Source organism: Pantherophis guttatus, chromosome 5, assembly GCF_059756535.1.
Source record: "Pantherophis guttatus breed Tessera chromosome 5, ASM5975653v1, whole genome shotgun sequence".
NCBI lineage: Eukaryota > Metazoa > Chordata > Lepidosauria > Squamata > Colubridae > Pantherophis > Pantherophis guttatus.
In genome coordinates this window covers 28,796,446-29,084,803 of record NC_142067.1, presented here as the reverse complement: position 1 = coordinate 29,084,803, position 288,358 = coordinate 28,796,446, and the positions used below count along the sequence as shown (strand labels likewise).

General features: G+C 37.1%; 2 long non-coding RNA genes across 4 annotated transcripts; one reads left to right on the top strand and one right to left on the bottom strand.

The window, feature by feature from the left end:
• Window positions 1–52,406: 52,406 nt before the first annotated feature.
• On the bottom strand, window positions 52,407–271,463 carry LOC148113312 (uncharacterized). Its single transcript, XR_015734406.1, has 2 exons — window positions 269,358–271,463; window positions 52,407–55,412 (listed from the first exon to the last, which is right to left on the bottom strand). It is a non-coding gene; the product is annotated as an uncharacterized LOC148113312 (long non-coding RNA).
• Window positions 131,419–215,268, top strand: LOC117662306 (uncharacterized). Of its 3 annotated transcripts, none has more exons than XR_004590316.2 (3): window positions 131,419–131,562; window positions 190,115–190,201; window positions 215,191–215,268. It is a non-coding gene; the product is annotated as an uncharacterized LOC117662306 (long non-coding RNA). The 3 variants fall into 3 exon arrangements; XR_004590317.3 differs by lacking the exon at window positions 215,191–215,268 and adding an exon at window positions 191,200–191,272; XR_009621028.2 differs by lacking the exon at window positions 215,191–215,268 and adding an exon at window positions 191,156–191,210.
• Window positions 271,464–288,358: the final 16,895 nt, after the last annotated feature.

Here is a 288,358-nt window from a genome sequence, read left to right as displayed (position 1 = left end):
GAGAGAAAATGGGGGAAGAAATCTCAGACAGTTGTGTAATTATTTTTCCCTCTGGGCTTGTGAAATGTTTACAATAAATAATCCCAGATACTGATTAAGATTCAAACTGTATGTAGAAATACTTGCTTGGGAAATGAAAGAGAATCCGGTATAAGTGTCTTCCTACAGTTGCTATCCTGTGATTATTTCAGCACAGAGAAGTAGGAATAAATTTGGCATAAAGAGGGATGCGCATCTGGGAATAGGAATTAGCCATTAGTCCTTCAGAGTCTCTGAGAAAAGTGGAGCTACGGCAACAGATATGTAATCGCAAAACCATTAGACATAGTGACTGCATGTAGGGCAAGGTCTCCCTCCTACACAGAAGGCAAGATCCATAATCTATCTGTTTGTAAAATAATGTTTTGGTAACTCAACCACAATAGCAAATCAATATTGGAGGCATAGCAATCAAACTGGTAGGCATTTAGATCTATTGCTGGACAGTTTCTAATCAGTCTACCCTATAGTGACATGCGAACAGATTTGAAGAGATGGAAGGATAGAAAGAAAAAAAAATAACCAGCAAACAAAATGATTGCTATCACATTTGTGTTTATGTTCATGCATAACACTTCCATGCATCATCTGTTATCTTCTCCCGGTGCCTTCTTGTCACTACATATTTCTTTCTTCCGAAAAGAAACATTTAGACTGATGTGTGGGCAATGTGCTGCTCAGAAGTGTGGGCAATAGAAATTATTTTTCACTTTGACTCCATTTTCACTGCCATGCTCTCCATCACAGTTTTCTCTTTTTCTATTACTCCATCACAGATTTCCTCATTTCTCAACCTCACTTTTCAAAGCAAATTGTATGACTTGATATATTTGTGTCTGTTTCTGCTGACAATGCCTATGATGAGCTTGGGAAAATCAGTGGCTTTCAGGTCAGCTTCACTAAAGAAAAAATGTTAATCTGTTTTGATCAGGTGCCAAGGTTTTCAAGATATATCAAGAGCCTACGAAAAAAACAGAAAATATGAAAAAGTGTCTTTCAGATCAAATTTAAGAAAGGAGTCTTCAAATATACTTGCATTTTAGTTGGGAAATATAGACCATTTATCAGCTTCTTTATATTTCCATTTATCTAAATGAATGCTTTTTGAGTGAAATAAATTCTGAAGATCCACATAAATTCCCCGATGTCATGCACATTTATGCAATCTTCCTTTATGTTATCCTTAAAGTACTCTACCCTTCAGCTAAATGAAGTTTGCCTGGCTAAGTAGACTAAGTAGACTACGTAGTATTACTAAATAGTAACCTGGCTTCTTGAGTCACACTTCAGTGAACTAACTATTATGGCACGCTTACAAATAGAAAAAAATGAACACTTTTTGTTCCAAACACAAACGTTAAAAAATACAGAGATTATATACCACATTTTTTGGAGTATAAGACGCTCCGGACTATAAGGCGCACCTACCTTTTTTGGTGAGGAAAACAAACAAACAAACAAACAAAAAGAAATCTGCCTCTGCCTCCCAGCAATTTTGTCTCACTGCAGCAAACAGCAAAGAGCCTGCTTTATTTTCATTTTCATTTTCAGCATAGCTTGATTAGCACAAGAAAAAAAATCTGCTCCCAGCAATTTACCTCTTTGCTGCAAGCAGCGGTGGCATGCACAGCAATAGGCAATGGCAATCCCTGCAGCCTGAAACAGCTGAGAGTCAGGAGGCCAATCCAACAGACAATCAACTTGTGCTAATTAGGCTGTGTTGAAACTGAAATGGGCTGTTTCTTCTTGCTGCTTGCTGCAAGGAGGTAAATTGCTGTGAAGCAGATGCCATAGGGTGGGGGCCAGTGGGTGGGCGGGGTTACATTCGGTGTATAAGATGCACCCAAATTTGCACTCCCTTTTAGGGGAAAAAGAGGTGTCTTATACTCCGAAAAATACAGTACATTTTAACGTACTTTAGAATAAGTTTGATTTTTTAAAAAAATTCCAGTGCTATTATTATTGGACAGGTCATTTGCTATTAAAGGGAGTGAATACAACAGCACTATTCAGTGACTTATAAAATGGTGAGGAGACTCAAAATCAAGTCTTGTGTTAAACAAAGAAATCTGGTGTATTTATGCTATAGAAGACAGGTAAAATAGCACTTGATGAGCTGTGGTGGCATAGTGGTTAGAATGCAGAATGCAGCTACTTCTGCTTACTACCGGCTGCCTGCAATTTGGCAGTTCAAATCTCACCAGGCTCAACATTGACTCAGCCTTCTAGTCTTCTGAGGTCAGTAAAATGAAGACCCAGATTGTTGGGGGCAATATGCTAACTCTGTAAACCGCTTAATAAAGCGGTGTAAAGCACTGTAAAGCAGTATATAAGTCTAAGTGCTATTGCTATTGCCACTCTTAAATATCTCTCATCTGTTTTACAAAAAAAAAAAGATGACTACTCTCTCTTGTTGGTGACACAGGACTAGGACAAACTGGTAGAAAATGCAAGTCAACAGATTCAAATTACACACTTCAAGAAAACTTTCTAGAGGTAGTCCTCGACTTACGAACACAACTGAGCCCCAAACTTCTGTTGTTAAGTGAGACATTTGTTAAATGAGTTTGTCCCATTTGTCCCATTTTATGACCCTTCTTGCTTCAGTTGTTAAGTGAATCACTGCAATTGATAAGTTAGTAACATAGTTGAATGAATCTGGCTCCCCTGTTGACTTCGCATGTGAGAAAGTCGCAAAAGGTAATCTTGGGACACTGCAGCTGTCCCCCAGCTGTCAAAAATATGAACCAGTTGCCAAGCATCTGAATTTTGATCACATGATCATGGGGCTGCGGCAAAAGTCGTAACTATGAAAAACGTTCAGAAGTCACATTTTTCAGTGTCATTGTAATTTCAATCATTAAACAAACTTTTGTAAATTGAGGATTACCTGTATATGGGAGTCATTTGAAAAGGGACACATTCTTTTTTTTTAGGTTTGGGTGTCTCTTTTTCTCCTGAAGGTATTTACTTTCCTTGTAAATTCTGAGTTAAAATAATGAACCCCAACATACCTTCAACTTTGTGAGTCTATAATGATATGATGTAAAGGAAATATATTTCTCCTGCAGTGCAACAGCTCTGCTTTTAAAGCAATGGAGTAAAACTTGCACGTCACATCACAAATGTGAACAGAAACAATCTGCTTCAGGAGCAACTGATTTAATAGCGTAAGACAAAAATTAACCTTTGGAATAATCCAAATTTAGATGCTTGTTTTCATTTTAATATGTATTATCCTAAAACCAAGCTTAAATGAATTGATTTTTAATGGCTTACCAAACATAAAGTTTGATTTAAAAAAAAAAAACTTTCCTTGCAAAGGTCACATTAGATCCACTTATACTAGTATGAAGACTCATCCATTTCTATAAGACACACCAACCCACACATAATTTTTGGAAAGAATAGGGAATAAGTAGGAAAGTCATAAAGTAGGCAGAATGAACACAGAAACTATAACCTAGTTCCAACAAATAGATTAAGAAAAACAAATGTGCTTAAATAAAATTTAACTGGAAAGTGAGAAATAGCAGCATTTACAACCCTTCTAATCAGCAGGACTTTCTAAACTAGTGAAACCTGCGGCTCATCATGTCTATATCAGCAAACCAATCACACCACTCAGTCCTCTACAATATTATTCATCAAATCTCCAAATCTCAGTGATTCAAAGGCATTTGATTTGATTCACCATCTCAAATACATTTAGATATACAATTGGAGATTTAACCTGAAGCAATGACTTTTTCTGAGCTTAAATGGACTCTGGAGGATGGAAGAGGACAGGAAGGCCTGGAGAAATGTTGTCCATGGGGTTGCAATGGGTCGGACCCGACTTCGCAACTAACCACAACAACAAATGACTTTTTCAAATCTTTTTCAGAACAAACTGTACTTTCAAAATTTGGCAGCCCCTCAAATATTGGAACACTGCTATCATGTCTCTCCTAATTCTTCTTTTCACTAGACTAGACAAACCCAATCCCTGCTACCATTCTTCATTTTTTAGCCTTCTCCCCGCCTCTCAATCATCTTTGTTGCTCTTTTCTGTCCTCTTTCCAGAGTCTCAATATCTCTTTTATAATATGATGATCAAGACTGGATCCAGTATTCTAAGTGCGGTCTTACTAAGGCTTTATAAAGTGATGCTAATACTTTATGTGATCTTGATTCAATCCCTCTGTTAATGCAACCTAGGATTGCTTGGGTTTTTTTGGCTACTGCTGCACACTGCTGACTAATGTTTAAGTGATTGTCCACTAGGACTCCAATATCCTTCTCACAGTTATTGCTATTGAGCCAAGTTTCACCTAATCTGTACCTGTACATTTGATTTTTCTTGCCTAAGTGTAAAACCTTTCTTTTTTCTACATTGAATTTCATTTTGTTAGATAGGGCCCAGTGTCCAAAAGGTGCTTTTTCAGGAGACAACTGGACTTTCTTTTTTCCAGAGAAAAAAGTACAGACTACAGGAACCAGGAGCACTACTCAGATGATCCTGAGGACACAGATAAGCCTCCAAGATGTTATTCTCACTAATCCCCATACCTTTTATCTTAAACTGTCTACCGTGGACCTTTCATATTTCTTAAGAGGTCCCTAAGGGGGCGTGCATAAGTGCACCAGCGTGCCTACTGTCTCTGTCCTACTGTCCGCATTTATATGTAATCATTCTATGTGTTTACAGCTATGTTTTGCCTATTTATATCCTTTTATTTGTACCAATTTTTTTTCATGTGTCCATGTCTATGTCTTTACTGTTACTTGTTTCCTTGTACTTGTTGACAAATAAATAAATAAATAAGTGCTTCAATGACCCTCTAAAAAGATGCAAATGACCCAGGGGAGCTATTCAGCAGGTTCTGACAGGTTCCGGAGAACCAGTAACAGAAATTTTGAGTAGTTCGGAGAACCAGCAAATACCAACTCTGGCTGGCCCCAGAATGAGGTGGGAATGGAGATTTTGCAATATCCTTCCCCTGCCACGCCCACCAAGCCACACCCACAGAACTGGTAGTAAAAAAGTTTGAATTCCACCACTGAAATGACCATCTGTCTGCAAGGTATAAACCCTTCCATTCTCCACTATCCTGTCAGAGCTAAAGAAGCTTCTTGGATGAGAAGTGAAACATCTTCAAAGAAAAAACAAAAAAGTCCAGTTTCCTCCTGAAAAAGCACCTTTCGGACAAACATGACCTGGACGACTGAGAATCTCTACAGACAGATAGGGCCCAGTGTTCAAGACTGTTGAGATCAATCTGGATTTGATCCAATCTTCTGAAGTGTTGGCTATGCCTACCAATTTGCTATCACCTGCAAATTTGATAAGCTCCCATTTTATTCCCTCATCTAAATCATTTATGAAGATGTTGAAGAATACTGGACCTAAAATGGAACTTTGGAGTACCCCATTACTTCCTTCCCTCCATGTAGCTGTAGTTCCATTGAGGACCACATGTTGAGTGTGATTTCTCAGCCAGTTTCAAATCCATCTGATGGTGTGTCTATCCCACATTTTTTTAGCTTACAAAGAAGTAGTTTGTGGTCTACTTTGTCAAATGCCTTACTGAAATCCAAGTATACTATGTCCACTGCTTTTTGCTGTTCCACTAATTTAGTCACTTTGTTAAAGAATGAAATAAGATTTATTTGGCATGATCTATTTTTGACAACCCTGTGTTGGCTTCTAGTTAAATTTGTTTGTTTCTAGGTGTTCACAGATCTGTTGTTTGATTATCTTTTCCAGGATTTTCCCAGTTATTGCTATCAGGCTGATTGGTCTGTAGTTTCCTGGATCTGTCCCTGGATCTGAAACTACAGAACGATCAGTCTGACATCAATACTTGGGAAGATCCTGGAAAAGATAATCAAGCAATTAAAAACATACATCATGTAGAATGTGCATATTTTTATTGTTCTATTAGTGAAATCTAAGCTATCACTAAGATATGGTTGAAATCACTTCCCACATAATGTGAAAGAAGAAAGAAGGGAGGGAGACAAGATATGCATACCTATACACACCGCAGCCAGATCTTTCCTTTTGCAACTGCTAGTTATTGTCACCATAGAATACAGTCAGAATTTCAATTCTAAAAGTTGTTTTTCTTTACCCATTCATCCTGGCTTATTGTCTAATTACAAAAATTATACAAAATAATTATAAATATACTAAATTATACAAAAAAGATGCTGACGCTCCAGAAAGAGTACCGAGAAGAATAACAAAGATGATAGGATGCTAAACTGTATGATGAATGGTTGAAAGGACTATGTATGTCTAGTCTAACAAAGAGAAGGAGTAAGGATGATATGATAGCAGTCTTCCAAAACTTGAGGGGTTGTCACAGAGAAGGGGAGGACAGACTTATTCTCCAAAGCACATTGAGGGAAGGCCAAGAAGTAACAGGTGAAAGATCATTAAGCAGAGATCCAGCCTAGAACTAAGGAGAAATTTCATAACAGTGAGAACAATTAATCAGTGGAATGGCTTTATGATTCTTGATGAATGTATCTTTTCTGTTTATGTACACTGAGAGCATTTGAACCAAGACAAATTCCTTATGTGTCCAATCACACTTGGCCAATAACGAATTCTATTCTATTCTATTCTATTCTATTCTATTCTATTCTATTCTATTCTATTCTATTCTATTCTATTCTATTCTATTCTCTGTTTCTCATTCTGTCTGTTTTTCATGTCACTGATGGACTTGTGAGAAAATAGAAGAGCATGTAGAGTTGAACATATTGAAGAAAAGAAATCTGATAAATATCACTGGATTGAAAAACAATAAGCTAAAGGGTTTTTTTGTTCTTTTGTTCTTCTTTTAAGAAACATACCTCAACATTTATATTGCCTACAGCAAATCCCTGACAGTCTAAAAAGATATAAGAGATAGGCATGTTGCTTAACATTGAGTCTGTCCAACATAAGGAAACCCAAAAGTATTTTAAAAGATTCTTTTTCTGACCCCATATACCCAAGACATTTTGAATGGATATTATAAGACTTCTGGAATGCTGTCATTTTTAAAATAAAAATGGTAGCATTTAATACATGTCAAATATTAATATTCTCAAAGCTGTGTGCCTTTCTAAGGGGCAAAAAAAAAACATTTATCAGAATTCAATGAGAAACATTCTTCTGCAATTTTGTGTAGGTAAATTAACAATTTTGTTTATTATTTATTTACTTGTTGCATGCCAGTCTTTTGTTTAAAAAAACCTTTCAATACAAGTTTTACAAAATAAGAGAGAGAAATGCACACACGTGCATTCACACACAAAACACACAGAGTGATACAACAATTGAAAGATGTAAAAATAGAACAAGATAATAATGCAATTGAATCATTATTATTTGGTTTTGCCATTCAATGTTTTAATGTAAGAATGGATGAAGAAGTGTTAAAACGTCATATGCTGACAGAAAGGTATAGGACATTGTGTTGTCTATTGTGAGGAATGAACATTTGTCAATGGTCTCCTGCCCATATTATTATATGAAAAGTGGAGTTAAGTTTATCAGAAGAAATATAAAAACTACCTAGACACAATGGCAGTAGAGTACTAAAGAATTCTGTGTGGTAAACAAGAACACTGGGTCAAGCGCTGAATGAATGTTGACTGAATACAAAAGTGACTTACCGATATGAAAGAATTATGTTGCGGTTGTTTTGGGGTCATATAGAGAGAATGGATGGAGAATAAATGCAAACCGAATACATGAAGAAAGAGCAAAAGAGGCAGGTGAAACTTTTTATTGGATGGAGATGATTAAGAACAGAAAGAGTCTGAGTTTATTTTAAAAAAAAAATACATGAAATAGTTCAAGGACATTTGTAAGCAAGTACAGAAATATATAGAACTACAATGGATGAAAATGCCTTAAGTTATGCATTTTCTTTTGTTATTTCATGTCTTAATATCTTTGGTATATTATTTTTACTTCATTTTTGCATATTGAATAATTTCATAAGAAATATAATCCATGTGAATATGCATGTATACATGCAGTTCTAGCCATTTTGGCACCCTAGGCATGATGGTATTCTGGGTCTCTCTAATATTTGGCTCATCTTTTGATTGTGTTAGAAATTTCAAAAAAGAGTGCTCTTGGTTTGTTTCGGGTTTTTTTGGGGGGGTGGGGGAGGTTTTGAGCTTTACATTTACAATTTTCAGCCCTGGACAATTTCTCTTCTCTCTGATATTTTCACTCTATTTGTACTGTGAAATAATATTTAGCCCTCAATCAGATGTGTTGATTCAGTGAATATGTAGATATTGTTTCTCACTTTTTTTTAGTGTGTATGTGTGCATGAATGTATGTTTGAAGTCTTATTAATTTGTCGCTGTCCCCTAAAATTTGGCACCTTTTAGAACAGAGGTCTTCAAACTTGGCAGTTTTAAGACTTGTGGACGTCAACCAGACCTCTATTCTAGAATGATGCCTACGTTTTTTAACCTAGAGCCAGCCCCATTCATTTCATAGTCTGTTAATGATGCAGAAGAAGCTCTATTCCTGAGTTCACAAGTCAATGCACAAGACATGTTTTCAGAGGCCCTTCTGAACATGCTATTTTGCAGCTTTTAATAACGAAAAGGAAATTCAGACAGGCATATCCTAAACCAATTTACAACTGGAAGGCTAAAATCAGTATTTGGCCTATAAATTATAGTTTTCATATAAACCCAGTTATTTGCACTAATTAATAATATATCTGTCACATTTTTACCAAAAAACATTCCTGATGTTCTTTCTTTTCTCTCCCAAAAAATTTACGGGACCGCCTTCTGCCACCAATAGCCTCCCACCGACCAGTCCGCTCCCACAGAGAGGGACTCCTCAGGGTACCGTCGGCCAAGTTATGTCGGCTGGCGATACCCAGGAGGAGAGCCTTCTCTGTCGGAGCTCCTGCCCTTTGGAATGAATTGCCCCCAGATATTCGTAACATCTCTAACCTCCGGGTCTTTCGCTGTGCCCTCAAGACCCTACTGTTCCGGTACTGTTCCGACAGCAGGGCTGTCTAACTGAATGATTTTAAATTGGGTTTTAATATTGGGTTTTTAAAATTTGGCCAAAACTATTTAATGATTTTAATTAATTTTAACTATGATATTGTATATTTATGTTTTTAATCTTGGCTGTACACCACCCCGAGTCCTTCGGGAGAAGGGCGGTATATAAATATAATAAATATAATAATAATAATAATAATAATAATAATAATAATAATAATAATAATAATAATAATAATAGTTAATCTTTAGTGAGATTCACAGCCTTTGAGGCTGGTTAATAGCTCAGCAGCTCGAGTCCTAACCAAGGACTTAGGAACTGTTAAGGTATCGTCGGAAGATGTAAGCTGTTCCGAGTAAGGTGGTTTTTTTGTAGAATCAAAATGTTCAAGTCCGGCAAATTTAGAATTTCTAAATAGCGGGGTAGCCCTTTGGGTATTGCTCCAAGGGCTCCAATTACAATTGGGACAACACACGATTTCTTTTTCCACAGTCGCTCAACTTCAATTTGTAAGTCCCGGTACTTTGTGATTTTTTCTTGCTGCTTATCTTCAATTCGTGCATCACCAGGTATTGCAATGTCAATGAACCATACTTTTTTCTTTTCAACTATTGTTATGTCAGGTGTGTTGTGGACCAAGTGCCTGTCAGTCTGAATCCTAAAGTCCCACAAGATCTTGATGATGATGATGATGATGATGATGATGATGATGATGATGATGATGATGATTATTAAACACGGTCTAGGTTTTGAGTAGCTAACTTGAGCACCTTGTCTCTTGCCTTTTCTTTTTGTCCTAACGTTGATAACACAAGCTCAGCTCCGTGACCCTGAATAATATTCTCTGCAGCTTGTTGTGCTGTCTGAAATTGACAAGATTTTAATCAATTACACAACTGAAGGCCGTGCTTTCTAATGGGGTCTAGCACATTCTTGTGATCCAAAAGAAAAAAGAGAGACTTTCTGATGCTGCAAAGGATAGTTTCACATGCATTTTTGCAGTTTTTCACTGTTAAGTTAAACAATCTCTCTTCCTTTCCCCATTTGTTCTCATTTTCAAATATCTGTGTCCTCATCTGCCTGTTCAGATATCTGGTAAGCCTCAAAGTACCCAAGTAAATGCTTTGGTGTGCTTTTAGCTATAGTATATATCTTTAAAGCAATTCCTATCAATAACCATAACCCTCTTAGCCATAACTTCATATCCACTGCCTCATTTCTAATGTTATCCTAAAATCTTATATCCATAGAAAATTACTATATTTTTAAATTTATAGATAATTGTTGTTGTTAGTTGAGAAGTCATGTCTGACCCATCATGACTCCATGGACAACATTCCTCCAGGCCTTCCTGTCTTCTTCCATCCTCTGGAATCCATTTAAGCTCACACTTACTGGTTCAGTGACTCCCTCCAGCCACCTCGTTCTCTGTTGTCACCATCTTCTTTTGCCCTCAGTCTTTCCCATTATAGATAATAGATCTCAATACATCAGTGATTATCCTGATATCCCATTCAAAATCTAACACCTTTGTTTCATTCAAAAGAATTGCACATATACCCTTTGCCTGTATTTTATGAGTTACATCTTCCTGCTACAGCCACACTGTAAACAAGAGCAGTGAATGTACAGTGTGCAGATTAAGACTATTCTGATCAATTTCTGATGGAAAAAAAGCTTATACAGAAGTAGCTGCTTCACTGGGCCATTTTTATGGTTCTGATTTGATGTTATCATGTCTTTTAGCCATTTAATTTCCAGCTTTCAAAATACTGTGGTTGCAGTTTCTACAAAAATATAGCTACCCTATTCTGTTTCTTATGAAGGAAACACAAAAGACTGGATGAGTGTGGCCTGGGGTCTTTGGAGATTTGGATTCATGCCTTGACTGCAGGCTTAGTTCAGAAAGTTCTTTCATCTTTGTTTATCTTTTTATTTCCATCCACGTATTTGGGGCTATCATGAATAATGTATAGTCAAAAGACGAATCTTGCTACTAGATGTTGTGAGAGCCTTTCCAAACAATTTATAAGAAATAAACAGTTACTATTCATTTACTGAATGGGCCTTATCTCAGTAGCTATTTTAATTTCTGATATTTTTTCTTTTTGTAGAGTTTTGCAGAATTTTGGAATTTTCTTATTAACAGGTAATGGTAAAACAGGAATTAACTCTGGAATATATTAAAATACTATAAGAAGAATTTTGTGCATAGTATCATTGAACACACAAACATGAATTTTCTGTTCGCCAAATCTCATACTGTTGAGCATTTGCCAAAGGTTTATTTTCTCTTTAACAATTTATTGTATACTGAACTGTCCACATTGAACACATATATACATGTTGTGCATCATTACTCCTTTTAAGATTATCTCACAGGTTTCTTTAAAAAAGAGAGAGAGAGAGAGAACAAGGAAATAGACAGAAAAAACAATAGCAAGTGGCTCAATTAGGAAGTGGCCCTGTAAAGACATTTCTTCTAAGGGACCACTCAAATTGTAAACAAGCACTGAAACTTCAAATTCTGAAACAGGAAAAGTCAGAATTTGTATAAACAATTCAACATTTTTTAAAAAATGATATTTTTGTGATTGATTTGTTCTGCACATTTTTCGGTTACAAAATTCTATATTTTGAATCTTCTCAGTCAAAAAGGTTAAGTGTTTTAAACTGGAAATAGTTTTCTCTTTCCTAAAGTTATCTATTAGATGACTAGAACCCATGCTTTTCATCACAGAATGTTGAGATTCTACCACTAAAATATTGTTCTAAGTGCAATGGAAAATATTGACCCACTCAGAACTGCAATTGTTCTTCTAAGGGCTTAGCTAAACATATGATTGCATGACTGCTTGATCACCATGTTCTCTTAAAACTTCAAAACAATATCTTTTCTTGATCTGATTCATGATGAAAGATGGTTTCAACATTCCAACGTTGGGTCAAACTTGCTGTGACTTTCAACCAGATTGGTAAAGTTTTGTATTGACAGAAAAAAAGATTTCATGCTGTTTTATATTTCTGATTTCCTTTTATTTGGCAAATGTCAACAATTAGCAGAAGGATATTTTTTCATGAACCTTAGCCCTGGATTTCACTTGCCCTTTATGCTTGACAACCTTGCATTTTTGAAGTTGGTAGGACAAGTGCTTTCCTTGAAAGAATTAAAAATAGAGATCAAAATCAAAATGGGTGTTTATTATTTTGTTGGGAGAAAAAGGAGTACAGTACATATTGTTACCTTATTTTAATTTCAATTATTCTTTAACATATACTAACAACCATTTAAGCTCACACTTACTGCTTCAGTGACTCCATCCAGCCACCTTGTTCTCTGTTGTCACCATCTTCTTTTGACCTCAGTCTTTCCCATTATAGATAATAGTTATCTATAACTATTATCTGGATGACTCCATCCAGCCACCTTTATTAGTCTCAAAACACTTCGTGAAGAAATGAATGACAGAATGATGTCAAAGATTGTGTGTGATAAAAAGATACTTTTAAAAAATATCAACTACTATTTTCCCCAAGTAAACTGAATCTAAGTTAGCGTACTGATTCTAGGAATCTATGAATCTAGCTAATGAATTCCAGGTACACACATGCATTCATAAGTACACATCACTTCTAGGAATACCTGTAAAAATAATAATGATAATAATCCATTTAAATTTTCAATACTACCAAGAAGTACAAAAGTAACCTATCTACACAACAGGTATTGTCAGCCCTTCAAGGTAGACCAGACTAGGGAATTGAAGTAATGAATATTAATACTACGGTTATTACAGAGCTAAAATAACAGAAACTTGAAAATATACCTTGCCTGACCACTATTAAAATCCTTTATGGCAAGGAACCAGGTTATGTTGGGGAATTGCCAGCTAAATTATACGATTTACTGCTTCTTCCCAATTTCATCTGGCTGTCCTACCAGATGCAGAAAGAAGGGCATGTTCATGTATTCTGTTGCCTAGAGAGCTATATTTGGCCTGATCTATGCAGTGGGTCTTTTCTGCTGTAGCAGATGTGCCATGGGACAATCTCATACCTGAGATGAGGATGTCTCACTTCCAAAGGTCCCCTTGGCCTGGAGATGCTAGCAGATAAGTGAAATAACCAGGTGGCTCCATTATTTTTATCATCCCATCATCTATTATTCTTTGTTTTATTTTATTTTGTTCTTATTTTTTATTTATTTATTTATTTATTTATTTATTTGTTTAAATTTCTATACCGCCCTTCTCCAATATAGGACTCAGGGCGGTGAACAGCCAAAATAAAAACAAGACATACATACAAAACATACAAAATCTAAAAACTGATTAAAATAATTAAATCTTTTGGCCGTAATTAAAACAATTCCAATTTAAAATCAGTTTAAAATTTGACTCAAGCCAGCCCAGCTAGTTGAAATAAATGGGTTTTCAGGGCCCGACGAAAAATGAATTTATTAATTGTTTTTAGCTCTGTGGTATGCTACTCAGAATCACTGTTTGTGAGATGGGCAGCTATATAAATTGGTTTAATAAATAATAAAAATAAATAAATTGGTTTTAATTGTATAAATGTGATAATAATATCCAGACCAGAGGTGGGTTTCAGCAGGTTCTGACCAGTTCTGGAGAACCGGTAGTGGAAATTTTGAGTAGTTCAGAGAACCGGTAGTAAAAATTCTGACTGGCTACGCCCCCATCTATTCTCTGATAGGCCTCCCAGCTGATTGGGAGGAAATGGGAATTTTGTAGTATCCTTCCCCTGGATTGGGGAGGGAATGGAGATTTTACGGTATCCTTCCCCTGAAGTGGGGTGGGAATGGAAATTTTACAATATCCTTCCCCTGCCACACCCACCAAGCTATGCCTACCAAGATGTGCCACGCCCACCAAGCCACACCCACAGAACCGGTAGTAAAAATATTTGAAATCCACCACTGATCCAGACCCAGTATTAATACCAAACAGTTCTAATAATATTAGTCTAGAATTTAGAAAATAATGAGAAAACATTGTTGTTGTTGTTTTTTAGGCAACTCTTGAAGCCAAAGATTTATTTAAAGAAAGTGCATTATGGGGAGACTAACATAATGCACACATACAATCTTCTGTATCTACTGTCTTCAAATTAAACAGGCTGAGAAGATACACATGAGAGACTTAAACAGATTAATAAAGATTAAATATAACAAAGACTGAATAAATTGAATGAACAGAAGTTTCTGTTCTTTACCAACTAAGGCATATTAATTCAACCTTTTTTTTAAAAGGGAAGAACATTCATAAGATTTGCTTTGCTGAGTTTTAGTATGTGTAATTTTAAAGTAAAAGCAAACAAACAGAATTGCTGTGTTTTAAATAGCAATTTTTTTCTTGATAGTAAATAGCACGAATAACAACTCAGTGAACAACACATGGAGTCAGATTGCCTGGAAGCACACTTAAACATTACAGAATACAGTTTTCTGTATTTTTTCACAGGTTTCCTACGTCTTTAATCATAGCATAGCATCATAGGTAGATATTCAATTGGATAATTTTCTTACATAGATACATTTTCTGGATAGTCATACATAGAATATAAAATACTTTTACTACACCAGCCAACAGAAATAGTCCATATAGGAAGGAAGACTACCAGGTGTTGACTGCAAAAAAGTGACATTTAGTAGTTGTCGAGATTTTTGTAACATAGATCTGTAGCTTTAGTCACAGGTAAAAGCTACTGCCAAACTGACTGTCTATAAATTTGGGAAGCTCACCAGGGGTTTGAGGGGAAATAACTCTGTAAATGCTGTTAGAAGAAAACAAAGCCTACTAAGTTACTAAAAGTAAAGCAACCACCTCCAGTTGTACCAACTCATGATTCCTGATGAAACATAATTGCTGTTGTAGGATGACCATATTAAACAAACAAACAAACAAAAATACGAAGTATTACAAATTCTCTTCAGGTGCAGTTTGAAAGACATGTGAATAGCTGCTGACATTCCTTTTGCTGGCTTATTAAAAGTGCAGAAGTTCTTTAGGTTTCTGATTTGCTCTCATTATATAAGTCTTGTAAATTATAGAGTTGTAATCATTTCCATTGCAGTATTTTTATATTTATATTGAGAGGGTACTTAAAACATCTATGTTCTCTACTTTGTGTATAATTTTAATTATAGGCTTTGACATAGTATTTTGTAGTTTGGATACAATAATAATAATGTTTAACTTTTTTCTCCCATTATTTGATAGATGACAGCTGATGGCAATTTATTTGATGCCTAACATGTGGTAGCTGACAGAAAAATATTCAAGTATTCAGATGTTTTAAATTCAGTGTTTTATTTGAGAAATATCTATGGTCAAACCTTGGGAATTTAAGTTATTCCTTCCTTTAATTAGTTTAATTTATACCTTTTATAATAATAGAACCTACACAATCAGAAGATCACTTTTCTTCATTCAAGGGTAAATCTGATTGATGATGCTTCATAACTTGTATAAAAATGAAAAATAAAATACCTGAAAAGACTGACATATGTTAATTGTTAATTTCAAAAGCTTAGTGATTTCTAATTAAATTATACGAAGAATAAGATACTTGTCTTAACTACCATTTCCATCATCTTGCAACAAACACTTCCACTCTATTTCAAACACTTTGTTTCCTTATGTTGTCTAGCCCTTAAACTGCTGCTTTATCCTTACTTTACATATCACTTTGCTAGAGATTTCTCAGTTCTGTTCAGTTGAGAGCACATGTTTTCAAATTCTGTCTCTTGGATTAGGCCACATCTTGTGTTTGCAGATACCAGGAGATTGGTCTCTCTGGCAGGATTAACAAATGCAGCAGCTGGAGCTAAGTACGTTGGGCATGAATCCAACACCTATTAGAGTAAATATAAACCTTTACTTTTTTCTCATTGGGCACCGGATCTATAGTACTGCACAAATGTATTCCTTATTCTGCATCTAAAAATGATGCAAACGGCTTTAGCACCACCAACTGCTTTTTCTCCATTGTGGCCTGTTAATTTATCCATTTGAACTCATGTATGCATCTGGCGTGTATTTAGTTCAGATAAATGTATTTTCTATTCTACTTTAAACTATAGGATATTTAAGACAATGGAGGCTAGTCAAATCAAGCTTAGATTTATATTATCCCCCATAATACAAAGCTAGGAGCCTAAAAGTTTTACTTGCCTATGAACTGCAGTTGATGTTCTTGAAGGACACAGAATTTCCAAGCTTCCCGCCCACCCTTTGGGGAAGATGATTGTTTTTGGAGGAAGAAGATACTTTCTAGTTATTAGTGCTATGCACATCTTCAAGGAATTCAAAGCAAAGCTATCATCCTACTTCATTTTATCTTCTCCAAATGATCTGCTGACAGTGCTAATAATTGGAAAAGGCTTCTGTGATAACAATGAAGATTGTATACAATCTGTGGGTAATGACTGTCTCTGCTATAATTAACTGATAAAATTCTGTAATGTTGTAGTGAGTTAGACTGGGCAGGGAATTGGACTCAATGATCCTACAACTCTATGATTCCTCAGCTAGCAAGCAAAGAGATTAACCAAGTGATTAGCCATTTCTTAGGGATCAGACAAGAAAGCTATAATTTGGAAAGCAAACTTTCTTTATTGACCATTTGCATAAACTTTAGGAACCTTGGAACTTGGAGGTGTATAAATGGAAACAATAAAAGCTCTTCTCTCAGATTATTTAATTTTCTAGAATCAGGAAAATTATAGGCTCTATGAATGTGGCTGTGTTGTTCCTTTCAAGCAAAACAGTCCTGGTTAACAGAGGAGCCCTAGTTTGCTCTGAATCTTGAACCACTGGGGAAAAGTTTAATGGGAAATTCACTGAAACACTAAGTTTCTATCTCCCAACTTCCAGGTTAATTAGCTGGTGTTTTAACCTATGAAACAATGGCTATTTTGTGTGCCCAATAGTATACTGATTTATTTATTATTAATTTGTTACAATCTTATTTACTATTCCTCAATGGAACTTAACATGACATACATTACTATATTCTCAATTTTATTCTCTTTCTTCTTTCATACTTCCTTCCTACAGCATGCATTCATAATTAAGTACAGTCCTATATTTTTTGCATGGAATATATAACATTAAAGATAAATAAGAATGTTGTTCTGGATTTTTTTTAACACTTCAGTTTTAAACAAATAAACAGTCCTTGGCACCATTTGTAGTAGAGCCTAGTGAATAATTCACAATGAATAATTGATTTGTTGAGTATAGCCAGTTTTTTGGCTTGTGCAATATCCATGAGCAGATGGAGACTGCAATGAATGTATTTGTTTTTCAAATTTGTTTGATACTTTTCTACTACCATGCTTGCTTTTACTTTACATTTTTTTATATAAATAAGTTTTTATTATATGGATTGATGGTGAGATTCATAAGGCATACTTGGATTGCACATTTTAATATAAATATATATTTTTGTCTTATGATTACATTATTGTGTAAAATAATATGTTGAAAAAGTTGCAACTAATTGGGCCAAAGTTTGAATTTAAATCCTGCCATTGTGAACATATCATTTTAGTACAGATGAATGAACCAAATGTTTTTAAAGAATAAAGTTACTCAGGCAAATTGTTGCTCACTGACATGAAAACTTAGTCAAACTTATATGGGGGATTTTTGTGTTGCATTATGTATTTAAAACTCCAAAGTTTCTAGCATATGAATGTATACATGGAAAATTCTACATATACTGTACTATACTGCACACCAGAACAACTAGACACAAGAACAGTTTTTCCCCAAACGCCATCACTCTGCTAAACAAATAATTCCCTCAACACTGTCATGCTATTTACTAAGTCTGCACTACTATTAAACTTTTCGTCGTTCCTATTATCCATCTCCTCCCACTTATGACTGTATGACTGTAACCTTTGTTGCTGGTATCCTTACCATTTATTGATTGTCTGTTTCCTAATATGATTTGATTGCTTATTTGTACACTATGACTATCATTAAGTGTTGTACCTTATGATTCTTGACAAATGTATCTTTTCTTTTATGTACACTGGGAGTGTATGCACCAAGACAAATGCCTTGGGAGTCCAATCATACTTGGCCAATAAACAATTCTGTTCTGTTCTGTTCTGTTCTGTTCTGTTCTATTCTATTCTATTCTATTCTATTCTATTCTATTCTATTCTATTCTATTCTATTCTATTCTATTCTATTCTATTCTATTCTATTTTGTGATAATGTATTGTGTCAGCTTTGGAAGCCATATTAGGCCAGAAGCTTCAATGTTTCCACCTTCTCATGTGTGGGAAAGTAGGAGGGGGGATTAAGGAGAGGGGTTGTTAGTAGACATAATAGCATTCTTCCTATGGTCAAGGTCAGGGTGATCCAGCATCTGGAGAAGGAGTGGTCAGGGGGCTGGGTCGAGATGGAACAGATGTTGATTGGAGCATGTGATCGACTGGGGAGTAAGGGGATGGTTTTGGGAATTTTGACTTATTGAGGGAAACCCAGGCTTTTCAGATTCAGGTTTTCCAAGATGTGCCAGTTTGTCTATTCTAGTAAAGAGAACTTTGGAAAATGTTTGCTTCCACGTCTTTACTTGGAGTTGGGGTTTTTCTGGAGCTCTGACAGCAGTGGTGGGTTCCTCCCGATTCGGCCTGGTTCCACCGAGCCGGTAGCGGTGATGATATGAGGTCACCGAACCAGTTCTGGCCCCCCCGCCCCCGTGTTATTCTTACCTTTTATTTGGCCCCACCCCCAATCTATTGCTGCCTCCTGAGTCCCAGCTGATCTGCTAGAAGGAAAAAAGCTGTTTAAACTCTTGCCGTGGGGCTTCAAAGGGCCACCCTACAGCTGATCGGTGTTAAAAGGCTGTGTGCTGGTAGACCAGTGCCTGCAAAAATAAATGGGTAGACCAATGCCTGCAAAAATAAATGAGTAGACCAGTGCCTGCAAAAATAAATGGGTAGATCAATGCTTGCAAAAATAAATGAGTAGACCAGTGCCCGCAAAGATAAATGGGTAGACCGGTACAGCTCTGCAAGCAGTTAAAAGCCTGGTAGACCAGTACCTCTGCTAAATCCTAAACAATTGTCACATGACCATCAAGCCACGCCCACAAAATAAGCCACACCCAAAGAACCAGTAGTAAAAAAATTAGAACCCACCCCTGGCTGACAGTATTGTATCATTTATACCTACAGAACTTAGAGGTCTAAAACTGATCTGTTGATATAAAATCATCAGAACAATAACAAAAAAGAAACTGGAATGCCATACAGAATTAAGATAGTAAATAACATATTCAGGATAAATGAGATGCCAGTTAGTTTTACAGCAAGGAGATCTGCAATAATAATAATAACTTTTATTTGCGGTCACAGACCAAAATACAAATATAATTGCAAAAAATGTGGGGAAAGTAACATCATAAACAGTTGGCTATCAGAAGCCTTGGCTGAGAGGAATTACAGCTTTCTCCTCTAATAGTTACAGCTCTTAAAAAAAAAAATTAGAAACCTGAAAAGTAATGTGTGAGGAGTCATCCCCTAAACAATATAAGGTCAAATTACTAGCATTGGATCCAGAGAGATCTGTTTCTAGGAGAGACAGTAATTTAGTCCTCCCTGCGTTATACATAGAGCAGTATAAAAGAACATGCTTCACAGTTTCAACCTCAGCTCTATCACAGGAGCATAACCGCTCACTTATCAGGAGCCTCTTAAATCGTCCGTCCAGCAATGCTGAGGGCAGGACATTGAAACAAGCAAGGGAGAAGACTCTTCTATACTTAGGGATGGTTAAAGGGTAAAAATATGAGGCCATCCTCAGTCCATAATTGTTAAATTGGCTGAAGATCAGAGGGGAGCAGGTTTTATTAGCTCTAGTTCTTAGATATTGCAAGTATATGTCCACAAGCCGTTGGATTACCCTAGATTGGGCATCCTTAAGGCCATAGTCTCCCAAGGCATCTCCTGAAAAACCTAGCAGGTGAAGTTTCTTTGTCAGCTCCCTCTCCCATTGAGAAGTATAGGAGTCAGCTAACACCAGGGAGAGGTAGCTACCAGGGATTGCCAAAAAGAGCGCCCGAAACTACCATTTAAAGGTGTTAATCCACGCCATGCATTCGACTGATCGAATGCCCAATTCCAGGTACATCGGAGCAAAGCCAACACAGGGAGGGAGACCCAAAAGTTTCCTTAAAAAAGGAAACTGAGTTTTTTCAATACACTCCTTGAAGCCCCATATCCATATAGGAATTCCGTAAAGAGTTTGGGCCAAGATTTTGGCTTTGTAAATACGCAGAGCAGAAGGAATACACTGGCCTCCTTGGAAGAGATCTGCAGTAGAATTATCTAAGTAAACACATGAAGGTTATTCAATATGTCGAGTGACTGTCCTATCCTTCTGATTATATTATTTGATGTTGAGAGATTACCCCCTCTCTTGAGTTGCTCAATTCCCTATGGTGTTACATGAGACTCATTCAGACTATAATGAAGGTCCTTTGCTTTACCACAAGACTCAAATACTTCAAGGTGAGTCACAGAAGCAGAGAACTTCTAGAAGCTTATTGACAATAATGAAGTATCTCGGTGACAATTTCATTCAATCAATATTGGTCAACAGTGCAACAAAACAAAACCTTTATTTGATCAAATACAGGTATTTCCCTAGATAGGAGAATGGATGTAAAGAAACCTTTCTATTCCAAAACCCAACATCTCTTCTTTTCCAGGGATAACCACAAACTATGGAAGTGAGCAGTCCTGCAATGTATATATTGTTTTTCACTCATTGTTAATTTTAGCTCAATGCCTTAGTATGCATATTTTTATTTTTGTTGAATCTTTTTTCTTTTATAAAATAATTATCACGGCTTCCTTGCATTTAAATGGTTCAGTTTCTCTTCAACATTTCCTTTTTCACATCATACTGTTGTGGCCCATCAGCGGCCTGTGCAGATTGTAGCTGATTCTGACAACGAGGAGGCTGGTATGGTGCTGCGCCAGCAGCCTGTGCAGCTGGCACTCGAGTCAGACAATGAGGAGACTGGAGAAGATGTGGTGCCAGAGGCAGGGACTCAGCCAGGGCCTTCAAAACCTCCAGAACCTCCTTTAAGTGAAGAGGACGAAGAGGAGGATCCTCTTCTCGATGCACGGGCGCACAGAGCTCCCAAAAGGCAGGAGTGGTTCCTCAGGATGAGGTCTCCTCGAGAGTAAGGCTTGGGGCTAATTAGCCACTCCCTTAGCATATTTAAGAAGGAACGCCAACTGAAGCAATTTGTAGGGAACAACTTTAGTTCACTCTCCTTCACGTATGGATTCTCTGCAAATTGCTTCTGGGCTTTCTGCCAACCATAGTAAGATTGTGATTACTTTATCTTTGGTTTCTTGTAGGCTGTTAAGAAAGTTTATTAACAGCCTTTGTTTGAGAAAGACTGAGTTATTTTAGTAAATTAAGTTTTGTATAGACTTTGTGTATGCCGCGTTCTTTGGGGTCTGTAGCTAGGGCAGAACACATACATATAGTCCAGAAGTGGGTTTCAGCAGGTTCTGACCAGTTCTGGAGAACCGGTAGTGGAAATTTTGAGTAGTTCGGAAAACCAGTAGTAAAAATTCTGACTGGCCCGTCCCCATCTATTCTCTGCCTCCCAAGTCCCAGCTGATTGGGAGGAAATGGGGATTTTGCAGTAACCTTCCCCTGGAGTAGGGATGGAATGGAGATTTTACAGTATCTTTCCCCTGTCACACCCACCAAGCCATGCCCAGCAAGCCATGCCAAACCCACAGAACCGGAAGTAAAAAAAATTGAAACCCACCACTGATACAGTCCATTTTCCCCCCAATACTTGCTCTCCTTTGAATGCAGTATGTTTGGTGTCTGTCCTTTACAAACACAAGAATTCAAATTAGGTAAAAAATATTTCCACTATTGCCAAAGTAAAAACTAAAAGTAATGTTTTGCCTGATGCATCTTGTGTTGAGCATATATTTTTGTTTTGTTTTTTTCAGGCAACCAAGGCTACAATTTTCCTTCCACTAAATGCTGAAATGGAATTTGGAGGGCGAGTGCGAAATTTAGAAGAGATGCCAAAGGCTGCGACAAAAGATGAACAGTAACCAGTGTAGCAATAAAAAGTTAATCAGATTTTTAAAAATCCTTTAGGTTTTAATGAACAGCTTCAACTACCCAATCAAAGTTAATGAGAATTTTCTTTAACTTCACTAGTTGCTCTAATACAGTCCACACAAAATAAGGGGAGAACTTGTGAAGTAAAGGAACTATGAAAAGCTCAGAGTCTCAGTGCCTTAGCTGAGCTTATTGGGGAGGAAGGTCCATTAATCTATATTTGTTACTAAAGCAGCTTTACAAATGAACCTGTCTAAAAGTCGCTTTCCTTCCTCATCTATTTTTTGCTGGCTAACTAACAAAACAGTTTCCTTTATTAGATCAACTTTATTTTCTTCCTTAATGTAAAGAAAGGAGAGTACAGTTGCAGACCTCTCTGTAACTGTGAATTGTCTTCTCTCTTAGCGAGCAGTATAGATTAAACTGATCTGCTACATCACAATGGGATTTTGTGATAGAAGCATTCCTTGGTTCCATTTAGCATAGCTATGCTGGTGTCATTGAAGGAAGAACTGCAATATATTGTACCGTAATATTTATTTATTTAATCGTATTTGTATAATCAGTCATCTCATATAGTGACTCTGGGCACTATATAAAAATATTTTCAATAATTTATTCTGGTAGTTTCAACAGCAACTCTTTTGGTTTGATTGTCACCAAATCGCTGGCAGCAATCCTGCAAAACTCCTTAAATTACTATATTTTTCGGAGTATAAGACGCATCTTTCCCCCCCTAAAAGGGGGTGAAAATTTAGGTGCGTCTTATACACCAAATGTAGCCCCACCCATCCACTGGCCCACCACCCTTTGGCCTCTGCCTCACAGCAATTACCTCCTTGCAAGCAAACAGCAAGAGAAAACAGCTCCTTTCAGCTTCAGCACAGCCTAATTGGCACCTTCAGCACAGCCTAATTAGGATCGGCCTCCTGACTCTCAGCTGATTTGCTCTCAGCTGTTTTGCACAGGGCTCTGCTGCTTGCTGCAAAGAGCTAAATTGCTGCAGCAGATTTTTTTTCCCTTGTGCTAATCAAGCTATGCTGAAAACGAAAATGAAAGTAAAGCAAGCTGTTTGCTGTTTGCTGCAACGAGGCAAAATTGCTCAGAGGCAGAAGGAGATTTCTTTTTCTTCTTTTCCTCACCAAAAAAAGTAGGTGTGTTTTATAATCTGAAAAATACGGTAGGCATTTTTGTTACAACCAGTCACTAGGATTTTAAAGTAAAATGGAGATGCTTTGTTTTTGAGTTTTGAATTTTGAGAATAAGAATTAGCATTGTTCTATTATATTAATCAGCATTCAAGTAGGGAAGATGTTATGTGTGCATGTGTTAATCTTTTTTAAGACACTTTTTAAAGGTCTTGTTTGTTTCTTTTTTGTTTTCTTCAATATTTTGGTGTTTTGTATTTTACCTTTTCTTGAATACACTAAATATTCAAAAAAAAAAAAAAACCTCTAGAATTTTGTGTAGAGAATATAGCAACTGTCTCTGCAAATATGCAAAAATATAGGTAGTCCTCAATTTACAACTGGTTGCTTAGTGACCAATCTGAGTTATGACAGACCTCGCCAGAGCTACTTATCTAGTTTCAAAGTTCCATTAGCTGTGCACCTTCCTGTAGTCATGTCATTGCATCATGACTTGGCAACCAGCCTGCATTTGTGGCCATCTGCAGCCTGCTGCAGTCATGCAATCATGATTTTTGGCTTTTTTTTTTTTTTTTTTTTTGGGAAACTGCCACTTACTTCTGATTTCTAGACAAAAACAAAAATCCCTATTGAGTAAAATTCATTCATCTAACGACCACAAGATTAACAATGGCAGTGTTTGCTTAACGGCTGCCACACACATACACACAGAAAATAAATCATAAAATTGATCACAAAGACATGGTGATCCACTTAATGACCATTTAATTTACAACTATAAATCCAGGCTCAAGTTCAGCCATAAATCAAGGACTACATAGTTTGAAATGGATCAGATCTGTCATATAAAATTGCTTACTTTTCCCCCCACAAAATCTAAATAAGAATTTAAACAAGTCTTATTTGAATAATAATTGTTTCTTTACTACTTCTCTGATAAAGTCAGAATCAGAATTAGATTATTTAGTCTAAGATTCAGCTACCATATTTCAGTCTCATCAATCAAAAGAGCCCCGCAAGTTATTAAACTACCCTGTCCTTTATCACAATACTTCAGCAGCAATCCTGTGAATATTGGATCAAGTCAGAAGGAAGTGCAAACAGAAGATGAAACAAGCACAGGCACCCATGGGGCTGAGTTGTGGGAACACATAATGCAAAAAACTTGACTCATTCATATTAGATGTCCTCATACAAGTTCATAATTATATATTTGTAGAAAGACATGTTATTTAACATTATCATGGTTTGCTACAAATACCTATGGGTACATAGACAGAGTAACTGACTTTCCTTCCAATCATTTGTTTACTCTTTGGTATGATGTATAAAGCTACTTCAAATTATATAAGTATTTGTACTATGACAAAGGTATCCTTAATTTATGTCTTATTATTACAATGTAGTCCCTTTGTTCTCTCACTTAGTTCTTGTTGATGTAATTATAAAATATCTTGCCATTCATTTTAATTTCTTGGAAAAATTCCAAGTTGACTTTTAATAGGCTTTCAACTCCTCTGCTTTCTGACTTTCAGGACAAAAACACATTAGGGATCTGTTTTCCTTATTCTCATATACTTCTCGAACACTCAATGATTGCATCCAAGCTACGTCAGAAATAGAGCAAGAATAAAATTAAAAATTTCTGCAGTTCTGTGCCTTAATGGAACCATCAACTTCATATGAGCATCAGACTATTCTGGGCTGCTCATAACATAAGATGCTGTAATATAAAAATAACAATTAAAATAAAACAATAAACAGATGGCAGATCCAGTCAATGCATAAAATCAATACTATGTGTTTTATGTATCATCTTAGAACAGAGCTTGGGTAAACACCCAATTCTTTAAGGCCCTCTGAAATACCATCAGTGTGGAAACTATCCAGATATTAGTAATTTTACTCCAGAGAGTATGTCTGTGATAGAGAAGGCATGATTCCTATGTCCTAAAAAATAATACTCTTTTTGTACTGAATCTTAGCCAGAAACCTGATTGAACTGAACCTAAATAAACATTTCCTTCAGAGTTCTCATCAGGGGTGGGTTCTAAATATTTTTACTACCGGTTCTGTGGGTGTGGCTTATTTTGTGGGCATGGTTTGATGGTCATGTGACAATTCTTTAGGATTTAGCAGAGGTACTGGTCTATCAGGCTTTTAACTGCTTGTAGAGCTGTACCAGTCTACCCATTTGTTTTTGGAGCGTTCTAACTATTTGGAGCGGTCTAACTATTTGTTTTTGGAGGCACCGGTCTACCCATTTGGTTTTCGAGCACGCTGGTCTACCACCACACTGCCTTTTAACACTGATCAGCTGTAGGGCGGCCCTTTAAAGCCCCGCGGCAAGAGTTTAAACAATTTTTTTCCTTCTAGCCGATCAGCTGGGACTCAGGAGGCAGCGAATAGATTGGGGCAGGGCCAAATAAAAGGTAAGAATAACGCGGGGGTGGGGGGTGGGAGGACCCAGCTCCCGAACAAAGAGAACCGGTTCGGTGACGTCATATCGTCACCACTACCAGCTCGTCAGGTTCTCATCAGTACTGGTTCTCATCAGCTGATTCTTATCAGCTGAAATCTGACCATCTTCTCTACAAGAAGACATGACAATGGTTGTCTAAAATAACTGAATCCAAGACAGGTTCTTGAGAAGAAGACATATCAACTATCTCCCTTCAAGAAGGCCAATACCACGGCATGAACCCATTGGTCAATTCCCAACTTCAGCCAGATCCAATTATTTGCAGAGCAGAACCACTGAAAACCCACGGGGATTTGTGGGAGTTACAGGGAGTCAATAACTATCCCTCCCCTTTCCTGGGATTCAACTAGTGGTTTTGTTCTCAGCTAGAAGCAAAACCTGAGGAGACACATTTCCAAGCATGGGGGAAGGGGTATTATACACGCCCACACACACACATACGAAAGCATCCAGCTCTTGGCAATAGAAAACAGGTCAGCAGCCTCATCCATTATAAGATCACGAAACAGGAAAATTATACACAAATCTGGTTTGGGATTGCTATCATACATCAGGTCCAATGACTCTCACTGAAACCCATGCTTGGATTCCTGCTATGTATCCCTTTGTCCATAAATATATTATATTAGTCTATCATCTACTATATGTATACAATATATTTTTTTCTAGAAAAGCTGAATGAATATATTGTTTAAAAATTCTTATAAAAATGTATTCCAAAATTGTTGGTGTATTTCAATACCTTATTTAAAACACTAAATTTAAATTACTTTATGCCAAGTTTGAATCAGTGTTTGTGTCAGAGAAGGGAGTGAAGGGAAGCAGGCTATAACTATGTGAGAGGGCTTATTTTTTTCTTTCACACAACCTTTTCTTACTGTTTACAACCACCTCCTCTAGATACCCTTCCTGATTAAAAATTGACAATATATTTCTGCTGGAATCCATGGCCAGACAGGCTTTTTCCCACTTTCAGATGGTGCACCAATTGTGGCCTGTTTTGCAATAAGACTTTTTGATAATCTCATGCTTTCATTATCATCATGTAGTTTAGTCTAACTAACTAACTGTAGTTTAGTTTGACTACTCCCATTCACATTTCATGGGGCTGCCTTTAAAAACATTACACATTAGGTGCTTTGAGCCAATAGATTCCAGGTGCAATTTAAAGTACTGATTTTAATCTATCATATTCTACAAAGCTTTGTTCTCAGGGATCTTCAGCATTGCCTATTTCAGTTAGTATCAGCCTGTGTAATATGAACATCTACTGGTGAAAAATTGCTCATAGTTTTCCTCTTGCACTAACTTAGGGATGCTGAAGTCAGGATGAGGCGTTTCTTACTAATGGCACCTATGTTGTGGAATAGCCCTCCCTACAATTATGCTATTATTATTCTCTTAGAAACAAGTTAAATGCTGCTCATTGGAATATTTTTCAAATGTAATATGTTGAGTGAATGCCTATATATTTGTTTAACTTGTTTTGGGTTGCTCTTGTTTTCTTGTTTGTTATACAATTATATTTTATGATTATATATTATGTAATTATTCCTAAACACTACCAAGAGTCCCATGATTGCAGTAGCCTGGAAATCTAATAAATAAACAAGACTCAATACAATGAAAAGTATCACAAAATGAAAAGGAACTGTGAAGTTTTTTGCTATGTTTCTGCCTCCACAGCCAACTACTAGTCATAACAGGATCCTAGAACTTTAAATGTTTATAGAGGTGTCCATTCTTGAAGACAGATGGAATGGAATGAATGCTTGGTATCTTCTTAGAGATCCTGACAAAAAGGCACATTTGACTGTGGAAAGTTCCATGTGCTTGGCCCAGGCATCTCACTATACTGTCTTTAACAAGACAAGCACTTTGGCAGGTGCATAGACAGAATGGCAGAGTCTTTTCATGCCAGGCTGAGGCATACTGGCAGGGCTATATTTGAGAGTTTCCTACATTGCAACATAAGAACTGCAAGTCTGTGGAACTGGCAAAGAAAAGGTGAAGAACTAGGAAAACAGATGGTGTTGGTGTCAGTCCCATTAGATGACAGAGATTATGTTTACCAGTCTCCTCCTTTTTAAGGTTCTGTCCTATCTTGTTTATTTATCTCTTCTAAGCTGGCACAGATGAGCCAAACTGGCCTGATCAGTCATATTCCCACAGCATCTTTATTTGTTGGCTCCTTCCCCAATACATTCAGTGTGATTTGAAACCCTTCCTCAGCTTTCCTTCTTTCATATACATATTCCTATGCACAGTCACAAAGCCTCCATTGCATATGACAGACACGTAGCATGGAAACCATTAAAAAAAAATACAGAAAGAAACAGCCCAGTTTCTGAAGAGTCGAGATGCTCATTTGTTTGTTTTTCCATACCTTTTATTTCCCCTTACCCAATTGGATGACGTTGCCATCCTGGAACAAACCTGACAAGGTCACACTGTTTGATTGTGATGTCAGTTTCAATTATGCTGTAGCTTTTATAACCAAATCAAAATACAAAAGGCTAAAACAGAGACAGTGAAGAGACAAAGCGAGATCCAGCTGTAGGCTGAGAAATGACATTTCAATTTGTCAACCGATGCAGGGTCCCCCCTCCTCTTCCCGTCTCTCCCAGCCCTGATAGTTAATTAGCAAGTTTACATTGTTGATAACCAAGAAGGGAAACAGGCATTTCATCAACAGAGGCAGGCTAGGGATATTTTCATATATATATACAAAGCATTCTCTATAACTATAGAAAGAGTCCCTCACTTGGCAATGGAAAGGTTCTAGTTCTGCTACCTGTGCCTCTGTTTGCTCAGGAGGCCAAATCCTTTGGAAACAACAAACAAACAAACAAACAAACAAACAAACAAACAAACAAACATGAATTTAGATATTTGGGAAACCAAGTCTTATCTCTATAGCAGGAGTCTCCAACCTTGGCAACTTTAAGCCTGGAGGACTTCAACTCCCAGCAAAGCTGGCTGGGAGGACTTCAACTCCCAGCAAAGCTGGCTGGGAAATTCTGGGAGTTGAAGTCCTCCAGGCTTAAAGTTGCCAAGGTTGGAGACCCCTGCTCTATAGTATCCCCATTTGGGAATTAAAAACAAAACAAACAACAAGCATGATTTATTATTACTATCCTTTTGGACCAAAATTGTAATACAGTGAGGGTGTTATGCCAGACAGTTTTGAAGGATTTGCTGAATTGTGAAATAAATCATTAGCAGTTTGGAAAGAAAAAATTATAAAGTGAATGAGAAGACTTTGATCTGATTCTTGAAACTGATTTATTGTAATAATGGAGTAGAAAATAATAGGAAGGTAAGGAAGGACTAGGAAATCATGGCCATATGTCTTCAAGAAAATATTTTCAAATTTTTACAAAGTTAATTTGTTCAGGAAGTTTTAACACAAGAAATAGAAGCATTACTTTATATGATCTGGCTTAATATTGGTTTAGGTTGGGTTAATGTTAACTGTTTTATAATATGATATTGATATTGGTATTGGTATATCCTTTATTTCGTCTTCTTATGTTATATCCATAAACTTAATTCCTCCTTGTTAACTTTCAATTTACCAATTACTTTTCAAGGCTTGACACCAAATGTAGCAGTTCTAAGATGAAAAATTTTAAGTCCCAACTATAATGGATGACTTTTGGAACAATCATTCAGTTCAAGGTATGTTACAGGTTTTGGGCTATGAAGCTAAAATGAAGGTCCCATAAATATTAACTTTAGTTCCCTGAAAAAAATTGTGATATGCATAAATTAAACAACTAATGAATATATAAGATCTTCACAAATAAAGGATGTATTTCAAACTTATTTCTTAGCCTACATTAGCTGGCTGCCATGCAACAATAAGATTTATGACCCATGCATATTGCAGTCATCTAAGTCTATGAGAAACAGAACAAACTAGGGAGTATGGGTTGCAGGGTGGTGGAATGAAAAAAAATGAACATTTAAAATTCAAATAGTGTAGCATAAATGACTTAGAGATGACTGAGATTCAACAGGTGAGATTCAGCTCACTTCAGGTGAAAACAATGTGAATTTATCTTTGTCCATTTCAGTATTTCAGAATCCGTGTGTTTTTTCCCATTTTCCCTTCTCTTTGCCCATCTGATATAGAATTCATTTCTTTATGCCAGTTTGTCAATAGTAAGAACAGTTCTTTTTAAAGAAAATTAATTCTTTTTGAGTTCTTTATTGTGTCAACAAAGAGGGAAGGGGAAGCATTTTTATCTTGTCCTGAATGCATGAGTGGAAACATAACAGGCTTCATGAAAAGGATGTGGTAGAAAGTTCTAGTAAGAACAGCATAAGGACTCCCTGCTACTGAGCACAGGATGGATGGATTTGACAGGACCCAAGTGAGGGATTGTAAGATGGTACCTTGCCATGTGTTATTATTTATTACATTGAAATGCTCTCTTAAGATTGTCAAAAATAGCCAAGGTAGTGTCAAACATACTTAGATGTCAGCAGCAAAAAGAACCTGTTGACCTCCAATGTTGTTGGCTAGGAAAAGAACTGTAAAAAGTGCTTCAGGAAAACTCTGTATTTGGTATTTTTTATATATTGACCTTCATTCTAACATCAACAACCCTGTGAGGTAAGTGATATAGTGACCCAAAGTCAGACTGTGCTTCTTTTGCTGAGAATGGAATCGAATCTGGGTCTCCTTACTCTTTACTATTCAGCACCTTGTCCACTATATCATACTGGCTTTCAGCAGGGGTGGGTTCTACTTACCTTTACTACCGGTTTGCATCGTGCCCGTGCGCAGATAATTTATGATGACATCCAGGTCAGTGGGCGAAGCCTCCCGTCAGTTTTACTACCGGTTCTATAGAACCGGTCCAAACCAGGGGCAACCCACCACTGGCTTTCAGATATATTTTGAAAACATGCACAAAAAGAAGAGGACATTTATTAGGGTACTGCCACCAAGTGTAATACAAAACAAGAAAATATGTAAAACAAAAATGTTTTATAAATATTTGCAGACAGAGATAGATAGCAATAGCCCTTAGACTTATATACCACTTTATAGTTCTTTACAGCCCTCTCTAAGTACTTTACAGAGTCAACATATTGCCCCCAACAATTTGGCTCCTCATTTTACCCAATTTTTTTACCCATTTTACCCAATTTGGCTCCTCATTTTGGGTCCTCAGAAGGATGGAAGGCTGAGTCAACCTTGAGCCTGGTTAGATTTGAACTGCCAAATCACAGTCAGCAGAAGTAGCCTGTAATACTGCATTCTAACCACTGCACCACCATGGCTCATGTAGATAGATACAAATATTGCTAATTTTGACTAAGATGAGTTAACATTGACAAGAACGTATAGTAAAATGGGGGGAAAAAAACTAACACAAAAATAGGAATAGGTGGTTTGTGTACTAAGAGTCAATGCTAAGCAGAGGAATAAACATTAAGACAATTTAGAGTTGAATTATAGAATCATACATTCATTTGTTTTCTTTCTTGAGGAGACAAATATGTTCCTACTATTAGGAATACTTGAAAAATGATGCTCACTATGAATAGATTAACCTTGATGATTAAAGATAAGAAGGAATCAGAATATTTTAAAACATGGAATTATTTTTATAGTTAGTTGGGAAAGAGATATAAATGATTGATACTATAATCGTGTATAAATGATGACTATAATATTGATTTAAAAATGAAATGTTAGAATAGTTTGGATGAATGTGAAGATAGAAGAAACTCATGGAAGATGGAAAAGAAGCCTAGAAGATAACACCAAGGCGTCACAGGGAAGGGAGGATTGATGTATTAAATGTTTGTTTGTCTTAAAAAATTATATATATATAAAAAGAAAAATGATGCTCACTGAGTAGTACTGGAGCACGTTTCTAGTATGATTTACTACAATGGCTCTGATACATACAGCATCAGTCTAGAGCACTGTGGCAATGGCACGCTATAGCCAGACAATGCTCTGTTGTTGGTGCTGCTTCTTCCAAAAAAGCCTGCCAAGGTCCATTAACAGAGAATAGGGCCAGCAAAGCAATCTTGCCCTTGTTCTGTTCAGACTTGGCCTTGGCAACCTTCTTTTGCCATATGTGGTCACAAATGCTAAGGCTTCATTCTGTTTCTCCATGCAGTAGTCCACAATTTGATTTGATAAACAGAGCCAAAACAAATAAAGGTTATTCAGGAGTTCAGAGAGGAGGAAGAACTTCTGCAATCAATTTGAAGTCTTTTTGTTAGGCATCCAATACTAGTAATCACAAACTTTTACACTACCTCAAAAGTCACCACCAACCTCTAGCACTCTTGCAACAAAAGATTTCTTCCCTTTTGAATTTTCTTGGGTTATCACCTTGTAAAATTCCCATCAGTCTGAAGTCTTATTGCAAGCCATATACAAATAACAAAAGAAAGGTATTTTTGTACTCATGCAACCTATTGAGCATTAAAAAAAAAGAAAAGTCATGAAAGGGAGGGAAAGAAATGTTTCTCCCTTAGATTTCAAGATTCAGATAAAGCAAAAAGAAAACCATTGACTTCAGCTTTCACTATCATAATGCTTTAAATAATATCTCTGAAGGCTTGAAACTATTTTGCAAGATTCTATGATCAAAATAACCTGACTAACCTGCACTGCCAAAGAGCTTGATATAATTACTGCCGTCACAGAAGCACAAACACTAAAGTATACTTAAGAAGACAGAGGTTGTCCTGGACTGAATCAATCATTACTTGAATGCTTTGTTAGTAAGATATGTTCAGGTTCATCCAATATATTAACAGTGAATTGATTTGTTAAAAGAAAATCTAGCACAATTCCTGATAGAAACAAGCATGGAAATTTGGAATTCCAGATAAAATGCATAACTCCTCTAACAGTAAACTATTGTTCAAGAGCAAGCCCCTCCAGTAACTCAACTGTGAAATTTGCTTTTAAATTCCCTTAAGTGTGATGTTAGATTACTATGATATCAGAATCTCAGAAATAGGATTCAATGAAACATGAAATCTACAGCCAAAATTTCTGTGCATAGACCCAGACAAATAAATCATATAATTGCTTATTTCACAGAGCATGCTAAGATAATGATTGGGTTCCCATAATAGGCTAAACCATGTTACCTAATTCCATTTTATCCTAGACCTACTATTGCAAGCTGAACCTAGGAATCACATGGGTAATGGCTGTTCTGAGGTAATTAGGAAATGTCAGTGAAATTTCATGGTAATGGCCTTTTCTGCTAATATAAAACAACAAGCAAAAAGGGACACATTCATAAAAATTTACTCTTTCTCTTTATAGAAATGTCTATTTTGATATCTTTCTGCTTCCCATTTTTTTAGTTTTTAAAAACAGATTTAAAGCACCACTCAATAGTATAACAGTTCCCACACAGAAAAGAATGAAAGTCTTCCTAACATTATACAGTTCTTGGGCAATCTGAGGCTTGTTCTGAGGTCACAAGAACAAAAGATTAAGACAGAAAAGAGAATTGTGAGGTGACACAATGGATTGTAACATAACTATTAACCCCAAGGCATTTTGTTTCCTTAGGCTTCCACACATTCTTTCCTCTGAAATAAATCAATTGATAACTCATGGAGTAAACTGCATGTAGTCTTCGAATTACATTGGTTCATTTAGTGACTGTTCAAAGTTACAACAGCACTGAAAAAAATGACTTGTGACCATTTTTCACACTTATGACCGTTGTAGCATTGCTATGGTCATGTGATTTACATTCAGATGCTTGATAATTGACTCATATTTATGATGGGTGCAGTGTCCACTTTTTCAACCTTCTGACAAGCAAAGTCAAAGAGGAAACCAGATTCATTTAACAACCCTGTTTCTAATTTAACAACGGCAGTAATTTATTTAACAAATGTGGCAAGGAAAGTCATAAAATGAGGCAAAACTCAACAAATTTCTCACTTAATAACATAAATTTTGAGCTCAATTGTGGTCCTAAATTGCGGACTATCTGTACACACCAGAGGCATTTCACTGCACACTTGGTACTCACAACTCTGCCTTCCAACAAGTGATGGATGGGGCAACTAAAAAACCCCCAATTTTATGACAAAGCCACTTTAGAATGAGAAAAATCACAATCTAAATATAAATCCATAAAATAGCCAAACCACATATAGAGTAAGAAAAGTCAATAATCTATTAACGATGCTTGACCTATTTGCTCTTTGTGAATTATGTTGTAAACTTACATGCTTTATTCATCTAGGAGTAAATCAAATTTCTAATGTAGCTATATTTTGAACTTCTCTGAATTCTAGAAAGGATTCTTAGCAGAAGAATGTAGCCAGAATGTATTTTAAAGTTTTTTTTTTAATGTGCCAAAATCCACTTTACATTTTCTCAAAGTGATGTCTTAGAAAAAAATATTTATATTTTCTAATTTTTCAGGTATTTGAGATTGCTATTGGCTGTGTTTTTCCAATTTATTTATTTTTTTGTTGGAAATAGGAGACAGCATTTCCTTTGGTGTTGCAATTTTCTATGTTGTATCTGTCTATCACTCTGAAACCTCCTGGCTCTTCACACTCTCTAATCTGATAAAGGCATTCCCTGGAATGGTGATTAAGATGCTGGGCTTGTTGACTGGAAGGTTGGCAGTTTGAGACCCAAATACTGTGTGACAAGGAGAACTCTTTTCTTGTCCCAGCTCCTGCCATCCTAGCAGTTCAAAAGCATGCAAATGCAAGTAGATAAATAGATACCATCTCAGTGGGAAGGCATCATTGTTCCAGGTGCCTCATCCAGGTGCATGCTGGCCACATGGCCATGGAAGCATCTTCAGACAATGTTGACCCTCTTGGTTAGGAAACAGATATGAACACCACTCCCTAGAGTTGGACCCAACTGATCAGGAGAAACCTTTACCTTTTTTAGGAAGTCAGATGATATTATAGAAATGATTATAGAATGGAAAGCAGGCAACTGACATATTTCATTTGCCACTTTTAGCTAAATAAGTGCAAGTATGCTATACTCCAGGGGTTTCAAACTCAAGGCCCGAGGGCCAGATCTGGCCTGCAAGGAACTTAGATCTAGCCCACAGGGCTGCCCTGAAAACAGAGAAGGACTGACCCACTGTGCTAGCGAAAATGGAGCTCAGGAGGACCGTGAGCTCTGTTTTCTCTGGCAGAGGGGTGCAGGAGGCCACCACAGTCGAAAATGTAGCTCGGGAGTCTGTTTTTTCTGGCAGAGTGCTCGGCCCACCACAGGCACCCCCAACATGAGTGACGTCAAGCTGGCCATGCCCACTCTGGCCACACCCACTTCAGGCCCCGAGGTCAAACACAACCCTGATGTGGTCCATAATGAAATCGAGTTTGCCTGCTATGCTCCATTCTTTAAAAAATCACTGAAATTCCCTTATATTTGGGGGAAAAGAAACTTCTCCCTCGTACAATTGAATAGGAATGAGCAGGGGAGGGAAAAATAGATTTTTTTCTGTATATCTTGCTATATATATATTTATTCATATATATATATTCATTCAGACATTTCCATAATGAAATTGAAACATCAAAAGAAGCCATAGAAGTAAAGGTACCTAGCTTTTTTTTATTGCTAAAATTTGATGGAGAGCTCATATTAATGACAACTAAGGTTGTTGGCATGTTTAAACGTGGATTTGATCTGAGGTTTGCATATTTTTTTTGTTCTTTACGTTTTAACAGGAAACAAGTCTAATGCATGTCAAAGTCCACCTAATGCATACTGCCCAGTAGATGCCTGGGATTTTTTTTATTATTATTATAATACTGAAATCTATTAGCACTAATGGCAGTTCCTTATCTTTAAAAAAAACTGAGGGAAAAAACTAATACCTTAAAGTGCTTATTTGGAGGGACATTATCTTCCCTCAAAAGCTTATTTGAAGTGGCTCTTTTTTAATCAGTTCACTGCATATTTTTATAATTAAAATTAAAAAGCAAGATCAGCCATCACACATTGTGTGTGATGCAAAAAGGTATGTTTGAATTCTCAGTGATTAATAGCGAAGGTGAAGAATATGAATAGTGGTTTTAAACCCACACACATTGGGAAACCACATATGAAGATACAAAGGAACACCCAAAATATGAGGAGGTAAATTTTGTATTTTTAGGGAGCATCAGGCAATGAATAAAATCTAACCAACACGATCCTTCCTTGCTATACATTTTTCCTGCATTTATGTAAAATAAAGTTGGTACTGTGTTTTGGTACTGTGTGTCTTTAGAACAAAATTGTAAGATGGCTTTCTCTACCCTGAAGTTTAACAAATTTCTAATTCCTTACCACTGAATGAAAAACAAAACCAGAACTCAAATTAAACTACCCAGCTGTAACAAACAGTTTTGTTTAATCAGAGACATACTACTACATCTTCTTAATCCCACCAATGCAGTTTCTGTGGGTCATGTACATGTTCAATATTTTTTTTATTAATTCCTGCTAATGCTGCTAAAAGAACTGCATATGAAGGTAAAAGGACTTGAACATCAGACTTGAACAGACTGAAAAGTTATTGTTTCCTTCAATAGCCATACATAGGCTTCCAGAGAAGGTTCAAGAATAGAATGAAACAATAACTTGTAGTGATTTGATATCAGTATCCAATATTTAGAGGTATTTATGGATTTCAAATGGAATGCGGTGGCTCAGTGGCTAAGATGCCGAGCTTGTCGATCAAAAGGTTGCAGTTCAGCAGTTCAAATCCCGAGTGCCACATAACAGGGTGAGCTCCTGTTACTTGTCCCAGCTTCTGCCAACCTAGCAGTCCGAAAGCACATAAAAAATGCAAATAGAAAAATAGGGATCACCTTTGGTGGGAAGGTAACAGGGTTCCATGCGCCTTTGGCATTTAGTTATGCAGGCCACATGACCATGGAGATGTCTTCAGACAGCGCTGGCTCTTCGGCTTTGAAACGGAAATGAGCACCGCCCCCTAGAGTCGGGAACGACAAGCACATATGTGCAAGGGGAATCTTTACCTTTACCTTATGGATTCCAAATATGGAAATTTCATTAGCTGTCATTCCATTAATTTCTTTGTGTCTTAAAAAAAATGTTGACCACTATTGAACAATATTTCTTTTTGCCTGTTTGTTCTGAACATATGTCCAGGTAATTTCCTTGAGGTTTTTTTTTCAATTATTATCAGCAATATGAAGGAAGAAGTCTATTCCTTCACTGTATAACTTTAAGACTTTATGAATATATTTTCTTTTATTTATTATTTATTTATTTAATTTACATTTAATTTACATAATTAAATATGTAATTTTCATTTAATTTAATTTACATTTAACTTACATTACTATGTCCCTGTATATCCTGCTTTTATCATTTCTATAAACAACTCAAAGGCAGTAGGCATATTCAATATTTCTTTCTCCTTTTAATTTCCTTACACAACAACCTTTTGAGGTGAGTTGGGCTGAGAGACAGTGACCCAACAATGACTCAAAGTCATTTAAATAAATCTTATACCCTTAAATAAAACAGGTTTTTTTGTTGAATTTATGATTGTCGAACCTTCTGTTCCTTTCCTATCATGCTTTAGAAAAATTCAAAGAAGTAGTGCAAGATTGGAAGAGATGCAGAGTCCTGGCCCATAGAAATGCCAAGAGTGGGACACGACTGAATGGATAACATCATCATCATATAACATTCTACATATAATTCCACCATAGTATACTTAAAGATGTTAAGATACGGTATTACAGTATATTTTATTTTTTTCTTAATATCTGTCAATATAAAGTTCGTACTTTTCGCTTCCATCACATAATAAATAAAATTCTCAGTAAGCCACCTACCATGAATCTAAGATTAGTTTTCTAGTCATAGCCAAATTCATATTCCAGTCACTCCTGTCAGGAAATGGAACTAATGCATCAAGGAAGGTACTCAGTGTAGATTCTATACTTTCTCTTGCCAACTGTTATTTCAAATTGATTATGAGGAAGAGTAATTTATCTTTTAACTCTCAGATAGCCAGGTCCACCATTTATTCCTTCCCCATAAGTGTGGGAGGTAAACATAGCTAGATGTACTTGCAGAAATGTACAGGAAAAAGAATAACAATGAATGAATACTGAGCACAATTAAGAATTTGTTGTAAGAAATTAAGCAAACCAATATGAAGGGATATGAAATGGGGTGAACCAGTTGAAATGAGCTCATTCTCATTTGCTGCTCCTTACAAGATTACTTTTCAATTCTGTTTTATTTAGCAAACACTATTCATTCACACACAAATCTAAAATCAACAACCTACTTCCAAAATGAACAACAAACTTGGGTTTTAACTAGATGAAATGAAATTGCTTTGTGCCATTATTATGATGATGATAATGATATTCAAGGAAATCCAAAGGAGCTAACAGACATTCTTTGAACACCACATGGTATTTTAAATGTTTTTTAAAAATGTTTTAATAGCTCAGGAAGGCTAGAATTGCTTTCTTTTTCACAGTAATTTCATTTATTTATTTTTCTTCTCTAATGTCTTTTCTTCTCTACATTTAAGCTTTCCTCACCTTTATTCTTTCTCTTCTTTTTCTGCTTTGTCTTCCACTTGCTGTTCTTGTTTTTTTGACAAACCCATGTTTTTTTCCCATAAAACTCTAAATTATGCAAAATGATATCTATTACATATTGTAATAAGGCACTCAAATGAACTGAAATGTTGAAATGCATTTCAGTTCCAAAGAGACTCAAGCTTTTCCAAATAAGAAAAAAAAAATAGATAAGACTAAGGGACTACAACCAGACAAGGTCTATAGAATTGCCAAGAATCAGACACAATTGAACAGATAGCATCATAACCAGTGGCTACTAGTGTATAAAGGGTGGTGCTATCTCAATTGGACTAATAAATTGCTTAATAATAGCTTTCACTTTGCCCCTCCTTTTAATTCTGGATGGATAAATTGTTTCCTCAATGAATGGAAAATTAACATTTTATGCACCTGGAAATTTATTAATCTCTAAATCTATTATTTTATAGGGAAAATCCCTGCATCTAAATAACAATAGATGATGTTAAATTTTAAATGTTAAATTTTAAAACTCCTGGCCTTCCTAGTCTACATCAATAATACTTAGAGGATTGGACTAATTAAATCATATAACTTTCGACCCTAACGAAATGGACCAAATAAAAAAACAAATAAAAATGTATTTCCCAATAGATTCGGAAGCTAAAAATTGGGAAATATGGTGGCCATTTAGAATAAAACATCTCTCGTTAGGAATATCCTAATCTCCCATACCTGGACTGGGAGGCCCAGCTCACTGTAACTCATAGCAACAGCAATAGCAATAGCATTTAGGCTTATATATCACCCCATAGTGCTTTACAGCACTCTCTGAATGGTTTCTAATATAGAAATGTTACTTGAATATTGCTTCCAACAATCTGGGTCCTCATTTTACCACGTCAGAAGGATGGAAGGCTGAGTCAACATTCAGGTTAGACTACTGTAACACTGTATGAAGCTGCCCTGAAGACCATTCAGAAGCATATGGGTAGTAAATGTTGCTAGATACATGTCACATGTCAGCTGCATGAGCTGCATTGGTTTCTGGTGTACTTCCGGGTGCAATTCAAGTGCCGGTAACATATAAAGCCCTACATAGCTTGAGCCTGGGATACCTGAGAGATCTTTTTTTTCAAGATTCTCTACCTATTCAACCAGGTTGAGAAGAATAGGCATGCTTCAGATCCCATTAGACAAAAAATGTTGACTGGTGAGGACCAGAAGAAAAGCTTTTTCTACAGTGATCCCTGCTCAATGGAACATATTCCCTTCGGAGATCAGAATGGCCCCAACCCTGTTAACCTTTCATAAGGCCCTAAAAATCTGGCTATGTTCCTGAGCCTGGGACACTGAATATGTCAAAGGGCCTTGTTTCCTGGCTATATATCTTGTTCCTATGTATATTTAATTTGGATGTTTTTAGTGTTTTTATTGGTGGTACTAATTTTATTGTTTTAAAATATTTTTAATATTTTAACTAATATTTTTAATTGTAAACCACCCAGAGTTATTGTTTGAGATGGGCACTGATAGAAATTGAATGAATGAATGAATAAATAAATAAATAAATAGATAGATAAGAGTAAAGGTTCCCCTCTCACCTATGTGGTAGTCGTTCCCAACTCTAGGGGAAGGTGCTCATCTCCGTTTCAAAGCTGAAGAGCCAGCGTTGTCCGAAGGCATCTCTGTGGTCATGTGACCAGCATGACTAAATGCCAAAGGTGCATGGAACGCTGTTACCTTCCCACCAAAGGTGGTCCCTATTTTTAAACTTGCATTTTTACGTGCTTTTGAACTGCTAAATTGGCAGAAGCTGGGACAAGTAATGGGAGCTCACCCCCTTACGTGGCACTAGGGATTGAACCACTTCAAACCACTTTCGATCGACAAGCTCAGCATCTTAGCCACCACGTCCCTAGAAGTAAATACAGAAAATCTCACAAAGTCAGGTCTGCAGCCCATCCCAGTGAGTGTTTTTCTCCAGTTCTATCTAGAAGTATCATGACTGAACCTGGAACTTTCTGAATGAGAACCTGGTATTCTATTGTTGAACTATGTTCAGTCCCCAAAGGACTGAGGAATGAAAAATAGCAATAATTAAAGCTAGGCAAAAAGATGCATTTTCCAAAGAAGTCCAAAAACTTGGCTGTCTTTTGAAAGAAGTACTCTTACAATTCTAGATTTGTGGGTTGAGAAGATCATTATGAACAGATTTCTAGTAAACATTATTAGTGAATGAGTCCCAAGATTGCATCTTTTGTTTTATGCTTATTGCTTGCTTACTCAAGGTACAGAAAATTCATGAAGTTGGGGAGGGGATTGTTGCTTGTTGCCGTAGAAACAGATACTGCAATCTTACCAAATGGTACTTAATGCATCACTTCTTTACTTCCTCCCTTGAGCCCAGTGCGACAATCTGATGCTCAAACTGAAAATTCCATTGCTGCCTTTGGAAAAAGATAGAAAGAAATAGTAGAATATAAAAATGTTGACATCCTACCTTTTACTGGAAGCTTGTGAGTCCTGTAATGGCTCCCATTTTCTTAGGCACGTGTTTTAATTTTCCCCATTTCTTTCTTTTCCTCCCCTTTTTTTATAGCTTTCAGTTTTTTTGAGTGCCACATCACTTACATTTGTGAAAGGATTTTCCTGAGGTTGCGGGGGATAACACAAATTGTATATTAGCAAATCACCCTTGTACATACATTGTACATTTGTCACTAAGTCAAAACCCTTGGGGCTTTCTTCATAGCAGTAATGAAGTATTTGAGAATAATTTATCTCTAACACATATGGTAGGAAATCACCCAGAGGAGAAGGAAGATTATGGAGACTAGGAAGATGAGAACACCATGAAATTACCCTGCCTCTAAGTACAAGATTGAAAGACTGCTAAAACTATTTGAAGAGATAACAACAAATAGTAACGCAAACATTATTGCCAGTCTCTTTCAACAAGCAGGGAGAACATTTATGGAAGAAATGTGAAAGAAATGTATTTACTCTGAATTGAGCCAGTGATCTAGTCCAGGGGTTGGCAACCTTAAACACTCAAAGAGCCACAAAGGTCCTAACCAGAAGCCCCCCATTCAATTCTGGAGCCGACCGGAAATCTGGTTCCCCCACCATAGTCTCCTCTTAGCGTGGCATCCTTTTTCGTCTACCTGTCCTAACCGAAAGCCCTATAAATTGTGGAGCCGACTGGCAACAGGGAGCTGCAGCAGAGGGATGAAAGAGCCACATGCGGCTCCAGAGCCATGGGTTGTTGACCCCTGATCTAGTTCATAGGCAGAAACTTCTTCATCACCTCTTGTCTGATCCTTTTTTTTTTTTGCAACCTATAAGCACTGAATAATAAATTGTTGTTCTTTTTCATGTTAAAAAATTGTGTTATTTCATTTAAATGTTTTGATAGTTGAGTGCACAAACTATTTTTTCTGCTTTTTCAGATTATTAGAATGCCTTCTCTGTCACAATGCTGGCCTTGAGATCCAAATGGCGTCCATCTGCTGTTGTTTAGAACACCCATGAAGACCTGAGTCTTTACCCAAACCATGGCATGGGATAGTGAGACCTTTCACTTCATTGCACTTTTATTTATTTTCATTTATTTTATTAAAACACTAATATCGCCACCTCTCTTTCAGGCAACTCTGGGTGGCGCCTAATCAAAGACAAAACTATATATAAAATCATTTTAAAAACTATAAAATGAAACCAATTAAAACATTAAACATTAAAAAAAAACCTGGTGCCAATCTGTGTTAACGTGCCATCATCTAAACTTCTCCCAATGCTAGGAGGAAAACCCAGGACTTTAAAGCCTTATGGAAGGCTAAAAGGTTGGAAGTCTGCCAAATCTCAGTGGGCAAGATGTTCTATAGAGCTTGAGATGCCATGGAAAGGCAAACTTCCTAGCTCTCATTGAATGACAATATTTGGAGAAGGGACGAAACAGGGGAACAGTAGGATACCTGAGGATGTCTTTAGAGAAAGACAGTCCTGTAGATTGCTTGACCCTGTGTCATACAGGATTTTAAAAACGATGACCAGCATCTTGAATTGCACATGGAAAGAAACTGGAAATCAATGCAGCTCATGAATCAAAGATGTTATATGGGCAAACCTATAACTGTGTATACTGCTGCATTCTGGACCACTTGATGATTCTGGCTGGTCTTCAAGGGAAGCCCTGTGTAAAACTCATTGCAGTAATTCAGATGGGAGGTGTCCAAGGCATGAGTGAGTGTGAAAGACTTCTCACAGTCCAGGGAAGGGCACATTGGTACACTAGATAAGACTCACATGACCACAGCTGCCACAGGCTCCTCAGGCACAAGCTGTGAGTCCAGGAGGGCTCCAAAATTGCACATCAGCTCAGTCCAGGGAAGTGCTACCCCATCCAGATTCAAAAATGAAGAATCCTCTTGTTACAGAGAGAGCCAAAAATCTATAGCCATTCTGTCTTGGCAAGATTGAGGTTGAAGCTGGTTCTACCCCATGCAGACTCTTACAGTCTCCAGGCATTCGGCCAGCGCTGACACTACATCACTTATCTGGCTAGGAATGCAGAAATACTGTATATTATCAGCATACTGCCATTATTATTATTATTATTATTATTATTATTATTATTATTATTATTATTATTATTATTATTATTATTATTATTTAATCTTTAGTGAAATTCACAGCCTTTGAGGCTGGTTAATAGCTCAGCAGCTTGAGTCCTAATCAAGGACCTAGGAACTGTTAAGGTATCATCGGAGGATGTAAGCTGTTCCGAGTAAGGTAGTTTTTTGTAGAGTCAAAATGTTCAAGTCCAGCAAATTTAGAATTTCTAAATAGCGGGGTAGCCCTTTGGATATTGCTCCAAGGGCTCCAATTACAATCGGGAGAACACACAATTTCTTTTTCCACAGTCGCTCAACTTCAATTTGCAAGTCCCGGTACTTTGTGTTTTTTTCTTGCTGCTTATCTTCAATCCGTGCATCACCAGGTATTGCAATGTCAATGAACCATACTTTTTTCTTTTCAACTATTGTTATGTCAGGTGTGTTGTGGACCAAGTGCCTGTCAGTCTGAATCCTAAAGTCCCACAAGATCTTGAGTTTCTCATTCTCTAAAACTTTCTAACCTGATGTTCCCAGTGGTTTTTGCTGTACTCAAAATTCAAACTTCTGGCATAATTTCCAGTGAATGATCTTAGCAACACGGTCATGGTGTTGTAGGTAGTCAGTTTGTGAAATTTTGCTGCACCCACTGATCAGGTGGTCGACTTATTATTATTATTATTATTATTATTATTATTATTATTATTATTATTATTATTTCATTGCTTAAAATTGTTGAGAGTTGGATGGCAAATGGTTTAAATAACCTAGACACAGTAGAATAGAATATTAAAAAGATGGAGAAAATCACAAAATATAAAGATCTGCAAATAGAAATAAAATGACTGTGGCAAAAAAAAGCAAAGGTAGTATTAATAGTAATAAGGACCTTGGGTGTAATCTCAAAACATCTGGAGCACCATTTGGACACCAAGGGCATTAACAAAAGCACCATCAATCAACTGCAAAAGGCAGCTTTACTTGGAACAGCTTACAACCTGTAAAGATACCTTTAATATCATCAAACAACAATATCTGCCTACAGTATCTCAGGTTCTTTGAAAGGACTGAGTTGCTGAACAAACATGACAAACCCACAGCAACATAAAAGTGACCATTATTTATATGGAAATAATAATTTATAATGATGTTTATAAATTCACCAGTTAAGCAATGAAAATGTTGGACAGTTACTATTTCTTTTAATGAAAAAGCCAAGTGGAAATCTTTATTCAATAAAAGAATTGATCTGCAACTATATCAATTGACAAAGGAGAGTGTCAGCTTTGGAAGCCATCTTAGCATCAGAAGCTTCCACGCTGCCAACTCCTTGCGCTTGGGAAAGTAGGAGGGGGGATTTAGGAGTAGTTAAACAAAATAGCATTCTTCCCTTCGGTCCAGGCCATGGTGTTTATGCATCTAGAGGAGGAGTGGTTGCAGAGATGTCTCAAGTTGGGACGGATGATGATTGAGCCATGTAACAGACTGATGGGTGCAGGGGCTGGATTTGGGGTTTTGATTTACTGAGGGAAAACCCGGAACTCTCAGATTCGGGTTTTCCCAGATGTGCCAGTATACCTATTCTAATAAATGGAACTTTGAGAAATGCTTGCCTTAGAGTTTTTAATTGGAGTTGGGGTTTTCTGGAATGCTGACAGAGAGAGGCAGAGAGGGCACCATATGGGTATAGTTTTTGGAAAGGAATTGTTTGCTTTTTTATGCTTTATACCACCCAGACATATGCTTTGAGTTGGGCGCCTTATAGAACTTGAAAAATAAATTAATGATAGCATGCTACCTTTCATTCCAAGGTAATACTATTCCCAAGAGACCATTGTACAATTCATATTTACTGATCAATAAAGAACTCATTTAAAAATATGTTTCTAGAAGCACTTCCAAATTACTCTGACTCATGCTGTACCTTCAGTGCTACTGGGATGCATGTATCATGCTATCATTGAAAGATTAAACCTTCAGCTTCTAAAAAGCAATAAATAACTGTAGCCTGTAATGCATGTTCTTTGTACCAATAGCTTGTTGTGAGTAACCAAGAGACAAAAAAGGGATGTGTGTGAGAAATGTCAGCGTATCCGTTGATGCTCCCTCCTTTTATTATTTGCTGAACTGTTATCTCCAGGCTTCCTCTTTCACTACCTCTTTGCTGTTGACCTTTTATTTTATACATCTGCTCCTGACAGAAATGATTAGGGTTATGGGCTAGCTTCTGAATGCGGAAAGACTGAAAATATGAAGATTTGTTCACTAGGGAAAATTACTAAACTATCAATGCCACAAAACCCTAAACACGTCTTTGGTGGGGGGGGGCGGGGAGTGAACCATTTTTCTGACTTCTGAAGCAAGGAGAAGATAATATTTACATAGAGAAAATAATCAGAAGGAATTGAGGTTATATTGCTGCTGCCCAGGTAATGTATGGAAATATCCAAATGCATATCCAGCAATTGTGAGCAATATGAAATCTTGAGTAAGAAACGATTTCTTCAGTCAGGATTCAACTGCTGTTCTCAGCAGTAGTCACTTAGGCACACACAGAACCTTCCAAAAAGATAGGAAGATAATGTTGGTCTGGACAGCAGTCCTCAAAAGTATACTGCCTTTGAAAATAAAGAATGCATCAGGATATTTAATTATAACCCCTGGCCCTTGTCTTTCTCCAGGCATAATGGGACAACTCATAAAATCTAGTCTCATAAAATCTAGCTGGATCCCTCACTAGTATCCCATGATTAGGATTCCATGATTAAGAATTACAGGATTTGTACTAGAGATGTCCTGCTCATAGCCAACAGTTGCAGTTAGTATAAAGCTGTTGCCACTTTAGATAACCGAAATAAGAAAATTTGCCTCCTTTTTATAGTTTTCTTAGCCCAATATGAAAATGAACCATTCATCATGAACTATCAAATTTAGGATATAAAATTTAGGATATAACACATTTTCCCAAGTCATAAATTTTTGGGTCAAACACCATTATATATTTTTTTCCTAAGATATATTTAAATAAAAGTCATAATGAAGATCTGCCTATATAACATTCAAATCAGATATTTAGAAAAGTTGACTTCTCTCTTTCACTTGACTAACTAATTTTAAATATTGTCATTTAAATTAAACTATGCAGACCCGAGGAGTGCGCTTTCTTTCTTTCTTTCTTTCTTTCTTTCTTTCTTTCTTTCTTTCTTTCTTTCTTTCTTTCTTTCTTTCTTTCTTTCTTTCTTTCTTTCTTATCTATCTATCTATCTATCTATCTATCTATCTATCTATCTATCTATCTATCTATCTATCTATCTAGCCAGCCAACCATCTAACTTATTATTTAAAAAAAAATGAATTCTGATTTGATTTACTTTAATTAAGACCATTTGTTCAGCAATAATTTAAAATACAATGGTGCTGAATAAAGGGACATGCAATCTGTATTCAAAATTACATCCATGCATTCCCCCGGTACTCAAGTGATGAAAATTCAAATAGTTGGCAATCCATCCTGCCTTTACAACTGACTGCAGGGGTGCTGGAATCACCCCTTCCCACTTATTTATCTCCTTCATCTCACTATGTTGAGTCCCTTGAGCCTGCTTCCCACCTAGCTGCATTTCCACAGGTTTTGGGTATGCTTCCCTCTCTGTCACTCCTTGGTCAACACACATCTTCCAAAGATTGTCTTTTTGAAAAAGCACTCAGCAGATGTGACACATAATTTTCCTGCAGAGACCACCTTGCACCTTTCTGGAAGTGGATGCCACTCTTGTGATCTCTCAGTAGGTTGTGATTTTCCACCTTTTCCAACATCTTTGAAAGAGATATGTGAAGCAAGGTGTGACAGGTGGGGAGGAAAGGCTATGGGACCCAGTGGGGCATGAAACAGGACCCAGGACTATGGGACCCAGCCAGGTAGAAAGTTGTGGAATGGGTGACCTATGGGATGCGGGAGGCCATCATTAGCTTGGTGCAGATCACTTCTGAGTTGAGGACATATTGTTGTCTGAGTCTGAACCTGAAATCGAGTGTAGACTTAGACATGCACCATGGTTCCTAGGGCCTCCCCATCCTCTGAGCACCCTATGCTCCACTTAATGACCCATACGATTGCTTAATGACCACAACAGAAAGAGATAGTATTAGAGTCATTGAGCAAGGTAGTCACACTTTGCTTAATGACTTCAATGACCATAATTCCAGGCTCAATTGTAGTCATAAATTGAGGATTGCCAGTAGAAGGCCAATTTTTAAATTATATGTTTATGTGTGTCTGTGTATGCCCACATAAATGCATTTGAATACACCCCTAGATATGTATATATACGTACTATGCTTCTCACAAATTTAATCAGAAAAAAATATATACAACGTTTAATCTGTTCCTGCATGCTGTTGCAATAAACAGTGTCAAGGCTGCTTCATGCTGACTTCGGCATACAGCATTTTGGCATGCTCACATGCTACTCAGTCTCTGGCAATGTGGCTAAATCAGCAAAGGTGGACTACAACTCGAGTTGAAAATATCCAGTGACAATGCCCACAGGGGAAACTTTTTAAGAGCTAGGAAATTACTTCCTTTGGGGTATAACCTGATTTTGATCAGTGTTAGCTGATAATTCACATTTTGTTTCTCATATGAATAATTTGTTTAAAACATGACTTTAATGCATACTCTATTTTGAAGTAAAATAACCATCTATAAATAGATCTGAAGTTTCCATTATAAAAAGCGAAACAGCATAAGAAACATAGGGAAGTGAAAGTGTTTGGGGTAACTATCATCAATGAGCAAATGAGTGTATCCAGAGATCTGATCTTGTCACCAACAGACCCTATACCAGTGTTTCACAACCTTAGCAGCTTTGGGATGTGTGGACTTCAACTCCCAGAATTCCCTAGCCACCGTGGCTAGCTGGAGAATTCTGGAACTTGAAGTTCACATGTCTTAAAATTGCCGTGGTTGAGAAATAGACAGCAAACTAAAATAGCCAAAATTTTGAACTATGGGAATGCAAATCAAAGCAGAATGAACATCTAAAGAAGGGGTCCCCAGACTTGGCAGCTTTAAGACTTGTGGACTTCAACTCCCAGAATTCTGGGTGTTGAAGTCCACAAGTCTTAAAGTTGCCAAGTTTGAAGACCTTTGATCTCAAGTATCAAGTAAAATCAGTCCATCTAATGTTAACAAGTACAATGCAGAACTTCTGTAAACTGACCTCAGTAACAACATACCCTATACACAAGGTTTTCTTTTTAGATCCACAGTTCCTCCTGGGAAGTAAGACAAACACACACACAAAAAATATTAAGACTGAACATATTCTGAGAACCAAAGCAATAGAACTCTGAAAGAAAAGAAACTCTACTTGGGAGGAAATGATGGAATTATATTACCCCCATACCTAGATAAGTCTTTCCTTTGTTTCTTTTCAAAATAAGAAACACTTTTCTTACCACCACTGTAAACCTGAACCTGCTGAAAGAAAATTGGCATTTTCTTTTAAGAGTTGTTAATTAAAACAACATTAAATATACAACATGTAGTATCCAAGCTTGGCTACAAAAACTGTCACTAAGGGTCCTGTTAAATATCATAATGCTCTCCCAGAGAACCTAATTACAACCATTTTTAAAGGTTCACAATCCTCTATGTTGGAAAAACCCTTTTCTTATTTACTAACAAAAAAGAATCAAATGTTAGCAACCTGACATCGTAAACATGTATATCAGTGAAACAAACAAACAAAAAATCTTCCACTGAATAAATATTTCATTCCCATATGAGATGGCTTGTGCCAAAGAAAAACTCATGGCAATTATAGGCAAGAAAGAAAAAAAAAAGTCAGAAAGATTGGAATACATTTTTTAAAAAAGAAATCATACTTAAAAGTATATCATAGATTAATGAGAGATCAATAGTTTGTAGATTGTGCTTACCTTCATATTCATAAATTTTGGAGAAAAATGAAATCTATTTAATGATAATATTTCATATTTTATTCCTTCACAAATATTAATTAGTTTTTGATCACTTATTAAAACAAGTTGGATCTTTTTCCAGCAAGTCAGAAGAAAATAAATAGTTAAGCAATGTGAGATTTTTTTAAAAAAAAAGTTTGAAGTGCTTTTGGATGCCTGCTATAAGAATATTTTGCTAATTCGGAGTTTTGTTACTTTTACTTTTATATACTCTTGCTCCCCAATGGTCCTTCTATAAATATCATCCTTTCATACATTTATGTGCATGGATAGAATGTGCACTATTCCGTTTCTTTTTGATCTTTGTGACAATCAAAGCGTGTTTAGGCATTTGATTTTGAACTGTGAACTGACTTTCCTTTTCTGTCTTCTTAGCTGCAAACTTGCTGCACTGACAGTCAGAAGTCTTGATACGAGAGGAAAAGAAACTTGGAATCTGTTGCTAAGAGAACAGACCACCTGAAGTCCAAGGAATCAAGGGTCTCAAAAATCTTAGTTGCAGCCCCAGAGACTTTTTGAAATTATTATTATTAATAATTTTTAATACCAGCAAAGGGGGAATTTATTAAATTAATTAAATTAAATTAAATTAAATTATTACAGTAATTAAATTGGAACAATTAATCAGTGGAACAACTTGCCTCCAGAAATTGTGAATGCTCCAACCCTGGAAGTTTTTAAGAAGATGTTGGATAACCATTTGTGTGAAGTGGTGTAGCTTCACACTTCCTGCCTAAGCGGGGGGTTGGACTAGAAGACCTCTAAGGTCCCTTCCAACTCTGTTATTCTATTCTAAATATTGAATATTTAATTTTAATAATAAAATGTATTAAATTGTCAAGGAAATAAATCATAATAACTATATTTAATGTAATTTATTGTGAATGAAATGAATTAAGCTTGTCCTCATCCCATCTGTACTTAGGCAAATATAGCCCTTGACTCTAAACAGGGGAAAAATGTACTTTGGTCTAGCCCTACACCTGATATTTATATATACAGCATATATAAATATGCACGCACACATCACATTTAATTATTTTAAGCTTTTCTTGGCATTAAAGCTAGCAGAAAACTTTATTGCAAAAGTTCAGTAGGTTGGGATTCTGCTGAGAGGAGAACAGCAGCCTTGGTAAAAAGATGGCAATGATCTTTCTTTTCTAGGTTTTCTCTCTTTTTTCAACAGAGCTTTTAAGTTTTAAGAACAACGCATATTCCAATTATGCAGGACAACCTTCAGGTTTTTTCCCTCTGTAAGATGAAAATTAGGTCAGGGGCTTTTGTTTACTTCCTTCTAACTCCCACTAAGCACATTAGTGCTCCAATCCTCAAGACAAACCATTAACTATTGCATTTTCCCCTCCTTTTCTTACAGTGAAGGAAAATATTAATGTTACAAATAGCTGCCATTAGCATGAGCAGAGCCGCATATTAATCTGTGTGCTGGTGTTTTGCTGTCATGAGGCAGAAAGGCCCTAGAGGCCTTGCATTCACTGGGAACTGATGAAGGCATTAGCATTAACGATAACGATAAGCAGGGCACTGTAACTAATATGCCAATTTCTTTTGTAATCCTGTTTGGGCAAGGACTTCTTCTCTGTCCTCCTTCCCTGTGCAAACTAGGAAGTGCTGTGCATAGGAAAATGGGGGAGGCCCTAGGAAATTATCTGCAAGGACAGAAGACTTCTGGGAAGGGTAATAAGCAGCTGTTGCTAAGGAGAGATGACAGCAAAAAAAAAAAAAAGGTGATACAGAACATAGAAATGAATTTTGTAATAAAAGTATTTTCACTGAGTTTTTCTTGTAGAAACAAGGAAGGAATCCTAACTGAGGCTCCATGTATATATATATGCTCACAAGTATATACCCACCAGTGGTGGAATTCCAATTTTTTTACTACCGGTTCTGTGGCCGTGGCTTGGTGGGTGTGGCAGGAGAAGGATACTGCAAAATCTTCATTCCCTCCCCACTCCTGGAGGAAGGATATTGCAAAATCTCCATTCTCACCCCACTCTGGGTCCAGCCAGAGGTGGTATTTGCCGGTTCTCCGAACTACTCAAAATTTCCACTACCGGTTCTCCAGAACCTGTCAGAACCTGCTGAATTTCACCCCTATACCCACATAAACATTACATTCACTTTTGGAAATTATATAGAAAAATTGGTGAAGATTGGAACCTATAGAGTTGTTATTTAAATATGAATGTTCTTAAAATGTGATATTAAGTTTTCACTTCTCATATCAAACTAGGTCTCCTGACTGATTGCTTCAGGTGGGGAATAGAAGTCTGATACTCTCTAAAGTGGAGAGCCACCACAGTTGAGAATTCCAACTAGAAAGTATGTTATCTCCCAGGATCAAAGAAGGATTGAGAAATTAGCCAAGTTTATTCCAGTTAGCAGTTCCTTCTATTAAACTTCTACAGCTAGATCAGGAATAGGAACCCTGGATTTCAATCTATGTTCCTATCTGCAGCAGAGCCAAAAAGCTTTCCTTTTCTCGTAATCACTTTAAGAATTAGATTAGCTCCCTTTCTTTTGACACTCTAGAAGTCCCTCAGACCTGGTTATGTCAGGCAGGAGGTTCCAGGAATCTGGAGATATGCTTAAATGGCCCCATTGCTGAGTTAGCTAACTTCACTCTTTCTTCACCTAGGGCAGGGGTCTCCAAACTTGGCAACTTTAAGACTTATGGACTTCAACTCCCAGAATTCCTCAGCCAGCAAAGCTTTGCTGGCTGAGGAATTCCACAAGTCTTAAAGTTGCCAAGTTTGGAGACCTCTGACCTAGGGGTTTGTACATTTGTATTTTATAATATTTATTTCTCAATGTAGATTTTAATATTTTTATATCTCTTGTTTTTATATATATGGCTTTATCTGGTTGTTGTTGTTAGCTCTGATGAGATTAGCGGTTATACAAATTTGATTAAATAACAAATAAATAAAATAAGTAATTAATTAATTACAAAAGAAGAGAGATTTCCTTCTGCAGCAAAGGTATGTCTCTTTGTGAAGATTATCAATAATACAAGACACAGTTTGATTTAAGCATTCAATGCTTGTTGGCAAAAAGCTTATTAAGAACAAGATTTAAGAAAGTTTTAAATGGCTAAGGGGACAGTCTTTATTTCTTATTTTTCTATATTAATTTTTACTATTTTTAATTCTGATGCCTAAATAAACTGCTTTGAATCCAGAAAATACAATATCTACATTTAAATATAGTTTCCCATTTTTTGCATGAAACAGACAAAATATGATTTGTGTTTCTGATGATTAAAAAAAAAACCCTGTATAATAGAAAAATGTGAGGTTCTTTTGCAACCATAAATTAGGAGATATTTCTCTAATTGTATTTATATTTTCAGCTAAGGAAATCAGAAGCTTCTTTCTATTTCTTTTTTAATTCTTTTTGCATTTTTTCTTTCCTTGCTGCTATTATATATGATAATCAAGTTTTAAAAACTGAAACTTAAATATAGAACTCAAAACTTGCCATTTAAATTCTGGAAACCCAAATAATTTCTTCTATCTCTCAGTATTAGAAAATGAAACTTTAAATTTTATTAGAGGACTGGAAAAAACTTAATGTGGTTCCCATCTTCAAAAAAGGGAAAAAATGGATCCAGGCAACTACAAATCAATCAGACTCACATCAATACCTGAGAAGAGCCTGGAAAATATAATCAAGTGACAGATCTGTGAACACATAGAAACCAGCAAAGCTTATACTAGAAGTCAACATGGGTTTGTCAAAACTAAATCATGCCAGAAAAAAATGTATTGCATTCCTTTACAAAGGATTAAATTAGTAGACCAGCAAAATGCTGTGGACATTGTATATTTAGAGTTTAGTAAGGCACTAGACAAAATAGACCATATATTACTTCTTGGTAAGATAGACCAAATGTAGGTTAGACAGCATCATCACCAGAAGGATTCATAACAGGCTGACCAACTGCACTCAATATGTAGTCCTCAGTGGAACTACATCTACATAGAGGGAAGCATGCAGTGGGGTATCCCAAAGTTCTGTCTTAGACCTAGTATTCTTCAACATCTTCATAAATGATCTAGATGAGGGTGATATAAATTTGCAGAGGACACTAAGCTGGGGGAATAGTCAACACTTTAGAAGATAGGCTCAAGATCCAGAAGTAACTTGACAGTTTTCAAAACTGGGCCCTATCCAACAAAATGCAATTTAGGCAAGAAAAACCAAATGTGCAGGTATAGAAGAAGTGGTATCTGGCTCCACAGCAATAACTATGAGAGGGATTTAGGAGTCCTGGTGGACAACCACAAGTATGAACCAGCACTCTGCCGTAGCTGTAATCCTAGGCTGCATTAACAAAGGATAGAATCAAGCACTTTATACTGCATTAGTAAAATCACATTTCGAATACTGCCTATAGATATGAATTTGGTTTGTTAGTATTGAGTAATAATCTTATTATAAACATAGAGTCTATAATGGTATAAGATACATTAAAAATCATGAACCAGTATCAAGCTATTCTTAAACTGTAAATTTGAAAGTCTATGTGCTATAGTGATTCAGATAGTGAAACTGGAACTGAGGGTAACCAGGTTCAAGTTATGCCATGATAGTTCATTTGGTGACTTTCGACAAATGACCATCTAGCCAGCCTACAGTATCTCAGAAATATGTTTTCGGGTGGGGGAGTAATGGAGGATGGAGAAAATGTGAACCACATATCTAACAAATAACTAAAATAAAAGAATGTATTTACTTAAATAAGAATATGTTATATTCCTTTGAATTTAATGAAAATAATACTTTAGTATAATCATGCCTAGAATTGTACTTTTATGCATATTACTTTTGATCTTGACTAGATGATATTCAATATTTCTTCTTGGTTTTCCAAAGAAGACCAGATTTTGCTGACTCAAAACAATCTCAGAAAACAAAATGGAACATACAGTTTGCTAATGATCACAGAGAAACAAAAACTCCTTCCATCTCTGTATTCTCAGTGATGGTATGTATTAATGCTTATCCATCTGGCTAGGTTTAGAAATAGCAAAATACTTCAGCATGTCCTATCAATCGATTATAACAATGTTATTGATAGCTGTCTAAGTAACTCACAAATAATTGCTAAACAGCACAAATTAGCTGGCAAATAGTAATTTTGCCTTTAACAAGTTGCATTAGGTACCACCCAATCCAAGGAATATTGGAAACCAATTGGATAAAGGGGCTCAGGACTCTATCCATTTCTCTATCCATCACCAGGTTAACTACAAAGCAGATCAAAGACAAACTTAGTGTGATGGAAGGAATCAACAAAAGAAACAAAAATAAATTTGAGAAATAGTAATATTGATTTGGCTGTGGGAAAAAAATCCAGGACAAAAAAAAAAAATCCTTCATTATATTCCTAAGGGAGAAGCAATTGGGTAATATTTGGAATATTGGAATATAGTTATTCCACTTTCTTACGTAATGACCCAGGGTGGGCCTACTCATAAATAGTCATGAATAAAACTTGATAGGAAGTTTTCCTTGATAGGAACTTGATAGGAAGATAGGAAAGCAGAAGCACAAACAGACAGAACACATATGCCGCAGCAACACAAGGAGAACACACACATATAAGTACCAATTACACCCTTAACATACCCACTGGGAAGGAAAACACTTATGCAACTCCTGATTTTACCCTCACACAAATAAATGGAATATATTATTTTGTTAATCAGAATAAAGTTCAGAGTTCTCTTATGGTAACTTCTGATAAAGAACCTGGAAATGAAACTGTGCTACATATATTTTCCCTCTCTTTTTCTGCCAACCCAACTGAATGTTTGCATCAAATAATGTAAAGCTGGTCAGATTTTGTACATCCAAATGATGAATCTAGGATCGGAACTCAGCATCATCAACCTGGCTGTTGAATCAGGAGAACTGGGAAACTTAGATCAAACCATTAAAAATGGAGTCCCCAATGTTGGCCACTTGGAAACACAGTGCACCTGTTTGCCATGCTTGACCCAGCCCTGATTAAAATAGGTATATATATTTCACATGCATTTATCAACAGAATACCAGAAAAGAAAAAAATTATAAATCAGGAGTATAAAATGATATCATATCTTTAAATTGATTATTTTGATTCTGGAAGATACATACACATATACACATATACATATACACATATAGATACAATGATTATATAAGATTACATTGAAAGGCTATAATAATGTTTACAACTGAAGTGACAAAAATACCTACAAATACTCACAATCAATTGCTGCAAGTACCATCAGTTGAAATTTGAATATGACTTTGAATCACACATAAGAAAGGACTTCTCATCACATTCGAACTATATGTACCTCCAAATATTGGAAAAATTGAAGTTTCACTTACCTAGAAAAAGAAGAAAAAAAATCAGTTGATATATCAAAAATGGCCTCATATTCTGATAATGCATGTATGTGATTCTAAACGTCTTACAATTTTTTTCTTTAAAGTATATATTGAAATACCTATGATACTTCATGACTTTATTAGCACATGACTGATATTTAAACAGCAGTAATTGGTTTGTAGTGCTATTTAATATTATACAGATGACTCATTAAGAAAAAGCAAGCTTGAGCAGGTGTTTTCATCAACATCTTGTTTTATTTATTTATTTTCAAAAAAAAACCAACTACACAAAGACACAAATGATCCCAGCTGTGAACAGCAGGCTTCTGAAGATCTCACTTTCTAGTGACAATCATTACAGGGAGAATGAAAAAAGGCATACTTTAAAACGAGTAAAAATGACCAGGGGTGTGTTTATTTCGCATTCTCTAGAGCTGAATGTTGACATCAAAATCTTATGGATATTGGACAGAAAGTAATAAAAGATAGTACCAGATCAATTTTTTTTATGGCAGCTGTTCCCTTAATCCTATAATGATTTTCCAGGTGTGGTCAGAAAATGTTTCAGGAAAACTCAAAAATCTCTATTTTTAAATAGGTAGTGCTAGAGATACAGAAACGAGAAAAAACATTTTAGGAAATTATAACTGAAGCAGAAAGAATAACACATGGCCGTGCCAACATTTATACTAAAAGATTATGTACAACATGATCAATCGAAAATCAGAAAAACAAGGTGAGGGGGGAGGAGGGATGAATCAAAATGTTACAGACACTCAGAGTCAGTTGTGATTGGAATGGCTTATAAATTACGTAGAATAAATAAAACAAATATTAAAATAAATGCTAACCTAATAAAATGAATGCTATCATAAACTCTGGAGATTTGAAATATATCTCAAGTGTTCCTCTGCTACCATCTACTGCTCTGGTACCTTTTAATGGAATAGTGTCTCAAATTTCCCATGTATTGATGGTTCCTTTGCTGCCTTGGATGGACTCCCCCTCTCCCAGGGAAAAGGGATATTCTTTTATTGAATTATTAGCTGAATTATTAATTGATATGAAAACTGCATTTTACTGGGCATAAAAAGTCATTTGCAAATGAGATAAAATGTTCTCAGCACTGCCTGCCTCCAAGCAGAACTAGAGAGTCTCTGACAGCTTGATTATTATGCACATTAGTGTAATCTGCTGAGTTTCTAATGCACAGAGAGAAGAATCCGCTTATATCGTAGCCATCAGTCAACCTCTTCCTTTCTTCTTATTGCCTTCTTTACATCTCTATCAAGGAGACCTCAAGGGGGACATTTTTCTTTCTAATCCATCCCAAATGTCATGGATAGCAAATGGCTAATGGTTGTGGTGAATGATGCTTTTCTCTCAATTCCACGTAGAAAGAAACTCACTTTGTCTACTTCACTTCCATTTCTATCACAATCAGGGAAGAGATTTTCAGTATTACCTTTATTGGTCCTATTCCAGAACCAAGATAATGGGGAGCTTAACTGTTTTAACTGTCTTTTTGAACATGTGGAAAATTGATTATGTTTGGAAACTTCTTCTGTTCATTCTGGAGATTTTGAAGCTAAATCTCAATGTTTCCCTAATTTTTTTAAGCAGGTTGATTTTGGACATTAAAGAACACATGAAACACTTAAGTTCCACTACTCTTATTTTAGAAAAAGACATGAGCAATTAGAGAATGACATGCCCAATGAAAAATAAGAAAAAAATAGGAAGTAGTCTTCATAAAAATACAGATATATTTCTTTGTTACCATGTTTCTTTGTTTAATAAAATATTGAAATATATCAATAGTTGTTTTTTTGATAAATAGCATTCAAGAAATTTTTTTCTAGTGCCTAAAAGCTGAGTTACCAGAGGTGGGTTTCAGCAGGTTCTACCCAGTTCTGGAGAACTGGTGGCGGAAATTTTGAGTAGTTCGGAGAACCGGTAAATACCACCTCTGCCTGGCCCCGCCCCCATCTATTCTCTGCCTCCTGAGTCCCAGCTGCTCAGGTGGAAATAGGGATTTTCCAGTAAGTTTCCCCTGGAGTGGGGTGGGAATGGAGATTTTATAGTATCCTTCCCCTGCCACCAAGCCATGCCCACTAAGCCACGCCCACAAAATCAGTAATAATTTTTTTTCAATTCCACCATTGTGAGTTACATGTACGGTCTGCAAGCATTACTTAGGTAGACAATGCTTGCAGACCATACATGTAACTCAGCTTTTGGGGGAGATTAATTGTGTTCGCAAGTCAAAGACTACCAGTATAGGGAAGAGAAGGAAATGGGGAAATGGACTCCTATTTAAATGTTTGAATTCATCTGTAGATCAGAATGCAGTTATAAATTGCATTGTGACATTTTTACCTTTCCCTAAAACTGAATTTTAGAAAAATTACAGTTGAGAATAAATATTCATGTTCAGGTATTTATTTCTTCACATCACATGCCTGGTTTGAAAAATAATTGAACTGCAGATTTATTTATAATTATAAGAAAATAATTTTATGGAAATCTTTGTAAGAGGTAAAACTGCTCCTGAAATCCTGAATTGATTTCATGTAGGGCCAATATAGGAAGGCTAACCCAGGAAAGCTTAATCTAAGATTAAAAAAAAAACAAACCTGGCAAATCAAATTTAATATCTGAATCCAGATGTACACAGGGCATTTTTCTTACTCTAATTTGGTTTCATAATAATAATAAATCAGCAGAAAGATGTTGTTTTCCATCCATATCTTAAAATTTTGGATGTTTATGGAGGTGAACACAGTGTCACTAAGCTATAAGTAAATGTTTGAAGCTTATTACTGATATCTTAAATCACCCTCCCCAGTAAAAGAATCATATTAATATTGGAATAAGAAGGAGATTCCAGGGCTTAGGTGACATCTATTTTAATAGCATTTTTGAGCAATTTAGTTTTTCTGTTTATAGCTTACAAGCAACAGAAGAAAATGTCTCATTGTCTTGGGATGTGCCAATTATTTATAATTAAATGTAACAGACAGAACAAATAAAACAGAATAATAATGTAAGGGACCATGTAATCATATTGTTTACTGCTTTTGCCCATTACTGTTGTAAGTATTCTTATTTTCTGCTCATTTGTCATTATATGGTCAACCTTCTTAAAAATACCACTTTGTACCTTTCCTGATAAAAAAAAAAAAAAAAAGAGGGCCAAAAATGGTAAAAGCAAAGAATTGGGTTTTCTATATTCTATATCAATTAACAGATAAATAGGAACCTATCCTCTGCCTCTAACTCATATCTTCAATAAACAATGAGTGAAACTGGTAAATTCTACCAATAAATCCTGCTCTTTATAAACAAATGAAGTAATTTAATAAGAACTATGCAAACACATTTTTGTACATGCATGTGTGTCTTCAAGTTAAGTTTTGATTCCTGGAGACTGCCTAGAAAAATCCCAACAGTTTTTTTTTTGTTTTGTTTTTTGCAAGGTCTTTTGGGGAAATTGCATTTGTCATTGCCTGCTTTCTAGGACTGATAGAAATGAATCAGCTAATGCAGGGGTCCTCAAACTATGGCCCGCAGGCCGTGTACAGCCCGCTGAAGCCATTAATTCAGCCTGCATGGGACTCCAGGCTGCCCGCCCACATTGCCCCGCCAACCCGCTGGCCCCACCCACCCTCTGGAGGCTGGGGAGGCCAAAAATGGGACACAGGGAAGCCTCAGGAAGCCAAAAATGGGCCCAGCCTCCAGAGAGTGGGGGGAGAGAGGAGGGAGGGAGAGACATACACACAAACAGAAATCCCTCATACACACCCAAAGGCAGCCACATCCCTTCGCTAACCTGCTTTCCATCCCCAGGAGCATAGCAAACTAAAGTTTAATTTGTGTGTATTGTTTGGACTGCTTAATTGGACAATGCCCACCCAGTCACATGACTACCTAGCAATGCCACCCAGTCCCATGACCATCTAGCCACACCCACCCAGCCAATCCAGCCCACCAAGAGTCTGAGGAACTGTGAATTGGCCCCCTGTTTAAAAAGTTTGAGGACCGCTGAGCTAATGCCACCAAGTAGCTTTGTGCCTTAAACTCACAGGTTCTATCCTGATGCCTTCACCAAATTATCAAATGCATAGATTGTTAGGCGTCTTCACTATTTCTCTAAAAATCCTGGCCCTACTTTAGACTGTCTGCATTTGATTTTCAACTGAATGCTCCTCAGTTGCCTAAAATATATTGATTTACTTTCTCTCTTTTTCACACATTATCTCTCCTTGGGCAACCTGAATATTGATGTCTTTCCACCCCCTTCTCCCCCTTTTTCTCTGTGTAAGGCCTATATGAAAAATGTGAAACACAAAATTTAAGGCATAAGTGTTATTAGATATACGCCACAAAATGCAGTTTTCCTCTGCCAGGTCACAGTCTATTTGTCTTGTAAAAGACCATTTACATCAAAATTCATCCTTTCCCATGTTACTATCTTCCAGATATGTTGAAAACCTTCTAAAATTATCAGTCAGTATGGCCAAATTAGGATATTCTGGATTGTAAATTCTTACATTGGATGAAAAACTGTGGTCCATTCAGCTTTGATGAAAAACTATTTTGGTCTTGTCAGCAATGAAACTCCAATGTAAATAAATTTATTCCAAGGTAAATGCCATGAGAATTATTTATAAGTAAATCATATACACAAACTTTATGATAATATTTACCTCGACAAAAGAGGAAAGAAAGAGAGAGACTGCTGCAGAGTTTCCCTTAATATTTTGTAGCTCAAGATTCTGTGATTCAACGTTCCAAAATAGTGACTATAAAATCCACAAAATTATATTTTAAAAATGAATAAAACCTTGCTCTTATCATATATGGCTTTTCTTTATTGCAACATTTCTTCAAAAGATTCCATGACTAGAGAATGCTACGTGCAAATACTTCCAGGAAATGTAGTTAACTTTGGAATTTTTGAAATAGAGCTTCGATTGATTGTGCAGGATATTGTTTCATAAAACATAAGGAATACCTGTTAAATTCATGTTGTGGGGTCCTTGGTGCTCTCTGAGCTTGGTTCTTTTCTTGCAGACATTTCATTACCAAATTAGGTAACATCATCAGTACTAGTAAGTGAGCTTTGATGTTTACAGTAATGTTCCTTGATTGTGGTATTGTTTGCTTTTTGATTGTTGGACTAATGTTAATCTAGGTGTTAATCTCTGCTCACCTGGGTGTTGATTGCTGGTGAGGAGGTGTTTGGTCTTTTTGTTTCCTTTTTGGCTTTTTGATGTTCTCTTTTCAATGGTATGTAGTAATTGTTTATTTCTATTGCATCTTAATGGTTGATTTGCCTGAATGCCAGGCCTCAAAGCTTTCTACTCTCTACACTCCCAAGTAGCATTTATGATGCTACCTCGTTTGGTAATGAAAGATCTACAAAAAAAAAAAACCAAACCAAGCTCAGAGAGCACTAAAGACCCCCTCCCCCAGTTCAACCGTGAGCTACAAATATTTTCTTCCTTTGGTAAATTCATGCTCTTAACTGATCCTACTTTGTCTGAATTTCTAAATAAATATTTCCCTTTTACCATCCCTTTTATTCTATTTTTCATTCCATTCCATTCTGCATTGATGGATAGCGGAAGAAGAATATAACTGTGGCCAAGGACTACAGAAATTACTTGATGAAATAAGAAAGGACCCATGATAATCCAATGGTTGGTGATTTCTCCTCTCTAAAAATGATTAATTTGTCACAATTAAGGTAGAACATTTTTTAAAACCACTTGTACACATTGTGGCCATCATATGAATGCTATGGTGCTATCCTTTTTGAATGATTAATGTGAATGTTTATTTCAGATCTGAAATAATGTCCTTGAAAATATTCTTTGTAAAGTGTAACATGGGTAGAAAGCCTACAGTTATCTACAATTATCATTTATTTGATTAAAAGATAAAATTTCATTCATTTTCATTTTGCACTGATCAATAGTTCCTACATCTCCAAATGAACATTGCAAATAAAATAATATCAACAACATTTATCTGCACATAATATAATCAAATATTATGGAAGAGTGAATGTTAACCTTCTTGGGATACGAAGCTTACATTGTACTTATTAAAAAAGCAATAGTCTGCATTGCTACAAGCAATACTACAACACTGCTCCTATGGTGATAATGTGGAACTAGTGCAATAGCATTTTAATGCTTAGATTAATAGTATATTGCCATTAACATAACTGACAGAGTAAGAGTTTCATGATTAGGGCTATAGTATAGCAGGTATCTATGAGCTGTTATTAGAACAGTTATACTCCTGATAGTTTTGTGCTTTCTCACTACTGCTGGAAAGCATGACATGTCATAATTTTTATGTATATTCTTTTGATCCTATCACTTGATTTTAGCCAAACTTGTTTATCCTTCCAGACAGCAATGTCAGAGTGCTATAGAGATTTGATGTAGGCTTCAAAAAATATTTTCCAAAAGCATCCATGCATGCAGTAGACTTTTGCATTAATACTTTTCAGAGGTTCCTGAGAGGCTTTCTAGGATATTGCTGTCACCAGCAATTCCAAATGGTCTGGAGGGTGTTAACATCAGGGGGTTTTAGGAGCTTTCTGAATTCAGAAAATCTGAACTACAGTTAATAAATCTGTTGTGTAATGAAGAAGGACACACAACAGATCTTTCTAGATCATATTTAGATTCTATCCAAAACTTAGTTTTAGAACAAGCTCATGGTGAGGACTACTGAAAACATATGTTGGTCTCCTTAGGGGAGGTCTAATTCATATTACATGGATATTACACATATGGCTTGTCATCTCCTTGCCTGATTTCCTAGGCTTGTTTTTCTACATGTCTTAATTAGCCCAACATCTGTTGAAAGAAGACACACTCTGCCAACCATATTCCTTCAAGCAAAATTCCCGAGTTGTCTTGCTGGCAGCTTTTGCCTTCAGAGTGTAGAAAGGCACAAGCAGGTCAGCTATCCTTGACATCATAATTAATCAATAGGGAAGACTTACGGTAGTTGGGAAAATATCAAGGACATTAGGGGAAAGTAGCCTTGTAATACTGTTAGCCCTTTATACATATTGGAATCTTGGACTCAAGAAAGTGGATTTGAATAAACTCTAAACAATGCTAAATATGAAAAGCTAATAGGAAGTGGAACTCAACATGTGTAGGATTTCCTAAGATGCTACAAGCACAATGGTACAAAGCTACAAAAATCAATGAGCAAGGGGGAAAATGAGCTTATGAAAAGAAGTCAATGACACTATATAAAAAGTTGAATAAGATAACAAAGCAAAAATGAAACATACAGGAAATAAAAAAGAATTATGTCATCAAAGCATAATTAAGAATTAAGCATAATTAAGCCCATAACAATAGAGAACTGATGTCAAGTATGTAAAAACTCAAATGAACTGAGACTACTGAAATAACCTAACCTTATTGTACATCTTCAGCAATTTTGAGTCAATCTTGACTCTTGGCAATCCCACAAACCAGATCATGAAGTTTTCCTGGCAACATTTTCAGAAGTGGTTTTGCTTTTGTATTCTTTATAGGGGTGACAGAAAGTGCCTACCCAAAGTTATCCAAGTAAGAGTAGAAATTTATGGTTTCCCAGTTTCTAGTCCAGTGCCTTTAACTACTACACCAAGCTGACTCTCCTTTTGATATATTCAGAATAATATGTTCGGAGTCAGTATACCAGCTGCTCAGTTAAGAAAAAAAAATTCTAGTAACAACCACCACCAAAAAAACATATCTTATCAACTTCTTCAGTCTTCTCAAGCAAAAAAATCCTATGTATTGTATTCCAACAGCTGACAAGAAAAAGGGACAAGATTGTTATTGATAGCAGCATGGTCAGAGAACACATTTTTACTTTAAATGTGCTTAAATCTTCAGGAGCAGATAGTTTGCATCCTAGGACTCTACCACATTGAAGAAACTAGCTGATGATTTGGCTCAAGAACTTCTAGAAAATTGGTGAAATACTAGATAACTGGTGCTTCAAAAAGAGGAAAAAAGAGAATCCAGTAAACAACGGATGAGTCTAACCTGGGAAGTTTTAGATGAGATCATAAAACAATCGATCTGTAAGTACCTTGAGAACAATCAAATGCCAACAATAAAACTTGCCAGACTAAGGCAAGTAATTTCCTTAATAGATTATGGGGCTTCTGCAGATATCCACCCAAGTTAATTTATTCATTTGTCAGTTCATGTGCTGACAACGCATGATCAAGAATAACTGAATTGATTGGTTAGTGGCCATGTTAATCTTTCCAGTTGATATAAAGAAAGAAAGTTGAAAGTCTTCCTATTTTATTTCCTCTTTCCCCCTTCTCATAATGGAAAATTAAAACAACAGTTGCATAATCTGGGGGATTTCAGGCAGGTTTAGACAATGTATGTATTATACCTTTACCCTTTTCTGTTTTTATTTTCCTTTACCTTTCAGGGCAAAAAAGAAGTGAAGAGTAAATTCTTGATAGGATGGTAATATAGATTGTCCGCAATTTGCTATAGTGTCAGGGTTGCTAGTAACACCCCCAATGAAAGAAGACTCCAAGGCTAGAAGTTCCTCAAAGTTTCCCTTTATTAGAGATGTCATATTGGCACATTTGGGAAAACCTGAATCTGAAAACTTCCCCACCCAAAGAAAAGTCAAAGTTCCTTCCCCTGCACCCATATGTCCATCACATGGTCCAATCAATCCACCATCCCAACAGGAGATGCCTCCTAGTCACACCACTCCAAGTACAGACTGAACGTCCTTGACTCCCAGAGAAAAGAATGTTGTAATGGCTAGATATCTCTACAACCCCATGCAATCCCCCCACCCAGTTTCCCACAGCATTAAGTGTGGCAGCCCTGAAGATCCAAAGAAAAAGATTGCCTCCAGGGCTGACAGATAGGTCACTTAGTGACAATTTGAAGTTACTACAGACTTCCCCAGAGATACTTATGATCCAATTTCAAAGATAGAGCTGTAGCACTCTCACAGTCATTTGTTCTTACAATGGACTGCAGCATTCACCCACCTATCCATTCAGCTTCAGACAAAGAAGAACAAGACGGCTTGTTCTTCTTGGATCTCTGGGTAGAGAGAAAGCTGAAGGACTGTGGGGACCCCAGCAAGAAGCAGAGCATGAATTATCTCAGAGAGGGTGGGGAATAACCTTCAGAAGCCCAGGGCAGGAGATGACGGGCCTGTTCTCCACTTAACCACCCTTGTGTTTGTTTAACAGTTGCATCAAGGAGAACAGGGGTGGGGTCATTAAGTGAAGGCATTTTACTTAAGAACTACCCTGTTTTCCCCAAAATAAGACATCCCCTGATAATAAGCCCAATCGGGCTTTTGAGCGCATGGCAATAAGGCCAAGTGCTTATTTCAGGGTTCAAAAAAATATAAGACAGGGTCTTATTTTCAGGGAAATATGGTATCATACCTTGCGATTGTAACGGGCAGGCTCCATTACTGCTGTATATCGAAAACTACCTATAGTGACTGGGAAGGGGAGGGGAGTCTAGATCAAAGCAGGTTTGGTCAGCAGCACAAAGACTTGCTTCAAACTTAGAATATTCAGCAAATACTATCAAATTAATTGGTTATGCTTATGTTGGCAAAAGATCCCAAAAGATTTCAGCAAAAAGCAGAAGTGCATTTGAATGACACATTTTACAATATTGCAAATATTGCAGTAAAGAAATATCTCACTTACTTTTAGCCTCTACAATAATGCACATAAAAATATAAACAATCAATGTGAAATTGGACCTCTTTATTGAAAATCAAATTCGCTGCTATGAGGAAAAAACTGTCAAGCAGTTTATTTGGAGAGAAGAAAGTCACATTTTGTACGAGTAAAGTAAACCCAGTGTTTTTACAGAGTTGCCAAATTGCAGATTATGTAGTTAGATGTATTTCTTATTCTTTAAGAAATATTGTGGTATGCGGAGAGCTAGTAAAGCTTTCTAAGGCATAGGAAACCATTTTTATAAGCTACCTTGAATGCTAATATAAGCATAAAAGTAGGCTATAATAATACATTTTATTTATTATTTAAATTTACTATAGCTGTACAACTCCACTGGACTGTAGGCAGCATACTCTAGGTGGCACACAAAACCAAAAATAAATAGGCTATATTGAATTGTAACAACCTAGCTTCAAGATCCTTTCTTGCAATTGCAAGAAGAAAGAAATGCTAGATTATAAATAATGATATGAAAAATTGACTAGAACAATTTTTAAAGAGAGCCTTGAAACCTCCATAGTAGTCAGCATTCACTACTATCTGCTGGAATCTGTCACTTTTGACATAATGCAAGATCGGCTACTTTGTGCATCTACGGTATGCAATGTTATATAGCAAAATAGAAAAAAGATGGAGCTTGCATCATGATCCTAGGACTTTGCTAAGTTAGCTGCCCCCCCCTCCCCCAACATATATATATATATACCAATGGATGCTTTCGGGAGCTTTCCTTCTTTAGGCTTTCCATGCTTGCTTCCTAGTTGCAGAGATAGATATAATGGGAATGCTATTCTGAAAAGACAGGTTAGGGATCAATGTTTTTGCAGCTTGGGGCTACTAAACAAAACACTTCTAACACTTGTTTCATTCTGATTGATGACAGACTAGTTTCAGGGAAAACATAGATGGAAGTATTGAAACAATATGGAAGTATTGACTACTGCTAGTCGTGATGCCAATATATTATCTTTAGTATTAGGTGCCGTAGAGAATAGCATATTATTCCTGGTGCTGTTTTCTATCAACATCATTGTCCATTATGAAAAAGGAAACATTGGATTGGCTAGATATTTTCAGCATTCTTAAAGTGAACATGAATTAAAAGGACAGTTAGACATTTTTATATTCAAAAGCTGGAATGAAATACAGACAATATTAATAATGTAGTACTGACTGTATGTTACAATAGAAAACCTTTCCTTCAATATCCCTTTTCAATAACTTTTCAGTTCTGTTAAATATTTTTTCTTCTTCTTTGTGTCTCTGTCTCTTTTCTGTTATCTAACTCATATTGCATTATCTTACATAAAGACATATTTCTTTTTTTAATTACTTTTTTTGTAATATGCTTGTTCATATGTTTGTGATTTCTTTTTTCTCTTCTTTTGCCATCCTAATGCATGGAACATTTAGTATAGTAATATCTAATTCTTTATTAGCACTATCATTTTTTCCTAATAAAATTATTACAATCCTTGGTTATAATTTGAAAAATAAGGATGACTAAACATTTTAGTTTATTTTAATAAATAAAATAAAATGGAAAATAATAAAAATTAAAGAAAAGAGATTTGAAACTGTTTTTAGATTAAATACAAAAATTCAAAGTAATGTTGAATTCATATTCATATTAAAATATGTTGCATCAATTAACAAATTACCTTATTAAAATTAAGTTAGTATCTAATGACTATCTACAATTGCCAGTATACAGTATAGTAATATAAATAATATGTAATGATTAATTATAAAAATAACTGATTTAATAATTTTAACCTTTTTTTACAAATCAAGCAAGAGCTTAAAATATTAAATCTTTGTTTTAATAAAAAATTAGACTTCCAAAGTTTTTGGATTTGTCATTGCCACCAGTTATGAAAGCATGTTCCAAGCTAATCATTGCATGTACAACTGTTTTTAGCAATCAATTCAATTCAATACTGAATAGTAAACCATCAATAGGATTTCTTATACCAGTTTTCTCAACATATATTCCCAAGAAGTAGTACAGAAGGCCCTCTCCTATTGATTTGTTTGGTTGTTTATAAAGTGAAACAAAATATGGCATAAAATGAATACATGTTATGTTAGAAAGGGTGGCCCCTAAAAGTCAAAAGATCTTAAAAAGGGCTTTCCTGGAAATCTTAATAGTCTGGCAGATTTGTAAAAAGTGAGATAGACTCTTACACAGTGAAGCTATAATACCTTTTGATTTTTAAGGTCAGGGCCAACAACTTAAATTGTGGTCAGGAAGCAATTGGCAACTATCACAGATTCCTGAATTTTGGAATATTCAGCTGTTTAACTACCATATTGTATGCTATTTTGACAGTTGGATTTTTTTTTTCAAATCGCAGCTCCTAGGATATAAACCAAGGCACGTCTGAGTGGTTTAGGGTGGGGTGATATAAGAATAGAAGCCATATTGTGACTGTCTTCTTAATTCACTGTCCTAGAAATGAGACTGGCCTAAGAGGTCAAGGGAGAAATTATCCATTAAAGTTCTTACTACTACCTCTTTTTAGATAGAACAATGAGACATGTAGAAATTCTCTAACTATTGAATCAGTCTAGCCTGACTGAGGTAATCAAGAGACAGCATGCTTCAAAGCCCTTATCTTTTCACCTAACATCAAAAACGTCATCAAAAAAGCACAACAAAGAATGTTCTTTCTGTACCAACTCAGAAAGCTTAAACTGCCCAAGGAGCTGCTGATACAGTTCTACGGAGGAATTATTGAATCTGTCATCTGCACCTCTATAATTGTCTGGTTTGGTTCTGCAACCCAACAAGATAGACACAGACTTCAGAGGATAATTAGAACAGCAGAAAAAACAATTACTACTAGCCTGCCTTCCATTGAGGACCTGTATACTGCACAAGTTAAAAAGAGGGCTGTAAAAATATTTACAGACCCCTCGCATCCTGGACATAAACTGTTTCAACTCCTACCCTCAAAATGACACTATAGAGCACTGCACACCAGAACAACTAGACAAGAACAGTTTTTTCCTGAATGTCATCACTCTGCTAAACAAATAATTCCCTCAACACTGTCAAACTAGTTATTAAGTCTGCATTACTATTAATCTTCTCATTGTTCTATCACCCATCTCCTCCCACTTATGACTGTATGACTGTAACCTTGTTGTTGGTATCCTTACAATTTATATTGACTCTTTCCTAATATGATTTGATTGCTTATTTGTTCCCTATGACTATCATTAAGTGTTGTACCTTATGATTCTTGATAAACATATCTTTTCTTTTATGTACCCTGAGAGTGTATGCACCAAGACAAATTCCTTGTGTGTCCAATCACACTTGGCCAATAAAGAATTCTATTCTGTTCTGTTCTGTTCTATTCTGTTCTTTTCATACATATTTTTTTTTTTTTGGTAGTACTAGAGTTTAAGGCACCCTGTTATTAAGCTGCTTAAGACCAGCTGCCTGCAATTACTGCAGGGTTCGAATCTCGCCAAGGCTCAAGGTTGACTCAGCCTTCCATCCTTTCTAAGGTAGGTGAAATGAGGACCCAGTTGTGGGGGCAATAAGCTGACTTTGTATAAATATAAATATACAAAAGGATGAAGGCTATTGTTGAGCACATTGTAAGCCGCCCTGAGTCTTCGGAGAAGGGCGGCATATAAATCAAATTAAAAAAAAAAAAAAAAGTTGAGACAAATCTATTTGACTTTGTTTGCAAAAAAAAAATGAAGTGAATTTTACATAACACAGCATTGACAGATTTGGCTTCTTTTTGCAACATACTAGTGAAGGAGATGTTACTCAGTATGAAAGATTAATGCCAACCTGTTCTATGGTAATGCCAACCTGTTCTGTGGAGATACAATGGAAGTAGTGACTTGGACATTTGAAAAATATTGATGACACAAGGTGTTCCTATGAAATGAGGTTGGTATGCCAAACTGTAACCTGTCAAAGGCAGAGATAAGCTAGCCAAGATAACTCTAAAATATATACCACAGTTGGCTACTGCAGTGTGCTGTATTCGGAGATATTTCTTTTAAAATGCAGCAGCTACATTATTGATTGGTTCAAACTACACTGAACACAACCTCACTGCTTTCCTTGCATTCTCAATATTGGGTGGTGAATACTTTCCAGAAATCTTTTTCAATCTGGCCACATTCCAGATGTATAAACTCTAATTCTTGGAATTCTCAGCAATAACCATACAGGATCCAATAACCAACCAGTCTTTGGTACTGGAACCCGAAGGGATAGTGGTCAGATTAAACGTAAAGGTAAAAGTTCCCCTTGTACATATGTGCTAGTTGTTCCCGACTCTAGGAGGTGGTGTTCATCTCTGTTTCAAAGCCGAAGAGCCAGCACTGTCCAAAGATGTCTCCGTGGTCATGTTGCCGGCATGACTAAATGCCAAAGGCAGACGGAATGCTGTTACCTTCCCACCAAAAGTGGTCCCTATTTTTCTACTTGCATTTTTATGTGCTTTCAAACTGCTAGGTTGGCAGAAGCTGGGACAAGTAACTGGAGCTCACCTCATTATGCGGCACTAGGGATTCGAATTGCCGACCTTTCGATTGACAAGGTCAGCATCTTAGCCACTGAGCCACCACATCCCTCTAGTGGTCAGATTAGGAAAGGATATTAATAGCCATACTATTAACCACAGTTAATAGTTCATATTATTGTAACTAGGATAAGCTCATCTTTTCTTTTTGCTTTTTTAAAAACAACTAGGATTGAATATAAGGATTTAATGAGTCAGGTGAACATCTGTTCATAAATGGGAACAGAATTTTGGCAGAGTTACAGGACGAGAAATTATCAACTTTTAAGTATTAATGATGTAAAAAATCCTCCATGTTAATTCATCTCATTTTATGCAGGCTTTTGCATATGTTATTTTTTTCTATAAAGTGAAAAATGTTTTTAAATAATTTCTTGCTTGTTGTGCACTTAAGGAAAGCAGAGAATATGCCTCTGTTCAAATAGCACCACAAGCTTTTTGAAATAAAGTTTTTTAAAAAATCTTCTTTTTTCCTCCTACAGAAAAAAAGCATTGTATAAATTCATGGAAAATAGCAATAAAGGTGAGTTTCATATATTCTGATTATTGCTTCTGTGACTTTGCAATAATGTTTATTGACATGTTTGAATAGAGCACATGTTGTAGTTCAGTTCAATTGCCTGTGACATTTGTCAAGAAGCAAATCTAATGGCTTTAGTGGTGTTCTACTCTCATAAAATGTAAGCATGGTATTATTTAGGTTAGAAATAAGGGGAGGCCTGGAGAGGGACAAAGTTGCCCAGAGCTGCTTGCTGGGAGAAGTATTGGATTGGGAACAGAGTTCTTGATCTCTAGGGACCAAAAGTGAAGAAATATCAACTGCAAATGAGAAATCAGAAAAGAGCTTTGAATAAATTTTCAAGGTTTTGGATCACTGTACATGCACAGATTAGATGCAGATACATTCACCAATTACCAGATCCCTGGGAGACACTATAAAATTAATTTTCCATAGGTGAAGAAAGACAAGCTAGAAATGCTGCCTTAGCAACATTACTTGTTCATCCATATATTATCATGAAAGAACTTCATTAGCAGATTCTCTGACAACTGAGACATCTCTATGAACCTTTCATTTCTCCCCTCGCCCACAATTCCCACTCTTCCTGAACAATGAGCAGAGTAAAATGCCTGGTGATAAAATCTAGTACACTGAAAAAAGTGTATGTCCTATTGTATTGAATTAAAATTGGAGGAAAATGAAGGAGCCAGCAGCTCAGTTGTAAATGCACATGTGCATATGTTCACAACATATATAGAATATGCACCACTCCCCAAAGTAATTGACAGTATTAAATATGAATATCCATATTATTTTTAATAAATCCTTTATTCTTGAAATTTGTCCATAAAAAGCTATTTCAAATAAGAGACTTGAATTACTTCTGGCAATTATATGAACTTGGTCTTTAAGATTCTATATGAGAGACTGGTTAAAAATAAGAAACAGCAATTGACTTCATTTTTATTTAATGTCTTTTCATTTATTAATAGAAATATGGTAAGTTTAAATTTGCAACTGTACGGTTGTATAATGAAACTATTATTAATTTAAATTTATCATAGTCTCCCGCTCCTATGGACAAAGTACATTGGGAAAGACATTGCACTTATTGGTGTCTTTTTCAACTTATACTGTTGCTGTCCAAGGTACTATCACTGATGTACAGGTTTTGCCATAACCGACATTAAAGATTGTATTCAGTTGCAATTTTGATGTAGCATTTATTTGGAAGAATGTGGATCATCAATTGGCCTGGGTTTTAAATTTTGGCAACTTATAACTTGCTCAATAGTTAAAATGGCTATTAAAACTTCAGATATAGTTTCATGAACATGTTATAGCCAAAATGACAAAGACTCTCACGTATTTTGTAGCACCAATGTTAATGATCTACTATTTTCTATTTCATGGGTTACCATCATTTGTTAATGTTATGAATATAGAATAGAATGGAATGGAATGGAATGGAATGGAATGGAATGGAATGGAATGGAATGGAATGGAATAGAATAGAATAGAATAGAATAGAATAGAATAGAATAGAATAGAATAGAATAGAATAGAATAGAATAGAATAGAATAGAATAGAATAGATTTTTTTTTATTGGCCAAGTGTGATTGGACACACAAGGAATTTGTCTTAGTGCATATGCTTTCAGTGTACATAAAAGAACAAGCTGTATTGTTATAGTTGTTAAAGGAAGACTTGGCAACTGATACTTAACCAAGGAATCTGGGCAACTAAACCAAATGATAACAGATACAAGCACATAGATATTCCATGTGTGCTGCATAGAAGCCAATAAATGCAAATCATTGCTACTTTAACTATATCAAGTCTGCATCTATTTCATACTATTTATTAACTTTGATATCAATCAGTCTAATTATCATTGTACTATCAGTTGTGTTATTAAAGAAATAACAACTTCTTTAATTGCTGTGTCATATTATTCATCAATAGCCTAGACAGATTGTTTTAATGCTTGATTTTACATGTGTTATTTGTTCAATTGACCAAGATAACTTGTAATTTAGGGCAATCAAACTCAGTTCTAATGTTTGTGTGTGTGCATGTGTGTCTTTGCTTTGAATTCAAAACTTTGAATTCAAGGCCCAGTAAAGATTTAAAAAATAAAATAAAATAAAATACTCAGCACATCATAGATTTTTGAATATACACATATAATTAAAATGTGTACTTCTACAATCCTTACAGAAAATTGTAGTTGTATCAAAGCATCTATTTATAAAGCTGAGAGGAATATCTATTGTCTTCTGCACATTCATATCAAAATACTGTGTGAATACTTTTATATTTCTGAATTATCTTCTGTTAATTTGGCAAGAGTGCTCCAGTTCTTCTAAACCGCAATGTTCAGCTTCTCTTCTGTTTTTCACACAAGATTTGCTGATGCATCTCACATTCCAGCACTGCAGTTCTAGTCCTGGGCCCTCTCAACTTGTTACTATGGAGACTGGACTCAGCCTGACTGATGCCTCCTCCTCCTGTACCCTAGCACAGTCAGTTTTTGTCAAGCCTCATAAACTCCTCAAGTCATAATTCCGTGCGCTCTGGCTTCTGAATTAGTCCAAGGAACAGCAACAGTATCTCATTAACATTGCACCACCTATAATATTACTGCCTCTTTATTTTTTTTAATTCTCTCCCAAGCAAAATTGAATAGACTCTTGCATAAATGAAATAATTAAGAGAGAAATCATTATCCTTTTCATAAAAACTTAATAATTCCTAGCAAAAGGTCCTGGTAATATATTTGTCAGTGCACAGAGTTCTCCCATTTTCTACAAATATCATTTCAATAATGTTCTCTGTAAAGTTCATAAATTGAGCAAAACATATTTTGTTCTCCTTATCTTAACAAGGAGAGGACATATGTCTTATCATAGAATAGGTGTGTGAATTCTTACGTATTTGAAAAGTATAAGGGGAGGACAGTTGATAGCAGGGGTGAAATCCAGCAGGTTCTGACAGGTTCTGGAGAACCGGTAATGGAAATTTTGAGCAATTTGGAGAACTGATAGCAGAAATTTTGAGTAGTTCAGAGAACTGGCAAATACCATCTCCGGCTGACCCCAGAGTGGGGTGGGAATTGAGGTTTTGCAATATCCTTCCCCCAGGAGTGGGGAGGGAATGGAGATTTTGCAGTATCCTTTCCTGGAGTGGGGTGGGAATGGAGATGTTGCAGTATCCTTCCCTTGCCACGCCCACCGAGCCATACCACACCCACTGAGCCACGCCCACAGAACCAGTAGTAAAAAAAATTGGATTTCACCACTGCTTGATAGGCATTTTGCAGAAAACTGAGACTGTTGGGTCTAGTTGAGCTAATCTTTCTGACATGTTTAAGGACAGAGGTATTGAGTTAGAAAAAAATCAATCATCTCATCAGCTATCTGGAATCCATATTATAATAATCAATGAAAAGAAGTTAAATTATCAATTCTGGTGAATAACAGGAAAAAAGTCTTGTTGTAAAGATAACCACTACCACAACATGCTTTTCTAGATAGAAGATGACCAAGAAGACAAAATATGGCTACTAGTACAAAATTTCTTCCATTGTCTCATGGATATGAATCTCATGTATAGGAAGGGTAGATATAGAGCATATAAAACAATATCCACAAAGAAAGATGGAAAGCTAGGCTATGAAATTTCTGAGCAATTGTAATAGCAAGTCAAGTTTTGTCCCCCATACAAACACTATGAACACTAGTGGATACATAATCCTTTCCTATATTTCAAGACCTTAGCCTAGGCAGCAAGTGGGGCGATTCTAGGAACAGAGGTGCTGCCCTATGGTTTTTCCTCATTTCCTCATTTAAAAATTATATTAATTATGTTTTTTGTACATTTATTATATTTTCAGCAAGTCACCATATATCCATTTTTGGAGATTTTTAATGTCCTGCTATGTTGATGGTAAACTGACTAGCTAATGAAGCAATCAAACTGCCATTTTCTTTATGAGTTGAGCTACAGATAAGATGATTCAATTTATAGTACTAAGGCAGAATCAGAGCTAGCTGATTGTAGAAATTATATATATGAGCCTTATTTTGAAACAGAGCACACTCTGATCCTGTGTTCATAACTGTCTTTGGGAAGATATATAAAGTAAAACTTATGATAAATATATCATAAATATATAATATACACATAAATTAATATTAGTATATTTATTTTCATTTCTTCCTACCCAAAGACCAAAATATTAATGTCAAATGTAAACTAATTCTATCCAGTCTACTCAGAAGTAAACTATACTGCAGTATGCAGTACACAACAATATATTTTTTTCAATAAAGATTGTGCAGTGAGTGAAGATATAAATAAACAAGGATTGTGTGGCAAAAGAGATACTAACAAAATAACGTAATGACATTGTACATATTAGTTTTAGTTTAGCAATTGTAAATACATAGAACCATGATGGCAAACCTATGGCACTGGTGCCACAGGTGGCACACTGAGACATATCTGTGGGCACGCGAGTGTTGCCCTACTTCAGTCCAGCACGCATGTGCGCGCTGGCCAGCTGATTTTCAGGCCTTCCTGGCCCACTGGAAGTTGGAAGCCTCTGGGGGAGTGGAGAAGGCTGTTTTTGCCCTCCCCAGGCTTCTAGAAAGGCTCTGGACCCTAGGGAGGGCAAAAAAATGGGCCTACCAGGCCCACCATTGCGTGTGGCACTTTTGGCACACCATTGCGTGCCAAAAGTGGGGGGAGAGTGGGGGGGTCACACGCTCATGCCTGGGGGGATGGGGCGCATTGAATTATGGGTGTGGGCACACGCACACACAATCCCCCCACTACCCCCACTTTTGGCACATGACAGCAAAAAGGTTAGCCATCATTGACATAGAATATATATTCTTGAAGATTTTTAGAAGTGAACCATATAACTTAGTTGCAACATGGGATGAAAAAAATGAAATGGACTTGTGCAATCATGTCTCAGTTATTCAAGAAATGTCACTTTGATCAGGCTGAGGAATAAATGGCAATTCAAAAGAAGCGCTATGAAAGTGTATATCATACCTCTGGACATGACAGATCCATAAATCATGCTTTCCATACATCCAGCAAGAAATTAGTGAATTGCTATTTATGGAATAGCAATAACTAGGACTAATCATTTTTCTCGTTCAGAGAATCAAAAACCATTTCTATTTTCTTTGCTCTTGAACTATCAAGCTTACAGTCTTCTAATTCCCAGCTACAAGTGTGGCTTGTTTTGCCAAAGAAACAATGATATATTCTGTCATCCACATCACTGGAAGGCCTTTCCTACCAGTGTTTAAGTCTTTTATATCAGTGGCTTAGAGCTGGTAGCAGATGGCTGTAAGGCACAACGGACAAATGGCAGAAATAACAAGGACAAAAAGGGTGCCTGATTTGGCCCAAACTCTGGCATGTTCTTTTTTTATCTGATAGAAGGTAACAAAGGATGTCTAGGCATTTAACTTCGCCAAAAACATTTCGATGTTACGAAAAAGTAAAAAGAGGCATACTTGAAAGAGCTCCAAATTGTATAGCTCATAATAAATGGTTGGATATGAATGTTTGGGCATTTATCAAGCACAAAGAATATCTGTCACTTCAGAGGAAGACTATAGTAACTATATAATCAATATGAAACTGAACATTTGAAATACTGCTCAAAATGGTTTAGAAAGCAATAATAAAAGGATTAAAATCAAATAGGTCTAAAAAAACACTTCATTTCAAATTATTAAAAACTGTGACATATGATATCATTAAAATATTTCTATTGCCCTGTTTTTAGGAAGTAATGCCATAATTAGCATGCTCCCATAGAAACAGATCTCTAACAAGTTAGTAATCTACGGATTGATTCATATAGAGAGGAAGAATCATTTGGGTATCCCACCTCCAAGTGATTTTGGTTTTATAGACAAGTTTCAGCTCTTTTAAATGTATCAGAACAGAAATGAGAAGATAGCATCACATATAGAGTGAAAGAAAAGAAGAGCAAGCTAGTTTGGTATAGTATAGAACAAGGCCAAGAGTTTAGTACTTCTTTATGCCCAAAGCCAGTTATTCTCTTTCAGCTTTAAAAAACAGGCAATGGCAAACCACTTCTGAAATCTTGTCAAGAACACAGGTGGGACTAATTTATTGATTGCTAAATTCCAATTCTAGGATGGAAAGTTAATTTTTGCACTGCTGACAGTTACTGAAGTTTCTTGAAGAACAATCTCATGCAGATCACACTGCAGTAATCTAACCAGGGATAGGAAAATCACATATACTAAAACTAAGTCTATTTTCTTTAGAAACCAGCAGACTACCCAAAATAAGGCAAAAGTCATCCTAAGCCACCTCTAAGAGCCAGAAATCATCAAAACACTAGATCAGAGGTGATATTCAGCAGGTTCTGACCAGTTCTGGAGAACCAGTAGCAGAAATTTTGAGTAGTTCAGAGAACAGGTAAATACCACCTCTTACTGGCCCTGCCCGCATCTATTCTCTGCCTCCCCAGTTTGGGGAGCTGATTGGAAGGAAATGGGGATTTTGCAGTAACCTTCCCCTGGTGTGGGGAGGGAATGGAGATTTTACAGTATCCCTCCCCTGCCTTGCCACCAAGCCACACCCACAGAACCGGTATTAAAAAAAATTGAATCCTACCACTGCACTAGATCCAAACTATGCCCTCATATTGAGCTTGACTCTGTTTGACATAAATAAATACTCTAAGCCTTTTCAACAATGTAATGAGCACTTTTGATAGTCCAGCTTCTCTTAGCAAGATTAAAAAGCAGTCAAGGATACAATAATTTGTGATGAGTAGATTTATTGTGGAAAAGCTAATGGCCACTACAAAGAATTTCTATAACTTTGTGTATTTGAGGTAAGCTCTATTAATGGTGAAATCAAAGTTCAAAGTCATATACTTCTTTTCTTTACCTTAACAATGTAATATGCTAGAAACCACTATATTGTGGAACATACAGTAGCTTCCACTTATCTCTTATTTTTATTAACAGACTGATCTATTTCACTCTCATAAATAGAAGGTTCACAATAGCAGTCTCACAATAGCAGCAATGTGGCATATGTTGATTTGATACTGGGAAATTTTTGTTTTAAAATCTCTATGAAACTGTGAAATTCACTAGCAATTTTGTACCGTCCACTTTTCTCTGTCTAATTAGACAGATCATTGGTAATTAAGACATTGGAATCATTTTATGTTGAATGAAGGTAGGTTTTTTTTTTTTTTTTTTTTTGCTGCAGGTGTGGTGAATCTCCAAGACAAGATTTGGAAGCAAAATAGATGTTTCTTCCAGTCTTGAGTTTTAAATGTCACAATTTAATGTGTGGATGGATGGCTAATCATCTCCCCCTCCCCCTCCTCCTCCTCCTCCTCCTCCTCCTCCTCCTCCTCCTCCTCCTCCTCCTCCTTCTCCTTCTTCTGTCATCATCATCATCATTAAATAAAATAGGCCAATCAATGTACACTAGCATGAATTCCTAAGCGAACACAGAGAATCATTAAAATATGGTATAGAATCCAAAAATAGATTTGGGGTAATTAGTTTAGCTATAATGTAGTGAAATACTGTATACCCTGATTATTTGGTCGATATTTCATTTTCTCATGATGTTTCCTCAGGAGGGTTTCAGATACCCAACCTGTTCAAGCCATAATTGTGTTCAAAAAGATTCAAAGGTAAAGTTTTATAATGCATCTTGGATTCTTTCATCTCCTTGGAATGAAGTCCTTAACTTAATTTGTTTCTTAAAAATCACATTAATTAATCAACTAAGAAGTGGGTTAAATTGGCTGTATCAAATTCTGTTTCAACAGTTTCTTTGGGGAGTGTATATCTGATCATTTTCTTACAGATCTGATCGTTCTATCAGCAACCTTATACACATTTAGTGGAACTAATTTCAAACTACATTGCTAACATATTCTGTGAAAGCACAGGTAGGATGGAAGACTGCATGATTGAAATTCACCCATGCCTAACAATAAATAAAAATGTGCCACAAGATTCCTGTTAGATACACTCTATTTCCATCTATTTCCAGTAGAATTTTTTTGTCCTTTCTCTCGGGATATTTCCTAAGACATACTTTACATATGTCTTCACTTAAAAATGGATGTAACTCAACATGTTGTAGCAGTGTCTTTAAAAATCACATAGAAAGAAGCTATGGGCTGTGCATATCTCTCATACTTCATCTCTACCCCTGCATAAATATTTTAATATATAAGAGTATCTTAAAGATTCAAGTTTTTTAAGTAGTAGTAGTGCCACACAGCAGGAGCATTGGCCAGAAAAATAAGGAAATCTGATAGCAGAGACATCTTAGTTAAAGAAGAAGGGGGGGTGAATGTGAACCAACTCTTTCTTAGGTATATTTCAAACTTTGCATCTGAAAAATAATGGCAATTATATTTTCATTTAATCAAATCTTATGGTAAAGTAGTCAAATCAAATGAAGTCACTGCAGTTCCTCCCAGCATGCGCTCTCAATAGTTATAAATCATAAGTTTATTTTGTCAAGCATGTATAAGATAACAGGTAAAAGTATAAACATAATTTGAATACATGAAAAGACTAAGCAAAAAGGAATATTAGGACAGGAACGGTAGGCATGCTGGTGCACTTATGCACGCCCCTTACAGACCTCTTAGGAATGAAATATATATATTAAATATTATATTGCAAACAATGGAAAACAAAGGGATTTAAGAATTAAGCAGTGTCAGGACAGCATATGCAGAATGCACAAAATTTAGCTATTGCTTTTAAGAAAATCCTATTTCATTTAGTGATTTACAAAATATGAAAAGTTAGCCCTCAGAAAGGAGTCCTTCACCAATTGTATTAACAATAGGGAAGCCACCATATCCTCATAAATAAAGGGTTTTATCTGTATGTGGTTCTTGACCTTAAGTCCCAAGGAGAAAGATAGCACATGCTTAATCAAAAAGTTAATATTTTTCACATTGATAGTGATAATCTTATCCACTGTTCTATTACCTTTATCTCAAAGATTTTAAAAAGAGATATTTCCCAGTTCTGCTTTTGTGTCTGTGTGCATGCATAGTCATATGTTTGAGTATGTTGATACAAGATTATATAGTTTTGCTGAATTTTGTATAGGAAGGAAAACACACACACACACACACAAAGAGAATGCCCCTTTCTCATAATGCTAGATCTGTAGCCATCCAATGAAAACAAAAATTCTCAAATTCCTGGTGACTGTAGGAATCAAATAGGTCATCTCATCCAAATCCCATCTCAATGCAGGATCTGAAAAGGAAGAAAACTTCCTCAGGAAGAATATTCAAATTTTAAACAAATTGCATCATTAAAAATGGCCTTTCAACTAAAATCATCTTTCTTATAATTTCCATTCACTGGTTCTAGGTTTGCTCTCTTGTATATCAGACAAACCAATATATGAGAAAATCACAGTAAAATTACTTTTCTGATTTTTATTTTACTTATAATACAGATAGGACAAATAGATTAAAAAACAGAGATAAACATATGCAAAAAATGTCTTCCAATGACTCACTTAAATTGCTGCTGTTAACGATTCCTTGTACAAATCTAGAACAGATATATATGAATAGGAATCTATATAAGGAACTAGAGAAAATGTTTTATAAAATATTGTGCTGGTTATTTTTCTTGCTTCTGAGCATATTTATAAAAAAATTCAGGTGATAATTAGGTAATCAGTCTTTGGTTTAATTGGTCTTTGGTCTAATCCTATTATGTTCTATGTTTTTCTTAACTGGAATGCCTGAAAGCAAACCATACTTTTATGTAATATTATTCTGCATCATTAAATATATTAAATATTGAATCTGAAACAGTCATATCTGTTTGGCTAAAATATACTGTGGGGGATATACTGTTTGTGATCTGCCAAAAATATACACAGCAAAACAAAAACAAAAACAGGTATTTCAAAATCAGCAGCAAAACTTTACCTGCTGCTTTCATCTTTATTCTTTTAAGGACCTATAACAGTGATGGCTAACCTGTTTGCCATCACTGTGGGGACGGTTGCATGCGTCCGTGCCCACACCCATAATTCTATGCGCCCCATCCCTGCGCATGTGCATGAGACCCCCCCCACGCTCCCCCACTTCTGGCATGAGATGGCCAGGTAGGCCTGTTTTTCTCTCTCACCAGGCTCCAGAGCTTTTCTAGGAGTCTGGGAAGGGCAAAAATGGCCTCCCCCCCCCCGGAGGCCCTCCGGAGGCCAGAAATGGCCCATTTGCCAACTACTGGTGGAACCGGAAGGCCTGTTTTTTGCTGTCCCCACCTTCCAGAGCCTTTCTAGGAGTCTGGGGAGGGCAAAAACGGCCTTCCCCACCCATCTGGAAGTTGGAAAATGGGCCATTTGTGGCCTCCGGAGTACCTCCTGGGGGGTGGGCAAGGCCATTTTCATTCTCCCCAGACTCCTAGAAAGGCTCTGGAGGCTGGGGACAGCAAAAAACAGGCCTTCCGGTCCCACCAGAAGTTGGCAAATGGACCATTTCCGGCCTCCGGAGGGCCTCCAGGGAGGTGGGGAAGGCCGTTTTCACCCTCCCCAGACTCCTAGAAAGGCTCTGGAGGCTGGGGACAGCAAAAATCAGGCTTCCCCACCACCCCCAAGGTCCTCTAGAGGAAGGAAACAGCTTGTTTCTGGTGGGCCCAGAAGGTCCGAAAATCAGCTGGCTGGCACATGCATGTACGCCGGAGCTGAGCTCGCGTGCCCACCGATATGGCTACACGTGCCACCTGTGGTACACGTGCCATCATGGACCTATAACATGTATAAAGGGTTAAACAGTAATATTATACTTGCTGTGCCTTCATAAAATACATTGTTAATAGTGGTGACCCTCTTTATGTACTGAGTATGAGTAAAAAAATAAAATGATAAATTCTCCCACCCACCCCTATGTTTAAAATATAGAAGCTTTAGAATTGAAAAATGGCTGAATCAACTGGATCATGTACCAGTTGATCAATCCTGGATCAACTGGTACATGATTGGTGTAGCCCAACTTCTTCCAACCTCTATTCTCACAACCACATACATAACTTCTTGTGTCTTACTTCATATGCATTGCTATTTCAATTTTCTTTGTCTTTCCCTATAGGAATAATGGAGTCTAATCTATGTAAGAAACAGTTGATAATCAACAGTTTTTTGTGAATACACTCAAAACACAAATTAACTGTTGAAAGCACGTAATTTTTCTAGTTCATATCTGAGTAGTTGAAATGTGAGGCTGAACGGATCTCACAAGCTGAATATGTGGGTGCATTATTATTATTTTCCTTGTCTTGTTTTTGTAACATATCTTGCAGCAGAGACAAGAAAAAGGTCTCTCTCTCGTTTTTTTAGTATCCATATATCTATTATGTGACATGGGACTTTCTTCTTAAATAACAACATTTTCCCCAAATGTAGATGACACCTACTTGATCCAATGAGACATTTTATTTCTAGCTGGCTGTTTGAATGGTCCCCAGTGCTTCATATCACAAAACCACCTGATTTCCTGACAACAGCTATGAAATAAATATACAAAAGGATCGCCAAAACACTGAAAGCCTGTTTATTTTTCTTCCATCCAGATCTTGTCTCTGTTCTGTTTTAGAATATTTACATGTTCTGAATAGTTAAGAGAGCTTACTAAAGATCCTAAGTGATTGGTTGTCTTTTTAACTAATTAATTAACTGATTACCTTCACTAAATGCAGAACAGGGATTAGAAACTTTGTGACCTTCATAGCAATAAGATCTTTAAGAGTCCAGAATCTCAACATGTTTGTCTATTTTCAACAATACAATTAAATTTCAAAGGGAGGGAATAGAAGTGATTTTAATCAATTATATTGACTAATCAGTTAAAACTGGCAGCCCTAGTAATTGTATTGGAAATGAAATATACCTTTTTTTCCCATCACTTAAAATATAGTAGGAAATAAATATAAAATTTCTCAATGAATTCTGTTCCAATGAAATCCATTTTAGATTATCATTCATTAAGGGACAATATGGAAAGAAGTAATACTGTTACCAGTAGTTTTTCTTTTTCTTTTGTTTTTGTCCTACGCCCATACATTCTTTCCACTGAATAAGTGAAGATCGGAAGTCAAGCTAATGTGTGCATATTTTAAGATAGGGTACTTGATCATGGTCTCTTTTTTATTTTATTTTTTAAATATATAGATGGAAATGATTATGAAGGTCAGATTTATTTTTCAGATTCTCTCTTACGAAGGCAACTAAAAAAATTGTGAATGGCATAGTCATCAAGTATAGAGAGTAAATAGTAAAGAATAAACAAAACCATACCACCATCAACACTGATAGAGCAAGCTGCTGTACATAAACAGGGAGCAAACCCATAGCATTGATGATGTTACCTATTTGGGTAATGAAACATTTGCAAGCAAACAACCAAGGTCAGAGAACAAAAAAAATTCCAGAGAGTGAAAAGGATGATCTTGAGGTAATGAAATCTATTACCAAGGCAACAAGAGCATAAACATTGCAGAAGCCCAGATATAGGCAGAAGGGATACAAAAGGATCACAGAAAGAAATTCACATGATAAAAGGGAAAAGAAGGGAAGCATGTTCAGACTTGTGAGATTCTGTTACTTAATAGAATTTTAGTAACTGTAGGGTTAGACACAGAAGGCCTCTGTTTCTTGGTCTGATCTATCTTGTAGAGCTGACATCAAATAAACTTTAATGTTGAGGCTAGGAATCTCCATAGCTAATCTAACACTTTACTACATGCACACATGGATAAATGTACTGAAATAATTCTTTTGAATAGTTTGTCCACAATTTCAACTTTTTAACACCATTTTTAAATGTTTTTTTGTGGCTCACAATATAAACAAATAGTAAATGGCCAACTGAGCTCATGCATCAGACACTAATTATCTACCAATGCTTCAGATTTCATGTGTGCTCTGCTTATATTTCCTTTCCTTTTCTATTAACTGTTCCTTATTCTCCAAGATAAAAGGGTCCTTTAAAGATGTGTTAAAAAGGAAATGTTCTGCTTCCGAATGAAACTGTAAATCACCTTCTCTTTTACTTTGAGATCTTGCAGAACAAACCCCAGGGCTAATTTTAACTGATTTTGACATGAAATCATCATTGGGAGCCCTGAACCACTTTGCACATAGGAATTATCTTGCCTCAGTGTATGTAGCAGACTTCTTTATTTCCAAAGGATAGCACCAATAGTGAAATAAATTATCTCTGCTTGCTCTGGATCTCCTTAACTCACTGCTAATCTGTTTTTTAGAATACCATGCTGAATTTTATCCAATATTTAGAAACTGTTTCTAAAAATAATCCAGGTTTTTCAATCACATTAACTTGATTAAGAGTGACATATCTTTTAATCAGCATCCCAATTATAATGGTCCTTTATATAGACCAGTGGTGAGATCCATTTTTTTTTTACTACAGGTTCTGTGGGCGTGGTTTGGTGGGCATGGTGTGGCTTGGTGGGCATGGCAGGGGAAGGTTACTGCAAAATCCCCATTCCCTCCCTACTCCTGGGGGAAGGATATTGCAAAATCTCCATTCCCACCCCACTTTGGGGCCAGCCAATTCCTCGAACTATTCAAAATTTCCGCTACCGGTTCTCCAGAACCTGTCAGAACCTGCTGGATTTCACCCCGATATAGACCCTTATTTTTCAAAAATAATGCTTACTGAAAATATTTGTTTCATGAACTGGGCACATACCAGTATGTACAAATGGGCATAGAAACGAGAGGATTTCCATGGAAACATATAGTTATAAAATACAGAATAGCAATCTAAACAAATTTCAAGGTAATCTATTCACAGAGAGGTTCTGTTTACTTGCTCCCGACAGTCATGTATTCATAAGACAACAAGCTTATAATGTTTATATCAGATTACAGTTGTCTAGACATTCCAGGGGTGATCTACCCATTTTCTGAAAGTGTAGACTCTGAACTAGAAGTGGTTTATGGTTTTTATGATTTTTGACCCAAGATAAAGATAAAGGTTGCCCTCGCACATATGTGCTAGTCATTCCCGACTCTAGGGGGTGGTGCTCATCTCTGTTTCAAAGCCAAAGAGCCAGCGCTGTCCGAAGATGTCTCCATGGTCATGAGGCCAGCATGACTAAATGCCAAAGGTGCACGGCACGCTGTTACCTTCCCACCAAAGCTGGTCCCTATTTTTCTACTTGTATTTTTTACGAGCTATCAAACTGATAGGTTGGCAGAAGCTGGGACAAGTAATGGGAACTCACCCCATTACATGGCACTAGGGATTCGAACCACTGAACTGCCGACCTTTTGATTGACAAGCTTAGTGTCCAAGCTTCTGAGCCACCGCATCCCACTTTGCTCCAAGATAGCCTGAGGCATCAAGAACATGAACACCATGAACAATGTGATCTGTTTCTGGTTCAGAGGGTTAACTTTCAAACAGCCATGGAACAGAACAGGGGATCCATTAGTTTTGTGAATGTAATCTTGACATTTTTATTTTCCCATGGATGCTGATGGACCACATTCCAGGTGAGGGTAGGAAACATATATTCCAGAGCTTTGTGCATCATTCCGTTTTATGGAACAATGAATTTTTCATATACTATCCTATAGCAATAATAAATAAGGTCAACCCCATTATCTCCTCTCCACCTCTCAACTGAATGTTATATTTTCTGAAATGATTTTAAATCTGTGTTCATATGATGAGACATACATTTGCTTGCTAACAACACTTGAGGTATCTGGATTGAAATAAGAGCCTTTCCGATCATCAGATGCACACCCATTTGGGATTAAAAGTAAACAGCACGATTTAAACTGCTTGTAAAACTATTAGGAACAGTGCAGATCTTTGTGTTTTCATCAAGCAGCCTAAGTGCTGCATTCTTCATTAATTAAAGCTTGCAGACATTCTTGCAAATATATTGTTATGTAAAATATACTGCAATAGATGCAAGGCACATGGAGTTGCTATCCAGAATACTAGACCCACATTGTCTTGTTTCCCAAAGTAATATAATTCAAAATGGGCACTTGATATCTTTACATATTGGCTATGATCTCACAGTGAAGCAACATTTTCACCCTACAAAAGACTCACCTTTAAATGCCAGCAGTACATTAAAAAAGGTGCTGGGTTTATCATGCCATAATGTTTTTAGGGAACAATCCCCCATAAAGGCAAATGATGGATTTCATAATTTTCTTCCTCCAGAGAGGGGAAAAAAAATATGGGGTAATCAGATTTTTTCAGGGTTGCATTTGACTGTTGAGTCAGCTGGTTAGACGTTAGTTGATGTGAAGGGTTATTTTATCCCCCACACACAAAAATATTGAATTGGGAGTAAATCTCAAATCTTTCTATATTGTGAATATTTAAGAATCACAACATTGTGGCTAAGATCAAGTGTAGAATTTGCAACATATATACAGGCATTTCGTGCAGACATTTATTAATATAATTTAAAGTTATTATTAATCCAATTTACAGTGTTTGCCACTCATCTCAGAGAAAGGATTCTAGACAGCATAGAATATTTTTCTTTTCAATACAACACTTTTCTTCAGTTAATGTAGGTGAAAAGTGTCCAAATGCAATGTTCATGGTTTTATAATTGTTATCTATATTTAAAATGAATATGAGACATTATTATACATTATACTTAATATGTTTATCTTTTCTTAATGGCTGAAAGAATTGCAAACACACAAAGAAAATTTGACTGATCAAAAAAAAAAAAAAAACCCATCAAGTCCAATTTTCCATTTCCAGTCTTGATGCAACTCAAGTCTACATGAATAAAGGAATAAATATAGTATCAATGTGTTGGCATTTTCCTCCTTTTCAGTGACCTATTTCCTATTGATTGATTTCCTATTTCCATTTAGCAGAAATAACATATAAATTATTTTTTATCCAAAACAATTTACAGGATTGAGGATGAATTAAGGACACCATGCAGATCTCTTTCGTTTTGTTGTTTTAATTCAAAAGGCATGCAGAAACTACTATCAGAGAGAAGAGTGCTACTTCAGAGAAAGGTAGAGTTAATCCCAAATCCCTCGTTTTATAATTAACAATAGCTTTAAATAATTACATTTCCCATACTGTATATGCCACTTGGCACTTTGATTACTATCATAAAGTGCAATAAAGGAGGACAACTTTAGGAGATGTTGAGACCAGGAGGGAAAGATTAACCAGTCTTGATCCAGTCTTGATATGGGTTAACTGCCCCTCCCCCATTATTTTACATAAAAATAAATGAATACAAATGCTTTAATATTGGAAAAGATTTGTTTTTCTTTTGGATGACAGAAATATGCTTTCCCATATCTCTTTCTGACACCTTGTTGTTGCTCTTGTTTTTTTCCTCTCTACATAAAGCAGATTGCTATGGAAATGATGAATTGCTTTTGCCAGTGGTTTGCACTGATTGCTTTTAAAAGGATTGCAAGTCAGGCATTGGCCCTGATGTTAGTATATACTAATCATCATGCTTCAAAAACCCTTTGCTGAGAACAGCAGGAGAAGGCTATAGCCATCATGTTCTACTTATGGGATCCCCAGAGGCAACTGGCTGATCAATGGAGAAACTGGTCATTGATCTGTAGGTCATTTAAAGCAGCAGTAGGAAATCAACATGTAGATATGGAACAATTATAACCTGAACTTCCAATTTGGGGGAGAGGTTCAAACTACTTTTAGTTGACAATTTCAGTTGGGATTAATACAAATCCAGCAAAACAGGTAGATTTCTCAGAATTCTCATGCATTTGGTTATATGGAATCTAGCACTCCAATGGAAAAAGTGCATGTCTTTTCCAAGTCTTCTTGAACTGCAAATATGAGATGCAGTAGACTTGATGTGCCCCCAAGTGTTAAACACTTAACATCTCTAAGAAAACATCTTACAATTTAATTTGATTTTCCATAAGGATTATATATGAAAGCCTGCTTCCTGAACAGTGAAATGTTAGACTGCAATAAAAGATTATAGTTATAAAAGGTTCTGACTGTCACAGGCATCAAAACGGCAACAGTTATGAGTAGATTTAACTCAAATGCTTGACAGTCCCAAATGCTCACCGATGCGCTGAGCAATTCACTAATGATAGTGTACATATATTCCCAGGGGAGTCTGAATGGAGATGCACAGATGCTTTGAGCATATAGCTCATTCCCAGCAATAGCAAGGAATTCTCCATTGACAAGCTTATGATTAATCAAAGGACTAGCTATCCTTTTATATAACATTGTTAACATCAGAGAACCAAGAGCATTGAAGATACTTAGTGTTCACTTCTGAATATTCCTGACAATTCCATATTCTTGATTTTACAATATATAATCTAGCTCATTTTATTAATAATGAACTATGGGATATTGCCTGTGCTTATAAGCAGAGCTATCAGACAAACAAGTAGGAGCCTGGATAGCTCAACAGACAGAGCACTGTAATTTAACACCAGCTGTCTACAATTAAAGTAAGATCGAATCTCGCCAGGCTCAAGGTTGACTCAGCCTTCCATCCTTTCTAAGGTAGGTAAATTGAGGACCCAGTTTGTGGGGGCAATAAGCTGACTTTGTATAAATATATAAAAGTATGAAGGCTATTGCTTAATGCACTGTAAGCCGCCCTGAGTCTCCGGAGAAAGGTGGCATATAAATCAAATTAAAAAAAAAAAAGTATAGCAATAGCAATAGCACTTAGACTTACATACTGCTTCATAGTGCTTTTACAGCCCTCTCTAAGCGGTTTATAGTCAGCATATTGTTCCTAACAATCTGGGTCCTCATTTTACCCACCTCGGAAGGATGGAAGGCTGAGTCAACCTTGAGCCAGTGAGATTTGAACTGCCAAACTGCAGCTAGCAGTCAGCTGAAGTAACCTGCAGTACTGCACTCTAACCACTGCACCACCTCGGCTCTATATGATAACAACTGAAAATCTATGGTTGAGAGATCCTAATAGGAGTTACTAATTGGTGCAAGATATGGGTAAGGCTACCTTGCAGAATGGAAGTTGTGCAATTTTGTTGGAGTTATCCAATAATAATATGTACTTTTTTTACTTTCTGTGACCAGTTTAGTTACATTAAGGAATGCATATTACTGTTTAGGACCAAATTATACATTGGTCATCTACACTTTTCTATTAAGATGTTGGGTTAAGTCAATCGCCAGCCATGGAAGATCACTGGGAGATTTTGGGTTGTTTCTATCTCACAAGATAAAAGGAAGAAATATTCCTATGTAAGCCCCCCTGAACTCTCAAAAGTGGAGAAGGATATGGTTCTAGCAAGATGACTAGCATGGAAGTGGATAAATAAATAAAAGTCATTATTAAAATTGGGTTAATTCTAACAAGTATCAAAAGTAGAATGCCATAAAGATTCATACTAATATTAGTACACAATAATATTATATCAGAGAATTAAGAGAGGAATTCCATCCCCCCCCCATGCTTTCTAATGAATTATTTGGCAGCTGCCTGTCAAAAAGAAAAAAGAAAGTGGTTCCCTATAGACTATATAATAAGGACATGCCCATGCCTTCAAAACACACAGCCATTATTATTTCAATAAAAAATTTCAGTCATCCAGGTACAGTTGTTTGGAAGTTGAGTCTTAGCAACTGGACTTCTTTTCTTGTTGGTTTAAAACATTTCACTGCTTATCCAAGCAGATTCTTCAGTCTGAGCAAGTTGGTTTTGGGGGAACCAACATATATGTCCTCCAGGCAGGTTTCATTTCTCACCTAAACTGGATAGGTTCGTTAGATGAATAGACAAAGAGTGATTGGGATGTAAATGTTCCAACTCCTAAATTCTTATCTAGCTGGGTTGTTAAGTGTAGCCTTCATGGTGATCTTTCTGGGAACTGATGAAAGAACAGCATAAAAAAATGGGGAAAAGGCTGTGTCTGAGGCACTCACCTTTATCGGAGAAAGGGTTTTCCACTTTAATTTAAATAGATTCCTTCACTCCTCTCTCAAACCAGCTATCTTTCCTATAAAAAAAAAAAACTACTTGGATATTAGTAAATGTTTCAAACCAACAAGAAAAGAATCTCAGTTGCCATGATAACTTCCAGACAACCATTATTACTTATTAATTGTATTTGTTAAGAACATTTGTATGGCTTCCCAACTCACCAATGGTGATTTAGGATGATTCACAGAAATACAACCCTAAATACAAACCCCAATAAACTCTGGCACACCACTGAGTGACAATAATGAAACAAACCACTTGATGTATCACCCTGGGATCTCCAGGTCTGATGACAAAAGAACCTTTTGAAAGAATATCAAGAGGGGGAACAACATATCTCCATGAGGATGATTTTCCATAGCCATCATCCCTCTTTTTCATTCCACTCCTTAATACAGGGTAGGCCTTGCATACCTTTTGTCCCTGCTCTGGTAGGTTGGGTAGATGTAACTGCAGAAAAATATTCCTTTAAATAACCTGATTCCAAGCCATGTAGAGATTTAAAGATGACAACCAGAACTTTGAATTGGATCTGGAAGCAAAATGCCAACTCCCACAAGAGGTCATCAAAAAGTGCAACAAATGCCATTTACATCCTGTATACAGGTCTGAACTCTGAAAAGGGTTTACAGAATCACTTTCATCCAGGAACTTTTGGAGCTGCAGCACAACTATCTTCTCAGCAACCTTCCAAAGAAGTGAAATTTGGGACTGGACAACAAGATGGAGTCTAGCAATGGCCTCTTAGGAAGCAGCTGGCCACAGCCTCTTTAAAAGACTGGGGCACCACTTCCTCCACTAGGGAAGCATTAATCACCACCAAAACCACTCACATGTCATCTCTTGGTAAGCTTTTAGAAACCAGTAGGGCAATGACACAGGTGGTTGTGTTTATATTCCCTAGGATCCTGTCCACTTTCTTGAGAGCAACAGGATTAAACTGTTCCTAGATAACTAGACAAGAACCTGCCCCAGACATCTCCACTGGACAAGCAGCCATGCTGATATCAAACTTGGAATCAACCCGAGCAACTTTGTATTCCAGAAAATTGGCAAATGCCTGCAGATATACCTCTGTATCCTCCTTCCACAGGAGGAAATTGGTCATCTTAAAGAGGATTGCTGGTGATAGACAATTGCCACAGGCAGAATTTAACAGCAGCTTTTACCCATGTTTGGTCAAATTCATTCTTCATCTTCCATGAGCATCTTCTAGAAATCTCTTAATCATTTCATCCTTCTCAAATCCTCCATATATATATAATGCAGGCCATAATATATGGGTTGGGAGAGGCCACATGGCCACAATCCTGTCCAAAGTTTCAGTAACCTTCCTATTCCAGGCAGCAACTAGGAATTCAGCAGATATACACCCTATCTTTAGTTATAACTCCCAGTTCCTTCTAAAACCCAGTCACCAGGGCAGACCAATCTAATAGGTCCTTACTCTGTATAGAAGAGTATAGCTCTAGAGAAGTTCATAGCCATCAAGATACACTATGATTGATTATGAAATGGGGACAAAAGATAGGTCCATCAATTCCAGATCATATAGGCACTGCTCTGAAAAGAATATCAAATTAGGTATGTGACTACTATTCCCAACTGGCTCTGGATGACTTGGAACATGGCCATGAGTCTTAGGATTTCCATGAAATCCTGAGCTATCTATAACTTCCAACTGCTCCTTCCAGTGCAAAGAAAGTTATCCACTGAGATCCAGGGGAAGTGTAGGAGGAGTCCTCTGAGATCCAGGGGAACCAAACATTCATAAATCAACCACCTTCTCTCCTCTGTCTCTATTTTTAGAATAGAATAGAATAGAATAGAATAGAATAGAATAGAATAGAATAGAATAGAATAGAATAGAATAGAATAGAATAGAATAGAATAACAGAGTTGGAAGGGACCTTGGAGGTCATCAGTCCAACCCCCTGTTTAGGCAGGTAACTCTACACCACTTCACAAATGGTTATCCAACATTTTCTTAAAAACTTCCAGTGTTGGAGCATTTACAACTTCTGGAGGCAAGTTGTTCTACTGATTAATTGTTCTAACTATCAGAAAATTTCTCCTTAGTTCTAAGTTGCTTCTCTCCTTGATTAGTTTCCACCCATTGCTTCTTGTCCTACCCTCAGGTGCTTTGGAGAATAGCTTGATTCCCTCTTCTTTGTGGCAGCCCCTGAGATATTGGAACACTGCTATATTGTCTCCCCTAGTCCTTCTTTTCATTAAACTAGACATACCCAGTTCTTGCAATCATTTTTCATATGTTTTAACCTCCAGGCACCTAATCATCTCTGTTGCTCTTCTCTACACTCTTTCTAGAGTCTCAACATCTTTTTTACATTGTGGCAACATACATTGTGGCAACATACATCGTGGCGACAATTTTGCCTGTCCCTCTCCACTCTTCCCATCTCTCCACTCTTCCAATTCTCCACTTTTCTGCCAATTCTGCAACCACTCTTCTAACTACTCATTCCTACCTTCCTCTCAATACAATTGTCCAGTTCCACAAACCAACCTCAATATCCAAACGCCCTTAAAAAAGCACCATCAACAAATATTTATACACATGTTATCAGCTATTATAAAGTGGGAAGGAATATTTTTTATTAATGTTCTGTTGGGGATCAAGGAAAAAATAGGGCACAGATCAAGAAAATAAATTGTTTTACCTTCCTTCAGAGTTTTTGCAATGTAATGTAAGAGGGATACAATCAAGATCAAGTGAGGTACTAATACCACTCTATTAAGCCCTAGTAAGACCACACCTAGACTGCATCCAGGTTTGGTCACCACACTATAAAAAAAGATGTTGAAGCTCTAGAAAAAGTGCAGAGAAGAGCAACCAGGATGATTAGGGGACTGGAGAGTAAAACATATGAAGAACAGTTACATGAACCGGGCATGGCTAGTCTAGTGAAGAGAAGGACCAGGGCAGACTTAACATCAGTGTTCCAATACTTGAGGGGCTGCCACAGAGAGGAGGGGGTCAAGCTGTTTTCCAAAGCACCTGAAAGCCATACAAGGAATAATGGATGGAAACTGACCAAGGAAAGATTCAACCTAGAAATGAGGAACTTTGTGACAGTGAGAACAATCAAGCAATGGAACAGAAGTTGCCTTCAGAAGTTGTGGGAGCTTCATCACTTGAGACTTTCAAGAAAAGATTGGACTTCCATTTGTCAGAAATGGTGTAGGGTCTCCTGCTTGAGTGGGTGTTTGGACTAGATGACCTATAGGATCCCTTCCAACTCTGTTAATCTGTTAAATCTGTTAAACTCTCAGATAGCAAAATATCTGCTAGCTTTATTTTCTTAAAAGAAAGCAAACATTTCTGAAGAAATTAGTCTTGTACTGCCATACAATAAAGTTAAAGATGCGGTGGTTCCCTTTTTAATAGGCAGCTCTCTAGAAGAAAGATTCCTATGCAAACTGAGTGAGGATAGAATTCATAATAGTACCAAGTGCCATCTATTATTTGTATATGTTGCAGATTACTATACTGGGATAAAAGCCTTTTGTGCAATACAATTTTGATATGGCACAATCTATGGCAAAAACTGAAGGAAACTAGATACCTCTAGTATTGCTAGACATATCAAATGTTTTGTCTGCATTTAGTCTATGAGGTTAGGCTCATTTTTTACTATTTTGTATCAAGCTCTTGGGGACTTCATAATCTCTGAATTTTTGAAACAGATAATAACTCCCAGAACATAGGTTAAAAGTTTGCAGCATTTTCTTTTTTCTTTTTCTTTTTCTTTTTCTTTTTCTTCTTTTTTTTGCAGAATTGATAAAACACATTTAAATTAATAGTCTCTTTGGGGCCCTGCTGCTATTGTTACGTTATTTTCTATTTTTATTCCATGTTCCATGGAAAACTACTCAGAAAGAACAGTTTTATAAAACCAGCACTAGATAAAAATAATTTAATAATGCTTTAATATTCTTGTCTTCATGTTTTGGAAAGACCTTCCCTTATCTTTCTGTATTCTACATGTAATGATAATGTTAATTTAAATAAAGTTAATATTTCCCATTTTATGTTTCTCATTTTTCTGTTTGCACATTCATTTTGGTTCCTTCTATGAATCAGCTTGAAAAAATATATATATGGTGAAATATTGACTTAAAGTCAGCAATCCATTTGTGAAGTACAATCCTCAATATTGCTTTCAGCTACAGAAAGATTCATCTTGAACTGAATTTTAGTAGCATAAAATACCCCACAAACCCTGAAATGCTGCTTAGTGGGGGAGGATACAAAGAGACACATAACAGTGATTAATGGGGCCTTAGCTTGAGGGTGGGGAGTGAGAGAGAAATAGTTCTGATTCCTTTGAGAAATGGGAAGAGGGAACATCTCCCAATTCCTTCAGACAGTTCGCTTAATGGATCCTAATGGGTTCAAACCATGTCAAAAGCAGTTTGAAAAATAAGAAGGAACAACAAAAACATCACTTCTTTGTCGATCCCTTACATAACAAGGAGATGGAAATCCCATCTTTCCTCTCCCACTGGGGCTCTCCGTAACAGAGATTGCAACCCTGTTTATGAATTTCCTTGGCTTCTGCATTTGTTCTCATTTTGTCACCAGACATTTCTGTTTCAATTGCTTAAAAGGATATCTTAATAACAACCCCACTCTGCTCAAGGAGACAAATGATGTGATTTCTGTTCCCCACCCCCCACCCCCAGTTTTAGCATCTGTGTTTTCTTTAAAATAAAACTGCTAAAAATCAAATGCATGCATGTGCCCATCCATGCACATACACAGAAAATTAAAAATCCTCTTTCCCCCTATTTTAATAATATCTCACAGATTAAATACAAGGGATCCCCAAACCCCATTTGAAAGCTCAGCATTTTACTAAATTCACTCTCTGAAGAGAAAGAAGATGGCACAATCTCTAACAACTTTTTGTGGTCTTCCAGCCAAACTAAAGGTTTTGGCTTCTATTGTATCTTTGCAATCTGTTCCATCCTTATTAGTGATAGTTATATTATCATAAAAATGAAGCACCCAAGAAAAATATGTATCAATCTTTATTTATTGATTAGTCCTTGGGCCATATCAAAGTGCAGTGCTCCAGAAACAATTACTACAAAAGTTTGGTAGAAACAATTTAAAATGAAATTGGAATAGAAATAAAACATGATTTAAAATAAAATTAGAGTAAAATACGATCTAGAATGAAATCAGAATAGAATACAATAATTTAAGATACAAATTAAATATTATTAAAATTATATTACAATGTCACCCCTGCATCTATCCAATCAGTCTTAAAACTACTATTAGAATTACATTATTAAATCAAGTGAACTTTCCTGCAATCTACCACATTCTGCTGCACCAACTTTGCCCTTTTTTCCATCAATTTTACAGCAAATTTGGCAATCCATTTCACCAGCTGCAAGTTTGAACCTACCAAACAATGTTGCAAGAAGCGCTCTTTAGACTTAGGGGTGCTGGCGTAAAAGATCCTGCCCAATTGATGTTCCCTCAAATCTGAGTACAAGGGGCAGTCAAAAATTACATGGGACATTATTTCAACTTCCCCCTCCCCACATAAACAGACTCTTTCACTTACAGGGATACCCTTATACCTACCCCAAAGCATATTTGTTTGAAGTTGGTCTAATCTCAATTTGGTAAAATATTTCCTTATGACAGGAAACAAAGGCACAGTTAAATATTTTTCTATTTTAAAAATTAGTTTATTGGCCGATAACCAGGGGCAAACTTTTACTGCTGTCACCTGTGCAATATCCGATTGTGCACTTATGTCCTTAAATCTCTGTGCAATCCAATTTTGGATCTGCCTATGAAGAAAAATATGCCATTTGTTCTTCATCTCATCTAGACAAGCCAAGAAGAGAGTCCTTTTTCCTTTTCAAATAGCCTCATAGATGATACTGCACTCTACATTGCTTCTTGTATCAATACTTGTAAAAAAAAAAAAAAAAGAACAATCTCAGATATTCTTGCTTACATCAATCCATATATATCCAAATCCATCAAAAGTTTAGGCAAGATTTATTTGGGAAAGGAAAGTGAAATGATGATAGTGTTGGATTAGACTGGATTGAAGTGAGTTAGAACTCAGAGGCCCTATGTATGTTGCTGAAGTATGTTATGCAGCTCCAGCTGGCATGGTCAATATGTTGCTGTTGCCTGAAGCATACATGTTGAGCATCCCAATGAAGGAACTGTGAGAGCATGATTTCTTAATTTTCTGTCTCCTGGATCAGAGGTGGGTTTCAGCAGGTTCTGACCAGTACTGGAGAACCGGTAGTGGAAATTTTGAGTAGTTCAGAGAACCACTAGTAAACATTCTGACTGGCCCTGCCTCATCTATTCTCTGCCTCCCAATTCCAAGCTGATCGGGAGGAAATGGGGATTTTGCAGTAACCTTCCCCTGGAGTGGGGTGGGAATGGAGATTTTACAATATCCTTCCCCTGCCATGCCCACCAAGCCATGCCACACCCACAGAACCGGTAGTAAAATTTTTTGAAACCTATCACTGTCCTGGATGTGTTAGATTGCAGTTCCATCATTCCTAACCAATTTAGGTAGTTTTCTTGGCTATTGCAAATGTTAAGGGTTGTAGTTGATACATTGGAAAGATGTTAAGGTGAGGGATTTGCTTTATTTATTTATTTACTTATTTATTTAGAAGATTTATATATCCAGTCAAACTACATGACATTAGGTGGCATACAAAATCATTAAATAAAAATACAAAAAGAATAATACCACATACCATTAAAGCAACTGGTACAATTAAATAGTGATCGAGACTAAAATATATTATACTGTATCTCACATCTGTATCTCACATCTCAGTTCTGATCTAAGTGCCCAGGGAAACAGCTGGATCTTAACTGCCTGTTTTAAAGGCCTGCAGGGTCAGGGCCAATGTTATTGAAGACAGATATATATTCCCTAATTGTTTTAAAGAACCTTGAAAGGTTGACTGAGTTATAGTCCCTGTGTCTGAGGAAAGGACATGGAAGACATCCAAGGCACAATTTTCACTCTTGAAGGTCTGCTGGCATGCTTGGACAGGCAGAGAATTGCAGAAAACACAAGAGAGCACTAAAGGAAGATGCACACAAGATCAACTCCACACGAGCTATATGCTCTTGGCACTATTATTCATTACAAGGTCTAATTTATAAACTCTACCCATGTTTATAAACTCAGCTGTCCTGATGGAAATGAAAGCACCAATACAGTCAGCGAATTCTTCACTTTCCAGGTTTTAATTAAAATCATAGGCGTTAAAGAGTGAAAGTGTCTTCATGGAATACAAGTCTAATGAAGTACTTCCTCACACAGCACAAATCTGTGTGTGCAGTTCCCAAATCACTGACATTTGGGTGCCTAAATAACCAACCTCCTGGTAGCTGGGAGATCAAAATGTAGAAATTAGAAAAACAAATTAGCCTGCAATTCGTTACAAACCAGTTGCTAAGAAAGGGCTGGAAAAATAATAACAAAGGAGAAGGGGAGGAGCAGAATCTCGGAGTTACAAAATATGATAACTTAATTCACTAACTAGATAAAAAGATGAGTAAATAGCAGATGACAAGAAGATGGCCAGCTGGGAATAATCAGAGAGAGGGAGTAAGGGAATAACAGTTGACGAAAAGTACATGTCACACAACTTTATGAAGCTGTCCCTGCATTACTTTCAATGCTGATTGTTGTTTCAGGCAGGAGTCTCCCTGTATAGAATAAGGAAGATGACCTTGGCACAGAGAGATTAGATCTGTTACTGAACCAATGAGAAGAAAATGATGGCTTAAGTCTAAAATGAGCAGAAAATATTCATAAGTGGCACACGCAGACATTTCCCTAATCCACTGAATTACAAGCAGAGGAAATACACCATTATCAGATTTGCAAGATTCTGTTATTAAAGCACTCTCAATAAAATAATCTTAACTTTCCTGTGGAGTTGATTCTTGGCCTGGTCTGTGTGGTGGAGCTGGTATCTTGACAATTTTAATATGCTGTGTCTCCTCATCTTCTTATACCCATATGAATTAAAGAGGTCTCTAAACCGTATATGTATACTTTTTGCCTGTTTTTGTCATGTTTTTGTCTTCTTTTCATTGGTAATATATCTGACCTCTCTCTGTCAAGGTCATTTTCCTTAATCCATATTCTTCCAATTTTGGAAACTTCTGAACTCAAACATGTCCTCTGCCACTGAGTACTACTTGTTCCAAGAAAGAACCTAGGACCATAAGAAAGACATGGACAGAATTGGATAGAAACTTTCTGTCAGGATATGTAGTAAAAACCGAGTTGCACAATAGAAGTAACATTTTGCATTGTAGAAAGTAGGTATCTACTGGAACTCCATAAAATGATTATGGAGTCTAATTCCTTGTACCATTTTCCCATTGTTGTATACTAGAGTTTTAAGACTAGAAATGGAAATTGTAAACCTCTGGGATTTAAAAAAACAAAACAAAACCCAAACATTCCTATACCTAAGCAAAATGTTCCCTATCCCTACAAATATAATTTAAATTTGCCATTTATGGGATTTTTAGTGTATTTTTCTCAGAAAATATTTAAAAAGGAAATGGGAATAGTTTTCATTATAGGTACCTCCTAATTCAATTTTCATCCTTAATTTTAGTTTTAATTTTGTGGTTAAAATATGATCATTTTACTGCTGAATTCTAGCTGCATGTTTATGGAGTGTGGTAGTGGATAGAAATAACAACCTTGAGGAACAGGAAAAAAATTGTAACCAAGACAACAGTCAATAAACAAATGTTACTACCATGTTTTCCCGAAAATAAGACACTGTCTTATATTTTTTTGAACCCTGAAATAAGCGCTTGGCATTATTGCCATGCGCTCAAAAGCCCAATTGGGCCTATTATCGAGAGATGTCTTATTTTGGGGGAAACGGTATAATCATATAATAAAAGTCATATTAATTTGCATGTCTTTGATTCTTCATGTTAGTGAAGCTAAAAATACTAATACATAAACCAAGAAGAAATGTACCATAAATGATTATAAATTGCCTCCCACCTACTGACTCAGTAAGAATATTTTTTGAAATTTATTTCATTGGCTCTTTGACTGAAGTTCATGCTTTCTTTATAATTGTGATAGTGTAGAAGATCTGCCTAGGCCATTTAAAAATGCAACATAGCTGATTCTAATGCACATTGCCCTGAAAATTTGGAATATATATATTCCAAAAGATTATCTACCATCTGTAATTTTTAAATAGAGAAGTTAGATTATTTTCAGATCTTTACCAAGTTGGTTTCAATCAAAGCCTTTTGTACAAGATCACAGTTCTCTATTTCTGGAAATTTTAGGAAAACAGTAGCCACAGAAGAGAATTCAGGATCTTATTATCATATGTGGTGGACATGCTCAGAAGCTAGAGATTATTGGAGCAGAATTAAGACATGGTTAGAAGAAATGATACAACAACATATTGATTTAAAACCTGAGCCTATACTTGATATATAATCAACTATATATTTTCTTTACTAATTTGCTCTGGTAGTATACCCATACTACCAGAGCAAATTAGTAAAGAAAATATATACTTGATTATACATATAATAATGGCAGCAAGGATAGTATTTGCACAAAGAAGGTAAACAGAGAAAATCCCTTTGGAAGAGGAAGAAATCAAAAAAAGTCTTAGATTGTGCAGAAATGAACAGATTAATTTTGATGATTAATGAGAGAGAGAATATGGACTATTATAAGATATGGGGAAATTTTTATGATTGGTTAAAAAAGAGATATAGATAAAGATTTTGATAATTAAATAAGGAGAATGTTATATTAAATGTATTGTAATTTGGGGAAAATACCACAACAGAGAAATGGAAACTATCAAGGAGAAATAAAGATAGGAGGACTAATAAAAAGAAGAAGTCACAGAAGAAACATCGAGAAGACACACGGAAGGATTGATGTATTATGTGTTTGTTTGTTTAAAAAAATAAAAAAAAACTTTTATAAAAAAAAGGCAGACAATTCAAGATAGAACTATGAATTTTTCTTGTACAGCAGTGTTCTAACAATAACAAGAAATTACAAGGAGAATGTCTCTAATTTTTCTGTTCCCAAATTCAGGCATCATAAAATAGATTTTCTACCTTAGCATTACAGAAAACTCTATTTGCACTAGTATGAAAGAAATCTAACAAGATAACCAAATGGAATTTTGTCTCTTCAGGACCAAGTCTAAAGTGTCATACTCTCCCCATGGGGAGGTAGCCACAGAACATTTTACTTAACTATTTATGATGTTTATGATGTATGACTTTTTTCCTTGAGATATATTTATTCTGATATAAATATCAGAAAGTGTCAAGAGAGAATTAGTCTTTTCTGATGAAGAACAGTGAAGAAAATTCACTTGAAACTAATATAATTCAACAGAGCACTAAACAGCAGGGATCTGGATTAGCATCCTTAAAATCCAACTGTCTCTCTGAGAAAGTAGATTACATGGCAGTTCTAAGCCCTAAGGGGGTTTATGGAGATTTCTGCTTGGTAAATGTTTAAATATGCTACTTATGGTCTGTGTATGTATGTATGTACAAATATATATGTATTCATATTCATATTCCTTTGATATATTATTGCCTACTTTTCAACTGCCAACATGATAATTCTAGATATGTAACATTATTTGAATTTGAAGGTGGCAGATACAGTGACATCCACAGGGAGTATTACTAATTCTCATTTAGTAACAGTATGACCTAGGAATAGCTTGAAAGAGCACTGTTAGTACAATGCAATTTTTAATCAGGTACCCATTCAAAATATGTATTGTTCAACTTTCTTTAAATTTGGGAGAAGAGGGGGGGGACTCTCTCCAGCTATAAAATGTAGAATCTTTTGGTTTCCTTCCCAATGAATTATCCAGCCAAAGAGTAGGTGTATGTGGAAAACATTTTCACTGTAAAGCTGGAGATGGCTTTTTTGAAAGAATTGAATTCTGCAGAATCTCTTGGGAAATGCAAGCTATCTAGCTATCTCACTCCAAATCCAGAAATCATGTTCTTTTAAGACCTTCTATGCTTATATAACAGGGAAGCAGTGGCTCAGTGGCTAAGACGCTGAGCTTGTCAATTGAAAGGTCAAGAGTTCAGCGATTCGAATCCCTAGTGCCATGTAATTGGGTGAGCTCCCATTACTTGTCCCAGCTTCTGCCAACCTAGCAGTTCAAAAGCATGTTAAAAAATGCACTTGTGTGAGGGGAATCTTTACCTTTATGCTTATATAGACAGAAATTAGAATGATCAGCCACTCTCATATTGTTACTTGATCAAGGATTCCTAATCAAGTTTCCTTCCTAATTTTCGGTTGTTTGCAAAGGCTGTTTATCGTATGTTCCATACGACATGTTTCTATGTTTCCCAACAATGCATCAATGTATATTTCCAACAGTAAAAGCTATTTAACAATGGAACTGACTGCCTCTGGAGATAGAGGAGTGGTCTTTGCTTGTGGTATGGAAACAAAAACAAGAGATATGGTTGTAGATGCTTGCAGTGGTCAGGAAGTTGGACTAGTTTATCTCAAAGGTCCCTTCTATTCCATTCGCATCAACTAGACCTAGAAAAAACTAGACCTAAAACAACATCTAAACAACATTTTCATTTCATTACTATTTTCATTAAAATAAAATATTATACGCTAGCTTTAAAAATATCTGCGGTAGATGCTTGTGGTAATGATACGTAAGGAAAACTACGTATATCAAGGGTTGTTGTGTTTGTGTGTGTGTGTGTGTATTTGAATTATCCCCTAGATTACCAGTGTGGTACCCGTTATGACAGATTGTCTGCCAACACTTTCCTTGGGGCCTGATAAGCGTTGTGGACTTATTTTTAAAGTTTATTTTAAATTAAAAAAATAATAATAATTGAAAGGATGCTTCAAAATCATTTGATCAATTGTTATTCGGGCATATTCAAGAATCATTTCGTATGTTTCTCTTTCCATTAAGCCATTAGCTGAACAATGGACAAACTTAAGTGCTTTAGAAATATATTGTTGAACATCCATGAAGGCCACCTGTCTCTCTGAAGTTTTAGACATATGGTATTTAATTTTAAATCAGTCTTTCAGTCAATTATTTTTCCTTATTTTATTAAAGGAGAATCAGAGTAAGTGTAGAATCAACAGTTTAAAAAGTTAGATATTAGTCTAAAGGTAGATAATAAGCATAAGATAAATTAGATGCAATGTACTTAGCATCTTCCAACATATCTGGTTGTTTGTTGGTTTGTTGGATTGTTGGGTGTGCATACCAGGCTGATATGGTGGATTTCAATATTTGAAGGTCTAGTTTTTCATTCTGCAAAACATCCAACTGTCCATTGCATTACTGGATATAGATGCAAACTCTACAGAACTATGCAAACTCTACAGAAAGTTTGCCATGCATGTTACTTTCATGTGTGGCTAAGCAAACTAGAAAGCTGAACTGAATCATAGAGCTTTGGGATTTTTCTGCTGACCTAGTTTTAATGCATGCAAAAGTTCTATTTTACAAAATACAGATGAAATGTATATGACTGCAGTTCTACAACTTGTTCTTACTGTTTCTATTGGAAATAGACAAACAATGTTCCTCTATGCTAGGCTAAATCAAAAATTTCCCTTTAAGAAATTTGATATAAGGATGACTATATAACAGTGCTTCTCAATTCTTTCCTTCATTACCCAAAACTGCTATTATCAAAGAGTAAATGTAGGTAAAATGGTCAATTTAAATGTTTCTGCTGTGATTCGGTAATGTGTTTGTGTGACATTACATGAAGAAAAAACACTTCTATCCATATTGGGTAATTTACCAGATTTGGGAAGCACTGTCCAGATTGTAAGGTAATTTCTAAGGAAATCAAATTATCTACCATATCCAGGGTGTACCCAGTAGAGAACAAGCAAACCATATCTTCTGAGATGAGAAAAAAGGGCCTCACAGTAATTGAACCCTTTCTATTGAATACACCCAACACATTTAACATAGTATATTCTTCAAATAAAGAACACTCCAGATGTGTCAACTTCAGTTCCCAGAATTCTTAGCAATGCCCATGCCAGCTGAATAATAAGGGAAGGTGAAATCCATACATCTAAAGCATTCAGGTTGACAAAGTTTTCTTTAAAGTATCCTAATGCAAAGGGAAACCACTGAAGTCTCTTGTTTTTGCTAGAAAATCATTTTACTTTAATTTCAGTTTGCAAACTGTATCAGGCAACACTAATATTATCCCAAGGGCACAAGAGTTCCACTTGTCTTAGCAAAACAAAATTGAAAACCAAGAAAGAGAACTTTCAGGGAAAAAATAAAGACCACAGCAGAATGAAGAGTCAACAAGTTGACCTGCTTATCATAATTCCTCTCCAGATAAGGAGAGATTACTTACTTACAAGTGCTCCAGACATTTGCTTCTCATGATTAGACCATAAATAGTCTTTATAAAAATAGTTAAATAGTTTAAATAGTTTTTATCCCATAGCTATAATTGCACTCGACAATGAACTAAAGGGCCACCATCAGTGAGCTGTTGGACAGCATTATTTGGTCTGTTGTGTGGATGTTTGAGTGGTTTAGGGGTGGGTATGTGTGTGTTTGGGGATTGTTATGTGTGTTGGACCTGGTCTTTGGGTGTTAAGTGAATTTCATTGTATGGGTATACTGTGTATACATGTACAATGACAATAAAGTTATTTATTTATTTATTTATTTATTTATTTATTTATTTATTTATTTATTTATTTATTTATTTATCTTATATGCCATCCTTCTCCCGAAGGACTAAGGGCGGCTTACAAGAAGGAACAAAAAATTACATAAACATCAAAGTCAATTTAAAATTAGTTAAAATTAATTAAAAATTTAATTAAAATTATTAAAAATCACCCCTACGGATTCAGCCCATTTGGTGAAAAAGGCACATCTTCAATTCGCGGCAGAAGGAGAGGAGATCAGGGGCTGTCCTGAGGCCGGTGGGCAGCCCATTCCAGAGGGTTGGCGCGCCCACAGAGAACACTCTCCCACTGGGGGCCACCAGCCGACATTGTCTGGCTGATGGCACCCAGAGGAGGCCCGCTCTGTGTGAGCGCACCGGACGATGGGAGGATGGCAGGAGATGATCCTGCAGGTACCCTGGGCCTAAGCCATGTAGGGCTTTATAGGTGAGCACCAGCACCTTGAAATGAACCCGAAGAACCACTGGTAGCCAGTGCAGCTCGTGCAGGAGAGCTGTCACACGGGAGTACCGAGAGGCCCCCGTAACAACCCGCATGGCCACATTCTGGACTAACTGTAGCCCTCGGGTACATCCCAAGGGCAGCCCCATGTAGAGGGCGTTACAGTAGTCCAACCAAGACGTAACAAGGGCATGAGTGACCATGGCGAGGGCATCCTGATCTAGGAAAGGGCGCAACTGGCTGACTCATTCTCATTCTTAGTGCATGTCCAAGATGGCGGTCCTGCTCTAAAATGCTGTGGAGAGATGGGGTGATATTTGGCCTTTGGGGGGTTCCGGGGGGCCGTTTTAACCATCTATGCCCCCCTCCCAGCAAGCGGAGCCTATTGTCAACAGTTAGAGAGCTTTTTCATTCTCTAACGTTCCCTGGAACATTGAGTCTGTGAGGAAATGCCGGTCCATGGTCGCCGTGGGAAGGGCGGCGTCAGTGGCTTATGGGCGGTGGTGCCAGCGGCAGCAGTGGTGGTGAACTAGCCTGTTGGCTTGTTTAGCCGGCTTTACTAGCTAGATGGCCCATCGGTAGTTGCAGCTGAAGCGATGCCGGCGGCGCTGGCTGTGGCGTCAACATGGGCAGCATCTTTCCGTCGACGCCGTAGATGCCCGGTTGGAGGTAGAGAGGCGCTCCGGGGGTGCGCACACACTGTTTACGAGCGATTGCGCACTCTGGCCCCCAATGCACGACTCGTGTCAGGGGTTGCACAGAGCCTCAGGCCCTGGGTCTGCAACTGATGTTATGTAATGCCAGGTCGGTTGTTAACAAAGCCCCCCTCATTTCTGATCTTATTTTGGAGGGGGTGCGGACCTGGCAGGTATTACGGAGACCTGGTTGGGCCAGGAGGGGGGGTCCCCCTCATTGAAATGTGCCCACCAGGTTTCCGTGCATTTCATCAGCCAAGGGCTCAGGGGAAGGGTGGGGGAGTGGCAGCTATTATTAGGGAAAGTCTTTGTCCGAGGGAGACCACTGTTCCTCAGATAGCTGGATGTGAGTCCCTTTTTGAGAAGTGGGGCCGTGGGGTGCAGATGGGTTTGCTGACTACGTACCTGGCTCCCTGCCACATGGCGGCAACCCTGCCCGAGCTGCTCGATGTTATTGCCGGGTGGCAGTTGATACCCCCAGACTTATTGTCATGGGGGATTTCAACCTACCATCTGCAGGTGAGATGTCAGAGGTGGCTTGGGAGTTCATGGCTTCCATGGTGGCCATGGACCTGACCCAGTTAGTTCAAGGCCCCACTCACATAGGGGGACACACTCTGGACTTGATTTTCATCTCTGGTCAGTGGTTGAATGATCTTGGTAGAGGGGACCTAGACATTAAACCCTTGTCATGGACAGATCATTCGCTCCTTCACTTGGACTTTCCAGCCGCTTCCCCCCGCCGCAGGGAGACAGAACCGACCAGATGGTTTCATCCCTGATGGATCCCGAAAGGTTCCTGACAGAGCTTGGGCCGTTTCCTGAGACCCTGGCACACGACCCGACTGAAGACCTGGTGGCCGCCTGGGAGAGTGTGGCTGCTGGAGATTTGGACTGCGTCGTGCCTTTGCGGCCTCTGACCCAATGCCGATCTCAATTGGCTCCTTGGTTCTCCGAGGAGCTGAGAGAGATGAAGCATCGGAAAAGATGCCTAGAGAGCATCTGGAGGACTAGTCAATCCGATTCTGACCAGACACTGGTGAGGTCTTATATCAAGACCTACCTAGTGGCAATAAAAGCAGTGAAATCTAACCATTTTTCCGCTCTTATCGCATCTGCAGAGAACCGCCCAGCCGCTCTGTTTAGGGTGACCCACTCCCTTCTTCGGGGAGGAGTGCGGGAAGATCCCTTGCAGGGTCGAGCTGAGGATTTTGTGCAATTCCTGCATGATAAAGTCACTCAGATTCAGGAAGGCTTGGACTCCAACTGGATGAGTCCAGGGGAGGAGACGAGCGTTGGTCTTGAGAATGTTATCTGGGAGGATTTGATCCTGTGACTCCCGAGGACGTGGACAGGGTTCTGGGTAAGATTAGTGCCGCCACGTGTTTATTGGACCCGTGTCCCTCCTGGTTGGTACTGGCCTTCCGGGAGGTTACATGAGGCTGGCTCCAGGGGATTATAAGTGCTTCTTTCCGCCCCTTGAAAGAGGTGGTGGTGAGGCCCCACCTCAAGAAGCCTTCCCTGGACACGGCTGAATTAGCCAACTACCGTCCGGTCTCCAACCTTCGTTTTTTGGCAAAGGTTGTTGAGTGTGGTGGCACGACAGCTTCCCTGGCACCTGGATGAAGCTATCTATCTGGACCCGTACCAGTCGGGCTTCAGGCAGGGGTACAGCACGGAAACGGCATTGGTCGCGTTGGTGGATGATCTCTGGAGGGCTTGGGACAGAGGTTGCTCCTCTGTCCTGGACTTATTAGATCTCTCAGCGATTTTTGATACCATCGACCATGGTATCATGCTACAGCGATTGAGGGGGTTAGGAATAGGGGGCACCGTTTTGCAGTGGTTCTCCTCCTTCCTCTCCGACCGCTCGCAGTTCGTGTTGGCAGGGGGGCAGAGGTCAACCTCGAGGCGCCTCGCATGGGGAGTGCCACAAGGGTCGGTCCTCTCGCCCCTTCTGTTCAACATTTATGTGAAGCCGCTGGGTAAGATCATCTGTGGTTTTGGGGTGAGAGTCCATCAGTATGCTGATGACACTCAGCTGTACATCTCTACCCCAGACCACCCCAACGATGCCCTTGATGTGATGTCTCGCTGCCTGGAGGCTGTGCAGGTCTGGATGGGGAGAAATAGGCTCAGACTCAACCCTTCCAAGACCGAGTGGCTGTGGCTTCCGGCGTCCCGATATAGTCAGTTGGTGCCATCGCTGACTATTGGGGGTGAATCTCTACCCCCATAGAGAGGGCTCACAAAGTGGGTGTCCTCCTGGACGCACGGCTGTCTTTAGAAGAGCATATGATGGCCGTGGCCAGGGGGGCTTTTTATCAGGTTCGCCTGATTCGCCAGTTGCAGCCCTTTCTGGACCGGGATGCCTTGCACATGGTCACCCACGCCCTTGTCACCTCCCGGCCGGACTATTGTAATGCTCTCTACATGGGGCTCCCCTTGAAGAGCACTCGGAGGATCCAACTGGTCCAGAATGTGGCCGCGCGGGTGGTTATGTGTGCAACTCATTGTGCCCACATGACACCCCTCCTGTGCAAGCTGCACTGGCTCCCAGTGGTCTTCCAGGTGCGATTCAAGGTACTGGTCACCACCTTTAAAGCGCTCCATGGCATAGGACCCGGGTATCTTCGAGACCGACTTCTGCCACCAATAGCCTCCCACCAGCCAGTTCGCTCCCACAGAGAGGGTCTCCTCAGGGTGCCATCAGCCAAGTTATGTGGGCTGGTGACACCCATGGGGAGGGCCTTCTCTGTGGGAGCCCCTGCCCTGTGGAATGAACTGCCCCTGGAAATGCGTAAGATCTCCGACCTCCATGTATTTTGGTGTGCTCTCAAGACCCTGCTATTCTGCCAGGCCGGGCTATCAATGTAATGATTTTAAATTGGGTGTTTTAAATTTGAGCCAGAATTATTTAATAATTTTAATTATTTTTAAATTGTCTGTCTGTCTTTGTGTTTTTAATAGGCTGTACACCGCCCTGAGTCCTTTGGGAGAAGGGCAGTATAGAAATAAAATAATAATAATAATAATAATAATATTAATAATAATAATAATAATAATAATAATAATAATAATAATAATAATAATAATAATAATAATAATATTGGTTAATCTTTAGTGAGATTCACAGCCTTTGAGACTGGTTAATAGCTCAGAAGCTCGAGTCCTAACCAAGGACCTAGGAACTGTTAAGGTATCGTCAAAGGATGTAAGCTGTTCCGAGTAAGATGATTTTTTGTAGAGTCAAAATGTTCAAGTCCAGCAAATTTAGAATTTCTAAATAGCGGGGTAGCCCTTTGGGTATTGCTCCAAGGGCTCCAATTACAATCGGGAGAACACACAATTTCTTTTTCCACAGTCACTCAACTTCAATTTGCAAGTCCCGGTACTTTGTGATTTTTTCTTGCTGCTTATTTTCAATCCGTGCATCACCAGGTATTGCAATGTCAATGAACCATACTTTTTTCTTTTCAACTATTGTTATGTCAGGTGTGTTGTGGACCAAGTGCCTGTCAGTCTGAATCCTAAAGTCCCACAAGATCTTGAGTTTCTCATTCTCTAAAACTTTCTCAACCTGATGTTCCCAGTGGTTTTTGCTGTACTCAAATCCAAACTTCTGGCACAATTTCCAGTGAATGATCTTAGCAACGCGGTCATGGCATTATAGGTAGTCAGTTTGTGAAATTTTGCTGCACCCACTCGATCAGGTGGTCGACTGTCTCATCTTTCTCATTACAGAGGCGGCATTTGCTGTTGCTGGTAACATGTTGAATTTTTGCCTTCATGCAGTTTGTGGCTAGGACTTTTTCTTGAGCTGCCAAAATAAAGCTTTCTGTTTCTTTTTTCAGTACTCCTGATCTTAACCAGTTCCAAGTTAGTTTCTGGTCAGCTTTGCCTTCAATACTTTTCAAGTATTGGCCATACAGAGCTTTGCTTTTCCAATTTTCAGCTTGCTGCTCAATTACTTCTTTCTTATATTCTGCTTTTGTTTTAGTTGTCTTTAAAAGGCCTCCTTTATTTACTTCCTTAATCATTGGTTCTTCACTTTTCTGGATGTAATCATTCAAGCTGCATTTTTCTTCTTCCACAGTCTGCTTTACTTCTGGGGGCCTCGACCACCCTCTGCTCTTGGTAAATATAATCGGTCAACATCACTTTTAGGGTGCAAGGCATGATTCATTGTCATAAGCTTCCTTGTTTTTCTGTCCAAATTGTCTAACTCCATCTGGGTCCAGTCAATTATTCCTGCAGAGTATCTAATCACAGGTATAGACCAGGTATTTATGGCTTTTATGATGTTTCCTCCACTCAATTTGGACATTAATATCTTACGAATTCGCCGAATGTACTTGGCTGAAGTTAATTCCTTGACTTTATTATGCATTAAGTCAGAGGCTTCTAAAATCCCCAAATACTTGTAGCCTTCTTCTGATTTTACTGCCTTTATCATTTCTTCATTCTCTAGTTCTATTCCATCCTCTTCTATGATCTGGCCTGCTTTGGTTGCTATTGTTGCACATTTGTCAATTCCAAACTGCATACTGATGTCTTGGCTGAATTCTTTTGTGTTTTCAATTAATAAATTCAGTTCAGCTTTTGTTTTACCAAACAGCTTCAAATCATCCATGTACATCAAGTGTGAGATTTTCAGTCCTTTCTTTGCAAGTTCGTATCCATTATTATTATTATTATTATTATTATTATTATTATTATTATTATTATTATTACTACTACTACTACTACTACTACTACTACTACTACCAGGCGTACCTGTGCGAAGGCCCCCCTGGTCATGGCCATCAAATGATCTTCTAAAGATAGCCATGAATCCGGGAGGACCCCCAGATTGCGGACCCTTTCTGAGGGAGTAAGGACCTCCCCTCTCATCACAAGTGACGGGGCCACTAGATCACGAGATGCCGGTATCCACAGCCACTTGGATGGGTTGAATCTGAGTCTGTTTCTTCCCATCCAGGCCTGTACCGCTTCCAGGCAGCAGGACATCACAGAAAAGGCATCCCCAGGGTGATCCGGGGGGGAGATATAAAGCTGAGTGTCATCAGCATATTGGTGGTACCTCATCCCGAAACCACAAATGATCTCACCCAGCGGCTTCATATAGATGTTAAAGAGCAGGGGGGAGAGAACCAACCCCTGAGGCACCCCACATGTGAGGGATCTCGGGGTGGATCTCTCTCCCCCCGTCCATACAAACTGCGAGCAGCCCGAGGGGTAGGAGGAGAACCACCGTAAAACGGTGCCTCCTACCCCCAACCCCCTGAGTCGCTGCAGTACAATACCATGGTCGATAGTATTGAAAGCTGCTGAGAGGTCAAGAAGGACCAGGATGGAGGAGCAACCCCAATCGCTGGCCCACCAGAGATCATTCACTAGGGTGACCAATGCCGTTTCCGTGCTGTAACCGCGCCTGAAACCCGATTGGTACGGAAGTCAGTTTCCTCCAGGAACTGCGGGAGCTGCTGTGCCACCACGGACTCAACAACTTTCACTATAAAGCGAAGGTTGGAGACTGGACGATAGTTGTTAAGGGAGTCTGGCTCAAGGGTGGGCTTCTTGAAGAGGGGACAAACCACTGCCTCTTTAAGTGTGGCGGGGAAGACCCCTTCCCTCAGAGAAGTGTTGAATCCAGCCTCCAGTCACCTCTCTGGCTGCAGAAACAAGCCAGGAGGGACAAGGGTCCAATAAACATGTGGAGGCACCCAGTTGACCCATGATCCTGTCCACTTCATCTATTGAAACAGGCTCAAACCCAACCCAGACATTACCATCAGGACAGGCCCCTGTCACCTCGCTAGACTCTGCCCAGTCAGAATCCAACCCAGTCCGAATCTGAGTGATTTTATCTTGCAGAAACTGTACAAAATGCTCAGTTCTGCCCTGCAAGGGGTCCTCCCTCGCTCCATGATTGAGAAGAGAACGGGTCACTCTAAACAGAGCGGCTGGGCGATTTTCTGCAGATGCAATAAGAGTGGCAAAATATTGGCATTTTGTCGCTTCCATTGCCACAAGATAAGACCTAATATGGGTTCTTAACTGTGTTCGGTCAGATTTGGATCGGGAGGATCTCCAACCACCCTCCAGGCGTCTTCTCCGACGCTTCATTTCCCTGAGCTCCACGGTAAACCATGGAGCTCCATTATTATTATTAAAATAGCAGTTTATGATGAATTTAGAGCTCTGGGAAATGAGGCAATAGCCATCTTGCTCAAAAAGCACTTGGCATTTTTTTAAAAAATTAGGTTTGCATACATGGTTTTCTGGTCATTTTCAAACATTGCTTGTTAACATCTTTTCATATTTGGGAATCCTTTGGCTTGACAGATTTAGCTACATTGTTAATACAGGTTTAAGGACTTTTTTTTCTTGGAATAAACAGCAAAAGGGTGATTATAGTTTTGACTTTAGAAAGTTACAAATGGACTAAGGGTCCAGTTAAATTTGAAATAATGCTTTGGAATTCATTATAAAGAACCTTTCCTGTTAGAAAATACTTTTGTTTTGGATTATTAAAAATGAGACTTTAAAAATTGTACAGTAGACAGAACTAGAAGGAACTAAAATTACAATGAAAGGAGATCACTCAAACTCTTGTACAGAATGAAGCAAAACATTTTAACCTTGGACATATGAAAGGATATTTTTGAACAATGGACCCAGATGTTAAGAGTATAGACTGATTATGTTTAAAAGATGCTACAGAAAAGGTGCAAGTATTACCTGACATAATTGAGACTGATTTGAAAGTGGATTTAAAAATGACAGACAGAATGAAGTAGGAAAGATGTTACACTGGTTATACAAAAGAATGTGGCAAGTGAATAATTAAAATAAAATATAAATAATAAACCAAGAGAGTGACATGAATACTATTGGATTTACAAAAGAGGCTCGTTAAAGCTTTGAAAAATTTTGTGAGACAGGACAAAGAAAAAAAATGAAAAGAAAACAAATTCTAGGACATTACTTGAATGGACTAATGATCATGATTATTAGAAGTAAGAGGAATAGAAAGTTGGTTTATTCGATAGATATGTTATTACAATAATACTTAATTCCCTTTTGCAGACATCAGGACTGAAATAATAAGGTTTTATGGATTTATTTATAGGCAACAGATGGAATATGGAACAAAGAGATAATTTGTCATATTATATGAGAAGGTGATAAATAGTTACAATTGATTCTGCTTGTTATAATGATGGGGAAATCAGGTTTTTTTAAATTTCTTTACTGCACTGCACTTTTATTTTTTATTTCTTTTCTATTTTTCTTTTCTGGACCTTCTAGGACTATTCAATGTGTGATTTACTAAATAAAATGCAGCCCATGAACTGTGTATTATGATATGCAGAAAGTATATTCCTGCTGTTAATCCAGCCTCTAGCAAACTATTGAACAGTAAAAGATTTAGCTGGCCTAGCACATGACTTGGAAAATTATGAAGCAAGTAAATCCTTCCATTGTTTTTCACATTTATAGAAATGCGTGTGTTCCATAATAATTTCTCATCACCATTGCCTTCCCTTATCTGTCAACCATTTGCCATAAAATGATTATTTCAGAAAATCAGCAGCAGCCCACACTAGTTCCATTTTTTCTGGCATTGTTAGATTAAGTCTTGATAGTTTGGCTTTCTATTGGTTACAAAAATATACTGCAAAATGAGTTCTGCAGCATATTCCCTTTTCCTCTGGGATTTGGTAAGAAATAAGGTTTTGCTTCTCAGTATAAAATAATCTGAATTTGTTCCTCTTCCCCATAAAATTAAATATTCTCCATTCTGGCAAAACATACTAAAACCCTGTTGCTGGGCTCTTTTTCTCCCTATCTGCTTTAAAAGGGTGTATGCATTTGTTTTAACATTTAATAAAATATTTAGTGGAATGTTTAATGAATATAAACCAAGGTCCCTGAAGAAGAAAGGTTTCTGAAAAATCCCTAATAATCTAATACATAGGACCATATTGTTTTGTTGAACAGAGATATTGGGAAGATATAGGGTTCAATTGCATAGCCATTGGTACATCTTGATCTACTCTCTCCAGGGGTGCTATTCAGCAGGTTCTGACAGGTTCTAGAGAACTGGTAGCAGAAATTTTGAGTAGTTCGGAGAACCGGCAAATACCACCTCTGGCTGGCTCCAGAGTGGGGTGGAAATGGAGATTTTGCAGTATCCTTCCCCTGCCATGCCCAGCAAGCCATGCCCACCAAGCCACACCCACAGAAAGGATAGTAAAAAAATTTGAATTCCAGCACTGATTCTCTCCAACTGACTTCTCTGCATGAGAAGAATGCCCATGTCCTGTCTTTAAATATGTTCTTTATTTCTAAGGCAGGCAGTCCCATAGGCATTATTGAACTGCAAGATTCCTTATCTCTTGCCACTGATGACACCGCCCTTATAAACTACAATAGCTGAAAGCTTACATATTAGTTACATCAGTTACATCTGAACGTCTGTGATGATATATTGTATTTTTTTTTTAATTTTGATTTATATGCCACCCTTCTCCGGAGACTCAGGGCGGCTTACAACACGTTAAGCAATAGCCTTCATACTTTTATATATTTATACAAAGTCAGTTTATTGCCCCCACAATCTGGGTCATCATTTTACCTACCTTAGAAAGGATGGAAGGCTGAGTCAATCTTGATTTGCATATCAATATTGATAGTTTTTTCCATTTAGATCAGAGGTACACAAACTGTGTTGTGTATAAATGTTGTGGGTCCTTTGTTAACAAATTATAATTTGAATGTGGCAGAAGAAAAACATTAAGTTGGAAAATAATCTTAACTATGTTACATTTAATTATGTTGAAATAAAATCAATTAAGAGGCCGGGGTATCTACGAGACCGCCTTCTGCCACCAATAGCCTCCCACCAACAGTTCGCTCGCACAGAGAGGGCCTCCTCAGGGTGTCGTCGGCCAGACAATGTCGGCTGGTGACCCCCAGGGGGAGAGCCTTCTCTGTGGTGGCACCTGCCCTCTGGAACGACCTACCTCCAGAGATACGCACGATACCAGACCTCCGGACTTTTCGTCGGGCCCTGAAAACACATCTATTTCATCTAGCCGGGCTGGCTTGACCCCATCCTTGCGGTTTTAAATTTGTAATTGGTTTTAACTGGCTTATTTTAAATTGATGGCCAAAATTATTTAATGTTTTTTAAATTGCTTTTAAATTTTATATGTTGCGTTTTACCATGGCTGTTCACCGCTCTGAGTCCTGTTGGAGAAGGGTGGTATACAAAATAAATAAATAAATAAATAAATAAATAAATAAATAAATAAATAAATAAATAAATAAATAAATAAATAAAATTAAGTTTTTTATCCTGGTTCAAAACATTATTTTTATGGAATGATCCTTGATTTAAACATCAAGTTTTCAACCCCAAAGAAATTGTATGCCCATAAATTTACATAGAGTGATATAGTGCATCACTAACCATGAACAAATCCTCTTTTGTTTACTTTGTGCAACTGGCCATGCTACAAGAGTCAGGTCTTTCTGAGTCAAGAAAGAGCATGCAAACAAAATGAATGTGAGCCTGATTATGCTGTAAATGAACCATACAATCTTTTTAAATTTATTGTGAATGAAACTAAAATCGAAGTCACTCTTATTTGACTTCAAAAGGAGCTCACCAAATATGTTGGAGTTAGTGCGTACTGCCTTGCACAAATATACCATACTGTGTCTTTTAATTCCTGTTGGTGGATCATTTATTATTTACTTATTTATTTCACTGGGCTTATATGTTATTCCAGTTATATTTAACTCTGAGCTTGCATGATGTTGCTGTCTCCATAATATTCAACAGTTTTACTTCAATATGTTCTCTGCATTCATAGCCCCACCATTTTCGGGAGTTTCTTAGAAGGAGAAAATTGCAGCTACAGCGTGGAAGCATTTAAGCCTTTCCAAATCCCACCAGATCATGCTGCCATAATTCAATGCCCCATTCTCAAATATCACAGGTGCTATTTCCTATGAATTTCCAGGAGGAAAGTAAAAAAAAAAAAAAAAAAAGACATGTTAGAGCTTTTTGAGAGGTTAGCATTCTTAGGATACTTCAAGCCCAAACCATTCAAAACAAAAACAAATAAGCAAAACTTTTTCTCTACCATCTAGCATAATGTAATCCTCTTGTCCTCTTTAACTTCACGCAATGTAGGTATGTAGATATGTAGATATGTATATAGCTCCAGGCCAGGGGTGAAATCCAGCAGGTTCTGACAGGTTCTGGAGAACCGGTAGCGGAAATTTTGAGTAGTTCAGAGAACCGGCAAATACCACCTCTGGCTGGCCCCAGAGTGGGAAGGGAATGGGGATTTTGCAATATCCTTCCCCTGCCACGCCCACCAAGCCATTCCCACAGAACTGGTAGCAAAAAAAACATGGATTTTACCACTGCTCCCATCTAAATAAAGGCCTTGATACAGATACTTCAGTAAGATTCTTATTTAGTAGCCAGAATCTCTCAAATTCATATATTCCACACTATTTAGTAATTCTGATTAAGCAGCAGTAGCAGTAGCAATGTCAATAGCACTTAGATTTATATAATGTCCCACACAGTGTCAGTATATTGCCCTGAACAATCTGGGTCCTAATTTTACCATTCTTGGTAAATCTTGATAACATTTTTTCTTTCAAAGGCCATCATTTTCATCCAATTATTTTTTTTTCAGGGCCTTTCAGGATAAAACCCCAGTACAGGTAGTCCTTGTTTAAGGACAAATCACTTAATGACTCTTCAATACTATGACAGATTTCCCAAAATGTTTCTTATGAACCAACTACTGCACATGCATACACATGTGGTCACATGATTGTATTTTGGGTGCCTGATAATTGGTTATAACCAATTGCAATGTCCTGACTGCAACCTGCTACATTTTTTGCTAGTTTCCATCATTTTCTGGTTTCCAGAAAATATGTCCATTTAGGAGAATTGATTCACTTAACAACCACATGGTTCACTTAACAACCATATCATCATTTATCATCCGCAGTGACTTATCATCAGCGGTGAAATGCTCCCGGTTCGGACTAGTTCGCCCGATCTGGTAGCTAGGGTGGCGGGTGGTTCAGAGAACCCGTAGCAAAAAAATTTTGCCCCCCCCCCATGCCCAGCTGAGCCGCACAATCATCAGAGGCTGTTTTTTTAAAAAAAATAAAAGCATTTTTTCTACAACCTCTTCGGCCAAAAAAATGCTTTTAAAAGTAAAAAAAAAAAAGCCTCTGACAATCCCAGCTGAGTTGCCTAATCGTCAGAGGCTTTTAAAAGCATTTTTTTTCAGCCGAAGAGGTTGTAGAAAAAATGTTTTTAAAAGAAAAAAAAGCCTCTGATGATTGCGCGGCTCAGCTGGGATCGTCAAAGGGTTTTAAAAGCATTTTTTTTTTACAACCTCTTCGGCCGACTGAGTTGCCTGATCATCAGAGGCTTTTAAAAGCTGAAGAGGTTTTAGAAAAAATGGTTTTAAAAGTAAAAAAAAAAGTTGGCCACGCTCACCCAGTCACATTACCACCACCACCCTCACCAAGCCATGCCCACAGAATCGGTAGTAACAAATTTTATATTTCACCACTGATTATCATCCACAATTTTACAACCATTATAAAACAATTGTAAAATCGAACCAGATCATATGGCAGCTGATTACTGAGCATAACAACTTACAACCAAAGCTCCAGGCTCAATTCTGATAAATAAGTGATAAGGACTAGATTTTTTAAAATATGCCCTTGAAAATAAATGAAGGACTGGAAATAACTACTGATTAGTTGACTAATGTGGGAATGGCACATTACTCTTGTTAAACAGCCATAAATAAGATTAAAATCCCTGACATAGCTACACCAATACATATTAACCACCCCGCTTGAGAGACAGCATCTAAATTTGGACTTTTCAGTTCCTATCAAGAGTGACATTTCTTCAATATTTGATTTAAGCTTCCCATCAATATTTTATTTTATTTTATTATTATTTTATTTGTATTTTATTTTATTTATTTTATTTTTGCATGGGTTGGGTTCAGTTAGGAATAATTCACACTCACTTTGTCTTATTCACACTCACTTTGATAACTTCGTTCAGTCTGTATAGAAGATCTCTGCTTCCCAAGTAGATCAGACAGGAAATATAACAAGGTGAACTAACTCAATTCTTTTGTAATGCAATATTATCAGAATTTTTCAAGTGTAAAAGTCCAAATCTTCCACCATCTTTTTTTTACCAACTGATAAATTAGGGCAAATTTCTTTCTCTGCCCAATTATTCAGCTGCAGCCCCTCCCCCTCCATTTTGTATCAGATCATCCCTAGACAGCATCTCTTCCCCTCATCTCCCAATTACAGAAGAACTCATTATGTCTATTAATGTACCTGCAGGGGCTATTCCTCTAAAGTTGCCTGGTAGTCATTTTCAGATAGAAAATTATAAGTAGAACACTCAGAATTACTTTTCATTACTTAAAACAAGATCTGTAAGAATGTCAAGATACATTTCAAGAATTTATGCACCTTACTATTATCTATAAACCAAGACAGGGCAATAGTATTTGGGGTGGGGAAAAAATAAATAGGAAAAAAAGAGAAATGTATTAACTTTTTCACATTTAGATTATACACCTATCATTACCACATGCAAACATATAATATACAAGTGTCGTGATAAATATTATAAACAGTCGACATAGCTTACGGGCATAAAGTGAAAGCTTTCCGAGAAAATAGAAAGTGGCAAGTCTTTGTGAAACGTTGCTAACGTTAGATGTAGATTAGCATTATCATCACAGCTAGCACCCTGGAAGTTTAACTGCTAATGTATGTTGTGTTAGCACATTTAAAATCTATATTTACAGACATTGGGATAGCATGTGCTTATTAATAAATTACATACTGATAAATCATCAAAATGCCCCTCGATTTTCTAATCCACTTTAAACTTTTCTGATTAGCAATACCTTGCTCCTGAACTAACTAATGAAATTGAGAATTAGCCCTACTTTGTCCCCAAACTTTTAAACACCTTTCACAAATATAGTATGCACATTTTCTTCTTGAGACATTTTGTCCATCCCCATTCAAGTAAATACAGATTCAAATTGATTAGTATAAAAAAAATTGCAGTGGACTAAAGGAAACACAATTTCATGTATGCTTCCTTAAATTGCGTGTGATCTAGATGGTCCTTTGTAAAAGAACATAGGATAGGAAAATTCTTGTTATTGCTTAGAAAGAGCCTCTAGCTGATTGGCACAAGTCCTAATGCAATGTTTTTCTTTTTACAGATGTTTGTGGTTCTATAGACAGAGAAATGGTATTGGTGACAAATCACATACATCTTCTAAAACAATTATATGTCTGATATAGTAAGAAATCTGGTGATTCTTGCATACAAGGTGTTCCTTAAAAACACATATGCTGTTTGCTTCCAATATCCTATTTTGTATTCTCGATCTGTACTTGAATTCTTAAAGTACACAAAAAGAGCAATGTTTGTGGAGAATCTATATTGTTTCTAGTCATTGGAGAAAAGTGGAACAGCAATGGGAGGGGACAAGAGGATTCGGACTAATCAAAGCATTGTGATGCAATGCCATACTGGTTTTCTTGTCAAAAGCACGAAGATCCTGCAGATAGTGTAAGAAAAATGACATGCTGAAGAAAGTTGTTAGGGTATACAGTATTTCTTTCAATTGCACCAAAACAAAATCTTGGCATCAAGGAACAAGATTTCCTTTCCACCCAGACAGAAGAACAAAAGAACTTTTCATCCTGAAAATGGAAATACATCTGCACAGTATTGGGTCTCACTCTTATACAAATTTGTTGTCTTGGACCAGAAATCTGAACATTGCATTTTTCTATTTTGAGACAGTTTTTGTAAAATCATATATCTGTGTAAGGATCCTTTGGCATTTTACTCAAATGAGTAAGACATTTTTATCATCAGAATTTTAGATCAAATCAAGAAATCAATATTTATTGCAAACATAACATATGAATATAATTAATGGGATACTCTTTTTCATACTAGAATTACAAAACTGGTAGATTTATGGTTATGTTTTTGTGTGTCCATAATAGATTAATAGAGTTTCAGGGTGAGCTTCCAAAATTATGAGATTCAAAATCATACATAATAGCGTTGTCATTAGAGTTGGTTGTAGTTTTTCACTTTGTCATTGAGCAGTTCTACCTTGGACTCTGTGCTTCAGTCGATGTCAAATTTATATTTATATATTTAGTTCACCTTTGCCTTGTTAGTTTCTTAAAGGAATCCATATTAGAAAAAAAAAATCTGAACTGTTTGAATCAATATCTGATTCTCAGAGAGCCATAACCTTATGTTTATGTTATTGTTAACTAAAGCTCTTTGGCTCATAGTAAATATTGTTGCCAAGTCTAATGAAATATATTTCCTAAAATCTTTCATCCATCATGAAAGAAAATGTTTATTTTCATCGGAAGTAAAATTTTTCACTTCACTGTCAATTCAAAGTGAATATAATTCACTTCAGTGGCCCATTTGTGGGATGTGATGTGTATGAATTCTCAATAGGAAGGAGGAAAGAAGGAAGAAAGGAAAGACTGATGGATGAAGAAGAATGGATATTGATGATACTGTAAAGGGACCAAATAGGTGATCTAATATTGTGCTATGCATGGTTTAATACTACCCAATATATTTGCAGAACGGTTGCTATTAATATAACAAAATGCAGGCAATATCATTCCACACATGATTTGACATAAATGTTTTTATTGCCTAAGTCAAATGACAAAATAACATCCCACTCCACATACTAAGATTAACTTGACTGACAACAGAATCTTATTTCAAAAATAGCAAGACTGTAGCATACCAAAAAGATCAGCTTAGCATACAGGTACGAGATACCAGTAATTCATACTGCACATATGCTGCCTAAGGGAGATAGCATATTTATCCTTACATCTTTTACCTTTTATGTTATTTTTTTCTCCAAACATAAATTTTCCCCTGAAAATTCACTGCAAAATAGACGATTTTACACCATTAAGAAGTGAACTGCCAATGACATGATAGAAATTTCTGCCAACACCATGAATTTCTGTACTGTCTCTAACCCCAAAGAAGAGAACTTAAAATCAATCTAGATTAACCCATTGGATCTATAATCACCCTTGCAATGAGGTTAAGCAGCTTGAGAAGGAATACCGTGAGGAATACGTGAGGGGATAATAACAGCACTGCCAGATTATCCCTCATACCCAGCAACCTGCAAAATTAGTGATCTTTGAGGATCAGTAATTGGAGATTAGTGCATGCAAAGCACATGCACGAAGCAAAATGGTTGTTACACCAGTTGAAACCCACTGATGTACATTGAACAATCTGAAATCCAGCTAGATTTATCTCAGTCATATAAATTCCCATTTCCTTAGCTAGCACCTCCAAGGATGGATGGGTGGTTCACTGTCACTGAAGATCTACTGATCAAAAGAAGATCTAATAATCTGGGACCTAACTCTGTGTCTCTACAATACACATTAATATTTTAATATAATAACACATTAATATAATTAATAACACTTTAATTATTTGTAACTGCAAGCATGTATATGCACTTCAGCCCTTATTCTTAACACCACAGGGTTGAGTATTGAGTCCCTTACTCTGTACTATTTATGTGCATGACTGCATTCCCACTCATGCTAGTAATGCTATTAATAAATTTGCAGATGATACAACAGTGGTGGGACTCATCTTTGGGAGGGGGGATGAGTCTGTCTATTGAGATGAGGTGGACCGATTGCATTCGTGGTGTGGAGACAATAACTAGATCCTTAATACCAATAAGACCAAGGAGCTTATAGTAGACTATAAAAGGAATAGATTAGAGATCCAGCCGTTGCTTATCAATGGAGACTGAGTGGAGCAAGTGACCAGTTTTAAGTTTCTGAGTGTTATCATAAAAGAGGACCTGACCTGGGGCAATCACATTGCAGCACTGGTCAAAAGGGCCCAGCAGAGACTACCTGAGACTTCTCAGAAAACAACAACTGAATGAAAAACTGCTGGTGACCTTCTACTGCTGCACCATAGAGAGTATTTTAATTTACTGCACCTGTGTATGGTTTGCCAATTGCACAGTGGCAGATAGGACAGCACTCCAGAGGGTCAACGTCATTGCCCAGAGGATCATTAGTTGACCTCTCCCCACTGTGGAAGAGCTTTATACCTCCTGCTGCCTTAAGAAAGTTCAAAACATTCTTAAAGATCCATCTCATCCTGGATGCCCTTTTTTGGAACTATTACCATCTGGCAGATGGTACAGGATAATGAAAACAAGGACAAATAGGCTGAAAAATAGCTTCTATCCCAGAGCAGTAACTATATTGAATTATATATTGTATAGTGCAATATTAATGCAATATCAGGTTTTCAGTTCAATTGTATAGAATGTGAAGGATGTGTGTTTGTGTTTTATTTTTATAGTTATAATGTACACTGAAGATGGCATTTAATTTCGTTATACGAGGTGCAATGACAATAAAGTAAACTTTTTAGCCCTCTTTTTTTTTCTTCTCCACAAATGCTGACCTTAACTTAGTGGTCCTCTGTTGCACCATATATTTGGACAGAGCTCAGAGAATGCACTATTGCGCAGGATTCAAAGTGACACCTACATATATCTGCCCAGGGCAAAATATGATAAAATGATGACAATGAAAGATAAGGCTGAAGAATAGTAATACAAGTAAAAAGAAAATGTTGATGATATCCATTCTTTATCCTGTCAAAATATTTTCTTTGTCTGGGACCAAAGAGTACATACATGATACTTCTGGCAAGTCGACAGTAAAAAAAAACCAAAAAAAAAAAAACCCTCTCTTTCTTCCTCCTTACTTCATTTCCTCTTCCTTACAAAATCTTACAAAATGGAAGGTGTAATACTTCCAAATTTCAAAATCAAAACTTTGACATGACTAGAAACATATGTAAGTAAAGTGAAAAGAAAAAAAAATAAAGAATGTAAACAATAGTAAAATATTAATTCAGTATTATATTCTGAACTAATTTTAAATGTTCGGAATATTATAAATGCATTTATAATGCAAAGAAACAATTTTAATTAGAATAACTGAAAGTAGTGATAATTGCTTAAATTTAAATCATAAATTTAAATCAATTTAAATAATAAATGCTCATTAGGCATATATCTTTAAGTCAAGTCCCAGTAGTATGTCCAATCTGTGACTCTTTTATTTTGGGTAGACCACAAATCTAAACTCTTTTACTGTAAAGCATTGTGGAAGGATGTAAGGAAGGGCAAGAAAAAAATGGCAGAAAACAAGACAATTGCCAGAAAAATCATCATTTTGTCTTCGGATGCCTAGAAATGATACTTCTGCAACAAACTGAGAAAGTGAGTTGAGAATAATCAGGAGGTGCTTCTGATAATATTACTTAGAGAAGAGAAAAATTGAAAGAAAATTCTTTGTTTCTGGGTTTAGTCACAATATGATTTCAGCCAATCAGGAATTGTGTTCTGAACATGGATGGTAAGATAATAGCAAAAAGGTTTGATTGTGCTGATATCACTAGCAACATGCACAATTAATTAAACAGTGTGTATGCATAAGTTACAACAATGTAATTAAACAGGAGAAGAGGAGTATTCTATTTTCTTTCTGGCACTATTTAAAATATTTTTTTAGGAAAATTGCAATGGTTCAGTTCTAAAGTAAAAAAAAAAAACTATAACAAAAAATGAGAAAGAACTCTTCTTCAGCTTCTCTAATGATGTTGGTGTCCTTGGCAATACGTTTGCTATCTTTAGCCAAAACAGATGGGTTTTTCTCTTGGTAACTGTAGTGTAAACAAGTAGCATGAGAAGGTTAATGTTTCCTTACTACATGGAGCACCTTGGATGAAAACACCAACTTTGTTTTTGCATGCCTGGTTTACAGAATAAGTCTCGTATAATCAGTGCAGCCATTTGCAACTCAATGCTTAATTTGCAGTTATTTGTAGCTCAAAATGTGTCTTGCTATATAATTCTGCTCCCATTAGATTAAAAGACCTGATTATATTTTGAGCCAAGTTTTCAGTTGGTAAAATACTAAAGCCCCACTCTACAAGGTGATGATTATTTATTATATTTATTTATTTTTCTTATACTTATATGCCGCCCTTCTCCCAAAGGACTCAGGGCGGCTCACAGAAATTAAAACGATAAAAACAACAAAAATAACTACCAAAATAATCAATGAAAATCTCCCTATTAAAAATCACCCATCAGGTCAGCAAATTTGTTGGAAAAGCCATGTCTTCAGGTCACGGCAGAAAGAGCGGAGGTCAGGGGCCGTCCGGAGCCCCGTGGGTAACCCATTCCATGAGCTACTCCAACTTAATAATATACAGGTGGCTTGCATGATTTCAACTCAAGCAAGCACATTAAGTGCCTCTGGTTGTCAAACTCTTAGAATAATAATAATGGCTATAATTCTTTATTTATTTTTAATTATTTGTATCCTGCCTTAATTATTTTTACAAATAACTCAAGGAGGTGAACATATCAACACACCTTTCTCCTCCTATTTTCCCCACAACAATCCTGTGAGATGAGTTGGGCTGAAGGAGAGTCACTGGCCCAAAGTCACCCAGCTGGCTTTTATGGCTAAGACAGGACTTGAACTCATGGTCTCCTGCTTTCTAGCATAGTGACTTACCTACTTTAGAAATAATTAAACACATATCTAATCTTTTTCTCTGATATTTCCTTTTCAAATATAAGGCAGAAGAATAAGAAGAGCAAAACAAAACAAAATGATGAAAAGAATGAAAAGATCATTTTCTGACCCATGGTCATTTTGGATTCGAGTCTGAAGATGATGAAAGGATGGTGAGATAATAGACAGCTTTCCCTTTGATTAAGTCTCTTTCTTAAATTCTGAGCAAAGCTCAAGCAAATCAATGGTTGCTTAGCAAATATATTTGACGCTGATACTGACTCAGCTACATTCCTCCATATGCCAACAGCTAATGGATATTACATAGAATGTCTGAATAACAATAATAATAATGCCAAATTAATTCATATTTATTTAAAGTATTGCATGAATAATTAATGAATAGGAATGAATGAATTAGTAACAATTTTCTCCAATGTCAGACAATTCGTTTATTTTAAAAATGAACTTTTTATATATCTTTCTATAGGTCACTGAAGGTAATATGTAGTAACACCATTATGAAGCAAAAGTAAAGAAAGATTGTACAAATAGGAAAATAAGCAATGAAATTATACATGAAAAATGTTATTTAAATTGCTTCAACAATTGTGATAAAAATAAGAGAAGCAGTAATCAGTATCATCTTCATGAAATTAATAACTAAAAAAAAATAGACAGCTCTGCATCATCATGTTTGGAAGATATGAATAAATAGAATAGAATCATAGTGCTGGAAGTGACCTCAGAGATCTTCTAGTCCCATGATGGCGAACCTTTGCCACGCGTGCCACAGGTATTCAGGCAGGCATTCAGAGTCTACTATGCGGGCACACAGGTCTTCACCCCAGCCCAACTCCACCACGCATGTACATGCACTTCCCACCGGCAAGCTGGACTTTGGGTGTCTGCCATGTATGCATGGGGGGGCATATAGGGTATTCATGCGAGCAGGCATGGGAGGGCAGAGCGCATGCACAGGGGGTGCAGGAGGCTTTCCAGGCCCAAAATGGGGCACAGGGGGCCTTGTGCTGTGCCCCCGCACTCATTTTGGCTTCCAGGTTGGTGCAGGAAGCTTTTCAGGCCCAAAATGGGGTGCAGGGAGCTGCGCAAGTGCCCCATTTTGGGCCTGGAAAGCCTCTTGCACCAACCTGGAAGCCAATATGGGGCACGGGGGGCACATGTGTGGGGGGTGCTCACATTGTATTTTATTTATTTATTTATTTATTTATTTATTTATTTATTTATTTATTTATTTATTATTATTTGAACTTGTATGCCGCCCTATCTCCAAAAGGACTAAAGGCAGCTCACAACAATAAAAACAAGCAAAATCAATGTTAAAAATACCAGCCAGGCGAAATAACCATGTTTTAAGGTCACGGTGGAAAGAGCGAAGGTTAGGGGCCACCCGGAGCTCCAGGGGGAGCTGATTCCACAGGGTAGGTGTGCCCACAGAGAAGGCCCACTCCCTAGGGATCACCAGCCGACATTGTCTGGCCGACGGCACCCCAAGGAGGCCCTCCCTATGAGAATGCACTGGGCGATGGGGAGCTGTTGCTGGCCGCAGATGGTCAGCCAAATACCCAGGGCCTAAGCCATGTAGGGCTTTATAGGTAATTACCAGCACCTTGAATCTCACCTGGAGGGCAACCGGTAGCCAATGCAGGTCCCGCAGGAGAGGTGTAACATGACAGTGTCAGGACACTCCCATTACTACCCGCGCGACCGCATTCTGCACCAGCTGAAGCCTCCGAGTGGTCTTCAGGGGCAGCCCCATGTAGAGAGCATTGCAGTAGTCGATCCGGGAGGTGACGAATGCATGGATGACTGTGCGTAGGGCGTCATGGTCCAGGTAGGGGCTCAACTGGCGCACCAGATGAATCTGAGCAAATGCCCCCCTGGTCACGGTCGTAACATGATATTCAAAAGTCAACTGTGAATCCAGGAGGACACCTAAGTTGCGCGTCCTATCAACAGGGGCAACACCTCACCCCCCATAATGAACGATGGAATATTCCCTTGGAACCGGGATGCCGGTATCCATAGCACACCCACATTTTGGGGGTTCAGGCACGTGTGTGAATTCACACACTAGAGTTCACTTTGGGCACTTGGCACCAAAAAAGTTAACCATCACTGTTCTAGTCAAACTCCTTGTCAAGGCAGGAGACCTGATATCATCCATGGCAAATGGTTGTCCAATATTTCCTTGAAAACGTCTACCAAAGGGTAGAAAACCTCTACAACTCTGGGAGGCAAGCTGTTCCATTGATTAATTGTTCTTACTGTCAGGAAATATTTATTTTGTTCCAGGTTGGATCTCTCTTTAACAAGTTACATCCCAGTCATTGCTTCTTGTCCTACCGTCTGGTTCTTTGGAGAATAAGTCAACCCGTCTTCTTTTTGACAAGAACTGGAAGACAGTTATCATGTCACCCCTAAACCTTCTCTTAGTTAGGCTAGACATACCTAATTTCTTTAATAACTACTGAGAGGACAATCTTATAAAAATCTACTCAAAATAAAGATCTAAATTCAGTGGGATATACATAGGATTGATATTGGTTGCAGGAATGGGCAATAATTGTTTCCTTCATACTTTCCTTATGGATTTTTCAGAAGGTTAGGCAAAGTTGAAATATTATTTGCCATCCATAGGATACTGGGGCTGCAAAAATTTGGGGAAACAGAATAATAATGTTGTTTCAATAGCTCTCCCCAACATCATCTAAAAGCACTTTTCCTTTAATAGTCAAATGTTATTTTCCTTTATTCTGAGTCTTAAATGCAGTCTGGAGAGTCTTTAAACTACTTAGGACAAATTGAGAATCCATTAAGCATTAGTTAAAATCAGAAGTAAGGTTGCTCCCTCAGTCTTAAGCCTATTAAGTCCTTTAGTCCTGGGATGATATACAGTTCACACTAAGCAAGGAAGAATTTGGTTGGAATCCTGCCTTATTTGTTTTGCAGTGAAATAAGAATTTGATCGATACAGCTGGAACAGTCCCATTTATCATGGTTGAGATGGTTGATTCTGTCCCACCAGTTTGGACTAGTTGAGCCTGATTCTGTCATTTCAAACTGTTGATTGTCTTCTGTTGACATGGAAATGCAGTTTTGTTATACTGACTGTAGTTCAGTTCCAGAGGATATTTCCCCTACACTTCCTACAATTTCACAATTGTCTTGTGCCTTTCAGCCTGGGCTATTGATGGTTGTTGACGTACCTGACATATAATGGTTATAAATAAATAAAACTGAATGATAAATAGCGAGAGTGCAATATAGGCAATTTCAATGAAAGGTATTATCCTATAAACATGTTGAAATATAGTAGTGAATCCTGTGAAAAATGATGAAGCTGCAGATACAGATAGGGTAAACATGGTAAGCCATACTTTACCTATGAATGGGCTCTGTGCTTGACTGGAAAAATGTCAATATTATTCCTTTTACAAAGAAAAAGGGGTAAGAGTAAAAACGAGTAAGGGGATTAGTTTGCTAAATTTGCTGTTAAATTGTTATCAAAAGGTGCAAGGCTGACAATGAGCAAAATTTAAGAAGTGCTATGTGAATTTAAATGTGAAAGATGGTGTTCAAAATAGTTTTTTTCCCTCTCTTCTGAAGACTAATCTTCAACAAGTCACTGAGAAATGCATGAGTATGAGAAATGAAGTTCATTTTAATTGTGAATAGTCTAGTTTAATTCTTGTATGAATATGAAATGAAGGTTGATTGTTGAATGCAATAATAGTGATAAAATTGTCGTATGATGAAGCATTAACAAATGGTTTGACACTAACCAGGGAGGAAGGCAAAGATGTATAATGTTCCCTTTTTGGGCAATGTATTTATGGAATGATATACAAAAATGCTTATAATGACATTAGAACATTGTTGAATGTGAATGCATATGCACTATTGTGCAGGCAATATAATGTTGATTGAGAACCTCAATGATTTTCAGGAAATTTGAGTGACTCAATGAGGAGCATGGATCTAAAACTTAATAAATCAAAAATCATGGTTATGTCACAAAAAATTGAGTGAATGATTGGAATTTATACACAGAAGACAAAAAAGCTACTGTACTTAGATAATTTGAGTATCTTGATAAAGGTTTAGTAAAGATGGGAAATTTTGTAATATATTGTATAATGCTGATAAAAGGGAGAAGATAGTGCAAAGGTCTAAACCAAGAAATACATGTTTATTTTAAAGATCATGCTCTTTTGAAATGTTTCATTGTTACATGAAAAGTTGTAGCTAGGTATATCAAGAGAAGTATAAAATTCAGGAGGAACGGGTTACTCAAAGAGTTGTGTGTGGTTAACTAGGAAAAGTATGGTGAATATCTGAATGAATGCAGACTGAATGCAGAAGAGACTGACTTGTATGAAACAAGTAAACTGAGGTAATCTAGTTATAATAGTGAGCATTAACAAAGGCTGAATCACAAAACCAATGTAAAAAGAAAAGATAGAATTGGTTAAGAGGGTAAGAAAAAATAGGAATATAGTAGCTGAGTGGTGCTGATGATGTTTTCAGAAAAAAGAGGCAAGAAGTGGGGGGGGGAAACAAAAGCTAAATTATATTAAATGGTGTATCACTGTGATGGAAGCAATTATGGTTTCAAAGATGAAAAGTTACAGAGAAGCAAAATGAACGTTGGTGTTGAACCTGTCACAACTTAAATCTCTAAACAGGAATAATCAGTGGTGAAATCTAAAATTTGTTACCGGTTCTGTGGGCATGGCTTGGTAGGGGGGATAATGTGACTGGGTGGGTGTGGCCATTTTTTTTTTAATTTTAAAACCATTTTTTCTTCGGCGAAGAGGTTGTAAAAATGCTTTTAAATGCCTCTGATGATCCAAGCTGAGTTGCCTGATCGGCAGAGGTTTTTTAAGAAGCCTCTGCCAATCAGGCAACTCAGCTTGGATCGTTAGAGGCATTTAAAAGAAAAAAAGAGTTTTTTTCTTTTAAAACCTTTTGATGATCCCAGCTGAGCCACGCGATCATCATTGGCTTTTTGTTTTTTCTTTTAAAAGCATTTTTTGGCCGAAGAGGTTGTAGAAAAAATGCTTTTAAAAGTAAAAAAAAAGCTTCTGACGATTGTGCGGCTCAGCTGGGCATGGGGGGGGGCAGGGATTTTTGCTACTGGTTCTCCAAACCACCCGCTTCCATCGCTACGGGATCAGGTGATCCGGTCCGAACCAGGAGCATTTCACCCCTGGAAATAATCCTTGGTTCCATTTGTTGAGAAAGGTATAATTTTATTAAACATCAAGTGCATTGCAGTATTGCATAGCCCAAACTGAGAACCGTGCACCAAAGTTTTACTTTTCTTTCCTTAACTGTCTCTCACTGCCACCCCAGTGTAGCCAATTAGGTTCAGGCAAGATGTTTTCATAACGGTCAGTCCAAGTGCAATTTGGTATGCAGTTCCCTTCTTCTTCCAACTGGGTGTGATGACCCAGGGCACGGCACAGAGATAACACAGGCAGTTTGCAGTTCAAACCATCCCTTAACTGCTCCAAATTTTCCCAAACACTCCCATATTTCTGGCACGTCCCAGAGCAAAGTGATGACCACACACACCTCAAGCAGCCTCTGTCTGCAAATAGTCCAGCCAAATGCTGTGAGCACCACGGCTGCAAAGCAAGAAATCCAGCAGGGCCAGTCGTGGAGTCCAGGGAGCAAAGAAGCATGGCAAGTAATGTAGAAATCCAGAAACAATGCAGGGAATCCAGGAAAGGTCAAATGTCAGCACTCAACACTGTGAATTCAGCATTTGTTCCCGACAAATGCTCCTCTCTACAGCGTCTCCTTAAGTCTCAGGCCCCAGGTGTGCTTTGTGAAGAGAGATGGGGTTCTCTCCTCCTGAGTATTTGGCTCAGTCTGCACTGTTCTTGCTTTCTCTCCACTCTCTGTGCTCGAGGATCAGGAGGGGGTGGTCTTTGCTCATCGCCTGAGCTCTGTCTCTCATGTTCACTGCTTAGCCTTTCCTGGTCATCCTGCCTCCCTTCCTGCCTCCCTACAAGCCATCCCAATCTTGGAAGCCTCTGGCCTGACTGGGCCTGTTCCACCCCATTTTCCTCCCAAACCAACAAAGCCACCCCTTTGATCTTCGTTGGTTCCAGTTCCGACTCGTCTCCCTCCGCAGATTCAGGCTCCGACGGGGGCATGACACTGGGTAACCTTGAGAAGGCATCTTGAGGGGGCACAGAATTTACTTTCATTTCCCCAAACACTCCCCCTTCATTATCTCTCCTCATAGCTCGTGGCAGTCTGTCACCAGATAGCAGCAAAGCACAAGCAAGCATAAGGTGGCAGGTAACATTTGGTATAAACTAGATTTAGTTATATTTTCTTATTTATTTCATATGCTTAATTTCTTTGATTTACAATTTCTTCCATCATTTCTGCACTTTGTGCAATGCTACTTACCCTGAAAAAGAAAAGTATGGTGCCCATCTATATGTTTATACATATGTTTAGTTTTCATATGAATACAGCTATTGTTTTTCTCTTCTTACCACAGACAGCTAGCAATTACTATATGCTATACATTATATATTATTAATGTTGATAATATATACATTATTTATCTATCAAAATTCATTAAAACATGATTTTGTAAGTCCAAACAGATTGTAAGTAATTTCTCTTTTTTTAAAAAAAGTATCTTGTTAATTGTGATTCTGCTCATTTTAGTCATAAACCTGGAAGAAACAATAATTAACAAAGAAAACAGATATTGCAGTCTAGGAGATAATTTGATTCTGTAATACTGAGGAAAAACCTCCACACTACATTATTTTAGCAAGTGTTATAAATTCTCTCATTAATTTCTTATATTGACACCTATGAAATCTTAGAGACATAGCAAGTAAGAGTTGAGGAATATTAAGTGCTTTCAGATCTAGCTATGGTAAAATGGGATTACCAAAAAGAACTAAATCTGAAGGTTTGTGGGAGTTGATTTGTTTAAGCTTATTTCTAGAAATTCATCTTCTATCCCTAAAGTCATTGGGAGATTAGCAGCATATAAATTTTAAAAAGGAAGATTTTTATTGGCTGAAGAATTTAGTACATTGTAAAGTGTGGGAGACACAATTCTGAATTGCCAATCTTAGCCTTCTTCAGTCATTTGTGGGAAGGGGAAAATGCTCAAAATGTATAGATATGGACATAATCAGCACAGTTTTGCTCCCAGCTCTTTCCAGTCTTCACATGTTTAGACAAAATGGGGGGGGGATCGTAGTTCATGTAGTCCTCAACTTACAACTATTTAGTAACTGTTCAAAATTACAATGGCACTGAAAATAGTGACTTATGATCATTTTTCACACTTATGACTGCTGAGCATCACCATGATCATGTGATCAAAATCCAGATACTTGGCAACTAGCATGAATTTATGATAGTTCCAGGGTCCCAAGAACATGTGATCATTTTTATGAACTTCTGACAAGCAAAGTCAATGGGGAAACCAGATTCACTTAACAGTGTTACTAATTTAACAATTGAAATGATTCAATTAGCAACTTTGGCAAGAAAGAAACTGTTGTAAAATGGGCAAAACTCACTTAACAATTATCTTGCTTAGCAACAGAAATTTTGGCTCATTTGTATTCATAAGTCAAGGACTACCTGTATTCATTTTTGTCACTCTGTATGATTCAAAAGTCAAATGACATCACTCTCTACAATTTCAGAAGAATGGCTGAATGGATTTTCGTATTACTCCAAATGGTATATTTCATCAGGATTGCATCTGAAATATAAGGTGTCTTTATCTCAAAAACATTTTTGGAATCAAGATGTCAACCCTGAAGCTGGCCCAACTGTGGCCATTTTCTTTTCTGTAGCTTTCCTCTAAGGAAGTTTGTCTTCACATTGCTTCAGGACTGACACAGCCTGGAGTTAAGGGGCCCGGGGGGGGGGGGGGGCGGGATGTAGAGATAACTTGGACGTTGAAGCCAAAATAAAATTCTTTCGCCTGGGAATCAAGGACATTCATGCAGGTGTTCCAAAGGTGGAGATTGGTGGAGATTGAAGTCACCTAGCAACTGGACCTTATGCTGATTGGACCATGTGACTGGTGACTCGGGAGAAGTGACAAACTTTCACTTTTAATTGGGTGTAAAACCGGCGGGAATTTGGAGCTGCTTTTCCACCAAACTTGTGCCAATAAAATGTTCTTTGAGGAGTATGCCTGCCTCGGAGTTCTCATTGTTGGGGATGTATTACTTGGAACCTTGACACAAGACATGTCACATAGCAACTATGGCCTTCTGGTGCTTTGTTCTGCCTTTTCTTCTACAGTGCATGCACAGATGTGAGGAGCTGTAACTTCATGGGCTTCATCCCCCAAGCTGGCGCTTGCAATGTGGCACCAGTCTACTACCATTTCCGTTGTGTGGTGCTTCCTGTGTCATGGCATCTTTGTGCAGTGGACAACCTACATGCCTGCTTGTGGGAGCTATATATTTCACCATCTACACTTCATCCTGCAACTCTGTTGAACAGTAAGGAATATAAATTAACACAAACAAACAAAAATTAAGTCAGAAATTGCTTTTCCTGTGCAAAATTGGAGAACTTGAACCACTTGGAGTGGTTTTACAAGTTAAGCATTTTACTAAATTAGAAAGCCCATAGGGCGACTCTGAATCAGTCCTTCTTTTTCATATGTCCTACTTCACAGGATTTGGCATATAATTATTTTAATCTGTTTAATCAACTTGAATGCCCAGAAAAAAGATAGAAACTTAATGTAGCAACAATGATAAAATTTCCATAATAATATTATTGATAATAATGTTACTTTCCTTTCCTCATTACAAATAGAAAACCAGATTGGTCTTATCTATTGAGCTGAGAAATTACAAATGCAAAAATTTTCTACTTTCTAGCCAGAAAAAAAATAAATAACAGTATTTGCTGTGAAAATGCTATTTTCTTCTTCCCTGTCATCCTCTTTTCTATTTTCTATTTCTATTATGTCTTTTGGACTGTAAGCAGGAGAGCAGATACAGGTTAAGTACTGATCATTATAAGCCATTTTAAGAGAGTTTTTTTTTTCCTTGAAGAAACGAACCCTTTATATAAAGTTTAAGCTGATACCTTGGGTCTTTTATGCACTAAAGTAGGAAGTGATACCTAGACATTTGTTAGATAGCATCCCAGAATGTCTATAACAAAACAAAAGTCATTAGAGTGCTGAAAAGTGGATGGTAGTGTAGTGCCTCGTAAATAAATATGGTAAGAGAAAAGAAAGTGAAGCATTTTTTCTGATCGCATTTTTTCTTGTGATCTTTTATATAATCATAGATGCATGAGTTGAATCAGCTAACTATTGCTATCAGGTGTCAATTTATTCTGAGTGTTGAGAATGTTTGCATTTGTATTCTGTTGGTAGATAAGAAAATTATTGATTTAATTGGGATAATGATAGGGCATCTAGAAAAGGAGTATCTAAAGCAGGGGTGTCAAACTGGCGGCCCATGGGCTGGATGCGTCATATGCAGGCCATGTCCACCCCAGCTCCACAAAGGCAAAAAATGTTGCAATATGTCACGATGCATCATAATGACACAATTGAGTTTGACACCCATGATCTAAAGGTTCTTTCAACATGGAATTGCAATTCTTGGGCATTTTTAGCATCATTAACACATTAATTTGAAAGATGTCTAGCTTTTGATCTGTCCTATACAGATGCTTTTCTTCTTTCACATTGAATAGTGATTCTAACTAAAGAAAAAGTAGTATAGATACACAATTCCCTATAACCTACTTCCTTAATTTTCCTTTACTGCTTTATTTCAATTTTTCTCTTTACTAGTTATAGCAAGCCAAATGATTTTTAGTATTTAGGAACTTTGTCTGCTGCTGACACCATATATAATAGTCATTTTCAACCAGGGAGCTGAAGAAATTGTTTGATAAATAATGACTTATTAACTAGATCTGTGATGGCGAACCTATAGCATGCATGCCCGAAGTGGCATGTGGAGCCATGTCGCCTGGCATGCGCAGCATCATCCATTCCTCTTCCGGGTTTCTGGCGCAAAACAGAAGAACTGGTCTTCCGTTGTCTGGCATGGGCATGCACGCTGGCCAGCTGATCGGCGCATGTGCATGCATGACAGTAACTGGAGGACTTGCTTGCCAGTGCGAATACATGTCCCAGAAACCAGAAGTACCTTATCTGGCGCACGCATGCCCTATGGGCATCCCCTCTTCCTAGTTGCGGCCCTGACGAGTGCGTGTGCACAAAGTGCTCCCTTTTCGATACTCGTTGTCAAAAAAGTTCGCCGTCACTGACCTAGGTCATATATAATGGCTGACATGTCAGGCCCAAGGAACCGAGAATGACATGGGAAATTACTTCAGAGTAGTTTCTTTATTGCTGCTTGCCTATAAACATAAATTGCCAGTCTAATTTAAATAAATTCAAATCTTTGGTCTGGGTCCATATGAAAGTTGTTTTGTTTGTTTAGAATTAGTTTAGCATTCTAAATCCAAAGGCAGAAACATAGATATATCAAAAGGAGGACACAATCCAATCCAATTCTACTCTTACACTCTTCCTATCCTGTACTGAAAATTCTGACAATGTAGATTTTGAATTTAATTGTGCCATCCCTCCTACGGACACACACACATCCTCCAGGTTTTGACTTCCTTGCCTATTTGAAGAGTTTCATCACTACTCTGGATTGTTTCAGCTGATAAACCCACAGATTCTGACCGGAAGTGATTGTGCTACAATAAGAATCACAGGGAAAATGTCAACTGTGTCATTATAATGAAGGTTATGCTTCCCTCCCTGAGAGAGAAACAAGTTGCTCTGGGCTCAGCACAATTCAAATGTTATTTTGATCTAGATGTTGACATGTGTTGCAACCATATAACAAGAGCTTCTGAATAAAGAATGAATCATAATGAGGAAGGCCAACTGTGGGAATTCTTTCTTAGCACAAGGCACTCTGGGAAGTCATGTGAAAGGCTGAGGTCACAACTGCATCGGACCACATTCATGTCAACAAATATAACTGCTGCAAAATTCTAAGTAACATTGTCCAAATGTTGCTGTTTCCATGCCATGAGTAGTACATGTGAATGAGCGGTGAAATATTAAAAGGAAAGTTTGTTTTTCTCTGTCAAAAAATGTTGCAAATGTTGGAAGAGGAGGCTACTCTAGGAAAGACAAGAAACAGCCCAATTTCAGTTTATATCAATATGTAGCTATACGAAGTACATAGTAAGAAGGGAAGATTGGCAAAAGTCTGTCTCATTGACAGAAAAATCATATCAGAGCTTACATTTCCTTGAAGAATGTGCCATTAAATATAATATTGGCATTTACTACTTCAATAATTTGCTGTCTTAAACGTTATCTTTAATAAATCAAAAGCACGGGAGTCACAATCTCCCACTCATAAACCCCACTCAATGACCATATCCTTTTAGTGCCTGAATTCTCAGTCAACTATATATCTGACATAGACCAAATGCATATACATATTTGCCTAGAATAGCAAGTATCCACAGGCAAAAATGTGGCTGTGGAACTTCCCTTCCAAGGAACCCTATTCCACTGGATTATATTTAATTTGTTAAAAGAAAGAAAAGTTGATATATTGCAAGTAGAGCACCTCTAAGTCTCACAAGCATTTACAGATGATTGCAACTCTGCTTTGTTTGGGAGTGCATTTATGAACAGAGATTTTACCTTATTCTGCAGATATATTTCATTTAAGTGCAATAATGTGGGAGAGGAAAGCAGAAAGATTTGTAAATCCTGGAATGAATACAATTTTCCTCTTCCTTGTCTCTAATACAGTGATGGTGGACCTTTTTGAATGCTGAAAAGGGAGTGTGTGCGTGTTTGGGCCGCAACCCGGAAGAGGAGCTGCACATTGCGCATGTGTGTGCCTGAAAATGAACTTCCGTTTTCAGCTACTGAACTTCCGGTTTGAGCCAGCTACTCTTCTGGGTTTCTGGCATGCATACACACATGACGATCAGCTGGCTGGCGTGCATGCTCATGCAGGAAAATGGAAGACCAGCTCTTCTAGTTTCTGGCACTGCCTCATGCAAAAAGGTCAGCTGATTGTCACATGCGCATGCATGCCAGAAACCTGGAAAAGGAACAGGTGGCACCACATGTGCCAGGTGACATGGCTCCGTGTGCCACTTCGGTCACCTGTGCCACAGGTTCACCATCACGGCTTTAATAGATCGACATCTCAGGAACATTTGCAAGTCACACTCTCTCAGCCCAACCCACTTCATAGGATTGTTGTTGTGGGGAAAATAGGAGGAGGAAGGTGCGTTGGATATGTTTGCCATCTTTAGTTATTCGGAAAAATATTAGAGGTGGAATATAAGTAAACAAATAACATAAAAATAAGCATGAGTTTATCATACACATTCTGTTTTGGATTTATACAAATAGACTTTTTTTTAATCAATAACACAGCAATTAGGAATATTTCCCACAAGAATTTACATGGATAACTTCATTCATAAAAAAAGGTAAGTTAGAATAACCTTGAAGAAACATTTAGAAAAAAAAAACAGAACATTTAATAGAACAGTTAAAGATGACTTCATCACTTGTTGTTTTTTTACCTTAACTATGCCTCTTTCTCTAAAAGAAAAAAAGAAAATATAAAGAAAAGATGGCATTAAACTTTGAGAAAACATACATTTCTATTAATGAGACAAGACTCTGTTATTCATTTGTTTTCACTAATGTTGAGGATTAGATCTGGTTAGTACTTAAATGAGGGCCATGGGAAATATTAGGCTGACTATTTCTCTATATCGTGACAGAAAGAAATAGCAATTCATATCTATATTGCTGCCAGGAAAGCCACATGGACATGTTTGTGTATTAATAAGATGCTGAAATCAGATTGAATGAGTAACTAATGGGTGGTGATGTGTTTTTTGGCTAGGTTTAAGTTTGTTGAATAAAAGGGGAACTGAACCATTTACAATGTGAAGGTCCCAGGTTGTCAATTCCTGTACTAAATCTGGAAAGATCTGCAAATTCATTTGGGTGATAAAAGAGATGTTAAGGATGTGTAAGGTTTAGGATTGATTCATTTGGATGAAGGTGAAGCATTTCTTTGAAAATGCTTTGCAATTTTCACCTGTACTTTTAAAAGGGAAGCAACCATTTTCATTCACCTTGAAGCCTATTTCAATAGTTCCATGAGTGGGAAGATATATTTGTTTATGTATAGAAGTGTCTCCCAGTTACAGAAACTGAGAATAGTCTTTGAAGATGACATCAATAATCTCACTAAGAGAAATTGTGTCACCTTTGTTACATGAAGTCCTTTGCTGAAGAAGAAACAAGCTTTCTAACATCATTATGTTTGCTTGAGTTCAGGTTTGTTCCATGTGAATACCAAAGAGCATAAATTTAGCTAATTTAGAAAACAGAAGTTTAAAACAAGTAACCCTGGATCAAAAGCTGATTTTGCAATTATTCAGAAGTTTAATTGAAAAATGGGATTCTATTTTTATATCTTATTCTCAAGATCTTTAGGATTTATTTCAATTTTATCTTGGAATTTTTTGAGCTTCATTTAGTGTAGTAGTAACTACTTGGTCTTGTTGATTCATATTTTACATTTTTCATTCTTATGAAGACTACCTGGCAGCCTAATGTGAAGGAGAAAAAAATCATCCAACTTAAGTAGTAATTTTATTTCAGTTTACTGCCATCATAGACTAGTCTATTTATTTATTTATTTGTTTGTTTATTTGTTTGTTTGTTTGTTTATTCAATTTGTATGCCGCCCCTCTCCGAAGACTCAGGGCAGCTCACAATGCATTTAAAATCATTATAAAAAACATTTAAAAATTAAAAACATTAAAAACATTAAAACTCATTCACACCATTCATGGCCGGATCTCGCCGGATTGCAAGAGCGAGATCAACGGCCCCAGGCCTGCTGGAAAAGCCAGTCTTCACCACTTTTCAGAAGGCCAATAGGGTGGGGATAGTCCGGACCTCAGGAGGTAACTGGTTCCAGAGAGCTGGGGCAGCCACAGAGAAGGCCCTCCCCCATGGGCCTGCCAGCCGGCATTGTTTAGCTGACAGGACCCGGAGGAGACCAACTCTGTGGGATCTTACCAGTCGTTGGGAGTTATGCGGTAGAAGGCAGTCTCGAAGATACCCTGGGCTTGAGCCATGTAGGGCTTTAAAGGTACTAACCAACACCTTGAATTGTGACTGGAGACCAATAGGGAGCCAGTGCAGCTCACGGAGAATTGGTGTAATGTGGGTGTACCTAGGTGCACCCACGACGGCTCGCACGGCTGCTAAACACTAAAATTATATTAAATGTAACATATAACATTTCAACAAAGTTATAATATCTAAAATTTAAATAAAGATTGGTCCACTGGATCTTCCATGATGTTGCACAAAATCTAGTTTCATACAAAAGGTATCTTCTCCAAGGATAGCATCTGAGCATAGCCTGAATCTGGTTGAGTAGGATATCTACTAATCAGAGGCAGTATGAATCTGTTTTATGAATCTCTTCATAAAAGTAGCAACAAAGAAGAACATGTACTATATAGCTCAGTGGTGAAATCCAATTTTTTTTACTACCGGTTCTGTGGGCGTGGCTTGGTGGGTGTGGCTTGGTAGGCATGGCAGGGGAAGGATATTGCAAAGTCTCCATTCCCACCCCACTCTGGGGCCAGCCAGAGGTGGTATTTGCCGATTCTCCGAACTACTCAAAATTTCCACTACCGGTTCTCCAGAACCTGTCAGAACCTGCTAGATTTCATCCCTGATATAGTTCCTTTACCTATACTGAAGCGCACCATTATAGCAAACACAAAATCCCACCTTTGCTTATCACATGAAAATTGGAAATGATAAATTGGTGTCCTACAGGGTGGACTTGAGTATGTAATTACAAGTGTAGTTTCATGCTATTATCAAATATGCTATTCATAAATTTTTAAAAAATCCTTTCAGAAAAATATATGATTGCATTATTGTGTTGGATGAGTACTTAATGATTTTATTCTTGTTTTTAGTTAGCTCAATATTTTGTATATCCTGAATAAGAATTCCACTACTGATAATTATTTTTTTAAAAAAACAGATACAGTTTCATTCAACTATCTCCTATTTAAAAAAAAATAATCACTGGCTATTATTTATCAAATAATATGCTGATTATGGGGATCAAAATGACAAAAAATTCAATTGGAAGAATATTGTGAAATAGTTATATCCCCATTTCATTCACTGAACTTAAATATCCTATTTTTTCTCTATTTTTTTTTCTGAGCTGAAGTTATAGATAATGCCAGATGGTGCAACTGTGGTTTTAAGTACTTGCAATTTTAAACCAATCTTCTTTTTGTAAAAGAGAAAGATGAGAGACAGTATGAAAGAATGATTTCAAGTGCATCTGTTGCAGACTGTTAATAGTGCTAAGTATTTTATCCTATTTATCTTTTATGTGGTTTTCTTTGGAGAAAGATTTGTGAAACAGCTATTGTAATAAATTATTTGCCATGCAGAAATTGGCATCAAGGATTTAATCTTGGTTTAGTTGTGAGGTAAATATGAGGTAAAGATCTTGAGGTAATTTTGATCAATACATACTCTCCTATTCTATTTACAGGGTACTAAATTGCTTGCAACAGTTTGTGTATCATTTTGCCCAAAATCACATAACCAAAATTATTTTGACACTCTTGCAATCTACACTTTATAATTCTGGCTGTCCCTTATAAATATATATTGGATAAATCAGTTTGCAAACTGATGTTTGACTACCATGAATAAGAACCAAAATAAGACTACTGGGAATGAGTGAAAGTTCCTTGAGTGGTCTCCCACATTTGAAGAAGGCAAAAATAGCCAGCAAGACAAACAATTTCTAGGAAAACCTGATGGACACTAACAATGAAGCATGTGTTTAGTGTTAATTGCAAAAAAACACCCTGAAGGAGTAGTGTGGGGAAACTGGCTTGCATCTAAGTTATGGATAGAATCTTGGAAACAGCTTGGAAATAATACTTTTCTGGAGGAAAAAAATGTTGTTTGGGTCCCACTTTTATTTTATGGGATGATTGAAGAACTGGAAACCTGAATATTCAAACATTTTTGATGTGGCAAGTCGTGTGTGAATTATAGCAAGAATTAATCATCACAATCTTGGAGAATGTAATGCAGAGCTTAGAAGTTGAGTTACTTTGATCCGATAACACTCAGTTGACCTTGACCGATGTAAATATTTTGATGGGGAACTTTGTTGATATTTTAATGAGGGACCATCCCAGAAGCCCAAAGCTTTAGACTTCTGGGATATCAAAGAAACGTCCTAGAAAAAGTAAAAAACAAACCATTTTCATATGATGTCAAGAAAATTGCATGAAATATCTATGTAAATTACCAGATTACAACTCAACTGGAATCAGCCAGGTATCAGTACCTAGTCAATATTACCTGATGTTTAAAAGCCAAATACACTGAAATATGGATAGCATTTATATGGGAGTTTATCCAGAAATAACAAAGCTAAACTAGACTGGGAAATTAAAACACACACGCATACACACAACTGAATGAAGGCAAAGTCAAATCTTTTCCATATTTGCCATGTTCCCATAATGTAACTAATAAATGAGATCAATGAAGATAGTACCTGTATTTTTTTTATGTTATTGTTATTGTTATTTTATTTTTCCAGAAATATATTGTTCTAGCAAGTATCTGTAGATACTTTAGACTTTAAGATAACTGTCAGGACTCAATTACCCCACAACTACACCCTTGTTAGATCCTTAAAAAGTACATGGCCATTTTTCTGAGTGGTGGAAGGACCAAGAAAAGGAGGGAAGGCAATAGATAAGAAATACTAATAGTTAGTTATAAAGTTGTGACTTGTTAGATTTTAAGACTTCAGAGCATTCTGAACTTCTGAGACCAATGATATAAGAGCTGCCACTCACTTAAATGTTTGAAACAAATTGCCTCACACTTATCAGACTAGCTGTGCCCTATAGCCAGATTTCAACAAAGCATTGTGCAAAACCTGCAGGGATATTTCTGTTTGTTTCTTTGTTGGTTTATGCCAGGAATGATTTCAATTCATGCTTGAGTCTTAAGTATAAGCATAAGACTTTTGAAAGGTTATTAAGAAAAGAAACATAGCTAAACAGGATGGACCTAATTGTATGGAGTAGTTTTCAAAACCTATAACCCCCATCTATCTTTTACCAAATTAATTGAGATTTTTTTTTATGTTTCCAATATTCCTTTTTTATACCTTAATGTATACTGAAGTCATGCAATGGGATTATTTTTAATTAGTGAAAGATTCAGATTCCCTGCTCAGATGTTTGCTTTCTTTAGAACAGGGTTATACCATCATTCTCATAGCTCTTAGTCTAATGGCCTGATGACTCCCATTAGCAAGTTGAGATGTGATTTTTGTCACTTCATTGTTGCTTGGATGCTCTCAGGCAGATCACTTCAGCCATCAAGTGGACCTCCAGGGAATTCAATGAATTACATCTTAGCCAAGGAAGGGCACTAAAACAAGATACCAGCTAAGGCACAAGGCTAAGTATTTAAGCCTTGGAATTCAGGACTGACTAAAGCATTTACTATTAGTTAAGTCCTATTGTACACTTAGCTTCAGTCTGTCGCTCTCAATAAAAGTCTTATTGATTAGCATGCGACTTTATTGTAGAGGGTTGGCTCCAAGACAATGACAAATCCAGAGGGAAAAAGGTAGGAAAGTACAGAGAAGATGTATGGTTGTGAAAAGAGTAATTAATTCTAATTGTTATGGCCATTGACTAGCTTCTTCATAATACTACAAATCAAGTTTGAGAAAAGAGCTACCTGGGGAAACAGTTGTCGGAGATGATGTGAAGCTAATTCTGAGATATGTGTATTAGGAATAGGGATAGTACACAAATTGCCTCAGTTTTCATTTAGCCAGTTCACACATACCATATATACATGCCCACTAGAATGTAATTATTTTGTCCAGCTCTACACACTTGTAAATTCTGCATTCATAACTCTTACAAAATCTGTGCATACATTTGGAGAAAGGGTACATAAAATGTTACCAACTGCATGGCAAAACAAAAAATACATCATTCCATGCTGTTTTCACATTCAGAAAACTTACTTCTAAAATAAAAAATAAAGCTAATGAAAGCATTTAGCAATGAATGGCATATTGTTTTCTATATCAAATTAGATAACCTTTAGTTTAGATATTTTCCTCAGAATATATCAGTACTATCTGTACTACCTTATTCATGAGATACAGAGATCAGTATGTTACTAGCATGTTAATGTCCATATCAAAGATCCTAGCTTACACAGAATAACATGAGCATGCCTGGGAATAAAACTGAGTGTCAAACTCAGTTATAGTAGCAAACTGATCAAATGTTCCAAAACTAAATAGAACACTCTCTTTTGAGAAACATCTTGCAACATTCAACATGGAAAAAAATGAATAAATATAACTGCATGGTGGGACTAGATGGGAAAGCACAGAAAAAAGTGATATTCAGTGAACATCTGCTTAGGAAAACATAGGTTTTTCTTGGAATATATTTTTAGCCATAAGGACTGAATAATAAGATATGAATGGTATGATTGTTTATGTTGAATGATTGAGAAATTAATGAATGCAAGATAGATCATAGTGTCAGAAGTGGATCCTGGTGGGGAAAAAAACAGACATGAAGAAAAGGAAAGAAATAAAAGAATGTAGACTGAAATTAGAATGATTTTAAGAACAAGTTCTGTAGGAAAAAAAGGTTTTAGAATATAAATTATTTCTCAAGATCTCCCCATTGCATAGTGCTCAGGTCTCAAACCTGGACTTTCTAGCTGACAAGCTTAGTGTCTTTAACTGCTGAGCCATCACGACCCCACAGCACAAAAGAACAGCCAAAAAATGCATTTATTTAAGTGTATTGAATGTATAAGTATCCAGAATTAGGTTATAATTTCCTTGAAAGCCACATCAAGTAGAAGGCTCACTATATTGTAAATGTTGAGAGCTTTCCAACAATTAGTTGGAAACTCCATCTTTATCTTCCATGACTACCCCAGGAAGCAAAATCATTGAATAACAGAGATAAGCAGCACATTTATTTATTTAATTTATTTTGTCAAGCATAGATAAGATTACAGATATAAGTATAGCATGACTATGAATAAATGAAATGGATACGAATAAATGGGGACATTAAGACAGGGACGGTAGGCACGTTGGTGTGCTTATGCACACCCCTTACAGACTTCTTAAGAATGGGGTGAGGTCAACAGTAGATAGTCTAATGTTAAAGTTTTGGGGGTTTGGGGAAGAAACCACAGAGTCAGGTAGGGCATTCCAGGCATTGACCACTCTGTTGCTGAAATCGTATTTTCTGCAATCGACTTTGAAGCGGTTTACCTTAAGTTTGTATCTATTGTGTTATTTGTATCTATTGTTAGCAGAAAGCCATGCAAATCTGGCTCTGTGGTCTTGCTTGGGATGTACAGAGAAGCACACAGCTATTGAGCTGGTTAGCACTCTGAAAGGTCTCCTCCACCTTTAATTAATTTTTAACATTAGTTGCTCCCCTTTAAAATTTTATGTATGGTATTGATGTTTTTAATATTTACTTGTACAACACCCAGAGTCTCTTTGTAAGGGTGCTGGATGGTTTTAAAAAATTGTTTGATGAACAAACAAACAAACAAACATTATCCTAATGCTGCTGCATGAATATTTATTGCTTAGTTATATCGTATTGGTGTAAAACTACAGTACATTATTCAACAGATTGGGACTTTAACTGGAGATGCTTTCAATATCTCTTCAGTATATTAAAATCAACTGTCATCCAAGTAATTCAACCATTCATACAAGAGTGAGAACAACATCAGTTCCAGAATCCAACAAGATGTGCATTTATTGAAAAGGACATGTCCCTAAATAAGGCATAGCTCTATTTTATATTTTTAAAAATGAGCATCCAAGAGCAGAAAATTTGTCTCTCTTTCCATTTGATAGGCAAATTGTGGAGTACCATTGCCCTTGGGCTAACCAGAGAGATGCCCTGGCACAGTTCAAGGTAGAAAAGCATCCAAGCCTCTCACACAAAAGATGCTGTAGGGCAGAACTGAGCCATGTTGGCAAAACTATTTGGATTTTATGGGATGTTTGTTTACCCTCTTGTGGTACTCTAAAATCATAATAATCAATCATTTTTCATATCAGCCATTATGTAGCAACATTTTTTATCTAAATGTGTTTGTCCCTTCTGGAAAATACAACTCATAGGCAGATAATGATAAAACAAGGGAGGCTCTTCTGGAAAGGATGCTTTTGTGTTTTCTCAGAAATAATTAATGAAAAAACAAAACAAAACAGAATACAGATCATTTATTTGTCAAGCTGAAGCTTAATTTCCAACCATGGGTAACAAAATGGCTGTTAAGAATCATCAAATGAAACTCTGAAAAATTGTCTGAAGCTATAGCATTTTCCTAGTTTTCGTCATATAAACAAAGGACCTCTTTCCTTCTGAAAATAATTTCTATAACTATCCCAGAACAAATATACATATATTGGAAGTATATTTAACACATTGGAATAAGAGTGCCAGAATGGATGGTCCAAGATTTTATTTCTTCATATTCCTGGATGTGTCCTGGATGTATTATTATTCATACACATTTCTCTGATTCAGAGATTGCCAACTATACTATAAACTGTGTCCTATCAGGCTTAAGATAGGCTCCAAATAAAATTAATCAGAATTTCCACAAATCAGTGGTTTACCCCTGTATTAGATGCCCTGGAGGTTCTTCTGACTCCTTGTGTCTTAAGTTTGTATATTCTTCCTTTGAATTTTTAAAAGCAATTTTACCTCACCTACCTTTTATTCCAAATTGTTGTACTCTCACAATCCTGAAATGCAAATGAAACAGCAGGCTGGGTTGGGTAAACACCAGGTATCTGTGCCAATTACTCTAGAGTGTTATGATGATGACACCATTAGCAGTGCTCTGCTTGGCTGCTAGGAGGTTAGTGTCACAAGACCTTATTCATTGCTGAGATAACAACCTTATCAGTGTTATGCTACAACACCCAGATGCTTTTTAGACCAATGAAGACAACATTATCACTGCCATGGTATCATGGAAACCTACAATATCAAAGCCTGACATCAATGGCTTGCTGGCAGAATAACAGCAGGATTGCTGGGCAGCAAAATAGCTTCCTGGATTCCCATTGTTAAAGCCCATTTTCTCTTTTCTATACCTCCACCGAATGTTCTTCCTTTCCTCTATATCCTTTGTGTCATCTCCTATTTTGTTTGAATGTCTCTGCATCAGTCAAGACATCAAGAATCTGCATGTTTGCTTGGGATCATTATTTTCTGGATTTTCTTAACTTGGCATAGCAAAATACCATTGTGTATACAACTTACTTTTATCTCACATTATGTATGTAATTTTAAGATTTGTATATAGGCAGCCACTTTTTATATTCATAAGCCTGAACCCCTCAACAAGCATAAAACCAACACAAAAACATCCAGATAACACATTCCTTAAATATAAGAAGGAACTTTCCTGGGCACCAGTCAAAACACTGCCTTAACACTTGTGAGAAAATCCAGGTTTTCAAGGCTTTTTGGATGGCCAGATGGGTAGGGATCTGCCAGATCTCAGGAGAGGGGTGTTGAAAAGGAGAGGGGCTGCTGTTGAGATGGTGCACTTCCTAGGAATCCTCTGATGGCAACACTGAAGGGAAGGAATGTAGAATGCCCACCCTGGGAGGAACAGGCAGATAGCCTCAGAAAATGGCAATCTGCAAATAACTTGATCCTGTGCCATTCAAGGCTTTAAAAGTGACAAGCAGCAACTTAAATTGCACTCCAAAAACAAAACAAAACCCCGGAAGCCAATGAAGTGAAACCTGGACAAATCTTTGGAAGTCTAAAACTAGATTTTCATCTTTTAAATCAAACAGAAACAAAGCAAAGCAAACAAAAGAGGAAAGATACACAAAGGAGTAAGAAGAAAACAGGTAAATTTAAAATAAAAGAAAAAGAAATTAAACCCCCCCCCCCATCGGAAAAAAAATAGTGGGGTAATCCTGTAGGCAATCCAGAAATTGTCTTACTGGGTATATAAGCAATGTTTCTTGTTTTTCCATTGTTTTTTCACTTTAAGGAAGAAGTTCAAAGCAGCAATATGTAAATGTATGTCCGTGACAGAATTCTGTCAGTTGTTATTAGTCCAAATTCAAGAGATAGACTAGCAGGATGAAAATTGTCTTTCTTGACTTCCAAATATTCCATGTCAACTTCATGCTGCAAGTGTGCAATTTCTATATAACAGAAGTCATGGGCAGGTCACACCTGGGTTCCATATAGCTTCTAAATAACAACCATGTTTTTCATGCCAAAGATATGATTCTCTGAAAGGTCTCTAATATTTTCCAATGATAACAGACAGAAATTGTATGTTCATGAGTGTCAGAGGTATATAGGTCTTTTTAGTAGATAATAGGATTTTTACCTCTTCCACTTCATCCATTCCCTACCCGCCTTCTACTCATTTTCTTTACTGTTATCCTCCTGCTGATTTCCAGGGAGAGTATGAGATTTTTAAAAAAAAAAAATTCCAAAAGTTTACAGTTTTATATAGCTTTAAGTTCCTTCCACTTTTTCCAACTTTCTTTGTATTGACCATTCTGTTGTGTGTGCTGAGAAAACACAAGGAAGAAGGAAGGTATTTTGAAGCAATGTGATTTACAACTGCACAAAGAATGTATTTGGTGCACTCTCACCTGTTGGTAAAATGATACACACAAAGAATATTGATTCACTGTGTGAGATAGATGGCTATATAAATATGATTAATATTATTAATAAGCAAATAAAGATTATATATTAATATCTAATAAGAACTATTCCCAACCAGACCAATTTGGTATGCAGCCCTCAACATAATTTGTTAGAAGAAACATGCAAAACACACACAGACACACAGACACAGACACACAGACACACACACACACACACACACAGACACACACACACAAAACCTCAGACACCAGATTCCTTCTATCTCCAGAAGCCACAAGAATGGAATAAATAAAATAAAATGGGCTTCTGATTGGATGCAGTGATTGGAAATAATATTGGGGACCATAAAGCTTAAGGGACAAAATGGGAAGTCTCCTGGAAAATGACTGGAAGGTGCTGAATGCACTCAATTCACTTCTTGTTCCTGAACTCCCCTCTCAGAAATGTGCCCATGCTCTACATCATTTTGGAATTCCCTCTTACAAAGATTGGCACAGTCCTTAAACTAGTGTTTCTCAGTCTGTTGACCTCAACTCCCAGAAAAGCATTAGGTTGAGAAACAGCGCCTCAGCCTGTTAGCAATAGCACTTAGACTTACATACCACTTTACAGTGCATTACAGTCCTTTCTAAGCAGTTTATAGAGCCAGCATATTGCCCCCAATTTGGGTCCTCATTTTACGAACCTCAAAAGGGTGGAAGGCTGAGTCAACCTTGACCCTGTCAGGATGGAAGCAATAGAATGTTTCAATCAAAAATAGAGTGTTTTTTTCCGAACATTTTGCAAAAAGTGAATCTAACAATATGTAGGATATAGAAAAATGTGCATTAAAATTTATATATGTTTGCATGAACTTTTAATAAATCTAACTAATGCCAATATAAATTTTCAAAATATTTTTAAAATAATATTATTAAATTGGACTCAGTATCTCAGTGCATTCCTTCATCTATCTATCTATCTATCTATCTATCTATCTATCTATCTATCTATCTATCTATCTATCTATCTATCTATCTACATTGGTAGGGCCACATGTCTCACACAAAGTGATTCTGAGTTTTGTACAATAAAACCAACAACTAAATTAAAACAGATTATAAAAAATACTTAAAACAATTATATTAATTAAACATAAATAAGACCAAGATCACAAGAGAGTTAAAACGGGCTCCCCAGTCATGATAAAAGCAAAAACCATTTTGAGGGCTTTCTACAGGTCCTAAGCAGTGGCAAAATTCAATTCTTTTTTACTACTGATTCTATGGATGTGGCTTGGTGGGCGTGGTAGGGGAAGGATACTGCAAAATCCCCATTCCCTCCCCACTCCTGAGGAAAGGATATTGCAAAATCTCCATTCCCACCCCACTCTGGGGCAGCCAGAGGTGGTATTTGTCGGTTCTCTGAACTACTCAAAATTTCCGCTACCGGTTCTCCAAAACCTGTCAGAACCTGTTGAATAGCACCCCTGGTCCTAAGTCTTGACTCTGACTCACCTAAGAAAAAATAATGTTTCAAAAAAGCAGCAGAAAAGCCTCATCTCCTAGATTCTCTCAGATTTGTTTGTTTGTTTGTTTATTACATTTCTACACCACCCATTTCACCTAAGTGACTCCAGATGGTTTAGACTAAATGAGATAAAGACAAATGAGATATGATACAATAAAGAAAAAGGAACTTCTTAGCAGACAGGGCCCACAACATGCCTGTCCTGCTGTATAGATTGGATGGGTAGATGTAAGTAGTGAGTGGCAGGCCCTCAGTTAGCCTAGTGGGGCTTTAAAAGTCAAAACCAGTACCAGAAACAAATTGGTAACCAATGCAACTCAAGAAGCAGAGTTGTAAAGACTGCCCTCCAAAGGGCACACATAATTGCTTCTGTGTTTTGTACCAGCGGAAGCTTCCAGAAACTATTCAAAGACAGCTCTGTGTAGAGTTTATACTGTAGTCCATTTGGGAGATGACTAGGACATAAATGAATGGAAAATGAATGGAAAAATAAAAGAATCACATAAGAGCATTATCCAGTTAATATTTCCTTTTAAAATGCCTTTTTTTTAAAAAAAACCCTTCACATTTAAAATGCTGTGGGGATGGGTGAAGAGGGAATAACCAAAAAAGCTGAAGTCTGCATCAAATAGCAATCCATTAAATTCTGTTCAACACATGGGAATTGAATTAATAAACAAGCACATCTTAATTTGAAAATAACAAGGTAATTTGGAAGGCCATAAATTAATAAAAAAATGGGTGGGATCTTTTTAAAAGATAGATAGGCTTTTCTTTGTAACACATTTTTATTTAAGGGCAGGAGTGATGAGACTGCCTGTGGAAACAGCTGGTCACAGTAAAGAATAGTTACTATTACAACCCAATTTGAAGTAGACTCATTCATGAGGATTTATGCTCAAATTGAGAATTGTAGCCCCAAAATGTACTAGCTTCATGGAGGAGGAAAATCCACACAGTCTTATAGAGCTATTCCACCATATGTGGTCCTTCAGTTTCCACCAGGCCTTCCTGCCAGTGTTTGGATACTATTTCTCAAATCTGTCTGTTTTAATATACGGTGTCCTTCTAGTGATGCTGATGGCAATCATACATATGATTTGACTAATGCTTGGAAACTAGAAAGCCTCTGCCTGGCACTGAATCCTTGGGACGTGCCATGGAATACATCTTAATTAACAGCAGAATCAAGAGCTTACTTTCTGAGCCAGCATAGATAAAATACTGTATAAACATAGAGTACATGTTAATCTTTCAGGACAACTAGGAAAACAAAAGCATAGGATTTTCAGGTACAGGAGGAAAGAAAATAGTGCTATTGGATTAGACTGAAATTCAGTGCAATTCCATATTCCAGACACATATTTTGCAACTGGAACTTTTACTACTACTTTTTACTACTAAAAGTCATGACATACATACATATTCTTTGAGTCCTGAGCAAATGGACAATTTTTATAACAGGGCCTTTTTGTACTATAATATTTTTGGTCAACAGAAGTCAGTATAAGAATTTCCGCCTTTTGTTTGTGATAAACTTAATGACTAGAATGAAAAATGAAATTGGACAAACGCAAAATGTTGGTTCTTTGTTTACTGATTTTCTCAGCTTTAAATGTGAGTATACTGTTCAGTTCATTACAGTCACTGACAAGAATACTACAATTAATAGTAGATGGAACAAAATAAAACAATATAGTTTAAGGTGAGTGTATGTATGTATGTATGTATGTATGTATGTATGTATGTATGTATGTATGTATATGTAGATCTTTGGTTATTTGGGTTTTCTCCCGCGTAAAATTGGAAGTGTCTTGGCGACGTTTCGATGAAGTCTCATTCGTCATCTTCAGGCTGGTGTTTTCGGCTTCGTGCTTCTAGAAGCAATGTGTGATCACAGCTGTTTCTTCCTTTTAACTGCCAGTGGGGGTGTGAACTGATTGGGTGGGAGCTTGGCTGTGTTCTGATTGGGTGGAGGTGTGTTCTGATTGGTTGGGGGTTTGGCTGTGCTCTGATTGGATGGGGGGGATCGGCTGTGCTCTGATTGGATGGGGATGTGTTCTGTTTAGGTGGGGGCTTGGTTGTGCTCAGGTTAGTCTGAGTTGCAGGGGGATTTGAGCTGGTGAGCTGCGTTGCTGTTGTTTGGCTTTGCGTTCATGGTCGTGCCACATCTTCATGGTGGGTGTCAGTTTGCTTCCTGTAGGGATTGGAGGGGTTTAAAGTGGCTAATGATGCAGCTGTGGACTGGCTTCTGGTTTGTGGTCGTGCCTCATTGGTGTGGGTTTGTGAAGCACGACCACAAACCAGAAGCCAGACCACAGCTCTTTTCATAGATTTTCACGGGTAGAGGTATGCAAATTTTGGTGTATTCGGGTCTTTTCCCGTGTAAGATTGAGAGTATCTTGGCGACGTTTCGATGAGGTCCCACCCGTCATCTTCAGGCTGATGTCTTCGGCTTCGTGCTTGTGCGAAGAAAGCGTGATCAGAGCTGCAGTCTCTCTATAAATACTGATGGGGAGGTGTGGGGTACTGGCTTTGTTGCTGTGAGTGTACCTGTGTTGTTATATCTTGATTGGTTGATATATATATGAGCTCCGGAACTTAAAATTTTAAAATAATTAAAATTTTATTTAACTAAGCTTTCGTCAGCCATCTGCTGACATCGTTAGAGTATTAAACAACCATTACAGAGATCTCTGCCTTTATACCCTTACTTGGATCTGAACTTGGGCTGCCTGCATGTTAGGCAGATGTATTAACCTCTGAGCCACAAGTTCTCTTCCCTTCATCAGCTTGAGCCAGGGGAGAGATTAGGTGTTTTTCTATCGAGACACCTGGTCTACCCCAGCATGTGGGAGGGAGCAAACTGCATCCCTTTCATCTTTCAACTCCAATCCAGGAGCCCTCAAGTAGTAACATTCATATATATCCCTTTAAAAAAAAAAAAAAAAACCAATAATTTCAAGATTATTTGTAACAATATCAAATATCTCTATATCATCAAATTCCTTACCATTTATGAACAAAGCTGCTATGTTACTATATAATAATAGTAGGGTATTATAATATTTTTGCATTTTGTCTTTTAAGAAAATTGTCCAGAATATACATCAGATCCAATTCCAGTTTTAAGTAATAGGCACTGCAGCAAAATATGATGTAGATGGTGTGCAGGTACACACTTGTTGGAAACACTGTAAACTCTACACATGTCTGCATTGCAGAGGGCAGTTATGCAAACCCTGAAAAAGAAAGTTGTTTCAAATTGTTTCTAATAGAAGCCCTGCAAATCCACAGAAGCTCAGAATCCGGTTTTATTTATTTATTTTATCTGGATTGCTGCATAGCACGAATAAAGAAATAAGCAATGCTTTCTTATTGTTTAACAATTCTGGTCTATAAGCAGAATTACTGTTCATAAACAACGATAATTATAACTACTGGTCCTTTTGGGAAAAACAATCAAATTAAAGAATATGGGGGGGGGGAAAGGGAGAGAGAGAGAGATAAAACCATCCAGTTTTTGAATCACAGAATAGTCAATTAGATGGAACCAGAACTTCATTAACAAGACATAAGAGAATATATGCTCCCAAATGACTGGTATTTGGGACAGGCAGGCTCTAATTCTGAAAGCTAGTAACCAGGGACCACCATATCCTTTGAGAATTTGTCTAAATAGTGGCCATCTCTGCCTCTATGATAGATAATTCTACAATTTAAAAACACTTATAACTAAACAACAGAATTTGCTCCCAGCAATTATAATAATAGAAACTAATTTTGAAAGTTTTAAAAGAGGACTAAACGTGTTCATGGAGGATCAAGCTATCAATAGCTATGAGTATTAATAGTTGTTTACCGCATAGGCAGCATGCCTTGTATTCTAAGGACTGAAAAGGAAAAAAAAAAAGAAAAAAAAGAGGTTGTGTGAGTTTTTAAACCCCTCTGTAAAACAGAATGCAGGATTAGAAGGACCTTTGGACAGATCCAGAAGGGCTCTTATTACAGTCTAATATTGTACACAGAAATGTGAACTTAATGTATTTTGTACACTTATTATTAGTAGTAAAATTATAAATGAAAATACATGTTTCATTGTTATTAATATTGATATTGGAGATACCAATAGGGAATAATTCATTTCAATCAATCAATCAATTTCTATTTGGTCATTGACCATCAAATAGTGACGTACATGCATACATACTGTACATACTTACATACATTAGATTCTGTATGACATTTAAAATGAACTAAATGTGAAATGTACTTGTAGTGATGCGGTTTTCAGTTTAACAATATTTGATAGTTGGACTGCTTTATTCTGTTTCATAGTTAATATCCAATGGCCACAGATAACTACAGAAGTAGTGATGTCCCAAATATCTATCTATGATTGCTATATTTGGGGGTATTTGTCCTGTCTTCTTTTGGTGTCATAAAATGTGATGGGACTTCTGTAAACTGGCTAATAATTGGTAGCTCCCAAATTGTGTTTTAAGCTCGAGGACCAGCTGGCTTCAAAAAAAGCTAGCTTAATCTAGCTGTATCAGAAGGTACTGGACAAGCTTGTTTGGAAGAGACACAGAGATTCAGAAATTTATCATATTTTATTGTCCCATGAAGTATGATATGCCATTATTCATTTGAAATGCAGAATGCTGGTGGGTACCTAGCAATATTCTGTAAATTTAATTCTCTTACCACTGCCCAACCACATCTGGTACGTTATTGTTTAAAATTGCATAAACATAAACAGTACACATGATATTGCACACATGATATTAACATAAGAGAGTGAAATAAAACACAAAAAAATGAAGGGAGAAATCCTTTTAATGATTTCATAAATAAGTCTATTCCCTCAAGTTCTTTGTTGCATCATTTTGGGAATTACTTTTTTTCTTAAAATCATAAACAAGAAACTTGCCTAATGTTAGCCAGTAAGTTTTATTGCTAGAAATTATTTTTTGAAGAACATATTTTATTTCCAAACCCAAAGTGAATTGAAACTGATTGATGCATGAGTACATAGCATAAATCTAAAAAAGATTAAAATCACACACCTTTACAGTGCCCTTCATCCCAAACTATGTTTTAATTTTTTTAATTAACATTTAGGAAAATAAAAATAAAAATTACCATGCTGACAAGCAAATCATCCATTTCCAGAATATATTTTTTTTTATTTCAAATAATGCTTCTGGATTCCATATAGACTCCATTGAAAATGTTGGTACAAATAATGAAAGGCAGATGTAACCATGTGAGGGGCAGGGCTGTTGTCAAAAAAGATGGCGACCATGATCATATGATTGAAGCTGCCTTTGATTGTAAAGGGGCACCACCTTGACCACTTTGACCTCCTCACACAAACACTCTAATTATTACAGGCCTGTCAAACTGGCAGCCCATGGGCCAGTTACATCACATGCAGGCAAGGCCCACTCTGGCTCCGCAAAGGCAAAAAACATCACAATACATCACAATCTGGCCTGTGACACAATCAAGTTTGACACCCATGCTCTAATATATACCATCTCCCCCAGTGGTGGGTTTCAAATTTGTTTACTACCGGTTCTGTGGGTGTGGCTTGGTGGACATGGCATGGCTTGGTGGGCGTCGCTTGGTGGGCATGGCAGGGGAAGGACACTGTAAAATCTCCATTCCCACCCCACTCCAGGGGAAGGATACTGTAAAATCTCCATTCCCTCCCCAATCCAGGGGAAGGTTACTGCAAAATTCCCATTTCCTCCCAATCAGCTGGGACTTGGGAGGCAGAGAATAGATGGGGGCAGGGCCAGTCAGAATTTTTACTACCGCTTCTCTGAACTACTCAAAATTTCCGCTACTGGTTCTCCAGAACTGATCAGAACCTGATGAAACCCACGTCTGATCTCCCCCAATTGGGGCAAAAAAACCCATGCACCCAGAAATTGAGAATATATAGAGCGAGTTTCCTCAGGATAGTAAGCTGAAATGGCAGGGAACAGCCTTAACAGTTTGCTTTTGGACTATTTTGGATTGGACTATTTTTACAGGCTGTAGTCATCTTGTGAATGAACAGGCTGATTATGACATTCATTTTTAATGCAGAAAATGTTCTCAGGACTGATGGATTTTACATATTAAATTTGTGCATTCATCTAAGTTTCCCATAAGACAGTAGTTTTTTGCAAATGTCACAAGGTCTGCAAAAATTGTTCTGAATAAGCTTTACCTGACTTGAGTCATTAATTATAATATTATTTAAATATTTATTTAAATATAAACCCAGTAAGGTTTCCGCATTTCCTTTTGATAATTTATAAATATATCAAATTCTAGACTGGTGTAGTTATATAATTGTGCCTAATCTCTGCTTAGATGATAAAAAACAAATTTTCTATTTTTACCAAAATTTACTGAGTGGTTAATAATGAGACAACCTAAGTTTTACTCAAAGAAAGTCAAGTGTTTGTCATACATCATGTCCCGGAATCATGTGCTATCTTTAGAGGTTTAGTGGCAGATGCTTAGTGGCTACTTGCCAGCCCAGCTGATGTAGGAACTCAAGAGACAGAAAGCTTGAAAGCAGTTGATATACCCCAGTTATCAGCTATCAGTACTGTCAAATGCTAAATACCAGAGCATGTCAGCTATCAGATGCTGCCAATTCTTGAAATCAAATGTGTCAGAAGCAAGCTGGAATACACACATCGCTATAATTTATTTTATTACTGACAAACTATCTCTGGAAAACATGCAACAATATATGTAAACAAAATGCAGGCATGTTCATCAAATGATGACATGTTTATTTCACATTAGGTAACACAAAAGCATTTAGGGATATTTAGCACCTGACTTAATCAGACCTGGAGCTGCTGTTTTAAATGCTTAGCTTCATCTCTATAAAGGTGTCAGGTGGAAGGTATGTTTGGGCTAATTAAGTTATGGCTGTAGTTTTGCATCATATGAAGTCCATAGTGTGATGTTGGTTTTGACTTAATACAAAAATAAATGAAATTTGAACCCAGAAATTATCTAAGCAAGGAGCAATTACCTCCATACATGCATTAGCTTGCTTTTGCCTATTTAATGAAACCATGTTTAAGGCAATTTAAGTTAGAGAATTTTATGGGTCAAAATCCACATATTTTCAAGGAACCCAAGTTGAGGAAGATTGGTTGAAGGAAATATTGTTCCTCCTTCCGCCGTTCTTCCATTGTGGCTAATTCTTCCCCAGTACTGATAATTCTGCACTCTAGCATTCTATGATAATTCCCAAAGAACTTCTGATTTGGGGAGTTTGAACATGGAAATCAGCTGGATGAAATTTGATGATATTTTGAGACTGTTCAGTATCAGACTCTACAATAGGGAATTCTGAAATAATTAGAGAAAATACATTCCAAATCTACATGTAAATATTTGCATGCTGTATCCTTCATTTTTTATTACAGATCCTTTTTTATTGTATAAAATTAAGATCTTATTTTCAAATGGCAATTGTAGCCTATATTCAGCCTAACTGGTTTTTGATAATTCTAGTCAGTATGGAGACATTTAACCTGACTACCATACAAAGTATTTCCATTACTTTCATATGTCATTAAATGTTGATATAACATTTTAAGTAAAAATCTGAGAATATGGGATACTTATAACAATTTTATCTCTTAAATTTCAATGTTGAACTATTTCAGTTAGCTTCCCATATATTATTCTTTTTTACAAGTTGCACTGGAAGATAGCAAAAGTTCTAAAAGAAATCAGCACATTATCTAACAAAATGAAATTCAATGGTCGAAACAGTAAGGTTCTACATTTAGGCATGAAAAACATAATGCACAGGTACAGTATATGTGGTACTTCGCTCAATAGTAGTAACTATGAGTGGGATCTTGGAGTCCTACTGGACAACCATTTAAATATGAGCCAGCAGTGTGCAGCAGCTGCCAAAAAAGTTCTACACTGCATTAACAGAGGGATAGAATCAAGATTACATGAAGTGTTAATAGCACTTTATAATGCCTTGGTAAGGCCACACTTGGAATATTGCATTCAGTTTTGGTCACCATGATGTAAAAAAGATGTTGAGACTCTAGAAAGAGTACAGAGAAGAGCAACAAAGATGATGTGGGGACTGGAGGCTAAAACATATAAAGAATGGTTGCAGGAATTGGGCATGTCTAGTTTGATGAAAAGAAGGACTAGGGGTGATATGATAGCAGTGTTCCAAAATCTCAGGGACAAAGAAGAGGGAGTCAAGCTATTCTCCAAAACACCTGAGGGTACGACAAGAAGCAATGGCTGGAAAATAATCAAGGAGAGAAGCAACCTAGAACTAAAGAGAAATTTCCTGACAGTTAGAACAATTAATCAGTGGAACAACTTGCCTCCAGAAGTTGTAAATGCTGCAACACTGGAAGTTTTTAAGAAGAGATTGGATTACTATTCGTCTGAAATGGTATAGGGTTCCCTGCCTAAACAGGGGATTGGACTAGAAGACCTCCAAGGTCCTTTCCAACTCTGTTATTCTTCTTTGTAGAAAGGAGGTTTATGTACTGGGGGACAGGATTGGTGTAGATGTGGGCTTCTCAAACTGTCTGCTGTGTATCTTCATTTGGGAGATGCAGACAGAGGCCAGGGGACATGTGAGAAACCTTTTAGTTTTACATTGTTATAATATTATAATCTACCTTTCCCAACGTTTCATTGTATTGTTTTTCATTGTTCATTTATGCTCATTTTGATCTTTTGATATTTAGGGGAATTGTGTATATTAAGGATATACTAAAGGAAGGTGTGATTGCAAAAAGTTGAGGATCCCCCTGGGCTAAATGATTTCCAAGATCACGTCGATAATTTAATAATATATTCACCTTATTATTTCTTTGTGGTTTCCTTGATATAAAGATAATTTTGTTTTATTTTTTCACCAAAAGGTTAAAAAACTTTAAAGAAGTGTTAAAACTCTTATGTGAGGTTCAGCACTTTCTCCTATGAACATTTCCATTCAAATATTTGAAAAGGAACTGCTGTTACCAGCAAGCAGAAATGTGGCAAAGAAATATCATGCCCATAAAGCAGCTTCTTGTGTAGCTAAATCATACCTTAGATGTGTTTACCTCCAAGCTACCAAGACATGAAGCAAGTGATGTATATCAAATCAAAAAGGTGATTTGTGGGTGCTAAATGTTCATAAAGACAAGATGAAAAGGCTCTTCATGAACTGGGCTGTAAATCAGCCCTCACTTGTAATCTTGGAGACAGGTCAGGAAGGCATTTCTGTTTTTAGCCCTTTCAAAAGTTGCATCCACCACAATACAGAAAATTTAAGTTAACTGATGAGTCTGGAATGTACCTACTGCTTTAAATAAATTGTTGTTGTTGTTGTTAGTTGCAAAGTCATGTCCGACCCATCATGACCCCATGGACAACGTTCCTCTAGGCCTTTCTGTTCTCTACCATCCTCTGGAGTCCGTTTAAGCTCATGCCTACTGCTTCAGTGACTCCATCGAGCCACCTCGTTCTTTGTCGTCCCCTTCTTCTTTTGCCCTCAATCTTTCCCAGCATCAGGCACTTCTCCAGTGAGTCCTTCTTTTTCATTAGGTGGCCAAAGTATTTGAGTTTCATCTTCAGGACCTGGTCTTCTAAAGAGCAATCAGGGTTGATCTCCTATAGGACTGACTGGTTTGATCACTTTGCAGTCCAAGGGACTCGCAGGAGTCTTCTCCAGCACCATAGTTCAATTCTTTGATGCTCAGCCTTCCTTATGGTCCAACTTTCACAGTCATACATTGCAACTGGAAAAACCATAGCCTTGACTATACGCACTTTTGTTGGCAGGGTGATGTCTCTGCTCTTTAGTATGCTATCTAGATTTGCCATACCTTTCCTCCCCAGGAGGAATTGTCTTTTAATTTCTTGGCGGTTTAAATAAATAGTACTGGCCAACTACCTCCTGGAAGTATATTTTCAAAAACTTACAGTTCAGGAACAGCGTAATACAAATATGTTTCAAAAGATGATATTTCTTCTTTTCATCCTGACAGAGAATAAAAATTTCACTGACATTAAATGAATGGGGGGGGGGAGAGAGAATGATTGATTGATTTGGAAAGCAAGGCTGCATATTTCATTCAGTGCTGGAAATAAAGAAACAAGACACAAGAACTCAATTGAGGCCACAACCTTTAACCTTATTTGCACATGGTTCTGCAAGGCATATATTTCTCCCTGCTGTCAGTCACTACATATAGCCAATGGTACCATCAGAACAGGGTTTGGAGGAAGATGCATGAAGAGAAGGCCTCCATGTTCATAAAACCTTAACATATTTTAAAGTAAATAAGGTATTTTCTAAAAAGGGACAAGAAGTCCACTATCTGAAATTTCCTAATGGCATCGGTGGATAACTCTTGAAAGATGCTATTAGCATATGCCACTGTGCTTAAAAATCTGACCAGGCTTAGCAGTATCTCCTCTGTGATGCACATTCACAGACAAAGTGAAGGAAATATATTTATATAAAAAGGTTGGCATGTCTCTAAAACAGACTGAAATTTCTGAAAGTTGAAGTCCACACATCTTAAAGTTGCTTGGATTGAGAAACACTGCTCTAGAGAATCCTGATCTTTTCTCCTGAATCTAATAGTCTGGAAGGAAGCCACAAATTTTAAAATCTGCCTTTCTCTTTATTGTTAATAATGCCGTTAAAATTTGTAAACACAGCAATTGCTAGTTTCCCCCCTCAAAATTTAAAACAAAACAAAACAACCATTCTACCAACTAACAACTAGCAATAATATCTGTTCATTGTTCTGAGCAAAGGAGGTAAAAATCTCAATTTGTCAATAGCCTCCTAATGCAGATTTCCATACTAATACCTGCAGTAATAAAATTTCCTTTTGGAATTAAAAATGAAGGAAAGTATTTCTATTTCAGCTGCATTTAATTAACGTATGTATGTATGTGATGTGATGTGATGTGATGTGTGTGTGTGTGTTCACACATAACACACACACCCATCACACCATCTTGGATTAATTTTGTTCTGTTTCTGAAAAATCAAAATGAAGACTGAAATACTTGATATTTTTAGATCAAGATGACGTGCAGGTTAAGCAAGCAGCATTCTAGCACAATGTTCATTTACAAGAGTGCTTTATAGGCATCCTTAGAAATTAAAAATAGTGGGTAGCTACAATCAGACTTTTTTTTTTTTTGCAAATTGTTTACTAAATGGTTTACCCTACCAAATTAAAATAACAATTTCTTACAGTGCAGTTACTTTTTCAGCATCTTATATGACTCCTTATTGGAGAACAAGGATTAAAGAAAACATATTCTATAATCCTAGTCAATGCAGATACTGAACATGGATGAAATTGAAGCTACAACTCAAGTAATATTTATTTATTCTTCATTTGCAGACATTTGGAGGAGCTAAATAAAAAAATTAAGATTTTGAATTACTAAATTCTGTATAGTAGCAAATCAATCTCTGTGAGTACATGAAATACACACAGTCCTGTTTAAATGAAAAGGGTTAGAATGGGATTTACTTTCTCTCCTAAAGAAACATGAACAGAATTTAAGAAGAGTAATTGAGTTGGATTCTGGCATTTGTAAATGTCAATCTATTCTGTGTTGCTAACACTTATAATTAATAGAAGAAAAACAAATGTTAAAGGCTTCTTGCTATATGATTTGTTGTTTGATATTAATTTTTCCCACTTCATCATTTATATCATCTAAGTTCTCATTACACTAATGTAGTATGTGGTAATTAATATCTTTTTTACTTCCAGAATTTCCTATATAAATATGATTATAACCACAAAGACAAAAATCCTAGAACTCTTTGCTCTTCTCAGAATACTACTTAATGGCTTTAAAATGACAAGTTACTGGAAATTATTTCTTCATAATATTTTTATTGCATTTTTTTCTACTTTGAAACTAAAAGAAGAGGCAATCAATATCAGTGGTTGTTCAGAAAAAACTTAGGACAAACTCCTTTGAGTTTATCCAGAATGTCTTGTTTTGTTTTGTAATCAGTCAAGCAAATGACATTTATTGCAGAACTTTCTTTAGAAAACTGTACAAATATAGCAGCATAAGTATTTTAAAACACTTGACATTGTTATTGTCAGGAGAATTTTGATTATATGAACTGGTCTAGGAAGTGACTGGCTATTAATTTATTCTTAAACTTGCCACCATATAACTAATAGTTTCATATTCTCCTCTGAATTTAGAGGTTCATTATTCAGAATCTTCAACCATAATTCATATTTGATTCAGACTATTTTTGTTAACAGTCCCTTGAGATTTTTTATTCTGGTTTTGTAACATAATTTATTATACTGTAGTCAGTTTTAAAGAATTTATTATCTATATTCTTATGTGTAGGCTCTGTATGCAATTTGATGGAAACTGATATAAATGCTGAAATACTGAAAAAAAAAAAAAATCCACTAAGGATTTTGGTTGTGTTTGACTTGCATGATTTCTTAATCATGTAGCAGATAATAAATATTGCTAATATATCTGATGGCTATTTCCAATATAAAAGATATTGGAAATATTATATTTTCATATAAAAGACATGAGGGGAACACAATATATAGAAAATAATTAAAGCAGCTGTTAGCACTAGTTAGATATAAATCAGTGTTCATGTGTGTCCTTATTTTACATTTAGTAAGTAACTACTAACTTCAACTTTCAAATTTTGAAGTTGTTTAAGTTGTTTGCATGATGCATTTTTTCTGGATTATACAGAATTTTTAACTTACAGAATAGAACAGGGAAAGGCCTTGGAGGTCTTCCAATCCAACACTGTTCAAGCAGGACAAGTGGCTGTCCAGTCTCTACACTCTCTATGTATATCCAGCCTATTTCTCTCTCTAGGTTATGGAAAAGGTATCTCAATTAACTTCAACATATTACTCCTTTCCATCCGGTAGTGGGTTTCAATTTAGTTTGCTACCGGTTTGCTTGTGCAGGCGCGTGCGCTTGTGCAGGCACGTGATGCTTCTGCACATGCGCAGAAGCGTCCAGGCACGTGGGCAGAGCCGCCGCCACCACTACTGGTTCGCTCAATCCGGGGCAAACCGATAGCGATCCACCACTGCTTCCTTTCCCTCCAAAACAACATTTCTGCAAAATCAGAATTAGCATTTTTTAAAAAATTACATTTTAACCTTCCTAACATACTTATTTTCTATCTTTAGGGGCCTTCTTCTTAATATGGGAGAGAATTGAAGCTATTTATCTCTTCTATAGTAGAAAGAAAGTGATAAAGACCTACACATTTATCATATAAACCTCCTGCAGTTTGGCCTTTAGATTAAAAACTAGGCAACAGCAAGCAGAGAAAGTGCAGATGTATGCATCAAGTTCTAAGGGGAACAATTATAAGTCAGACGTTACAATTAATACATTAATTAAGTTTGGATTCTTGGGAAGAAGGAATAAAAGCCAAATCCACCTACTTTAAACATTTTCACCAGCTTTCACTAACAAATTCCTTTCCAAAAGTCAATTCTAGAACTTGGAAAGACAAGGGAAAACAATTTTAATTTTCCTCTAAATTTTTAATAGATTTTTTTTTTCCATAGAGCATTTTCCATAGAGTAGCTCAGTGAGAGATATAATTTGCATGCCACATATTTTTCTGTTTGAACTGGAATATTGATTTATTTTTCTTCATATTATCAATCCTAACCCAATATAAGTAAAAGGACAAGATAGCAGAAATAACAGACATATTTTGATCACTGTTATTAGACATTATTGAAGTTGCCAACAAGTTTAATCCAAAATTGGATGCTGTTGTGAATATGAAAGTTTTTACTTAGGCACAATTTATGGAATTTATATAGAAGTGTGAACAAAAGTTTTAATAAGATGCACCTTTTTCTCAGGAAATTGGCATGTGTTGTTCCATATATCACTTGACAGTAAGTGGGGAAACTGCAGCATTTCTTTGGAGATAATCATTATTTCTACCCTAAAAGTAACATATGAACATCCCTAAATTAGATCGGAGCAAATTATCGGGAGTCATTCAAATCCTTGTCAAGTTTCATTGTGGGTGTGAAAATCACCCTGTATAGCTGTCAGTGGAAATGAATATACTGCATGAATGGTGCGATATTTTTTGTTGTTGTTGTTTGCTTCGGTTCTTGTACTATATTTAAACCAAATGTTTTACCTGGTTTGGCAATTAAGAAAGTAGCACATTTATATGTTCCAAGCACTCCATAAATGTTTTGATTCAGAACTCAAATGTTTATAGTTTAGCCTTAAAGATCTCAAAATTTCTGTCTTGGAACAAACATCTGTGGAGTCTCTTATTTGCCATGAACAACATACAGACTGACTGCAATCAATTGGCAATCATATCTCTTCTAAATTAAGAACATAAGAGTTCATTCTGGGCATGCCCATGCATTTCAAAGCAAACAGAACTTGGCTGATGCAGGAAACTCGGATGTACAGCCTAATAAGAAGAAACTGCAATAGAGTAGTACAGAGAGGGAAAGAGGGAGGGAAGTAAGCTTACTTACTTTCAGGGCATAACACAAATTTGAATCTACTTTTCTCCAACTAACACAATATTATTACTACCACATCAGACTTTTTTCCCCTGCTGCTTTCTTTTGGCTCTTTCATTTTGAGACCACCACAAGACCACTGTCGCCAGCCAATGCTATTATAATGGATTTTAACCTGTGCTTTTAAAGGGCACTGTTCTCAATGGTAGGAAGCAGGCATATTGCCATGGCTGAAGGCCAGATGAGTGAAGGAAAATACTGTTTTCTCAATGCTCTTCATAAATATTAGCACACTGGTATTACATTTGAATGTGGTATAAAATTATACTGAACTGTCAGTAGTCAAGGAGATGAAGAATGTTCCCTCTTCTTTTTAATTCTCCTGATGTCACCAAATGACTAATGTAAAAAAATTAGTCAAAGTAACTTGGCATAAACAGACATTGGACCATAGGATAAGGAAGGGATTGAAAACCTGCGAAGCATAAAAACTAATCGAATAGAATTAGATAAATGCTTGAATAAACACTGATATCTCTGAGTTTAAGAACATGGTATTTAGTATCAATATCTTCAGTTTTATATTTTCAGGAAAAGAGACATGAACCATTCCATAATTGGTATCTATATCATGCTGGAGAAATATAATCATCAAAATTTGAAGAGAAAAATGTCTGCAGTGATAGATAGAATCCTCCATTCTTCCCTCTTGTCTTTTTCTTCATTACACACACAGTTACACAATCACCACCATACTTTTTGTTTCCCTACCTGTTGGCTGCACTCTTTTGCCAGCTGTTGGAACCCATGTGATCAATAAAAACCTTAAAAATGTGCTACCCAAGAAACTCAAGCTACTGAGTCCTATTTCATTTATAATATCTTCTTTGAGATCCCTCACTCTACTATATAGTTCATTGGTTGATTCATAATTCATAAGATTTTGGCGATCTGAAATCTTGTATGATAAACCAATTTTGAATTATTTTACCTTCTTCTTTTAGGTAACAATTCTGAACTCTCTTTCACCCACCCCAAACTTAACAGTGTATTTTTCATTTTCTATTACTTCTCATAGACAGACATACAAACTTTAAAATTATCTCACTTCACTAGAAATTCATATGTTAGACAACTAAGGGCAGGCAGCAGCCCAGATGAAAGATCTCTGCCAATTACTCTACAAACTATCACTCATTTTTTTTTAAATTTGATTTATATGCCGCCCTTCTCCGAAGACTCAGAGCGGCTTACAATGTGCTCAGCAATAGCCTTCATCCTTTTGTATATTTATACAAAGTCAGCTTATTGCCCCCACAAACTGGGTCCTCATTTGACTGAAGGAATTGCAGTTACCCCTAATGAGGGTGAAATCAGCTATCAAATGTGATTTTTTTTCATTTTAATACTGATTCCAGATTGATAATACAGATGTAATTTTATTTAGGGAAATTATAATTATAATATTATTTAGGAAGAAAAAAAATTCAGGCATTCCATTCCATTTAGATGAGATAAGTTGGAAGAGGCAATAGCAGATAGTCAAACCAAACTCTATCCAAAAAGCAAGACTTTTTCTGAAAAATTTAAAGAAGAATTGAATAAAATATAAATGAAATTGACAATCATACATAAGAACAAATAAAAGCCACAATTAATACGAGACTGAAGAGGATATTACAGAGGATATCCTCTGTATATACCCAAGAGGATATTTGGGTATTACAGGCATTGACATTTATTTATTTATTTATTTATTTATTTATTTATTTATTTATTTATTTATTTATTCATTCATTCATTCATTCATTCATTCATTCATTCATTCAGTTAGTTAGTTAGTTAGTTAGTTAGTTAGTTATTTTTCATATTTCTCTCTGTTTTTTTCTAAAATCTTTTCCAAAATCTTTTTTAAAATCCCATTCTTAACTATGGATTATAAATCTTTAATATGGAATATAAATAGAGCAAATGCTTCTCAAAATATTTCATTGTTTGAAAAGTTAAAAGGTTCTGAAGACAAAATGAGAAAATTAGGAGAGATTAAAAAAAAGTTAAGGGCATTTGCAGATTATTTGGTGTTAACTTTGGAAGATCTGCTAGAGGGAGTAGGAACATTAATGGAAAATAAAAGGATTTTGGTATGTTAGCAGGTTTTAAGATTAATAAACAGAAGGCAAAATTTTTAATGAAAATGATAGCAAATACTAGTTACAAAATTAAGAAAAAAGTAATATTCTTAGTTATTACTGTGACAAATATTAATTCCATTCCTTCAAAATAATTATGTTGAAATGAAATTAAGGAGGACATGTTAAGATGGGAATAATTAAAATTGTCACTGTTGTGGAGAATCTCTGAGATAAAAATTAATGTTTTGTCAAGAATAATATTTTTGTTTCAAACAATCCCTGTTTGACAATTGATGTGCCATTTAAACAATGGAAGCATGTTACACCTAAATGTATATGGCAAAGGGAAAAAAATGACTTAAATATAAAATTTTACCATATGCAAATGAAAAAGGAGAATTGAATTTACTAGATTTGAAATTGTATTTTGCAGCTTGTTCTTTAGTCTGGATGAAACAATGGATGTACTGGTACCTGAAGTACAAGAGACCTTTAGAGTTAGAAGATCATGATCTGAGATTTGGATAGCATGGATATTTATTATACTATTTATAGATACAAAGCCAGATTGAGAATATAGAATAGATGAAACTTTGTGCCAACAATTTTTGCCTGCAGAATGCTGCTGGAGGTGGGGGAGGTGAATAATGGGGTGCACAGATGCCCCAGGAGGCCAAAAAATGGGTGAAAACTGCCTGTTTTTCACCTTCCCCAATTCCAGAAGATAAAGAGAGAGAGAGAGAGAGAGAGAGAGAGAGAGAGAGAGAGAGAGAGAGAGAGAGAGAGAGAGAGAGAGAGGGAGAGAGGCAGAAAGAGAGAGACAGAAAGAGAGAGAGAAGACACACACACAGACTTGATTGTAAGCTCCTTGGAGCTGAGAAGTATTGCTGCAAAACTGAATTTTCTGAAGTGGACCACTAGACTCCTAAACAACTGAAAAAAATGATCTAGTAAAAAGAAAAGTCAACCAAAAGAGCAACATTCAAACAAAAGCAAATGAAACACCCCCAGAAGCAAAACAAATTAAAGTTTAATTTCTGTGCATTGTTTAATGGACTGTTAAATTGGCCCAATTAGTCACATTACCTAGCCACACCTACCCAGTCACATGAACACCTACCCATGCCCACGCAGCCAGTCCAGCCCCCCAACAGTCTGAGGGACCATGAATTGGCTCCCTGTTTAAAAATTTTGAGGACCCATGCACTAAATGAATGATGGTAAATCACGGATTACCTGTATAGATAGCAAAGATTATATGAAGAAGAGTAATGATTTGTTTTTTAAAATCAAATCGTATATGTTGAAGTGATTTAAGTCAAATAGGTTTGTCCTGAAATCAGAACCTATCTTTCTCTCTTTTAAAATTTGTATTAAAATCTTTAAAACAGAGAAAGGTAGGATCTGATTTCAGGACAAACTTATTTGACTTAAATCACTTCAATATATAACATTTGATTTTTAAAAATAATTTATGTACTGACTGTTATGAATAAACACCAACACTCCTGCAGCTGGTTTCATTTTTTGCTAGTATGAGATCAATATCATATAAATGGTAGTTTCTCTATAGGATATTAATCTTGACAAGTTTAATCTTGGTACATTGAAATTTTCCTATTACATATATATGGATGGATTTTTTCTTTTATTGTTATTCTCCATTTTCAACATTAACTATCATTCAAGTATTGCTCTGCACTACCTATGAAGGGTATAATTTAAGACATTCATCTAGCACTGAACCATAGAGGAAAGCCTGAATATCTGGATAAACTAAGTATTAATGCATAAAGAGCCTAGCAGGAATGAAATGTGTGAAAACATAAAGCAAAGGTAGAGAATAGTCTTGCAGTTATTAATCAAGTCAAACAACATTAACTCTATCTGAGCCAAATACAAGAAATACAAGAGTTAGGCCTTTTGCTTAAATGTGTTATCAGATCAAATAGATATATAATTGTTCCTGACACTCAAATCACATGAACAGCTGAATTAAGTTTAACCACAATATCCCAAATATTACAATAGGTCACCACAATAGACATGAACACAGCTACAGCAACCTTTGCCATACCTGATACTTAGGAGAAGGTGCAGAGGATGCTGAAAAACAGTGTAGTGGGGTATGCCATGATTGGCTTCTGCCTGCTATCAGCAAAACTACAATATACGCTTTGGATGAGTATCTCTGGGAGTAATGCTACTCCTAAAAAGCCATTTAACTCCTAGCCACCTGCCACATTTCATTTGGCTCCAACAATCCATTTAGTGAACACTGTATTGATGGCTTTCATATGTAACTGTTGGAAATCTTCCCACATCACTTTCATTTTGGGAAGCAGCTGCTGATTGCCAAGTCCCTTTCATGGTTACATGAAAGAAGCAAGCTCAACTCAGAAGCTCTTCAGGAAAAACAGTTCTTGTCATTTGATCAATTCTAGCCAGCATTTTACAAATCTGCTTTGGTTAGAATTCAGTGGTTTTCTATTTGTCTCTCTGACATCCAGATTCCTTATTTCATTAGCTGTCTAAAACAATTGATTTTTATTTCCAAAAAATGATGGAAACCACTATACACCTTCAGGACAGGAAAAAAAAAAGCTTCAAGTAAATTCAAACCAACAAACAAATCAATATTTTGGGATATTTTAGAAAATGAGAGAAAATAAAATTTCAATCTATAACATTAGAGTTTGAAGATTTCAGTTTCAGATCATCTATCTGATGTAGTTTTACCATCCTTAGCTAGAAGTATCCTATCCTTTAAGAAAATGGGGAAAACATAAAACATAAAAGTATCATTATGGTAATAGTTTTGGAGATAACAAAGTATCATACTGAAATTCACAATATGACAATACATAACAATAAAATTCCAATGGCAGGATAATTTGGTATTTCCTTTATGACTTAAGTACCATATCTCAAATAATTTAACAGGTAATTTTGGCATAGCCATCTTTGAATCTGTTTTGATCTTGACCTAGCATTGGTTTATGTTTATTAGCTTCCCTTTTATGTATCTCTGACCTCCATGTATTTCGCTGTGCCCTCAAGACCCTGCTGTTCTGCCAAGCCGGGCTTTCAATGTAATGATTTTTTAAATTGGGTGTTTTAAATTTTTGGGGTTTTAAATCTGAGCCGAAATTATGTAATAATTGTAATTATTTTTAATTGATGTTTGCCTTTGTGTTTTTAATAGGCTGTACACCGCCCTGAGTCCTTCGGGAGAAGGGCGGTATAGAAATAAAATTATTTATTTATTTATCTGTGTGTATAAAAATAGAACAGAACAGAACAGAATAGAATAACAAAATTGGAAGGGACCTTGGAGGTCTTCAAGTCCAACTCCCTGCTTAGGCAGTATACCCTATACCATTTCAGTCAAATGGTCATCCAATCTCTTCTTAAAAACTTCCAGTGTTGGAACATTCACAACTTCTGGAGGCAAGTTGTTCCACTGATTAATTGTTCTGTCAGAAAATTTCTTCTTAGTTCTAAGTTGCTTCTCTCCTTGTTTAGTTTCCATCCATTGCTTCTTATCCTGCCCTCAGGTGCTTTGGAGAATAGCTTGACTTCCTCTTCTTTGTGGCAGCCCCTGAGATATTGGAACGCTGCTATCATATCACCTCTGGGCCTTCTTTTCATTAAACTAGACATACCCAGTTCCGGCAACCATTCTTTATATGTTTTAGCTTCCAGTTCCCACATCATCTTTGTTGCTCTTTTCTATACTCTTTCTAGAGTCTCAACATCTTTTTTACATCATGGCGACCAAAATGGATGCAATATTCCAAGTTGGCCTTACCAAGGCATTATAAAGTGGTATTAACACTTCATGTAATCTTGATTCTATCCCTCTGTTTATGCAGCGTAGAACTTTTTTGGCAGCTGCAGCACACTGCTGGCTCATATTTAAGTGATTGTCCACTAGGCCTCCAAGATCTTTCTCACAGTTACTACTATTGAGCAAAGTACCACATATACTGTACTTGTGCATTTTGTTTTTCATGCCTAAATGTAGAACCTTACTTTTTTGACCATTGAATTTCATTTTGTTAGAAACCACCCAATGTTCAAGTCTGTCAAGATCCTTCTGTATCTTAAGCCTATCTTCTGGAGTGTTGGCTATTCCTGCCAGCTTGGTGTCATCTGCAAATTTGATGAGTTCCCCATCTATCCCCTTGTCCAAATCATTGATGAAGATGTTGAAGAGTACTGGGCCTAAAACAGAGCCTTAGTGTACCCCACTGCATACTTCCCTCCATGTAGATGCAGTTCCATTGAGGATTACATGTCGATGCTCAAGATCCATTCTCTGCTCAGTGCAAATAATTCACAAGACAATTGGAATAGATAAACAAACAAATAAATAAATAATAAATAAATAAATAAATAAATAATTTTATTTCTATACCGCCCTTCTCCCAAAGGACTCAGGGTGGTGTATAGCCTATTAAAAGCACAAAGACAAACATCAGTTAAAAATACTTAAAATTATTAAATAATTTCGGCTCAGATTTAAAACCCCAAAAATTTAAAACACCCAATTTAAAAATCATTACATTGATAGCCCGGCCTGGTGGAACAGCAGGGTCTTAAGGGCACAGCGAAATACACGGAGGTCGGAGATCTTACCCATTTCCAGGGGCAGTTCATTCCACAGGGCAGGGGCTTCAACAGAGAAGGTCCTCCCCCTGGCTGTCGCCAGCTGACATAACTTGGATGATGGCACCCTGAGGAGACCCTCTCTGTGGGAGCGGACTGGCCGGTGGGAGGCTGTTGGTGGCAGAAATCGGTCTCGAAGGTACCCGGGTCCTATGTCATGGAGCGCTTTAAAGGTGGTAACCAACACCTTGAATCACACCCGGAAGACCACTGGGAGCCAGTGCAGCTCGCACAGGAGGGGTGTCAGGTGGGCACAACGAGTTGCGCCCATAACCAACCACGCGGCTGCATTCTGGACCAGCTGAAGCCTCCAAGTGCTCTTCAAGGGGAGCCCCATGTAGAGAGCATTACAATAGTCAAGCTGGGAGGTGACAAGGGCGTGAGTGACCATGCGCAAGGTGTCCCGGTCCAGAAACGGCTGCAACTGGCAAATCAGGCAAACCTGATAAAAAGCCCCCTGGCCACGGCCGTCATATGCTCTTCTAAAGACAGCCGTGCGTCCAGGAGGACACCCAGATTGTGAGCCCTCTCTGTGGGGGGCAGAGATTCACCCCCAATAGTCAGTGATGGCACCAGCTGACTATATCGGAACGCCAGAAGCCACAGCCACTTGGTCTTGGAAGGGTTGAGTCTGAGCCTATTTCTCCCCATCCAGATCTGCACGGCCTCCAGGCAGCGAGACATCACATCAAGGCCATCATTGGGGTGGTCTGGGGTGGAGATGTACAGCTGAGTGTTATCAGCGTACTGATGGACTCTCACCCCAAAACCACGGATGATCTCACCCAGCAGCTTCACATAAATGTTGAACAGAAGGGGCGAGAGGACCGACCCTTGTGGCACTCCCCATGTGAGGCGCCTCGAGGTCGACCTCTGGCCCCCTGCCAACACAAACTGTGAACAGTCGGAGAGGAAGGAGGAGAATCACTGCAGAACAGTGCCCCCTATTCCTAACCCCCTCAACCGTTGCAGCATGATACCATGGTCGATGGTATCAAAAGCCGCTGAGAGATCTAATAGGACTAGGACAGAGGAGCAACCCCTGTCCCGAGCCCTCCAGAGATCATCCACCAACGTGACCAATGCCGTTTCTGTGCTGTACTCCTGCCTGAAGCCCGACTGGTACGGGTCCAGATAGAAAGCTTCATCCAGGTGCCCGGGAAGCTGTCGTGCCACCACACTCTCAACAACCTTCACCACAAAACGAAGGTTGGAGACCGGATGGTAGGTAGCTAATTCATCCGGGTCCAGGGAAGACTTCTTGAAGAGGGGCCTCACCACCGCCTCTTTCAAGGCAGCGGGAAAGGCACCCTCACTCAAAGAAGCACTTATAATCCCCTGGAGCCAGCCTCGTGTAACCTCCCGGGAGGCCAGTACCAACCAGGAGGGACACGAGTCCAATAAAAACGTGGCGGCACTAATCTTACCCAAAACCCTGTCCACATCCTCAGGAGCCACAGGAACCAACTCCTCCCAGATAATATTCTCAAGACCTACCCTCGTCTCCTACCCTGGACTCATCAAGTCAGAGTCCAAGCCTTCCAAATCTGAGCAACTTTATCATGCAGGAATTGCACAAAATCCTCAGCTCAACCCTGCAAGGGATCTTTCCGCACTCCTCCCCGAAGCAGGGAGTGGGTCACCCTAAACAGAGCGGCTGGGCAGTTCTCTGCAGATGCGATAAGAGCGGAAAAATGGTTAGATTTCACCTCTTTTATCACCACTAGGTAGGTCTTGATATAAGACCTCAGCAGTGTCCGGTCAGAATCGGATTGACTAGTCCTCCAGATGCTCTCTAGGCATCTTTTCCAATGCTTTATCTCTCTCAGCTCCTCAGAGAACCAAGGAGCCAACTGAGATAGGCATCGGGTCAGAGGCCGCAAAGGCATGACACAGTCCAAAGCTCTGGTGGCCGCACTCTCTAAGGCGGCCACCAGGTCTTCAGTCGGGTCGGTCTCAGGAAATGGCCCAAGCTCCATCAGGAACCTTTCGGGATCCATCAGGCACCTGGGACAGAACCATCTGGTCGGTTCCGTCTCCCTGCAGTGGGAGGGAAACGGCTGGAAAGTCCAAGTGAAGGAGCGAATGATCTGTCCATGACAAGGGTTTAATGTCTAGATCCCCTCTACCAAGATCATTCAACCACTGACCAGAGACAAAAATCAAGTCCAGAGTGTGTCCACCTATGTGAGTGGGGCCTTGAACTAACTGGGTCAGGTCCATGGCCACCATGGAAGCCATGAACTCCTGAGCCACCTCTGATGCCTCACCTGCGGATGGTAGGTTGAAATCCCCCATGACAATAAGATGATTGCCCAGCCTGTGGTTGAAGTTTTTCAGAGAAGTCACTAATCTTTTATTGTTGAACAGCTCCTGCATATTTAATCCAGCAATTAATTCCCACAGTGGCCAATCAAATATCTTGTTTATGACAAGTACTGCAATTATCCCAATACTATTATAATAACATTCTCCTTTACTTCCCAATCCTGTTGCCCAATCAATGGTAGTCAACTTGATTGACAATGACAGCAGAAACTTTAAATTAGATTTTGGTTTATTTTACAATATTCATACTAAGACTGTAATGAAATGGATGGCACATATAGAAAATAAAATTCAATCTGGGAGGAAAGTGATTAGTTCCACTTAGAAAAAAATAATGTGAAAAGAGTAAAGACAACTAAGATGGGAGAAAAGAAAAGGTGATTAATACATATGTATGAACTAGTCCCTTCTACAGTATATCTCTTCTTTGATAAGAGGTGCTACAATATGAGAAAATTTCTTTTCCCAGGCTCACACCCTCATTTGTAACGTGAGAACGATAATCATCACAAATGTGCAGTTTTGTTTTTAAAAAATCCACATTGGGAAAAAAAACATGTCCATCAAAAATCACATTTGGATGATGCTTTTATCAGAACCAGTTGTGTTTATAGAAAAAGATATGCAAATATGTATATCCTTCAGAACAGAGTACTGCTGATAATTTTATAAAAGTGAAGTGAATCAATTATTCTGAATATATTAAATGTGAAAAAGTTAATTATTCTTGAAAGTGTTTGGTATAAATGGCACTGATGGCTGCATTTGGTTATTGGTTATTTTTGTTCCCTGTTGCATTAGCATTAGCATTAGATCTTCCCATGCTATGTGTAGCATATTGGGAAGCAACGGATCTGCAGCATGTTGGGTTTATGGTGAGTACTTTAACATCTTCCCACTTCTCTTCATGGAAGACTTAAAGACTCTTTCCTGTTGCAAGAAGTTCATAATCTAGAATTTTAGACTAAAAAAAGAAAATAAGGAAAAATGATGATCATTTCTGAATTCTCGATTTGCCAAATTGAAACCAGCTGTATTCACCTTCTTGTTTGTAAAACTGGAAACCAACTAAATTTAACCTAGAATGACAAAATGAAATTCTATTTGTTTTTCCACCACTTTCACTATTCTTTTCTTAAAAGAGAAAGAAAAGAGACAGGTGTGATAAACGGCAATTGTAAGTACTGTACCTGTGTACATTATTTCTCTCTCAATTCCATTAATAATCTGCACATTCTTACACTGGCATTACATCTATTCATTTTATGGATTTTGGCATGTATATACATGTGTGTCCCTTCAAATCAGTGTTGACCCTTGGCAACTGCCTGGATAAATCCCTGCGATTTTCTTGGCAAGATTTCAAAAGTGGTTTGTCATCACCGCCTTTCTAGGACTTAGAGAGAACAACTAGCCCAAGGTTACTCAGATGACTCTGGGCCTAAGGCAGCACTCTTCTGGTCTGCTGGTTTTAAGCCTGGTGCCTTAACCACTACACCAAACTAGTTCTCTCTGAATAAATAAGAACTATTTGGAGGATTGAAGCAATCTGCTAAGGCAGTTGATGTAGAAGATGAATAAACTTTTCTTCAGGGCACGTAACTTGAAGTGATATTTGTCTTCTATAAACAAGAACACTTTCAGGATGTTTTGCTTAGGTGAAGAAACACAGAAATGCAAGTGACATATATGCTTGCGCAAAGATCAACACCAAAGCATCCAAGAGAGATGTTTTTAAAATATGCAAAATAAAAATGTTAGAGGCTTTTCAGGTTCGGGTATAGTTTTCCCACTAGAGAAACTGTATGCTTAAAGACAATCCCTCCCCCAAACAGAACCATATTCAATAATCTTGTACCTCTCTTGAAACTACTTTAATCTCTACTCTTAATTTTTAATTATTTTAACTAAAATCATGAACTGGGAATTGAGCAGGATAAAAAAGAAAGTGTCAACTTCGTGTAATGTTTATTCATAATACTTATGCCCCATAAGATTTTAGATGATAAAATTAATATGTGAATGAATGTCAAGATTTTATATGGCTATACAGACCTGCAAACTAGACAAAAGGGGAGGAGATGGATCAATTCAGTGTTCTATACAGGGGTGAAATTCAGCAGGTTCTGACAGGTTCTGGAGAACCGGTAGCGGAAATTTTGAGTAGTTCGGAAAACTGGCAAATACCACCTCTGGCTGGCCCCAGAGTGGGGTGGGAATGGAGATTTTGCAGTATCCTTCCCCTACCACACTCACCAAACCATGCCCACCAAGCCACACCAGGCCCACCAAGCCATGCCCACAGAACCGGTAGTAAAAAAATTGAATTCCACTACTGGTTCTATATAATAGTCCATTTTTCTTCAGTAATATACTGATCTGTCTATTTGACAATTGCTAGGAGTTTAGATTTGAAAAAGCCAAAGGGACATGAAAAGAGCCCTGGTGGCGCAGCAGACTAAAGCACTGTTATTAACATCAGCTGCCTGCAGTTACTGCAAGTTCAAATCTCACCAGGCTCAAGGTTGACTCAGCCTTCCATCCTTTCTAAGGTAGGTAAAATGAGGACCCGGATTGTGGGGGCAATAAGCTGACTTTGTATAAATATACAAAAGTATGAAGGCTATTGCTTAACGCATTGTAAGCCACCCTGAGTCTCCGGAGAAGGGCGGCATATAAATCAATTTTTTTTTTAAAAAAAAGTAGGTATTAGCATTTCAAATATCCACAATTCAAAAGTCATAGTTATGCTAGTTGATAATTTTGGACCACAATCCCAGTATATCCATATGATAGACTTTTGAGTTACAGACACAAAACCAACATTTTTATTTTATTTTATTATTATTATTTTTGTAATTCTGAGTGTAGAAGGAAAATAACTGAGAAAAGAATTCAAAAGAAATAGAAGAAAGTGAGTGACAGTTCGCAGCTCTTTCGGCTGTGTTTTGCGACTCTCAGTGCCTCCTAGCACTGTTAGGTTCTAGTTCACAGTATATGCCCTTGCCCCACATTTCAAAAGAAGCCATTTCCCTCTGAGGAACCAGGAACATCATACATTTGGACTACATTTTTAGCAGCCCAAACAGTGAAATAAAAAAAAAAATCTGTCTAAAAATGACAAATGGGATTATCCTTGGATTGTGCAGAGAAGCATTTGAAGTCAATTTTGTTATTTCCAAGAGGGAGAAGGGTGGAACACAAAAATGACAAATATCTCCCCATATCTTGTGAGAACAAAGATGTCACAAAGGTAGCAATTAATCTTCTATCACACTTCCTGATTGGTAGATATTTACATTTTTCCTTGAGTGGCAGACTGAAAAGCCAAGCAAATTGTCATCAAGTTTTAGAATCCAACTCTGGATGGGAGATGTCTTAAAATATATTTCACATATAGATCACTGCCATATCAACTTCTTCTGATACTGAACTCGGAACTCTCTAATTTTCCACTGTGCTGGGGAATTGTATATTACAGACCTACCATGTTCTTCCCTGTGTGCCATGGAACTGTGCACTGAAGACATCTTTTTCAGTGAATTAGACACTTTCTTATGACAGTCACTCATTGGATTAGATCCAAGGATTGTGACACTGTTCATAGAACATTGATTTGGAAGCAATCTGAAAGACATCTGTTCTACTTTCTGATAGTGTTCAAAATCTAGTAGCCCATTCAGAAAATCAAACTGAAGAGAATAAGAGCACCAGCGTGCCTACCGTCCCTGTACTAATGTTCCCTTTAATTGTATTCATTTTATGTATTCAATTCATGCTTATACTTATATATATTATCTAATACATACTCGACAAAATAAATAAATAAATAAGTAGATATACTGATAAGGATTTCGGTGGAACCAAGGAGAAGCAGGTTCAGGTTTATCCTTAGGAAACTCTTTGGGTAAATGGGAGTCAGTCTTAGTCTTTAGCCTTACAAGGTTGTTGTTATAATAAAATAAAGGAAAATCTCCATAAAAGCTTTTTGGAATATAAATCATATAAATTAAAAAAAAAACAGGTAAATAGATTAGCAGTTCTATTCTGCTGCTTCAAGTACAATTATATGGAGATGCCACTTCATGGAAACAAAATCTCTGCAACTTTCTTAGTACATGTAACCCAATAGTTTAGTTCAGTTTACATGCAGAAACTGAAAATGTAGACACATTATTTCTAATGCTCATTGAACTGAAGAGTAGAGCAAGCGAAAAGGTCTGAAACTACTTCAACTTAATGTTAACAGTAAATATGAAACATTTATGAGACTGTAGCGTCCTTGGTGTTCTCTGAGCTTGGTTATTTGCTTGCAGATGTTTCATTACCCAACCAGGTAACATTATCCATGTTAGTGAATATGAAGTTTGCTTACTCCTAATATGCAGTAACTTGCACTGTCATTGGTCACTGTATTGGTCTGGTAGTGGTTTTCGACTTGGTAGTTCCTTAATTATTGTTTTCTGCTTGATTGCTTGTCTGGTTTTAATCTCTGCTTATCTGGGTATTGGTTGGTGGTCAGGATATGTTCTCATCTTTTTGTTTCGTTGTTAGCTATTATTGTCTCTTCTGAATGGTGCATAAGTGGGCTTTATCTCTATGTATCCATTGACGGCTGATTATCTGAATGTCAAACTTCCAGGATTTCCCTACCATATTGGATTTAGTTTGGTCTACGATGTTCACAGTTTCACAATTTAAACCATAGTTGAGTTTATCTATGTATTGTGAGACTAAGGAGTTTTCATTGTGTCTTTCTGACTTCTAGTTGTTATTCATAGATATGCTTTGCTAGTCTTCTGCCTGTTTGTTCTACATAGTGACTTTTACAGTCCTTATACTGTATATTGTAGATGACTCCTGTTTTTTCTTCTTGAACTATTTTGAGCTATTTTCTTCTCTTCTATTGGGCATTCATAAGAGTAAAACAATAATTCACAGTACTTATGGAATTTGATCTATGTTATTTATACTTCTATCATACAGTATATGTAAAGAACATTCAGCACATACCAGATTAACCTTATGTGTCCATTATGTATATTTTGCATTGGTAGGTGAGGTATGTATCATTAGGACTAAGGTCTAATTCTCATCAGCTCCAGTATTTGAAGAAAGCACGATACCAAGAGTTTTTATTTTTGTGTATGTAATTTGCTTTTTCTTCTTGTATCTTAATTCAGACTCAATTCTATTCTTCCAGATAAAGGTTTGGATTCTAAAAGGATGGGAATATTATTGCTGGGCTGATCATTCCCTGGGCAAGTGGTATTAAATCTATTCTAAAAGAGCCTACGCTCTCATTAGAACTAAGAAATGCTATTTGAAAGTGGTTTTGGATCCACCCAGAACTTGGCGATCTTGTGGTTATGATGGTTAAGAGCGCCTTTACAAGTTTAGGTTAATAAACCAGTTGTAAAGGTTTCCCCTACCCAGTCATGTTCAACTCAGGGTGGTGGTGGTGTCATTCCATTTCCTATCTGAGGGAGCCAGCATTGTCCAAAGATGCTTCTGTGGTCATCTAGTTATAAACCAAGACACACAGAATGCTGTTATCTTCCAACCAAAGTGGTACCTAATTTTCTATCTGCATTTGTATGCTTTCAAGTTGCTAGGTTGGCAGGAGCTGGGGCAAGAACCAATTGTAAGACTTCCAAAATAAATTATGGAAAGGTATTTTATAGGGAAACAGGGCCTTCCCACCTGTGACACTACTGTGACACTACTTGTAGAATAACCACCAATAAATGTTCAGATTTAGGTTAACTCTCTGACAGCAATCTCCCTCACAGCCACTCATCACAATTATTTCTAATGCTTATTCAAAACCATTTAAAAATTTGAATGAATTATTTTGGATTCTTCTCTCGGGAGCAGCAGCAATTGCCATCTCCACCAAAACAAATATTCCTTTTTATATATTCCACTCAAATACCTATATGATCCTGGATAAATTAAATAACATATTATTTACTTTTTATTTATTTGTGTTTCAGTTATATCCTATTTTTCTTTCAAATGCACAAGTTAATGTACATATAATTTTTTCCTCCAGTTTTTCTCCACAATAATATCCCTTCAGGGTAGATTGCAATGAGAGACAAGGACTGGCCAAGTCACGAGTGAGCCTCCATGATTGAATAAGGGCTTGAGCATAGTTTTTTTTAAATAATCCTAGTTTATAAACTTGGCATGGACTCACTAGGGATGATAGGAAATTTGGCCTGCTTCTTCAACGGTCTGGACAACATTGCACACTCACATTGGCTTTTGTCATTGTCAAGTTTCTTTTGGACATGCTTGAAGGGAACTGTATCTGTTGGTAGAATTTTATGTTGAAACTGTAAATTATAATTGTAGATACTCTGAAGAGAGGCTCAATTCACTTATCTGATTATGAATATTTGAAGGAACATGTGCTTGTTTGTTTAGGCCATGTTCTGCTTGTTGTGATCTGAAGGGCATCTGGCATTTTCAATGCCTCAAACCTCCATTCTAGAATTCCCTTTATAAAGAAATTTAGCTAATTACCTGCTTTATGGCAATTAGGTATGATGTAGAATTTTAGATTTGAGTAATGGAGTTCAGTTATGTCAATATTTCAACTGACTCTAGCTACAATTCAGTAGCATTCCCCATCAGCTTAACACAAATCAGTTTCTGAAGCCAAGTTACCACAAAAAGGGAGCAGATGCATTACAAACAATGCCTACAGTGTAAATAACTCCAGATGCTTCAAGCAACCCAGCCAAACCATTGAGTTATTCCAAATTCTAACAGTCTGATATATATATATATATATATATATATATATATATATATATATATATATATATATATATATATATATATATATATATATATATATATATATATATATATATATATATATATATATATATATATATATACACATACATATACACATACATCCAATGACCACTCAAGTAAAGACACCAGTGTTTAGACATTTGGCCCATAATTCAACAAGCTACAAAATGTTCAGTCAAAAACTGCTACAAAAATGAACACTGTAAATTTATATTCAGGCCTGTTCCATTGGAAGCCCCCCCTAAGCTCAAATTTTCAGAACTGCTGTGACTTTGGTCTGTAGTCTTTTACCAAAGAGATTGTTGATATTAGTGCAGGCAGAATACTGTCCTTCATTTTTTAAAACAAATTTTCATTAAAATTGATAGAAGAGAATTTGCTTTGAAATTATTTTAAAGAAGAGAAACCTGGACAAATGTTTATCATGGAATAAAATGTTCTTTATTATTTAATTGTAAGTTGACACTTTGTGCAAGAACACTAGCCTCTCTGGCATCCAATGCTAAATGTCATGAAAAAACATATTTTACCAAATTTGTATAAAACTACATGTATGTGTATCTTTGAATACCCAAAACCTCAAGAAAGGAATTCATGAAATTCCTTTATGAATCAAATTAATTAACTGGTAATTAATGTAGGCCTGAGATATTAAAATTTCTAGAGTCAAATATCACTGTACAATGATATTGATCACAGATACTTCATAATGAGAAAAAAGTATTTACAGACATTGAACTGAATATTAGAACAAATTAAAAAAATTAAAACAAAAGATTTGGGAGGCTTCTGGTGGAGTTATGCAATAATCCAGTAAAGACCAAGTTTTCATAGACTAGTTCCTTGGAACCTCTCCAGATAAGAAAAGGACAACTGAGGTTTTAAAATGTAAAAGGAAATAAAACAAATTATAAATAAAAAGAGTCATCTGGATTTACAAACTCTGTGCTAAGAACAAATGAAGACAAATGAAATCCTGTGACAATATTTGAATAAACTGAGGATCAATACTGTTAGAAAGAAAAGGAAGGAATACAAAGTTGGTTTAGCTGATCAAGATTAAAATAAGATATATTGTGGGGGAAGCAACATCACTACTGATTGTTCTCATTCCCAAGCCAGGCACTCTCTCCTCTTTTCAGAAAGAAGAAAGAGGAAAACAAGGGGAACTGAGCTGAAGAATAATTGACCATCTAGGACAGCATAAAAACATTAGAATAAAGTTGACTGCATTGAAGCTTGTTACAAAAAAGCAGTTAACATGCATTAAGATATTCCAATACTTTAATATTAAATATAAGCACCAGCTCACTGCAAGAAATCAACTAATGTATAGCATAACTGCAGTTATGAGTGAAGATGCAAAATCAGCAAATAAGGAAAAGAGCCCAACAGTGCATCATCAAAATGGAAGATCAGATCTGAAAATAACATCAGCATGCTAAGATCAGATGCAAGCAAGCTAGAACAAATATAAGAGAAGAAGCTGAATAACAAGACAACCAAAGAATACCTGATCAAGAAATACCAAACAAGAAAAATTAAGGAAGCACTGGAAATAATAAAGCAAATAATCACAGCCATAGCCAAGAAAATTAGCAGATGGGAATTGTACACCACAGGCAGACTTTTCAATTTCAGTTGAATCAGAAAAGTTTTTACCAATCCATCAATGGAGACAATGCAGTGAACCAGCCAATACCTGACAAATTATACCTGGATTATACCTGGATTATAATTCTACATATAACAAGATTGTAACCTGGATAAGGAAGTGGATGAGGAAAAAGCTTAAGTGAAAGAACTTGTAATACAACAGAAATGGTGAATAAAATGGCAAGGGATAAGAATTGGTCAGTACTGGTGAAGATAAATTGCATGGTTTGTGGATGAAATTTCTGACTGGTCAATACTCATTCATTGCCAAGCAGTTTAATAACATACTGCAAAGAGATGAAATTGAAAGTTGATTAACATCTGGCAAAATAAAATGATAATTTAAAAAATCTAACAAAAGTGGCACCAGACAATTACAGACCAGACCTGCTTAGCAACAACTTTCACATTGCTAACCATCATGGTAACTGATGCAGTTCAACGGCATCTAGTTGAAAACATGCTCTTTCCATCTGAGCAGAAAAGAAACTACCAAAACTGAACAATTCCTAATTGACAAGATGATTGGAAAACTGAGAGAAGGAAGACAAACATGAACATAGCTTGGATTTATTATAAGAAGGCATTCAACTTCCTTCCATATGATTAGATATGAAGTGCCTAGAAATAACAGGAGTCAATAGAAACATCACAAGCTTGGCGCAAAAATCAATGGCACAATGGAAGATACAGTTGCTTGTCAATGTTGACAGACTGGGAGAGGTTAATGTTGAATGACAGGAATATTTCAGGAAGACTCACTATCAGCACTACTCTGTCAACAATACTGAACAAGACAGGTGATGGCTATCAAACATCAAAAACAGGTATCAGACTATCACATCTTCTTTATGGATGATCTGAAGCTGTATGGAGAATACCATATGAAATAAAAGCACTACTCAACATTGTCTGAATAGATACTGTAGCTAAGATATTGCAATGGAGTTTGGACTGGACAAATTTCCCACTTACACCATCCAGTGAAAACTGAAAGAATCAGGATGGAAATAACACTGAGAGTCTGAATGAAGAGGATCACTACAAATACCTGGTATATACCTCAGGCTCATAGCACCAAGCACACTGAAGTCAAAAAGAAGGATAGTAGTGAATACATCAGAGGAGTGAAGAAGATGTTGAAGTCCAAACTCAGTGACTGAAACACCAACAAGAGAATTAACACCTGGGCAATTCCAGTAGATATACAGCTGGAATAATGATGTGGACTCAGGCAGAACTAGAACAGGGAGGAAGGAAGGATAGGAACACCAGAAAAATAATTACAACGAATCATGCCCTTTACTCAGGTAGCAATGTTGACAGACTCTACTTAGGAAGGAAAATAGGTGAGTGTGGAATATTACAAGTACACCAGATATTTGAAGAAGAAAAGGGGGTATTGAAAGAATATCTGAAGGACATCGAAGAAAATGCGCTGAAGCTAGTATACCAGGAAGGCTTAATGAATACCGAAGAGACCAAACTGTCTGATAAGGAAGACCAAATGAAAGTTAGAAAAGAGACATGACAAGGCAAAGTATTACATAGTCAGCACACTAAAAAATCTATCAGGTGAAACAGATAAGAAGACCTGGCAATGGCTAAGAGCAAAAAAACTGAAAAAAGAGAGAGCGGCTAATTCTGGTTGCGCAACACCAAAGTTTAAGAATAAATATACATTTAATAATAAATGTATATAAAGCCATCATTGAGAATACAGCAAAAGATAGAAAATGTTTCTTCAAAAAAACTAAAAAAACCAGTGGAGCACCTAGTTAGTTTCTGCAAGAAGAGAGTACAGATTAATTACCATGGGGCTGGGGCAATTCCCAAACTGTAGCTCCCATGGTGAGGCCTCCTTCATAACCATCTCGGGGGGCTAGGACTGGGCATATAGGATGCTTGGAAGACCTGGAAGATTCGAGGGGGGGGTTAATGAGGGTGGAGGGGCTGTTGGAGTTACTGTGCAGCCCTGGTTAACCCTCTCCCCCCCCCTCCCGTCCTAGTTGGGCCATTATCAGGCCCTATGATTAACATGCTTGCCCTGCCGGTTTCCGCTCGATGGAGGTGGCTCCCACTTATTTTCCTCTATTTGCTTACCTGTATTATCCATCTATACGCTACCTGTATGAAAATTGTGGACAGCTCTCTTTCTTCTGGAGACTTTGGACCTGGCTCTGTTTGTTATCTAGCACGCTGGCTGTATGAAAAATGGCAGCTTACAGGAGGACGAATGGAGCCGGTTTCTATCATTGTTTCACTACCGATGGGATGTACCATCTTCCCCATGGCGAGTTGGCCAACCATCGTGAGAGGCTGGTTGGACGATTACCCTCGAATTGGTTGGAACATTGGACTCCTCCACTGCCGTGAGAGGACAGTGGAGACTCTTCCCTTATGGTCAACCTGCCTTTTTTCAGGACAATTTGGACTATCATGGAGCCCTGGGCCCATACCTTATCACTACCTCAGAGCTTAGATGTACTGAAAAGCACAGCTTCTTGCACTGCGAGACTCCCCCCTCTCGCAAGCCTGGCCCTCCACGTTATCGAGGGCCTACCTCAATGACGGGTCTTGGGACCCAGAGAGGTGGCATGCGGCGAAGAGGGGGTTGAGGGGTTTTTTATGTAAATTTTTGGAAAAAATTTTAAGGGGTCCCAGGGGGGGGGGAGGCAAAATTGGAACTAGGGTAGTGGGTTCGGGGGATAACCCACCAAGGGGAAGGTCAGGCCTGGCCACTATACGCGGCGGGGGGGGTGGGAGTTCCGGAGGAAATGGAGGGGGTCGAGCCTGTCCAGATTGTGTTTTTACCATCGGTACTGTGAGGGGGAGGGGTAGATACGGCGGGAGCAGGGGGCCATATCATGTTAAGGGAGCGCGCACCCGCTGTCTCCACGCGGTAGCGTGCTCCGGCCCCCAAGGCTCCACTCGTTCTCCAGGTTGCACAGATCCTCAGGGCCCGGGCCTTCGGCTGATGTTGTGCAATGCCAGGTCCGCAGTAAATAAAGCCCCCCTCATTTGTGATCTTGTTCAGGAGGGGGGAGCGGACCTGGCAGGTATTACGGAGACCTGGTTGGGCCTGGAGGGAGGGGTCCCTCTGGTAGAAATGTGCCCACCAGGCTTCCACGCATTCCATCAACCGAGGTCTCAGGGAAGGGGTGGGGGAGTAGCGGTTATTATTAGAGAAGGTTTTAGGCCGAGGGAGACCACTGTTCCTCAGACGGCCGGTTGTGAGACCCTCCTTGTGAAGTGGGGTCATGGGGTTCAGATGGGTTTGCTGATCACGTACCTGGCTCCCTGCCACGTGGCAGCAGCCCTGCCCGAGCTACTCAACGTTATTGCCGCGGTGGCGGTTGATACCCCCAGACTTATGGTCATGGGGGATTTCAACCTGCCGTCCGTGGGTGAGACGTCTGAGGTGGCTCGGGAGTTCATGGCTTCCATGACGGCTATGGATCTGACCCAGCTAATTCATGGCCCTACGCACATGGGGGGAAACACACTGGACCTGATTTTTGTCTCTGGACAGTGGTTGAGTGATCTCGAGATAGGGGACATAGTTATCGAGCCCTTGTCATGGTCGGATCACTCTCTCCTTCGCCTTGATCTTCGAACCGCTGCTCCCCGCCGCAGGGAGGCGGAACCGATAAGATGGTACCGCCCCAGGCGCCTGATGGAACCTGATAGGTTCCAGACGGAGCTTGGGCCAATGCCTGAGGTCTTGGCTCACGCCTCGACTGGAGACTTAGTGGCCGCCTGGGATAGGGCGGCCGCTGGAGCTCTGGATCGAGTCGTGCCTTTGCGGCCTCTGACCCGGCGCCGATCTCACCTGGCTCCTTGGTTTACTGAGGAGCTGAGGGAGATGAAGCGCCGGAAAAGACGCCTAGAGAGTAGTTGGAGGGCCAGTCGCACTGAATCTGACCGGACACTGGTAAGATCTCATATTAAGAATTACCTAGTGGCGATAAAAGCAGCGAAATGTACTCATCTTGCTGCTCTTATCGCGTCATCAGATAACCGCCCGGCCGCCCTGTTTAGGGTGACCCGCTCCCTGCTCCACCAGGAAGCGAGGGAGGACCCCTTGGAGGGGAGAGCCGAGGATTTTGTTCAGTATCTGTATGACAAAATCACTCAGATTCGGGAAGATCTGGACTCTGACTGGGTAGATCCAGTGGGGATGACGGAGGCAGGTCCTGAGAATGTTATCTGGGATGAGTTTGACTCTGTGACCCCTGAGGACGTGGACAGGATTCTGGGTAGACTGAATGCGACCACATGTTTGTTGGACCCGTGCCCCTCCTGGTTAGTGCTGGCTTCCCGGGAGGTGACGCGAGGCTGGCTCCAGGGGATTATAAATGCTTCATTGAGTGAGGGTGTCTTTCCCGCCGCCTTGAAAGAGGCGGTGGTGAGACCTCTCCTCAAGAAGCCTTCCCTGGACCCGGCAATATTGGCAAATTATCGTCCAGTCTCCAACCTTCGCTTTGTTGCGAAGGTTGTTGAGAGTGTGGTGGCACGACAGTTTCCCCGGTACCTGGATGAAACGACGTATCTAGATCCGTTCCAGTCGGGCTTCAGGCCTGGGTACAGCACGGAAACGGCATTGGTCGCGTTGGTGGATGATCTCTGGAGGGCTCGGGACAGAGGTTGTTCCTCTGTCCTGGTCCTATTAGATCTCTCAGCGGCTTTTGATACCATCGACCATGGTATCATGCTGCACCGGTTGGGGGGGTTGGGGGTGGGAGGCACCGTACTACGGTGGTTCTCCTCCTTTCTCTCCGACCGGTCGCAGTCTGTGTTGACAGGGGGGCAGAGGTCGACCCCGAGGCCCCTTATATGTGGGGTGCCACAAGGATCGGTCCTCTCGCCCCTTTTGTTCAACATTTATGTGAAGCCGTTGGGCGAGATCATCCGTGGTTTCGGGGTGGAGTACCATCAGTACGCTGACGACACCCAGCTGTACATCTCCACCCCGGACCACCCCAACGATGCCCTTGAAGTGATGTCCCGGTGCCTGGAGGCCGTACGGATCTGGATGGGGAGAAACAGGCTCAGACTCAACCCATCCAAGACCGAGTGGCTGTGGTTTCCGACATCCCGATATAGTCAGCTGGTGCCATCGCTGACTATTGGGGGCGAAGTATTGGCCCCCACGGAGAGGGCTCGCAACTTGGGTGTCCTCCTGGATTCACGGCTGTCTTTAGAAGAGCACTTGACGGCCGTGACCGGGAGGATTTTTCATCAGGTTCGCCTGATTCGCCAGTTGCGTCCCTTTCTGGATCGGGACTCGTTACGCACGGTCACTCATGCCCTCGTCACCTCCCGTCTGGACTATTGTAACGCTCTCTACATGGGGCTCCCCTTGAGGAGCACTCGGAGGCTCCAACTGGCGCAGAGTGCGGCCGCGCGGGTGGTGATGGGAGCGACGTGGCGCTCCCATGTAACGCCTCTCCTGCGCGAGCTGCACTGGCTCCCGGTGGTCTTCCGAGTGCGCTTCAAGGTTTTGGTCATCACCTTTAGAGCGCTCCATGGCTCAGGACCTGGTTATCTACGGGACCGCCTGCTACCACCAATAGCCTCCCACCGACCAGTACGCTCCCATAGAGAGGGGCTCCTCCGGGTGCCGTCGGCCAAACAATGTCGACTGGCGGCCCCCAGGGGGAGAGCCTTCTCTGTGGGGGCACCTACTATCTGGAACGAGCTCCCCCCCGAGATACGGAGGATTCCGGATCTGCGTACCTTCCGTCGCACGCTGAAGACGTTCCTATTCCAGCAAGCCGGCCTGACCTAAACTTCTCCTCTTTTAAATGGGAATTTTAAATTTGGTTTTAAATTATTGGGGTTTTAAATATGGTTCAGCCAAATTTATCTAACTTGTTTTATTTCTATTTTAAATTTTGTATTGATATGTTTTATTTCATGGCTGTTCACCGCCCTGAGTCCTTCGGGAGTAGGGCGGTATACAAATCTAATAAACTAAACTAAACTAAACTAATTACAAACAATGTCATGGCAGAGTAGCAACAATAGTGTATTGGAATATCTATAAGAAATACCATTTGCCTGTAAGCAAGAACTGGTGAGACCACAACATATACAAAGTTATAGAAAATGAAGAAACCAAAGTGCTTTGGGACTTTAGAATTCAAACACATAAGCACCTGCCACCCAGCATCCTTAGACCTAACGATTATTGCTAAAAAAAAAAAGACAAAGAAGTATGAATAGTGGACATTGCAATACCTGGAGACAGAAGAAAAAGTCCTGTAGAAAATAACTAAATATAAAGGCCTGGATGTCAAACTTTTCAATCTTGTGATGAAACTTTAATTATTATTAAAAATCAACATCTGATTATTCCAGGTTTGATAGGTGAGCAAAATGCCAAATCTAGTCTCAACATCTGGCTGACAGTGAAACTAACATAAAATATAGTAATAATATCACAAATTTATTTTAAGGTAAAATTGCACAAATAAAAATAAAGCAGTATTTGGAGCAGTATCTGACATAGACCTTTTGCCTAAAAATATGTTTATTTTTATTTGTGCAATTGGTTTCTCCATTTTCTCTACAACCATACTATAAGCCCAAAATGGGACATGATGTATCTACATATTATCTTATCTTCCTTAATGGTCCTCCAAATCTGGAATGGGATGGATAAGAGGTATTTTATGGTTCATAGAAAGTAAATTTAATTGCAGATGGAACTAAAACAAACTACTTTGATTTTATAGGATTTCAGTGCAAGTAAGAAAGAAGAGTTTATCTATCACATGGAAATTGTCAGTTGTGTCTATAAGAATGATTATTATAGCTTCTCTATAACTTTGATGCTCTTTCCTGTCTAAATAAATACTTCTGGGGTTCAGTTATAAAGTGCTGATGCATGCAACTTTTAAATTTTTTCATCTCTTCTCAAATTCACATGAGATATATATAAAATGCTTTAACAGCATCAAACTTACTAGCTTTCCAAATTTTAGATTGATGAACTGAGAGTACATTTATTTGGAGTCTTGGGACTGGTCCAAGTACAAATCTTTGGACAAATTGACTTTATGGGCTTACCCTGCATGTTCTTTGGTGATAGCAGATGCTCACTTTACTGATTACCTCAAGCTTGCTCTAATCAGCAGGTCAAATAGAGTGGTTCCTTGCTCTTTTCAGCCAACTTTTTTTTCTCTTCTAGTATCTTTAAATCTCTTACAGAATTTGGAGGACTCGTGGAGAATATATCTTACTCTTTTCCTTCTTCCATCCATGTTTTTACGAATATGCTCTGCATTGTTGCTTCCATTAATAGCAATGACAGTGGCGATCAATGGCTTTAAAAGAGATTTGTATGAACCACAAAGAGTCAAATGCTGCCTCTATGGAGATAAATGTTCCTTTTGCTCTGCTGCAGCAACTCACAATAACACACCTCCTGGGGAAAGGTTTTACTCTGTACCAAGTTTATCACTTAGAGGGAGCATGACTTTAGCACTTTTCCAGGAGGAAGCACAGCCAGCCTTCATTTTACAGCAGAAACTCAATGGTACAAACACTTTGTGAAGGGAAACTATTTGTTACCTGCTGAATGTTGCAGCTTGGTCAATTCTCCTTTGCCTGTTCCCTCTATTTATTTATTTTTATCCCATATTTCTGCCTGCTAAGATCCCAAAAGCTATACCTGACATCTGGGCTTTTTGCCAGTTCCCTCCAATTTCTTGTCAAGGTATATGTCAGTCCAGTGAATACTTTTCAGATTCTTTCAGGGAAAAATTGAGGTCGCTATCCTGCTACAGGTATGGATACAGACTCATAGGGCTTATAAAACAGCTTGAGAAGAAGCCTTTAGAGCAAAGAAGTTGTTGTAAGCTAAGTGGAATAAGAGTGAAATAAAAGAGTAATGATAGAAAAGGCCAGACAGGAATGAAAAGAACTCTAGATACTGTGAGGTGTAACCCTAACCCCATATGCTCCAAAATCAGGAATTATGATCTTATTTGATTAAATGTTATAAGTAGTCATCTAGAATGAACTACAATCAAATAGATGGGAATATCAGTTATAAAAACAAGTAATAATTATATGGGTTCTTGAATGTCTGAATGGTTATTTAAAGTTAAAATTTATCTCATACCGATGTTATCAACTTCTATGGAAATCAAGTCTGCAAAATTTCAGGAAAAATTAAGTGCTTTATTTTTTATTAGTTTATTGATTTATTGTTTCTTGGCTTTATATTATTTAAGGAAAATTCATTCCCTAAGAAAACAGTGATGTACCATACTTCAGATGAATAAGCTCTGACCTTTATGCACAAAACCAATAATTTCAAACTGGTATTGACCCAAAAGCATATAATATTTTTTCTAAGCAATTGATATGCAAACAATATACAGCACACATTTGGTTCTCCCTAAAAATACACAAAATTTCCAAAAAAATTAATCCAATCTGAGAATGGGAATAATCTATTTCCTCCTTACTTTTTCACGATTTGTGTGGGCAAGTTTTCTCTATTTACATCTATATCTGCATCCATTTATCTTTGGACAAGACAGCTCTTTTTATTACAGATAATGAATTACAGTTTTAAATAAAGTATGTTTTATTCAACAAGCATTCAAGCTACAAAAATGAAATGGAACGGGACTGAAAACTGCCAAACAATGGCAGAAAAAGTAAAACTTCAAATCCAGCATTTTCAAGCAAGCACGTAATTCTCTGCTCTGCTATATCCCACAACCAAAAATAAAAGTATTTTGTTTGGGAACAATCTTGTTCCAAAAAAGAAAGCTAATGTAAATCAACCAATCAATTCTATACCATTTCCTTTCCACACATTTTTACTATATGGAGAGCTTGAAAATAAATCAATCTAGTTTTAGAGAAAAGCACTTCATTAAAACCATTTCCCCCCCATTCATTCATGTCTAATTCTCTAAGACTGCCTGAACAAATCACTGCAGTTTTCTTGGCAAAGTTTTTCAGATGTGGTTTTCCATTGCCTCCTTCCTAGGACTGAGAGAAAGTGACCGGCCCAAGGTCACTCAGCTGGCTTTGTGCTTAAGAGGGCACTAAAATTCAGGGTGTCCCAGTTTCTAGCCAAATATCTTAACCACTACACAACAATAGCTCTCAATAAAACCATAGATATCTCCTGATTTAATTAAAACTGGAGAGTCAAAAATTGCATGATTTGATTTAAATCCGTTTTTCAAAATTGGATAGAAATTCAGTTTGATTTAAGTCACTTCAAGATGATAGCTGAGCTGAGCTGCATTTGAGTTGTCAAGATATGTAACATTATACCAGAAGGGCAAAACTTTTCAATCGTCCACATTGAAAAAGCTGACTCTAAGGGAGTAAATGACCTAAAGAATGTTAGCCTTGCCACCCTAAACAAGTTCTATAGGCAGAGAATTTAATGAGAAAACAGAAAAACATCCATAATAAATAATAAGCAAAACAAACCCATTTTTTTTTATATCAAATTCATTGTTGATGAACAACAATCTTCAGGAAGGTAGTTAGAGTTTAAGCAACTCTTACTTCAGGGGATAGGCTGTTCTAAGTATAGGGGTTCCAGCAAAGAAGGAACATTTCCTGGCCTTAGCTTCAAGACTGTAGGCTGTAAAAATGCATCAAGACTGTATGCTGGCAGCTTTAAATATGTTGCCTATAATGCAAACAGGACACAGATGATATGATGTGGCACAAAATGTTTATTCACACTCCCTTGGGAAGAAATACACAGTACTGTTTTAAATTTATCTTTATAAAATCTTTATCTGCAGCACACCGAAGCATTGCCAGATTTAAAAATTCAGAGATTGTGGGTGAAGCCAGTGGTGAAATCCAATTTTTTTTACTACCAATTCTCTGGGTTTGGTGGGCATGGTGACGCTTGGTGGGTGTGACTTGGTGGGCGTGGCAGGGGAAGGATACTGCAAAATCTCCATTCCCACCCCACTCCTGGGGGGAGGATATTGCAAAATCTCGATTCCCACCCCACTCTGGGGCCAGCCAGACGTGGTATTTGTTGGTTCTCTGAACTGCTCAAAATTTCCACTACCGGTTCTCCAGAACCTGTCAAAACCTGCTGGATTTCACCCTTGGGTAAAGCACAGTGCAGTGCTTTTCATAACACAGAACCCTTTGCTAGGCGGGATCTCCTTAAACCAGCAAGCTCCTAAACTGTATGCTGCAGAAAAACAATACTGCAATATTATTCAGGCTAGATACCTGCATAATCTTCCCTTCCTTCATTTTCTGATATGAATTTACCAAAATCATTTAAACATTCATAAATAGGATGAATAAATTGTTTCAAAAATGACATATGGGATAATGTAAAGCTGATGGATCACCTATTTTTAGAAAAATGCCAATTTCTTATGAGAAATGAAGTACATAAAAGCTGATGAAAAACCTGGCTCTCCTATTCATAACCAAAGTTACCTAGGGATTTCAAATGTGATTTCTTTCTTACTTTACTTCTCCAGACTTTGCTAGAAATGGCAGTTCCGCATCAGATGTGATCAACCACTTATTAAACTGATTCCACCCTGGAAGAGAATTATCCAGCAGAAGTAAAACTATTATTATGTCTGCATGAATTGCAATTTGAGTATGTTTCCATCAACCAGATCAACTCATTAACTCTTCTAGAAACAGACAGTTGGTAAAAATTCCACTCTTATAAAGGAAGAGCTACAGAAAACATGAATGAGATATGGGGAAAAAAATCTCTTTTCCCAAGATTATTGCTGCCACACAAAGTAAGAGGCTAGATATACCAATAGTCTAAAAGCCATCTACTACATTAAGTCTTCTCTATTTTAATAAACATAATGTGAACAGAACCATAATCCTTGACAGTATTGTTGTTAAAAGTACACCCTGAGCTGCGGTGGCACAGTGGTTAGAGTATAGTACTGCAGGCTACTTCTGCTGACTGCCGGCTACCTGCAATTTGGCAGTTTGAGTCTCACCAGGCTCAAGGTTGACTCAGCCTTCCATCCTTCCAAGGTGGGTAAAATGAGGACCCAGATTGTTGGGGGCAATAGGCTGATTCTGTAAACCGCTTAGAGAGGACTGTAAAGCACTGTGAAGAGGTATTGAAGTCTAAGTGCTATCGTTATTGCTTCTGACTTTTATATGGGTTGAAATTGAAATATTAGAACTGATTCTAGATAAAGGACAATGTATTATATCTGGATTAAAATTTGCATTTAAAGGCATCCACAGGTGTTAACATCCCTCAGATATACACTTTTAACAATTCACATCTAGTGAATCCTCCACTTCATTCTGAAGTCATAAAGTCAAATGCCATTTTTATTTGCTGTCAGCAATATGAACAAAATTACAATAATCATCCACCTGAATAAACCAAACAACCAGGAAGCCCACTCATTTTCATTTCCATTCTCCTCCCTTCTCTCATTTTCTCTCTTTCTCATTTAGCAATAATAGAAAAAAATAAATAAAAAGTTATGTAGGCATTTTAAAAGAACAGAGTACTTCCTGTTAATTTAATTCAGTCAGTGATTGTCAAATTGCACCTTTCACAACTGTACAACCAAAGGACTTAAGGTTACCCTCTGAGAATGCCTGAGGAGATGCAATGGGAAGAAAATGACTCATGAAACCCAACAAAGGGGTAAAGGGCTCCTTCAGTCAAGGAAATAGGAGGAAGCCTGCAGAGAAAACGTCACTTAATCTGTGATTGATGTAATACTGACGAACAGAAGTTAAGGCAAGTCCTATATTACTATTTATTTAATTATTTATTTAATTACCCTTTCTTTTTCCCTGAAGGTGAAATATTTTCAGAGGCATTCTGAACAGACTTCTGGTTCATAAAAATCAGGGTTTGCTCAAGGAGAAAACAGAGGAGGCATTCATAAGTATTGGAACAGAAGGATGATATGTATTTGAGAAAAGATTTTTTTAAAAAAAAAAGATTAAATCCTCTTCCTGGCAAAACAGGGAGGAAATATAGCCTTTCCAAAAGAAAAAAAAAGGTCAAAAGATAATATAGCTTTGAAATATTGAAAAAAAAAATGAGCCCCAGTTTTCTTTCTAAATTTAGGAGATAAGGTTTAGTGTCAACTCGCAAAGCATCCCTGGCCTGCTCTCAAGTTGCCATAGGCCAGGGGGGATGGGAAACTGGCAAAACTGTACAACAGCAAAAAAAAAACAGGTACACATTCCACGCTTATCTCCCTCAAGGCTGTATCCCATGGATACCTGCAGCAGTCAAAGGGGAGTGACCTCTACAACCCGCAAAATTGCTCCGTTGGCAAATGTGATTGATGACACACCCTGGGGGGAGGGGGGGAAACAGGGACATAATTGGAGCGTAAATTACGTAGGGTAAGAGCTGGCTTCACTTGGGAACGTGCCGACATGAAGCTCCTAATAAATACCTAGATTTCTTTTGAAGCTTGGCTCAAGACTCATGATTTAATTAGGGCATCCATGGAAACCCTGACATTTAGGAGATAATATATAGGAGATAAAATCCTATATAATGAATTGGCATATTTTACTGATGAATTGGCATATTTTAGAAATGTTTCTTTTCTTTTAAATAATGCAATAGTTAATTATATAGTGTTTATTAGAGGATATTTTCTTGAGGGATAGAAAGTAAATTTAAAATAAAAAAAAGCCATTCATGTCTTTTTTCAAAAATGGGCATTCTTCTGCTGTCCGGGGCCTCTAATTACATATTTTATAGGCAACAATCCCAAAATTAATGGAGCCATATCACAAATGTATGCAGGACTGAGTGAAAAATGCACTTGGAGATGGTGTCTTTTCTATTTTAAACCATGACAGCCTGTTTTTGAACGTACAGTATTATATACATCAATACAACTATTTTTAACATGATTGTGAATATCACAATACAGTTCCCAGCCTATTTAGCATATCAAAATAAGATGTACATTTGGAGGGAAAGGTGCTTTTCAATATGTATATAGTGACCTATTTTATAGGAAATTTGGATTTCAAAATATGCCTTAAAATATTTTAGCCTCAGGCACTTCAAGCGTGACAGAACTTTGAAAGACAATATCATAATGGAATGCAGTACTGTTGACAGAAGCTTTATGATGCATTAGCCTTGGTTGAAGGCTTTACCTGGATTAGGATTAGCTTTTACTTTTGTCCCCGATGTCCCCTCACTGATGCCCTATATTGACACCCAGACCATGATTGCTTGCAAAGAAACCCTCACAAGCAGCTGCTCATGAATAATGAAGGATGCTGGCTGGGCATGCAAATGCCCAAACATTAGTTCCTTCTACATAAAGGTTCTGTTGCAAACCATAACATAATTTATTTCCTGACCATTTTCTCCTGCCACAAAGGAAGGCTTTGTTTTTCTCAAAGCTTTATTATTTATTTAGAATTTTAGGAGGTTATTTTAGAACTTGTTTTGCTCTTGCTTGATGGCTGGGAATGCTAGTGTTGCTTCTTCTTTTTTTTGGGGGGGGGTCACTATATTTCTTCTTTACCTACCAAGTCTCTGATTTGAAAAACCCCATCTGAGGAGTTCTGTCACAATATATTTTCTTCCAACTTGTTAAAGAAAGAGAACCTGAAAACTTCTGAAGAGTTTTGGAAATGAAGACAGGACACTCACACATATACATGCATCAACTTGTACCTGAGTACAAAAAAATAAATAAATACCATATTCTACCATGAAAAATCTCACCAGGCATTGATCTTTAAAAATCACAAAAAGAAATGTATTATAAAATAGCTTTTATAAAAGCAAAATAATATTCAGCACTGCTATGCAAATGGGGATGTGGAACTTTGGGGAAATAATATCAAAAACAACTCTAAAAACATAATCCCGATTCTGCTTCAACACAATAAGGCCATTATGTGTGAATTACACAATGCCAGAACTTTATTATGAGTGTTATATACAGATCAACATCTGCTTCACACAGTTTATGATATAGGACGTTAAAATAGATGGCTCCAGAGAGCTGGTGACAGCTGCAGGATAAGCCAGATAGAGCTACTTGAACCCAGTAATAGCCCTTAGAAGGGTACAGGTATATCGCTTTACAGGTTTTTTTGTTTTGTTTTGCACAGAAACTATTTCACTATTCTAATCCTAAATCGAGGTGCTATTCAGCAGGTTCTGACAGGTTCTGGAGAACTGGTAGCGGAAATTTTGAATAGTTCAGAGAACCAGCAAATACCACCTCTGGTTAGCCCCAGAGTGGGGTGGGAATGGAGATTTTGCAAAATCCTTCCCCCAGAAGTGAGGAGGGAATGGGGATTTTGGAGTATCCTTCCCCTGGAGTGGGGTGGAAATGGAGATTTTGCAGTATCCTTCCCCTGCCATGCCCACCAAGCCACGCCCACCAAGCTACATCCACAGAACTGGTAATAAAAAAATTTGAATTCCATCACTGTCCTAAATGATGACATTTTACAGGACTACAGTAACTTATTGCTTCATATGATTCAATATTGTTAAATACTATTTATTTATTTATTTATTTATAATAAAATTGTCTATATTTTGAAGATTTCAAATTTACTATGTTCTGGAGTAGACTATTCTAAATATACTTAAGAATTGAGGGATTAGACAAAGGAGAGTAAAGGGTTAGTGTTTTAGATAATTTTCACCGAGTGTACTATAGTCAGTTTCTTCAACATCCTACTCCATGAACCAGTAATATCCACACACTTGGATGGCTTTGAAAAAGAATCAGAAAAAAATATGATAGTTTCAATAGTCACACAAGCATATATGACCTTCAGTACAGTGATATCTCATTTGGAAGGAATCTGGTAGGAGGATGCTACTTTGCTTGCTTCATTTGTTTATCTATTGCATTTGTAAAGCCACTATGAGTCTTTCACTTGCAGGTTTCTCATATAACTAGCAATCACCTGGGGACCAGAACACTGGATCAGATGGGGCTTTTTGCTGATATATACTGGACATAAACTGTTTCAACTCCTACCCTCAAAACGACGCTACAGAGCACTGCACACCAGAACAACTAGACACAAGAACCTTTTTCCCCGAACGCCATCACTCTGCTAAACATCTGACGGCTGTAACCAGGGGGACCTTTTATCAGGTTCGCCTGATTCGCCAGTTGCGGCCCTTTCTTGATCGGGATTCCTTGTGCACAGTCACTCATGCCCTCGTGACCTCTCGCCTTGATTACTGCAATGCTCTCTACATGGGGCTCCCTTTGAGGAGCACCCGGAGGCTCCAACTGGTCCAGAACGCAGCAGCGCGGGTAGTGACGGGAGCAGCGTGGCGCTCCCATGTAACACCGCTCCTGCGTGAACTGCACTGGCTCCCGGTGGTCTTCCGGGTGCGCTTCAAGGTGTTGGTTATCACCTTTAAAGCGCTCCATGGCATAGGGCCTAGTTATCTTCGAGACCGCCTACTGCCACCGACGACCTCCCACCGACCCGTGCGCTCCCACAGAGAGGGCCTCCTCGGGGTGCCATCAGCCAAACAATGCAGGCTGGTGACCCCCAGGGGGAGGGCCTTCTCTGTGGGGGCACCTACCCTCTGGAATCAGTTGCCCCCTGAGATAAGGAGAATCCATGACCTCAGTGCCTTCCGCCGTGCCCTTAAAACTTTCTTTTTTCAACAAGCCGGGCTGGCTTAATTTCTTTTTAAGGGTTTTATTAATTGTTCTGTTTTGCTGATCGTTTTTAATTAACGGGGCCAAATCTATATATATTTTTAAATGTGTTTTAATATTTGTATCTGGTGTTTTTATCTGGCTGTTCACCGCCCTGAGTCCTCAGGGAGAAGGGCGGTATACAAATTCAAAAATAAAAATAAAATAAATAAACAAATAATTCCCTTAACACTGTCAAACTAGTTACTAAGTCTGCATTACTATTAATCTTCTCATCATTCATATCACCCATCTCCTCCCACTTATGACTGTATGACTGTAACCTTGTTGCTGGTATCCTTAAGATTTATATTGACTGTTTTCTAATAGGATTTGATTGCTTATTTGTTCCCTATGACTATCATTAAGTGTTGTACCTTATGATTCTTGGAGAATGTAACTTTTCTTTTATGTACACTGAAAACGTATGCACCAAGACAATTTCCTTGTGTGTCCAATCACACTTGGCCAATAAAGAATTCTATTCTATTTTATTCTATATATTAGCACTCTACTCAAGATTGAGAAATGGAGATGAGTACCACCCCCTAAAGTCCGCTACAATTAACAGAGTACAACTCACAGGGACTCCTTTACCTTACTCCTCAAGATATAATATCAAGGATGTCCTACAAACATGAACCAAGATGGTCTTTTTTTAAAAAAATAAATCTGGTCTTAAACTCCTAATTTTTTTTAGTACTGATTACAATTGATGTTCACTAATTAATCAGAGTTTCATTTGATTAAGTCTTCTAATTGTACAATGCAATCCTGACTATAATGGGCCCAAGGCATAGATTCAATGTTTAGAATTATTATTTTATATTTTATTTTAAATGCATAAAAATCCTTAGTGCAGAGGTCTTCATTAGAAGTGATATTCTCAGTGTCTTACATTTTGGTTTTGGTTTTCATATCCGATCATCATCTAGGACTGAACGAAAAGCCCTCACATAGGAAACTAGCATAAAATTGAAGAATCAAATGCTTTACTCTTCCAAAGTGGAATGAGAAGCAGTTAAGAAAGGATTTGGTTAAGCACCGAAAAAAAAAAATCATCACAGATACAAATCACAACCAGCGATACTGTAATACTGTTTTCCTTCTGACATAGATAATGGGATAAGTGGGCATGCTTAGAAATCACTGAAAAAGAAAAGTCTGAAGAGATGAATTGCTCTTCATGAAGTCAGTGTTCAGGTTATTTTCTACTGAGGTTCCTGCTGACATTGGCTGGGACTATAATGGTAAGCTTCTCTGTAGCTAAAATGAATCAGTTTCCTATAACACCTTTTTTCAAAGAAAAGTCTGTAGTGCAGAATAAAATTCGCCGCTAAATATAAATAAAAATGGGGCCTGGGTTTCTCATGAATTATCAGAAGATCTTGGGGTAACGAGCCTAGCTATTTAAGGGACCTTTTCTCTGTTATGAACCCATTCAGCTGTTAAGAGATTTCTTTTGAAAATAGATCTGCTGTTAAAGATCTATGTTTCTTGCATGTATGACAATCCCCTGTATTGTTCTCACACTATGACATGCATTCTCTCAGAAGTTGCATGTAGGCTCTATTCAAATGCTATTTTTTTTAAAAAAAAAACTTCAAATATCAAATGTATCTCTTACTTTAGATGTTTAATTAAATAATGTTAGGACTTATTTTACTGTTAATTTTATTTTGTGTTTTACTTTCATATATTCTGTTGTTACTTTTTAATTTTTTGTTAGCTGCCTTGAGTACTATCAAAACAGTTAGGCAAGACACAAATAAAATCAGTCAATCTATCATATTACTGTGAATATATTGACCCAGTGGGTAGTAGCTGCAGGAAAAGGCAAATCCTGTGCTGAAGATCATTATACATCATTTTATTGTTTTTATAAAAATCTAAGGTACTACCTCACCTAGACTATGTTTTTGAAATGTTATACATTTGGAAGAGGTTAACTAGAAACATCAAGAGAGTATAAAAATCCATACTGACGAATATTTTTTTAAAATGTTTTAGTTTAAAAGTTATAGATTGGGGAAAAAAATAAGCAAAATGAGTGAAATCAGTTTTATAAAATTATACATGATATGAAGTAATTCAGTACTAGTTATAATACTAGAACCAGTTGTTTTAATGAAACTGAAAGGAAATTACTGTACAAATGCCCAGATAAATAATGCTAAAGCCAATGGTTTGGCTAAATGCATTAAGATGATCACAGATATATTCAAATCCAGGTCTCAATTAAGACTATCAAGGTTCTATTGTTAAGGATATTGTTGTGTTACCAACCAGCAGAGTAAGCACACAGAGAAACGGTACTGAGAGCAATTAATACAATACATACAAACTGGTTTAACAAAGCTTTTACTTTGTAGTGAAAAACAATTGCATAGTCTTTTAGTCAGTCCAAGTCTTTAGCCATTCAAATCAGTCCGAAGTTACAGATATCTTCTTACCAGACAAACAGCAGTAATTCACGCTGGTAACAAATCACGATGGTAGCATATCTATCCATGTCTTCACACACGACAGTAACAGTTCCAATCAACAGTTCCAGTCAAGCAGCAAGTCAAGCAATGATGAGAGCAAGTTCAACAATGACTATAGCTCGGCTTCCTTCTTATATACAGTTTACACTAGTAATTATCCACTTAAGATAAGTGAAGTCAGCAGTGCAATGACTCAACAGTACAATTATGATAATTGCAGTCAGCATTCAGTCAGCAGTCATTAGTCATTACAATGACTCAGCAGTACAATTACTCAGCATTACATTTAAAGTTACATAATACATTTAAAGTGATAGAACACATATATTGCCTGGACAACTTGTTAGATTTACATCATATCCTAACATTTATGATGATAATACTTAACATATATACAGTATTATTAGATACTATATTATCCATATAAATTAATCTATATTTTGAATTGAAATATTTTAAATAATTCATTGGTTTTACATAAATGCATGCATTACATAAAAGTAATTAACAGTTTTATTTAAGATTTTGAACGAAGGGAGCAACATCTTTTAAGCATACCACCCATTCAACTAATATGCAAATATTCCCTATTATCCTCATTATTATAAAAAAAAGATTTAACTAGTAAACAAAATTAAATGATTTCAATATAGTAGGCAAGCATTCTATAAAATATCTTTCCATTTTTACTATGCTCATTTTATGTTTGGATTATTTAAAGAAATGAAGACATTGTTTTCACTGTAATTAGATCTTGGATGACAAAGACTCAGTGTGGTTAACTTACCATTTAACTCTGTATTCCTCTAGTTTGATCTAGATTTCTTTAATCTCACATTGTGGCCACTTACAGGAGATATTAACCGTGATATAGCTGGATGATTTTTCTTTTCATTTTTTAAAGAGCCATTGCTAAAGATTCATGTGGAAGAAGTTATATAATCTGTAAAAAATGAGATTTAGCAGGACCAGAATTTAACCTTCCCCTTTTAAAACTTTTAATGGCCTCAGGAGTAAGTACTATTTAACTAGTCAACTCCAAATCTCCTATGAACATGTCTTCTGTAGAAGTATAATATGGCTTAAGAGAGTGTCCAGGAAAAAGAAGTAATTATTTTTAGAAAGGCAGTCTGCTATTTCTAGGACATAGACTAACTTTCCACCAATAATTGGTTAAGTTCTCTCACTGGTGGTCAGTCACAATTCTTTTGAATTTGACATGAAGAAAACCTGTTCAAGCTTGCCAGGGGCAGCTCTTATTGCATGCAGATAATGTATTTTATGTATTATCAACCATGGATATTTCATTTCCTATATTTCCCTAAGCTTTTCAATCTTTTCCATATCCATCAGTGCTATCTCAGGATCTATATTCTGTATTTGATTAATTTCCTATACAGACTGATTGGAATTCATCAAAAAAAGCACCCTTAAATGGTGAGATTTTATTTCTGAGTTTTACTGTTCAAATTAACAAGTTACAAAATTCAATTTGACAGCAACATTTTCAGACTAAAGAACTGCCAATAATGGTACTGTCTCGCTAATAGATACCAAAGTATGCTTTAAGTCTTTCGTGCTGGGTAAAGTTTCTAGCTAGGCTGTTCTTTTTTTCAAAAACACTCAAATGAAATAAATTATATGCCTGATACTATCAAACAGATTGGGTTATGAATCTCAAAAGGAAAGAAGACAAGTGTTTTGTGTGGCATAGAAGCCTAGAGTCTATTCCAATTGGATTCATACAAACATTTTTCATAGATTGTGCCAAGATAATAATAGAATTTGTTTGATTTGGATGTGACATAGTATATGAATTCAGCTATTGTGATATGTAACCTATGCTTTATTCCTTAGATCAATATATGAACTCAACTGTTATGAGATAAACTTTCATTCAAGGAGGTTTAGAAAACATGGCTGAGCTGACTATGGCACGGAAGAACACGAAAAGCTTCCTCTCCTTTTGTCCTGCTAGAAAGTGCATGTGTAGATTACCCTTAATAATATACATCAGGCTGGGGAAAAAATCCTATTAAAAAATCCTACAACTTTATGGTTGCCACAGTGTTATTATTAAGTGCTTAGAAAACATGCCAAAATGTTTTGCAAAATTTCTCATTTATCTTCCTACAACAACTTTATCATGCTGACATTTTACAATTAAGGAACTGAGGCAGAGAGAAAACTACTGCACTGGGGAGACTATCAGTTTATATTTATGGCTTCAGTGACATTTGAAGTCACATACCCCAGGTTAAAAAACAAAAACAAATCATAGTGGAATACAGTAGGGATGCATATGGTAAACCCACCCATTCTATGACTGTCTACTCAGTATGGCATGGAAAGTCTGAATTTGTATATACTTATAGGCAGGTTTTTTGTATTTTTGTTTTTTGCTTTAATTTATATGCTGCCCTTCTCCGGAGACTCAGGGCGGCTTACAATGCATTAAGCAATAGCCTTCATACTTTTGTATATTTATACAAAGTCAACTTATTTCCCCCACATTCTGGGTCCTCATTTCACCTACCTTTGAAAGGATGGAAGGCTGAGTCAACCTTGAGCCTAGTGAGATTTGAACTTGCAGTAATTGCAAGCAGCTGAATGTTAATAACAGTGCTTTAGTCCACTATACTACAGGCTCTTGTAAACTGTTAAGCTATGATCACATGGAACACTGAATTTCATTCAGAATATTTTTGGACATCATGCACAAAGCCAATAAAACCCCAGCTCCTCCTCAATTCTTCAGTGGGAATTAAGTATATTATATGTCTTCAATCATTGTATTGTCTTTCAAGGCAAACATATTTGTGAAAAATCCTGTGACTGGTTATTTGAAGTGCCACCAAAGTTATTCTAATGGCCCTTTCTTACTGAATTAGCAAGATTAACTCAGCAGTTCTGGATTTTAATGTAAAAAAGTGTCACAACCAAGAGTTTTCAAGAGCATTGACACTCCTTAATTAATATTTAAAAATTGGAGTCCTTAATTAATATTCAAAAGTTGGAGATATAGAGGAGCTCCAAATTGTTCTAAATGCACCTTGTTAGTATAGACCTGCTCAGAAGTAGTTTAATATTCCTGAATGACCCTGTTTGTTCTAGAAGCTCTAATCAAAATCAACCATATTTACATAGAAACCAGGGGCTTCTGGTCAGGGGTGAAATGCTCCCAGTTCCGACCTGATCACCCAATCTGTAGCGATGATGGCAGGTGGTTCGGAGAACCGGTAGCAAAAATCCCTGCACTCCCCCCACATGCCGAGCTGAGCCGTGCGATCATCAGAGGCTTTTTTTTTTTACTTTTAAAAGCATTTTTTCTATAACCTCTTTGCTGAAAAAATGCTTTTAAAAGTAAAAAAAAAGCTTCTGATGATCGCGTGGCTCAGCTGGGATCGTCAGAGCCTTTTAAAAGCATTTTTTTCTGCAACCTCTTAAGGTTATAGAAAAAATGCTTTTAAAAGTAAAAAAAAAAAGGTGGCCATGCCCACCCAATCATATTACCCCCACCACCAAGCCATGCCCACAGAACCGGTAGTAACAAATTTTAGATTTCACCCCTGCTTCTGGTGTATAGCATTCTGTTACAGAGCAGTCAAACCAGAGGTGGTATTCAGCTGGTTCAGACTGGTTCAACTGAACCGGTAGCAGAAATTGCGGGTGGCCCCGCCCACCTGCCCACCCGCCCCGGCTCTATGCCACCCTATTTAGGCACATTTTTGAGGCAGGGTGCATGTGTGGATGGTGCGCACGCCAGCAAAGTGCATGCGTGGAAGGCCGGGCACATGCATGGATAGGGGTGCACTCACATTTGTGAACCAGTAGGGAAAGTAAGTCAATACCACCCCTGAATCAAACTCTGAGCAACTTTTTAAATACCTTGATGTTGAATGCTTTGTGTCCTGTATCCATACTTGCTATGATTACCTTCATCTCTGAATTGTGTATGTTTCTTGCCCTTCTAGGTAAACCTTTGCCAGGCCACCTCATACTTGTTCTCCCTGTTTTATTTTCACACAAAGTTTAGTAAACTTCATGTGTTATAGGCTGAGGGAAGAAGGAACGTTGGGTACTTTAGAGGTCCACTCCTAATAGGCCTACAAAACATCTAGGATAATTCTGGGGATATACAGTCTCAACCTGTATGTAAGAAAAAAATGTATTTTCATTAAGTACCTTGCAGACCCAAAGGGCCTCCTATATATTTATTTTTCTGTTTATTTTCCCCACCTTTATTTATTTTTAGCAATTCAAGGCAGTAAACAATACTCCTTCCACCTCCTTTTCTCCCAGTTTTTTTTAAAAAATAATTTCAATTACAGACTTTATATGATATCATTAACTTTAAACAACGGAGGAATTCTCTAAAGATAGCACATTTTAGATTGGAATTCATCCGTTTCAGACTTCATACTTTGACAAAAAAAGTGTATTAAACCATAATTTGGTCTCAAGCTAGTAATTGAGAGAGTTGTGTTTCACATATGTATGCAGGTCACTTGCATGAAAAAAATCTGTAACATATCAATTATGTATTGGGAAGCTGCTCACTGTGTCTCCCCTCATCTAGTATTAATATAAATAAGTAAGTCCTGAGGTTGATGAATATCGCCAGGAATATGCAAACTTTCACAGTCATATCTAGATATTTATCACACTGCGGACTTTTGCAAAGTTCAAAGAGAACAAAGAAATTGCATTTGGATTCAATATAGAAATTCAAGATTAATTTGACAGGAAAGATAAGAAATCAGGATATATGGCATACTCGGGGTGGGGGGGAATATGAAAAAGCAAGCAAAAGAAAGAAGGGAAAGTAGTCATTCAAGATGACATACAAATTGCAGAAAATCCTTAGAGGATATACAATTAATAGATTGCATTTTTAATGAGATCAATTGTTTATAGAAATTTTTGTGGCTATAAGTCTAATTTGTTTTTTTTAAGTTCATGGACATCCACATTATGATCATGACTATATATGTGTGTCTGTGTCCGTGTCCGTGTCCGTGTCCGTGTCCGTGTGTGTGTGTGTGTGTGTGTGTGTATGACAAGCATTATTCAAACATTACGAGTTAAAAGGAATACATTATTTTGTTTATGACCACATAGACTTGAACAGTAATCAGTGTCCTAATAACTGTTCTTCAGAATTTCGGAAATCCTCCTAAGCAGATGTCTTCCTGCTTTCCAGCAATTTAAGATAATTCTTTTTTAGTGCTTCTGCCCTGTGAATTCCACTTTAGTGGGTATAGCTATCACTGCCCTCTAGTGGACCACAATTGATTCTTGCTCCAAGTCTCACTGATAGATTTCATGGCTGTGAATTAAACATGTGGTAATAAAAAAGACTAGGTGCTTTTTTTTTTTTTTTTTTTTTGCACAGAACACCCTAATATCTCTATAGTAGAGCGGCTAGAAACTTAATTTCTGTATTTAATTGTCACAGCTGATAGAGCAAAAGTAACTGAAAAGAAACCCACTTGAGAAAGCTAATCTTTTGGCAGAGGTAGATGGCAGGAAAGGCACAGTTGTACAGCTGCACAATTTTGACTTGCACAGCTGAAGAACATTCAGGTTAAATCCATTGTGAAAATGCAAATTTTCTAGCCAGCAAACTGATGAGGATGGGAGGCAGAGTACACTCACAATCTACAATCTTGCAATTCGGAAAGCACAATAAACAATTTCCATCATTGCTTTATCCACTAAATATAAGTTAGGAAACAGACCCCTCTGGATCTAAATTGGGCTATAAATTAAGGGCAGTGAGCATAGAGCAACCTTTCTTAATATGATGTTGTAAATATAATTCCCAGAAGTTATAACACAAGTCAGTAGTCTGTGCCCTTGTCACCATCAGCAAGACTGTACCACTGAGATCTGACACCAAAATGGGCATTTTCTTTATTTTTTGTCAGAACTAAGGATACAACTGGATGGCTTATTAGAAAGCAAACCATTTCAATTTTTACTACTTAGCCCCATCCCTGAACTAGCAAAACTGTCTGACCTTGTACTAATAACAAAACAGCTGGATTTCAATTGCCCAGTTGCTGGTTCCCCAGGAAGGTGATTAGTAAAAGTGAATATGGGAACAGTTTAGTGCCAGTTTGATGGCACCAGGCTAGAAACTGTAAGACTATGGGTCCCACTGTTGCCTTAGGCATGAAGCCAGATGGATGATTTTGGGCCAGTCTCTCTCAGCCTAGGAAGCACTCAATGACAAACCTTAGCAAGAAAACAGTAGGGACTTGTCCAGTCAATGGCCAGAATTAAGACTGACTTAAAGCACCAATAAAGAGAGTGATGATGGGGAAATGGAAGTGTAATTGGTATCATGTCTGTTGCAATGTGTTAACACAAGGTTTTGACTTACATACTTACATCGAACATTTGGTTGTAAGTACAAAAGTTTGGAGTTTGCATAATGGCATTGCAAAACATGTTTCATCATAAGTTTCATCATTAAAATATACAGTGTAGCAGATAGTTATGGGAAATAGAGTTGATATGGAGATAAGAGATAAAGAAATTAAGACATGTATCTGAACAGATAGGTAGATAACATGTGTACTAGAGCAAAGAAAATGATACATTCAACAGTATAGCCATTCATATGTGATATCATGCTAGGGCAACATTTATTTATTATTTATTTATTTATTAGTCCAATTTATATGCCGCCCTTCTCCGTAGACTCAGAGCAGCTTACAATGCATTATAGCAATAGCCTGCATACTTTTATGTATATACCTGCTTATTAGGGCTTTCGGCCGCCCCTAAGCGGTGTTGTTCTATATGAAGCTGGCTTATTGCCCCCACAATACTGGTCCTCAATTTACCTACCTCGAAAGGACGGAAGGCTGAGTCAACCTTGAGCCTGGTGAGATTTGAACTCGCATTAATTGCAGGCAGCTGGCAGCTAAGTGTTAGCACTTAACAGCACTTAGCCCGCTGCACCACCGAGGCTCCTACATCATCATTGTGAGTGTTACTAAATTTTTGTGGAAAGAAATGAATATCTGGTACTGGAGCTGGTAGTGATAAAAAGTAGTATAGAGCAAAAGTTGCCATTTTCTAATTTATACTGGTTAATTAATTCTCCATACTTTCAGAATATAGGCTTCCAAGCCCCACATGTAAATATGTATGCATGTTTAATCTTTGTATGCACTGATGATAGATAGATAGATAGATAGATAGATAGATAGATAGATAGATAGATAGATAGATAGAAAGATAGAAAGATAGAAAGATAGAAAGATTTTTGCATCATCCCACCACCAATATTTCCTGGTTACATCGTTCAGAGAATATATTTTTAACAGCATATCATAGCATAGCATAGCATAGCAGCAAAGAATTTCAGGCTTATATACTGCCCCATAGTGCTTTACAGCATTTTCTGGGCAGTTTACAATGTAAGCATTATTTGTATATTGCCTCCCACAATCTGGGTCCTCATTTTACTGATCTTGGTAGGGTGGAAGGCTGAGTCAGCCTTGAGCCCTGTCAAGATCATACTCTGGCCTGTGGACAGAGTTTGCCTACAATACTGCTCTTTAACCACTGTGCCACCAGGGCTCCTAATAAACTTGTGGTGTCCAATTGTCCTTTGCTATACATGACATCATTTATTTTCCAAGTCTAGCCTTCTTTTCAAAACACCAAGGACCATCCAGATTCAAAACCAAATGTGCCCCATTTTTATATTAAAATATTGAACCGCAAAAGAACAGTAGTATATTGTATGCTCAGATTATTCTTCTTACCAGAGCAAAAAGAATCCTCTATCTCAAATGAAGTAGTCTGTCTTTCTCCTTATTAGGCAAACACTAGTTAAGGCCTATAAGAACTGTGACCCAGTCAGGGGCACCATGCTGTTTTAAAGCAAAGCTGATCACTTCTGAGTCTTTAGCAAAAATTTAATGCGAGCCTTGCAGCATTAAGACGCATGTGGTACTTACTGTCTGTTAGTGAACCACACTAGTCTAATAAAAACAAGTTTCAGTGATTTGCAGAAAAAAAAATAGGCATATGTAGTCCAAAATGCATTCCAAAAAGGTGATTGAGCTTATATCCAAGTCAGTATGCAGAGGACTGCAAAAGTATTAAACTAAGGTCTCATACAAGGGGTAGACTAGATACATAAAATCTGAACAATACAGTTTTGCTTCTTTGAAAAAAGCTCCGCCACTTACTCATGGATTTCTCTAATTTAGTAGTATGTTCACTCAGCTTTCTTCTTACCCAGAAATTAGGTGAGCAAATCACAAATTCTTGTGAGAAGGAAGCTACCATAATAACAGTATTCTTTTTCTCATTTAGTTTGTTTTTGTATTCAGAAGACAAAATAGGTACCTCTTCAGAGAATGGAGGCACAATGTAATTTGGACCAGCATGTAATGGCTTCCCCAGGTGCTGGCTCAGAAAGCAAGGAAGAGCTAGTTTCAGGGGGTTTTGGAGTGGAATGTGGAGGAGCATTGCAGAGACGCAGGAGACTTCATACTCAAAGTGAATGGTGAGAGCAGGAGGAGAAGCTAGAACCTAGGAAGGGCTGTTGGTGAATGCCTGACTGAAGAGGAGAGAGAAGAGATGTAGCTGCAGCTGGGAAATTTGGATGACCATCCAAAAGTGCAGGGTAAAGAAGGGACAGAGCTGCAGTCAGTTAGTGAGGATGAGAAAGAACTGCCTCCTCTTCCAGATCCAAGGGTACACAGGGCTGAATGTACCAAGATGCAAAGGAGGTTGGTGAGGCTATTCACAAGGAGGCAGTCTCACCCCTCCTAATAAGCTGCACTAGCTGGCAGCTACTTAGCCCAGTGTGTGGGGTCAAACAACTCTGGAGACACCCACCCATTTCCTGCTGTGTGTATGCTCTGACTTTGTGGTGCCTGCTTTCATGATTCTGGACCTATGCCTTGTTTGTTGACCTCGTAATTGGATCTTGGATTTTGCACTTGGATTCTGGACTTGGATCTTGGCCTTTGTTATTGTGCTTGGACTTTGAGCTGTGCTTGGACTTCGGAGTAAGTGTGTAGATTTGCAGACTTATGCCTTGCGCTTGGACTTTGTATTTACCTTTAATTTTGTGTCTTGGTTGTGCAAATTTGAATTTATTGGGACTTTACATTTCTTGAGAGTGGGATCTGGAGAAATTTAGAGGCTTGCTGTGCGTCAATAAAGTATTTACAGCTCCTAGATGTATGTGTGTGTGGACTGGGACAGGACATGGAGCTACAATAGGATGGATAGTTAAACAAGGTAATAGTTCTGTTACATATTTGGGTGGGATCAGGATTTTCTGTATTTTCCAAGTTCTGAGGGGCTAAACAACGTTAAATTTATTTAATACCAATTCAAAATACTGATGGATAGGACAATTATCAGCACCTGTGGCTATAGGGTGTCCCACAAAGCTTCTAAAGGGGGTTAAGATCTACATTTTGATAGAGATTCAAACTTTTTGCTTTGAAATTATTGGTGGACATGGCACTCTTTTAAAGGATGTATTATACTGCTGATGAAAAAAAGATAAATATTCCTTTTGAGTTATCTCTCATTATGTATGTTATCTATGTATGAATATTTTTTAACAAAAATAATTTTAATAGAATTTTAATCATCTGACAGCATCTGAAGTCACTATTTGAAAATCAGTTTTCAAAGAAATAATTAAAAAAAAGCAGCAGCAAATAGCAGTTGTAAAGTTACATATGATTCATGGAGCAAATGTATTTTTATGTATTACTGAATTTTAGATTTCTTCTGAGAATTCCTTGTGCCTCAAGATATAGCTCCCCCCTGCCCTACACTGGCACAAGGTCTGTGCCATTCCTCCGAAGCCATAAAATAGTTGTCTATGAGACTCTGATCTCACTGTATAAATTAAATTCAAAGATGAACACCTAAGGATATGTAATAACATGAGCCCAGAAGAACCTGTTTTTGGACAATAAATCAAATGCACTTAAGCAGGCATGAAACTACCTTGGGCTTTTAGAACATGCTGGTGGAAAGTGTGCTCATATATACAGTTGAGTAAATATTAGTTCATCTGGTTTATGTGTACTAAAAAATCAGGTCAATTCTAATCATTCTTAAACCACCTCTGAATAAATGTATCTATTAACCCTTTGCGGTAGTCCACAAAAAAGCACAACAATGAATACTAGGTCTATATATTGTAAAGTTACATTATGATATTCTTGCAAGTATTTTTCCCCTCATTTCTTTCTACTTTCTGGGAAATTAGGGAGGATCCCTTCTGAAATTCTTCTTGCACTCCCTCTGTTTCTGTGGACTGAGATTCCTTTGAAATGATGGTTGCTCAGTCTGCAACCATCTCTTTCTCCACACTCCCAAGGTCATTTTTATATACTATTACAGTATCAAACAGATGGGTCAAGTGAAACTATGATTTCTTTTAATATTTAAAAATACATGGTTCCCCTGCACATGCATGCTAGTCGTTTCTGGCTCTAGGGGTGGTGCTCATCTCCGTTTCTAAGTTGAAGATCCAGCGCTGTCCGAAGATGTCTCCATGGTCATGTGGCTGGCATGGTTTGACCCCAAAAGTGCACGGAGCACTGTTATCTTCCCACCAAAGTGGTCCCTATTTTTCTACTTGCATTTTTTTACATGCTTTCAAACTGCTAAGTTGGCAGAAGCTGGGACAAGTAATGGGAGCTCACTTTGTTACATGACATTAGGGATTTGAACCGCTGAACTGCCGACCTTCTGACCAACAAGCTCAGCGTCTTAGCCCCTGAGCCACCATGTCACCCTATTTTACATTATATTTTTCATATATTCATAAGACTAGAGAACTCAATGCCTTGTTCAGTACAGGAATCCAAATTAAAACATCCATAAAAGATGAGTCTCCAGCTCCTACTCAAACAGATATAGTAAAGAAGAACTTAACGCCTCTTTGGGAATTGGTTTCACTAATGAACTGCTCTTCAATTGGAATCTATGTTCCATTATTCAGTGAGCAGCTTTCTAGATGTCAGTGAACAAACATTGACATTCTTCCACGCTATTATAGCTGCCTCTCAATCTTCTCTTTCATGGATTTCCTAGTGAAATACACTCACAATTTCCTAGTGTTCTAGCCTGAGCAGGTTCCTCTTACCCTTGCCAGTTCTAGCTTTGATAAATAGGCCTTTGTTTCTAGGCCTTATTGTCCCTGCCATTATCTGATCCTGTTTGTTTCAATCCTTCTTAAAGTGTGCAATCCAGAACCAGAAACAATATTCAAAGCATGATCTGGGCAGCACCGAATAAGAAGGAACAACTGCTTTCCATAGTTTAAACAATTAAACAAAAACCTATATTTCTGTTGATGGCAGCCTTCTCCCTTGCAGTTATAGAACATTGGTGATCCCTGTTCAGTTTGTAATCAATTACATTCCACATTTGTTCAATTATTATTCTGATTATTAGTTCCTTTCCAATTTCTCTGGTATAGGTCTTTCATAGAACCTTCCATATAATAAACCAAGGATGTCAGATGTTGGGTAACACTTTTCAATATTATAAATAAAGGACCTTTACTGATCCTATAGTTATACATAAAGCATTCCTCAAAAGGGTATGTGTTGAGGTAATCACATTTGCTATCTCTAATAGCATACATTCTTACCAACTTTCTTGATCATCACACTATTGTTTTCATTAACTTTCATCCAAAGCAATTTAATGCCCAATTCAGGAACCGTGTTATACTCCTTTTCTGTAGATTGTAGCAACTTCTTATAGTATGGATAATTATGCACCATTAGGTTCTAGTCTTTATTTTTCCCCCATATTTGTTTTCTTATATACTAAGTGATTGCATCCACAGGGGAACAATAGTTTTATAGGAATATCATAAACTGTATTAAGCAACAGTCTTGTAATCATGACTGTTGCTTAATACAGTCTTTATTAAAAACAATGCATTAACCTACATGCAGCGGCTACAATAATACAATGTTTGAATATATACTTACAGATGGTCCTCGTCTTCCAAGCAATCCAATTATGGTCATTTATATGCACTTTATATAAGTAGTGTATTGTTATCTGATTCCCAGCATGTATTGTACTAATCCATTTTCAACATTCCCAAATGCAGTAGCAATCACTGGGAGTGACTTGAATTGACTGAGGTGAATTGACTGAGATGAGATAGCAGGTATTTTATAAAATCCTTTCTCTCTCTTTTCTTTTTATTTTGATCTTCTTCCTCTTTTCTCCAGAAATCTACTTGTACTTTTGACCTTATCTTTGCTTGCCTGTGGAAGGATGACACATCAGAGTAGTTGTTACGCTATTGAGCTGAGCCTTCTATTTTCTTTTTTGGTTTAGTATTACATTCTTTCATTTTTCCTCTTTCAGTGAAGGAATATTCTGGCCTATGACACTGAATCTTTATTCTCTGGCTAAAGGGACAGCTCCATTAAATATGTTAGAAACTCTAAATCAGCAATCCTTTTCTGGGAACTGAAGTCAAAAAGTGTTGAAACGAGGACAGAAAAAGAAAGCAATTCCATGCAGAAAGTGAGAAATAATTGCATTAAAAGGCTGATCTAACCATCAAATTCACATTTGCCATTTATATCCAGAGAATGCATGTGAGAACTATGGATGAAAGAAACATATGTTTAACTTGAAAACTCAGGTCTTTTTGACTAGCTTATTTGCTTGAACTAGTTTATTTATGGAGTTTATTTGCATGAAGGTTTGAGTGGATTATGGAAACATAAACATGAAATTTAAGGATGGAAGATGAGTTTAGGGCAAAAAGTTGACTCTTTTAATTTGTTCTGCAATATGTGTCATAGCTTCTTGCACAAGAGGAACTAAGACTAAATCTCAAGATTAACCACCTTAAAATCTATTTTTCCCATGATTAGTAGTTTAGCATCAAATTATATTGAAAGATGATGTTTTGAAAGATGATGTGTTACGGTGTTTATTTTTTGTTTTTTGTTTTGTTTTTAAACTGGAGTTAAACTTTGAAGTAGATTACTAGAATAGAGACGGTAGCTAAAATAGATTGATTAAGCAAAGCTTATTTAGGTTTCCTCATATTGTCACTGTCTTTTTTTAAAAAAAATCTTGCTAGAAAATGACAAGAATGCCAATTTTTAGATACATCACCTTGAAAAAGAATGAGGGTGTTATTTTCATTGAGAAACGAAAGCAAAAAAGTCTTTAATAGTACTATGAGAAACAGGTGCAGATAAGATGAGGGGATATATTGGAATGATAATTAAAAAAACTTTCTATAATTAGAACTTCCTGAAGCTCATAAAGTTATAGTCTTATATGAGATTTCACTCAAGATTCAGACATGAATGCATATCATTGAAGAATAATTCATCTTCAGGATTGGAATACTCCAAACCAATGAGACTTCTTCTATTCAGACAGGAGATAGATAGATGGATCCATCATCACAAATACATTTAAAAGAGAGGGAGGGAGGGAGGGAGGGAGGGAGGGAAGGAAGGAAGGAAGGAAGGAAGGAAGGAAGGAAGGAAGGAAGGAAGGAAGGAAGGAAGGAATTGAATTGAATTGAATTGTCAGTCTGCAATGTTAATGAGAGCAGAGATGATATAGTCAAGCTGTTTAACATTTAGGGGAATAGAAAAATAACACAATGTTTGGTGACTGTTTAGAAGTTACATATCCTGCTTTGCATATTGGATTTAATTCATCAGGCCTGGATTTGCTTTCCCCTCTGAGCTCACAGAGTAATGGTATATAGCATTGACCCCGGGAGACAGGAGGAAGAGCAACAGATTGGATAACCAGCATGTAAAAGATGTCTCAACACAGAGAAGGGGCCATTGAATAGAAAGTGTTTCACAAAAGGTCCTCCTAGTGTTTTGCAGAGAAAAAGGAAAGGAGAGAAATACTTTCAGACTGGCAAAATTATGTTAATGTAGCCTAACAATAAAGATAGAGCTAGTTCATTGTGCTTCTTGCCTAAACTTCTTGCCTAAACTGTTAGTTACAGGACTAACACAGAGATGATATGGCACATTAGAATTTTTCAACCTTTCCACTCTTTCCCCTTCTCTTATCAGAACACTCCAGAGGGTTAACATCATTGCCCAGAGGATCATTGGTTGCTTCTCCCCTCTTTGGAAGAGCTTTATAGCTCCCACTGCCTTAAGAAAGTTCAAACATTTTTATCCTGGGCACCCTTTTTTCGAACTATTACCATCTGGCAGATGGTACAGGATAATAAAAACAAGGACAAATAGGCTGAAAAACAGCTTCTATCCCAGAGCAGTAACTATATTGAATTATACTGTATAGTGCAATATTAATGCAATATTATATGCTATACAATTTTCAATTCAATTGTATAGAATGTGAAGGACGTATGTTTTGTTTTATGTAAAATGTACAGTGAAGATGGCATTTAATTTCATTGTACAAGGTGCAATAAAGAAATAATAAAGAATAAAGAATTACTATTACTATCACACTATTACTATTACTATTAATGGAGTCAAACAAAGAAAACATTGCCTGTATAATGTCATATATCATATATATTCAATGTGATGTAGCTCTAGCCTGCAAAATATTTAACCAGAACTATATATACAATCATTTAATATAGGAGCTAAAGTTCTTCAACAGCACATTAGTTTAAGGTTCCACTGGATTTCGGATACCACCACCAAAAACGACTTATGTGTTTTTGATGAGATATTTATAAATTTTAAAAGGATTCTAGATCTACAAAAAATAACTCTCTCTCTCTGTGTGTCTGTCCTTTTCTTGTCCCTCTAAGGGATAAAATACTGGCTTTATATAATCTATAATTTTCCATTAAAGAAAAGAGAAAAATACTTTTGGGATTCTGGTGACAAGAGAGTATAATGTCTTGAAAGGCATAAAGCAATATGCATTTCTGGGCATGTTTGCAAAGTCAAATGTGCTGGAGATGATAGGAAATATGCAAACTGACTCTAGCTTCTCAAATATTGGATTCTGAAGAAAGCGTAGGAAATACATTATAAACTATTTGACACTATATCAATATGAAATGTTTAATAAATGGTAAATATTTGATATATGTGTAAAAGAGAAGTGTGTTTCAAAGAGAAGAATACCACAATGGAGGGAAATGCCTATGAAAATTATCTAAATTCAGAAGTGAATATAGCAGGTTTCCCATTAAATGGAACTGACGATGATGAATATACCTACCTGGGTTGAATAGAATTAGAATTCTAATTCTATTAGAATTAGATTTGGGATGTAATTGAAAGTATTGCTTAGGACGTATAGAACATCTTATCAATCAAGTAATATTGCCCATGTCTCAAGAGCTCCTGTGAGGAAGCTGCTGTCACTAGCATCAATCTGCTTCTGGTTGATATCATTAATAAGATTGAGCTGCCATTTTACATTTTTTAAACCATCCTGTCTACTGGGGGTTATTACTATGGTTGACTGGTTTTCTTTTTAATGATAATAATTTTATTCTTTTATTTTTTTATGTATTGTCTTGCTTCTTCTGCAAAATGAATAATATAAAAATAAAATTAAAAACTCACATTTCATACAATTTCTGAATCATGTAGCATTTAAAGGTACCACAATTTACATTTGCTTTTGTATGATATTACTATTCACTTGATGTTTTCTATACAATTATTCTTCATATACTCATAATTGTAACTTTTTCCTTTACCCATGAACTAAATGTTAAATCATAACATACAGAAATAAATGAAATCCAAGATTAATTCCTTTCCACTCTGCATATTGGTAAGGGAAGTGGGTCTTTTCCTCTAAAACATTATCGTATTCAGAAATGTATTGAGGTAATTTAGAAGAGCTACACTCTTGAAATATTTTTTTTTAAAAAAACTGGTGGAATATCATGGGATTAAACAGTGTGCAGACTCCTAGAAGGAATGTTTTAGATATTAGAATAAGAATTATTAGTGAGAAAATGTCAAATATAGAAATTGTCATATGTTTGCTTGTTTGACTTACTTATGCTATTTGACTTATTTATGCTAAACTTCAAATGACTAAAAATGATGAAATTGTTTTAAGCTGTACTTAAAAATAACCTCCCCAGCTTCAGTTAGCAAGGAAAAGCTAGTTAGTTGAAGGGGGCAGGATTAAAAAAAAGTTTCTGCATATGAAATGAACATATGACAATATGAGTAGGTTTGAATTTTAGAAGTTATGGAGCTGAAACTTATCTGCTGAATACTATAAAATATGATGGAAATACAGCATGGGTGAGAAAAAATAGAATCCTTATTAAATGGTTTATTTAACAGGAAGGAAGACAAAGATGTGTGATAAATATTTATGGACACAATAAATGTTTGGGAAATGCTTGAGGTATATTAGGGATGAAAATGTAGATGATGTTATGGTGTTGGCTGACAACTCAGATGATTTTCAGTAAATTTTAGAAAGTTTAATTTAGGGATTTTTAAACATTTTTCATGGTGCTGAACCTATTAATTAAAAAGTCCTGGAATCCCTATTTGAGATAAAATACCATTTTCAAAATCCTCCTTTAATGCAACACATGTTATGGTTAAGAACTGGATACATTAGGAGAATCATAGAAGCAAGTCAGTTGCTGTGGCAATGGATACTTGAGAATTAAAATAAGAAAACATTAGGTCAAGGTTGAATGGGTGCTGAATGAATATACATAGAATGCAAAAGAAAATGACCAGTATGAAATAAGTAGTTTGGTCACCTGGAAAAACTGAATTGGGACTGAACTGCAAAGCAAATATATGAAGACAGAGAGAATGAGTGCCCCAAAAGGTTAGCCATCACTGGAATAGGGTCTCCTGCTTGAGCAGGGGGTTGGACTAGAAGTCCTCCAAGGTCCCTTCCAACTATGTTGTTTGTATTTCTATGCTGAAAATGAAGTAAGAGATATACCTTGATTAGCTGATATAAATATTCTTCCAATATTATTCTTTTTTTTTTAAATGAAGACTTGCTCATATATAAGAAACTCTGAAAGAGTGGGGTTTAATTTTAATTCTCCAGGAGCAGAGATCAGAAGTAGTTGAAAATATATTGGACAATCCCCTCTAGAGATTTCTGGAATCTCTGGAAGCTAGAACTGAATATTTTTCAATGCATACCTACCCAGGCTGAATTCAATAAAATTTACTCATACTAAAGCAGATCTTAATGGCCCTTCCATTTCTTATAGCAGCATTATCTATCTATCCATCTAACATACAAAAATAATGCTATCGTGTGAAATGAAAAAGCCATTGAGACTGCAGTGCTGTCTACTTTTATTATGAATGTGCATGCAGTATGTCTATGATATAAATAGATTGTGGACTTTCAAATAATAACCATCTTTTCTGAAATGTGCAGGTGTTTTTTAAGCTGCCAAAAACCATCGCTCTTTTAAATACTTCAGCACAAAGCCCCATCTCAAACAGGTTTAAATACTCTCAATGTGTGGGTGAAGCAGATTTACTCATCATAGCCCCATTTTTTCAAACATCCATACCACTAGAGGTAAGTGCCTTTTTCAGTCTCATCTTTTTATTCTGATTTTTCTGAATTCAACTGATTAATTATCTACCATTATATTCCCTATGGAATTGTACTTTATCTGCTCAAAAGCCCAATCTGAGTATGATTGGCTCTATATTTTTCAAACTATAGTGCATTTTTGTAGGTATGCGTGCATACACAAATGTACATATGCACGGGGCTCACCTGATTGACAACATCAGGCAAACAATGCACAAATGAAAAGTATACTTTTTATGAATAGACTTGAAAGTTCTAACACTTGCATGCATTTTATGAATTCTCCCCCAAGAAACATGAATGTAAATAATTGCAAAGCTCTATAAATAAGTCTGACAGTCCTTCATGAATGAAGTACATAATTGTAGGGAAAGATTTTAATACGAATTGGTTCCTGAACACAGGAAAGTTACACTTATTATTTCTTCATTGTGACAGCTTGAGAAAGAACAAACATGATTTTGGAAAAAGCTATGCCACTTGGGTAGCTGACAGGTTATTTTTTTTTTCCCCTTTAGGACTGCACTACTCAAAAATTATTTGGAAAAATGCTTCAAACCTTGCATGGTTATAGAGACAGCAGCTACTTACTGTTCATTAGGTTCAAACACTTCTTCCAAATTCTTATGTATGTACTTAATATTTTTTTTTTCTGCACTGTTTCACATTGAGCAACTTTTTCCTGTCTGGAATTCACTAGATATGTTTGGGAGAACAAATCCCTCATGGAAATTGCAGTCCCAATACTTCTGGTGGTTAATAGGTTAGAGAAATTTAATTAAACGTAGATGAGCTTCTACTTGGGACCTTACATATTTTGTGCCATGGGCTAAAAATCTACTAGAATATGCTCCTAATCAGTAAAGGAAGTGTCAGAACTTTATATTTCAGGGAAGAACCCAGAAAGAGAAAAGGTGATATTAGCTGGGCAGTGAAAATCTACTAAGGAAAAACAGATGAAATATTAACACCTATTCATTTATCTAAATTCTTCTGAATAAATTACTCTTTTGAATAAACTGAATCTGAAGCCATTTCAAAAGGATGCAGTATATGAATTTGACATGAGGATATCACCAAAATTATCAGCCTTAGTTTTCTTTTTGTTTCTTGCTTGTGGTGCATGGGTTATCCCCCCCCCCCTTTATTAAAATAGATATCTTAATTCTATTTGATCATTGGTGCATTATTTATCTATTTTATTACCATTTTACACAACCCCCATCAAAAATATGAATTTTAGCCATGGTAATTCAATAATATGGCATTGAAATTTAACATAATCCTAGCAGGTTCTAGGAATCATCAATAGAGGGTCCGAGGAGTGCAGAGCTACCCTTATTAAAAATCAAGAGGTCTTGTTTGTGTCATTCCTAATCAATTTTAAACCATTGCTTTAGGCAGAAAAATGCTTCACAAAAACATCTGATTCTTCTGCATTAAAGATATTTGGAATTAAAATGATTAAAATCAACAGCATATTGTTAAATAACCACTACTGGCAATCTGAAAGGAACAGAGAAAGGGGAATTTTCTGAGCATTCAATTTCTCATTTGTGGCTATACACATACAGTATTTGAATTTGCTCTAGCACTCTAGAGAGTGATAGGAGACTTCTACATATATTTTAAAAGTTATGGGTCCCTTTTCTGCTGAGCTTGATTTTTGGTGACTTTTTTTGGTGGGGGGGGCAAATTTGGAAAGGATTTTATCATTGCTTTCTGCTTGATGCTTATTCAGTGTCTTTAATCTCTCATCTACAGCCCTCCTATTCTCTAAAGATATTCTATTAGGTACTCACCAGCCTAACAAAGCTTTGTTTGTCAGGCAAACAAGATGATCTAATCTTTGAAGCATATATATATCATACACATAAAGCAAAGAGAAGGTTGTGGTATATACTTTTGTAGAAAAAAATGGGTAAGCAAAAGAAAATGCAAGTAGTTCTTGCTTAATGACCATTTGTTCAGTGACTGTTCAAAGTTATTACAGTGCTGAATGAAGGGACATACATCCCACGCCCAAAGTTACAGCTGTTGCGGTGCCATGGTCACATGATTATGATCTGGGCACATGGCAACCCATTCATACATAACGACTGGTTGCCAGGTGCCCCACAATCAGTGGTGGGATTCAGCCAGTACGCACCACTTCAGGAGAACTGGTTGTTAACTTTCTGAGCAGTTTGGTGAACTAGCTGTTGGAAGAAATCATTAGGGCAGAGAACTGGTTGTTAAATTATTTGAATCGCATCACTGCCCACAATCATGCAATCACCACCTGCAATCTTTCCTGAGACTTCTCCAGAAAGTCAGCAGGGAAGCTGACAGGGAAGGCCACTGTCACCTGATAAGAAGATTGCCTTTCATTTCTGGGAGCTGGCTGAAAAAGTTCTATCCCAAAATCCAAGCAGGATCTATACCTGGGGTGTTTGCAGCCAGCGCCCATAAACAAGAAAAAGTGTCCTTGTCTCTGGGGGCTGGGTGCAAATGCCCTATGGTGCAAACTCTTTATAGCAAAATCTTGTTTAGATTTTGGGATGGATGCAGCAAGGGGAGTTTGAAGACAGTCCTCTGAAATGAGAGGGAATCCTCTTGCCACTCCATCGGCTTAATGACCTGAGAGATCCCTTAATGACCACAACTAGTAGTGCTGCGATTGCAGCCATTTAGTGAAGTAATCACATAACATCTCACTTAACAAGCACTTCAAGCCATGACCAAAGATTCCGGGCTAAATCGTGATTTTGAATACTACCTGTAAGAAGAAAATAAAAGGCAGGCTATACATGTATGGTGGAAATAGATGTGACAATCAATAACAGGTGTGATAAAAAGGTAATATGTGAGGAGAAGAACTCACATATTACTTTTGGAGGGAAAAGAAAAGAGAAAAGAGTGGGAGGCCTGATGCTTTGTTTTCTTGTTCATTACATTTTTACTTCTGTCTCTCCATTAGCAAAGACTAGCTTTTTAAAGACCGTAATATGTGAATATTATCTCTGCTCTTATAATTTAGTTTTCTAATTAATTTTGGTGGCTGTGTATCCAAAATTGAATAGACGAACAGAAATGGCAAGGGAAATGGGGAGAATTGTTGTAAATGGTTTCCTGAAACAACTATAATATTTTCTGAGGATGAGAGGAAGAAAACAGTGGGAACACCAACATCCAGTTACTATCTCTGTAAGTCCTTTAAAAAAAAATCAATAATGTCAGGAGAGATGTATACATTGCCACAGTAGACTACTGAATGCAAGGACAGCTTTAACTCAAATAACTTGCAGCTGTTCAGTTTATTTCTGCATTTCTCAGAGAAAATCTCATATTAAATATGATAAGCAGCACACGTAATCAAAGAAGAGAGGCTGGCACGCTTCCAGCCCATGTTCTCAGGGAGTAGTCAGGCATTGAAGCTGTTTGAGCATACTTTAATAAAAAATCTGATTCTTATCTGTACATTTTTATTAATCTAAGTTCAGCAGCACACTGTGGAAAAAATGGATGTGTTCAGCACACTAATGTCTGCTTCTGTATCTCCTCTATAAATTCATCCCAGATTGGCTTCATCCGATTTTATGTACAGTGTGGTGTTCAAAGTAAATGTGGATCAGTTTTAGCATGGGGCAACAGCATGCATAAAATTAACTTTGTGCGCGCTGCTAAGAGATAATTGGCTAAAACAAAACTGAAAGAGATTGATCTTTTCATTGATCTAAGTTAGTAGAGTGGGAACACTTGGCATCTTTACTCCCAATGAATTTTTCCATGAACAGGAAGCAGAAGGTATTCAGTGAGCCTGTCCACATTTTTTTAAAATCCAAGTAGAAGCTTCTGGTTCAAAATTGCACAAAGGATGCTATTTTCATTCAAGAGACTCTGAGCATGTTCTTGTTGTAGATTTAACACTCAGCTTGGAGATATTAAAAACATCAGGTGTGCTGTGAACTTAACCTCATCTCTCTTTATGTGTTTTTCAGATCTGGCAGTGTTTTCTGCATATGACCCAATGGAATTTGTGTATATGCAGCTTTCAAACAATCCGTTGTTTGGGTAGAAACAGGACATAGCTACTGGATAAGCAAACGTAACTCTGCCACTTTATCATCATGGAAAAAATAAAAGTGCAACTCTGTAGCTTGCTTAGGTTTATCTGCATACTGTCTCATCACAATTTTTGCCAAATCATTCTACTGCAGTTGATATTGAATTTTAAAATAAATTTAAGCAGTTCTTGCAGCAGGTTAGCATCTTCTGTTGTTGCAACTTAATGTTTTTGAAAGCCGGTTTAACACTCTTAATTTTCCCAACTGTGACCTATGACAGGTAATCTGTGAAACTCCAAAAAAATGACAGATACAGTTCCTGGCATAAAAAAGCATTCCATTGTCACTTTCTAGACTAGCAAATACATCATATGCTCAGAAAATTTTGTCCAGCTTTAGAATTACTGTCTCATCTTTCCCATTGCCGGTTTAAGACAGTGCAGATTTTTGATCTCCCAATAAAGTTGACTGTTTTTTGTTATTACAATCATGAGCAATGTCACTAAGAAATTATGAATGTAATAATGAAAAACAAACAACTGTATTAGGAGATCCAAAATCTGCACTGTCCTAAATTGGTAATGGGAAAGATAAGATGTGGAATAGAATAGAATAGAATAGAATAGAATAGAATAGAATAGAATAGAATAGAATAGAATAGAATAGAATAGAATAGAATAGAATAGAATAGAATAGAATTTTTTATTGGCCAAGTGTGATTGGACACACAAGGAATTTGTCTTCAGTGCATAAACTCTCAGTGTACATAAAAAACACATTCAAAATAATGGTGGAGAGCTACAAGTGTATCTATTCCTACAAACAAAGTCTTTTATCACAGGACATGTTAGTCTTTACCATCTCCTGGTGCCTATCATAGGCAACTCACCAGAACAATGCTGGAGAAACTAAGCAACAACTAAACAAAGGCCACAAAGCAGAAAGTTTTATGTCTGTAGCCATTTTTTAAGATTTTTAGTCACAGAGCAAGTAACAGCTTATTCTCCAATAGTTATGTGTGGGCAACATTATTCAGGAGAATTTTCCATTGACCATTGGAAATAGTTGATATGACTGCTTTTTCCCCACAAATCCTGTTGTGCAGCAATCCCCATCTCTGGAAGCGAGGTTTTTTGGGAACAGCATGAGACAGAATAACATTCATATGCTCTTCAACAAAATTTAAAGTATCACAGTATGGAATTGTATTAGCAATCTGATAGCTTGAGAAATAATCAGCTGGATTATTTCTGCCTGAACAATAAAGCACTTTGTAGTCCTATTTTTGCAATTTCAGCTTCTACTGTTCAACAGCCAGAGGAAATTGAAAAAAAAAAAGGAACAGTTGTTGAACATAGGTTGAAGGGGCTTATAAAAAGAAGAGCCACATAGGTACAAATGAAAGTTGGAACATGTAGGTCACACCAAGAACTTGTCTTTCAGCTGTGAGTACCATTTTTATTACTTAAGCTCATATTTCATGGTCTGGGATTGTAAAAGCACAGGATCAGGTTGGTTGACACAGTCAGGTATAATTGTCATTCAGTTTCTTGTTGACATGCCTGCTAGAAACTATATTATTTTAAATCCAGTTTGCCGTTTTGTCTGAGATATTACCTAAGTGGAAATTTTACTTTTTCATAATCTTCAGCACTTTCTGCATCAGATACAGTTTTAAAAATGAAAGTCTGTAGAGACTCTCAGTCATCCAGGTCATGGTTGTCCCAAAGGCGCTTTTTTCAGGAGGCAACTGGACTTTTTTGTTTTTTCTTTGAAGACATTTCACTTCTCATCCAAAAAGCTTCTTCAGCTCTGACAGGATAGTGGAGAAGGGAAGGATTTATATTCCTTGCAGACAGCTGGCCCTTTTAAAAATGAAGTTCACTTCCAAAATAATGTAACATTGTTGCCCTCCTAGTGGTAGAATCATTTCTCTTAAGATCAAGGAATTGATTTTCTAATGTTTGCATCCAATGCTCCCATCCAAGTCCCAAGCTAGTCAGAGAATCAGGCAAGAGAACTCAGGAAAAATAGGAAATATTCAGATAGTGCTAGGCCATAATCCAATAGCTCAAAGTATGTCACAGTGTGTGTGTGGAAGGTGAAAAATATGAAAGTTTGTTACTTCCATCCTCTAAATCAGCATTTAAAATCACTGTTCCTGTGTTGGCTGAGGAATTGTAGGAGTTTGGGGTCCATACTTCCAAAAGCTGCCAAGGAGAAAAGTGTTTCTCTAAATCTTTAATAAAGAATGCTATCTTATCTTTGTATTTCATGTGAACCTATCTCATCAAAATCTGATCCCACCTTCTTTGCTATAGAGTGAATGTATGTAGGGATGTGGTTACTGGGTACCTCTGTTGGCTCTGAATTTGAGGTTGGAAGACAGGGAAGTAAAGTAGATACATATTGTTTGCTTGTCTTTTAAAATCTACATTGATTATGAAATTTGCAAATGAGAGAATTCTGATGAATCAGTACTCAAGTATCTCATGCTTAAATACCCTAAAGTAATAGTGCCATAACTGTGATTCTTATTTCTCTTCAGAATTAACTTGTTGCTATAAATCAAGTGGCCGTTGAAAAAGAACAGTCTATCCAGCTGCTTGGCAGCACTAAGAGGTACTGATAGACCGATAGGAACTAGCAGACGCCCGTAGCTTCAGGAGCTTACAATGTTCCAGTTGTGCTATTTGGCACATTTATGCAGTATTTGCCGAGAACAATATTATCCTAAACACTTCCTAATTGTTATGCTGGATTAGTTAAAGCATGTTGTATTATTGACCAATCTTCTGCAATATTTATAAAACTTCGGAGAGGATTACAGAGGAACAAATAAATATATGGAGTCTGTCCACCATTTAAATAATAAATATTTAGTCAGCTCATTCTCACTCCCCCAAAATTGGGTTAAATATATGTGGGGATTTTTTTCAATAAATCTTTAATATCTTGGTACATGTTTATTTGCTTCAGAAATTGAAGGGAATTATTTGAAGGCTTTCTAAATCACAAAAAAACAGACAGTTGAAAAGACATATTATTTCTTTCCCCAATTTAAAACTCACTATAACATTATATTAGATATTCCTCTCCTTTTTTCTTTTTTCTTTTTCTTAAGCTTATCCATCATTAACATTTTACAAATGAATATATGCCTATGTTTACTCTTTCCATTCTATGAACAGTGTATTTTCTTTTTCCTTTTGCTAAAAGGAAGCTAACATAAAAGCTAAGTTGCATGTTCAGTTATATGATCAGTAGTCTTGAATGAAAAATGACATAGCTTGCTTTAAACATGTTGGATAACTCACCATGCATATATTTATAGAAAACTGCCAGTTTGTTGAGATACCATATATACTCATGTATAAGCCCATCTGCAGATAACAGGATCCTTGCATTTTTTAAAACCATTTAAATCCATTAAAAGTGCACCATCTGCAGATAAGCTGACTCATATTTTTCATGGTATTTGGGTTAAAAATTCAAGGGTCTGCTTATCCACAGCTGGGCTTATTAAGACCACAAAGAAGTCAAATGAACATGATGCTAACATAATGCCACCCCTTTTCCTATTATGCATCCCAGAACAATTATTGGTGTGGTTGGGAAAATGCAAGAATCCACCATATTTGCTGTGGTTAGTTTATATCCAATTCTGTTCTGTCCAGTCTGTTCTCTGTCAAAAAGAGATCTTCTTAAAGAGATAGAGATTATGCAATATTTAGAACCTTAAATTAAACAAAACTAAGTTAAAAAAGAAATGGCTCCACATCAGGGGTGAAATCCAGCAGGTTCTGACAGGTTCTGGAGAACCGGTAGCAGAAATTTTGAGCAGTTTGGAGAACCAGTAGCGGAAATTTTGAGTAGTTTGGAGAACCAGCAAATACCACCTCTGGCTGGCCCCAGAGTGGGGTGGGAATGGAGATTTTGCAGTATCCTTCCCCTGCCACGCCTATCAAGCCACACCCACCAAGCTACACCACGCCCACCAAGCCATGCTCATAGAACTGGTAGTAAAAAAAAATTGGATTTCACCACTGCTCCACATCCATTTTAACCCCACATCAGGTTTTGAATAATTTACAGTAAGGGTGGGAACTGCACAAATGTCTGGAGGATATCATTCTAATGGATAGGCACCATGCAACTGAATAAGTTTGCTTTCTGGGTCCCCCGCAATCATTAATTGTGATAGTATCCAAGTTAAAAGAAATAAATCCCTGGTCCTGCTTTCATCAATTTTCTGAATTCCATACAATTTTGTAATATGTTGTACATTTTTCTGAACAGTTAGAAAGTGTTTCCCAAACTTTTCTTCATTACCCAAAACAGCTTACCAAAAAGTCCTTATTTAAATGCCCCATGGTGATTGGGTAATTAATTTGTGTATCATTACCAAACAAAAGCAACTTTTATCCAATTTGGATAATTTACTCAAGTTTGAGAGACACTGAGTAGAAAGTTCTGGTAAGAGCTTGTATTTTCAAGCAACAGAAATAGCCCTAATAGTCTATTTTCTTCCTGGCAAGTCTATAGTTATTCAACACTTGTCAAAATACTTACAGTTTTTGCTTGATCAGTTTTTAAATTTTGGTAGAAAAAAGGAGGAGAGTTTATAAAAGTATAAAAAAGTTTATACTTTTTAAGCCTAGGGCCGTGACGGCGAACCTATGGCACGCATGCCACTTGTGGCACACAGAGCCATATCTGTGGGCACACGAGTGTTGCCCTAGCTCAGCTCCAGTGCGCATGCATGCGCCGGCCAGCTGATTTTCGGGCCTTCTGGAAGTCGGGAAATGGGCCGTTTCCAGCCTCTGGAGGGCCTCTGTGGTGGGGGAGGCAGTTTTCATCCTCCCCAGGCTCCAAGAAGACCTCTGGAGCCTGGGGAGGGCAAACAATGGGCCTACTGGGCCCACCTTGCCATCGCGTGCCAAAAGCAGGGGTAGCGGGTGTGTGTGTGTGTGTCATGTGCGCATGCGTGAGGCGCATTGAATTATGGGTGTGGGCACATGCACACACAACCCCCCCCGCACTGCCCCCACTTTTGGCACGCGACAGCAAAAAGGTTAGCCATCACTGGCCTAGGGTGGTCACATAGTCAGTAGCAGCAACAATGATATCAATAGACTACGTAGGGATTTGATCCAACAATCATCCAAAGAAACTTCAATATTAATTCAATATTAATATTAACTCATATTGGCAGAAGTATTAGCTCAATTTCATCCAGCTCCTTTCTCGCTGCAAGCTGTAACTATTAAAAACCTGGCTAAATGATATTCTTACAGGCTCTTAGCAATAATAAAAAGACCATGAGAGGAATTTGAAACTTAAGCCAAGACAAGAAAGCACTCATCTCTGCTGCTATTCAGAGAAGTTCATTTGGCTGCATAAAGTCAAACACTGTGGGCTGATTTTGAAAAGGGAGAATGAAAATGTCATCCACGTTAATAACATTCATAGATCATTGTAATAATAATAATGCTTACACTTTTCGAGCACCTTCCATCCAGAGGTGTCAAATCATTCTCTAAAAGATGGCTAAGTATTACCATCCTCAATTTACTCATAGAAGCACCAAGGTCATACAAGAGGTCACTGTGAAAGCTGGCATAGAATACTTTAATTTTGATTCTGAGAGAGATGCCACCTGGATAAGAAATATTTCTAAATTCTGCTTTTTTATAGAGACAAGCAGATTTGGGAAGTAGTGATGCAACTTGATCCCAGGTGGTGCATATCAAGACAATTTCCTTCTCCTGAAAATATTAAGGTTGATAGAAATTAATGTCCTCCTTAGCTTGACAAGAAACAAGAACCTAGCATTGTAGCTGAAAACCAAAATTGAGGAAGGGATTAATACAAGAACCTGGGGAATACAAGATTGGATGGAAAAACATGTACATTTTCTTGTGTAAATATGAATATGGAACTCATATTTGATATGCTTTGTGAAAAAGATTTTCAGTACATGTGCACATAAAGTGACAGAATTCAGTGCAAATTTAAAACCCAAATTGTTCAGTTGGTTGAGAGATTAATTATTAATGAAAAAAATGTATATCATTTTGATTTTATTCATCTAATAAGATTCTATTCCAGGGGTCTACTTTATGATATCCATTCCACAAAATGAAACTATGAAATGAAAGGCTGAGGTAAGAGCAGCCAGGCTCAAAAAACCATTCCTAACATATCACTCACTAAAAATGTTCCTCATTAAAAGGGAACATTTTGTTACAAAAAAAGTCCTCCAAATTTTATCTAAGGTACCAGATCAAAGAATAATATAAGGTCATATTACTTTTACTAAGTACAAACCAAGAATATGGCTGAGCATACTTATTTCTCTATATAAATTTTCTTTCTGAGTAATCCCAAACAGATAATGGAAAAGAAGGGCACTATATACAATCTACTTCTCCTTAAGCTCTCAGAGATATACATATAGGTATATTATGTCAAGTCCCCAAGTACATAGTCAACTAAAGGGCAAAGGTCCATGAGTTCAATTCCCAGTAGAGCTACTGAACCCACAGGATAACTTCTGGCTACCTATATCTGAAGAGTTCCCAAAAAAGGATGAAACTGGTCATGTGATGCCTCCAGTTGGTCAATGGAATTGAAAATACCTTACAGGATATACACTATATAAAAATAGAAACATTTCCCCATTTCTTCCAGGGGAGGGTAATGCACATGTTGGCATGACATAATGTAACATTAATATCTCTCTCTTCAGACAGTATAAGGGAAGGTTGACTGTATACATCATTCTGATAAAGCTGCTTATGTATAAGCATTCCTTTTTATATATTGACTTTTTTGACATTCTCAATTAGCCAGTGTGCATCAGAAATACTGTCTTGTGTTGCTCACATTTTCTAAAGCCAATTTCAACAACCAGCATCTTTATTTCGAAAGAAGCTATTATGTCAATTCCTGTGCCTTCCAGCTTGGTAATAACTGAAGTGCTGATCTGATTTCACTTTCTAAATACTTTTTTTTATTTACAAGCAGTAGGAAATATCTCCTAAGGTGTCTTGTCTTGGATGCTGACTTTTCTACCATATGTATTTCAGTATACTTCTATTATTGATCTTCTTTGAATCAGATGCTGTCTGTTTATTGTCATCCCTTAGTATACCAGTTCAAGGCTGGAACTTCTCCTGAGTTTTTTTTTTTTTTTAAAGCTTTCTTTACTGCTCTAGTTCCAACTTCAACATTTTTACAGGTACCATAATAATACTCTTTCTTGTCTCTTCCAACGTATCTTTGAAATTCTTTGTTAAGTTTATCTTTCCTGGCTCTAGGTTCTTGTCTCTTTTTGGCAATTTTCACCAGTTGTTCTGACATTTAATTTGTTTTGTTCATCTTCACAGTATCCTCATAGATTTCAATCCACACTTTGTCTGGTTCCAAGTAGTAAGAACCAGGACTTCAGAGCTATTCCTAATATTCCTTAAAAATGGGGATTTGTGCTCAAGATCACAATAGTTTTTAGCTTCACTTTGAACTGGAATTTGCACATGAGTGATTCATGATCTGTTCCATAAGTCTGCCCATGGCCAGATGTTTCCTATTATGAGTTCTTCCACTTCTTACCAATAATAAGTCAATTGATTTGTGTGCACAGCACTCCATCTAATTATATCCATGTTTATAGAGATTGGAAGACTGCAATAATAATGAAAAGAAAAATCACTAAAATGGCATAAATTGGTATGTCATTTTCCAGCTTCATTTTGGTCTCCTGACCTAAGCTATATAATATAATTATATTTTTCTCCTTAGTTTTTCTAACTTTGGCATTCCAGTCTCTACTCACAGGCAGAACATCTTGTTTGCAAATTTTGTCAATTTAATCAAACTAATCTACTTCCTCTTCTTTTATGTTCCATCACTACTTGGAACATAAACAAAGACAATCATAATAATAAAGGACTGTCCATAAAGTCTAATGTATATTAGTTCATCATTAATTGCATTGTAGTTTTTGCTACTATTTTTGCTATATCCTTACTAAACATAAAAATAACAAAGTTCCTTGCTTTTCATGTCCTATTTATAGGCAGTATGATCTTCTGACTGAAAATATCCAATTCTAGTACATCTCAAATTGCTAATGTCTAAGATGTCACAGTGTAGTCAATTCATTTCAGCTTTCACTGTGTTAAGATTGTTAATGTTCATGTTTCTTATTTGATACATTCCTAATGTAATTCTGTCTTTGCAGCTTTCGTGGCGCAGTGGTTAGAATGCCATATTCCAGACTAACTCACTGTTTGCTGCCAGGAGTTTGATTCTGACCAGTTCAAGGTAGACTCAGCCTTCCTTCTGAGGTCAGTAAAATGAGGACCCAGATTGTTGGGGCCAATATGATGACTCTAAACCACTTAGAGAGGACTGTAAAGCACTATGAAGCAGCATATAAGTCTAAGTGCTATTACTATTGCTATCTTCCTATATCATTGTTGCCTAATATAGATTCTCTTCTCTTCTCTTAGCTGGGCAGCTGCGGTAAATTGTCATATCTTGGGTGACTGCTGGAATTATATATATGCTTGAAATATACTCCTGTCATTCTTTGCTTGTTTTTCAGAGTAACAGAGTGCTATGGAGTGCAGCACAGTACAACTGTTAAGTATTTGTCACCATTTTACCTTTTGTTATGAAACTACAGCAACTGTTTGCATTGATGGAAGAACTGTATTGTATTATTTTCCTGTCATCCCTGGGAAACACCTCTTCAAAACCTTATTTTACAAACCTACGTCTCTCAGCAATTTTACACAATTTATGATACCTGAAAAAAGCACAGGACTTTGAGTTAGGTGATAAAATTAGTATCATAATTTTTACCAGAGATTGGAATGGTAGAATACAAGTACCAAGTCACAATTCTATTTTTTTATTCATATATGAATGTCGCTGCAATCATAATGATGGTTTCTTATTCTGTCAATAATGCTGTTGGCCTCAATAGAGCCTTAGATTTTCCAGAAGTAGTAAAAAAAAAAACCTTGATGAAAAGGAGCCCCTGAAAACTCAGTGCTAAGTAACTATGGAATTCTGATTGTCTTTTGGGGAAGAAAAGAGTAACTTAAAAAAATCATTTTCTACCTTAACCAATACTTGAAAAGGTTCAAAATATCTCAAAAATAATAAAGTTACTATGTCATTATTCAATGTTCTTACCAACCAGTGTATTTGCCATATGGTATAACTTGACTCAAAGGGGACGCGGTGGCCCAGTGCCTAAGACACTAAGCTTGTCGATCAGAAAGGTTGGCAGATCGGTGGTTCAAATCCCTAGTGCCACATAACAGAATGAGTTCCTGTTACTTGTCCAGCTTCTGCCAACCTAGCAGTTCGAAAGCATGTAAAAATGCAAGTAGAAAAATAGGGACTTTGGTGGGAAGGTAACAGCATTCCATGCACGTTTGGCATTTAGTCATACCGGCCACATGACCACGGAATCGTCATCAGACAGCGCTGGCTCTTCGGCTTAGAAATGGAGCTGAGCACCGCCCCCTAGAGTCAGGAATGACTAGCATGTATGTGCAAGGGGAACCTTTACCTTTACCTTATAACTTGACTCAGTAACTCTGAATTTATCCAATCAGAAGCTACTGAGTCAAACAAAATTCCAAATGGACCAAAACAGAAGTCAATTTCTATTGTGGACTATTTTCAATGCAATATAAACATTTGATGAACAGATTAATGATACAGATATAAATAGCTTCCTTTTTAAGATATAAATTAAAATATGTACTTCTGGTACAGAAGAAGTTAACTGTTAGTTATATAAATGTGACTTGAATAGGCAATGTAGGATAAAGGCCATTATTGCCTGTAGCAGGAACCAGGAACATACTTGCAGCTAAATTCATCACACTTTTCTATTATTGTCAGCCCTGTGAGATAATCCAGACAGGAAGCACACTCAGATGAACAAATTCTATTTGATTGCAAGGTTACAAATCTTGCAGTAGAATCTTGCAGGTCTGAAAATACATTTCTCCTTGTGACTTTTTCATACTAAGAAACTGGGAAGGGTCCCTTCTGAGATATTTGCCATACCACATTCCTTTTGTGGTGTGGGAAGCCTCCCCCCCAAGAATGAAATATTTTGGGGAATATTAAAAAGGCAGGATAGAATATTTCCCCTAAAGGAGAAAAGGAAAAAAAAAAACACAACACTTTAAGGGAGGCAGAAACTGCCCCCCGTTTCCTTGCCCCAATCAGAAACTGAGGAGGCCAGCTTTTAGAAATTCAGATTTGGTAATCCATTCAGAAAGACTGGGTCAGGCAGGAACTTCAGATAAGTAACACAATAAGCAACATAATCAAGCCAAAAGTTGACAAAATTAGCTCAAACACCTAGGATTTGCATTTCCTCTTTTGCCTATAAAGCCAGCCATGACCCCTACATAGGAATCCAGAACGTACTGTATAAAACCCACCCACTCTAAACTCTATTTTGTCAGCTGTCCCAGAATTGAATGCTGTTGGTAGTTCTATTCATCAATAAACGAACTTTCTTTTCAATCAGCCTCCATTTTATTCCTGGTTTGGAACTGGACCTGGATTTTTCTTCCAACTGTAGGATAAACTGCCTATTATCTGGCTGCTCCCTCACTGTGCCTCTTTGCCCTACCTCTGAAGGGCATTCCTACATACTATTAGTTGTTTTCAGATTTCCTCCCCCACCTTTTTGGATCAGGCATGCTAAACTTATCTAACCATGTATATATCTTTTTTCTTTAGTTTTCCACTACTTTGGGATACATACTGTATATCCACACACAGACATAGATAGACTCACTCTCTCTCTCTCTCTCCCTCTCTCCCTCTCTCTCTCTCTCTCTCTCTCTCTCTCTCTCATACACACACACACACACACACACACACACACACACACACACACACACAACTAAATATTGCTCATTCATGAGACCGGCTGAGACCGATAGTTCAGCAGCATCTAGAGATGCATAATCTCTCTTCACCCTTTATATAAAAATGTGAGAGTGACACAAACTAGAAGAATCAGGGCTGCTTGAACATCACCTGGATTAATAAAGTCTGCATCAGATGTTGAGGAACCAGGACAATGTGATGATAAGTGGGCTGCTAGAACAACCCTTTCATGGATGACACAAGAGAACCCTGGAATTAATGGAATGCTACTACAATGTAGACCTAATGAGAGGAGCCAAATCAGGGAATTATGGATGGATAGAAGACCTGAATCCACACTAACTGAGAAACAGCTAGTTACTCAAATCTTCAACATAGTAAAAAGAAAGCTGCTCTCAAATCCTGAGATAGATCAACTGCACATTACATCCCATTTTCAAGAACACCTGGAAAAATTGAATATGTAGCCAGCCCCTGAAGCTGGAAATATTATTACATTATTATTATTACAATATTATTTCCATTGCAGAGCACAACAGAATAACAGAGTTGGGAGGGTCCTTGGAGGTCTTCTAGTCAACCCCCTGCTTAAGCAGGATATCCTATACCATTTAAGACAGATGTTTGTCCAATCTCTTCTTAAAAACCTCCAGTGATGGAGCATCTTCTGAAGGCAAGCTGTTCTCCTGATTAATTGTTCTCACTGTCAGGAAATTTCTCTTTATTTCTAGGTTGGTTCTCTCCTTGATCAGTTTCCATCTGTTAGTTACACTAAGGAGTTGAAATCAGAAATACCCCATGTTTTAAATATTTATAAATAGTGTGCATCATGGAATTCAATAAAGAGGAAGTTAGAAACTATTATTTATACCTGTTGGTGGTGTTTTTTTGTTTTTTTTTACTATTTGTTCGCTATTTTCTTTTTCTTGTATTTTTAAATAACAAATAATGCAGTTTTTGGCATTTATAGTAGCTCAGGGATTCAAATCCTTTCTTATATTATTAAAATAATTTAATTCATACATTCTCATCAATTATATGTTAAAATCTTTCTTTCAGTATATTCTCAATAAACTGTGTGGTTCAAAAATGTAAACTATGTTTGAAATCATCTATTGTTAATCGCATGTAATGTGGCCACTAATTACTGTTAAACTAGAGCTTCCACATTTGGGCATATCAAGAAAGAACTAGACAAAACTCTAAATTATAGCCATCCAGATATTTGCCGCACAGATACTACAGCTTTAGGTAAGGATTCTCCTAAAGCTAATGAAGTCTAAAGAATATGAGTTCTGTGTGTCTATTTTGTACTTTCTTTAATAATCTAAATTTTATTTCTTAGTAACTCCTCAATACATTTTGAAATACCTAATTGCTTACTGCAGTAGCTCTTCCTGAGTCTAAGGAATGAATTGGGACTAACAGAATTTGGTATTTCCATAGTCTATTATGTATAAATGACAACTTCTTTTTTTGAAGGATCTTTATAAATGAAGGGTAAATGCCAAATTGCATAGAATTCATTGCAGGGATTTTGAGATACGCACCCTTAAACATTTTTCACGAAATATACAGAAAATCTTAGTTAAGAGATTAAATCTGCCAAATTTCACCAAAACTGTTCCAAGAGTTACTGGTTCTTTATTTTTAGATGTTGTATTAAAAAACATGCCTGTGACTTTATGATTTGAAAAAGAATTAAATGAAATTTGCAACAAAAATTATAGTATCTGTCACAAATTTTCAATGGCTAGGTGAACAGAGCTTTATGCAAAGAAACAACTTATGGCAAAATGAAATATGAGAGTAAGTTATAATAGCTGAATTCATTCATCAAATGTAGAAAGTAAACAGTCTGAAAAGAGATAAAGCACCTTTGTGCAAGAGCTCTTATCTGTCAAGATTCTTTAAATAAGAATCTAACTCAGACTATGGTTTCTGCTCTCCAATTTTACAGCAGGAAGGATTTGGATAAAAGTTCCAACTGTCTCATCCAGTTATTTAAAAATTCTCACAAAGCAAGTTAAATCCTTTATGAAACCAGATATGTATATTTTTCAGAAGTTTTATATCATATGGTGCTCTTTCTGTATTCACAGTGCATTAAAACATAATCAGCTCATTACACCTTCTTATATTTTTGCATTCTATCATTATTATCTAAAAACACCTCCTGCATTAAGCCAGTTAAACTAATCTCACTTATAACAGCATGATGTCAACTCTTATCCCAAGGGTTATTTAAAAATTGAGAGTTTGGTAAGTACTTATTATTTTACTTCTTTTTTGATGTAATACTGTTTTTCCTATTTTTTATATTCTGCTTAATCTTCTGTCACCTTTTCTACTTCTAGCATTGCATAAAGGGAGAAAAAAAAAACAATACAATTAACCAAATTTACAATATTCACCCATTTCAAACTAGAATTCTAGTCCCTAGAACCGTGTTTCTCAATCGCAACAATTTTAAGACGTGTGGACTTCTTGCTGGGGAATTCTAGAACTTGAAGTTCACACATCTTAAATTTTCTGAGATTGAGAAAATTGGGTGTAGAATATGAGAACAATCTCAATTGAATCCATCCTCCTTTAGAATGAGTTAACCCTCTCACTTGCATTGCTTAACAAGTGACAATGGCAAGGAGGGATCCAGTTATTTCCAGGGCCTACTGATTTTTTACATTTATGATTTACCATTTGAATGCAAGGGCAGCCATTTCTTGACCTCAGAATGTAAGGAGACAGAGGGTATGCATAATAATTGCATGAAGCCTCTGAAGTGGTTGTTTCTGATGCATGCTGACCGAAGATACAGATTTTTAGAATGAGAGTAATGGAATTTACATTGCTTTTAGCCCTACAGAAAACCCATAATACTCAGATTCATATTAATCAAGATTTTTTTTGCTGATTCTCAGATCAGTGTCCAAGATTTTAGCAAAGCTTATTTAATTTCTCAGAGGTATCATCCATCCAAGCATGTTCAAAAAAGAACTGAAAGTTTGAACATCTCTAATATATTTATATAGGCTTTAAAAAAAAAACACAAAAAAACTATCCTAGTTTCAAGTGTTGATGACGAACAAATCCTTCATCAATAGGGAATAAAATACTGAGATACAGCATATGTTCAAATGTCACAGTTTGCTTTCTCAGCAGGTAAGATGCAAATTCTTTCTATAAGGGTTTGAGAAATTATTTAACTTGAATCTTCTGAAATAAGGAGCAGAGAAGTGTGTGTGTGTGTGGGGGGGGTATTTTTCTCTCAATATTTTGAATATACGATAAAAATGAGTGTGTTTCAATCACCAAACCATCACAGGTGTAATAGCAACAACACCACAATAAGCAGCAACAAACCCAGACCATCTTAAAAATGTACATTTTTATTAATGACTGGCAGTCTCCCCATAACCTGGGAAGATTAAAAGAGCTGGATGTCTTTCTGTTCTTTTCCCAGCTCATGTTTCCTACATTCTTTTGTATGGCCTTCACTGATATCTGCAGGAATTTATTTTCTTTATGGCCCCCTGGAGTGAATGTACTGCTATTTTTCTAACTTGCATTCACAGGAGAAATATGAAAGCTAAGAGGCGCACTGTATAAATAAACATGGAATGGGACATGAGAGCCAAACACAAGAAATCTGATGCATGCTAGAGACACAATAAAGCATAACAAATAGTAAGCTATGCTTTGCCCATGGCGACTTTCAGCTATGTCTATAATTATATAATACAACAGTCACTGATTCCTTAGTTGTGGATCAATGCTATCTTTTACATCTTCTACCTCCATTGCTATAAAAATATAAAATTGTATTTAAAAGTAGACTTTGTACTGCCCTTAGATATAGGTAGAGGTAAAGGTTTCCCCTGCCCAGTCATGTCTGACTCTAAGTGGCAGTGCTCATCTCCATTTCTTAGCCGAGGGACCCAGTGTTGTCTGAAAACACTTCCATGTTCCTGTGGCCAGCATGACTCTGGACCAAGGTGCACAGAATGCTGTTATCTTCCCATCGAAGTGGTACCTCTTTATCTACTTGCATTTGCATGCTTTTAAACTATAAGGTTGGCAGGAGCTGGGAAAAATAATAGGAACTTATCCTGTTGCATAGCACTAGGATCTAGAACCTAGGCTATCAACTTTCCAGCTGAAAAGTTCAGCATCTTTAACTGCTGAAACATAACACCCATGCTCTTAGACAAAAGCACATACTACATAAAAACAATGTATTGTTATCTTATTTGACAATGGCTGGCAACAATGACCATCACAACTTTTCAAAACAATGCCTTGGAAGGTTACAAGCATCACATGATGGAGCTAGGCTAAATATATAAAATGTTCTTATGCTAAACAGCAGATTTTCACAGATATATTGAATACATGAATGTCATATGACTTTTGAAGCAACAGGAGGAATAAGTATAACATGCTTTAATTCAACAGCATCTTCTTTGCATATTCCTGCAAAGCTTTGAACTCTTTCTCCAACAGGCCCATTCATTCTCTAATGCCATAGCTTTTTGAAAGTAGATGGTTTGAACATTCTTTATCAGATGAGATTCACAAATAGAAAAAAAGCTAGTGCAAGGTATGCTTATCTTCAGTATTAGTTTCAGGTCTAAAGATAGCTCTCACAGAGACCCAGTAATATATAATGCTGGCCAAAGATTCATTTTGTTCAGATATGTAACCCACAATTTAAAACTTCTACAAGAGATCTTGAATTCCCCTCTTCATCGTGTATAATACAGCCATAATAGTAGCTGAAGAAAGAAATAAGGAGATCTCATGGATTGAACAAGGAAATATTTTACATATAGTTTTTGTTCAGTCACTGAGTGCTGCAAAAGCTTTAAAAAACTATGTGCTTTAACCACAGGCTTCTCTCTCTCTCTCTCTCTTTTTTTTTGGATGTTTCTTTTTAAAGTACAAAACATAGAATGCATATAGGGAACATAGTGTCAGAGTTTGTTGCAGCACAAGCAGACTATTAAGCAGCATTCAAAATGTCTTTTTATATATAACAACACATAAGGCATACAATACCCTTGTAGGTTTTTCTACGTTATAGAGAAGAGAAATAGCAAGTACAAACACAGGACAAAAATGGAAGTACAAAATAGAGAAGGCAAAATGGACGAAAGCAAAATGGAGGAGAGAGAAGCTAGTGCCCTAAAGCTTATATATAGAACAGTTAAGCCATGCCCAGGCTCCAAACTGTCTCTTATGGTCCCATACAACAAATACTATGTTTCAGTTACCAAACAGCCCTCATTGGCTGACCTGTTCTATGCCCTATTCCAGTTCATGAATATACTCTGGCACATACCAGCATTACTTTTTTGGCATGGGATAGTTACCCAATTAAAGAGTGTGAAGGCTTGCCCCTATTTCTTATTCTGAATGGTAGGCAGGTATGTATACCTTCTCTTCCCACGGCCCCTTCTCTGTTTAAAGCTAGTTGTACTTTTTTCAGTAGCAATTATGGCTTTCTTTCTCTGAGGGGAATCATAGATAATTATTTTGGAATGACTTAGGCCTTTTTTCATAAACTACTAAACCAAAATAAAGGGTTTTGGTTTCTTTGACTTTTAGCTTAGTTTAATATAATTCAACCCATTATGAAAAGGGAATGTGGTAGCTCACGAGGTTAGGACACCTGGCTGACAATTGACAGGCCTGTGTTTGAGACCAGTTGCTGCTGAGAAATGGGGTGAGTTCCCATCACACACTCTAGCTCCTGCCAACTCAACAGTTTGAAAGTGGGGGACCATGAGTAGACAGGGGGGTGCCACTTCAGTGGGCAACTTATTGGGGACATGAAAGGAGTAACCAATTGGCCTTCCCTGAGGCAACAGTGAAGTCACCATTCAATCCTTTCAACCTGGAAGCACTTCGGTGCTTCCGACATGACTGCAGTATTAACCCATCATGATTTAGGATTATGTCCATAAGAAGCTATTAGGGCTTTCTCAACAAAGCATGCTTAAGGAAAACCTTGCGTCATTGCAAAGTGGGAATGAAACCATGATGTTGTTTTGAATTATTTGATGTGGGATAAACTAGACTAACAGGTATTCGATTTTATAACAGAAATAAAATTACATTAAGAAAGGATAATATTGTCAATTGCTACTGCTTTTCTCGTTAAGCTTTCATCTGCAAAAGTTACTGAATATTTCTTATTTTTGTTATTATTATCTGGACTGCAAAAGACTTACATTTTGCTGGACATTGGGTGAAATGAGATTCCTGCCTCATGTGGTAGCAGTATAGAATGCTATTGGATTAGTTCTTCTGGTCTGAAGTTCATCGGAAGATCTTCCTTCGTTGCCAAGATCGCAGCAAGTATCAATTGCCAACATCATTACACTAAATGGGAACATGATGTTATCTTGCCTTTTGCCTTAACAGCAAAATATTTGTAGGTTCGCCCAATGCACATTTTGAAGACACTGTTTATTATCTTTTGGGGACTAGAACTGATTATGCAGAAAAAATGCAGAATAATAGAAAGATGTATAACAGAGAACAACAGACTCAGTTCCTCCATTGTTCTTGTTGTTGTTAGCTGCGAAGTTGTGTCCGACCCATCGCAACCCAATGGACAATGTTCCTCCAGGCCTTCCTGTCCTCTACCATCCTCTGGAGTCCATTTAAACTCACGCCTACTGCTTCAGTGACTCCATCCAGCCACCTCATTCTCTGTCGTCCCATTCTTCTTTTGCCCTCAATATTTCCCAGCATTAGGCTCTTCTTCAGTGAGTCCTTCCTTCTCATTAGGTGGCCAAAATATTTGAGTTTCATCTTCAGGATCTGGCCTTCTAAAGAGCAGTCAGGGTTGATCTCCTCTAGGACTGACCAGTTTGATCACCTTGCAGTCCAAGGGACTCACAGGAGTCTTCTCCAGCACCATAGTTCAAAGGCCTCAATTCTTTGGCGTTCAGCCTTTCTTATGGTCCAACTTTCTTTTATATATATATATATATATATATATATATATATATATATATATATATATATATATATATATATATATATATATAAATTTTTTTATTGGAAAATGCAATATATATACATATACATATACATATACATATACATATACATATACATATACATATACATATACATATACATATACATATACATATACATATACATATACATATACATATACATATATATATATATATATATATATATATATATATATATATATAGTCCAAATTTCACAGCCATACATTGCAACTGGGAAAACCATAGCCTTGACTATATGTACTTTTGTTGGCAGGGTGATGTCTCTGCTTTTTAGTAAGCTATCTAGATTTGCCATAACTTTCCTCACCAGGAGCAAACGTCTTTTAATTTTTGAGTTCCTCCATTAACCTCCAACAAAAAATAAGACTAAATGCTACTATCAAGAAAAAAAGAAAAGGAGGATCTCAGGCACCCATAAGGTAGGTAGAAAGATGGAAGCCATTTTCCGGGGAAAGAAAACTCAAGCAAATGCAAGACATATTTTGCCACAGCATGTATGTCTGACTTATTACTGTGTCCTCATTCAATGGCAGCATTCCAAAAAGCACAGACTCCAGATGGTTCTCCTCCCTGATTGCTCCAATTCTCATTTCTAAAGAGCCAATCATTCCAAAGCACTATTGTATATCTGGAGAAATCAGATAAAAGGGAAAAAAACCAGAGAATTGCACCCACACAGTCATTTTCTTTATTAGTTTGGGCTTTTAATAAAGGACTGAGCATCGAGTACAGCTTTCAGCTTTGCAGCCATCAGTGCCATTATTTAAATGCTAACTTGGGACAGAGTGAAAGCTATATTTGATTTATACAACACCCTATAAACAGCGTTACCCGTAAAAGCTTCTCAAGTCAAATCTAATTAAACAGAAATATTTTGAAGACCCCACCCCCATCTTCCTGGAAAAAGGAAAAGAGAAATTTGAGGAACTGGAATTTGCTGGTGTTATTGCTGGTTCCAGGGGATGTAGAATGCAGAACACAAGTGCAATCTTAATTTCACGCTATGCATTAAAAAGGGAAATAAAATGACCCCAGCATTTCTTTCTTAATTGGACTGCAAAGTGCCAGAGGCTTGGATTTTGTGTATTATTCTTCAAAAATAATATTACATCCCCATATTAAATATCAAGCAATAGAATTAGTTTTAGTCTTACAGTTTTTTTTCCCTCCAAACAAGATTCCTACCAAAGTGAATGGAATATTCCATTAATATTCCATTCAATATTCCCTTTCTACTAGGCTTACTGGACCTTGGATACATGAGACTTGGAAAGTCATCTCTTAAAATCCATTCTGAAAAGCTAAAGTTTGAAGGAAATAAAATACTATGATGAGCCATTTAGGCAGTGTATGTGTGTGAGAGAGAGAGAGGGGGGAGGGAGGAGGGAGAGAGGGAGAGGGGAGGGAGGGAGGGAGGGAGAGGGGAGGGAGGGAGGGAGAGAGAGAGAGAGAGAGAGAGAGAGAGAGAGAGAGAGAGAGGGAGAAAGTTAGTTATGCAAGATTCAAATTTTCCTTTCACTGGATACTTTATAATCAGCAAAATGGATATCAGACTTTTCCAGAAATATGTTTTTATTTAACTTTGGACACATAAACCAACTTTGTATTCCTTCCTTTTACTTCTGATAATCCTGATCTTTAATTCATTCAAATGTTGCCAGTCTGAATTTAAACATACCATCTACCTCTGGTCTATAGTTCATTTTTGAGCTTGACTAATTCTACCTCATCTTATCCACAAGTGACTCTGAAATAGCAGCATGGAATAATTTGTTGTGATGAAGCTGCATATGGCATTAATATTATTACAATTTTAGAAGTGCAGGAGTCAATCAATCACTTGATTTTTATTATAGTCACAGATCAGCAAGAAATGCAGGAATTATCCAGGTGACTGACATCTTTAGATATGTGGCAGAAATTCAGATTTTTTTTTAATGTGGAGTGGGAGGAGTTGTGGGAGAAACAAAGAAAGAAATAAAAAACCTGGAATGCAGACCTGTCTAAAAGTGAAGTTTCATTTTTCTAACAAATGAATAAATAGATAACTGGTTTAAAGAAAACTTTATGAAAATAAAAATACATCTCAAATAAGAGGAATAAGAATATATTCATTAGTTTTTTATATAAATAGTATTCATCATTTTCTGCTCCAAAAAGGAGACTGGCATTAATTTCTGCTTCTGATGATTAATTTACATGTGCTTGTTCATGATGAATGCAATGTGTAAGAATGAATAGTCCAACTTAAAACACCACAAAAAGTCCATTCCTATTATTGTAGTCAAGCAAAATGATTTTCCAACCATGCTTACAATGAGTGACAAAGGCTGTCGGAATGCTGCATTACTTTTTGTTATTGCTAATCAGCACAACAATTTATAGAAAATAACGCTTGTTTCTGAAATAACTTTTATTGTAGGATGGACACACTAGTTACAGTTGGAAATTGCCTTTATTTAACCAGAGCCCAAGGTATTCTGGATTAACAAAGGAATTTCACAAAGGGAAATGTTCACCTTCTTTATAATACTTTTGGTACTTTCAAAATAGGGATAATAGAGGTGTTTAGCCAATTGATAGATTACCGTGCACTTGAGTCTTTCAACAATGAAAAGGTCATCATAAAGAGTATTTTAGTTTAAATATTCCCCTGATCATCCAGAAGGATTCATATTTATCTGGTGATATATATGTGTAAGTACAAAAAGAGAGGAAGTTGATGAGTTTTAAGGTCAAGTTCAATCTGCAATTAATAGAAAGACAAGCAAGGTAGGAAACTAAAATGCCAAAGTTGGAACTACTAAGGGGATAATGTAATTGGATTATATGGTTTTGAAACCGAAATAAAGCAGAACAATGCCTCTGAACCAGAATTATGCCTACATACTATATCACCATACAGAGGAAATAGAAATCAAGTTAACTATATTATTGGCACAAGGAAGTGGTAAAGCAAAGTTATAACAGACCAGGATCTGACCATGAAACAAGTTATGAACCTTTCCTCTGCAAGCTGAAATTCAAAGTAAAGAGAAAGAGGAAAGCCAACCAGTTGCTCTGATATGATTTTGAGAATGCCCCATCATTTTCAATGAGGATACTGAATCTTTCTGAAGTCCTAAACCATACTGATAGCGATGAATTGAAATAAATGAAATAAAAGTTTATTTCTTAGCCATCCAATGAGTGAGATGGGCGGCATATAAACTTACTATATACAGTAAATAAATATATTGTTATGGGGGGATGTGAAAGGAAGCTGAAAAGACCGAGAGACAAGAAAGAAAACTGGATGGTGGAACAGAAGGTAAACATTACCAAGAAAGATAAAAATCACAGAAAGGAACTTAACAAAGAATTTCAGAGAGCTACAAACTCATCATTTAAAAAAACAAAAAACAAAAACAAAAAAGGTAAATATGCAATAGTATCTTCCTTAAATATTATTTTGGGGAAGGAGGAAAATATTTTTAACATGATAGAGAGTTTATAATCATGAAAAAAATCCTAAGAACTGAAATATTAGGGTTCTTATTATCAACATTCTATTTGTATGTCAACCAAAAATAATCAAATCAAGTGAAATCAAGTGCTTTGTGTATACATTTGCGTACTTGCCTTTGCTTATTAGATTAGAACTGACTGTACACAGATCAAATGAGTACTCATGTAGTTATCTGACACATTCTTATAACAGATAAAACTGACATATGATTGCTGACCAGCTAATCGCTTTTTCAGTAACATCCAACCCTACCCTCTGCTCAGTAACCCCAAAACAACCTTTTAGCTAGAATATTTCAAAACAAAGTCACATATTTATTTAATCTTTATTAGTTGGTCACATCTCTTACTAAAATATTTGATTCAATGAGAACCTTTTAAAAATAAGGAATTATTTAGCTCTTCTATATTAAGTATATACACATGTGCATATATATATGTTAGAAATATAACATAGTAGGTAAAAAATGGCACCAACTACAATCTGTGTGTCTGACTATCAATTAAGACTTAATTCTCCATAAAAATCTAAGGTACAGGCAAGTACCATATCTGGACATAAGAAAATCCAGCTATCCATGTGTATGTACTGTATATGATGTTAATAAACACATATGTATTTGGAACAAAATTATAATCCATTGCCTCCAGATTATTTAGGTACAAGCAATTTATAAACTCCAGGAGATGTTTATATGGAATAGCAAAAGTTTTTCATGTATCTAGCAAAATGGTTTAAGTTAGATGGATCCATTGAATAAAACCCAGAATGCCTTAAAAGTTCTCTGTACTCTACTGAAACTAAAAAATGAATTTTGGCCATAAGAAAAAAAATTAAAAACAAGGGAGTTGGTGATGCTTTGATTTTTCACAATAGGACAACAGATAGCCATCACCATTACCCAAGCCATCAAACTTCCACCAAAAAGCATTAAAACAAATCTCTGAATCTTCTGCATCACTTAAACAACAGGTTTCAGGCTAAGAAACTGGCTAACTATTTTACTCTCTTCAATTAGCACATTCTACTATCCAAGTTTTATTAATCCTTTTACCTAAAAAAATCAATCTTGTTTACTAAAACCTTGCTTATTTAGCAAGAACTACAGGGGAAAAAAGACTGCAAGCTTAGTGAAGGGTTTTGTTTTGTTTTTGCTGATGTTTTTTTTCCCTTGAATATAAAAGTGATTGGTGGATGCAAAAAAAAGAAAAAAAAAGAAAAAAATATACTACTACTTTATTGAATAGTAACTTAAGTAATAAATAATATTACACAGCATACACATACCCCGTAGCCATATTTACAGATATATTTTTATCTTAATAGCATTCTGATTCACCACATTGACAAGATATTAGATCATGCACAGTGTGTATTATGCAGAGTGCTTAACCAACCAATATTGTAGCAGTATGTTTTTTATAGAAACGGCCTTAGCTGAATTAGCAACATCAATGTGCAAAGTATGCATGCCCTATCCTTTGTATTACATACCTGCAAAAGAACACATAATATACAAAACAATACAAAATCACCTACCTTTTCACATGGACTCCATTCTCCTCAGAACAATGTGAAAAAAACACAATACAGTACCTTAACAGAGAATTTGGCAGGTATACATGTGTAACTATTCATTGTCTTCTATCTAGTTGTGCGATTGTTTTGTTCCAGTGGTGGGTTGCTCCTGGTTTGGCCCAGTTTGGCTGAGCCGGTAGCGGTGACGATATGACATCACCGAACCAGTTCTCTGTGACTGGGAGCTGGGCCCTCCCACCCGTCCCTGCTTTATTCCTACCTTTATTTCTTGGTTTTTAGCCCAGCTGATAGGTGCGGCAGAGTGGATTGCTGCACCTCAGCTGGCCAGAAACCTAACACGAGCGAAGTGAGAACATGCGCGGCGATCGCATGCAAAGCGTGTGCGCAAAGAGAACCGGTAATAATACCAGTTGGAACCCACCACTGTTTTGTTCCTCTCAAAATGCAACTTCTATATCACCCTATCCAGTCTTGACCACTTGCAGAGGGCTAATGATTGGTCCCTGGTGGTATACTGGTCAAGCTAAAACAATCTGGAAAAAGGAATGCACAAACAAGACACCCTATGTAAACCCAACACAAATAAGGTCTGAGTGTCTTTATGCTATGGTGTAACATTTTTTTTGATATGAGGGCTATAAGGCAAGCATTTAGAGAGGAGACAACAAAGATGTATTCAAAGAAAGTTTTAGCTACCATGGACTTGAATAGTTCACAGGGTGCTAATAGGAAGCATCTGAAGACAGAGACACATCAGTGGGCCAAAACAGTTCAAGGTCCAGAGTTAAACCATATCCTGGCTTGCGAATTCTGGGAGCTGAGGTCCACACTTCTTCAATTGCCAAGGTTGAGAAACAGTGGCCTAGATCCTTAGGGATCAAAATGAATTGCAAGCAGCAAGAGAGCTGCTGGACAGGATACCATAAAGCACAGAATTGTTCCCAAATAAGGGGTGGGGTGGGGACTGAAGATTGTTCTAATATAGCCTCAATTACTGTTCTTTTCTCTTTAGAAAATGAATGCTGGTGCCAGGGCCTCTGTGCTCTTCTAAAATCTGGCCTTCATTATCCAACTTCAACTCCCATCAGCCTTGGAGAACATGGCTACAGGTGAAGGAAATGAAAGGGCAGTCCAGCAACATTTGGAGGATTCCATGTTGCCATCCCTTGAATTTTAAACTCAGTCTTTTAGAATCGATGATACAAATCAATCTGTTAGATACATGTCAGGTTTGCATTTTTATAAACCTGTTCAATCCATCTTTACCCGTATTTCTGAGAATTCAAAGCATACAAAATGAAAGAAATTCACTGTTATTTTTCAGACATAAAATTTCCTGATGATGCCTTTGGTATTTATTGATATTAAATTTACTATACTGCCAGTATCTTTCACAAATATATTTCATTTTTTATGTTTTTGAAATCAATATAATTTTTCACTTATTAGCCTAGGAAATGTGAATATAGACCTGTTTGCTAAAAACACAAGGCAACAAAAAATCAACCTACCCAAAAATGGTGCCTGTTTTCAAGGAATGCATTATCCACGATTCATTGTCTCTTCCTCTAGGACAAATCTCATGTTCTTATGATTGCAGCATTGAAAGTGTTGCCCATAATTTCCACTCCTTGACCTTAGGCTTCCCCCCTTCTTTTCCTGTCCACACCATGTAGCTTTATCCCTGTCATGCCCCTGTCGGAGTCCGAATCCGAAGGGGAAGATGAACAGCTGACAGAGAGCGAGAGAGTGGCTTCCTTGACTGTAGAAGAAACTGGGGAAGGGCAAAGACAGGCTGGGCAGGGAAGGGGAGAGGTAGAACAAGGGAGAGGGGGTTCAGATGAAGACCAAGGCCCACCCCCTCCTCATCCTAGGCAGCACAGGGAAGAATGGAGAAGAGAGCAATGTGGGTTGTGTGACTTACAAGGGAGGAAAGGGCCCCGATGTCCTTCACAAGACACACCTGCTGATGGAGTTTAAAGGAGAGGCAAATGGGAGGGTCGGTTGTCGGGAACAAATGCTGAGTTCATCGTGTTCACTATTTATCTGAGTTCCTGGCATCCTCCCAACTGGTTTGATTTACTGCCATACTACTTCACTTCTGGAACTCCTTATCTTGCTGCCCTGCCAAACTAATTACCTTATCTTGCCTTGTTGGATTTATAGTTGGAAGTTTTCTGCTTACAACATTTGGGACTGAAGTATTGTCAGCTAAAGATTATTACAGGTTGGTGAAAGAGCTCTCTGCAGGCCGGAGAGTTGAAAGGGACATTGGGGGCATAGTTGGTGTTAATAAAGGGACTTATATCGGTTCTCTGGCTGTGTTGTCTTTGTGTCATGCCCCGAGTCATCACAATCCCTTTTTCTGCTTCCCCATAATGAAGTAAACCCCCCTTTTTTCCTTGGATTCATGAACTTCATTCTTTCAGGTGTCTTCTCACATGCATTAAACTTCCATTCTGCAATTCAAGGGCACCTAGTCAGGTCCCTCATGATCTATTTGCCTAGCAAAAACCTGCACAACTTAAAAAAACATCACGTCCTCTTGCCATGGATTTCTAGAACCAGTTACAGTAATTGTAATACAGTGTTCACAAAAATGGATTACAAATATGATGGTATTCTGAAGAGAAAAAAGTTGTGGGTTTAGTGAAAGCGCTATCATAGGTATCTTTAATAGTCCGGGTATATTTAAAAAAATTAAAATGTTAAAATGTTCTTACTGAATTACCTGTATTCTGAAAGTCTCCCCCCCCCCCAGAGTCAAAAAGTGCTTTGCTTTAAAAGGTCTCATAGGCTTGCTGAGCTAGAGGCAAAGGGACTTTGGATCCTAGCTTCATGTGGATTTTAGTTTCTAAAAAAATAATAATAATAACTGTGCCAATTGGCTTCAGTAACCGACTGTCTTAGTCGGCCTTAGTAACCGACTGTCTCTGCATAAAGTTTCTCTAAATCATGATTTTGATTATCCAACCATGGAACTGGCAGCTGAGTAAAATACAAAGGGGGAAAAAGTACAACTGAGTAACTGTACAATGAAGTACACAAAAGGGTATTTTCTCAAGCATGTATGAGTGAGAGATGACTAAGAACAGATTCTATTTATCAACAGCCCATTTAAACGGCAGGGATCTGAAGGTTTATTTAATTTAAAATGAGGACTCTCCTGCTCACGTTAAAAGGCTTCATAAGAAGCTGTCTGCATAAAAATAGGATATCATGTTTTTCCAATCTGCTCTCCCCATGTTGCCACAGTTCAGAGAGACTGAAATAGGGCAAGCTTTGCAATTCACTTTTGCTTGAATACATTAGCATGTGTAGTGAGTAAAATGCTGCATCAACTGGTCCAAGAAGAAAAATCAGGACTTGGTGCTGAATGTGGTTTGCAAATATATCTTGCCATAAATTTGTACGCTTAAGTAATAGTTCCAATTTGCTTTCAAAGGAATGGCTCTAATACTAATTGCACTATTACTATTAATAATATTACTTAATGTTAATATTAGGATTAATACTAACTTTAATTCTAATACTAATCACTCTAATACTAATTATCCAGTAACTGAATTTGTTACACTTAAGAGAGGGAAAGTTTTGTTATAAATGAAGATCATCCAATAAATATGTTACTGGTTTATTCCTCTATGATGCAGTCATCTAATTTCAGTACAAAAGATTCTACAACTTTTATTGCAAGGGCATAGATTAATTCAGTTAATTAGTCTGCTCTGAGCTATGCATCTATTCAAATGGGAAGAATTAGTAATTTACTGGGCTTTATATTGTTAAAACCATACATGAAAATTACAATAGCAAATAGAAGACAACAATGAAATATTTTAGGGTTTTATTATTCTTAAGTTGATTCACAAATCAAAAAAAGAAGAATGAAAGAATGGCATCAGAATACTTTTCCAAAATACTGTATATTTTAGCAAAATCCTTAATTGATGATTACAGCTGCAGCACTAATTTTTTTAAAATTGTAAATTGTTCTTGGTGAAAGATATACATATTCATTCTCAAAAGATTGCAAGATGAGAAAGTAGGAAGTTTAAGACTGCACAGATTTCTGAGACCTAATAGGAAGCACTCATAGCAGTTGGAGTCCATGATTATTGTATTCCAACACATTTGGGGTACCACATGGACTGTTGTTTTCATCTTTTCATCTTATTTATGGCAGCAAACATATTAAACAAAACAGACAAGACTTTTAAATTCTACACAGTTGCTCAAGATATGGGGGCTATAAATTATTAACATAGTTCAAACTCATAATTATTTCATTCATATTGCAAATCTAGTTTTAAAACCATACATGCAGTAATATGTGACTGTGATTATCAAGATTGTCGTATGTTCATCTTTAAATTTATCTTGATATTTTCTCTTTTTATCTAACCAGACTGGTTTAAACAATTGACTTGACTATTTGTCATGTGCTCAGACATTGCTTACTTTAATGTTGAAAAAAAAAAGTTAAAGCACTGTGGTAGGCATCTTTAATCACCTTTCATTATGGCTTATGCTCAGAAACATATATTGTTAATTATTATTTGCGAACAAAACCAACTGATTTAGAAGTTTAGAATGATCAAAATCAACACCAGTTATATCAGAAAAAGATGGATGAAATTGTGATGTATGTACTGAAAAATATCTTGCATTAAACATGCCATATTTTCATGACACACTTTAATTACATGTTTGTCTTAACATTTGGAAGAATTTAAAGTTTAGTATAGAGGAAAATAAACAGGGTACCATTCCATCAATATTTTGCATTTTAGCTTACTCAGGAGGTACAGTAGTATGCGGTGCAGGATTATTCTGTACGAAATTCTGCCTGAAAAATGAATTGGTTAAATGACAAGTCCTTTTCCTCTTAGAGTCAGTCATTGTAGGTGTCTGACATTTCCACTATTGAAAAATACTGCAAAAGCGACAGCACCAAACAATACCGAAGACATGGTGAAAAGAGATTTTAATGCTATGCCATTATAGCAGCTGACATTTTTACTGCACAGCACGTATGCTTACTGAATAATGTGTACAGGTTTAATGTCTCAGGATTGTAATATTCAAGGTGGGGATATTGAATATTCAATTAAATTTTTGTTTAGGACATTGGCTTATTTTAATTAACAATTTCTGCCTTCCACCTATCCCTCCTTCTTACATTTACAACTGGGAAGATTGAAAGACAGTATGAGTGCCTGGCATGTAAGATGCTTTCAAAAACTATAGAGTCCTGGAGCTATTTCTTCCATGCAACACAATTCTCTATGGGTTTATCAGAAGCAACTTCTACTGTAGTCAATGGAGCATGATCCTCACAGGTATGCACATACATCTGCAGCTTGAGCATCTGTGTTTGAAATCATTAGCACTTATTTTTATTGCAAGTGTTATCTCCTAGTACTTTCTAAATGTACCCAGGAGGACTTCTGCTTGTATCGGCCTGTCTGTGACTTAGGGAAATATTTCTTCAGATACTTTTCATACATTTCACAACCATAAGAAGGAAAAAAAGTTTCTTCAGAGGCTTCTGGGGTAGCAATGGAAGACTGAAGGTGGTTCTGAAAAGGTGAAACTAACAATTCTGCTGGAACAAGGAGGTAGCAAATTGATCAAACCTTAAAATTCCCCTCTGGATCTAGGAGAGAACCAGGATTGTCAACAAGTGCTCCATAGAACAGCTCCCCTTTATAAAGGTAAAGGTTCCCCTCGCACAAATGTGCTAGTCGTTCCTGACTCTAGGGGACAGTGCTCATCTCTATTTCGAAGCTGAAGAGCCAGCACTGTCCGAAGATGTTTCCGTGGTCATGTGGCCAGCATGACTAAACTATAAAAGCGCACAGAATGCTGTACCTTCCCACAAATGGTGGACGCTATTTTTCTACTTGCATTTTTTATGTGCTTTCGAACTGCTAGGTTGGCAGAAGCTGGGACAAGTAATGTGAGCTCATCCCATTATGCAGCACTAGGGAGTCGAACTGCTGAACTGCTTACCTTTCGATCGACAAGCTCAGCATCTTAGCCACTGAGCCACCATGTCCCCTTTAGGAGACCATAAAATAGTTTTAGAGTGCTGGGAGCTGAGAGATTATCCTCAGAGCCTTTATATAGACAAGTTTACATGATTCGTCTTTTAATCAGTTCTGGAAATGGCTTGTTAATGGCTTTTTGAATATTGAGAACCTTTGGAAAGGCAAGTTTCAATATACTGGTTCTTCTAGTATAATGAACTAACTTCTATTGAAAATAGAAGTTTCATGCAAGTTTAAAGATTTAAAAAAATCTTTTTTGGGGGGTGGGGTAAACAGCAAAGGGGTGATTAGATCACTGATTTTGTAAATGTATAAGCAGACCAGGGGCTCAGTGGATTTGAAATAAGAATTTGAAATTAATGATAAGAATTCTTCCTGTGGGTTGTTCAAATTTTTATTAAAATGTGCATGAAGATTCTGAAATTAAATGTAAGAAAGCTTCCCAGAGGAAACTGCTTTGATTAGAAAGAAAACATGATAAGAGGAAACTCTGAAGGTTGGACACTAAAGGGAATCAGAAAAAAACTAAAAATTATAATTAAGTGAGAAGAGACCAATTAATATAGAGTGGAGCAAAAATATCAGATTTTGGAAGAATTCAAGGAACAATGAGCTCAGAATGCACTTTCTTAAGATATTTTTTTTAATAAATATGAATTTCAAAGACGTTATAGCAGAGGAACAGATTTTACTGGATAAAACGGACACCAAGTTGATTCAAATGTGGTTCTGAAAGTAAATTTTAAAATGTTGGCCTACAACAATGCTAGGGAAAAAAAGATGCTACACTGAATTTACAAAAGAAGTAGGCTGATCTCTTAAAGATAAAATGGGACATAAAAATAATAAAATGGAAGACTGACTTGGATAATTTTCTTATTTTGGATTTACCAAAGAAATGTGTTAAACTCATGAAGGATTTTCTGACAGGAACAAAAAGAAAATGGTAAGAAATAAGTATTTGAGATACTATTTAAAGGGGCTAAAGATCAAGAGTAAAAGGAAGGAATACAAAGTTGATTAATTTCATCAAGATTAAATATATGTGTTGTTTCTAGTGGTAATGGACTTTTTTGATTAGGATAGAATGACAAGGCTTTAAAGATATGTATATATATATATATATATATATATATATATATATATATATATATATATATATATATATATATATATATATATATATATATATATATATATATAATTTTTGATTAATTTAAGAGTTATCAGAAAAGGTTTTCCTGTGGGAACCAAGGTCATTCCAACAGGTGGCTGGGAGAGGAGGAGCGAAGTAACCAAGCACCTAGCCAGCACTTCGATGGACCATGTGACTGATGACTTGGGGAAAGGGGAAAAACTTTCTGTTAGGTGTAAACAGTGGGAACTTTCAGAGTCAGTTTTCACCAGTTGTGCCAATATGATGTATTCAATAATTTGTTCTTTGAAGAATCTACTTGTCTTGGAGTTCTACTTTCTATGGGTGCATTACTTGGAACGCTGACAGTTTGGTTTTAATGTTTTATGTTACTTATATTTTAGTTACTACATATGTTTGGAAAAGTGATAGATGATGATGTCATTCAACTGCTCAGTTGCACCAGCAGTAAAACAGTGTCCTAATTTCTATAGTTGAAGACTGATATAAACAAATTACTTATAAATAGGCAATTAGGAAATAGTTAATCCAAATGACAAATTCATTTTAAAGACACTGTTCAGATTTTCTTCCCTTTGTTCTTTTTAATTACTCTGCTAGAATATGCTATTTGAAGACTTAATCCATCAATGCATTCGAAACTATTAGATTGAAAATATGTCAGAAACATTGGACAAGGAAAAAAAGATAAAAACATAATGCTCAGTCACCTCTGGGTACTAATGGGGAGAAGGATTTTCTGGTAAATTTTGATGTTAACCTCCAAGGGGGCTCATAGCCACAGGCATACTTCCATATGCTTGACTTTCTCAATTTCTGCAACAATTAAAGCTTTTGCATATTTCCAGAAGGTGAGTGCCATTTGAATTGACAAACTGGGATTTCTCCAAGGTACTTCACACTCCACCATAACCCTGCTTAAACTTTAAACACCACAGTATGTTGCCTTAGGGTCTGCAACCAGCAAAGGCAAGGAACATGAGCCCAGGTCTCCTGTCAGATGGCACAGTCAAAGAAAATATTAAACAGAGTCATTTCCATGCCCATTAAGCAGGGGCACTGGAAAGCAAAAGGGAAGATAAATCTAATTTTTATTATCATAGCTGTACACAGCTGGAAGACATGTCCTAGGAGAAGCCATTGTCTTTGTAGATCACTGTGCAGGAAGTCATGCCAAGTATGCAAGAATTCTTTGCAAGTTCATAAAAAATCATGCCTTCTTTCTTGTATCCAATTTGCCAGATGTTCCCTTCTGAGTGCCAAGGCCAGCTTCTTTCCAATATATCACTGTCCTGATTTTTGTTACAATGACAGTTTTGAGAATTTATGGAACTTATTCCTATTGTCCACAAAACCATTCCCTTTAACTGACATTGAAAGTTAGGCTACTGGATTAGATGGAAGAATCAGATGTGTTTATGAGAAGAAAATGTATTTTTTATGAGGAACCCAAAATACTAATCATGAGGATGAGGGAGAGAGGGAGGGAAGAGTCTTTTGGGTTCTACAAAGAATATCCAATAAATGTGTAAAGTTAATTATACATAAGGAAATATTAGGTTTGGCATGTAAACCTTTTGGGGGGGGAAACTTCCAAAGCTTTTTCCTCCAAAGTTCATTTACATAAGTTACATTATTCACTACAAAAAAGGCTTTCAGCTCTGTTATGAGGTTTAGTATAAAACCAATTTTTATACATGGAACTCCAAAGCAGATAGCTTTTGGCAACTGGTCTCCTAAAAGATGATGGCCCATGTGCGGCATCACATAAAATTGTATTCTTCTAGATTACATTAGATGTTTTGGAAGAAATGCTTAATTTGTTATGCAGTTGGGCATTTCAATGTTATGCAGTTGGGCATTTCAAACTATACAAACTTTTGTTGATGAAAAAAGAAGTAGCTATATTCATATGGTGCTAAAACATAAAATGACACATGGTATCATAGAAATGCAAGAAATCTACTGCAAAATATACTCAGTGCAAACTCTGCCGGAGCATCTTTAATAGATGTCCATCCATTCTTAAAGGTCAGGAAGTTCTTTCTGATGTCTGACTGAATCTACTTTCTTATTGGTTCAACCTAGTGCCTCTGGTCCTGACCTCTGAAGCAAGTAAGTCTTATTCTATGAACAATCCTTTAGATATTTGAAGACTACTAATGTTGTGTTAATAATCTTGGGCTTGTCAAGGATGATACATTTATCTCTCTGCTGAGCTGCATTGGGTGCTAGGTTTCTTCCAGGTGCAATTCAAGGTGTTGGTTATGACCTTTAATGTTGGTTATGGCATAGATCCAGATTAACCGAGAAACCACTCTTGCCCATTTCACTGGACAGATGAGAAGAGTATGTTGCAGACCCCATCAGTTTAAGAATTTTGACTGGCAAGAAGAGAGCCTTCTCTGCCATTGTCTTCACCTTTGGAACATTCTTTCCTCAGAGGTGAGGCAGATCCTCATTCCCCTGTGTTTTAGAAATGTCTAAAGTGGCTGGTTAGCATCCTCCCTCCACCTTTTAATTCTGAATTTTAACTATCTTTGTCTTGTATATAATTTTTATAAACATTTTTTGTAATTTAACATTTTACTTCTATACCATCCAGTGTCAAGTGTAAGGGAGGTGGGCAGTTTCTAAATTTGAAAAATAACTAAATACATCTCTCCCTTTAGTTATAGCTTCTATATACAAAATATCCCAGTTCTTTTAACCATTCTTTTTAAAAGCTGGTTTTCAGATTCTTTATCATCTTGTAGGCCTTCTTCTGAAATTTCTCCAATTGGTCACTGCCCATTTTGAAGTGGGCTGCACAGAGTTCAACATATGGTAGTAACTTTCCATGGTCCTCTTAATGCACCTCAAAATAGCATTTGCTTTTTTAGCCCAACATTATTGTCTTAACTCATGTTAGCAAGGGTGTTTTACTTTTAAAGATCCACTTTAAAGGTACTACTGCAATCTAGGTCTCTTCCGTCCTGTGGTTTTCATTTTTCTACCTAGGTGTAGAACTTTATTTATTTTATTTTTATTTATTTAGTTTGTCAAACATGTACAAGATAACAGGAATAAGTATAAACATGGATATTAGTACAGGAAATGGGAACGAATAAATGGGGACAGGTTTGGAAGGCACACTTCTTCATATTCATATTCATATTCTTCATATTCTTATTCATATTCATAGAAGCACACAACTTCATATTCCTTTGTGTTAAATGCCATCATATTCATTTCAACCAACTACTCAAGTCTGCCTAAATCTTTTTGAGTCTTCTCCTTTTCATCTAAAGTATTAACTCCCCACCTAGCTTTGTGTTAACTCCCTCATCTAAGGCTATGGTAAAAATGTTAAACATCACAGAGTCCAAAACAGAATATTTTTTACACTCCAGTCAAAATAAAATTAAGCCATTAACAAGCAATCTTTGGTTTCAGCCACTTATAAATCTATATAAAAGTGATATTTTGTAGTGGCTACACTACATTGTAGTTCATACATTACCATTTTAGCAACCACAGTTGTGACTAGCAACTCCATCGATGGACTTATGACATCACTTCCCCTTCAACTGTTAAGCAAGACGTCACATGAACACAAGATGTGATTTTAATTCCCTGTTCTCCATTAACTCCACTTGTCACAATCCAGTTGTGAAGCTTGCCATGGTTGTAAATGTGAGGATTGTTCACAAAGGTGGTTTTTTGTTTTTGTTTTTGTTTACACTGTTATAACTTGGACTAAACAAGGCAGTTGGTAAGCAAGGACTACTCGTATTGAGAACTTTTTGATAGATCACCATCAAACGATATGCTGAGGTCCACATACACTTTGTCTAGAGCATTTCCTTGATTGTGTAAGTTAGTAAATCTATTGAAAAAGAGATAAGGTTAGTCTGGCATGATCTCTTTGCAACATACTCTGTCAGTTTCTTTTAAATACAGCATGCCTAAGTGCTCACAAATGTGCTGCTTAATGATCTGTTAGAAGTCCTTGTCCAGTATAGACATCAAACTGATAGGTCTGTAATTTCTTAAGTTGTCCTTTTGGAAGTGTAAACTGAAATATTTGACTATTCCAGACTAGAATAAGGAGGTTAAAATGTCGTGCTCTAAAGTCTGAACTATATTATTTATTTGGTCTCTGTGAAACTTTGAGTCAATTGCTTAATCAAATCTATACATTAGATAGAATCAAGCACCTCTAAACTGATTTTAAGATTAAAGACTGAATCATCAAATTACATTAATAATTTGAATCAAAACACATAAGACAAGTCAAATCTGAGGTGATTACCATAACTATATTATGCACATTCTTCCTCCTTTTTATCTTTCCCGAACAATTCGGTGTGACTCAATGTTTCTTTCTAATGTACTCATCACATACTTCTGCTCCATTAGGAGAAAGCTGAAATTTTGTCCTAATGATATAATTCTGTCCAATTCTAACCTTGCTTACTTCTAAACTCTGTCCCAATGGCAATAAACTTCTAATAATCCTTCTAATAGTATATTTGCTTTCTTAAGTTAATGCCATTTTTCACAAAATCTTTGCTTTTGATTAGGTTCCACAAACTTATATGATTTGTTTAGTCTTTGCAGTTGCAAATAAAGCCTACTGAATGAAAATGGCTGCATTATTTAGGTTTATTGAATATCTGACGCTGGGGAATGTACAACTCATGAAATTTTCAGTGAGGGAGTATAAATGAGACTTCGGATACATTTTTAAAATGTGAATGATCAAAATTTTATACAGTGAATGCAAGTGCCGACTCTGGCTATAGCATAGTTAATTTAAAGTGAAGTTCTACCAGGAAAGCAGCTGTAAACCTGTAATGTATATTTATTGCTTCTGGATAATGTGCTCACATTTGTAAGCTAAAAATTGCTGCCTGATCTTACTTTCCTATCCAGAAAATTGACGTTAAGAGAGGCTTTCTGGGACTTTCTCCAGTTGCGTTTAGATTACTTTAGGCTAACCTTTAAAGCAGAGCATGTAAAATTTCTACATCAAATTAATGAGAGCTCTGGATCCAGCCATTTGGATAGAGGGCAAAACATTTATCTCACTGCTTTCATCAGCTTAGGATATTAACCTAGGTGAACCAAGCAGGACCTTTGACTGCTTCTATGTTCTCTAGGAAATAATGCAGCTGGTGATAGGGCAGATAAAAAGCTACATCCTTTATTAGGAAAGGAATACACATGTTCTCTGCCTAGAAGAATGTGAACAATGCCTCTCAAACTCTGGGATTAATTCTGAGATACTATTAAACATGATAATAGAATTGATTGCTTTTGTTCAGAAAAAATTACCAAATTCCTTGATGGGAATGTAGAGATATACAGTATGTGAGGATGAGTTTTTTTGATACCAAATTTTTCAGATGAGGCCTGAGCAACAGTCTTAAATGTCCAGCTACTTCAGACCTTTGGACATTTTCATGATAATTAATATCTACTTATTCACCAAGCTTGTAGGTCTCCTTGAGTTATGGAGAAATTAAAGGTTATGAAGTCAAAAAGGAATTATCTAGAGCAGGGGACTCCAATCCCTGGTCCACAGACTGGTACTGGTTCAAGACCTGTTGGGAACAAGGCCACACAAGTGGCAGGTGAGTGTACAAAACTCCATTTGTGCATGTATGGGATTAGGTTGGGCACAAAAAACCATACCCTCCTCCCTGCCGCTGCCCACTGTCACCTCTGTCAGTTCATGGAGCCAGAAAGGTTGAGGATCACTGATCTAGAACTCATGTGATAGAAATTTAAAAAGTAAGATAATGAGGTTCCATTCAGAGCATACTAGAAGGTTTATGCCGTAGCTTTAGCAGCAGAGAAAAAGCTGTTCTTCTCCATCATTCTACCTACAGAAAATCATCCACGAGAGCTATGGGAAAGAGGCATCCACTAACAGTCCTTGAAAGTCTTACTATAGCCTCAGCAACAAATTGGTGGATTTGTCAATATTTTTCTCAAATTACAAGAAAATTGAAGAGAACATTAATGAGAACAGAAGGGAAGTACATTGTTTTGTTTTGTTTTGTTTTGTTTTCAAATTCTGTGGGATTCGTTTTTTCTTATTTCTTTTCATGATGTGGACAAAGTATGCGAATGAGTTCAGACCTTTGTCAGAATAGTGGATTTTTCTTTCAGGACATAATGCATGGTTTTTTTTGGGTTTTTTGGCTGCACCAATTATGCCCTCTCCTAGATTGGGAGGCTCTTCAGAAAGTCACTCATGTCCTGGACTATTGCAATGCACTCTACATAGGACTGCCCTTGAAATCTATCTAGAAGGATCAAGTGGTCCAAAATAGAGTAATACAGGCAGTGATAGGCATACTAATCATGGCCATGTATCATCTCTGCTCTGTGAGTTGCACCGGATGCCAGTTTGTTTCTGGATACAATTTCAAGTGGATAGTTGTTATCCAAATCTAGTTAGGCAGGATGACCAAGCTTCAGGTCCCATTGGTCAAAGAATGCCGGTTAGCAGGGCCTAGAAGAAGTACTTTTCCTACTGTAGCACCCATTTTATGGAACATTCTCCCTCTGGAGATCAGAACAGCCCTGACCCTCTTGGCTTCTTTTTAAGGTTCTAAAGCAGAGGTCCCCAAATTTGGCAGCTTTAAGACTTGTGGACTTCAACTCCACAAGTTGAAGTCCACAAGTCTTAAAGCTGCCAAGTTTGAAGACCTCTGTTCTAAAGACTTGATTGTATGTCCAGGCCTTGGGTCCAGAGTGTGTTCAAGGACCTGCTTCTTGATTATGTTAATGATTCGGGTTTGTTGTTTTTCAGTTACTTTGTATTTTAATTTTTGCAGTGTTTGTACTTGTTTTATTTTAATTCTGTTTGCTGTCCAGAATCATTAATTGTAATGATCAGCCATATAAATTGAATAAAGAAATGCATAAAATAAAGACCTACATGGCCAAGAATCTTGGTCCCTTGAAGAACCACCTATCTCCCATAGTATCCACCAGCCAATTCTACATAGTAGGTTTGATGCATTGTGGGTTCTTTCAACTAAAACAATGTCAGGCCACAGAAGGATACCTTCTCTGTTCTAGTACCTGCACTTGAAATGAATTTTCCCCAAATTTTGATATCCCACCTGAGAGCGCCTTGCAGACTTGGCTGTGTGCCCAAGCCTTTGATGAGCGTGATTGAAGCTGCCTTCTGTGTAATGTGGGTTTGCTTTGATTGATGTCTGGTTTGTGCCATTGTTTGTTCTTTGTTTTTAGCATTGTATTATTTGATTGCTCTTTGTGCTTTTATCTGTGAACTGCTTAAGTTTCTGGAAGTCAGGTGATTTAAAAAATCTTGGTCCCTTAAGACAAAGAATTCTGTATAATCTTGGATGTTTGCCTTCCTTAAAAAAAACACTGTAGATTCTTACATGCATAGTCAGGATAAAGATAAATTCTTTCTCATGAACCTGCCCAATTATTACTCAAATTATTCCCAAAGGCCATTTTCCAGGTTCTTTTGCTTTTTAAAGTGAGGCACTTGACAAGAGAAAATTTTAAGTTTTGGGTCTTAGACCATACAAAGCAATTAAGATACAACCTATTATAAATCATTTACTTTCTAGAAACCAAAAACCTCTCCAAGAATAGCAATACAAAATTTAATTGGTGGTACAAGTTCCAAATGACATATCAACATTTTTGTACACACAGTGTTTTCTTCACATGGATTTCACAGAATATAAAAAGAGAGGTCTCACAAATTTATGATTTATCTTTGAATTTCAGAGACCCACTATCGAATTAATTGTCCTGCCAAGTAATTTGCCTCTGAGTCTCATCAGTTTGTCTTCTGAGAAAAGAGTAAACAAGAAAACATCTTGTAAATAAAAACTAGCATGTCAGTGAAAAGAATGGCTAATTTCCCTAGAATCCATATACAATGTTTTTGTGTATGTTTGTTTACATTTTTGTAGAAAAAATATCCAGTAACATGAGCCACACTTCCCCTATAAAGTGGAATAATTCAGACCAGAGATCAGTAACATCTGAAGGTCTAAAAGCCACCAACTTCTGATGTTTTCTGCATCAAATATAATAGCTGAGTAAAATAATGAGAAAAGATAGTTAAGAGCTTATTTTAGTCTCTGCATGCTGAAGCAGTTCCACAAATTCCCTTCAGATCTGTTCCTGTGTTTGTCACCCAGAGGAATAATAAGAAGCAAGCATGAGAAATCACTTAGGAGTCAAGAATGTGGTTATTTGCCAGAATAAAAAATTAGCTCCAGTTCAATAAATGTGCAAACTTTTCAATGACATAACTACATAGGACATCTAAGTCATTCTTGGGGGAAGTTGCAGATTCCGCTCTCTCCCCCATCCCCAGCTTATTTGCCAGAAATTATTGCTCAGTTTTAATTCCAAATAGTAGAATAGGTTTAACCCAAAGGATGATGGGGTTTGAATGGGTAAGAGAGGGAGAGAAACAACTGGAGAAAGAGAACAACACTAGTCTACCATGAACCTCAATATCAAAGACAATCTCCTATCACAACAATCATGCTAAGCAGGCATCTCTCTATTCAGTGAAATCCACCAACGAAATGTTGTACAGTACATAGTTATTATATTTGTCTTCAGTATCACTTGCATAAAATCACCAAAACTGATAGTATTGCTAAATCATCTTTATAAATTAATCCCTGCACTCCCTAAACTGTTTTTGAGTTTCTTAATTTTCTCCAATTTTGTTTATATTGCTCTGGAATACAAAGGCCCTCAAACAAGCATATTCCATATCAATAATTTGTTCTTCAGCCAGAGAGGAACATGTTTCAGAGTAGGAGCGCAAATGCACAATGGCACATATGTAGTTTATCAGGGTATACTTGATATTACTTTAGATCTATCATAAAGGATGGTAGAATGAGAGAGGAGAAGAGATTCAGTTTGCAGTGACCCAAGAAATGAAACTGTAGCTCTAAAAATGAAATAAGGACCAGATCATCTCTAGAGTAGAAATGAATTAGATTTATTTCTATTACATACCAAAGGTCAATTCATATGATATATCAGGAATGAATGAACTTGCCCAGGATTCTTGAAAGAGAATCCTAAACAATAACATTTTCAGCTAAATTTATATGCAGACAAGTGAAGTTGGATATACTACAAGATTCCTCTTTACCAAGGTTCCTGATTGCATAGGGAAAGTTGGCTGCAATTATTCAACTGAATAAAATAAAAGTTTTTTTGGAATAAGGAATGCTATTATAATATGCCATGGACATAATAAAAGCTGTATCCAAAAGGCCAAAACAGAGCACAAATGTATGAAATTTCACAGTCCTGTTTAAATCTGGATGTCATAACTATAATTTAAATATATAAATCTATTCTTCTTAAAGAGGAAGGACTGGGTAATCTTTGGCTTGTTTAATCCAATTGTAAGGCTCAACATTTTCTTATTAGGATTTTTTTAAAACTTTAAACCAGATTTGCCTTGCACAGAATTGCAAGCTAAAGACAGTCACCATAAGACTCTCTTCTGAGTTCTGAAATAGGATAAATGGCAACCTTATGATATACATTTCTTTGTGATCAGGTTTTACACATCACATGTCCATGGCATATAAGTGGGGGGTTCTAGTCTGGTTATGGACATATGCAGTAGTTTTCTTTGGCACTATAAAAATAATAGCAATGATATTGCCTGTATGGGTCCATCTTTTACATTACTTCTAGATATAACTGTTTATTATCTTTCCTCTCTCTTTATGCATACTCCCAAAACTCTAAAGGACCAAATATATACAGTTCCAATATATACAATATATTTCCCAGTATGGTAAATATAAACATTTACAATATAGTTTCCAAGGGGGGCTAACTATTTATAAATTACAGAAGAAGGAGAAAGTTAGAAGTCAAATAATTTTTTAAACTTTTGTAGTTTTGGGGAGAAAGGATGCGCGCGCACACACACACACACACACACACACACACACACACACACACACACAGAGAGAGAGAGAGAGAGAGAGAGAGAGAGAGAGAGAGAGATGCATATGTATTTAAGAATTATAAATAACAATGCAGTAAAGACCTGTTAGTCTTGCTAAGTAGTCTAGCGAAAGAAGTAAATCAGAAGTACTAGCTCTAACTTTATTGTAAAGTTACATTAACAGAATCTTGCAAGTCTGAAAGAGCCCTTCTTCACTTTTACTCTAATGCTAGGTGGGGTTCCTTTTGAGATGCTCTCAGACTCAAATTTCATTTGTCAGACTGCTTTCTAGACCAGGGGTCTCCAACCTTGGCAACTTTAAGACTTGTGGACTTCAACTCCCAGAGTTCCTCAGCCAGCTTTGCTTTGCTGGCTGAGGAATTCTGAGAGTTGAAGTCCACAAGTCCAAGGTTGGAGACCCCTGTTCTAGACTGCTCTTTCACCTGTTTCCCAAGGTCATTTCTGCATACTATTACAAGATCAAAGTACTAAGTATAAAATCTTAAAATAGAAATCTTTATTACATCACATAATAATTTAATGCATTTTGCAGTTGTTCGTCAGTATTGTATTCAGTTTTAGTTGTAAAATTTAAACAAGCTTATTGATGTAAACAGTTTAGAAATCACAATTAATATTGCCATAAACTTTTTAAATTAATATTTGTTATCTAAACATCTGGGTATATATATATATATATATATATATATATATATATATATATATATATATATATATATATATATATATATATATATATATATATATAAACATTAAGGTGAATTCTATATTGCTCAAGGTCTATACTTTAAAGCAGTAGCACAAGTTGAAGCACAGCATGACTGGATGTATTTTGTTCAGTTTTATAGCAATTGTCCAAGAGCTTTTCTAATCTTAATGGCTTTCCTATTTTGGAACTAGTTTTATTATTGTATGATCCTTTTCTTTGAAAATGATAAGTTAGTTATAAGCATTTTTTTTTGCATTGCAGGTATTGTATATATACGGTGTAAATTCAAGGAAATGATAGACATTGATTTTAAAATATATGTTTTATGCTAGAATACCTTTTACTGTGCATAACTGTAAAGTTATGTCTTAAACTGCTAGAGTTTCCTGTGAAAGAATGTGTGTTACGACAAATTATCCCTTGTATATTCTACTATTCTAAGTTTTATTCTATCCCCATTTACTGGTAGGTGTAATTATTCATTCATTCTGCAGTTAACACTCCATTATGCCCCTCTCTCAACTCTATACCAGAGACAAATGTGGGCAAACTTTAAAATTCAGAGTGGAGGGATTTTAAAGCTAATTATTTTGGTCTCTGGAAAGGGATGGTGTCGTTCCTCAACAATAATCTCACTAATTTGGAAGGTATGAAAAAGAATGGGTATTGGATTTGTGAGTTTTAAAGTATTAAGATGTTTGGCTTCATGGAGATTTGTGATATGTATTTATCATTGTCACATTTGCTGAATAGAGTAACAAAACTGAAAGTTACAGCATCAAAGTTGCCTACTTTCTATCAAGTGTGTTATCTGGGAATGTTTTCTTCTATATGCTTTGTTTACACGTTCCCAAGTACAATGCTGGAGTAAGGGAACAGTAGGGAAGGGTTGACTGAATCAGTTCACCTGAGTAAAAGTGGTGCAAGAAAAGAACAATGATGGCACAAATAAGAATTTGCAATACAAGGAGGAGGAATTACATGTATTACTTGAGAGGGAGGGGAAACTATGGAATTTAGATCAACCACTCAGGAAAGAATGTAAGAGCAGAAGTGTCTAATCAGCTCACCCAGGAGACAGAGGTGCAATGAGACAACAGCAACAACAGTGGTGGGGAACAGTAGAGGAAGTAGGACTGAAAAATTGGTAAAGGGGATTGAAGAATTGTTGGATGAATATGTGTGGAAAGGAAGTGTGTGGGGAAGCTGACTGGAGATTATGGAAGATAATGTTGACCTGGTCACAAACTGAAATGATTGGGGAGAACCAACAATGTTTTAATTAGTATTTTACACACCTGACTCTTCTAATTCTGAGCATTCTTAAGACTAACCCACACGTTTATCTTATTCATTTGGTTGGTAGAACATCACCATGACTTACATGTATGAACATGTGTAGCATTGTCTCATATCAGCCACACAGAGCATGTATATGCATAGGAAAGTATTCTATTTTGCAAATATTCAGAATTATTGTTCTTAATCTTAATGTACAACCATCAATACATTCAATATTTTACCAAATATGAGAATATAACTCTTTTCCATAAAAATATGCCTAGTATTTGACATGATTTGTACAGAGAAGAAGGGGAGAATTAGAAATGAAGAATTAATATTTCTACTATTGCATTTGGGAACATTCTCTTCTACCACTGAAATGTACCATATGTGGATTTCTTTGGAAAAAATATTACGAAACTTCAGATGACTAGAAGTATGTGAAGAGATCACCGAAACACATAATTCCCTTATTATAATAATTCCATTACTATATGATTATTTGGAGACATAATTGAAATGGTTGTTTTTGACCTATAATGTACTGTGCTACTTGAGAACAAACTATCTAAAATATGGTATTTCAGATGGATATGCCTCTTCAACTTTTTTTAAAAAAAAACTTTTTACATCACCATCCCCCCCCCATCTAAAAACAAAACAAAACAGTTGTATTGGTTCATTTCGAAGTCTTGCATATACTGTAAGTTCCAGACTTTGGAAAAAGCTTGTTTGCCTGCACAGTACTTTTCCATTCAACCAATAAACCAGCCAAAACAAGCTTCTTGCCCTTAGAGTGAAGTTTCAGGTGATGCAAAGTATCCAATCAAAGATAACCATGTCACATTTTTGCCTCCATCAGGGCAGTCCTGTTGCTTCTGTATTGAAATCAAGTCAAAGCCAAGCTAACTTGTCCAGGTTGCGGCATTATTTCTTCTTGTTGCTTCTGCCAGCAGACAAAATCTTTTTAAAGGATTTGGACTGTTGACTTGGTGGAGGGGATTTTTATTATTATTATTATTATTGTATTTTAATGATTATTCAAAACAGAATTTCAATTCTATTTCATTTACTTTTTTTCATCTTCGATATAATTCAATGAAAAAAGGTAGGTTGTAAATCAATTCCTTTTGTGAAATGTTGCCATGGTGTAGGTGGGAAATGTAAAGTTTAAAAAGAAGCTCAACAGATAATGCTCTTCTATCCATCACTCAATTTTCCTTCCTTTCAACAGTAGATTTTGCCATTTTCCTAACTGATTTAATTAGTAATATGCAACACTGACATAGTTCAGTTCTCCTGTATTCAAGTTATAAGAATGTAAAAGGAACAGGTTCAAACTGTAACTTAGCTATGACTTGGGCTAATCAATATATGAGAAAGAATCTAATCGGCAGGAAAAAAGGAAGGAAGGAAGGAAGGAAGGAAGGAAGGAAGGAAGGAAGGAAGGAAGGAAGGAAGGAAGGAAGGAAGGAAGGAAGGAAGGAAGGAAGGAGAGAAGAAAAATGTTCTTTTTGTGTGTGTTCCAGACTAGAGTCCTTGCTAGAGTCAAGCAAAGCAGACTAACAGGTAGCTAAAGAGTAGGCCTATAGAAAGCTCCCTTTGATTTTTAATGAGGTCATACAATTTTATATGGTCTGAGCCTGCAGTGCAAATCCTGATACACAGTACGTGGCACAGAACTAGTTTTCATATTTCATTGCAGTTTTGTTCAAAAACTATATCTGTCAGGTTGTGTAGCTGCTTCTCTGGTAATATTATACTACTAACCAGAGCATACAAAACATTTGCTAGACCAATTCTCAGATACAGCTCATCTCTCAGGAACCCACACTGTATATCAGACATTAATACAATTGAGAGAGTCCAGAGATATTTCACGAGAAGAGTCCTCCATTCCTCTACCCACAATAAAATACCTTATGCCACCAGACTTCAAATTTTGGGCTTAGACAACTTAGAACTACGCTGGCTTCGGCCTGACCTAGTGTAGTACTTAAAATTATCTGTCACAATTATCTGTCATGATGTCCTACCTATCAATGACTACTTCAGCTTCAACCACAACAATACACAAACAAATAATAAATACAAACTCAAGGTAAAACACTCCAAACTTTATTGCAGATAATATGACTTCAGTAACAGAGTGGTCAATGCCTGGAATGCACTACCTGACTGTGGTTTCTTCCCCAAACCCCCAAAACTTTAACCTTAGACTGTCTATTGTTGACCTGACCCATTCTTAAGAGGTCTTTAAGGGACGTGAATAAGCGCACCAGAGTGCCTACCATCCCTGTCCTAATATTCCTTTTTTACTCTTAATCTTTTCATGTATTCAAATTATGTTTCTACTTTTACCTGTTATCTTATATATGCTTGACAAATAAAATAAATAAATAATAAAATGAAGAACTAAGCTATATCAGATTCAGTATTAAAAGATGCCCTGTGTTAATGCCTGTGCATGTATACACCACAAGTTTCCTTTGCTGTTTATGATTTTGCTCTGTAGTTGGCCACTATTAGTTTCTGCTGGACTATTCAACTTGTACCAAATATCTGGAAACATGCCAAGATTTATTCCCACCAAAACGTGCTTGGGCATTTTCCCATCCAAACCTCTTTCTGCCCTCAATCATGCATTTATCAATACAGTATGTGGCACCTCCATATGTTCGGTCTCCTTCTTAGTTTTGTATTTTCAAAAGCTACTATCACTATAGGTTTGAAAGGTCCTCTCACATTTTGTCCAAAGAAATGCAAGTCAGAAAAAAGGGACCCCTATATCTCTAGAAAAACTTTGATATATTACATTGTGACAAACCTGGTGAAAGACCTCAGGCCTAGGAAGAGTTTTTAACTAGGTGAAATGTAATGCTTCTTTGTGCAATGTAATAAAGAATGCTATTAAAATTCAATTACCACACGTATTAGAAATCCACCTATACAAATGATGGAGAAAATGCTTTCACTGTACAGAGAAGACAAGAAAAGGAAGAAAATATATATGAATAAGGTAAAAGTTTACGGGTCTAAAAATTATTTTTAAAAATTACATATTTGTAAGTGCATTTTGCTTACATATCTGACCTTGCTTCTCTTCCTGCAAACATTTCATTAGCAGGTTGAGTAACTTTCTAATTGCATGGGGGAGTAAAATTGCTGGCTGTTTATATGAAGTAGCATGACCTACTATCCTTGGTTAGTGTGTTGTATCTTCCTTGTTTGCCTTTTCAATGGGCTAGAGTTTCTTCTTTAATCTTGTTTATCTGGTGTTGGTTTTTGCTTATCTGACTATTGGTTAATAGTTTGAAGTGTATTTGGTCTGTTTGCTTCTTTCCATGAATTTTATCTTGATGGCTTTCTTAATGACTGATTCTTTATTAATCTCCAATTTATTCCAGAAGCCAAGTCCACTATGATACATAACTGATTAGTATGTGATATCATGGCTATTGGTATCTTCTGTTCTGACATTCAAGATGGCATGCATAAAATGTTTAGTTTGCCATTTAGACTTGAATCTTCTTAACCATAGCAGTGTTATTTACAGATTGAACTTTCAGTTACTATACTGCTTGGGCTCAGTATTCTTCTTATGCTAGTGATCTAAAATTTTATGAAAGTTTTAAAAACTGTAACAAGGACAATCATCTGAAGCATATGGAACAGGAAATTCCTTCTGATTCCACTTCTTTTCCATGTCACTTCTATCAAGCAGCATCCTTGAGAATATGTTTATATGCAAACCATTTAGATACTAGGGGCAATTTTATGACATAATAACTTTCCAATGAATTGTGCCCTGGTTCAGTTACATGTGTCTGTCTCAACAATATGCAATTTACATAGCTGATATCACTGATATACAGTACATAGATTGAGGCTGTATTGTAAGCATGACAGTAAATAAAGATATTGATCTTAACATATGTGAGTTTGGAGACAGGTTCAGAAGGATCATACAATCTATGATGTTGAAATATTGCTAAAGAGGCATTCTGATTTGGTGAATTTGATAATCAGCTGGATGATACATTGAACTTGAAGGACATGGGGGTGAAAGATCGGTTCATTGGATTTTATCCCAAAGCTCTTGGATGTTTAAGTTTTCTACTCTGTCTTTTCCTTTTTCCTGAGCTGGTAAACAAACTCGGCTTGACCTAGCTTTTTAAACATCTCCATCACTTAAGAGAACAGAAGGCAATAAAGAGAAACCATCTCTCATCAGTCTTGCTAGCCTGAGGTGAGATCCCTGATCTCATTAGTTAAGAAAGCACCTGAAAGCTATATATAAAAAAAAGTATACCCAAAGAAATAATGGCTGGCTGGGCTGACTTCTCTGATGAAATACAAGGAGATCACAAATTGTCACTATATATTCAGTTATGTACCCTGTACAATTATCCATACATTGTTCAATTATCTCTATATATGACCATTGTTCAATATATACACCCCAAATATATGATGCAGTATCTACTTAAAGCTATGTATAATTAACAGCATGTACAATGTGTGGACTTATGATTATTTCAAATGGCTTTTTTTCAATATATACTGTCCAGATACATTGATAAAACATGTGCACATGTAATTTATATTTTCCAAATCACCTCTTCTTATGAGCAGCAAATGAGTTAATGAAATAAGCCAGAACTAGAAAGATGTATAACAATATTCCCAGGAAGGATCTGTTTCAACGACCTAAGGAATCAAAGAGTCAAAAAGCCAAGCCAGGCAATGAAGTTCATGAAAGTTGCATAGTTTTGATAAGAAAAGCTGGTGAAAAATATTCAGTACTGATTGATTTGCAAGAATCTATTTTTCAGCCTATATACTAGCAATATGATAAAGTGGAATTTCCAGTCAATTTCCCCACTCCTCACCATACATAAACAAACAGAAAAAAAGAAGCTACTATCTGGTAACAAGAACCAATAAGAAGTGAAATCTCTTCAATAAAATCCAAATCTGTTTGAACTCTTGTCCAAGATACACATTTTTCACTTGTAATGAACTATATTGGTGAGATTACTGTCTATTACTGATTTACAGTGATATGTGTGTTGTCATGCATTCTCCCATCTGCTCATTAACAGCACCTTGCTTATGCCCATAAACATAAGCCCAATTGTCTTCTTTCCTCTCTTTTTGTATGAATCTGAAGCAACAGGCATTCATACTTAAGCCAGCCAAATATACAGTATGCAACTCTATTCCATTACATCCTGTGCACCATGATAGAGAAGAAAGTGGTGTGTGTGTGTGTGTATGGGAGAGAGAGAGAGAGAGAGAGAGAGAGAGAGAATCTATATTGCTTAGATGTTCTCTCTGGCAAAGGATGCTAAAAGACAAAAGGAAACAGCCATATTGTGTGAGGTTCCTTTGAAAAGGGTTGCTACTAAATATTAAAATGAAAGCATTTCATAGTCAATGTTTCGGGAGTTTTTGGGAACCACTTTCATTCATGGCTTCCTAGCCCCACCACCTCAGTTCCATTTTGCCTATTACTAAAACCAAAGCTGGCACTGTGGCTCCTGGGAGTATAAAGGGATAATGGGTTAAGGCGAATAAAAGAAAATGTGATTTCTAGTTTGGACTATGTTCTTCTGAAACAGCAGTCCCATTTCCCTTCCATTCTCCATTCTCGTCTACATCATTCATATACATTTCAGAAACTGTAGCCTGGTCATTAAAAACCAAGTTGTAAAGGCATAGTTTTGAAGCTGCAAGAATTCTGTTTACCCAAACTGGGTTCTTGAAATCAAAGAGAAAGCTACAGCAATATCAAGCTCCCTCCACTTCTCTTGAGGCAAGAGCCAAAGAGCCAGCAATACTGTAAATAGTTAAAGTAGCTCAGAACATTACAGTCTTGGAACCTTCCAATCGCAGCTCTCTGCTGTTTGTCAATGAGAAGCCCTGTATAGTAGATTTTGGCTGAGAAAGAGGCATCAGTGAAAGGAAAGAGGAAGTGTTAGAGTCTGCAGTTTGCCAATGTGTGCTATTCTCAATGGTTCTGCGCCAGAGGTGAGGAAAGCTCACACTAAACCACTGAATCTTACTGTTCACATTGGCTATAAATTCAACCAACAGTAGAGTTGTGTGGGAGCATTTGCTGGGGAAAGGAAATATTCACTTGAATACACACACACACACACACACACACACACACACACACACACACACAGAGAGATGCTGAAAGATGCTGCTTCTTTCCAGACAGCAGAGAGAATGCCTAATTTTTACTAGGGAGAAAATATATGTTCCTTATAGAAGAGAATAAATGTGCATAATACATCAAGGTGGATGAGAGGGAGTGCAATAGCTATGCAGCAAGGAAAGAGATAAACATTTTTATGTATAGTGATGGTAGAGATGAGTCTATCTATATACCGTCAAGAGCACACATGAAGCCAGGGTCCACTGCTGGCATAAATCATGCAATCATAATATGTAGCTTGTAGAATACGAGCTACGGTGAAAAGACTGTCAGCGAAGGAAAGCTATGTGTACAGTGTATAACAGTATATTAAAAAGAGGATACTGTATCATCCATCAGAAACATCAGGCAGTTGGGTTTAAAAAAGAAAGAGGAAGAGAAGGATGCTGTTATGGCAACCCCCAACCTAACTAAATCCAAGGTAAGTATTCTAACTATTTAGCATAACAGTGTTATAGTAATAAAACTGGGAGGAAGAAGGTAAGGTACTGTTAGAAAGGAATAATGTCTGTGGAAGAAAAAAAAGAAACAGATAATAAATGTGAGATGGACCAGAGGAAAATTCTGGATTTGGTAAAAACATCTGGGCATAGCAAAAGAATGTATATCTAGAATTCTCTCTCTCTCTCTCTCTCTCTCTCTCTCTCTCTCTCTCTCTCTCTCTCTCTCTCTCTCTCTCTCTGTGTGTGTGTGTGTGTGTGTGTGTGTGTGGGTTTGTGTGTGTAAATGATTATTAGTATAAGTATAGTGCAAACTGCATAAAGATCCCAGCCTGGGGTGGGGTGAAGAACAGAAAAATGAGACAAGAGTTTCTCTGTGAGTTTAAGAGACAATATATTACCCACATTAACCCAGCTTTCTTATGGGAGACATTTGCAAAACTGTAACCTTTAATCATTTGGATCTTAACTCTACTGTCTCCATCCGTTAAGTATAGAAACATGGGACTGGGCACACCATTTCTCACTTGGCATTAATCAATAGCTGGAGTGCTTCCATCTCCTGGTTATTCCACTACCATTTTCTTAAAAAATCTATATAAGGTTCCTTTTGATTATAAGGAGTCCAGATGGTTTGTAGGATAATTTAGCCTTATCAGGATTCCGAGGTCCTTGTTTTTCCATGCAAATGATGCACTGGAAGGTGACAGTTAAGCATCAGTCCTGGGATATCACAGGCAGCTAAGTGACTTGGGAGGTCTTTGGAGAAGGCAGAGAGCTGTCCATCTCTATCAGACCCTTTCCCCTTTCAAATCCCCCCTCCCTCTTTCCTCCATGCTTTCAAAGTACATACAGAAGCAAGTCCAGCACATGAGGTGCCCTCTAATTGAAAGAGCCATTAGCAAACAACCCTCTTTTTTTTTCTGAACTCCCATTTCCAAAAGATTGAAGAATCAAGTAGACCAGACAAGGTTCCATACTACAACCCACCTTGTCCTCTGACCTCTCTATCAACCACACATCACAGCAAGAGGCAGAAATTTTGCCACTTACCTTGTAAGGAAAAGAGAGACAAGAAGAATCCCAGCACCCAAATACTGTGTAGCCAGTAGGTCCTCATCTTTCTGCCTTGACCGATCAGCCTCCTCTTCTTTATCTTGCACTCTCTCCTTTATTTTTTTCTTTTAAAGACGTGACGATCCGGCTTCTGTCCCTTCAGTCTTCTCCGTCCCTGTTCTGCACACTTTGACAATCCAGTGCAAAAGAAGCTGACCCAGGATGGCCAGATTCCTGAATAACCTGACACTTTTGCCTTCAGATAATTGGGGGGAAGGGAGGGGATAGCTAAGGATGCTCCTCTCAGCCTGAGAAAATTTCCTTTGCGCTCTCTCTCTCTCTCTCTCTCTCCTCCCCCTCTCTTTCTCTCTCCTGCAGCTCCAACTAAATGCGACTGTACTTAAACAAGCAATGCCTTATAGAACAGCACTCAGAGCAGAACAGATCCCACCTCTGCCATCTAGTGTTGCAAACCAGAACCATCGTCTCCTTTAGCTTAGCATAGAGGTAGAAAAAAAGCATGAGACCAGCTTTCCTGTTTTGAACCCTCCTCAAGTTTCAAGATTCTAGGGATTGTTCAAGAACTGCTGAACTCTGTATTGTATACATGCATAGATAGACGTATAATTGTACATATTCATCGACATGTACATATACCTGTACATGTATACATGTGGTGGCTCAGTGGCTCAGACGCTGAGCTTGTTGATCGAAAGGCAGTTCAGTGGTTCGAATCACTAGTGTCACGTAACAGGGTGAGTTCCCATTACTTGTCCCAGCTTCTGCCAACCTAGCAGTTTGAAAGCACATAAAAAATGCAAGTAGAAAAATAGGGACCACCTTTGGTGTGAAGGTAACAGTGTTCTGTGCACCTTTGGTGTTTAGTCATGCCGGCCACATGACCACTGAGACTTCTTTGGACAGCGCTGGCTCTTCGGCTTTGAAACAGAGATGAGCACCGCCCCCTAGAGTCGGGAATGACTAGCACATATGTGCAAGGGGAACCTTTAACATATACATGTACATATACATGCACATACATGCATATATACAAACACACACACATGAGATGAATTAATTTTGTGTGTCACGTTTAAAGGTTTATCTGTATTAGAATCTATATCTTTCTACTTTCAACTATGCACTAATAACATTTATGCATGTAAAACAAGTTAGGCACACAGATTTCGGTAGGTATCTCTATGGGAAAAATGTCTTTTTTAAAAAAAATGTTTTAGAGTGGAACTAAGAGAATCAGAAAATTCATACCTTCTTGAGCAAATTTCTTGAAATTATTGACTGTTTCATACCATCCATTCATACAATTTGCAATTTCTTCTGTGAAATCCTAGACATCTACAAAAAGTCATACATGTTTGTTCTAACAGAATAATGGAATAACAGAGTTGTAAGGGAGATCTTCCCTTGGAGATCTTCTAGTCCACCCCTGCTCAAGAGAAGACCCACTTGTCACTGATGCATACAAATAGATTAATCCCCTAGGACAGGTTTTCATGCAGTTGCCCTCCATATTCCATTTCCACTTCATTTCCCAACTGTTTATCGTGCCCTGACTCTTTGATCGGAAAAACAGAAGGAGTTTCACTGGCTAAATAAGGCAAGGCAACAAGGAGATATGTGGAAGACAGAGACTTCAAACAATGTGAGAAGAAAGTAATAAATTTAAAATATTTTTCCCTTTCTCAAATAGAAAATAATGCACAATATCATATGCACTGGGTCTAAATGTGACAGACTGAATAATTTTGGTTTAAAATCTATTGGTCTTTCCAGACAATGGGCTAGATTCAAAGTCTGTCAAAGTTGTGCCACTAAAATCAGTGAAATCTGTTAGATTGAGTCCTGTTGATTTTAAGGGGACAAATCTATTTTGAGGACTATCCTTAACACAGTTAAGTCTGTTTCCAACTCTAACTTTAGAAAGCAAACAGCAGACTATTAATTTGCTCAACTGTGCTGAAGCTCTTAATGGAACTTCTATAACAAGAGGCAATCCGCATCCAAAGAACTATGGCTTCTGTGTAGAAAATGGCAAACAGCCAGCCTTAGTGATTAGTTGGTAGTTTCTTTGAGACCTTTGTCTGGCATGAGTATAGGTCAAGAAGATGCCCTTTGATAGGAGGATAAAGGAGGCAGGTCATCTCCTTGCTTTATGACTTCATCCCTGCAGGCTAAAGTGTCAGTTACTGTCAGTTATCAGAATGAAGATGCCTTCGTAGAGGTAAGTTGCTCTTCAGTAGAACTCCTGGACTCTGGGGAAGCTTCCCTCTTTTTGTAGCCAACTCTTAGATAAGTGAGGGTGAGGGTTTGGGTAAGATTTTGGGAGAGGGTGAGAGTGTTAGGGGAAAGGTGAGGGTGATGGTGAAGGGTGAGGGATAGGCTGAGAGGAAGGGTGAGGTTGAGAGTCAGGGTCAGGAGCAGGATCAAGAGGAGAAGGACAGGGAAGATAATGGAGGGGTGGGAAGGGAGAAAGGAATATGGGGAAGGGGAGAGGAGAGGAGACAGAAAGTTGGAATAGGAAGGGTATGAGAGGGAAGAGGAACAGGACAGGCAGAGAAGGAAGGGTAGGCACAAATAGGGAGGGGGGAGGAATTCTAATGCCTTTATGACTTCATTCAGGCAGGTTATTATCAGAGATAAGGGAGAGGGACAATGGGAGAACGAGGGGCTGAGAGGAGAGAGGGAGAGGCGGGAGGGGAAAGGGATAGGAAAGAGGAAGGAGTGGGGGTTGAAGAGATAGAGTGGGCAGGGGCAAAGTACCAAGGGAGGAGAGAGGGAGGGGACAAGGAAAACAAAGTAGGGTACGGCCACAGAGAGGGAAATTCTAATGTCTTTATTACTTCACTCATGCAGGTTATTATCACAGGTAAAGGAAGAGGAAGGGAGAGAGGGGGTGAGGGAAATGGGAAGGGAGGGGAAGGACTTGGTCCATTTGTGGCTAGAGACTCTAGACTGATTACTCTTTTGACTCTGCCCCAGGTTCTGTGACTCCTTCTACAGTACTACTGTCTTAGATTAAAGACATTTGCTTACTTATTTCTTATATTTATAGTTGATTTTGATTTTTCTCTAGGAGCTGAATAGTTTATGTAAAACTCCTTAAAATTTTCCCTGGTGGTAGGTTGGACTGAAAGAGAGTAACTAGACCAGTGAGCTTCAGCTGGAGAGCAAACTATAGTAGTGGCCAAAATTGTGGAAACCTTTGTGGAAATGTATTTTTGAAGTTTGATGATTAATAACATCACTTTTTTTAGTAGTATATCAATGGAAAGATAATTTAATCAATAATGTAATGCAACAAAGTTTGTTCAATTATCTGTATTCTGTGAAAAGTTATAGCCAAATAACCAGAAAAAGGAAGCACAACTTGCTTATGTTAATATCAGGTAGCTTTCCTTCATCTGACTGTAGCCAATGAGCATGAGTGCTTAGAGAGCCAATCAGGTGTCATCTTGTTTTGAAAATGAGCCAATCAGATCACAGTAGGATTCAGTTATCGATGTTATGTATTGAAGCTGAGAGGAGGACATTTGTCAATGTGTTATGTGATCACTATCAAGTTGGTTAGGGTTTTTTTGTGTTCTTTCATTTAGTGAGCTTGTAAAACATAATAAAATTAAAGTAATGGTGCATCAAGTTGACTGGTAACCCAGAAAGTGATGTAAAATAGTATTATTAAGTGAACAAGGCTACGGGTATAAAGGAATTAGAAGAAAAATTGGTGGAAACCTAACCAAAGGTGGCATTTCTAAGTTTTTGAAGAGGGATAGGAGATTCAGTCACTACAAAACCACACTGGTAAAGGCAGGAAAAGGTGCACAACAGCAAGTGATGATAGAAGAATTAAGAGACTGTGCCTACGGGACAGAAGAAAATCATCTGGGTGTATACAAGATGAAATGGCACAAGACAATGTGAAGTTGAGTGCAAGGACTGTTCAATGCAGACTGCAGGAATTTGGCCTAAAAGCCACTTTTATCTCTCAAACGAAGGTTGAAAAGCATTACATTCTTGATTAAATTATCTTTCCATTGTTATATAATTTTATGGTACTACTCCAAATAAAAGTGATGTTATTAGCCATCAAACCTCAAAAATGCACTTTTCCCAAAAAGTTTCCACAATTTTGGCCAATACTGTAAAACCTGGGTCTCCCCAGTCCTAGTCCAACACTTTAATTACTATACTTTATTACAAAATAATAAAACATGTGCTCAGCATATTAAAAAAGGCAACATCTTAAATATACTTAAATGTTTGCCTTTTTAAAAGTCTATTCATAAATTGCCATAAGAAAGAAATCTATTCTAATTTCAATGAGGTAACATCTTCAGCTAGAGTGGGGGTGTGTGTGAAATTAGCTTTTAATCCCTGCAGAGGTTGAAGGGAGATAGGATGCTGACCTGTCCTCCCTTTAAATCCCTGAATCTCTTATCTGGTTGTCGCCAAGAGTGCTTTTAATCTAGCAAGATTCTTGTGCATGGATGAGTAGCAATAAAGAAACTTCTCTGACCAGCTTATAGAGGTGTTCTGGTTCCTTGAAACTGACATTCAGCGACAATTTGTTCTACAATAAAGGCCCTACCTTAAAAAAAATGGAGTGTATGAAAGTAGGTAACTCGACTGTAAGTCATAAAAGATTTTGTAAGCCAGGGGTTCCTAACCCCAGGTCCATGGCCCACTTCTGGGCCGTGGGTTATTTGGAATCGGGCCACATGACAGGCAGGTCAGTGTGCACATGCAGCTCCACTCACATGAGTGGCACCCCAAAGGCTTCTCTCATGTGTGAGTGGAGCTGTGTGTGCGTGTGTGCATGCCAGCCCAGTGTTCATGTGGCCCGGTTCTCCTCTCCCACTCCAAGCCGGGCTGCTAAGCTGCCTGCTCCTGATGCTCCAAAAGGGAAGTGGTGCAGTGGTGAGTTGTTCCCGGTCCGGTTCTTGCGAACCGGTAGTAAAAGGAGCGGGAGGCTCCACCCACCTGTCCGGACATCATCATGGATGATCTGTGCATGCGTAGAAGCACACCCATGCGAACGAAATGAGTGTGCACGTGCACTCCCAATGCAAACCGGTAGTAAAGGTAAGTAGAAGCCACCCCTGGAGTGATGAGAGCAGAGGCTGAGTGGGATGAGCATGCCCTGCTCAGCTTCACTGATTCAGCGAGGCTGCTTGTGCAAGACACCCAATCTACCTTTGGAGTGTCAAGCAACCATGGTGAGTCTGAAGGAGCAAGAGACTGCACCCCCAAAGGCTTCTCTTCCCCACACCAAAAGCTTTTCCAAATGGACAAAAGGCTTCAGGGTAGCGATCTCATATTGCTTCAGGCCTTCTGTCCCTTTACAAAAGTTTTTGGCATGGAGAGGCCTGAAGGAGTGCAAAACTGCACCCCAAAGATTTATCTTCTCTCTTGTGTGAATGAAGCTCACATGGCCTGGTTCCTCTCTCCAACCCCAGCTGGGCTGCAAAAGTAGGGGATCCCTGTTGTTAGCTTAAAAAAAATAGCTCAGACAGCAGCCACCAAATAATGAAGGTCCAAGATTCCAAGATGTTTCAGTTGTCACCTGTTCTGTCACATTCCAGGCCAGCTGCAATTTTCAATTGCTTCAATGGTCATTATATAAATAGTACAATCATTCAACCTGAAGTTATCAAAGTCTCTTGACTCATATCTTGTCTTTTTTGTTTGTTTGTTTGTTCCTGTTTGGTTTGTTTGAATGATTCCTAAAATATGGTCCCCCAAACTGGACACCACATTTAAAAACAGATGTGGTCAGTGTAGAATTGAATAGAATTGTTACTCTCGTGATTTCCATGCAGTACTAATTACTGAATTGGCATTTATCGTACCCTTGCTCCCTGCTTTTTAAATGGAACATAACATATGATATTGTGGGCTCTATACGCAAGTATTTTTTTCATCAGTCTGGATAATATTGCAGTCCAAAAGGAGAGAAAATGAATATGGCACATCATCAAATTGAAAAGCTGTGTTGTACAGGAATCAGAATTGTAGTAAAGGTTTTTGCACTTATTGAACTGCAGCTGTAGGCCACTGACTAATCTCCTTAATAGCTATCTGACAGCTAATCATGTTACTCTTGCTTCATGCTATTAGAACCAATAGTTTTCTTGATTGATAGATGGACAAAAAGTGCTGGAAGCTGCACATAAGGGCTTGTACTGCTGTTTGCAGTAGAGAGTTCTTTCTGTGGTCCCTTTTTCTCTATGATATCATTGTTTTAAAAGTGGTCTGAGGGAAGGGAGAAAGGCTGAACCCCACAGCATGTCACAAAGAAACAAGAGCATAGCTGATTTCTGTTTCCTGCTGCTGCATACTAGAATTGCCTCCTGAAGAGGGAGCAGAATCACAGAAGCACAGTGTCTCCAGTACCCAACTCTCACAATGAAGTTCAGAAAAATCATCATTATCTTCTTTTAACAGCTGCATAACCCCTTTATGGGATGGAGTTTGGGCAACTGAATGGAGCTAGCAGAGCTGGATGCCCTTCCTGTTGCCAATACGGAGCCTTGTTCAGCAGATATATTCTCAGTGTGCCCAGAGAGAGAAATATCTGCCTCTACCTAGGATCGAACTCACAGCCTCCTGATTGTGAGGTGACAGCTCCACCGCACCACTCTGAAGTTCAGAAAAATACTATGGTTAATTATATTGAAGGCTGCCAAGATGTTTAAAAGGACCAAAAATAATTTGGAATTTTACTGTCCGTAAACTGGCATAGCAGTAAGGTAGGAGATCTATCTGTTCTCCTTCATCTAAAAGCAAATTAGTCACCCTACTAGGACTAACAGATCAATGCAATAAAGCAGAAAAACAAGGAAATCTTATCATTTTGTACCTTCAAGGCATGTCATCTGCCACTGTATCTCCTAGAGGTTTTTCATTAATAAAAAAATCCAACCAGAATCAGCCAACATAAAGAGCTTACTTGGGAGCAATTTCTTTAAGTATTCTGGTTGCCAGTAAGCAACTAGAAACTCAATAATGTGCCTAAAGGAAGTTCAAAAAGCAGGGTATGAGACCAGAGCAACTAATGTGCCTCCAATATTGAAGACAAAATAGACAATGTGGTAGCAGTGAAATTTCTCTTTAACTTTCCATAATTGTTCAATAATTTCAAGGTCTTCAAGATCCTATAAACAAATTAAGTTGGATTTTTTTTTTTTTTTTTTGGTACAGGGAGCATAGAATTTATATAGAATCTCAGTTTTAATTTGCAGACACTGTAGGGACTAAATTTTACTTTGAATTGAGTCCTTCCATGTCATTCAGAAGCCTTATTAGTATACTACTCACCCTCAACTTTTAACCATTTGAAATAAATTATGTGGCAGTAATGGAAGTACAACAGGGGCATGAGGACTCAGTGGTTAAAGAAGCTGAGCTTGTCAACTAAAATGCTGACAACACAGGTTCAAAATCTGAGCACTGCACAATGGAGTGAGCTCCCATTACTTGCCCCAGCTTCTGCCCACCTAGCAGTTCAAAAGCATGCAAATGGAAGTAGATAAATAGGTAGCACTTCAGTGGGAAGGTAACAGCATTCCATGTGCCTAGGTGTAGAGTCATGCTGGCCATATGACCACAGTAATGTCTTCGGACAATGCTGGTTGCCTTGGCTAAGAAACAGAGATGAGCACTGCCTCTCCTCCCTTAGGGTTAATGCATTATCTGAACTTGTTTAAAGTGTTCCATGCATTCATGGACCTTGAATGTATAAGTTTCCCAATAAAAAAAAATAAGAACATTAATTAATTCAGCTGAAAAGAAAGGTCTGCCCAACATTCTTCTCCAGGAATCAGGATGAAGATAGTGAGACAAGATTCATCAAGAACACAGCTGTTCCATATGGGCTTAATACCCCTCTATGGTGCTTTGAGCATTTATAGAATTTACCTTTTAATTAACCACCCAGATTTATTATCTAATTAGATGTCTGTTTAAAATATTTTTTTAGGAAAAGATTTTGGGATGCCCAAATATACAATACCACTACTGTGGATGGACAATCTAAATACCCTTACTGGTATCCTTGTTGACACATTCAAATGACTTCCCTTTATGTAATTAATGCTCATTCATCTCTAGTAAATTCACTCCTCTACATATTAAACAATGATATCATTCATGATGAATTTCCCCAATTTATCTGAATAGATGTGCTATAGACCTTTCACTTTCATGATATTCCTCTGACTCCGTTAAAAAATATTTTACTATTAGCTACCTCTAACCTTCTGATTGGTAGCTTCATTGTCATTATAGTTGAATATTTAAGATTGAATGGTCCAATTAATCTTTTTCATCCCTAAATTATTCCCTAATTGGACTTGGGTCTTTGAATCAGAATTGAATCATTTTATTCCATGCATTGCTATTGTGGGTATTAAGACTATTCAATACAAACGTAATCTTTTTATGTAACAGCATGTTTCATGTCTCCATATCTGATGAAGAACAACTGATCAATATTAGTTCTAAACTGTCATGATTTACAATATATATTTATCTACATCTCAAATATCTCTCCAGAACTGGTTTTCAGTGAGGCAGGACTGCATCATCTTTAATAGGGATGTCTAATTGCTTCTTATTCATGTTTATTGCTATCATGGTTCATATTTGTTTTTGATGTTCCTTTTTTTTTTACTTTTTTTATCGTTGGCTTTTATATGTTATTACATTTGGACCTTGCAACCCATTTTTGAAAGCCTTATAGGTTAGTTAACTAAAATTTCACTGATCCTTAAATTTCTAATCTCGTACAATTTTTCTTGTAGAAGATGGAGCAAAACTTGATCTTAAATTGAAATTCTGTCTGTGGGTTTAAGTTTTGGTACATTCACACACATATCTTAAATGCTGCTATTTCTTTGAGGATTTTTCAGTCATGGAATACCTTTTATTAGAATCTATGTCGTAACACTTTGAAATAACAACAAAGGTTTCTGTAGTTATTTAACCTTCTCTGCATTCCTTTTATCTGCTGTTTAGTTGATTTCTAATTCTGGAAAAGGGGTTTTATTTTTGGTGCTGCTGTTGAAAATCAAATCTTAGGTTTAATGTTATTCTGGTCACTGCCTTCAAGTAATATAGTACCAATTATATCAATGCAATCAAAGTAACTATTCCTCTTTTCTTGTTCTGGGGGATATTATTGGATCAAGCAGTTTGCCTCTAAAGTTATAAGTTAATGCATAAATATTTTATACCAAATATTATCAGCACATTTATCTAGGGGGCTACATCCCAAATTCTATTTTCCCTTTCAAGAGTCTTGATCAGAAAAGCAATAAATTTTTCCCAATTGTATATCATAATTTGTTTGGGATTTCTATTCACAATTATTTTGTAACTTAAATTTAATTTGTTCTCCCTAAAGTTTATGATTATTGTACTCAAAGTGTCCTTTGGCATCCAAACCAATACCAAGTAAACTGTAATTTTCCTGAAGGAATTATATTTATCTTATTTGTATGCCAATCTCTATCCTAACAGATTGCTGAATTCTCACTTTTTGACTGTTCTCACTTTATCTCATCTAACTTTGAACTGAAGGTACTAGTGCAGCATACCAATAAGTATATTTAATGGCCCTCTTTTTTAAATTTCCCCCATATTCCATATACCTGATTGTTTCATATGCTACAGTTAGCTTAATCACAATACTTGGAAATTTTGGAAATTGAATAAATATCAGATTTTAGGAAGGCTGTTCCACAGCCACTATGGGATTTTCTTCTATCTCTAGCCTCATTCAGCTAAATTCATTACCAGTCATTGTGAAAAGGGAACTTGATGGAGAACTGTTTCAGCACATACAAAATAATGATTTTTCTGTAAATTATTTCTAACATATGCAGGTTAAATCTTATGGGATGCAGGTTAGTTGGATCAATATTTGAGAAAGCCCATAGATCCACTAAACAAAGAGGGACAGCCATATAGTTTGTCATTTCAGGATATATTACATGAATCACTCAACACAGTTTTTTTTAGCTGTATTTCCCCTCTCTATGCACCAATCCCAGGCTACAGAGAAGAATTCATAGAAAACAGAATTCATACAGTACTGGACGTCAACAAACACAATGTGAACGGACTATCAACCTTTACCACTTGCACATTCAGAATTGTATGTATATGTGTCTTCCTACAGAAATGTCTGTGACATTCACTATAAAATTTCAAAAAATGATGTACTATAGTGTGTTTATTCCATTGTGACAGGGTCTATCACAGAGATAGACACAGACACACTACCAAAGAGTATACCCATTACCATTCATATACAATAGATACATATGTGTGGGGAGGGAAGGTATTAAAAAGATAAAGACAGTGGTTGCAGCAATACAAAGACCCAATGCTTTGTAGATGTCCACCGTGTCAATAATAAAAACGATTAGGACTTTGATCACACTGCTGCAATTGCCATTGCTGCACCGTACTGCAGCAGTGCTGATAGATAGTGCTGTTGAGTAGTATATTTGTATGGAGTCACAATCAGAGTTAATTTGTTTAAAAAGAAAACAATTCATCAAGACTGCTGGTGAAGAAAAGGAAGAATTGAAACAGATAATTTGAGTGGCTGCGCCTTCAAAGAGGTAAACAAAATAAAAGAAAATTGGAGAAGAATGGAAAAAAAACACCTGTGTTTTCATAGGAAGGATAGCCATGCAATATTTTTTTTTATACTCATGGCAGCTTTGTGTGTATGTTTTTTCTAACCCAATTCTCATTCAGTTGAAAGAAAAGAATGCTTTTAAAAATCCTTCCATTGGCAAGAGAATTTTGGTGAAAGAATCATGTATGGATTTCATGATCTTCTTTGTACTTATCAATTAAAAGATGGCCAGGGACGAATGCATGAGTGTCTTGCCATTCTCATCAATTCTCTTCAGCAACTGTTCAATTCCAAGGAAATACATAATGAGTAAGGCAGTGCAATGGCTCAGCAGTTAAGATCCTGCTCAGCAGCTGGAAGAGACCCAAGCACTGTGTGATGCGATGAGCTCCAGTTTCTCTCTCCAGCTCCTGCCAACCTAGCAGTTTGAAAGCATGTAAATGTGAGTAGATAAGTAGGTACCACTTGAGTGGGAAAGATTATTGCATTCCATATTTTCATGCTGGTCATACGATGATAGAAACGTCTCTCAGACAATGCAGGCTTCCTCTGCTGAGAATCAGAGATGAGCATTGTCTCCTTGAGTCAGTCATGACTGGACAGTGGAAACCTTTGAACCTTTTAACATGACCAGAGAAATTTACTTACTGGACATTTTCAGATCAAGAAAGTAATTTTATTATGATGGGAAATCATATAACATCGATATCACCATCTATTATCTAGGACAATAAAGTAAGCTCAAAAACACCAATCAGAAAAAATCATGTGAAATCCACAAGTCTCCTGGGAGTTTTGAAAACCAAAAGCCCGTTGACAGAAGAAGAAAACATCCTAGAATTTGCAAGACCACTTTGTCATGGCATTTTGTTATACCTGAAATTGGGATTTATAGGTACATAAAATTTCTGTTCTGTTCATGCTTATTTTTCAGTCAGGGAGACCTTTAATAATCTTTCTTTAAGAGCAATTATACTCAGTCTATAAGAAAAATGAAAATGGAATTGAATACCCTTCCATTGGTGTTCTTTTGAAGACTGTTTATTAATTATTTATTCAATATTCCTTTAAGGTTTTCCTTCTTATTCTTCTGTTCTTTCTGTACTATGTCTTAGCCAAGCAACATTACCACATGTACTTGCAGATAAGCTAAGAATTTTAGATGACAAAATACCCCACCCCCAAAAATAGGTTCAGCTTATCCACAGTTTATTTGTGCATATTTACAGTAATATTTTTAAAAGTATTCAAATATCCCATATATAATCATGGATAAACCCATCCATAGATAAGCTGATCCTCAATTTTTTAACCAAAATACCATGACAAATGCATCACCTTTAAATAAACCAATTGTGAAAATTAAAACATATAAAATGTTGAGGGTTGGTTTATCCATGGAGGCCACCAATTTCATGTTATCCTGGTTAAAAAATCTGGGGATTGCTTAAGATGTTTATCTGCAGATGGGCCAATAGATGCATAGTATAGATAGTAGTAGATAGTAGATTAAATGCAGAAAATGATAACATAGGTTGCAGAAAGATCATGAGTATTTTCCGTAGGGATGGGGACAGAATATATGATTAGCACTCTGAATAAAAATAAACCTGTTATTCAAACAAAATCTACATGCTTTACCAAACAAGTGCACCCACACAATCTACACAGATATGCAGATAGATCTTACTTAACTGTCCTGTTTAACACTGTTTAAGTTATGATAACATTAAAAAAAAGTAACTTTATAACTACTCTTCACACTTAGATTTCTTGCAGCATCCCCATGGCCACATGATCAAGATTTGGGTACTTTGCAATTGGCATTTATGATTGTTGCAGCATCCCATGATCATATGATCCCTATTTCTGCACTCCACAACTAGCTTCTGACAAGCAGAATCAACGAAGAAGCCAGCATTAAAATTGCAAGTTGCTGTCACATAATGTCTCATTTAATGTCTGCAACAGAAGGTCATAAGCCTGTTGTGGTTGCATGATGTCTCACTTAATGACCACATTGCTTAGTGACAGTTGCTGGACCCATTTGTGATAATTTAGCAAGGGCTACTATAATTAACAATGATGTATTGTGTTTAAGCTATAATGCTGGTGGGAAAGAAATGTTGGCCTGCCAGCGGATCTGGCAGCAGAGTCAGACAGTGAGGAGGTTGGGGAGGGACATGGGTCATTCCTGGAGTCTGGGGAAGACTCTGATGAGGGCTCTGTGTCAGAGGCAGAGAGGGGGCCAGGGCAGTGGTGGGTTTCAAAAAATTTTACTACCAGTTCTGTGGGTGTGGCTGGGTGGGCATGGTGTGGCTTGGCTTGGTGGGCATGACAGGGGAAGGATACTGCAAAATCCCCATTCCCTCCCCACCCCGCTAACCTGCTCTGGGAAGGAATCAAACTCCCCCCTCTTCATTTCCCCAAATAAAATATTACTCATAAGAAAAGGCTCCCAGAAAAGCAAGGAAAAATCAAGCTCTAACAAAGAACCTGCCTGATACTCATTCCACATTCCTGCCAGCTGCATAAAGGAAACTTTGTAAGAAGAAAACAGCTACCGGTGTTTAGAGATAATAGAAAGTGGAAGCCGGATGTTCGGCTCCATTTACAAGCAGGCAGAAAACTCATTCAAGACAGGATATTTCACAATGGAAACTGCCCAAACCTTTTTAGAAACACAAAGTCCATGTTGCACAAACCCCAAAACTTCAAAACATAGATCCATATAAGAATCCCTCCTCTTATCTAGTTTGTTGTTCAGCTGACCCAGAAACGAACTGCTGAATGTCACTTCACTTCTGCAAGTAAAAACTTCCTTCTAGCAGCTGCTTCTTGGCTTGTCAATTTAAAGCGATGGTGTTTTTCCCCTTCCTTCTTCTTCTTTGCCAAGTGATTCCCTGGCGGAAAAGCGAGCCCTGATTTTTTTCCTGCTAGCCAATCAGTTGGGAGGCTTCTTGGCTCCTCAATTTAAAGTGATGGTGTCTTGTTTCTTTTGTCTTCTTTGTCAAGTGAGCCCTGATTTTTTCCTTCTAGACGATCAGCTGGGAGACTGGGAGGCAGTGAATAGATTGGGGGTGAGGCCAGGCAGAGGTAGAATATACCGGTTCTCCAAACTACTCAAAATTTCCACTACCGGTTCGCAAGAACCGGGGAGAACCGGTAGCAACCCACCACTGGGCCAGAGCCATATTTATTTTATTTTATTGAATTTTTTTATATTGCCCTTCTCCTGCTGGACTCAGGGCAGTGAACAGCCAAGAATAAAAAACATCCAATACAAAATTTAAAATTATTAAAAGAATTAAACAAATTTTGACCCAGATTTAAAACATCTCAACTAAAATCCGTTACAATTAAAATATCTAAGGGGGGGGGGTTACTCCAGCCCAGCTTGGTGAAATAGAAAAGTTTTGAGGGCACGGCGAAAAGCATGGAGATCTGGTATCCTACGTATCTCCGGGGGCAGGTCGTTCCAAAGGGCAGGTGCTGCCACAGAGAAGGCCCTCCCCCTGGGAGTCGCCAGCTGACATTGCCTGGCTGACGGCACCCTGAGGAGTCCCTCTCTGTGGGAGTGAACTGGCCAGTGGGAGGCTATTGGTGGCAGAAGGCGGTCCCGTAAGTACCCAGGCCCTGTGCCATGGAGCGCTTTAAAGGTGGTAACCAACACCTTGAAGCACACCCGGAAGACCACCAGGAGCTAATGCAGCTTGCGCAGAAGGGGTGTCACATGGGAGTGGCCCATCTCTCCCATAATCCCCTGCGCAGCCGTATTCTGCACCAGTTGGAGCCTCCGGGTGCTCCTCAAGGGGAGCCCCATGTAGAGAGCATATGCTAGTTATCAGCTGCCTTTGGAGTCAGACATCAGTGAAGCAGACAAACAGCTGGAGCCTGTTCCCAGTGTGTGCATGCACAAAGTTGCCAGATGAAGGGAACAACTAAAGAACAAGGGTTGACTTGGGAGTAAGGCCACAGGTGGATGATGAATGCCCCCTCCCAGAGGGAATAAAAGAGGAGAGAAAGGGAAGTGGAGTTTGCAGGAGACAATTAGTTAATTCCTGCATTCTTGCTAAGTATTGTGGCGTCTGAAAGACATTGGCCTGGCCACTCTCCAAGTCTGATAAAGGTCGGTAATTGTGAACTATCTTGAAATACTGTGGGAGAGGAAAGACTTTGCTGGAGAGTAATTCATGTAAATTAAATAAAAGGGGTTTAACAGGACGAGGACTTGACTTCATGCTGCTGGAAAAGCCTACATCAGAACAAGAAGGTGGGATGTAATGTATGTTGGTATGTATCTCTTTTGGTGTGCAAAATTTAGATAACTGTGAAAAGATTTTGGATATTGTAAATATTTAGCCAATGGTATGTCAAACAGAAAATTATGATTTATTCCCTTTTATCTCAGTACAAGCCACAGGAAAATAAATCTTTTTTATTTTACTGAAAGGTATATTGCAGTCAACTGCATAAGAAAACCTTCTTAATAACGAAAGCAGTCAATCTAATTTTGTAGTAAAATAATCCCCCTACATGCAAACACATTTCCTAGATATCTTCATTGTGAAACTGGACTCACTGGCAAAAAAGCACATTCCAGCTTCAGGATTTCATTCTATGGCCATCATTACCATAATTTACATACCAACTTAAACCTTAAAATGGGTAAAGGCAAGATTTTTTCAGATTTGTTTTTATTTTTTCAAATCTGCAATTACTAGGTCCCAAAAAAGAAAGGGGGGAAATGTCATTGTTAGGATACAGAATTTATGTACAATTAAAAAAAAAATGAGGGAAAGAAACAAAGCAAAATGGACAGAAGCTAAGGGACTATATACTGATCTGAAACATCTGGACATTCGCACTTCCCAAACCTTTTACAACTCTCAAAATGAAAAAAAACTTTCAGTAAAGACAAAGTCTTCTACAGAGAAAAAAAATGCAAATTTACTTAATTAATATTCCTAAAGAATAAAATAATGAATAATCACACTCTTCTGGATCATATAATGCACTTTCGGGAATTAAAAATCCAATGAAAAATTGCAAATCAAAAGGTTTATATTTAGAAAAAAATTTACATTGATAAAAATGAAATCTCTTAAATTGTATTATGGTTTGTCAACAAGATATACACCGAATATGTCATTATAAGATGGCAGTCTACTATTTTGTGCAGTTTTTAAAATCTGAGATTGACAATTTACTATTTACTTAAATATAATTTTTATGTAAGAATTCATATTACTTTGCTATGAAATATATGCCACTAATCATATGAAAATAATTGCAACTTTAAAATGTCAAAGAATTATTCACAAAAGGTAGATTCTAGCAGTGTGTTAAAATAGCACATTAGAAATGATGAGCTCTGAAATGAGAGTGACACATTTGCAGTCTGCAAACTCTGGTGTATCATTACATTTAATGAAATTTTAGCAGGTGTCTTACTGGTTTCAAACATTTGTTAGAGAAAATTTTTAGAATTGATAAATCCAGAAGAAAAATCTCTTAGCAATAACAAAGATCTCATTTTGGTCTTATTCAAGAAATAAATAAGTACAACCATAGATTATACACATACAAATGTAATTGCTGAGTTTTTGTTACTTACTATAATTAATTGGGACCTTTTAATAGAGAACAATAGCAATAGCATTTAGACTTATATACCCCTTCATAGTGCTTTACAGCACTCTCTAAGTGGTTTGCAGAGTCAGCATAATTCCCTGAACAATTTGGGTTCTCATTTTACCAATCTTGGGAGAATGAAAGGCTGAGTCAACCTTGAGCAAGTCAGCATCAAACTCCTGGCAGCGGGCAGAGTCAGCCTGCAATACTGCATTCTAACCACTGTGTCACCATGGTCCCTAACACGTGTTCTTCAGTGGTGGGTTTCTACCGGTTCGGCCCAGTTCAGGCAAACCGGTAGTGACAGTGGCGGGAGGCTCCGCCCACCCACCTGGATGCGCAGAAGCACTGCGTGTGAGTGAAGCAAGCAAGCGCATGCTCTCACAGTTCCGAACCGGTAGCAATGGTAAATGGAACTGACTACTGGTATTCTTCCACTGAGCTACCTTCCCCAAATTCAATCCCGGAAACTTGACTTTCATCAGATTATATATCAATATTAGCTCAAGAAGTAAGATAGCAAGATGCAGGAAAGGCATGAGAAGGACTCAGAAGTTTGCTGAGAAGGAATTGCCTTCATGATTCAGAAAATTAATTTTATATGCAGGATTTTAATTGTAAACAACCTAGATATATTCAGGAATTGAGGCATATTAAATAAATAAATCCTAGTACAGGTTGTCATTGACTTACAAGTATTCATTTAGTGACCATTTGAAGTTACAACAGCCACTGAAAAAAGTGACTTATGACTGTTTTTGCACACCACTGCAGCATCCCCATGTCACCTGATCAAAATCCAAATACTTGGCAATTGACTCATATTTATGACATTGTTGCAGTGTTCTGGGGTCATGTGAGCACTTTTTGCAACTTTCTGACAACAAAGGGAACCAGATTCAATTGACAATCCTATTACTACCTTAATAACTACACTGGTTCACTTAACAATGGTGTCTAGAAAGGTCGTAAAATGGGACAAAACTCATTGAACAACTGTCTTGCTTAGCACAATTTTGGGCTTCCGTACGGGTCAAGGACTACATATACTGGAAGAGGTACCATTTTGGAATGCTTGCTGCTTGGCCTTTCTGATGAAGCAGCACTTCCTACTAAGTTACTCTTTGTCGGCACACTGCAATTAAAAATTGAAAAAAGCAAAGTTAAGGCAAAGATTAAAGCTGAAGTTATACATCTGAACAGTGCCAGCTCAATGATATATGGCTTCCACTGACTGATGGCTGGGAAGGAGGGGGCAGTATTGGCCTATTCTACCTTCTGGCATTCTAAGCAGTGTGTACTCAACCTTTGCCTAAAACTAGGCTTTATTCAAAGAACTGTGGAGAAGCAAGATGGTTGTTTTAATTTACCATGATAAAAAAAAACAGTACTTTTGTGTAGACATGGTTGTTTTATATATGACTTAAATTTTTGATTTACAATATGCATTTGAAGAGCAAATCCAATTAATTTTACTTCCTTTCTTATTCTTTCTGTGTCGTCCTCTTTTAGGGAGAATTGACTGTGATCAAATTCTTAATCATGCTGACCTCATTTCCACTTTGAAAGTAATATGCAGATCATAATACTGCTATCCTCTTGATTCTGCATTTGTTCAATTGTGTTATGTGGTTTTCTACAGTTTGTGTTCTGCAGTCTCGTACCTTTTATAAGGTACTCAAGGACCTTCCTTATAACTCCTTACCTGGTAAAACACCCAGGAAATTTTTTTAGGCTTCAGTTATTATCCAGTTGTTATGATTCAGTATCCTTGCATATAGCTAAATTTTATTATATTGTCTATAAAATTAGGCAGACATTGATTATCCACTAATCAACCTACCATCAATTGTGATATTTTTCCTTGTTTTATTCCTACTTTATTTTTGGTTTTAATGTGTCTTTGTTTATAATTATGGTCAGTGGTAGTAATAAAAATCTAAGAAGTAGGCAGAAGAAATAGAAGAGGGAACATATGATCAGGTCTAAAACAATTTCTTATAACTGTCAGTCCTTGAAAGAGCAACATGGCAGAGATTCTAAGAATGCCACAATATTGTTACCCAAAATTTTAACATGAATTAAAAGCCTGCTCCCTCTAAATGACAACATAGTCAAGCAGGACTGAACTGAGACTCTTTCTTGTGCTTTTTATTTTCCAGGATTGAACAACTATTTTTCTCTCAAGGCCAGGGCTAAATTCCTTTATCATAATTTCAAAGATGGATTCATAATGCACTTTTACTGTTGCTTTGTTCTCCTTCCCAGCCTGGTCTGGGATTTCCTGATAGTGTTGTGGCCAGTCAGCGGCCTGTGCAGCTAGTATCTCTATCCAAATGTTAACCAGACTATGCTTAGCTTTTCAAGATTAGCCAGTCAGACAACCTAAATTACTTTTAAGAGAATTTCAAAATATTATTTCTCGGTAGAAGTCAAACGCAAAAACAGAAAATTATGTAAATGATTTGTTTGAGCAGGAATGTATGTCTAAGGAACTTTTTTTTTTAAGTCAGTGTTTTATTTTGTTTTTGAATATAAACTTTTTGGGATCAAGGTTAATAAAAGGAAATATTCTAAACTTTCCCTAAACTGTTTATGATACAGGTTTCTTTGTCCTTAAATTCAGATAAATTAAGTACCATCACTAATTGTAATAAAATGCATTATTTGTTCAACAGTGGATAGAAAAGGAAGTTTC